The sequence below is a fragment of the Thunnus thynnus genome, chromosome 7 (assembly GCF_963924715.1).
Source record: "Thunnus thynnus chromosome 7, fThuThy2.1, whole genome shotgun sequence".
In the NCBI taxonomy this organism is placed as follows: domain Eukaryota; kingdom Metazoa; phylum Chordata; class Actinopteri; order Scombriformes; family Scombridae; genus Thunnus; species Thunnus thynnus.
The window spans coordinates 11,657,664-11,889,093 of NC_089523.1; the positions used below are offsets into that span (position 1 = coordinate 11,657,664).

At 39.9% G+C, this 231,430-nt stretch overlaps 3 protein-coding genes and 1 long non-coding RNA gene across 11 annotated transcripts in view; 3 read left to right on the forward strand and 1 right to left on the reverse strand.

Moving 5' to 3' along the window:
- Positions 1 to 1,432, forward strand: part of igsf5b (immunoglobulin superfamily, member 5b) — a 20,921-nt gene extending 19,489 nt beyond the window's left edge. For 3 of the 4 annotated variants that reach the window (XM_067594378.1, XM_067594381.1, XM_067594379.1), the window contains exons 9-10: positions 1 to 19; positions 986 to 1,432. The exon at positions 1 to 19 is cut by the window's left edge and continues 46 nt beyond it. In XM_067594378.1, the coding sequence (XP_067450479.1) occupies positions 1 to 19; positions 986 to 1,096 (130 nt within the window). In that variant the 3' untranslated portion in view covers positions 1,097 to 1,432. The remainder of the gene's footprint in view (positions 20 to 985) is intronic. The other variant, XM_067594380.1, reaches the window with a different exon arrangement.
- Positions 1,433 to 25,482: 24,050 nt separating this feature from the next.
- pcp4b (Purkinje cell protein 4b) lies at positions 25,483 to 65,087 on the forward strand. Its single transcript, XM_067595768.1, has 3 exons — positions 25,483 to 25,641; positions 49,019 to 49,070; positions 64,329 to 65,087. The coding sequence occupies exons 1-3, from the start codon at positions 25,633 to 25,635 to the stop codon at positions 64,457 to 64,459; spliced, it is 192 nt and encodes a 63-aa protein (XP_067451869.1). The 5' UTR covers positions 25,483 to 25,632; the 3' UTR covers positions 64,460 to 65,087.
- Positions 65,088 to 81,697: 16,610 nt separating this feature from the next.
- On the reverse strand, positions 81,698 to 215,913 carry dscamb (Down syndrome cell adhesion molecule b). Of its 5 annotated transcripts, none has more exons than XM_067594382.1 (33): positions 215,028 to 215,866; positions 188,216 to 188,533; positions 186,655 to 186,801; positions 126,325 to 126,471; positions 125,286 to 125,564; positions 124,634 to 124,909; positions 122,897 to 123,193; positions 121,519 to 121,791; positions 119,656 to 119,934; positions 119,273 to 119,392; positions 116,211 to 116,390; positions 105,852 to 106,048; positions 105,233 to 105,329; positions 104,768 to 104,896; positions 104,509 to 104,676; positions 103,684 to 103,754; positions 102,129 to 102,372; positions 100,747 to 100,893; positions 99,577 to 99,732; positions 98,825 to 98,964; positions 98,437 to 98,590; positions 98,064 to 98,181; positions 97,776 to 97,942; positions 96,983 to 97,081; positions 96,015 to 96,203; positions 95,275 to 95,565; positions 93,373 to 93,549; positions 92,896 to 92,926; positions 92,541 to 92,656; positions 92,261 to 92,425; positions 89,880 to 90,080; positions 89,169 to 89,471; positions 81,698 to 83,039 (listed from the first exon to the last, which is right to left on the reverse strand). In XM_067594382.1, exons 1-33 carry the CDS (start codon positions 215,068 to 215,070, stop codon positions 82,489 to 82,491), a joined length of 6,270 nt encoding a protein of 2,089 aa, XP_067450483.1. In that variant the 5' UTR covers positions 215,071 to 215,866; the 3' UTR covers positions 81,698 to 82,488. The 5 variants fall into 5 exon arrangements, with proteins under 5 accessions (XP_067450483.1, XP_067450484.1, XP_067450485.1 ...); XM_067594383.1 differs by having other exon boundaries at positions 98,831 to 98,964; positions 215,028 to 215,865; XM_067594384.1 differs by having other exon boundaries at positions 92,276 to 92,425; positions 215,028 to 215,865.
- LOC137185879 (uncharacterized) lies at positions 123,107 to 124,725 on the forward strand. Its single transcript, XR_010928926.1, has 3 exons — positions 123,107 to 123,246; positions 124,328 to 124,370; positions 124,641 to 124,725. It is a non-coding gene; the product is annotated as an uncharacterized lncRNA (long non-coding RNA).
- Positions 215,914 to 231,430: the final 15,517 nt, after the last annotated feature.

Consider the following 231,430-nt stretch of genomic DNA (forward strand, 5'->3'; position numbering starts at 1 on the left):
CTTTGTCACCTTTAACAAGGTAAGATAGAGAAAGAGGTAGAGAGAGAGTGATAGAGAGAGATGGACTGGAGCTGTACAATGCAGCCAGTCATTCTGCAGCTGGACTTCCTGCTACCTCCTCTCATGTTAATGAATACAGGAGAGAACTGAATTGTTGCACCTCTGCTGGCCTCCCATCAGACAGCTCAACACATCCATTAAAGCAGAGATGTGGAATAACATGTTTTTTGGTCATAGTGGGTAAATCCAAATGTTGTAGAGCACTTCATGGCTCCACAAAATGCCATCAGCAGTATTTTTAGCTTAAAGGGCACTTCCAAGTGTCTGTGTCATCATTGTGATGCATAATCTAAATATTTAGATGATCTACACATGCACATGTAGGTGTAGAGTAGACTGAGACATGACTAAGACACAAAATTGAGAAAATTTTCTGTCTCTGTACCTTGTAAATAATGTCAACGTTATCCTAGCCTGTCAATGTTGATGAGGTAATTGTACCGGTGAGGGTTTACTGGGCATAATCTGTCATTGATTAATTGACTGTCACATTGATTTGGCTAACATACGGTATTGATACCTTGAGTAAAATCCTGGTGTCAAATAATGAACGGAGGAGGGGACCACTTTACTGTTCTGGACTGGTGAACGTAGCCTCTTTTCCTAATCACCTGATGTAGAGTGGCCCTGACTCGAGGTCACAAGCTCAGTTTCGATTCACTGTCTTTGAAGTAAAGGACCGATGTTTTAAGTTTGCTAAAAGGATTAGAGGACAGTCATATTAAGGCCTCAGATACATCTGCTGGTGATTGAGCACTGGATTTTATAAAGAACTGAAATAATGTGGTATTACTTTGTTACAATGAAAGTTTCAGAACAGGAATCTCAGTTTGTTTGTATCAGCCTTTTTCTGAGGCTGTTTTCCATCTACACTGATGCAGAATTACCTAGTGTATCATCACTAAAACCTAAATATGTCCCCCAGGTCCCTGATCTTGTGTCGTCCAGAAGCCAGTCTCTACACAGTGACAGCCAAGCCCAGGTGTCCCTGGCAGAGGAAAATGCCAAGAACATCAGGAGAATTACCACAGTTTGAATATATAATAATACATTTATCTGATAAAACAAACAGCTTGTTAACAAAACTGTATACCATTGGGATGTGCAGTGTTTACAAATGGGACATTCACCAGTGTTTGTATGGTATAATGTCACACATATTGGTTAAGCTACAAGCTAATGCCATGTGATTTTGAGCTGAATATGTACAGCACAATTATTTTGCAAAAATCATCACTATTATTATTATAACTCTAAAGTAATTTTATGTAATATCTTGAATCCTTTAAAAATGTAAATTGCTTTAGAGTATGTGACAAAAACACATTTTTGTACTTTTATTTTCAATAAATGCTATTGTTGTGTTCTTTTATATTCTTGGTTTATATCTTTACTAATATCATTTGTGCAGGCCATAACCTATATACTTACATATACATTTGAGCAATTAAAAGGAAAATTCCAGCTTACTACAGCTTGGGTCTTATTTTTGCATCTTTTGCCAACATTTTTATTGGTTAGAATAACAAATTACCTGCCTAGTTAACTGCTAAGATCTGGGATTGCAGCAACATCACTAATAAGTTATATGGAGCAAGAAACACAAGCAGTCAAACACCTCAGCCACATCAAATAAACCACTTAATTGGTAAAACTGAAAGTGAGTGCACCTAAAATGTAAGTTTCCATAATACAATAAGAAGAGTAGATCAAAGTTGGTGGTCTGTAAACTTAAAACTGATATTTAAGATAATTTTTTGCCTTTGCTTTCTCTTCCAAATATATTTGACTAACTTGGGGCTTTATTTAAAACCTGAATGATCATCTTAGCGCACTTGTTTCTTGCTCCGCTAGACTTCTTTTAAGAGATGTCGCCACAGATCTGAGATCTAAGCAATTAACTTGATGATGCAATCTTATTATTACTGAGATAAATGAATAAAACCACAGAAATAAAATCCAGGTTGTAATAAAACAATATGATCTTTTAACTTATTGTTTGGACAATGTGCAAGTTGTTAGCTGTTTTAACGTTCCTGTTATCAGCTACACTCTTAAGTCTTGGCTCATCTTTAATAATTGCATTGTAATCTTATCACAAAGCAATCAGACAGAGAAATATGGAACATTTCAGTGGAATCTCACAGGGCTGTTGCATGTTGATTGATATCCTGACTGTTAATGGCATCTCTGTACTGCTGACTGGTCAGGTCTGATTGAGTATTTGCTGACTACTTTTGTGCTGACACGGACAAAGCAAAATTTGTCTTCATACCTGTGGCTTTACTGTTTCACCAGAGTCACCCGCAGACTGAATTTCTGGAAGAATCTCATGATCATTCAATCCAAAACAAAGTTTCTCCTCAAATAACAACTCATTATAAAGTATATCATGGATTCTTTGCCAAACACAGAGTAGTCTGTTTTTGTTTCATTGTTTAGGTCTAACACTGTTTTCAGGAAAGCCATAATCCAATGTGTGCTTCTCCCCCTCTTTCATGTGTGATAGCATCTCAAACTAAATTAATTTCTCAGTCAAGGGAAGGAAATGATAATAAAAACAGTGTCAATGGTGAGAGCTAGGGTGTAAATTAACACTATGTGACTGGTGCTGCAATGAGAACGGTGTAATGGTGAGGCTCTCTGTATAATGCACAGAATAACAGATTTATCTCTGTGTGAAGAGGGTGACATAACATTTGCATTTCATAATAGTAAAGGACGGAGAGATGGAGGTGTATGAATCTGCCAGACCTTCTCTATAATTTCACCAGCACTGCTGATGATACATATGCACTGTTTTCACATTTCAGAAACTGGAATGAGCTGGTCCCAAGTTAAATAAATGATTTACCATGTGGTCATTATTATGGTTTGATAATGCCACAACATCTAAGTAAAAATCAATGGGGAGACATGCTTATTCTGGATAACATTGTAACTTTTTCAGGAGCAGAAATATTTGCATCATTTATCACCTCCCACAACTGCATTGGCCTTGAAAGAAATGGGAATGCATGCAATCAGCAGCTTATGTTTTGTTGAATGGGAAATGCTCTTTCATTTCGCTGGAGGCCAAGGCACATTCTGATTGGACCTTTTAACTTTAGATTTGATTTATCCCTGATGGCATCGTTGATTAGCTGGATATGACTCCAGGCCCATAAGACTGGCAAAATCTCTACAAATAAAATGCTACTGAAAACAAATGAAGTAATTTGCAGTGGATTCAGCTGTGAGGTTGTACATTTTCATAATAAAGTTGGTACTACATGGCAAAGGTCAGGATCAGCCAGGGCAGGACCTAGAGTAGACACATAAATATCTAACACACATGTATTCTGTCATATCTTTGTGGGTGAACTGGTATCATTTATATCATCTCTAGCCTGATAAATACAAACAATGTGTTAGAAAACAAGACCTTGAGTCTACAGCCACTCTAGCATCTCTGTGTTTTTAGCTAAATGCTAACATCATCATGCTAACATACTCACAACATGCTTACCTGCTTAACATAGACAAACATACATATGTTTACAATTACTTACTTTAGTGTGTTAGCATGCTAACACTTACTAATTAGCACTTCACACAAAGTGCAGTTGAGGCTGACAGGACTGCCATTAGTTTTGCTGGTAGCCTGTTTGGTCATAAATCAAAGTGGCACTAGAGGAAAAGTCAGAGGATCACCAAATTCATTTGAATTTATTATCTGGGCACCATGAATGTCTGTACAAAATTTCACAGCAATCCATCCAATAGCTGTAAAGCTATTTCAGCTTGGACAAAAGTGGCAGACGGACTGACCGACATTGGCATCCCTAGAGCCATGCTGCAAATGTTGCTAAAAACAGACACTTTTGTACCCAAAAAGCTCCACACTGGTGCCACTGTTCATAGAGATTAAGCACTGCATACTTACCACACCACCCTTCAAATGTGAACTTTGTTCTGACACTGTGTTGATGGCAGCTCTTTCTTGGCTTTTCAGCATTTTTTAGAGAGATAAAAAGAAAATAGAAATAGAGTTATAGGAAATGAATAAAAGGCATATAGAACATACACACAAAATTGACAGTTCACAGAAATCTCCTTGTGTATTGTCAATTATGTAGAGACAGCATGCATGCTTGCATTATTGAAAATGGTATGCTGACATAGTTTCCTGCTATTCTCTATCACCAGATGGCTGACACAGATCTTCACTTTGGAAATCACATCTCACCAGTGAATGTGAGGAAAGTGTTTGTCTTCTCTCTTTCCTGCTACGCTTTCATCATCGCTGCCTTCTGTTTTCTCGCACCAAACGCACAGCATTGAAGTGGCATGTTATTAAATAAATTAGGTTTCCTCCAGTGGGCCTGACAAAGACAGGCACAAAATGAGAGGCCTATTACATGGCCTGCTTTAGTGTTTTGTTTTCCAGCTTAACCTTAGCCTTCCCTGGGGCTTACTCAGGGCACTCAGGGTGTCAGTTACGCTCCACAAAATGGTGTGCTCATATCGTTTAGAGGCATCTAAAGCTCAGGGAGCCAGCCAGGGCCAGTCGGTGTCTGCTCCTGCGACAGTGAGGCTGTAACAAGGTCTCTCACTTAACTGAGGCTGTCTAGTGGAGTCCCTGTCACTCAGTTGCTGTCTACCCTGCTCCTCCTGTCTGTCATGAGCTTACCTCCTCCTCAAGTCATGATGTGACGCTACAGTTACACTGCACATGCTCAGTCTTCCACTGCCACTCCAGCTACCGCACTCTTATATCAGTGTGCAAACTTCTTCAATCTTCAAGGGACCACCTGTCAGTACAGCAGGTATCTCCTTCCTCCCTGCATGCATCACAGAAAATTACTGAGCAGAGCAGAACCGTCAGGGAAGACGAGAGAGGACTCAGCAGCTAGGGTGCGGCCCCCAAGCTACCTCAACAGTTTTCTGTTGGCAATTAGCAAGAAGCCACTGCACTCTTTTTTTGTGTATGGATAAATAAATGGAAACTTTGGCTAATGGCTCTCTGGAGCCCAGCATGATGTCTCCAGTGGCTTGTTATATTCTGCTTTCCACTTCCTGTTCATCAGGGTCCATTAGTGTTCCAGTCACTGCACCGCTGTAGACAGAGAAGGCACTGAGCAGAGCAATGACATTAAAACCACATATTTAGTATTAAGTATCGTAGTGCTAGCTTAGAGTAGCATTGTCATTGATCGTTTCACTCTCTATCAGGCAATTTTAAAGGTAAATGAAAAGGGCTTCAACTTATTATTCCATCTTTCAATACATTGCCTGGGGCCCATTCATTCCTTTTAAAGACATGAACATTTAAAAATGGGTCACGATATACAGTTTAGTTTCTAAAAAAGGCTAAAGTAATCTCATAGCAGCTGGGCACTGTAGTTTTTAGCAAATATAACTCAAACAGGGACTAAATTGTGTGTTTGATGGGGACTATTTTCAACTGAGGATTTGGTGCTTTAGTGAGTATTTATGTTAAAAGGATGGTGTATGTGGAAATGACTCAATAAACTACAGTGCCCACATTCATCGTAACAAAGGAACTTGTCACACAGTGCAACGATGTGGCTCATTGATGTTAAGTTTTGGGACAACTGAGATCAAAGACACAGAGGAATAAGCTTGTTAGTAGTAATAAGAAAATTCTAATAACACCTGACTTATCCTTGAAACTAGTGTGAGATAAGCTGGCAAAGATAAGCTGAGATGAGTATAGGGTGAAGAGAAACAAGGCTCGCTTTGCTAGTTTACACACTAGTTAAAGACTCCTCAACTCAAGTGAGCCAATAAAAACGTGGCAACACCATCATCTCTTATCATTGACCTTTGAATACACAGGGTCGCAAGGATTTCACTGTTCCCCCTCCAACATGAATATGATAATGCAACATAAACCCTCAGAGCACTTCATCATCAGCTTTATAAATATTTATTCATGCACAACAGACCCCAGTGACACGTAAAAGCTCCGTCGCATCAGAATGCCACTATGTTGATTGACTTGAATTAAATGGACCCTCTTGGCACTGGTCAGGGCAAATTAAGCAGTTCATGCTTTGTTTGGGCTCTCGAGGGCCGGCGCTGGTAGAGCACCACTGATGAATAACTTAACACGTCCGCTCATTATTGAAAGCCAATGCTTTCAAGAGCATTGCAGTACAGGGCTGCTACTTAATTAAAGGCCTTCAAAAGTAACTCTGTGCCACTGTATTATGTGTCTAGTGCCATCACCAGCAATTGAGGGTAAAATCCTTGACACGACCTTGTTAGTGCAAGGTACTCTTTATTGGCTGTTTAATGCAACTCAGCAAGAGATTTTGCAGGCTAATCACCACAGTGCACAACTGAGAGCAGTTCAATAGCTAGAGTTTATGGTAAAATAGAGAAAAATAGATAATAATAGTGACTTGTCTTTTTGCACGAGGTCCCTGTGGCTGGTTAACTGGCCTTTGCGGGCAGTGCAGTGGGTGTCAGCAGTGGCCGCAGTGTGCAGCTGGGCCGAGCAGAACAATTCCACTGCCTCTGAGGTATTTCCAATCCCATCCAGTTCCTCTCCCTTCACTGTGTGTGACTCACTTTGTTATGTCAGATCACATTCATCCATATTTGCCACAAAAAAATCTTGTGTTATAGTTTACTGACCTGCAACTGATTTTTTCTGGCTGACTAGCAATAAGCAGTTTTACAATTCAGAGGTTTACCAAAACCTCAAAGTGTGTGGTTTATTTGATTTTTACTGTTATTTTTTTTTTGTGGTATTTACTCAGAGACTACAGGAGGTAGTCGAGAGTTCTTTTAGGTGAAACATAGTCTTGCCAAAATCTTTCAAAACTTGGTACAGTGACACTGAACAAATGTAGAAATAATTGGCCACAATGTGTTGCCATGTTCTGCTACAATGTTTCAAAGTGGCTTGAAACATTTGAAAAAGTCTCATTTTCCAAAATATGAAGCAACATATTATTATTTATTTATTATATTTAATGAAACTTGATTAGGTGGAGCTGGCCTGTCTTGACAGTTTACTGTCTTTTTTAATACTCTTTATTTGTTAATTGTGATCCATTACAATAGTTACTTCTCAAAAAAGAAAAAAAAACAATCAAACAACTTTACAATAACTACTGTACAGTTTACAGTACTGTATATAGTATATTAACTGGCCTATACTGGGGGTGGTATGGTAGCTCAGTGGATAGCACTGTTACCTCACAGCAAGAAGGTCCTGGGTTTGAACCCCGGCTGTGTGGAGCTTGCATGTTCTCCCTGTGTCTGTATGGGCCTCGCTGGGTGCTCCGGTTTTCTCCCACCATCAAAGACATGAATGTTAGGTTAATACTCCTCTCAGTGACCCTGACCAATGGCACTGGAGTTGGTCACTGAGGCTGTCCACCCCAGTGTGTAGGATGGGTCAAATGCAGAGGATACATTTCGTTTCAATGTATGTGAGCGCTGAGAAATGACAATAAAATTTTAATCTTACTATAAGCACTTTTGTCTTCAGTAAATTCCAAAAAAATCAAATTGTTGACTGTCTTGACTTGTTGACAAGTTGTTTATTTTCGATAACAGCACACTTAAGAGTGCATTATTGCGCTTATACTATGACCACTTACCACAGGTAAAATGAGTGTCATCCATTTTTTAAAAGTTTGTTTGTAGTTACTTTAACCCTTGGTTAGGTTGATTTCACCAGTAACAGTTATCTTAACTCTCACTGTAGGAAGTATTGTTGCCATGGATAACAGCTGTTTGAATATTAACAGACACCTGCCCCTCAAAGTGTTGTCTGTGGCCATGGTATAAAAACTTTATACTATCTATTAAATAAATTATGGTTCTATCTGTACCTGCCCTATCACTGTTGGAGCAAAATACTAACCCAGATCAAGGCCATAATCCTAATGGTCAGAGTTCTCCTGTGTCTCCCAGAAGGGTTGGGACTGCTGAATGTCTGCAAACTCTTTGGGCCTGTTTTTTTCCTGTGTCCCCACCTGCCCATCTGTCATGGCCGGGTTCAGATGGCAACAACTTTGGCAGTGAAGTGGTAGCAGTTCAGCACGTCAGCGCTTCTGCAGACCACATCCCTTGATAGTGCTGTCCTGATAAATGATATCCAGCCGTGATCGTGTGGGCAGCCAAAAAGACTTATGCACCAACTCTCTTGTAATAGAAAGCCCTCCTTGTAAAATCCAGCACTAACTCGTTGCTCACTCTGACAACCTCTACAGTAGCCTGGTAAAGCAATTCCCACAAAAACACAGGGGCTTCTTCTCTGTCATGTACTGGGCAGCATCGATACAGTCAGCTGACATATGCAAACTAATATTGAGCCAGGAACACGCTTTTATGGAAACAAGACTACGCAAACCAATCTGGTGGTACGATTTGTCAGTAGCTGATATGTTGGAGCTATAAGAGGTGTTATCTGTTCTTCTGAATACTAATGTAATGTACGTGAACCTTTCTCTGACAGTATAGTGACATGTCAGAAGCGCTTTTGTGGAGAAACGAACCATTCACAGCAAATGATGATACAGTTAAATTTTGCGGAAAAGGCTATCTGTTCTTTAAGGGAGCTCTCAAAGAATCACAGCAGCAATGAGGATTGAGACCTAATACTCCGTAACAAACTACATGAACATTAAATCTCAGTTAATTCAAAAATACCAAAAGGTTAAAGTTGAAGGAGCTTATGGTGTTGGCACTAGTATATCAGCAGAGTTCATTGGAAAAGGAGCTATATGAAATTAGAAAAATATGGAGGTTAGTCCTGTTTACTTGCTGACTATTAACTGCCCCATTTTCATGCTGTGGATGCCCTGTTTTGTGGCAGTTTCAAGAGTACATCTCAAACTTTTGCACATGCTGACACTCACTCACCCAATACATTCATTCATTCATATAGACCACAAAAGTGACAAGTCCTGAAGTGTCTTTGTGTCTAGGGATTATGTTAAAAATTCTGATGTGTTGATGGAACTGCAATACTGCCTTTATTTGTACATTTATTTGTACAACACTGTAATGCAATCCAACAAGACAGTCCTGCAATAAATGTACCCTTTGTGAATAATTGTTGTGACTATGAGAGAGGATTTGATTCAACTAGATGGTAATTTTGAGGCTGTAGTGAAGGTCTTGTATTGGACTACAATACTATATATTGTGAGGTGTTTTTAATGCAGTATGTTCTTTCATATAGTCATTTAAAGGACTAGCGTGTAAGATTTAGGGGGATCTATTGCCAGAAATGGAATATAATATTCATAAGTATGTTTTAATTAGTGAATAATCACCTGAAAATAAGAATTGTTATGTTTTTGTTGCCTTAGAATGAACCCTTTATTTCTACATAGGGAGCAGGTCCTCTTCCATGGAGCCCGCCATGTTGCAGCGCCATGTTTCTACAGTAGCCTAGAATGGACAAAACAAACACTGGCTCTAGAGAGAGCCTTTCGCAATTTTTGCGTGTTTTTCGGTCACCCTAGGTTCTCCTACACGCTTTAAAGGGAGACGTTGAGGGGAGGAGTTATCAGTTGGTTGCAATCTGCAACCTCACCACTAGATGCCACTAAATCTTCCACACTGGTCCTTTAAAAATGTTAGAAAAGCCTCTCAATTGTAATGTACAGCCTGAAAACATAGCATAGAATACAACTAAAGCAGTATTCTGAACAAAAACTAAACATTTTGATTCATGTCAGGGCTTTATTGTATTCTGTTCCATCATACAAGTGTTTCTATTTTTGGTCCCTTAGTGTATGTAGCACGTTTCAAAAAGCAACTTACAAATGACTGGAAATAGTTTATTTCTTGCCTGAAACTCACCCTTGAGCAAGCTGTCTTGAGACTAAATGGAAAAGCTTTTTTAAATATTCAAAGAGCTTTCACCAAAAGATGATCAGATACATCTTCCTTCTTGCATCAAGGCATCCAACGTGTCTCTCTCGTTCTCCATCTATCTTTGTCGCTCAATTTTTGTTTTATCTTTATGTTAGAGGTGGTTTCGATCATTTGGCGGGATCTCGGGGAAGGTGGGGGAAGATGAAGAGTATTTTACAAGAACGTATGACAGAGTTCACCTCAGGCTTGGGGAGGAAAGCCGCCCACACTTCACAGCCACCCTCTGATGTTCAAAATAGTGGAAGGGAAAAAAAATCAATGGTTTACTCCACTCACATAAGAAGTTAAGGCAGATTTTTGCTGCAAAAATGCTTTGGAGAGCAACATGATGATGGACAGCTTTCAAGAATGAACATAGAACATAGTGGATGTACGAGGAGTGTGTATGTGTTTTGGTGGGTGTGGAAATGAGCCTCAAGGATCAGTTTGTGTTTCTATACAATAATTTGCTGAATTGATGCACATGTTTACACAAAAAAGCCAGATTTTAAGTCCAATCCATCACTGTGTAACCCCCTGTGTAAATGTTTAACTTCCTTCATTTTGGCAAATGGTATAATTAGCTGCTGTGTTTTGAGGGATGCAGATTAATATCCACATTTATGAGTGTGGAGATGAAATTTTGTTGTACAAATCTGTTACATGTTTGGCTCCTGAACTGCTGCGTTAGGTGAAAAAGTGCAAGAGGAATGTCGTTGGTCCTGTAAGAGGCTTTCACTTCATCACAACATGCTAGCACAGCTTAGTCCACTGCAGCATTTTATCAAATGGCACAGCTGTCATTTTTGGATGATCCCCTTATATGCCCCCTTCCCGAACACCACATCCTAAAATTTAATGTTTCCACAACCCATAGATAAGCTTAGAGCATTTCAAAAGGTCCACACACTTATAGTGACTGAGTACTTTGCGTAAAGTTTTTTTTTCTTCTGTTGAAATCGATTCAATTGAAATCAAAGCCATGAAAAAGAATTTGACCTTCAAGATATATTGGACATATAATGCAATTTGTAAAGCAATTTAACTGAATTTTATTACATTTTTAGTAGTTCCATCCATTTTATCCTCACCTCTGGCATGTTCATTTTCTTTTTGCAAACAAATCTTGTTTTTATACCTAACACATGATCACCTTTGGATTTATCTGCATGAGTTTAATAAGAGTGACTGATGGCAGCACAAAGCATAATGAATAAACTGATATTTTTTTTTGTATGGAAATAAAGAGGACATTTTTTTCTTCACATTGTTCTTTTCATTAATGTGCTATTTTTTGATTTTGGAAGTCTCTTAAATGACTGAATCACAGTGTGCACTGACTAGCATATTCTCTGGGCCACTAGGAGGCAATTGAGCAGCACCTTCTATTTAACAGAAACACACCAATCAATGCAGCAACATGACAAATGCATTCACGACATAACTGATGGCAGTTTGGGATATTGCAGTGGCTGCCTTATTTGTTTAAAGTCAGCTAATTTTTCACTCTAACAGCTTCTGACACACATCTTGCACTTGTTTTACAAACTTGCTGAAAACACCCTTTGAAAAGCATTTGCTGGAGGGCAAGCTCTATTTTTTCATTAATAAACTGTTCTCATTGAATGTTTTACTTCCAGTTTATGCACTCAACCAAATGTGGCAAATCCAATTTCACATGCTGCATAAGAAGTGATCATGTGGGGCACCAATTTTCTTCATTTTGCCAGTACATAGTCTTATGGCACTCCAAGGAAAATTAATGATGTTGTCTCGAATATTTGCAATATTTGGTTAAATGTTGTTTGAGTAAGTTTCCTGTGATAACAGTGCATGAGTCTTGAGCCATAAATGTTTCTACAAAAGATACAGGTGAGGGCAAAGCCTGGGGAAGGAAGAGTAGTGATGGATAAACCAACAATATCCAGTCCTGTCATTAATGTCTCATATCCTATTTTAGTTTTTAGTTTTATTTTTACCTTCATTTTGGCCAGGGAGTCTCTTGAGATACATTATTTCTTTTACAGGGGAGACCTGGCCAAAATGGCCGCAAAAAATAGGTGTCACAGAGTTACATAAAAACACATTAATTTACAACAATCACATCCAACACAGCAAAACAGGATCTGAGAGTAAGCAAGATAAAACTTGACTATTCAAAACAAAACATTTCTCATGAAACATTGTTTTAATGTGATGCTGTAATGTCTGGTACGAATGCAATGTTTCCAGATTAAGTTTATCTTGTAAGTTTTTCAAAGTCCAGAGTGCATAATATGAACAGTTTTACCAAGTTCAGAGCTGAAGGTGATCTATCTAGATGATCTGGTCTGTGACTGACTAACTGTGATAAACAGAGGAAAACATTTCACAAAGGTAACCAGGAAGTTTACCAGTGAAGGCTTTAAAAATCAAAAGGTACATATGAACATTTCTTTGTATTTTAGTGAGATCAATGCAAATAACATGTATAAATTACAGTGATGAGTTCTTGCTCCAGTGTTAAACATGAAACACAGAAATGAATGAGTTCTTACCAAGCAAATCCTTTTTAACTGTAAACTAAACCATTATTGTCGTATCATTGTCTTTAGCCATTTGCAAGGATCTCTTTGTTCACAGACCAAAACAATAATGCAGATTAACAATTTCTTAATTTCTGATGAGAATAATTTTAGCATAAACCCTACATTGGCTCAAACATTTTTTGCTTAAAAAGTCTGTTTGCAGGTGCAAGTGAGTTTATGTAGGTATAAGATGGTGGATTGAAAATAAGTTGTGACTCTTGATGCTGAGCCAAACAAATTTCTGGTAGTGATGGTATCAGGAGGAGGTTATAGGATTAGATTGCCAAAGGAAATTAATTGATTAAAATTGAACAGATTAATTAAATGATTTGTGACTGTAGAGAGAGGGAGTTGCCCTGGTAGAACAAAGTCTTTGTAGGAAAATGCTTTGACTTGTTTGGGGAATAATCACTGTAAGAAAGTAGAGTAATCTGATTGGATGAAAGGTTAAGGAGAAATAATAAATGTGTGTGAGGGGAGCGGGGGTTAGGTGGCCTTGGTTGAACTTGTGGTGCAGCTGCATATAGAGAAAGAATGACTGAATGTAAAAGAGTAAGACAGTGCAGACAGATGAAGGATATATGTGAAAGTAAGACAGTAACACAGGGTGGATTGAGGGCTTTTTCATTTAAAGTTATTAACACTTACTCAGTTTGTCTGCATTAGTCCAGAGTAGGTGGTATCCCTGTGGGTCATTTTCTACTTTTCCACCCTGTGCTCTGATGACAATAAACCATTAAGCTGAAGCAAATCACTGGCCAATTATCTCCTGAAAAATTGGATGAAAAAAAGAAGCGTTTGAGGCTCTTTATTATCTTGCCAGACCATTTGGCAGCCCCAAGAGTAGTAAGCTTATCTGAAAAGTCTGGGAAATTATACACTCTTGGCATTTCAGTTCAAATATCTTACATAAACAAACAAACCATTTTCAGCAACCTGGCGAATATATTCTAATAAAGAGCCACATCCTCTTCACTTTAAACCTGCTGTGCGGAACTTTTTCATATAAATGAATATCTGTTAAATTCAAGCACTTGACAAACAAGTTCACCTAATGCTGATTAAGCCTATCAGTGCTTGGAAAATCTCTCTTTATTTCACAGTTTACAGAGTTTTTAAATCTCATGTTGGTGATGACATTCCTGCACTTGCTGTTTAAATGTGTACCATCAAACTTCCACTGGCCGAGCTGGCTAACTTTGTTAACTTCTTTGTCCTGAAATGTTCTGCACTTTCCTCCGTTGTATAGAAACTAGACACCAGCCCTCATTAACAGCACATGGTTACAGATTTTGGGTCTCTTAACAGTAATTGCATTTCTACAACAGAAGAAAGCCATTATTCTAATTGTTTTACATTTTGTATTCCTCCTACTAAACATGTTTAACAGAACCCTCTCCTCTGTCTTATTAAAATTCAAGAGGTTTAGTTTTTTTGAGAGTGTATTAAAAATGTCTCCACATGTTCTTGCATCCCAAACAGATCTGTCTCTGTCTGTCTCTGTCTTGTTCTTTCCTCCAGGTCAGTAGGGTGAATGAGAAATAATTAATAGGTTTCCAAGCTAATGGGTATTGATAGGCCATCAGTAATGTACCCTCATGCTCTGCCAGAGCCTTTTGTGCTCCTGTTCAGGAGGTCTTTTCAGCAAGTTCAGCAATTTCATGTCTCATAAAATACAGCTTGAAATAATCTTCAGAACCAGTTTCCAATAATGTCATTGGGAACTTGGAGGAAACCAAGGTCTTCTGGCTGTATAGTAATTAAGCACTGACTCATCATGCTTGCTCTTTCGTTTGCTGCTGAGTTGACTGGTTCCCTCTTTCAGGCTCTGCTCTTTGGCTGAAATACATCATTATTCAATCTACAGCCTCTCTCTTTCAGTTGAGCCAAGGGCAGTGTGAAACAATGTAATTGCACACCTCCTCCAGTGTGATTTTTTTTTTTTTTTGTGCAGGCTCTTGAACATCTTGATTTTACACCCTTTCTGTTGAGGAAATAAAAGAGAACAGAGAACCACCATTTTCTTTAAGAAACACTGAGCTAGCAGAGCTGCTGTGGTCTGTTTTTTTCTTCTTTCTGTCCACTCAAGCAGCATAAAATCTAAGTGTTTACCTCCAAATGAAACTATGTTTACTGATGTTTCACTGCACTCCCTGACTTTACCTGACATTCACAGCTTTGAGCTTTTATCAAAGCAACTCATTCAGTGTGAACAGTGTCCGCTCTCTGTTAGTTTCAGCTTGTACTGTTCTGGTTTACAAAGAGTTCTGCTTTGTGTGCAGCATCACAAGGCAATAAAAACACTTTAGCATAATGGGACAGTTGCTTTTAACAGCTCCATAAATACGACCCTCGCATTGTAGAAGGCATTTAAACGTTCCTGGCATGAAAGTGGATACATAATTTTGTAAAAAATTGACCTTGTTACTGCTCTCTATAGTGATACAAATCACTGATATTTTTTATAAAGATGAAGGCATTAATATGGCAATAACCCTTGTTTGTCTTGTATCTGCTGAAGGAGACTTAAAAGTTTTACTAACTGCTATTTTTCAGAATGTTTGGGATTATCTAAGCCGTGGCTTTGACTGTGTATGATGATTGTTTTGTGATTGTGATGAGAATTAATCATTTTGTTGTTTTCCTGTGTATATGTAACCTGTTCTCAAGCCTCTCTGGCAAAAGAAATCTTGATCTCAATGAGATTTCCGTAATAAATAAAATTTAAAGGTGCAGTGTGTAGAATTTAGTGGCATCTAGCAGAACGGACTTGGCAGAAATGGAATATAATATTCATATATATGTTTTAACTAGTATATAATCACACTAATATATTATCATGTTACCTTAGAATGAGCCCTTTATATCTACATAGGGAGTGGGTCCTCTTCCACGGAGCCCGCCATGTTGCAATGCCATGTTTCTACAGTAGCCCAAAGTGGACAAACCAACCACTGGCTCTAGAGAGGGCCTTTTAGGTTTTTCGTGAGCCACTGTAGGTTCTCCTACATGCTTGGAAGGGGAAGATGAGGGGAGGGGTAATCAGTTGATTGCAATCTGCAACCTCAATGCTAGATGCTGCACATTGGTCCTTTAAGGCAACCAGTAGAGACATTGAGAAGTCGCCAACAGGTATGATATAGTTAAGCTAACTGTATCCTGGTTATATATCCTCATATTTAACAGACGTGAGAGTGGTATTGATCTTCTTATTGAATTATTGGCAAGAAAATGAATAAAAAATTGCATTGTTTTGCATTATTTTGACCTTTGATGGCTCAATTCATTTTCTTTTATGTAAGGCTGTTCCCAATTCATTTGTATTGTTGTCACGATACACAAAGATCCTCAAATCGACTTTGCGATCAAATGACAATACAGTTATCCTTAATTTGATATTGATATACATGATGAGAATGATTGGTTTAAGACGGATTCAATTACTATCAATGTGTTTCTCCTTGATATGAATAAACAGCAGTATTGCCAATATTTTCAGACCGATCCATCCATGTGCAGGTGCTGACAGTGCACATTGGTTTGGCCTCGCTCCACTTGTAATACAATTGGTATTGATCAGGAGCACAGACAAGGCAAGACAAATTGAATCCAGACCTCACCAGTAGGCAAATAGCGCTAAATTCACTCTCAGGACATCAGGTCGGTGGGTTCCAGTTCATTCATTCCTGTCTCCCTTTGTCAGGCAGACATTCAACTGGCGCCTGACATGAAGACAGCCTATCATCACTTTCCTTTGACTGGCAACATTCCTAGTAATTAGGCACTAATAACTGCACTGTGCAGAGCTAAGACATGAAATGCACTGTGTGTACTCTGCTGGAGATCCCTACTGGGTATGACAGCTGGGGAGCTGTACAGTTGGGAAAATGCATGTGTAGAGGGTGAAGAAGGTATATGTGTGTGTGTGTGTGAGAAAGGAAATGAGATGGGGAGGGAGACAGCAAGTGTGAGCATGTGTGCACATATTATATGCACATGCATGAATGTGCATCTTTTTCACTTTCACATGGCTTCAGCTGAGAATCCACATTGTAGGGTCAGATGTAAACAGACTGTCATAATATGGAAGTGTCTTTTTCCTTTTTTCTTGAAGCATGTTGGACAGCTTTTAAAGAAATAGTTTGACATTTTGGGAGATAAACTTATTTGCTTTCTATTTGTAAGGCAAATATGAAGCCAGCACTGGCTTAGCTTTGCATCAAGACTGTAAATAGGGGGCAAAAGCTAGCCTAGCCCCATCCAAAAGTAACAAAATCGTCCTATCAGCACCTCCTTCTAAGTTAACTAATTAACATGTTATATCTTGTTTATTTACTTGGTACAAAACTGGGGTGTAAAGACAGCAAGTTTTGTTATGTGCCAAACTATTTCGTCACTGGTAGCAGAAATTTTCAAAGGTATCCACTATTTTTTCTGGCAACGTCACAGCGACAACAAGAGTCCAGGGAGTCACTGCATCCAGCCAAGAAACAGTCAGACACATAATCCTCCATACTGTAACTTACACTTAAACACTACAGTTTTTTTTTTTTAAGGACAAACAAGATATAGTGTTACTTTTGGACAAAGCCAGGCTAGCTGATTCCCTCTGTTTCCAGTCTTTATGCTAAGCTAAGCCAACCAGCTGCTGCCTTTAGCTTTACATTTACCAGATAGATATAACAGTGGCAAGAGTTGGAGAGAAAGCAAATAAGCATGTTGAACTATTTCTTTAAAGCACCTTATGATCAAAGATAACTCGATAATCAGACATTCTTTCTTTCTGATTTTGAAAACAAATACAGTAGATATTGTTGAATCTACTGTAGCTGTGTTTTCCTTCCCCGCACACCAACACACAGTATGCATATCATTAGATGTACCTTACTTTGTCAGAGAGTTGTGTGCTACTAGAAGCTGATTGGCTCTGCAGTTTTCAGAGCCCAGCAACTAGCACTTATTATAAAAATGGCTTTGCACACCCTTATGAGGAGGGGCCACGTAGGGACCTGGCCACAGCACATGGCGCTTCACTGAGACAGGGAGCATCATGGGAACGGACTGTGACGAGGTGTGTGACAGCAGCTGGGCGCCCCACAGAGAAGCGGATTATAAGGAAAAGGCATAAAGAGGGAGACAAAGGATGAGTGTGGAAGGAGAGAGAGAGACAATAGCAGTAGATCATGACGAAGAGGATCCCAGGCTAGGCAGAGCTGTCAGGTTTTCCCTTTGTGAGATTTCATTATGTAGCTGTCTCTGCCTCTCCAGTGGTGGCCGTGCTCATAGGATTAGATTAAATTGCCAACCGCAGTCATAAAAACAAGGAGAATGTCCCTAGGCTCTTTTGACACAATGTTTGTTTAGAGAATACAAGGATGTCCATGAACACACACACAAATCAGTGATGGTTGGCTATATACAAGAGCTACAGTATATAGACAACACTAAAGAAGCCGTTATGGCTAAAGGGCAAAAGGTTAACCTTCCTTTATGCTGATTTTATTGTTATAAGATACCCCTCTCATCAGACTTTTACAAAACACTACACCTCCCTCTCTCAGTTAAAACAGACTTACAGAAGTGAAATTCCAGTGTTGCATACATTCATTGACCATATAAACTGATTGTATGAGCTTTCAAATTGTTCTGCGCCATTCCAGCAGAAGCAGCACATTTTAAAATAACATTGCACTCACGCACCCCAGCATCCCTGACCAGAATTACAAAAGCTGCATTTGGAATGGGCTGGCAGTGAGTGCTGCATGGTTGTACTTTAATCAAACGTGTGAAGACAAGAGATGTATTACAAAGCAATACTATGGCTCGAGGCTTACAAACAGAACAACCTGATTCAAGAGAAATGAGGCTGCCTCCCTTCTGTAGACTAAAGATATTTGAAGCTAACAAACTGAAAGTTATGGAGGATTAAATTGTATGTCAGTCCAGACTGAAAAACAAAACTTCTGAAACCCAATATTGATGAGATGTACAATATGTCCAGGAGGAATTCATGTCAGTAAAGGTGAAAAATCAGAAGGCCATGAGATGTGATTGAAAGCTCTGGAAAAAAGCTAGAAAGTGAACCTCAAGTTAAGTTTGTGAAACTACTCTTTCTAAGGTTAAGACTGAACTTTCATGCTGAAAATGCTTTGTTAGAATCCAAAAAAACATTCCAAAGCAAAATGAACAGCTGAGGCGGCATACCTGAAGCTGATGATGATGATGCTGCACATTCAGTTTGCTCTTCTCTTTCTACACCTCCTTCACTCACCTCTGCAACTTCTCCTAGACCATCTCTCAACTCTTCCTCTCTCTCAGCTTGACTAAAATCTGCGAATGCAACTTTGTGCAAGACTCACAGTTTTCATAACCTGACTTTTGTGGTTCTCATTTTCTTCTATAATCTATAGCTCAGAATCTTATTTCCTTTAATGACTGTCCTCGTCTTGCTTTCTATTCACTCTTTCTCAAAGGTACCTTTGATCCTTTCACTCTCCTCCTTCCACGCAGCTCTCGTCTGTTTGTTCTCCTCCCTCGAAGTGCAGAGGCTTTCCTGAAGGGAGGTGATTACGTTTTCTTTTGTTTTCATCTCGTCTTTAATCTTACTGCGTTCAGTGTCTTCCTGTTTGCATCATGTGTTCTCCAACCTTTTTGCTTCCCTGCTCCTTACTGTATTTTTGTAAACTGGTAATTTCTTTCACAAGCGAGCTCATTCTCATTAAACAGCACTGAATTAGATGCTTGTTAGTCAGTATGGACCCACGCTTTGCAGAATTATGAATTTAATCTATTTATTATTTAATCAGCTGGATCAATTAAACCCTTGGCTGAGAAACTGACTATTCTATCTCCTTCTCTCAAGATATTATGTGGCAAATTCCAGTTGCAACAGCCACATTTACAATATTGATAAAGGAAGATAGAACAAATGGAGAATATTGATTAATTCACTAAGTTAAGACAGAGTTAATGGAGGATGATATGGTTTATTGTTGCCAGATGAGACAAACAGTTTTATCGGTGTGTAATTGAAAGCGTGGTGCTTGTGATACATATTGGGGGTCAGGTGAACCGCAGGCAGTAAGTCTGCAGCTGCAGCTCAGCTTGTGTATCCTCTCTGTGGAGTCTGAAATAACATAATGATAAAGATAAATCACCTCCCTCTGCAGATGCAATCATATTGTATGGCACACTGTGTGGGAACACATGGAGCTAAAGTATATAATGCTGCAGGCTGTATGTATGTGCAGACTGATTTGTTCTCTGTGTCATATATCTAGTGTTGTCCCCTGCAGTGCACAGTGACTGTGAATTATGCTTCACACTTAGCTCCTGTTGTCCAAACTGTGTGTGCTGTGAAACACTGTGAGCTGTCAGCTGTGAGTCTGCAGCAGTGTCACCAAGACAAATCTGTGTGCTTTCATTGTTCTTGGTGATTCAAGGTGCGGTGAATTCCTGCTGCATGTGAGTAACACAAGAACACCGTTCTGAAACTTTTTGAAAGTTTTTTGAAATTCTGACTGATCTGGTCTGAGATGCAGATGAAAACACACAACTTCTTTTTGGCATGAGAATAAAAAATTCTATGCATTATTTAGAAAATGGTACAACGAGGAATGACATAACAGGTCTTATTATGTACTCAAATGTGTACATGTTATTCATAATAAATTTAATATGTACACCCTCTTTACTCAGTACTCCACATGTAGTTCAGTTTATTTGTCTGTGCTTTAAAATTTCAGATGACATAAGGGACTGAATCCTGTTGGCTCTCGCAATGACGTAGTGTGCAAAAAAGAGTTTATTAGTGCCAAAACAAAGATCTGCAGCTCTCAGCATTCATACAGCTGCCACATAGTCTGTATATTTTCCAGTATGAATCGTCATCTATCTCAGCCGGGCTCTAGCAGCTTGAGACAATATCTGATCACATCGTACTGACCAGTTAATTCTGTCGGGACAGTATGTGTGTTAATAAACAGTGTACAGTATGTAGTGCAAACTTTAAGTCAGTTATTACATTATCCATGTTCACGGTGATAATGTAATGTAACGTATCCCACTGCAACAGTGTATGTTATTTATGTTTGTTTTTTAATAGTTTTTGGATAACAATGTAAGTGTATGGTATGGAGGAATACGATATGTCAGGCTTTGGCTACACAAAAGATACCTGATAGAAGAATCAATGAATAAATTCATTGTGATTCTGTCTTTCTGGGATCTGTTGGCAGTAAAAAAATGCAGATCACAGCCAGTCTTATCCTTGGTGTTTTGTTTAACTTAACGTTGTGGTGAGAAAGGCATCAATAGTAGGATTCACATTATTTCAGCCACCATACCGTAGGCCAAAAACAAAACAAAATAAAAACTCATACTCTGAGTGTGTAGAAATGCTCCCTGCAGGTTAAAAGCCAGGGCTTCAGTCTCCTCTGAATGCTTCGTTTGCAAGGTTTTTTTCTACCTTAATGTCAAATTGTTCATATGCCCATAAATTGCCGTATGTTCTGTAGTCTTGGTTGCTAAAGTTGTTGCTAAGGTTTTTCCATGTGTTGTCAGCTTTGTCCACTCTCATATTTCAGATCGGGCTTGAACATGTACGGATGTATTTGAGAAGTTGACATTTCAAGTAAAGAATGAAAAAAAGTAATGAAATCCTTGTAGTATAGTTTGTTGATGTAGCCTCCACAGCTGGCGGACGTTTGCAGATGAGGGGCAGCTTCCAAGAGCTGGCCAATCAGAACAGAGTGGGCTCTCAGGAGGGGGGCGTTAAAGAGACAGGAGCTAAAACAACCTGTTTCAGACAGACGCTGAACTCTGGGGCTGTGCAAGGAGTTTTTTGACCTGTGAATCATGCAAAGATATTCCAGTAGAGCCCCAGATTGAAAATATAGACCTGAATTTTACATTTTCAAACAATATTTTGTAAGATTTTGTTATGAAAAAAGTGATGATAGTGACTTAGTTTAGTTAGTTTAGTTATTTAAGATATTCATAATTATCTTTTATGTTTAAACAGTTTCAACTGGTTTGTGAAGGCATTTATTTTCATCTGTTTCGCCCTGCGGCAAGAAGGGCACTGAGGTCACTCTCTTTGCTCCTGAGTATGAACCTGCTGGGCAGAGGTTCGCTCCTTCAGACAGAGAGAGATGAAAGGAAAATCTGTCTGTGGTCGAAATGCTCTCAGATGAGATTGATTCTGTGTGTTTGTATGTGTGTGTGAGAGAGAGCTAGTGAATGCTTCACAGAGGAGATGTGGAAGAGTAACACAGTGAATGAACACACACCTGGTTTGTTAATTTTCATGTGTTTGGTGTAGTATACTAGATTTCAAGATCTGTCTCACTCTCCTCACTCGTGTATAACAACACATTTATTTTATGAGAAAAAGACATGAGATTGATTCATAAATATAGAACATAAAAGATTATTAGGATCTTAAGGCTCAACAGCACTATTTTTGTACTTGTGACATTTTCTTCAGTGCATTTTGAAGTTTGGGATCCCTTGACAACAAGATGGTACATCTCAACGGGTTTATCTTAATAAAATAAATAAAAATAAAAAGGAAGCAGTTTTGGCTCCAGGCTTTTGTGAAGTGCAAAAAAGCGTAAAAAATATCAGACAACATCACATAATGGGATGTGACTGGTAAACTATGGCTATTTTGTATTTCAAATGACAACATAGACTTACTGTGTATTTGGGGATCTCTGTAAACAAAACAGCAAAATTATTTTTAATCTTGGAAAAAATCTATGCAAAGCTCCACAAAAGGCCTAGTTAACATATATTTACATAAATGTGTGCACCTCACATCCATACAGACAGAGCAGAGTGTAAAAATAGATTCTCTGTAACTCTCTGGGGGACGAGTATCTTCAGTGCAAAAAAAGCAGGATAAAGGTGGAAGGATTCACAAGTAAAAACCCTGATGAAAATATAACAGAGCAGCATCGACAACTTACACTGTAATATTAGATGCAGGCACAAAAGACTTCCGACCTCAGAGAAAGTTCAAAGTTCAAAACATATTGTGACAGATGTCAGATAATAACAAATTTAGCTGTCAGACAATATGTGCATTTGGGAGTTTGGTTTGGTTTTACCTTTACTGTACTGTATTGTACAGTATGTCGTCTCTCTCTCTGAACACTGTAAAAGCATTGTGTTTATTTTTTAGTATTGGTACCTCGAGTTGAAGGGAGATAACTCACACAAAAATAGGTGTCAGTTCCTGCTGAAATGTCCTTCATCACAACTCTGATCTGCTTCCACCTCTAGCGTTTTGCAGCTGATCTTTGACCTCTGATTCATCTGGAAAACATCTTTCAACATTTGCCGCTATAGAGGCGGTAGTGTAACAATCCCCTGTAACCTAGGCATTCAATTGAAAAATCAGAGGAATAATATACTGTACAAAACCACACGTTAGTGACTGCAGAGTAGTGGATATCAATCCTGGATCCAGAGCCCTGCTGCTTTATATTATGGTCATCTTGTCAGGGACTGTTTATTCCGGTAGCTATTTTAATAAGGTAGTTACCAGGTAGGATAGGAAAACACACACATGTATGCATGCACACACACACCCTGCTGGTATACATTCCTCTTTATGTGCCTCCTCTGTTTTCTCCTCCCATGGCACTCAATATACCATCCTTTGTTCCTCTGATTGAAATATTGCAACTTGCCTTAAGGTGCTCTTCACTGTCTCCTGTGGGACTGCTGGCTGTTTCCCAAAATATTCATCTGATGTCTCTCCACCAATAGCTGACTGACAACATACTTGCTTGTAAATGTTGCACTGTTTCCTTTCCCGCGGACAAAATCAATTGGGTTCTTTTTCTTCCTGATGTCTTCATTTCCTCGACTCTGATTATTTGACTTTTAATTGCTGCTGTTAGATAATTTTTGGTTATGTTGCCAGGCATATTTTTCTAAAGACAGACTTCATTTACATCCTGAGGCTACACCTTATTATGCAGGAGAGGAAGGAAACTCAACAAAGATTCTACCTGGGGATGGACTCATCGTGCCTAATAGTTTTTCTTATCCAGTGTACCTGTTACACAACCATATCGTTCCACTGAAGAAGTTCATAGAAGAAGAAGCCCTGCAGTTTCTGTATGTCTGAACACTTCTGCTGTAATAATGTTTCTGTGAAGAAAACGTCTCTGAAAACCTACACAGAGACTGGTGTTATGGATACAGGTTGCAGAGGCTCATACAGGAGTAGATACACACTCCCAAATCTCTCTGATGTGTTGTATGGTGCTGCATGTCAAGCAAGCTCAGGTCAAGTTGATCTAACACCTGTTGGGAGGTGGTTTCTAAACTGAAATGTATGCTCAAAAAGAAACAGCCAACGCAAATGTCTCTGAACTTCCCCATGCACGTTTGTTCAACATGTTTTTGTCTAAATGGAACAATGTCAGTTAAATGTGTTGGATCTCCAATCTGATCTTGTTGTATCTGAACTCCTGTTTTTGGCACAAAGCCTCTTTTAAGGCACTGAAGGACTTCAAGCAGTTTCCTCACATGCGAGCTGACCAGCTACCCTGAAGTCTCTGCAGTTAGTGTACTGTAGGTGTCCTTCATACTATGAAGGACACTTTTATTATAATGCTACATGGCAGGCACCACAGATTGTGCTGTGCCTTGCTAACTTAACTAAGCTTCCACAAAAACTCAGTACCATCTGTCGCACTTGGCAAATCAAATCGACTTCCTTCCTTCCAAATCTAAACAGAGAAATTTGAAGACTATTTCTGCAGAACAAAGACCCCGAAGCCATTTTCAGTGCAAATCCTCTCCAGCTTGTCAGGCGCACAGACAGTTACGCTGAGACACACAGGTCAGGTCAGAGCAGCAGTGATGTTAGGCCTCATTTGTAATCGGTTTCCTCTTCCTCTTCCTCCTCCATCCATCAAGACTCCACTGGGATGTCACTGGTGCTCCAGTGACAGTCCGTAAGGATGCTGAACAGCCTTCGAGCTGCATTCACATCAGTGCTTTTGTGAATATTGGTCCCGCTTCTCTTTGTCTGAAACCATTTCCATTTAGATTTGCAGGAACCAGATAGAGCTTTCACACAGGGTTTTGGATTGAAATGTCTGCTTGCTATTCAAATGTTCAATTCGACAAACAATGCTTGTATTGAATTTTACAAATGAATGTATGGATTTAGGACAGACGATAATGAACAACCTCAATTTGTGAAATGAAGTGGATGAAAAGGAGAAGAATGGATAGACTGATGCAAAAGGATTAAACAAGCCCACTCAGAGTAAACTGTTCTTTCTGACAAAATCACCAGCAGTTTCTCTTTCAACCAAGAAATGTAATAAAGTTAAAAAGCAGCTCAATCTCTCTGATGCAATAAATTCAACATGCTGTTGTTTGGGAATGCACCAGAGAAAATCGAATTAGTTTATTATACCGCAGTAAAACTTAACTATATATAATTAGTCCTGCAACAAATTAAAGAGAAATGAGGCACATATCACAGCACATTTCATAAAATAAAATTACTACAAGATGTAATATAGAGACATAATATGAACATTACAGTGATGGATTAAAAGACGTAAACTATGTTACAGTAAAGCAGCACAAACTGTAAATCCCAGTTGGAACAATTTAGTGGTTTTGAAAGAGAAGATAAAAAAGCAGAACACAGTTTTACTCCTGTTATGAAGCTCACACCCACGCACTAGTGCACACACTCAGGTGGGGGTAATAATGATACATGTTTTGAAATAACAATTTTCTATTGATGACATGATGACTGGTGCATGAAATACCTCTCAACGCTCTCATTTCTGTTCATCAACAGCAGAGAGAGAAGCTCCGTTTGGCTGATCATGATGAAAAGGGCTTACACAGCATATGAATATTTGAAGGAGTTGGGTGGTGACTTGGGAGACACATTTGCCCACGGCGTTCCTATTGGTTTATTGGTGACGTGATGACACGGAGGAGTTGGTCTTAACACTTTATAAAGCTTCTCTGTCCGCGGCGAGCCACTCTTTTAAAGACCACTGTTGCTGAAACTTCTCACTCTCACTCACGCACTGGAAGCAGGCGAGACACCTCGACATCACCGTTCATCATGAGCGAGGTAGGACTATTTTACGTTTTAAAACAGACACGCGCCGGGATTAACCCAATTACGCACGATCCGTGCGCTAATGCGCAGAGGGAAGCAACATAAATGAGAGATTTAACATCCCGGCGTGCTGCCGTTGTCGACGGATTTCTCTGAAGTGATAAGATTTCTCATCCCACATTTACTGTTGCAGTGCGGACACGATTAATTACAGTGTGTCAGATGCTTCACAGCTGCATTGTCAAAGTGCGCTGAGCAGCATCAGTGTAGGGAAACACCAGGACGCATCAGCGCGCTGTGGGCTACTCCCCCTGAAGTGAGTTAGTATATTTACGATAGATAAACGCTTTTCTTTTACACTAGAATGGTTCAGACTTAACCTTCAGTCAGAATTTGAGTTTTATTCTGCATAGTTTTAGAAAAATCACAATATAAGGCGAAAATGGGGCTTAGTGTGAACTGGTTAGAGAAATGTTGGCAGGAGTGAACAGCTTTCACTTACTGCTTGAATTAGAGAGAAGCGTTGCAAAACCTAAAAAAGTATATCATACTTAGGGAACGGTATACCAGTTTTGCAGGTGATTTAGCATTGTGTTTGGTAATCCAGTGGCAGTGAACACAGGTGATTGTACTAACTGTACTGTGTATTACTGTAGGTTATTTTTATTTTTTTATTTTTATTTTTTTTATCTCCAAGCATAAATAACCCAGCTGTTACAGGCATAAGAGATCTAACACCACAGGGGGGGTTACAGCTTGCGATGGAAAATTGCTGTTAGGTTTTCCCACAGCTCAATCCCCACTTGATTCCATACAGTCACAGATGTTCAAGCGCCTTTCATTTGAAAGTGGAGGGAGGAGGGTATTAATAGCTCCTTTTTTAATGTAGATTTTTTATTCTGCACAAACTCTAAAGTTCATTACTGAGAGCCCTGGAGTATTCTGCTAATGTCACTATTAGTATTTTCAGTTTGGGTGCTAATTGCTGCTAATTAAAAGAGGGTAGAAAACATATTATACAAAATGATGATGAGGCTGTGATCTTTACTTGTATTCTCATGATGGTGTCCGTTGAGTGGCACTGTCATACCTTCATCCAAGGGACACCTAGTTGTCAGTGTTTGACATATTCGGACCCGTCAGCAGCAAATCCTTCAGCTCTACGCAGCAAAAAAGGGAACAACCCGCTTCCAGTTCTTCAGTCTATACAATTAGTAAATTACACTTCAGTTCACATCCAATAGTGCTATGATTTTTTATAGAATGAATAATAATGACATTTTTAAGGCAAATAACTTCAATTTTAGATATTTTTGAGAAAATCTTGTTGCTGAATTGTGTTTGTTAGTGTTGTTGCTCATCCTTGTGATGCATGAAAAGAAGAGAGATGACTGCGCTTTTGCCGTGAAATTCAGTCCTGAAATTCTGCTGTGACAGTTTCTCACTCAAGCAAGTTGGAGTGTATTCTGCTGCACATTAGTAGAGTAGGATAACGAGCGTAACCAGGACTAACTTATTGTAGGAACATGTGAGTACAGTTGGAGTTGCGGGAGTAGTCTTGTTTGTGTGTGTGAATGTGCAGATATATATTTGTTTTTGTGCCCACATGCACATTTGTGTTTGTGTGTCCCTGTGCATATGTCAAAGTTGAGAAAACATTAATGTATGCACAAAGCATAAGTTGGCAGTTTGAGGTGCTCAGAGTAATTTGGCTCCACAGTGTTTAACAGCAGCGGCAGGTATAAACCTCCTCAGACCTGGCACTTCAAATTCAGTGATTCCCAGGTCAAAAAAAAAATGCTCAAATTCACCAACAGAAGGCGTCAGGTAGAAGGCAGTGTTATCTGGGTGCAGTCCTGCCGTCTAGTGGGTATGCAGTCTGTCATTACCTCAAATAGATGGGTGGCAGACATCACCGTACTTCCCTTCAAGCTGTTTATAACAAGTCATTCATTGGCCGCCTCAATAAAAGATGAATACTAGGGTGCACACACACACACTTGCACAACAGGAGCTATAACAGCTTTTGAATAATTGAATCCCTCGCCCGGCAGCAAAATCACCTGAGCCTTTTGTTTGGTAATAATGTTCAGAGTAAAGAGTAGCTGCCATCTCCTGTTGATTAAAAGAGGTGTAATTTTAGGGAGAACATGGCCCAGGTGCAAATGGAACAAGGAGGAGGAGGAGGAGGCAGTGGATGTGAAATGATTTTTCTGCTTAGTTGAAATGTTTTTGTCAAGTTCTGTGCAGAGTGGAGTTGTGATCATGAACGTATTCAATCTCCAAACTTGATTTGAAGCCAGTAACTGAAGCAGAGCAGCTCAGCGTGTTCTGGATGGATGAGTCTCACAGTGGTCAGCACTGCAGCGCTCCCTCCCTCATCCCCACCAGACTCTCTGCCCTTGTTCACTCCACCTCCCACTTTCTCCCCTCACCTACACATAACTGCTCAGAACAAATGCAATACTCTAAGGTAATACTGTTACACAGCTTTATCCCTACGTCTTGCATTTTTCCTTCTTTCTTTGTCTCTTGGCAATGAACCAAAGTCAACAACTTAAGAGATAAAAAAAGTTTTGTTATAACAGAACAAGTCTCTAAAGCTTCTGTCAGCAAGTGCTTGTTAAGGAGGAATGAACAAGCCAACAAGAGAGACTGAATTGAAAAAACTGTCAGGTTCTCCAGATGGTGGAAAATACCTGACTGAGACACTTTAATACTTAGACACAGAGTAGAGGTTAAGCTACTGACACAGTAATGTACCGTCATGACACTGTCCCGCTGTTCCAAGTTTCTTAGGTCTCAAACTATCATCAGCTTCAATTTTTTTTCTCCTATGCCACAGTGAAACTTCATGATATTTACAGATGTGAAGCAGAATCACTGAAATTAAATAAAACTCCACAAACCATCATAGGAAAAGGCCTTTTTGCAGCAGTTTGACTCAACATAACAGGCAAAAGCACAGGTGCAACCAACAACATTGATGGTGCATGCACAAAGCAGAGCTCTGGAAATGGCACCTCTGAATGTAATGCAGCCATAATAATAATGTTGATTACACCTGTGCTTTCCCTGCCATAATCTGCCAAACTATCTGCTGTCAAATAGGCTTGTTAGACTCAAAAAGGTTTTGAAAATGAACTCAAGCAACAATTTAAGTCAAACCCAAAGAAAACCTTAGAGAAACATCAACTGTTTGCCACAAAACTATGTATAATTTACAAAACGTTAGATGATTTCACAGATCCGTTGCTATAGGTGGACACTGTGTTTCCGTTAACTTTGCAAAGAAAAAGCCACTGCAAAGAGTTGCAGCACATTTCATGGAACATTTTCCAAGGATGCTTGAACTCATGTTGACTCACGGGTGTTTTCGCACTATAAAATTGCACACTGCTGTTGAATTCATGCAGTCACTCACTCATAACTAAGCCATCTTCAAGCCAAAACAACTCACAGAGAAATCTGTAGTTTCTGCAGGTTCTTACAAGATTTAGTTTTTCTCGGCACTGTCACATCAGCGCCATCAGTGTCGGTGATTATAGGAGAAGCAGCACTCATTTCAGACTCTGAAGACGGCATCTAAATGAAGTCAAAGATATTCTTAGATTTTATTGATCTTACCTTGACACCTCCCATCCACATTTTGCTCTGTGCTACTTAATATCAAAACAGTGTTGTGTACTGCTGTAACTTAACGTACAAACACAGTGTGTTCATAAGAAAGTATGATTGTATGCTTGTGAAGGCATTTACCTTTTTGCCTGTTCATTTGGAAATTAATGAGAACTTTTTTTCCCCCACCATTCATTTTTATGACATGCAACATTTTTGACCAAGTTGGCCCAGTTGGGAGTGGACAGAAATGCTAATTAGCTTGATTAGAGCTTAGCATAAACTTAGCCTTGATTGGCTGCCATATCATTACTACAAGTAGCTTCTTTGGAGATTTAGAGTTTTTAATGATATATTTAAAAAAGCCTTTGGTTATGTGGATGATTGCAGTGAGAAATCATAAGCAGTATTCAGGCTACTCTGAATTAGCTCTGCCTTACTTTGAACTCAACAGCCCACAGACAGGAAACATAAATATGACAGAAAAAGCTGTTTAATCCACTCTAAGCAGAGACTGAAATTTCTCTAAGTACTTGGACTGAAATAACCCTGACCAGCGAAGTAATGATGAGGTCATCACATTAATACTCAGCACAAATGAGGCAAAGCTGAATCGTTTCACAGTTTTCAGGAGCCTAAAGACCCTTACTTACTAAAGACCCTTGCTTACTTAGCAAAGCACACATATACAGAACTGCAGTGAACTCCATGGTTACTGGAGATACAAAGGCACCTGTTTTTATTAGCACCATTGAATTTCACTCAGTAAATTTCCCTTCAGCTGGGTTGTTTTTTACCCAATGCATTTCTCTGCACACAACAGTTGGACAAAACGCCATCACACTACGTTGTTAGTTTTCTCTGTCTTGTGGAGGGCTGTTGGAGTCACACAGGGAGCAACTGAACATACTTAATTGTATCTGACAACTGGCCAATCATCTATGTAACAGTGACTCTACATCCTCCAGTTGTCTTCTGTAATGCAGGACTGACATCTTCACACATCCTCACCCTCCCAGCCCTAAAATTAAATCTTTTGCTGCTTCTCAAGAAGCCCAATACTGAGCTTTAGGTAGGAACTGCAACAGAAGATGTTGTAAATCCACTGTGTTAATGTCTCTGGACAAAATTAGATGTATTTTTTGCTGCAGTTTGATGCATTATTTTTATTAAAAGCAGTGCGAGTGATGACATCCATTTTCATTTGTGCTCATTATCATGAATCTAGGGCAGATGTGATCCTCTTCATGTTGGTCCTCTCAACACTTTCCATCTCAGGGTTCAAGCATTTCTTCTCCATCCCATTTAAAAACTGACATCAGCAGGTTTCACCATGAGCACTATGAGGTGCTTAATCCACAAAATGCACCCTGTATCTAAAGGGAGAAATCTGCATTTATGCTTAGCAAAAGCCAGAAGATAAGCACTGTCCTCATCTCTCCAGATTGTTAAACCTACAACAGGAACTGGTGTGCTGCTACATTCAAATATTAAGCAGCTTTAGAACTGTTGTGCAGGATTAGAGGACTTTTGTGGATTGTGTAGATCTGTTGTGTTGCGGCCTCCGACATTGTCACCCGGATTCTCATTCACTATCCAACGGGCTGATGGCTTACACTTGGAGAGACTGGCTTGGCTTTTTAAATGCACTAAAATGCAAACTTGCAAAAATAAACTCTCACTCAGTTGTGATTTATTGCTGTCAGTCTGTCATGTGACACTGTCACTGCTGTTGTAATGGACTGTCTAGCAGTAAAATCATTTTGATGGTGTTTTGTCTCTACAGATGTTTGTCCTTTACAAGTGGTTTTAATGGGATGGATGGTTACACCTGTTTGCTAATTTTTAGCCACGTTAGCAGTGTGGCTCAAGGGATGGCAATGTTGGACCATCACTTCGAATCCAGACTAAAATATCTTAACAACTGTCCAATTCTTTGGTTTGAAAATAATTTGGTTTCAAATAATGACATTCTCATTAACCTCAGCTGCACTTTTTGTTTAGCAAATGTTAGTATACTAACATGCAAACCTACATATGGTGAACATGGTTCACACGTTACCTGCTGATGTTAGCATTTAGCTCAAAGCACAGCTGTGCCCCTCTTAGACTTGTTTCGAAGAAAATTTAGTTAAAATTCATTCAGAGAACAGAAAAGAGTTCTTAAAAACTTAAGACAATTACTTGCTTTTTCTTATATTCATTTAAATTATTTGGTGAATAAAAATCCCTCCAAAATACCACATTAAGACACCAAGACCTTGAGGAACACCACAGAAAAATTCATGCTGTAATTTGGTATCAAAAACATTTTATATTTGGAGATTTTCCTTAAGAATTACATTTTTTGGTGATTGGATGGGGAGCACTTCTGTTCTGGAAATTGCTCAGAAACCCTCTTATTGTCAATATACCTATGAAAGCCATGTATCTTCTGAATGACCTCGGTCTCTAGTTTGTGGTTGTTAAGTTTCATGAGGCTGTGATTTTCCTAGAGGTCACAATAGGTTAAACAGTTAAACAGTGAGGTCAAGTTCCAAAAAATGGTCTCACTACAATGAAACGGCTACTATGGGGACTAACATCATCACACATGAATACAGTTGGGCTCACTGAATCCACAAGAGTCTCAGCTTTCCAGTTATATCAAATTTATGCAATTCCAAGACTGTTTAGGGACTCCAGTACGCAGAAATATTCAAATACACCATTTTTAGAATAGGCGAAAATAACACATTTATACTGTATGCAAATGACTGCATTGTTTTTGCCCAGAACTGCATGGGATTAGCATAAAGTGGGCATGTCTGTAAAGGGAAGACTTGTGGGTACCCATAGAGTCTATTTTCATTCAGATATCTTGAAATGAGAGGTTAAGGGACCCCTTTGAAAATGGCCATGCCAGTTTTTCCCTTGCCAAAATTTAGCCCAATTTTGGAGCATCTTTCCCTTCATAACAAGCTAGTATGATATGGTTGGTAACAATGGATCCTTTAGGTCGTCTAGTTTCATATGATACTAGCTTTAAAACTGAGCCTGCAGCAGCCTCTGGCCTAATGTTGGCAGAGGACACTGGCGTCCTTGTGGAGTTTAAGAGGTTAAAGGCTACTATCATAGAGAAGTGTGTTTTTTTGTTAATTATTCTCAAATTAGTTTTTCCCTAAAAAGGTTCTATCCTAATTCTGCTATTGTAAAACAATCACAACAATCTACAGTAATACTATTAACATATTTATTTTCTTCATGTTGATTCATATCAAGTTTAGTTTCCCTCATGAGTCTAATCAACAAACACTCCATCAACCAACACAATCTTTATCAACAGCAAAGAAGATATGAATGGCAATTTACTCAATGGTAGCTTCATAAATCACTTGGATTGGTGCCGAATGCACTGCAAAACTATTACACACTGGGGTGGTTAAGTGACTAGGATGGAAACAGTTTTGTAATGCATGTGTAGCTGTTGTCTGATTATTATGCAGCCGTAAATTCACCAGCTGTGTACACAAGGCCGATGGGCCCCTGTTCTTTGTTCGCATGAATTGCGTCTTGCAGAGGCAATACACAATGCAAAGTGAATCAATAAAATAAACTGACATCTTTATTAAGCCTGTTGCTTCAGTGAAGTGGTTTGGAAGGTGTTTAGAGAGCTCTTTTCATCCAGTGGCTGATGGATGAGCCTTCGTCAGATGAAACAACAGGTATGAAAAAAAAATCTCTTCAAGCATCAGCTTTTGTTGTGGATAAAAAATTGTGACAAATTTAGAATTAGAATTACATTAAAATACTGATAATTTGAAGATGAATCAAACATGAAACACTTCACATTACTGTTCAATATTAATATTATATTTAATCATTTTCAAATTGTAACACAACAGACTGGAATGTGAAATCACAGTTTGACAACCATAGAATGTGTTAATGTATGATAATAGGCATCATCTCCGTGTTAAAAAAGCCACAGTCATCTTGGCTTTCTGCCTGCGCCACATTTAAAACCGCAGAACTTTTGTCTCCCCCTTCCGGCAGTGAGAATAATTACAAAAGCACTGTCAACATGTGCTTTATGGCATATGCCAACCAGCTGATCACACAACCAGTGGCTTCTTACAGCTCTGAAAACGTCAGGGCAAATTTCTAAATAGGCGTTATTTGTATATACTGACCATATGTTGGGAATCTAAATGGTTACTTTCTCACCGTAAAACATATTAAAAGTTAATAAAGTGACACATTAACAGCCCTAGAGTGAAAATGACAACAGCTTTGTATCCATTGGGATGGGTCGGGAGGTGGAACATGATGTAATTTCCTGGCAAATTTGAGGGGAAACCAATCACTGCTGGTTGACGTAAAACGCATCACTACCAGTGTGCCAGTGCGGGAATGTCATACCAGACACCATATTTAAAAACTCTGTATACTGTGAAATACAGAGAGATTCGTCTGGTGGTGATAGGCTTAAACAGCATTGTGTGAACTTGTTTGGCAAGCACTTGAATGTAACGGACGTTCATTTATATCTAAAAGTCCTGCACTCCAGCTTTAAGCAACGTCAGCAATAGTGCACTATGCGTGCGTGTTTCAGTCATTCAGCTTACAAAATGAGTGCGTGGGGAAGGGCTGAATTAGCGGAGCGACATTCCTGCTGCACGCTGCAAATTTACCTCCCACAAAATCATTACAGCATCACACTCCAAAGATTTGAGGCTGGAAATAGCACATTGGGGACTGCAGGGGTCTGCAGGCCAATCTAATAAGTAAAACGGTTGCAGAAACAGGTTTGTGACTACAGGGTCTGTTTGAATATCTGAACAAATGGAAAAATCTTTGCAGATGCATATATGTAATCTGTTTTAGTCCGTAAAACCTCAGTTGCAATCAGAATTAGACTTTGTTCTTACAGTGAATTTGTTTTTGAAAATACATAACGTATAAGGCCGTGTTATCTTTCAGTTGCTTTCCTGTCCGGTAAAATACCTACAAATACCGTGAATATGGTGCTGAAAAATTAGTAAAATTTACCTTTCTTATATGTTTTACTGTATTCAGACTGTAATCACTGGGTTGAGATGGTAGAGGCATTACAAGACATTAAATGAGAGTCAAACCACTTTTGTGCACATTATCCAAATGTGAATCACAGTGTCAGATCATACTTAGATTTATGTGCGTGTTCAAGAAGGAGAGGGAGAGTTAAATTTGCTCCTTGTTGCTCTGTGGAGACTAAATATGACAGCAGAGATGTGGAGCTTAATTATGAGATTTTCTGGTAATTTTAAGGCTTAAATCATAAAGAGAATTTTCTCTGACTGACTGACAACCACAGCCAGACATGTCTGGTGTAAAACAGCTGGTGTGATAAAATAGCTGAAGAGGGATTTAGCAACTCTAATGCAAACAGAGTAATTTTGTACCTTCAAGTTATATCCAGTTTGATTTTAGACATTGTGTTAGAGGCATATTAAATAATACAGTGGCCACCAAACGTTACACTTGGTCTTTTGTGCTGTCAGGTGCATTATGGTTTGTAATATATAATTATTTGTTTAGTATCATATTAATTCATAAAAAGTCTAAAGTATTCCTTGTAGTTGGACAAAAAGGATAAATATATACCTCTCAGTTGTTTTTTAATTCAACAGTCCTTTAACAAAATGTGTCATTTCTATCATTGTAAAACAGCACATAAAGGACTTTGTCGCTATGTTCCTGTAGAGGATCCATCTGTAATGATAAGTCTTATATGAACTGTCTCCGTAGAGGAGGTTCAGACTGTGATTCTGGCTGACATCATCTACTGCAGGTGACATTGTTCTTTAGCAGCACTTTAGTGTAAAATCAGCAACTTAAATCTGTTTCCAAAGAACATTTTGTACTTTTTACTTTGCAGAGTTCGGTGCTTAATGTGCTACATCTTTACTGTCTTTGATTATTATGAGCTGTGGACCATAGAAGTAACAGCAGCAGAAAGAAAGAAAGGATTATTAGGCTGTATAAAGGACATGAAATGGACCATCTGCCATTTCTTTAATTTCCTTTGCCAGTATGTCATAACTGGAACTGGAGCCTATTCCAACACCAACTTACTTCAAATACTTACATCTAGTGAGATACAGAATTTATTGTTAAATGAGTAAGAGGTATTGGGCTTGACTACCTATAGAGACTGCCGTCAAGATGCAACAGTTGCATCAGTTCCCTCCAGCACTCTGCTGGACCAGTTAGGCTGCCAAAGCTGTAGTTTTATTCCTGTTCCTGTTTTCTTCTTTTTTCATTATGGACTAAATGGAGCCTAATGTGTGTACTCATTTCTAAAGGAGCTCAAATGGAAAACAAAACCTGCTACTCAAACTTAACATTTTGTCTGTTTGGATGATAGAGGGACAGATGAGACAAACTGGCAGAGATTTGTAGCAGTTGGAGCTGAGGTGAAACATGGGTTTTCTTGACAAGGACACATAAACTATGAGCTGTCATCCAGCATCTGCACAATTAATTTAGGACTGACCCGCCTCTTAAATACCTAGTACATCCATGTGATACTGTTTATGTTCTTGAACAAGTTTAAGTTCTGGGCCCATTCCTAATAAACACTTGAGACAAAAAGTGGAACAAACAACCTTATTGACCTTAACTGGGTCTTTGGACTGGCGCTAGCTCAATAAACACAATATAGCTCTAAGTAAGTATCAGATGGAATCACTTAAACTCTGTTTCTTTATAAATTCTTCAGGACTTTCATGTCCCACAGGTCTTTTCTATCACTGTCTTTCCTCAAAGCGACTCTGTCACAAACCCCTCTCGTCTGAGCAGGCACAAGCCGGAAGCCAACACATGCCCTCTGCAGATGTCACTAGAAATTCACTGCGGCCTTTGAGGAATTGTTTTATAAGACAGCGCCTCACAACCACATTTAAACACGAGGGAGTGCATTTACAGGCAAAACGTGTTGCATAGATTGATTAGTTTGGTTTATTAGTCTTGAAGAAGGAAAAGGTGGAGGTGAACCCTTTAAAATGTGCGCTTGATCCTGAGTTTCTACAGTTCCTCCTCTTGCTAGAAGACCGGGGTCTTTTGTCCTTTTTTTTCTTCAGACAGAAGAAGAAGTGGTTTGGCCTTATGTTCTTTCTGCTTGAATTGTCCATGGCCTACTTCTGCTTTCTTAAATTCTTAATGGCCATTGAGTGTGGCAGGGAACTCTTGGACTGTGCAAGCTGCCAAGTCTTAAAATAACCTAGAAACAAACGAAGGAGATTATTAAATTATTTTCCAAATTCCTCACCCTTCATTTTCACCCACCACTCTACTTTGTAATTACTAAGTTATATATTTCGAAACTGTGTGGTGTTGAAGAATCCACAACGCAAAGGATCTATCAGTTGGATGGTGTCCAAGCTGAACATTATCACATCAAATACCTAGCTATGTCTTCCCTGGAAAGTTGTGATGTGGCATGTTTCTATCCGACAGTCTCTGGTGGGACAGCAGAAGCAGAGGACAGATTCATCAGTCCTTATAATTAGGGTCTTAATTTGAACACCTTGCTCTTCTCAGTTCATTGGCAAAGCTGCTCTCCTGCTGCTTGGCCCACAAACTAGACTGGAGCGTTATCTGGGTCGCTTGGTTACGTAGTGAGCGCTTGCTGGGTCACGTGGATCCTCTCACAGCTGATGGGCACTTGGCACAGGACAGGAGCAATAGAATCGCCCGCCAACAGGCTGGCCCACCTCTGAACAAGCCAGCCTCTCTGGGTCTCAGCTCTCAAGTCCAAAATGGTCAGTGATGCTGATCCAGATGAAAAAGCTGAAGCCAAAACATCAATCATCACATTATGCCAGCCATGCCTATGAATCAGCTATCACAGATTAACAACCTAAGAAGCTTTTCGGGATCCACAATATTGATTTTCTCATTCTCATCTACTACAAATAGCGAGATGCTTCAGTTTCATGCGCCAGAGTTAAGCTCGGAGACTACAAGAAACTGGCATCAGAAAACAACTCCAGCTTTCCAGGTTAAAAAATCCTTTTTGCAGGAGGAAGAAGAACCAGTACTTACTTTGAGTTTGTTTAGCAGCATGCAGTGGAGCGAGACAGTGATGATGAGCAACAAAGGTCGGGCAGGGCTACAATAAAATCCAGGATGCCATAATGACACGGTCTGTGACGCAACAGATTCTTATTGTACTTGATCAATGACTGCCACAATTGAGCTAATAGTCCCTTTACACCTTGCATTAAAATGCATCTTGTATCCAGATTGTATGTAGATATGATTTAACCTGATTACATTTATACCTGGTATTAATACGTGTCTCCATTGTCCACTTATTGAGATCTGATTTAGATCTGATCACTCTGTCCAGCTCGAACGACTGAACATCACATCCTCCTCTTGTTTGCACGGGTCCAAAAACCCCCCCCAAAAAATAAATAAACAAACAAAAAAAAGATGGTAGCCATCCTTGAAGCTGCATTATTGTATGGACTTTTGCTTGCTTTTTGAAGAGGGGGAAGAAGCCGACACTCCATCTACAAATATCTTAAATATCCATAGCTTTCTTGTTGCTTTCTTGTTAGTAGCTCGCTAACTGGCTAATGGCTGCTACCTTGCTGGTCACGTGCCATTATGTATTTCCACCCACATAGTTGTTGTATGTGGATTGCCAACGCAGTTGCATTTACACTTGTGTTCAGTGTGGTCATGACCACCTCCGGAGATGGTTTGGCTAATCGGATCACAATCTGTCCTCAATGCGTCTTGGGTGCATTTACATCTGTACTTAATGTGGTCAAGATGTATCTGATTGCAATCCAATCTCAAATCCCAAAACATATTTTAATGCAAGGTGTAAAGGGGGTCAATGATTTAGCTGTAGTAGATTAGATATCAGAAACAATAAATAAGTTGTTGACATAACAATCTCAACTCTAGATATACTTAACTTTTGACTGTATGACATGGTCTTCATCAGCAGATAAAATTTCCTCAGTTTATTGAGAAAAAGAATATTTATTTTTAAATGGATTAATCAAACAAGATAACATGTTATTTAGTGAGCTTTAGCAGTGCTGCAGAGCCAGGTTAGCTGTTTCCAGTCTTTTAGCTAAGCTGAGCTAAACATCTGCTAGCTATAGCCTCATATCTACAGTATGACTGTATTTGACAGATGCAAGAGTGGTATCCATCTTCTCATCTAACTAACTAACTAACTAACTAACTAACTAACTAATTAAGCGAATATGCGCAAATTTCCCAAAATGTTGAATTATTTCTTTAATTAACTGAAATTTTGGTTGTTGAGTCCTCATTTTCTATGTTCTTGAACAAAGAAAACTTATAGTAAAACCAACTGCTGCTATCTCACCTCATTGGCAGATAGTTATTATTGTTATTTAAGTAAAAACTGGATCCTCACACTCGCTGCATGATTAAATCGGTTGTAGGGAGAAGTACTTTAACCCACTGCACAGCTTCTGTAAATCAGCTGGTTGATTGAATCAAACACCAGCCTGATCACAGGGAACTCCCTCATCTATTTACTGGCCTGCTGGTTAGTTTGTTGCCCCTTTCATCGCTGCAACACGCTCTGTGGCAGCATGCTTTACAATCCCAAAGTGAGGAAACCAATCCCCAGAGATTGGCGACACCCACACTAATGAAAGAAATGCCGAAAAATGTAATCTCACCAATTTCAAGGCTCATTAAGTTGTGTAACAGACGGGAGTTTGAAAAAATAATTTGAAGAGGAGCTGTAATGTGTTTTTCCCCCTCTCTGCTTCTCTCTCCCTCCCTCATCTCCTCTCTCGGTGGAAATTGCTGTGAATTAAAGTATTTTTTTTTTACCACAGCACCAGCTGTATTAAGATGAAAACAAATGATTTTTTTTTCTATAGAGACCATTTGTAGTTTTGTGATTTCAGGCTTTTCTGGGCCATGAAGGCATTAGTATTTCTTGGCTGTGTCGACCGTACTGTATGAGCTGAGGGTTTTACTGCTGCATTGCAAAAATCCCCCAAAATAATGTTTGATTTAAAATAAAACAAAAAACAAAAAACAAAAGAAGTTTGTGTGAGTCAGTGTGAGAGTTTTGATCAGAGCTTTTCCAGGGACAGCTCCTTGGTAGCATGACAGCTGGCCTGCTTTTTGCTTAGACTCATAATTTTACCAAAAGCCCTCCTCAGCCTGAACCTCAGAGGAATACGAAGAAGGCAAAACAACTGAATGTCTCACACACTGACAGGCGTGCACATCGTGTGGAGGTGGCTTGACAACTACTGCTGTTGTGCGTATGAGACAGAGAGCAGAAGAGTAGCTTTGCTTTGCAAAAATACAGATAATATGAAAAAACAAGTGTGTGTGTGTGTGAGGAAGAAGAGGGGATCATCTTCAACGTCAGGGGCTGACAACTGTTCACTTCAGCAGAGTGTCACCTCAGGAATCCTGGCTGCCACTGAGGAAATGGGAAGTGTGCAGCTGAGTTTCTGTGCCTTGTGGTCTGCGAGGAGGAGCGCACCAGCGTCCAACAGCTGACGTTTACGACAAGCAAATCAGCAACTCTTCCTCTCCCTCCACTGACTCGCTCTACCTGTGCCCAAGGCTCCTCTGAGGAGAAAAGCCATCGCCACACTTGACTTGTAGATAGTAAAAGATACTAGACTGCCGTCATCTCAGCGTCATTCCCACACTTGTGCACAGCACGGGGATTAGCAGGATTCCAGTGTTGAAAAATTGCATTATTAGCGGGTATATTCCCTGAACAGACTGTGGAAAAGATGACATAGCATTTTAGCGTAGCAAATGTTGTCGGATGGCTTAATGAGAAATGAAAAAACTAGCTAAATGAACGATTAAATAATGGGTTGGCATTTTCTCAGTGCCAGAGGCTGCAGAGGTGGGTTTTAGTGTAAGTGCCATGGGTGCATATCTGGACTGGCAGTTTAGATACATTTCAACCTCAATTCATGCCTCTCCATTTCTTGCAAATGGCTTTCTTTCTGTTCTAATTACTGTGGTCAAACTACTGTCTGTCTTTTCAAAGAAGAAAGGTCCCAAGGAAAGTGAGTAATTATGTTTCATGGTAATTACTGACCTCTGTGCTGCACTGCAACAGCAAGAATCCACCCATTTCCTCCTCACTTTCAACCAGACTACGTGCTGACTGCCCAACAAAAGGAAAGAATATCCAAAAATCTGCAGTGGGGAGTTATTGACCCAGCACTGATTTGGCAAAGTTTCAGTATGCCCTGTGGCCTTTATGACAGTATGGTTTATGTAACTGCCAATGGAGCTCATACAGATGAGCGGTCTGTAGCACACAACTTTACACACACACACATGCTCAAAAAAAACCACTCGTAGTAAAGAGCACGCACAGACACACTCCCACTGCCTGCACGGTAAGGATGAGCAGGCTGATTTCTGAAGAGCTGAAGAGGCAGGAGGAGAGGGAGGTTAGAAGATCAAAAGGGAAACAGTGTTTCATCATGCAGGCTTTCAGCGGAGCAGCATCCTCCCTACGCTCAACATCGCCTTTTAGAGGCAGCAGCAGCACAGTTACAGGAATGATACGAACATGTCACTGTCATGGAAACAAGGAGGCATCTTGTTTCCCACCAACATGTATCCCTCTAAATCAGTGTGCTAAACTTATGTTGCTATGCACCAGTGAGACTGAAGACATTTAATCAACATGAGGACAGAGACAAATTTAAGATTTGTCTGTTTTAAACACAGAGATGGAAAGCATTTTTCAAACTGAATGCTATTCAGGTAAAACATCATTGGAGTTCCTCTTTATTGATGGACATTTGCATCTGTGCTATCATATTGTTTCAGCCTTTCAATCCATTGAGTTTGGTTTGATGATAATATTTCATCCAATTTTTCTGGCAACCAGTAAGAGTATGTGTAAGATTTATTTTTCATCTGTCACTTAAGGTATTACAGCGAGTAGAAAATATACTGGTACAAGTGGGATATCAATTAATTCTTTGCCAAATAATTTTGATAGTTTCTGCCAAAATCCCCTCAATACTGGGCAATCCCAGATAATATGTCTTCCAGAACAACAGCTGCTATTGTTGACACTATCAGTGGTGTCCTAAAAATCTTAAAGTCAAAGTCTTTCCATGAATGACTATTGATACCTTTGTGGCAACCTGCGACAAGGTGCCAAATTTAAAGCGTTTCCTTGTAGAATCTATGGGCATGCAAAAACCACTGGTATGAACAGATTTGTTCGTAAGAGGCACGTACAAGCACTTTATGAAATACAGTTAAGAGAGTTTGTTGAATCCAACTTGGAACACTCGTAAAAGCAAACCTCACAGAAGAAAGTTAGAGTTTTAGGATATGAATATGAGGCCCTACATAAAATACTCTTCCTAATATTATACTTGCCTGTCACATCTGTCACTATGCACCAATACATTCATGTTTTTCCTTTGTAAAAACATGAACTCCTCCAATCGGTTGTGTTATACACTGTGGAGAAAACATGCTAGCGTAAGCCTCCACATCCTTGTGGATCTGCTTTATCAAGACGTAACCAGATAAAGATTAAATTTGAAAGTCCAGCCTCGATTGTTGGGTATGAATGCATATTAATCTTGACATCCACTGAAAAAGAAATGGCTAGAAAACCTGGAGTTTAATGAGTTGCATTTTCAATCCCGTTCACCACACAAGAGCTAAAAACGAGGTACTTCGGAGATGGAAAAACACACAAATATCAGGTGCAGCGAGGCAGCATCCTTTTCTGGAGGATAGATAACTGAGTTTTGCTTGGAGTGAGGAAAATAAAGGCTCGCTCTCAGCAGAAAGAAAGGAGGTGGATGTTTTAAAGGATTCTCTCTGAAACCCTCCTCGCTCCTTCCCTCACCATCCCCCGATGAATGCCTAATCAGAGATAAAACATATTTACATTTCTCTGATGTGCAATGTGCTTACAGTATATGCACACTGGATCTTCTGTTATTCTGCTTGACTCACCCTCAGTGTGTGTGCATGCCTATTTTCTTTTCTTTATGTGTGTGTGTGTGTGTGTGTGTGTGTGTGTGTGTGTGTGTGTGTGTATGTGTGTGTTTATATTTTCCCCTTGAAGTATCCTAATTGAAAGCCTGGAGGCGCAAATTCTGATGCAGCCTCTGTGGAATTTGCAGGCAGTATGCTACAGTAGCTGAGCTGTTTGTATGTGTGTGTGTGTGTGTGTTTCATTTAAAGGCACACAAAAACACACACATGAAAACACTGTTTGTTGACCCTGGTGTCCCTCTGAGTTTGTTAATGATTAATGAGAGGCCCAATATGTATCTCTACTCTCCATCTCCCTTGTCAACGTCATGTAATTACTGTTTTTTCTCCACCTGATTGGTTTCTCGTCTGCTTGTTTCTCCCTCTCACAGGTGTGCTGATTTGTTCACCAGTGTTAAAATGTGTGTGTGTGTGTGTGTGCGCGTGTGTGGGGGGGGTCATGTGCATGTTTATCTGCAGAGTGAGGATAGCCCCTTTCGCCTTCAGTAATCTCACTCATCGAGCTGCTGTTATTGCAATTTACACTTGGCGCAGCCCCAGAGCTGCTCAGCCGTGATGCTTCCTCCTCTCCGCTGCCCTCAGGAGTGTTATAGCTCCTCACCACCTCTGCACTCAGCCGAACACTCTCGCCGTAAACAAAATGACCTCAAGTTGCGTCTTGTATTTTAAGCCAAGTTGTAACCTGTTAAACCCTGCAGACCCTGTTCTGAGTGTAACATTGTGATTGTCATGGCCAAGTAGCTCTTGCAGTGATGTTGTCTCAGAGGAGAGATTCAGAGGTTTCTAATGGCTCCACAGAGTCCTGCTGTCATGTTCACTCCAATTTTGTAGGTCCGAGTGTTTTTACTCAGGCTTATCTACTGTGTGGGTGAACAAAAATCTACAATTATTGGTTTTATGAAACATTTCAATCATGCTCTAGAGGTGTAGGCATTTTTAACACAATCTTCAAGGATACACAATTCAGTTTGAACTAGGTGATTGACAAAAAAATAACTTCTACAAATAATTATTGATTAACCAGTTAAGATATTTCACAAATTCCAAACATTGTGCCAGCCTCTAAATTGTGAGAATTTGCTGTTTTCCTTTGTCTTATGTGATAATAAACTAAATATCTTTAAGTTTTGGACTGTTAAATGTATAAAACAAGCAATTTTATGACATGTGGTGAAGAAATCGTGCCTTTTTGACTTTTTTCTGACATTTTATATATCAAACGACTGTAATCGAATAGGTCGAATATAATCGGTAGGTTAATCAATAATTAAAATAACCATCATTTGAACTCCTACTCATTATAATCCAAAACTGAAGTAAACTAGGAGAACACCATGTGTGATCGCTTGCTGATGTTTGAATGTGTTCTAACTGCGATAACTGCTTCAAATTCACTGTAAATCTTTGTACTGAACTCAACAAAAACAATTCAAATCAGCAAAGAGATGAATCATTTCCGCCTCTTGCTCACCAAACTATTAATAAGGACAAACCTTTTAGTTGATGCATTTTTTAAGATACAAAATTATCACTTAACAACAGCTGCTATTTAACAACACACGAGCATGACAGGACAGTGACTCCGGTATGAATGTGTAAGAATCATAACATAAAGACCATTTGTCTTTGAGAAATGGATCACGCTGATATTTTATACTTTTGAAACTATTCATGGGAACGGTAAAATGATGTAAATGCTGAACTACAGTATATAGCCTTTGCAGTGGTTTGTGCCTGTGGAACATAATATTAATTGATGTTGCAACGATGCTGCAATGTTGCAACATGATATCTCCAAAAGCAACCATGAATAACTTAACCAGATGAGCTGGAGGGCAGTTTTATTTGCAGAGAGCGCTGATACAGTGCCCCGTGGACCGATCGCTCTACTCTCCCTCGCTCAGCCGAGGCTAGTTTTTTGGGAGGCACATTATCGGTTTTGAAGGAGCAGCTTCTGTAGTTCCAGTGCAGGCACCAGTTCATTTCATGGCCATTACAAGAGGCTGATGGAGAGACTGAGCGCTTCCCTTTGAACTTGGATTAGTAACAGGGAAGAACAAAACACTGCTCTTATCTGGCTCTGATATTTGTTTGGAGCTGCAGGGGGGCTGGTTGAGAGCTCAGCTGTGTGACTGTTATGTGAAACACCACAAAGCAATTTGATAAGTCGTTTCACTTCAGGTTCTTTCCTGACAGGCAAATGAAAGGAGAGCACGGGTATCGTTGTGATTTGCCTGACAGGTAAACATAAACTTCACTGTTGCATGCATACATCTATAAGTGTCTCCAAGTAAGGATTTTTCAATTTTTTTTTTTTTTTTTTTACAAAATTCAGAATTGCATCAAAGACCAGCCTCAAATTAGATGTGTCTTCCCAAAAGGCGCGGGTGTGTTGTGCTATGAGCTCGCGAGGACACTTCAAACCCCTTCACCACCCATCCCTCTCCCCAGCATCAAAGCTCAGCACACGCTGTTTGAAATTCATTGAAAGCATTGGATTAATAATGCAGAAAGAGAAGCTCAGAAAAGAGGACACATAGCACGATGCCTTCTCGACTCCTCAGCTATTAAAGCATGGAAACCCTTCTGACATGACCAAATTGGAAACCTTTGAACGAGAGGGGAATAGCTGTGAAAAGGTTGCGGTGAAAGAAGCTGGAGCTAAATCCCCCAGGAGCCAGCTGGCTACACGCTACCTAAATGAAACCATTTCCTTTCTCTGTTTTGTTACCATGCCGAACCCCCAGTGCTTTCCTTCTGAATTTGTTCAAAATGGAGTGAAATATGAAATGCTTGATTGAAATACAATTAAATAATAATAAGCCTTACCTACACAGCACTCTCCTTTCACAGAGTTTACAAAGTGCTTCACAAAAACAAGACAAAAAATATGAAGGATCACACAGAGCTGATACAGTTTTTCTGTCTCCTCATACTCAAGTGTTGCTGTATATCAAACATCAATTGATCAATTATTATTGTTTGACATTTTGGGAAATACGCTTATCTGCTTTTTTTTTTTTGCCAAAGATTGATTTCATTGCTCTTTCCAAAGGTAAAAAAATCAGCCCACTGGCAACGATGTACAATGATGTATCTTGTTTGTTTAATCCACACAAAAACTCAAGGGTGAAAATAACAATTTGTGGTTTCATGGGAACTATTTCTTGGCCGGGTGCAGTGACTTGCTGGAGGCTTGTAAATCCACAAATTGTTGTTTTTACATTTTCGTTTTACAGATCAAACTAACAAAATGTAAATTGTAAGTGTAAATTAGTGTAAATTAGTGAACTTTAGAAGTGCTGGTAGGCAGGTTTCTTTTTACCTTTGGACAGAGCCAGGCTAGCTGTTTCCCCATTTCCAGTCTTTATGCTAAGCTAAGCTAACTGTCTCATGGCTGTAGATTCATACTTAACATACAGACATGAGAGTGGTATCCACCTTCTCACCTAACTCTTGGTAGGAGCCAAAAAAAAAGGTGTTTCAAAGTCTTGGAATCTGGTTTCTAGTCATTAACATCCTAGAAACTTATTTGACTTCAGGCCAAGACTGGAAGCCAAATTGCTGCAGTCCTGTCTCTACCACTCTTCCCGCATTTCCTTTTTCTTTCTCCAGACAAGAAGAGACAGTCAGAGAATTGGTTCAGGTCATTTATCTCCCCAATGCCAATGTTTACAAGTACATCTTAACTGCAGAGGGAGGTATTGATCCTGCTCTCCTTTTCTCTCCTGTCCTCTCATCATCCTTCTCTTCATTATAGGAAAATCAACAAAGCTCCCACCCAGGCTGTGCATATGAAAACACAAGCTGACAACCTGCCAGACAGCAATAAACTGTGCAAGTCTGTGATAAGGAGAGTGACACTGTAATTCTTGCAATAATTTCATATGAGAGATATTTTTTTCACCTCCACAAACACCGGCACATTCAAATTGACACACATTGATTGTATGGGGACTCTCAAGCCTCTAACCTCCTCTAACATGGTGTGTGGTTTGAGATGGAAACCATAAACACAACAAAAATGCTATTAAAAATATCAGTTTTACATCACTATCTTGTTTGAGCACTTTCTGAGAGTTTCCATAAGGGAGCAGTTTCCTCTGGGGGGCCCACTTTTAAATTTATGTACATATTGAATGTGTTTGTAAGGTTCGTGGCAGTGACAGAGTGTTGGAGTGTTGAAGTTGTTGCGCTTCCTCTCTCCACTGAATCCCACCTGCTCTTTGGTTGCGGCTGTGAAGATAAATGGGCCACCAAGGCGGTCCCAAACACAGGCCTTGGGACATCAGTTATAACAGGGATAGTGAATGCTGAATTAATTATCACGGGCAGCAAATAAGAGGATCATTTGATGCTATCAGGTTTATAGTTGTGGTGAGCAGTATAATTATTTTCGTAAAACAGGTGGAAAAATCTGTCAGAGCGGTAAGATAATTACATCAGATTCTTTAAGTTAATACTTACTTCCTGGAAATTTTTAGTGTACTTTACAGTTACGGTATTTAATGGTTAATTTTTAGGGCATTTCATACAAAGGGTGGTGTAATTTGGTCCACTTATAAGAAAAAAAAGTGTTAAGTTGGTTTAGTTGATAAGTACCTGTTCATTATATTTGGGTTTATAGTTTTTAATTTGCAAAAAAATCTTAATAAATTGGACTCTTTATAATTCTTTAACTGACAGAAAAATCCTCAGTGTGTTGTTTTGTTGTTGTTTTGTCAAATTACATATTAGTATATTAGATTCTTTCGAAATTTCACCATCATTTCTGTAAAATGTCCTAAAACCTACTGCATTGGCAGATTTTGTGCCGTATTTAAAGGAAAAAGGCTTTAAGGGATCAAACTGCAGACAGAAATTAGTTGATAAGAAGGAGATTTATTCAGTGTAATCTGACAATCACTATTCTGAATTTAACCACTACCTTATATGCATAATAATTAAATACTGGTCATTTTCAGTGAGCCTTTTAGAGCTATGTTCTATGTGTTTACAATTTATATTCATAAAATGTCTGATAGTTTCTGTTTGCGAGAGAGAACCAGAAACAAATAATACGCAGCTTAAAGTCCATGTCTACCCACTGCCACCTGAATGCTGTGTGATTAATAAGAGGCTTATGATGTAACTTCTCACCACATTTCCTCCTCACTTCCTTTCCTCAGTCCATCCTTGCTCGTTTTCTTTCTTCTCCGTTCTCTTTATCATGGCCTGTGATATCCTTCCTCTTGCTCTACCGCATATTAAAAGCAGGACTATAATATGGTTCCAAGAATAGCTTTGTCTAATCTGCTCGTTGTGATGTAGTGTCACTCCTGTTCTCCCCTCCAACGCAATATCTGCTTCACTCTTTTCACGCCTCTAATGCTGTCGGCACCTGTGTGAACTCTGCAGACCTGGAGGGATATTATTCCAAAATTAATCCATTTTTTGAAAAAAACAACTGCCGTCTTTGAAAGAAACTGCCTAACATTTTAAAAATATGGATTACAAGAAGTAATTTACACTATAAATGCAAAAGCCGCGTTAGCCATGATGTAAAGAGAATCAACAGATATCATATTATGAGGTGAAAAACTTCAAGCTGCTATTTTTAAGTGCACATCCACAAACACGCACATTTTAAAAGACATGAGGAGCGACATACATTAACACAGCAGCTCCATGTGTTATTTCTCTGGAGATCACTGCCTATTTGCAGCTTAATAGAGGAAAGCGAGTGATTTTGTAGTACAGAGGTAATATGGCATGGCAAAAATAAATGGCTGTAGAATAATGAGTTGACATTTAGGATAAATGTTTTTGCATCAGTGTGTAAAGTAATGATTATGTACATCAACGAAGTGCGGCTATGTACAATTATGTATCTCTCTCTGTCAAGAAGTCACTTTTCCTTCAGGAGATTGTTGGTTCTTTTGTTGGTGGATTTCTCATTTACATCCATTAGTCTGTCTGTTTTTAACACCTCTGAATCCTGTAATGTGCTAGTGAATTTAAATGAGGGTGAAGTAGCAACTCTAGTCTATGATTATTACCACCATTTTTTCCTCTAAAACCGTTATATGGTTTCTTTGAATGAAACCGTTCATAACACGGTAATATATAATCTGTGTATGCACATATATTCTTCTGCTACTTGAATTTTTATGAAAATCTGGTTCCATTTCAAGTCCTTATTCTAAGCTGAAATGGTGGACAGGTCTTCAAAAAAAAAATTGAATGAAAATCTAAGAAAATTGAATTACACATCATATTTCCTATAAAAAACACACATGATGACAAGAAAACTAAGCCGCTTTGACCTCTGTAGTGTAGCATAGTTAACAGTGACACCTCAGGTTTTGTGTCACTCCTGGTCATAATGTACACATTTTGTCTGTAGGTCTTTTTTACTGTCACAATGTGCAGGGTCTCCTCTGTCCGGCTCATTTGGTCACAACAAGGGGACCCCACAGGCTAAAATACTCCAGAGTGGAGGCTTTGCAGAGCGTGCTAGCAGATTAGGTGGCAGCTCAGCCCCCAGTAAATGTCAGAACAATCATGAGGACAAGACTTAATTAGTAAAGGGCACAGAGCAGTTGCATGTAAGTCGGCTTTCATGGGTATGATGACAGGATCATCGTCCACTGTCTTGTGGATTTCAGCTGGAAGAAAATTAACTGTGCAAAAAGAAAAAAGAAAAACGAATTCACTTTTTTTGTGTGTTATAATTTTTGTGTTGCAGAGACAAGGATCTGGAGCAACTGCTGGCAACAACAAGACATCTGGAGGACAAGGTAAGAAAAAAAATCTGAAAATCTGTGTTTGCATGAAGTACATGATGATTTACTTTCAAATCAACAATGTTGTGTTCAAGACACCCATCAAAAAAAGAAGTCCAAAATGAAGCAGGAAACAGAACAAGCATTTTAAACTTTTGAACAATTTTTCAATAAAAAAAAAAAAAAGCTGTAAAACTGATGTTGAGGGAGACAGAAAAAAGGCAGAGAATGATTGCAGCAAACAGAGGGTGAGAGGGTAAGTGGACCAGAGTTTACAGTACATGAGCTTTAAAAGGCATGACTGACAGTAACAGGGGTTGAAGGACAGCTGCCATCGGAGTCTACAAACACACACACACACACACACACACACACACACACACACACACACACACACACACACACACACACGCAGAGAGTACCTGACCTCAAGGCTTTGTGTCAGATCCTATCTCTGTCTCTCAAGAGTTCAGTGTGTCATGTCATCAACGACATGACATAGAGCTAATTTCATAACAAGAATTTGAATGAGTTAATTTGTCATTTTGATCAGTTTTCTGCATCTCTGTCATATGCTATACCCTCAAGTCATGACTGTGTTGCATGAGCGCATGAACTTGGGAGCTGAGCCATTTATACTGAGGTTTGTTCAAAATAAAAATACTGCTTACTGCGGGAATCTTCAGCACATGATGGCAAATCAACGTTGCTAATAAAGTTTGTTTCACAGGGTATGTGCTGCAGTTACAGTTTTCTTAACAAGGCTTGCTCTCAGCTTTAATGTCCTGACTCAACTGGATAAAATAATACAGACACCAGGAGACAAAACTGAGATGACCATCAGCTTGCGTAAATCCAAGTCTCTGATGATTGCCTCCCTGAGCAAAGACAGGCTGCCTGCATCCGTTCAGTCCTGGGGGAAATAAAGATCGGCTCCATGCACCAAGTGCATTACAAATCATGTTTATTGTTGAGCTTTCTGTCATTAAACCTATCACAGCACAGCAAATAAAGGCCTCAACAAGAAAACTAATATCTCCTGTGCTTTCACCTCCTCTAAATCATGGCAGTGATTTGGTGTGTCGCCCTGACTCAGCATCACATCACTGTTGGAGATGGAAGCACGAAGAGTGATGGAGAAATATTTTATAAAATAATCATCAGTGTACTTTGCACTTTATTCAATAAGTGTGTGGATAATTACTGCATGGAAAGAGGTTTAATTAGTCAGAGTAGTGCAAGCATGAAATTAAATCCTTGACAAACTTACAGATTTTTCATAGAAATGTGATTGATTAGAAACTAACTTAAACATCAAATGTCTTACCTGATGTGTAGAAATATTGATGTAAAAAGACTTAATTTAAAAGTGATTTTGGAGTGTAATGGTGCTGCTACAGTTGGTGCATTTCTACACAGAGTCACTTTAAATGACAGTAACAGAGTCACACGTTCCCATTTATCCAAAACTGAGCTTTTGCTGATGCTGTATTTCCCCTCTGATGATTCTTTATGGATCCATCACTGTTGGCCCTTCATCAGCTGTTTTGTAGCTAACTCAGCATGTAAAATCAACATCAGAGTACTGTAAGAGACAGCTGTCTGACATTGACTCAGCCCAGTGAATCAATAATTTTACCCATTTAATGCATTTTTTCCCAGTGTTCACCCCCATGCTCAATATTTTCTTCTTCCACAAGCAAAAGACCATGGACATGGCAAAACCAAACTTTACTGGGCCATCCTCAACTTTGTATTAGACAGATTCTGAACTCATTTTTCAATTTTATTTGGATTCACAGTATAAAACTTGTTGAAGTATGTTTGTATTCAGGGATAATTGACATTCAAATGACCATGCAGCTGACTAGTGTATTTATTAAAACAGTCAAATACAAAGTTTTAAGTATTACACAACCTTGAGCACAGAGGTGAATAACAACAACTCTACAGACTCTCAATCTGAAGAGGTCAAAAACAGTTGGCCCTCCCAAATGTCAGACAGGCAGCTGTGACTTCTAAAATAGATATAAGAGAACAAAAGTGTAATAAAGGAGGGGATAAAGTTATAAAAGTCTAAAAGAATAAAATCAATTTTAAATGATCTCATCATCTTATTCATTCTCTTCATTTTCTAATTTCTTAAACAGTCCATCTCAAATAGCAATAAAATATCCTCTATCTTAGATTCAGATGTGTTTTAAACAGCCAATAACCTGCTGGGAAAGCATGTTAGAATTAATGCCACATAATTTGTGACTGAAGGAAGCTTTAAACCAGGTGGAGGCTGCCACTGAGCCTGTTTGAAAAAAATAAATTGCTCTATTAAACAGAGTCACCGTTCAGCAACATTATTCACCAACTACAATTAAATGGGATCCAGATTACATGAAGCAGTCGGCCGCAGTGAAACGCCATGTTGCAGGAGACTAATTTTTCACTGCCTTTAGGGTTCAGGTCTACCTTTCTATTCACTTAATAAGAAGAGAAAGTGAAGGAAAAGCTGTGGTACACACACACACACACACACACACACACCCCCAACAAGAGAGTCCTTGGTTGTCTGACCTTGACAATTAATTTGATTCCTGGAAAAAGTGCTTTACCGGTGTGTCTGAAGCGTGTCTCTCAATACGTAGAGACATAGAGAGCTCTTAGAGTGGGTGAGGAGGGAGTGACGCTGTTATTGACTCTTGCCCACTCTGCATACCCCCAGCAAACAGCAGAACACAGTCTTTAGTGACAATCTCTCACAGGCTCAAGGACAGCCAGAGAGAGAGAGAAATATTCATATCCGCTGGAAGCAGGACTCATTTTGAACCGTACTTGCAACTGTGACGGACCTCAGTGATGCAGCAGAGGCTGCTTACCTGATAACAGCAGTAACGGGGGAACTGGAGTATGGAAATGTTTATTGTAAAGATAACTGTGCAAGACTGAATATTTATCAAGTGGATGCAGTTGAATCAAACTTTTTTTCCACTCCACTGCATCATGTTTACCTCAAGACAAACAATACAAACTGTGCTAGAGATGTCTGGGGACCATCAGTGCTGTTGTGATGATGTTTATTCTTGATGATAAAAGAAAGAAAATAAGGGAGAAATAAAGAAAACAGGTTGCTTTGTATGTTAAAATCAGTGGTGGAAGATCCATTTATTAAGTTAAAGTGGTAATAACACAGTGTAAAAATACTCTCTTACAAGTTAATGCACTGCATTCAAAAAATTATATGAGAAAAAGTGCAAAAACATCAAAACATATCTAAATTATTTTATACATTATTTTACGGTGTTATTATATGTGTTAAATTGTTTCGATTATTATTAGTGATCCATTCATGTATCAGAAACACTCACACGTTATAGCTGGTTGCGGTGGACTTAATTTTACTACTTTACTGTAAATTGTCAAATAGTAGTCAGGGCCTTTATTCACCTCAAGTGTAGAAAGAAAAAGGTGACTCCATTGTATAATCCTAAAACCTGTCAGGCTTTCAATTTGAGAAACATGCAGGAAGTGCTGTTGTGTTTTACTGACAGTACCTTAACTTAACTTAACTTAGCTTAACTTAACTTAACTTAACTTAACTTAACTTAACTGAACTTAAAGTCTGTATAAAGAAAAATCAGAGATTTATTTTTAAACATATTATACATGATAAAAAGTAATTGCTGAAAACATGAAAAGACTGAACTATGTGGTACTGAATTGTGAGTTTGAGCATTAAACTATTTTTCATCATTTCTGTGTTAAGGAGTTTTTGGGCGGGCCTGAAATGGTGGCTCGATGAGGTAGAGGGGTTACTAGCATGACTCCTCCCCCACTAGAGCGCACAAACAAATAGTTACTATTTTTACACTGGGTAGTTGTAGAAGCTTTCATCAGAGACAACTGGGATTCACTTCGGATAATCTGCTGTTACTGGTGAACGGGGCCATTTTTGGTCAACGTTAGTACTGAAAGAGTATTCTAAACCCAGCTGAAGCATCCGTTGATGGGTGGAGCCACCAGCGGCTTCAGCTTCAGCACCATCTGTGTAGCTGGGAGAACTTAACTTACATCCTGCCATTACTTGAATACTAACCTTGATTAAATAAATTACAGTATATAATGTTGGGTATTTTTAACAATGCATCATATTTTATAAGCCACAGGCTATAAGCTATATGATGCATATCTAAAATTCAGAATCTGTAGGGGTTGTTTTTCATTATGAAATTTGAATGTAACATAAATTTCTTGGTGTGTTTTTACTCCCAAATCGTTGTGAAAAAAATAAATTCATGTGCATGACAAGTGTTGATCTCATTTGTAAAAGACAGATTGACTGCTTTGAGGAATTATAGAATTTATAAATTAATGGCAGAAACATCTAAAAACAGCCATTAATTGTACATTAACTGTGCAATTATAGACACTCAATAATATTCTTCAAAAATGTGAAAAGTATGAAAAATGATGTTTGAAATTTTACCACACATTGTACTGTATGCAGATTTACTTTTTTTTTTTTTACAGTGTAAGAGCTATAGCTATCAAATAAAAAATATAATATTTCAAACTGCAGTGTAATAGAATAAAAGCAAATACCTGAAAACTGTACTTGAATATAGAACATACGTTAATGTACTTTGTTAATTTCCACTACTGATTGAAGCACCCTCACAAGCTCCATCCTCTGCTCCTAAAAAGCCTGTTAGTCATCTTCTGTGACATTGGACAACATGGTTAGAGTCCAGATGTTGTGTATTTGGGCCATATGCTCCATATGTTCACTGACCATATGAGTCCAATAACAACACAGACTGTCCCCGTCACTGCAACAGCTGGGGCAGTACAGGCTTACTACAGCTTAACATCATACTGTACAAACAAACCACACTAACAGAAACACTGAAGGATAGCACTTGGTAATCCTTATAATACTATCGTATGGGGAAAAAAATCATCCGCTCATTTGTGCAGGACATTACAGATAAAAACTGCTCCTTTCTTCATATAAATGTTACACTTGTAGAGTATAACTAAAGAGGACCTATTATGCTCATTTACAGCTCTATAGTTTTATTCTGGGACTCCACTAGAGTAGCTTTGCATGATTCATAGTTCAAAAAACTCTTAATAAAACTTATTTATCTTATACTGGTTCTTCTTGCAGCCCCTCAGTTCAGCCTCTGTCTCTAACATGCAGTCTTGGCTCCTGTCTTTTTAAGCCCCCCCTCCCAATGAGCCTACTCTGTTCTTATTGGCCAGCTTTCCAGAAGCCATATCAGAGTCATGTCAAGTTGCCGCCGATGCAAACCCAACATTTCATTATTTTTTGACTAAATAATTGGAGACTTTTATTGTAAAAAATTACAGGGAATTAAACATGTTCCTCACTGAATTAGCAGAGCTTCGTTAGCGGTGTTAAAAAATAATCAACATAACACGATATGGAGCTATTTGGAGCTCTTTGTTCAGCGGATCAGTTAGAAATAATGCAGGGAGGAATATGTTTGTAATGTTTGATGAAGAGCTGTGGATGACCAGCACACCTCCACCAGGCACCTCCTGCTGTGTGATGGAAAAACACTCTCAGCGTGCCAGCTCAACTCAAGTCATGGCTCAGTGTGACAACCCCCAAAACAGTGGAAAAATGCCATAATGTTAGTGGAGTGGAGCAGTGAACTTGTGCACTGTGTGTGGAGCAGATGACCATATAAAGAAATCCGTCACAAGCCGATGTCGACTCAGGCTGAAAGTAGAAAAAACAGTTGGAAACTGAGCCTTCAGAGCAGTCTGAAGCCGGTGCTTTTTGCTTACATCGATTACTTCTACATACGTTTACCAAATTATTTGGCACTGTGGCCATGTTTAATATGAACATTAGACATTGTGACATTATATATATATATGATTGAAAATAAGGAAAAGCATTAAAGGTCCCCTTTAAAGAACAATGTGAAATCTGCTTCGCCAACAGCACCTCCCCCCTCGCTTCAAAGAGGCACAGGCGTAATTGCAAATTGGCTCACCTTAGAGATCAAAGTCATCCTTTTATAATTAGCTTGCAACAAGCGCTCAAAGTGAAGATGACCCATTTTCTGCGCACTTTTTAATTAGCTTTACTGTACTCAATTATAGCCATGATGAATTCATCTTATTCTGTCAGATATTGTTAGTAAATGCACACCGTTTTCACTGTTTCAGAAGCTGTCGATGCTAGAAAGAGCTGAAACTATACATTTCCTCAGCAGGTCTTTGAACATCCCACATTATCTGTTTTTTTGGGTTTTTTTTTTTCAAATGTGCCACCACATCCAAGTAGGTTACACAGACACTACACAGACACTTCCTCCCCAAAGCAAAGTAAAAGTTGACACACATTGAAAACCTAAGCGCACAGCACAAATCAATGCAGAGGTGGTCCTTCATGTGTATTTGTGTATTGATTGCTATGGTCTCTCTCACGCTTTGCTGCCCCTTTGGTGTTTCAAGGCCTTAGGGATCGTTGATGTTTTCTTGACTTTCAAAAACTGACTTTCAACTAGAAACAAACACTGGCAGCTCATTTGCACACACACACACACACTCCTACCCACCTAAACATGCACATGCATTCTACTTACACACCATAGATGTAGGTTTGCATGTGCACGTGCTCAAACACTCATGTACCCTCTGAAAACATGCGCAATGCCTTAGAGTTCTGATTCTTCAGCTTTGAAGGGTAACAGCTACTTTTCACCTGACATATGTGTATCAAATGTGTAAGTCTGTCTTTTTGTGTAAAAATATAGAAATAAAGTGCTATAGTAACTGCTTGGTACCAAAGTCCTAGACACTAAATCATGATGATTTGTCAAACTCGGCTGTTGTCATAGCACCAAACAATAACATACATGAACAATCCTGTACTACATAAGGTGGTTTGTACTTTTTGTTCCTTTTTGTGAAATTGAAGCATCCCTTTGAATTTAAATCAAAAAAAGATGAAATTGCCATTTTCACGCACACATACAGTACATCTAAAGTATTAAACTTGGAGGTCAGTCCATCTGCTATAGAATGCATGTTTTGTCCTTTTTGTGTGGAGATTCATTTGCAGAGTTGAGTGCTGCAGACGCTGCTCTCGCCACGTAACGCAGGTCATGTCTTTCATGCCAGAATGCACTTACCTTTATTGTTTACTTTCATCGTCATTCACATTCACCTCTTTAATATGCCAGTGGTTTTGAAATGTGGCTGCAAGCTTATAAAAACATTTTTTATAAGCTTGTTAACAGAAGTAACATTATTAGTTTGTTAACTGGCGAGCCCAAAACACTGATTGCAATTTAATTTGGAGTGCTGGGTTTGTGTTAAAGAAAAAAATCATGCAAACTTTGCAATGCAAAGGGACTTCTGCCATGAGATCTGTCTACTTTGAAACACAAATAGAGTGTACTTATAAATGAACAGAGGACTCACTGAAAATAAATGCAATGTAATGCATCTCAATTTTTTCATATTATGAAAAGCAATTAGGGCAGCAGCAACTAATAATTATTTTCATTTTGATGTTGTATTCACACTTTTCATTCACAATCAAAGCTCGCTATTTAATCACTTAATATATTAAGTGTTTAGTAAATAAAATGCCAAACATTACAAATACCCACCACAGGTTTTGAAGCGGCTTACTTCATCTGATAATTTTCAATTTTACGCATTCATTTATGACATCAAACTCTCACAAAACTGTGAAAAGCAACCAATTATCACATTTGCACAGCTTTAACCACAAAATATTTTGTATTTTTACTTAATAACTTAAATGATTGTCAAACTTGAAGCAATATGTCACAATTTTAAAGCTAAATTTCACATTTCTTCACATTCATCCATTTCATGCAGGTCTACCTCAGCAACAGTCAAGGAGCTGTCATGAGCGGTCCAGTGTTTCAATGTCACCACAGGTTTATACTTTATTTCTGCCACATACTCTCACCGGCCACTTTATTAGGTACACCTGTGCAATCAATGCAATCCAATACAACAACTTATTTTCATAAATACATTTTCAGTTTTTGCCGATTTTGTCAGAAAGGCGATAATTCTCCTTTATGTTTATTATTGAGGTCGAGGTGGGTGGTGGTGTACTGGAGTGCATTATATTGAATGGTGTTCCTAATATTTTGTCCACTCCAGTAACATACATGAGGAGGAATATTAGGAACACCTTTCAATATAATGCACTCCAGGACACCATCACCCACTATGACCTCAATAATAAACATAAAGTACAATTATCACCTTTCTGACAATGTCAACAAAAACTGAAAATGTATAAGCGTCATAAATGTAGAATTTATGGCTGAGCTGTTGTATTGGATTGTAGTAGATTACACAGGCGTACCTAATGAAGTGGCGAGTGAGTGAATAATTATAATGCAAACAACTAAAACAGATATTTTTGAAAAGAAAGAACATAAACACAATATTTCAAAAAATACCATTTGCATATTTGTGAATTGGGGAAATTGTGTCTCCGAAGCAACGGTGCTGCTTTATTCATTATAAGGTGAAAATGTGTAGCGTTTTTCTCAGTTACCAATAATACATCACACACTGCAGCATCTTAAGCCCAAATACTATAGATGTCCATATATTGTGTAAAACATTACACCCTTAAAACAGACTTACACTCTACTTTCCATGATCTGTCTCTCTTGTCTCAAAGTCTAAAAGTCCTTCTTTAATGCGTCTCGTCCCCTGCTTCAACAAATCCCTCTCATGGCTCAACTGGTTTTAAGCAGTGAAATCAATAAGACGTCCCAGCTTTCACTGGGCTTCAGAGCAGCTTTTAAAAGACATTTTGAAAGACAGCCAACCAAGGATGATCTTATCATGTCACTTATGAACCCATTCCATCTAAACTGTGGATAAAGTTGGCAACAACATGCAGGAAAGTCATGTCTGAAGAAAATAAATCTTCTTGGGCCTCAGACCTTGTGGCATTAAGACTTCGATCTCAGCAGATACTGTACCACAAAACAACACCATAAATAAATTCATCTCTCTCTTCCTCACTGAATACAAAGACAAGATGATCCAAAATGGCACTCTGACAGCAGATATTACACTCCCATTAGGTGAAGATGGGGACACTGAAAGTGCTGCCAGAGGTAATAGGTTTGGTAATCTGTTGTGTGTGTGTGTGTGTGTGTGTGTGTGTGTGTGTGTGTGTGTGTGTGTGTGTGTGTGTGTGTGTGTGTGTGTGTGTGTGTCGGGGAAGAGATGAATCCTCAACCTGAGGAAAATGATACGTCATTGTCACATTCAGCCACTGCCTCCTGTCTTATAAAAACTGATGACAATCTTCTCTCAGGCCTTAAAGCCTCTATCAAGATGATGATATGGTTCTTTTACACAAATAAATCTGATTCCTCTGAAATATTAAACTGGGCGTAATACATTTGTGACAGTTGCAAAAACATGAACGGTGCATATATATATATAATTGATGACTGAACCAAATATGCTGACAATCGTACTGATACACAATATAGAGTAAATGCTGCTTTCAAGTGATCACTCTTAAATGTCACTGAAATTTTCAAAGTTGCTAAAGGATAGGTTTACAATTTTTCGAGTCTGTCCAACAGTCAGGAGACCAAATCAACATTGACACGTTTTCCTTGCTGTAATCATTCCTCCTGTTCATACTGGCCATTAGAAGAAAGCGCATTTGAAGGGGATCTTTTAATGGTCACAGCAAGCAAAACCTGGTTCAATGTTCATATGAGCACCTGACTACTGTTTTAAGACAGACTTGAAAAATTGTAAACCTGTCCTTTAATGTGACGGACACGGAATGGCGACGCAGAGTTGATCTACCAATAAGCCGGCTACAGAGATAGTCACAGAGCGGGATCAACATCTGTGTAAAAGGGACAGCCAGCAAGGTGGGACAGGGAGCTGACACTGTTGTGTCACACGACACGCCTCTGAATCCGGAACGCTGGCACGCTATGTAAAAGAAAACACGGGGCGGCATTATGGCGGCTTTGTTTGGTTCAGTGTAAAAAAGCAAAGGTGGCTTAGAGACGGATCTTCTTTATGGCTATAATGTGGGATCAAGACCAACATCCTCTCACTGACTGTCTACATCACAGAGAAACTGACATTGTCCACACACACAGACGTGTCAGTTAGAGAGACGAGGCAACACCTTCGAAAATTCAAATCTCTCAGGGACACCCACAGACCCTCTACTCTGGTGCTGTGAAAAGCATCCTAATGGGATATCACAAACTGGTCTTTACACCAGAAGGTGCAGAACCAGCATCTAGTAGGACTTTGAAGGAGCCTCAACACCCCAGAAGTGAACAGTTCCAGCTTCTACGCTCACGCAAACAAACGTCTCTGTACATCCACAAATACAACACACAGAGAGAAAAAGCTTCTTCTATCAGACCATTAGGATGATGAAATATGTCCAGAGCTTCTGTCTCTGAGTGTGTACATTTTTTTTTTAATGATTCAGTCATATTTTTGCCTAAAATATGTATATTTTTCATTTGTCTAATACTGACAATGCACACTCTAACATTTTAATACTTATATTAAATATATTTGTACATTCTTTTTTCTAATCATTATTTTTCACACTTATTCTAATTCTTGTTAATGAACATTAGCCTTTTAGCACATCGTCTAGAGCAGTGGTTCCCATAGCATCCCTTCATAAGAACTATTTTGTCGTGGAAGCCCTCCTTACTGCTGAGTGCCTGAAACACTCACAAGCCACAGAACGTGTCACTTTACTATGAAAACCAGAAAACATGTACAACATTAACTGAGGTGTTTTTACTTTTTCTGTCTTAATATATCTGAAAATGTAACATAATACATAATGTCACCTCATTTTAACATGGTGAAATGATATCAAAAATACACAAAAGAATGACATTTTTTACCCACTTTGGGAACCATACTGCTCTAGAGTTTGCCATCCCCGCTTTTCACTGCACAAATTGAAAATATGAGTATGTCACAAATAAATCTTTGAATATTAGATCTCAACCATTTGCTATAAATAGTCAATTCCTTGACATAAATTTCAGCGTCACATGTGCTCTGTTGTCACAATCACAATATTGTTTCCAGCACCTGAAGGCACTTCACTCTTCAGTCTGACAATCCAGACATCTTTTTTTTTTTTTTTTTTAAATGTCACCAGCTTGTACTACAAAGATTATGAACATGTCTGGCATTGACACGGTGGAGGGCACAATAGCTCAATAGCTAATGCTGCCGGGATGAAAACAGCAGGCATTAGAGCGGCGGAAAATTCAATATCAATTAATGCAGGATTCAAAGCTCGGCTTGACACAGCAGTTAGTGTTTCCTCCTTGAACAGCAAGAGAGAGGTACTCAAGCTCAGCCCCAAGGGAACCCAAGGATTAGCTGCACAGTCAATACATGAGTTACCTTTCTGCTTTTCTGCTTTTCTGCTTTTGGTACTCCTCTCTCTCCCTCGCTGTCTGTCATACATGTTTCTCTATAGTAGGCTCTCGAGCAGATTGATCTATTGCAGGAGTGTTGAAAGGCATGCTCAGCTTAGGAGAGAAACTATTAGTCACTATGAAAAATAAAAAGGTAAAAACAGCCATTGGTTGGTTTTAAACTTCTTATTTACCAGTGGTGGAAAGTACATTTACTCAAGTTCTGTACTTAAGTACATTTTTGAGGTACTTGTAGTTTACTTGATTATTTCCATTTGATGCTACTTTATACTCCACTACATTTGTCTGACAGCTTTAGTTACTTTTCAGATGAAGAATTGACACAATGGATAATATAACAAGCTTTCAAAATACAACACATTGTTAAAGATGAAACCAGTGGTTTCCAACCTGTTTGGCTTTTGACGTCTTACAAAAAGCAGTGTGTAGTTGGGGTCACATTTCAGATGTCTATGAGTTGCTAACAGCTCCACCAAACAGTGATTTTTTTCCTCTAAACTTCTCACATGGCTTCATTTCAATAAATGTTCAAATGATCCAATATTTCACCAAAAATCAAAGATTAGACTCCAAAAACTGAAAACAGATTTGTGTTTTTTCTTCTTTCCTCTCCCATTTATCATCTCATGACCCCTCAGATTTATCTGGTGACCCTTTGGAGAGGCCTGACCCCTAGGTTGGTAACCACTGGACTAAACTTGCTAACTGTCTATAAAGTAGTTGAAATTAGCTCCACCTCTAGCAGCTACAACAGTAACATGCTGCTTACACACTGATGCTTCAGTATTAATAATCTAATGATGTCATATATAATAAAATATCAGTCAGAGGGACCAAAACACTACTTTTATTGCAATACTTTAACTACATCAAGCTGATAATATTTATGTTGTTTTACTTGAATAGGATTTTTTCATGCATTTTACTTGTGATGGAGTATTTTTACATTGCTGTATTGGTACTTTTACTTAAAGATCTGAATACTTCCACCACTGTTATTTACTTACTATTTCTTACCTTATTGATCTTCAGATGGTCAATGTGGATTGATATGTGATATTAAAGCCTTAATTCTATATCACAGAATCAGAACAACAATTACAAAGTAACATGTGGATGGGTCATTTTTCCTGATTGTGATTCTTGGTGGCATAAACTGTCTCTGACAGACGTTTGAGCCTGCTTGAGTAAATGTTAACCTGTCATGGCCTCTCAAAGTCCTGAATATCCCTGCTTCATTATAGCCTACAGCTTGTGTTGCTCTCATTTCAGCTACATATTTCTGTACTTCAGAGAATAATTAACAGCCGATGACACATTTTTAATCAATAAAAAATTAACCAACACCATGACTGATTAGTGTGTTTGGCTTGATCCTTTAGTCGTACTGCTATTTTTTTCATGTATATAACCATTTGACAAGTTGATTTAGTGGTTATGAATGTGAAAAACATGTTAGTATAAAGTTGAATTAGTCATGAAATGTTCATTATTTGGACAAATAATACTTGCACTCCCCCTTATTCAGAAATATTACTTAAAGGTGCAGTGTGTAGAATTTTGTGGCATCTAGAGGAACAGGCTTGGCAGAAATGGAATATAATATTCATAAGTATGTTTTAATTAGTGTATAATAACCTGAAAATGACAATCATTTTTTTGTTACTTTAGAACGAGCCCTTAATATCTACATAGGGAGTGGGTCCTCTTCCACAGAGCCCGCCATGTTGCACCGCTATGTTTCTACAGTAGCCAAAAGTGGACAAACCAAACACTGGCTCTAGAGAGGGCCTTTCAGGTTTTTCGTGAGCCACCATAGGTTCTCCTACACGCTTGGAAGGGGAGGGGGTGGTATTCAGTGCGAACCTCACCGCTAGATGCCACTTAATCCTACACACTGGTCCTTTACAGAAATACACATATTGTTTGGTCTGATTTTCTACGTTATGTATGTAAGGAGCCACAGACTCAGAATACATGAATTTGACATATTGTTACATATTACAGTGTATGTATTTGCAACCATACACTGTATATTTTATATTTATATAGAATTTAACAATTTAACATATATGATCCAATTATCACATGAAGAAATTGTAACTTATATTAACTCTAAAGGTAAATTCTCTTGTTTAATAGAGTAGATATTCTTCTGTACTTTTACTTCTACACTCTTTAGGACTTCATTGACCAGAAGATAAAATACTCTTCTTATCTACTGCTTGTAGAATCCAACTTGTATTGTTTTTTTATTGGGATTACAGTCATGACCTCTTGGTCAGCGTTGGCTAAGCTCCAGAGAGGATTAAAAACTGAAGTCCAATTTATTCTGTGCCCTTTGACCTTAGCAACAACTGCTCAGAGCTCTGCTCCACTATTATAATGAGGGATGGAGTTAAGAAGAAAAGCTAGTGGATGTTTTACTGTTTCACACCACATTATATTACAGATTTCCAACCCAAAAATTAAACGCTGGTGGTTTACTGTGACAGAATTGATGTCGAGATTAGTTAGATTAGAGATTAGTTTTCTGAAAGTAGCTGTGAATGATCACTTGCAAGTTCATGAAATTGGAGTTACTGTCATTTAAGACCCTTGTATACAGTGGAAAAATATTGTACTACATGAAGTCCTTGGCCTTGACCATTGCTCTACAAACAGAAATCACTTATATTTGAAGGTGCCTTTTCTTCCTGCAGGTGCATACTTTTAAACATGACTTGTTATTTTAATATTCACTGCCAACTAAGCTCTAGGAGACAACTGACAATTTGTGAAGCACCCCCTCCCCTATGCGTGTCAAGATTTTTGCTTTCATATGTCACATTTGCAGTTTATAATGATAATGGTGACAGATTTACCATTTGAAATTCTTAGTAATTTTTGAAACAGTGGGTCCTTAATTTTAGACCGAGGTAGTGAGAATGTGTTAAACCATCTGAAATGACATCTGCAGGGATATTATCAGCAGTAACTAGGAAGCTAATTAAGCATTAAAAGTTTCCCATGAGCCAGTTGAAAACACTGTCTCTGGCTGAGTTTTTAATGTTTCCAGCTGATTTGTTTTGAAACAAGAATCTTATAAAATGGGTCTTTAATAAGCACATAATGGTTACATATATCATACTAAAAGAATGAGGTTAAAGCTGCATATAAACTGGCAAAAAGTTAAATTTCAGCTGCTTAACACACATGGGGTACATGTTCATATTTTTAAACAGTATGTTTTCACTGTTAATGTTACAAGAGAAAAGACTCTAGCTGGGGTTGCTGGAAAGTGAACTTCTCCAAATCCGAACAGGACAGAGCCACTAACATTAGCCTAAACTCTGATAGCGTCCATGAATAGCATCTGCACAGTAGGGAAATGTGAATGTACTAGTCTTGAACGCGGCTTTTTTTTACCGTGACCTCTAACCCCACAACAAAACAATGTTAGACACTGTTGTGTCCCTTGGCTCCTTATGAGTAACACTTATACCTACTGTAGGTAGTAATCTAGTCAGCCAGTCGGCAGTTAATCCATTCCTTGCACTTTTGCTTTTGATTTTGGTTAGGCTAAAAAAATGCACCCTCCAAACTCGGAGTATGGCTACTAGAGCACCATGAACACCGCTTCAACATGCCTGCCATGCCTTGTTACGGTTGCTCATCTACACGGGATTGATTGGGGAGGGGTTAAGTGAACAGTCAATTCACCTGACTTGACCACGTGAATCTCTACAGTCTTTGCACACTGCTGTGAGTCACATCCAACATTTCCTTTTCCTTCCAGGTGCGTCCAAGGCGGACGTCCCAGAGGACTTCGACATCGACATGGAGAACCCGGAGACTGAGAAGGCGGCCGTCGCCATCCAGTCCCAGTTCAGGAAGTTCCAGAAGAAGAAGCGTGATGAGAAGTCCTAGTGAGCGCCATGTCGCTCTGCCACTGTGTGTAGAGATGGCAGGTCGAAACGATGGCACAGTGACAATGGTGTGACATTTGCATGTAAACAAATTCATACCTGTTGGAACTCCAGGGGTTGTGATGGGGTTTGGGGGAGAGAGAATGCGATAGCCTGTTAATCATATGACAAGTCTGTGAATTTTCATTATGTATCCTATTATTATAATTACAACTATTATTATTATTATTATTATTTGACTGCTGTGTCAATAAATGAGTTACTGAACGAGTTGTAAAGATATGGTTTCTGTCCTGCCATATTTGTCCCATATATCATGAAGTCTAGCTGGTGTTTGTGTTAGAATATGTTTTTGTACTTATCCCAGCCTCATAGAGTTACACCTGCACCATCCCTTTCTGTACTGCTCAGGACTATGTTTCCAAAACAAACAAACAAACAAAAAAAAAACACCTGTATTTTGTGAGTAGATGGAGCAAAAGTGATGTTAGAGTGAAGATTGTTTTTAGGAAACTTAGCCTGTATCCCATCCTAACAGATTATTTCACCCAGAGGCATTTGTCTCGCCTGCATGGTACTATCAAGCTGTGTATCAGTGTACATTGAATAAATAAAGACTCTGTGTGGAACATGTGTACGGTGCATGTTAATACCAACATTCACAAATACCTGGAGCTGTATGTATATGTGATATATTGAATTAATATACACTCTGCAGAGATAACAGTGCTACTGATGTATTCTGATGACAGAAGTTATAAATAGAAACCACTTCAGAATGACCTTGGCTGAATCTATTCCTTTCTCAGCTTGATAACCTTCTCAATGTAGAGCTGGGCTAACTGACTGACTGATTCCCACTGAGCTCTTCTCAGCTTTAGGCACTTTGAAACAAGCACCCGACAATATACATGTGCATAAATGTATATTTTAGTTCATGTTCAGTTTAGGTTGATATTTCATTGTGGAAGGCTATTTCTATTTTCCTTGAGTTTTTGATAGAAGTTTGAGTTTTAAAAAATTGAAATTGAGGGAGCATTGGCATCTACTTGCCTAGCTGCCACTCCATATTTTGTTTGACTTTCTTTCAGCTGTGTGTAAATGACTGGGTGGCCAAGATTTCGGCTGCAAGCAGCTGTCACAAATAAGCCTTATTCCCTTTAAAGATGATCACAGAATAGCACAGAGCTTCCCTCCATCATTATGCAGTACAGTATACTGCTGAGGCACAGTGTGTGGCCTGTCTCATTAGTCTGCATGAGGAACATGTGAGAGCGAAACCAGCACTGCCAAAAATACTGTACATTATGTGTTACAGCCTGAAGGTAATAGCATATGAGCAAAATATATCTCACGTCACGCAGAAACATATTGTTTTCTAGTTCTGTTCTGTTTAGTTGATTTTCCTACAAATTACACAAAATACAGAAAAACTTAACCCTTTAAATTCTTATTGATATACCTGAATGTTTTATCTTATAATGATAGCAGAAAAAAACAGGGTTTTTAATAAAGCCCCATGTGTAGTCTAAAAAAATATGAATAACAAGGGACTCTGCTTTGCATTACAAGTTTAACCTTTCAAATAACAAAGAGGTCTCTCAGGTTTGCATTATGTATCGTTCTTAATATAAATCCTTTGCAAACAAAAACATATATCTAACTCTAATCTTTACAGGAAACTGAAGAGTGTAATCATGTCAAGAATTTAAACTGTTAAAGGTTAAGCAGAAGCTGCACAGATTTTCTTAAAATCAGGATCATGACACCACAGAGGGGTGGGTCACTGAACTGTATTATATTGAGGTCAGCAATGACCTTTGCACCCTGGGGAATTGATCCTAACAGCAGATCAGCTTTGTAAGCCTGCATTTGAGGATTAAACTGCCAAGACAGCTAGACAGCTTAAACAGAATGATAAAGAAATCTTTTAGCACTTATAAAAGCTGTATATAATCTCCAAATTTCCATGAAATGTGGTCAATTATTGTACAAAGCTTACATTTTATTTTCCTGCTAACAAATAAATATAAAGCAGGTTTGGTGCCATAGTCTTTCAACTTAAAAGGTAGCAGTGCTGTGACCTTTAGTTTTCCAGTAAAGGTCACTGTCTCATGGAAATAAAGTCTCACTGCTGTTGCTTGTTTGCTTGCTTGCTTGCTTTATTTTCCACCCTGAAGACTACTAAAAAGGATGTTGCCAAGTCATCCAAAGGCCCACAGAGAATAACTGTCCTCCAGAGATTCTGTTAGACTCTTTCTTGTGTTTGTATGAGTGTGCTGGAATACAAATCATAATATTAACATAATGAACATAATGGAGATTTTCTTCTGATCTTGCATAACTATAAGCCAAGCCTCTCCTCTCCTCTCCTCTCTTCTCCTCTGCTCTCCTCTCCTGTGTGTGTGTGTGTGTGTGTGTGTGACTTGCTTCTCCCCGAAGACTGGCGGAGTGGGAGGTTGATAGTGAACTATGTCATCACAATTGGGTGCTCACTTTGTCCCTGGAGTTTGGCTGGATGGTGTACTTCTCTCACTTAGAAACTGGAGATTGATCACACCACCACAGGCTCCGGACAGAGTCGTACTATTTTAAAGTTAATGTTTGAAGTGGGGTTTAAAGTCAACAGAGGCACCTTTCATCATCTCTAAACACAGCAGAACAGCACTCGCTCATGCAGCCATACTGCAAGGATATGCTGTAGACCATTTTTGGGCAGGGATCAACCATTCTGGGGATAATGATATGATGATACATGCACTGAAACTGTATTATGGTGAAAATTTCCACATGCGCTGAGAATGAGATTGTGAAATTTGTGGCGCGCCTTCTGTTCTGCCGATGAAGAATATCAATCTTGCAGACAGCAGAATACATTTTTAATATGTGGAGGTTTCTTAACCCTTCGTAGTCAGTAAAAGCAAAGCATATACTTTACATTGTTCATCCAACTGTCTTTGCTATATTTCATTCCTGTTTAGAAGAAAAAGATAAATTCAGCATTTATGGCATTTTACTGTTTCCTTTGCTTATGTCTGGACAGCTCCAGAAATCAATTTCACACTTTGTGGTTACTGATAATATTTAATCATCCATGTTCTTATGAAAACTGACATTTTCAGGATTGTTTCATGCCCTGCTGCAAACATGCATTTGAACATATTTCCTTGAAAATAAAAAACAAATCATATTGCTCATATTGGTTCTTTTCATACATATGCTGTATGTGCATGTACAAGTTTTACAGTATTATGGAGACCGACCCTCTCATGCATTCATCTTACATCATATGATTGGTTGGTTGGAGCCGCGGGTATTTCCTGTAACACACTCGTGGTCCCTGTAGATATAGGGAGATAGATAATTCCACTGGGTTTGATCCATTAAATTTACATTAACCATTATTAGCCTGTCACACTAACAGTACTGTAACATGAATTTGATCTAATTAACAAGTATGTGTGCCTGCGAGTGTGGTTTGAGGAAGTTCACTGCCTGCCTACTGTGTGCACAAATGACCGATGCTTCCACTGGAATTAGATGCAGGATTTCCACTTCATCCGACAGTAACTGTAAAGTTTCAAAAAATGATTTGAGTTTATCAGCGTACAGCATCAGCCAATCTCCTCTCTGTAAAGTTTATTTCTTTGGCGTTTGCACAATAGTGAATTTCTCCACTGATAAATCTCCTGCAGTGATGAGACAGAAAATTGAGTGTTGATGGATTCAATCAAAACTTACTTCACAAAGTGGAGAACAAAGCAAAAAATAAAAAAATGAAAAATCCTGCCATCACTCTAAAAGATGAATTAAAACTTCATATTTGCATCCTTGTCATAAGAAACACAGATAAGAGTTGGTTTTAATGTTTTCACATCAAACAAATCATTTTGTTGTTCTTCTATTCCTCATTTCAGTCTCCAATAGTATCTATTGGAGTTCTACGGTAATATGATAAACAGGGAGATATATGTAACTTCTGTGAGTTTTAATTATGTTTTTAAGTACAGCTCAGTATCACAAAAACTTAATTCTAAATGCATTTTGAGAATATAGCATCAGTACATCAGGTTCAACTATGTGTAGCAGGTTAAAATGGTCACATTGTATATGAACTTCACTGTGAATACACTACATATTAAATATTTACATTACAGTTCATTCAAGCATTCATTTTAAGTTTTCAAAAATGAAGGTTAAGATTAATATACTAAATATCATCTGATAGCTGAGTATCAACTCTGGGCTTGTGATAATGGTGTGTTTTGTCCTCTTGGCAACAATTTGCCAGCACTGCAACATCAGTGAACTGACGGCAGCTGCATACTTGAGCTGCTCTACTGAGAGTACTGAAGCAAATACAATACTGAGTGCAGTTATCAGCTGATGCTGTCAAGAGTGATGGCGTCTACAGAGACACAGTACAGTATGTACAACATAAAGTATATTAATCATACTCTGTTTACCGTGTAACACATTGACAGTTTTATTTTCTCCTATGCATCAGATTATTCTTTCCAGTGTAAACTTCCTACTAAAGCTTCATTTTAGAGGGCTACTGGTTTTAGATAAAGACTGAACAAGTGATGGAGAGTGGAGAGAGAGATGGAGAGAGATGGAGTGAGTTATTTGGAGTCAAATGTAACTGTGGTTTAGCTGCAGAGTTACATTTGGTAGTATAGTGCTGTGTTTGAGACCTCACTGCCCATCCATGCATGAACAATGTAAGCAGAATGCACAAACCATAGGCTATACTCAATGGACTGCTGAAATAAATATATATTAGTATTATTAATTAAATTATTAGCCAAATTAAGCCTGTATATAGAAGGATAACTAGACTAGAATAATCTAGGTGAAGCTTATGAAACGAGCCTGCAAATGGTTCATGGCACTTTCATCAGTAAAGATATCTTGAGCCTTAGGGCAAAGGTAACGTTCAGAAGCAGCTGATGACCAATGACCCATAGCTTTAAGCGTAGATGCAGGGGTGACAGTCGCTGCAGCTGTAGTATGTAATGAATGAGCAGTGTAAAGTCTCTGAGCCTGCAGGACTGGCAGATGATACAGAGGGGGAGGAGAACAAAGTCACTGGTTTCTCCTCCTGTTGTGTGGCTCAGGCTGGCATAAGGATGTCATTTCAGACAGCAAATAGTGATCAGAATAACTTAATGTTCCTTCTGAGTTCTTGAGCGCTTAAAGAAGACAGTAAAAGGGTATGAATATAATAATTTATCTGCTGATTTGAGATCATGTGATGGGTCAAAGGAGGAGTTGTAAACTCATCACCTCCGAGAAATCTATGAAAACCTTTAAGGGACACTGCTTCAATGTTTCCAGAGACGCAGTGTTTGAAAGTAAGAGATCACTGATGCCCAAAATATTACTCTTTCTGCCATCTCACTGTCTCCTGGAATACTTTCTCATTTTATCTTCATATTTGAACAGCGGCCTAGAAACCGTACCCCTCGGCAGTACTGCTGCTCCAGTGACCTTGTGATTGTGAATCAATTCCAGAAACCAGGTACTATTTATACCTAGTTTCTCCCTCCCTAATGAAACCTCACCTTTGCAGCTGCAAATCACTCTTCAAAGGACTACGTGGTTTGTGGTAGATTTTATGGCAGACTATATAGTGTTCTTTAAAACACACTTAATTTTCCAGTTTTTCATTTACATTACATCACAATATAAAAATGAAGCTTTCAGCCATATCACGTACTTTATATAAAGGATATGCTCATTTGTGGAAACATCAGTTCTGAAAATCATGTGGATCTTAGAGGTCCTCACAGGTCCAAAAAATTGTGCCTGACCTTAAAAGCAGATGTCATTCAAACCCATCCAAGAAGACCCCTGATTTTTTTTGTGTTATGCTCAGGTGTTTTGGTTCTGAAGGGCTCAAATGTGTGGTAAATGCCTGCATCAAAGCCACATACTGTAATGATGCTTATGTGCTACACTTTTTTCAGGGCCTGTCTGGTGCAGACATTAAAATAAACAAAATAAAATACAATAAAAAATCAGTTTGTGTTGTTGTGTTACATTTCTTTCATTTGTGTACGCCAGGTCCTGCACACCATTTCTTTATACATCCCGATCAACATGAAATTGAGTGCACATACTCGAGCCCCCAACCCTAACCCCGCCCTGTCTCCTCCCAGGATTAACTAGGCAAATTACAATAAATAAGCCCCTCTTGTCAGTTTGTCAAAAACGATGATGAATGGGCCCTTGTTTTTTAAGTTTTCAGTGCTTCAAATAACTCTTTCTTTACTAACCTCAGTCCAGTGCTCTCTGAAGTCTGGAAAACACAGGCCTTCTTAATATCTGCCATAAACTGTCACTGTTCGGTGTTGGACGACCTCTCTGGCATGGCTGCTTGGACAAGTGAATATGTGTCATTATTTCTACACATTTGTGGCATAAATCTTGGGAAAAATACAACCAATATAACCTCATGCATTTCAAAGTACTGTAACTGTAATGGAGACTGCCATCTGTGGGGTGTTTTTCATGTTGTTTGTTGACTTACTTGTCATTATTATGCTTAGTGTAAGAGCTGCTCTTGTTTATGATAAGCTTTGCATATAACATCCACACTTTACCAGTCCTGACATTGTGTTGTCGTGCTATTTGTTGAATGTGTTGTTGTGCTATTTGTTGTAGGTGTTGTCATGCTATTGTTGATGTTGTGTGTCTTAAGACCTGTGTTGTTTCTATGCAGTGCAGGCTTGTTTGTATCAGCATATTTTCACCGCTTTCATTGTTGATTGTATTTTCAATGCTTTTATTCATAATATGTGTGCTTCCAACTTGTGCCTGCCCAGGGACAACAGATGAAAATTAGCCTTTCTGGCTAACTCTGGCATATTTTCAGAAATGTTATTAATATGCACTGTCTCTGTCAAATACAGAAATAAGAAATTAAAATTAAATGTCATAAACAACTGTGTGTTCTCAAAATACTTCAACACCTAAAACTTGTCTGTATTAACTCCCCTTCTTGATAACTAACCACAGTGTCCTGCTCAAGCTTCCTCTTCATCAGCCTGAAGACAGGAGAATGTTTCCCTTTGAGAAACGCCTCACACTCCTTGGACCAGTGGGCAACCATGATGGTGGATCAATTATGCTCACATTCAAATGTGTATATTTATATAGCCCTTTATCACAAGCATGCATCAAAGGACTTAACAGAGAATGAGCCTAATCAGATCTAACTAAACAAAAATGGCTAAGTGTGCAATAGACAACAGGCAAAACAATAACAGAATCATGGGCAACAATAATGACAGGACAAAACAGAGAGAAAAAAGAAAGAGAGGCAGCATCCGGTGATGAGAAGGGGCTGAGATTGGTGCTAAAGATTCAGAGAGTAGCAGTCATAATTCAGCATCCAGGTAGGAATAGCGGCAGGAGAGAGGAAGGGCAGCACTGACGACGGAAGAGCCAGGGCAGCACCCGCCACTGCCACGTAGACCACTGAACTGGAGTCGGAGAAGGCGAGAGAAAAGCAGTTGCACACACACACACACACACACACACAGAAAACGGATGCACACAGAAAACACAGCGTCACATCAAGTGGGAGCAGCATCAGGGAAGGGACTAGGACCAACATCGATGACCACTGAACTGCACCAAAGTCTGAAAAGGGGGAGAGAAAACAACCGCACACAAAACAACACAGTTGTTGAGACACATCTTTTAATGAATTAAATTTATTTTTACCTGTTCAAGGTATAGTTCTCAAGCAGCAACAGGTACCACCACCTCCGCAAAGTTCAGTGTAGAAATCTACTTACTACTGAGTTATCAAACTGAACATGTAAGGCAATGTACAGGGCAGACTGTAAAAAACCAAACACATGTTCAGTTTATACCTTCAGGCGTAAGTGATGTCTACATAAAAACGGGACCCTTGGCAATAAAAAACGTATACACTGTACATGACACTGAAAGTGCAAGTACACTATTATCTCTATCTGTAACTAAATTATCTGTTTTATTTCCGTACTCGGAATGAGTGGGGCTTAATTCAGAAGTGGGCTGAGTGTAACTGGAAGTTGGTATTTTAAGCCTGAAATGGATATGGGCTGATCAGAAGTTACTATATTTATTGTTTATTGGAAAACTATTTACAGAGTAGCCTCAGAATTGAGCCTAAGGTCAATGTTTTTGATCACAAGAGTAAGAGAACTTTTTTATAAACTCGAATGAATAAAGTTCAGTGAATCAATGAACACAACACATGTGGTACATTGGAAACCGTTTATAGTGATCATGGTTACAGTGATTCACCGCTTATATAGATCAAAAAGCTTGGGACAGAATCATTCCTATACAAGTGCTGTTTAAATAATTTGCTTATAGTAATCAAGTAGTCTGCTTACAGTGTTCATTATGGGTCTTTTCATACATGAAAACATATAGAAAAAATGAAAAACTACGGTAATTCTATTTTCATTTTATCTTACTCCCATAGTACACATATGATATGTACTTAGCGGCTGCGGCACCATTATCAGGCATTGTGGCGCACCTCTGCAGGGTTGTGTGGAGGTGTGGGGTGTGGGTATTTATTTGTAAGCGACATGAAACAATCAAAGAATAATGTTTTAATCCTCTCATTCACCAGTTTTCTTGCTACCACTGCTCGCTCTCCTCATCCACTCTCTAGTTTGCTCAACTATTGCGAGTTGGGAGGCCATCAGCAAAGCCTAACTTTACTTTTAACGTTATCAAACAAACAGAAATGTCCTCCCCTCTTCCTAATAACGTTGATGTCTGCTCTCATGGCAGGGTTGTACAGTGTTATGGGTTGCGTTTCTCCAAAAGTTGATTCTGGTTCAACTTTCATGCTGTAGGCCTAAAAGCACAACGCACAAACAATTTGCTTCCATCTGGTTACCTGAGGCTGGTGCTGCATGCATGTTGAAATCTTGATGGAAAAAGAAAATCTCTTAATGAAAAACACAGTTTCCTTGAAGCTTATGACAAACTGCCAAAAATGAGCCGAGATGCAGCAGCGAAACAAGAGTTCTGTATTTTGAAACAGTCAATAAAATTCAGTAAATAGCGAAGCTGTCCATTGCATTACTTTATATTCATGTAATAAATATATAAATATCAATTATATTAATCTGCATGAGAAATTAAGAAAAAGGAAAAAAAAAATCGTTATAATAATGATCTGCTTATAGTGATCAATTTGACAAATGTGATCACTATAAACGGTTTCCACTGTATAAACAAGTGTAGCGGGTTTGACACTTTTAAATCGAGACGGAATCAGCCTCCATACCTAATACAATTTTTCCTCTTCTAATTCATTTTACGTTGTACATGTATTGGCACATAGCAACCATGAGTACCATTTGGGAAGGCAAATAGGCCATGAGTTTTATCAACACAAAAACTTTTTCAAGGTGAGATGCAGTTGTAATGTCTTTTGGCCTTGCAAGTTTTCTTTTTGAACAGAACAACAGAGCAGCGAGGGCACTTCACTGTCTTTAAATTTGTCACATGTGAAGATGCCAACTCCATAGTTTCAGACTGTGCAGGAGCACTGACTGCCTCATCAGGGGAAAAAGCACATGACTTGAAGGCCTCTGGAGGTGAAGCTGAGGGTGACTGACAAGACTGTGGTGTAACTGCAGGGGACTGGAGCTGAGGGAGAAAGTGTGTAAGAATGGTCTACAAGCTCTAATGAGGCTCTGAGTGAGGTTTTTGCAACATATGTGCTGAAGGAAGTGCTGAAATCTCTTGGAAGCACTTTCTTGGAAGACCAATGATGAGGATAGCACAGATGGGCTGATTTCAGCTGAAGGTGGCATTGATGGGGATATCACCAATAAGCTTGGTTCACATGGGGGTGGCACCATATCACATGTTTTTTTGGCATTCAGTCACATGTAATGTCATATCCTCTTTGTGCATGATTGTTTTTGCACAACAGTGACCTGTATCTTGGCATGACAGGTTGCATCTGCAAATGGCTGCAAGGGAACAGTAATCTAACTTTAAAAACGTGTGACTTTACAGCTAAAAAACACAAAAATGTACTGTTTAGATCCAATATACAATGTACAATTATGAATTTTCTCAATTCCAACAGAGGTTACCATTTTACTAATTGAAATTACATTACAAATTACAAAAACAGTCATGGTCCCTTGAAAGTAACTTTCACTTTCTTGCCAAGCTGATCTACTGACCCCAAATAACAAACTGTTGACCTTTAAATCTATGACAAATATAATGGGAAAGAGTAATTCTACTCAGTATATCACTGCTTAACAAATTACAAACTTGTGACAGGCAGGAGGCAGATTTGAACCAGGAACATTGCTGTAACCCTTTGCCTACCATGGTGCTCCATGTGTTTCTATTACATTATGGTCATCCATCCTCTTGGCTCCCACCGTCCCTATATTCTTCAGAGTCTGGCCCAATCCATACAGTTACCTTTATTATTCATTTCTCACACTGTACTTGGTGGTAACACACTGGTTACAACAACTTTTCTGAATGCACAACCTTTCAATCCTCATAGCAAATGGGTTAAAACTGCAGGTTAGCTTCCGCTGCCATAATGCTTAATCCCAAGGATCTATTTTGTGCTAATTTGTTGGTGTGGTGTAATATTTTGTAGAGTGTTATTACACAGTAAGCCATTTAATACCAACAGAGCATCAATTTAATCTCACATGGTGCCTTAGCTTTTATCTGTTCATGGCTAAAATTTACCATTTTTTCCAGTGGATACTTGTAGCACAATAATACACTATGTGATCATCTCAGGATGGTTCCAGTAACACATGACTCACTTTACTTCAATAGCCTGTACAGATTACAACCCAACAAAGAACCTTTGGCTAAAAAAATGCAGAACAACAAGATGCTATTTTGTCACTGGGAACCAAAATCCCCAAGGAATATATATCCAGCACTTGCCAAAGGCCACTCCATTGCCAAAGAAATAATTGCACTGTATTTTCTTGAAAATCACTCTACAGTTAATTCAGTAATTCATTCTTGTGTGGAGAAAAGTATAATTTTATCAACAACTATTTAAATGAGTGCTGCATTTTGAGGACATTTGTCAGACACTATGTGTTAACCTGAAAGGTCAGACTATAATCTCCAACTAATGTCCCATTTTTCTTCCACTGTTGGTCAGGAAATATAGTATTTTACAGACAGTCACACTCAGACTAAAAAGGTCAGAACAGTTGCACATCTACTTAACAGTATGAATAGCTGGAGATGGCAAGAAAATCTGCTTTAAAGATTCCAAAAGAAATGTCAGGCCATCGAAAAAATGCTCCCTTTAACAGTGGAAATAAGTTGACAGATTGCACAAGCAGCCATCAACTCTGAGGATGTAATGCAGCTAATGAAGTCTAATTCTTGCCATTTAAACAATTTTGATTAAAGACATCAATACCATGACATACTACCTGACTAAATACTTGATTATGAACCTTAGATGGTGTTTTACCCATTAGAGCTACTTTTCTTTGTACCTTGATTAGTTAGAACAAATGACAAAAGTTAGCCAGCACAATTTGATCCAGGTACTACAGTTTGGGAGCTAGCATGGGCATAGCTCTTCTGCTGTATTTTTATGGCAAGACAACTTTCCCATGAAGGGACAATACAGTAAAGTGAAGCGAAGCCTTATCTTACTCAAGACAGTCACTGACTTTTGCAGATGAGGAAACTCTCTGAGACACAATAGCGAGACATACTGTAGTGAGTACAGAAGCAGATCCCTAAGCAGACAACACACCTCTCTTGCAATCCATCATTTGTTGAATGATGAAATATGATGCAATACTCTGAAAGATTTACTGTAACGTGGATTGCCAATGTTGTAGTCCCGCTGAAGTTAAAAATGACGGCAGTCAGGTGAAGTTGACTTTGAGATACAAGCTACAGCAGAGACTCTCACGAGTTCAAGTCAGATCTGTTACGTGAGCAAAATGTAAATTGAGGCATTTGGTGGAAGCTTATTTAAAGCACATTACAATACCAGGAGTGAATACATTAGCTCCAGTGAGATTCAAACCCCTGACCCCAGCTGTATTAGACACAGAGCTTTATCAAAGATCAAATGCTAGCTCTTAACTCCTCGCTCTTCCTGGATGGTCTGTGTCCAATTAAGTATGACCAATTACAAGTATAATTAACAGCCCCTCCAGACATCGACCTCTCTTAACAAGACTCTCCATCTTTAATTGTACTCATTAAATAGGGACACATGAAGAAGAAGATGCCTTAGTCAAGGCTTATCAGTCCTACAGAAATCAATATTGTTCATACATGTGGCACATAATCTGTAACATTTTGCACTGTCACAAGCAATTACTTCATAATATAGTTACTTTTGGATTATTTTGATTGTGCAAAATGTATTTGAATCTACAGAATGTAAATGAATGGCTTGAATGGGTTAATTTCATTCATCTTAAAATAATCAAGTTACATATGTGTAAAACCCGTTCTCGACTCTTGCAATCATTACAATTAATCTGCCTTGGGAGGATTTAAATATATATATATATATATATATATATATATTGCTGCTTAGTATTTCTGTATTTGTACCAATATTAATGAAAATGGTAGGATATGCACTTGCCATAAAGTCACACCAAGCCTTAATCCATGAGGGGAAAAAAGATTTGGTGGTGTAGTAACCATCCACACATCAGATCTGCCCGTCTAACAAAGGAAACTCACGGGAAGCAATTTTCTTGTCAGAATCATCCCTTTGCTCTTAGACAAGGACAAGGATGGACGAGCTGCTGGATCGATAGAGAGATCTGAGACTGAGAAAGAAGAGTGAAGGGGAACAAGACAGAGAAGAGAGAAAAATAATGGGTCTGAGAGAGAGATAAACATAGAGAGCACAAAGTCAAGGAGAGGAAGAAGAACAGGTCTTGTGAGGCCACAGAGAGATGGGCTAGGGTGTGACTGATTAGGGGAGTGCTGTATAAACTCAGGGGGAAAGTCCTTCCGTTTCATGCTATCTAAATTGCCCCCCTGTCTCCTGCCAACTCTACAGACACCTCATTATGAAACCCACTCGGGAGGGCACTGGTCTATTCCTAACCTGCTTCTGCTCTCTGACACTGCACATCACGCTGTAGTATCCTCGGCGGACACTGTAACTAGAAGGAAATTTCTAATAAAAATGTGCATTATACCATATGAGGACAGTAAAAATGAAAATTAGCAATCATACGATCTCAGTGATTCCCAGGGGTACTACTACTACAGTTGCCAAGGGCTAGGTGGTAACATTGTGGAGCAGCTCAACTACTTTAAACAATAGAAATTACTATTTGATTAAATAAAATATCCATACATATTGAGTCAGCTGTAACGCATAAACACTAAGTGTTGAATTTGAGAGAATGTAAGCAAGCGGAGAATTAAATAGTTAATTAATGTTTGAAATAGCTAAAAGTAATGGACAAACGGTTGAAATAGTCTGATATACTGTAAGTAGTGGATAAACAGTTTAAGTAGTTAGCTAAAAGTAATGGATAAATGGTTAAAGCATCCAGTTTCTCCTACTCCAAGTCTTATGAATGCAAACTTTACCAGACCAACCCTAAAATTCATAGTTTGTATGAAAAAAAATGGTAAAAATATCCAATATCCATTATATTTAGTATAATCGATAGTGATTAAATAACATCCACCTTAAAATCAATTCAAATTAATACATTTTGCACAAGAGATGTTGATGAAGGAGTTCTTGAGTTCATCTAACAGGGCTGTGGAGGTACACCAGACAAAAAAGTTGGAAACCACTAATAATCTTATTAGATCTGAGACCTCATCTCCCCCTATGTCAGAGTTTCCCTCTCTGGCTGCTGAGCCTGGTGGGAGATGTGATAATGGCCTGCAGCCAGAAGGGGAGTCACACACGCCAATCCTGCCTAATATATGAGGGCCAGTGCACAGTCATAAAGTATTCTCGGTGTGCAGGTGGCTCATCTATCTTCATTATACCACCACACACCACTGAGGGAAGTCCACAGATTTTTTTTAAAAATGCAATCATTGTCATTCACCCACAGTAAATTCAATCTCTGATCTGACCAGTTTCTTGGACTCATTTATAGTAACTGCATGAAGTTTTCCTGGTGGATCAGCAGGCTGACAGCATGTGTTCAATCATGCAGCAGATACACACTTTCAATTCTCTTCACACAGTCTAAGCCAGAGTATGATAAAAGAACAGATAATGTTTTCAATTTTCTGCCTATCAACTACTGTAATTCTACATAAGTGACATTGATTTCCCTTTAGATTATTATAATGCGTGTTTGAATTCATATATGCATATGTAACTGCACACATGCAAGGTGTTTCTCCTGCCTCTGCTGTCTCATCCACATTCTCAGGCGCTGTGGGGTTCAGCGTGACAGTGTAAACCTGATCTAGGTCCCAGTGTCAGCGCTGGCATGAATAATTCACAGTGTTGAGGGTGGTGTGCGCCTGCAAATGGCAGACACACAGAGGAACAGACTGCTTGGTTGTCCTTGATGTCTCTCTCCAGGTTGTCACAAATAGTTTTGGTGCTGAACCATCCCTTTTCCACCTCCTCAAAGTCCGTAAGCTCACTCCTTGTTAGTGGCAAATGAACTGAATTCAGTGACTACACAGCGCCATCTGTTGATCAGAAGCAAGACGCACCAGCAACAATACAAACTGTTTTTTAATGTTTACTGTTTCCTCATGTTTGTGCCGGTTATAAGGTTGTTTGTGTTTAAGATGTTTCTTGCTGGTATACGCACCCAGTCAGGAGAGTTGGTGATTAAACCTCCTATTTTCTGCAGTTCATTAATGCATGAAAACCGACTTTCATATAATTGAAATTAGAAGCCTGAAGAGTCTGTTTTATTATTTTTTGCTGTATCCCTGTGTGTCCTGAGCTGTTTGTGTGGCGTGCTGATAACAGAAACGTTTCGCTCTGTTTACTGTCAATCACTTGTCACCCAAAGAAAGAAGCGGAGGTCTTCAAATAATCCCTGTAAACAAGTCACCTTAAAAAATTACTTTTAAATCTGTTTTTATTTTGGACAGCCTTTTGCTAGCCAAAGCCAATTCCAAAAGGAACTTAAAGCCAATTGTGCTATTTAACAATTAAAGGTATTAATGAATTGACAGAAGTCCATAGCATATGGAAGAAAGCTTTGGGGACAGCTTAGTAAGTGAACCTTGAGTTTAGAAAGTTATTGGGCGAAATGTAATGTTTATGTAAAGAAAGTAGATATGACTGATATTCTCTTGTTAAAGGACCAGTGTGTAGGATTTAGTGAATACCCCCACACCCCTCCACTTTCAAGCATGTAGGAGAACCTACAGTGTCTACAAAACTCAAGAAAACCGTGAAAGACCCTCTCTTGAGACAGTGTTTGGTTTGTCCATTCTGGGCTACTGTAGAAACATGGCAGTGCAACATGGCGGGCTCCGCCAAGAAGAGGACCCGCTCCCTATGTAGATATAAAGGACTCATTCTAAAGTAACAAAAACACAACGATTCGTATTTTCAGGTGATTATACAATAATGAAAACATACTTATGAATATTATATTCCATTTCTGCAAATAGATCCTCCTAAATCCTACATCCTTTAAGAGTACCAAAGTGATTTAGTATTGCATTTCCATAAAGTTTGAGTGAACTTGTTTAAGATTTAAGATTAACAAAAGAGAGCCTAAAATCCTGACTTTTAATCTCTAGTTTGGATAAAGCTCTAAAAACCTTGACTCCTACACTTCTGCCCTCATCTTTCATGCTCTACATCATCAATTTGTAATAGATGTTTAAATGCTCAAACTGAGATAACCCTGATAACGTTATTAGGGGTTATTTTCTCAGACATTATACAGCTGTCTTCATAGGCTGAACAGAACTCCTCATGAATGGTAAATTGTCATTTAAAATAAGTGGAGTGGCCCTTTACCCTTCCACATTTCAACTACAGATTATAATCTAAGTGAAATAAGGTCACAGATTCCACAGCATGACATTTTTGATGCTTAACCAATGCCTGTTTCTTCACAGCTAAATGTAGTTGAGGGATCTAAGATAATAAATAAATTGGATTTTCACAGTTGCCCTTTTAGCTGTTTGACCCTTGGACCACGCAACCTTCAAGTAAGAGTGTTAACAGGGGTTGACAGGTCATACTAGGAAGTATTTCTGGCTGCTACAACTAATGTGTGAAAATGAATTCACGTGCCCTGAGTGTAGTTGTTACTCGGATCAATCAGTGTTGAAAAGATTGTGTTATACTTAGAGATAGAAGAGAGTAATGTGAGCTGGTGAATAGTGGAAAAGGAGAAAAAAGGGAAGACATTCAAAATTAATCACCTGCTTTCATTAGAGTCAGAAACTGTACTTCACCAAAGTTGTTTTGAAATAAAACAAAAGCCAGATCTCAGCAAAATTCTTGCTGGCGAATAAATTAAAGTCCCCCTCCACTAAAAAAAAAAAGTGTTTTTCTTCTTTTCTCCAGTTGGATGTTTGAGCTTCACTGTGCAGAATGATGCATTTGAGTTTAACACCTGAAGGCTGTTTTCACATCATCTGCTGAAAGTTTCTCTGTGCTCACTTTAAGTCTCAGATATAAGGCATATACCTACAAGCAGGATTTGTGACATCAAAACTAATCTGGAGCCAATCATGCTCCAGTATGCCACTTACACAAGTGTGATGTGAAAACTTGAAGCCTCCACTGCACAAACACTGAGAATTGACTCAACTGTGAAGTAGGAGACATCTTGTGTCCAGCAATTAAACTTTTGTAATGTGAAAAAAAACTATTATTCAAAGCAGAGTATTTTTGTATTTCTTAAAACATATCCATAGGGGATGTTTAACAAATAATTATCAGACTAAGATTTGAACATGGTCCCTTTCAGACCTTAATGGGGAACCAAATAACTTGGCAGAACTACTGTGTTTTTCTGTAAATGACAGGTCTCAGTGGGATGTATGAGAGGAATGTAGGCTACAGAAAATGGAACAAAAGAGAGCAGAAAGAAGAAGGAGGAGGAGGAGGAGGAGAGAAACAGTCATGAATAATAAGGGATGTTGGACTCGAGCCATATAAATCAAAGTCAGATGTGTGCAAACATGACTAAGGACTTTATTAACCAAATCATTTTCCCCGTAATATCCACAAATAAAAGTGATCTCTTTATATATATTCACATTGTATAATTTCATAGTGTGACAAAAAAAATCTCTTTTTTTTTTTTTTTTTGGATTTCCAGCCATTCCTATTAATTGTCATTTGATCAGTCGCCATGCAGTCGTCACAAAGGTTGAAAAACATTACGATTGGTCAGCATTGGCGGTCGTGTCTGGCGTCACTTCTTCTCCTCTATTGGCTCTTCGTAGTGCTAAAAAACCCCATCAGTTACCCAATCACAGATTTCATCACACTGCGACAATAAAATAAAAATAAATTAAGAAAGCAATGTTCTCCAGTGCTCCAGAGTCCTCCTCTCGTACCCTTCTTGTTTTTAGATATTTTCTTTTTTTATATAATAATAATAGTAATAATAATAATGACTATAATTGTCCTTGATATAAATTCAATAGTATTTTTTCTCTTTTTCAAATTTTAAATAAATCATTTTGGCAATCCTCATATGTTGTCACTTTAGAATAAAAGAATACTCAAGTAGAAAATAAAAACTGTGAGAGAAAATCCATCAGAAGAGGAGCGAGGTGTGAGAGAATGAAAAGTGTGAAAGCAACAGAGAAGAGCGACAGAGGAAAGTAAGAAAAGAGTGAGAGAAAGAAAGAAAGACAGACTCAAAAGAAAAGCATCCACTTCAGACGCATGTCAGAAACGGCTCTATATACAACATTTTCTGTTGTGGAAAACTATCCATCCTGTGCCTGTCGTCTGTCTCTTGTCCTTCCTCCAACCTCCAGCAGTGTGTCTGCAGTAGTCCCGTAGTCTGAAGCAGTCCAGTGTGTGTCCCAGTGTTATACCAGAGTGTAAGACTTGGCATAGGGGTTGTTGCTCTGTTTCAGGTGTCCTCTGGAGTCCAGCAGTGACTCCTGGGAGGTGCTGAGCTTGGCAGCCTGTGCTTGGGCCAGGTCTCCTGAGGAGGGGACCTCCGCCCGGACCTCACCCCGAGCCTCTCCCCTCTCCCGGACATCCCTGTGGGGAAGGGTGGAGGCAGTTCCTGGCTGCCACTGCTGCACCTCCCTGGGTGAGGGCACTTCCATAGGGGTGGGCTCCATGGGAGGGGGCCTCTTCAGGGTACGGCTCCTCTGGGGCTCCAGGCAGGTCTGGCCCATGGCTCCTCCTCCTGCACCTCCTCCTCTTGTTTCTCCTGTAGCACCAGCACCACCTCCGCTCGCTCCTGCACCTCCACCACCTCCTCCTCCTCCTCCGCCTCCTCCACCTCCTCCTCCACTGCTGCTGCTGCCACTGCTGCTGCTGACACCTCCACCTCGGGCTGCCAGTGGCACACCACGGTTCAACAGGAAGTCCATACGGAGGTAAGGTGGCAAGTGGACCAGCTCTCCTCCTGTGAGGCAACACACAAGATAAGAACAGATGACAAGTAAGATTTAATTAAATAACAGTGTGTCTCTATATACACTGACATGTTGTTTTATATTAAAGTAAACACTTAACGCAGCGTTATTTAATTTTTGGACACTCGGGGGGCAGCAGAACAATTTGTAAACATAACACAGACATATTATCAACTTATAAACTTATTCTGGCTGACATGTTAGTAAACAATTGCCTACAGTATTTACACACCCAGCAGATACAGAGCTATATTAGCATTCATTTGAAATTGTGTTTCTGGCCGCCTATCAAATTCAATGTAATATAGGTAAAAAAAATCTAGCTCTTTCCCTGCTAAATGCTCCACTATGTTCACCTGCTAGTTCCTACTGTAACTGTCATCTTTTTTTTGCTGAAAGCAGCTTTCTGCTGTGGATTAAAACAAAGGTGATGGGAGCAGTGAGAGTAAACCAATGAAAGCAAAAATAATGAGCTAAAAGATGATAAAATGCTCAGTAGAGCTGAGGGAAACTGCAGATATGTGTCAAAATTCTCTTTGGGTTCATCACTACAAGCAACACATTTCACATTACACAAATCATTTGATCCATTGTTTCTATTTAAAAAATGTATTAGTGGAGCTTTAATTCACTGTCGACTGCATGTAAATAATGATATTAAAAAATTCTTACTCATTGCTTTAATTAGTTTTAAAAGAGCATCACTTCTACTGGGAAGAATTGTGTTATTGCCTTGTGATTAAGATACTAATACTTTTGAAAACCCCTGTCTCTCTTTAAAGAATTATTCTAAAAAATGACTAAATTATGTTATTTTAAATGAAAAATGGAGATCTGTTTTTTAAAATATCATTAGATAAGCTCATATTCTGACTGTAAGAAATGTCCAGTAAATCTGCGGCAGGATCTGACAGCAGTCAGACAGCAGAGGCCTTATCCCCCACTGCTGCTTTTTTACAAACAGTGCCAGCTTGGCTGTATGGTAATCATCAGGAGACTCTCTACTCACCCCCAAAGATAGTGTAGTGGTTCCCTGGGATCCCCACTGGGAACATTGTGTGCTCTCTACACTTCTGACTTTTTTCCAGTCTCCATTTTTATAATTTCTTCTATTTAAAATAACAGCATGGAGAGCTGAAAATCTTATTTAACACACATTCACATTGTTATATTAGTTCACCTCAAGGATTTCTGGGATTATGATTCATATAACTATTATTCTAATGTAATACCAATCTTCACCAAGTGTGAATCTATCTGATTTAATCATCGCTATCAGGAAAAATGTGCAGAACATGATGAAATAGGAGGCTGAATTTTACAATGTAATCTTTTCTATCATTATCAGGGAATGATATGCCATGATGATTTGTTATTTTTTCTGTGATGAAGCTGACTAGTGAATCTGGATCTTCCTGCCTGCCTGCACACAATATACAGTATGTTCAATTTGTGCTCGCATTTGGTAGCTCTGAAACCGCCTCTCTGCTGGAGGTTTAGTTGTACTGAAGCAGAAGAAGAGCTGATTCTTATTAGGATCCAGAATAACTTGTCATGTAATGCCTGTAGCAAGACAAACCAGGTCAGATTTAATACCTTCACCGAGTGATAAACTATGATTAAAAGCTGTCACTTCAATCTTTAAGTCATTTTCTGAGGTGTTAGATAAGAGATAAGAGATAACGACAGCGAGAGACACTTTGATTCAGTTCAGTGAGTTTACAGCACCTCTTCTGCTATTGTAAGCGTATCCCTTTTTACTGATCAAATTACACATTTAACAGACGAATCAGCCCATCACAAAGGGGTGTTGGGTTTCCAGGTCTAATGGACTGCACTGGAGTTTCAGCACATGATGAGTGGACGATCCATCTGTATTGTTTCATGACCACTGAAGAGTTCACGTTCGCATTTATATTTCAGAGATCAACAAGCAGGTTCACGATTCATTGCTTAAAACACTTTTCAACACATGTTCTCTCTCCCACACATGCCGACACACTCACATGTGCATGACCCACACGTGCACAGATGTAAGTATATACTGTGCGCACACACACTCCCTGGCAGCTACTTAGCGTTAATGTCAGAGCAGACAAGGCTGTCTCTATAGATTCAGTCTAACATGTGACCTTGAAGAATGGTCTGAGTTCACAGAGAGAATGAATAATTTACTGTGTTTTATAATAAGCCCTATTAGTGCCAGTAAAGATGATGAATGGCTAGGAGTGTTAATTGAATTAAATATAGATTTAAGTGTTTCTGTGGGAGCTCATTAGAAATGTAGTTTGAAAATTCATCAGCCTGTAAACTGCAGATCGCAAAGTAATAGGGCACTAAGTGTAACCAGAATACAGCAGCAACTCTCCGCCAAGCCATTAATCTGTTTAAGTGTCTGTTGCATCTTCAGCTCAGTCTGCACGGCTGTGAAGGGTAATGTTTTAATATTATCTGACCCGTATTTCTATATTGTGTGTGTCATTCAGGGACACACACTCACATAACATATTTACAGGCCTATCATAGGCTGACTGCTGCCTGTATCTCTGTAATTACCAGCACTGGTATAAAAGTTTATGAGCAAAGTGCTGTGGGACATGCTGTAATGGGACACAGGCCCAATGGATTTGCTCTTATAAGGTACTGAAGAAGAAGAAGAATCACAAATAAATAAATGGTTACTCTCATAACAGCTCTGTCAGGTGAGGCAGGTCACATGAAATGAGATGAGAGTGGGAAAGAGAGAGGGATGAGTGAGCAGCTGTCCCTCTGCCTCTGACCTTTGCAATGGACAGGTGAAGTCAACTAAGGTCAGTCAGATGTAATAGAGACAGCGATGGGGTTGAACTGGGGTCATCCACTAGCTGTCAGTTAAACTGGCCTCCACACTGGGTCTAGATTTCAATAGACTAATACTGTTATACACGCTAATTTGAATTTATCCACTTTTACAGCTGATTGTGAAGCTGAAAGTGTTTCATTGTTGCTGAGACAATCTTAAAGGGAAGTCTTAATGCTGTACTGATAAATATTTTTATATTGGTATAACGTTGGGTCAAACAACTGTATGTAATGTGAAAAGGTTCCCTTGTAATGATGAATCTACAGAGAATTATCACCTGACTCCGCAGCTCTATGGATAATTTTCATGTCTTTCAGCTCATTATGCACCTCGACTGTTTTGGTTTAGCCTCACTGCTCCCATCAACCTGGAGGAGATTGTAGATTTATCGGATGGCCAGAGACATGCCTTCAAATAAATGCTGATGTTGTTCTGTCTGCTAACAACAATGTTATAAGGTGATAACAGGTCAATGTTGTGTTTACAGCTCGTTCCGCTGCCCCAACTTGGCCAAAAACATAAATTAATGTTGCTTTAATGCTACAGGATGCAATGATATTTTAGACAATAGAGTGCTTCCAACTTTGTTGTAACATTTTAAGGAAGGTCCTTTCCTGTTTCAATTTGACAGGGCACCTGTGCAAAAAGCCAGGGCTATAAATGGTTTTCCTAGTTGGAAAAGTGGAACAACTTGACTGTCCTGAACAGTCAACACCCTAACCTCAACACCCTCCAACACCTTTGGGATGAATGAATTGAAACGCCTACTGTGAGCCAGGTCCTATCACCCAACATCAGTGACCAACTTTGTTAATGCTCTTGTGACTGAATGGGAGCAAATCCAAAAACTCCAAAATCTTGTAGAAACTTTCCCAGAAGAGTGGAGGTTGTTGTAACAGCATTTGAATGCAGCATATGGAACGGAATCATGTATACGTTGATATATACATAAACATATTTTTTGGCCATGCAAAAACTGTTGTTGGTTGGATTGGTTGCGGAAACAAATCCTCACAATAAAGGTGAACATTGGTCAAAGCAGCACTTTACAAATGCTTATTATCCTTTAAGACCTTCTATGGTTGTAAGACAGACTTAAGATCCTGTGATTAAAATAATATGCGTAAATCCAACATGTCCCTCGCTGTATCTGGGTACTACTGTAATTAATTGTCAGGGTTGTTGCAGGTCGCTATTAGCATGCTTCTCAGAAAACCATATCCTTACCATTTTACAGTCCATTACGTGTAGAGTCAGCTGAAATACATAAAGGTTAACACAGCTAAAAAGCTAATCGTCTAATGAAAATATGTACAGTAAAAGACATTTAGGTCTGGCGCTTCCAAATTTCCTGCTAAAACTCCAGTTTCTATATAAATTCACATTGCTACTTTTGTGCAATGTCAAAACACATCTTATTAAATGTAGTGTACACTTCAGAAGGAAATGGTAGAGGCCACACAGCTCGATTCTTATGCATAAACTGTATCTCCCAATGTAACCGACACCAGACTCTAGCACTCAGCGTTGCCACCAGCCTGAAAGGCTAAAAGGTTGGTGTTACACTGAGCGGTCTCCGCAGTGGCGGTTAAGTGGTGTTTTGTACTAAATGACAATAGTTTCAGATTATCTTGACAGATAGCCTTTAGTTGACCTCTCTCCCTGGTGAACTGGTGATATGAGTCTGCTGTCCTGTGCACAAACGTTCAAAACATAATGAGGCCTGAAACTTTAGAGGCAGATCTGATTTCCTCAACTGTTGCCTGGTCAAACTCAAGATTCAGGGACAGTGTACCCTTACGCACACTCACTCACACACACAGACAAACGCAGACCTTCATTCCCATGGATGGGACACCTCCAAGAACGCTAATTATCCCCAGACACACTATAAAATGACAGCAGATGGGTTGATGGACAAGCTGTGTAACACGTGTCAGGGAGAAGGGTATCTGTCTATCTTAATGACTGTGGTTCTGAGTGAAGTCAGCAGCCCGTCGTCATGCTGTGCCAGATCTCGTAATTGATCCACAGGGCTACTGGTAGGAGCTGAGGGTCATGTAAGGTAAGACTACAACCTGAGAGGAAAGCGCAGCGCAGCACGATCCTCAAACTGCAGATGCAGTCAAAGGCTTATGAAACAGAAACACCATATGGTTTAAAAAATAAGATCAATTACTCGCAAAAAAGTTTTCTGTTTTCCTACAATAAAGATTATCCCTGGGGGGCTATTGGAGAAACTGCATCTCACAATCCTTGTTCATCATATGTAATGGGCTTGTTTACTGGGTTAAGGCTCTAGAAATTGTTTAATGAGACTATACTGTATGTTGCAGTAGTCTGAAGACTAATGCAATGCACAACATGATTGAAACCTGAAGTTGATTTGTAATACAAGTGGTCCAAGGTGGCCATCAAAAATGTCATTTTAAGAGCAAACTGAGGGGCTTCCACAGACAACAAACTAATAAAAAATGATATTATCTTGTGTTATCTAGTCTAATACAAAATGGGTGACAGGAGAGAAAATAAAGGGCTAATATAATTGACTGCTAATGAATTACAAACAAAAGTGTTACAATTTTAATTGTACCATATGTCCCTGTGTTAATTGTTCAGTTATCTTTTTTAATATGCTGAATATATGGCAACCCTCCAAAAATCTTTTCTTTTCTTTTCTTTTCTTGTTAAATGTTAAAATGTTTTTTATGCCTCATCCTGAACTCGGGGGCAACTGCATAAAATTATCCAATCAGATGCAATTTGGGACGACTAGTGAACAGTCCCGGCGCCAGAGGAAAGTAACTGGCCAGGTTTTGGCTTTTATGGGCGAGCAAACACTTGCTAAGAAAGTGTTGAGTGGCCTCATCAAATCTAAAAAAAATGTATTTCATTTCCTCTCATAACTGTAACAGTACATTGACCACATATTAGTTTCATTCAGAAATACATCACATTACTGAAGGTAAAGACACTCTCAACCTGTTTCACTGTAACTTTAAGGTTTTCTTACTCTTTGGACAGTGATATGTTGTCAGATAAATATCTGCTTTTCTTGTTCAGGAGGTTCTGCAACATATTTGTATCTATATTTTATGTATATTTTTCTTTTGCTATTATAATCTCTCTGAGGTTACCTTAAACTGAAAGTGAACATGAAAGTTTGATTATGATTTTGATTATATACTGTTGGAAAGGAAAAGGGACGGAGAAGCTGCTCAATGTTTGTAGAGGAAACAAAAGGTTGTGAGTTGTGTGTATGCTTCCACTTCCTCACCAGGTCTGTGCGCCTTGGGCGCAGCCATGTTCATGACCCGGCTGACATCCTGAGGTTTAGGCGGTGAAGCGGTAAAGCGGCAGATGCCTGACTCAGACGGTGTACTGGAGGTCAGGCTGTCAGTGTAGTCGTTGGTCCCTGCTGTCATCTGCTCAGATGAGGTGTCAGAGATGAAGCACTCTGTGATGGTGAACTTGGCATGGCGGAGCTGCTCTTCCATCTTAGCGTGCTCGTAGGCTCTGGCCAGCTCTTCATAGGTGGAGGATGCACTCTCTGTTGATACCATGCTGCTCCGAGCACGATCTGATGATTACAGGTTACACATCATATACGTAAGAAAAATGTATAATAGGGATTGTAGAGTGCAGCAATTTTTCAAATACAGGCAAAATATGGCTTTATGTTGCAGCTTTTTTGGATCATTTGATGGCGTGAGGTTTGGTGGATTCACACCTTGAAAGCCTCAGCCAAGAGGACGTCCCAGTGTTGCACTTGCAAATGAAAAAAGCACTGCCAATATTATTTGGATTGCACAGAAGCCAACATGAGAGCCATGCAGACTGCCTTCACACTAGACAATGTCACAAAAGCAGCATGATTTCCATTGAACCCCCCCCAACTTTCCAATCTGAATTACAAAACAACAGCTGTGAATCCATCTTTCATTGGTGAATACCTGTACCGATCCCCCTCCACCCTGCTCTACCCTACCTGTATCCTGCGAGGGGCTGACGCTGTAGCTGTCGCTTTCCTTGTCCACGGATCCAGTGGCACGTGGTGTGGGGAGTCTCCAGTCAGTGGTCAAGGTGTGTGAGGAGCTGGTGGGGTGTGGCCGGTTCAGAGTCCACTGGCTGGCATAGCGACTCCGTGCCGCGGCAGGACCAGCTTTGGCAGTGCGTCTGGCAGTGGGATCTGATGAGGAGAGAGGGGGCAAATCTGTCAGTGGACAGACGTAATAATGGCTACTCCATTTTTTTTTTTGTTTTAATGAATCAAAGTTCTCCGACATAAGAATCTTCAGGTTTTTCGTCTGATTTATATGTTTTGATTTAGTTTTGTGAAATTCTTTCTGACTCATTTTTATTGACTTATTAGTAAGATTTAGTTTAGCATATTAAGAATTTATCTTGTCATAATGAATATCAACACAGATTTGAGAGCTTCGGTTCTGTGGATAAATAGATATCTTGAATAAGACAGTAAATCATTACCCATATTTTTTGTTTACTGAATGAGTAAATACACTTGGGATAATTGATAATTGGATAATTAAATATATATCTATTATGCATACAGTATGTATATATTTTCGGGGGAAAAAAACACAAACATTTATTTTTCAGTCATAGTAAATTATAAGAACTGTGTTATGTTTTTAATTTCTTCAGACTTCTGTCAAGAATAGAATTTAAAAGAAAATATTTCTGTCATCATTGTACAGAGCTGAAAATGAACAATTTAAAAAAATAATAATAATTAAAATCCCCAGGGATATATTTGCCTCCAGCAGCTGGGATCTATTCCTCCATAGACACAGACTAGTTTATAAATTCCCAAATCTTCATCTAAATTGCTGTTTATGTAATTTACAGTTACATCATTTGTAGCTGGAACCTCAAAAGGGGAAAATGCATGTTTCCTCTTGTGTTGTCTACAAATCCACAGTTTACTCTGTGAACAGTGAACATGATCATCCCACAGCTCCATACAATGACATTATCATCAATCTGAAACTCCAGCTGTCTCCATACAGACATATACAAATAGTATCATATTGAGTCTGACCCAGACAGGTTGCTGCTCTATGCACCACTGGGCCAAATCAGAATCAGACCCTTTAGAAAAGGCCTGCATTAGATCTGTGCAGAGAACAATGGTGCTAGTAATTGTAGTAGGTCAGACAGTAATTCTATCAGCGGGCAGAGAAGGATGAAATGATGGAGGTGTTTGCCCACGGCGAGAAATAAAAAGGGCTGAGTCAGCAAACTGGGTTCATGCCCCACTGGCCAGGCTAAACGACCCAATCACATGACTGTCTGCTGGGTTTATGTCTGAGTTTGTGTGTGCAAGTGTTAACACAGAGCTGTCATCTTGTTCTGTGTTTTAAGCTTTTGTGCATGTTGAGCCTTATACATGCTGATAAAGTTGGTGGATGTTTTTTTTTTTGCTTTGGAAAAAGCCAGGCTAACTGTTTCAGCCATATTCCAGTCTCTATGCTAAGCTAAGCTAATCACACCTCCTGGTTCGAACTTCAAACTAGACACACAGACATGTTTCTTTTTCTAAGAGTGTGCAACTTTACCATGACATTAGAAAGAATTAAAAGAATGATGGTCTTTTTTTAAAAACTATTTAAGTAGCAAAAGATAAGCATGTCTGATAAATGTAACACGCATGTGTATTTGTACTAAAACTATGACAAAACAGAATATCAGTAGTGGTATCTGAATGTGTACTGGCCAATATGAGTGTGAAAATATCATATATCTGCACAAAATAATTTCAGTGCATCACTAATCTGAGCGTGAGTGTCCGTGTCTGTATGTGCTTGTGTTCACTCAGGCTGAACTGGCCAGTTGGAACGGGGCAATCAGGTGAGGACGTGTCAAGAGGAGGCAGGGAGATCGCTACTCTTCATCAGTTCTGCTTCAGTGGAGCTCAAACACCAGAAGCCCAGAGGATGCTCTGCTGCATGGCTGCTATGTCTTTGTAATCTCACCGCTGAAAAACGCCTCACATACTGTATGAGTGCAGTCTACAGTTAAAAAAGGACAGGGTGGAAATTTTTCTCTTGCATGTAATTCAGATGAATGTGCAATGAAAGGTTATTATTAGTGTTTGTATTTTATAGTGGTGAGGCAATTTTCTTTTACAGTGACATCCATCTATGAGAATATAACCATGTACAGAAGATTGAGGAGGAAAGTTAGCAGCACATGATTCATGGCTGCAAAGAAACAAATAAAAAACAAAATACCTGCTTTAGCCATAAAACACTTTTCTACCCAACTGTATCATATTATTACTAGTAACACATGTGAGCAGTATAGAAGTAAGATTAGTAGTAAAGAAAATAAATGTTGAGCACTGACGGTGATGGGACTCACTGGTTCCAGGCCTGGCATCGGACACGTCCACCAGCGGTCCAGTGGCCTGGGACAGAGACTGGTAATGGACTGTATGGGTCACTGTAGAGGACTTCTGCTTATTCGTCTCCCCAAAGTCATTGTCTGTCAACAGCACGGTGGACCTGTCATCTAGGAGACATGAAGAAATGAAAGAAAGGAAAGAGAGAGAGAAAAAAGAAAACAATAATGAGAAATAATAATTAATTTAGTCAGTTATAAGCGTAATGCCTGGTGACTGTCTTACCGATTGTCTCCATGGTGTCCCTCTCCTCAATGAGGAGCTGGGCTCTGGGGATGTCGATGTGCATTCTTAGCGTCTGCTGCTGCTTGTTCACTGTGTCTGGTGTCCGTGTGTTCTTACTGAGCAGATTAATGAGAAAAATTAATTACTTTTCAGCTGCGTGATTTCGCATTGTATCGCAGAAACGCTAATTCAATTTCATTTAAGTTGATAAGTAGCTGTAAGAGAGGGACAGCATATCCTGTGTGCAATATATTTGATTTTTAGTGATAGGTACTGTAACTCCAGGCTACATTGTGATTTATATCCGCTGCTTAAAGGAAAGCAGTGATCATAAATTAAAATTAAACATACATACCTCATCAGCATTTCTGCCAGGCTTTTGGCATCTGTGAAGTCAGCAAAGAGGTAGTTAATACCGTAACAGTACTGTCCTAGTTGATAAGCTACAGCAGTGAAAAGTATTGTACACTGTGACTGACAATTTCCTCTCACAGAAAGGCAGCAAAAGCATGTTAAAGGGTTGAAAAAATGAACTTGAAGGTGTTTGACCTGAAGAGAAAGTAAAGTTTCTTCATTACGAAAGCGAAGTTTAGCCCCAGTTTTAGTTTAGCTCAGTTCAATTGCTTCAGATGCACTTAACACTTTAATTCCATGACACCAAATGTATTGCTTTCCTTTAGTCTGTGGGCTTATGCATGTGTCGGAGTGAGTATATATGCAAAACAGCCATGCTCAACCATAGACTAGATGTGTGTATGTATTCAACGTGTATCTATACAATATGTGTTAGAAAAATGTATACAAAATGAATCATGATTTGACTGATATGTACCTCTGAGTCTCTTGAGCCTCTGCTCCCTCCTTCTCCTCTTTAGCACCATAAGCATGATAAATACCAGGACAGCTACCACAAGAATAGACGTGATGGTCACCACCATCTTCAGACCTCCGCTGCCTGACATGTTGTCTGAGATGGGATCTCCTGTTTTCAGCAGGGGAGGGATGGTACCTTGGAGGAAATAAACAGATTTAAACATTTAATGAGGAATTAATGCTCAAACACAAAGAAGCTTCATCTGGAATTAAAGAGGGTTTATTACTTGTGTGCTCTACGGAGTATTCCCACATGATATTATATATTTAGCTTGGTTTTTTGCTGTTGGTGTGAAACGTTAGTTAAAAATCACACTTGCTGTATTTTCTCATTTATGCACCAAAAACAAGATTAAACGCAGTCAAAGATTACAGGAAACCAATAGAGATTTTCTACATGCATAGTTTTAATGTGCAGACTTGGAAGCTATGAATCCCTTAAGCTGCATTTCTTCCAGTTGATCTACACAATTTAAAAGCAATTATAGCTGTTCTAAGCACTTTAGAAAAGTAATTAAAGTTCTTTATTTTCCTCTAACTTGAGCTTTGTTTATTGTTATATTTGTATTACCATCCATACATTCATCCATTTTTCAAACAGGGTCACAGAGATCTGGAGCCTATGGGTTCATCATAGAGAGGCCATACACATAACTAATAGACAGATAAACATATTCTTCAGGTAATTTAAAGTTTCCAGTTCACCCACCTGGATGTCTTTGGAACTGTGGGAGAAAACACATTCAGACACGAGGAGAACTTGTTATCTCCACAAAGTAGTGGGTGGATTCAAACCCACTCATGCTTTATTGATTATTATGTTGCCAGGAAAGATGCCTAAGGACTTCCTTTTCCTTAATTTCACCGTAAAAATATATTTTCTCCTCAGTCAGAGTAGAATAGCCTGTAGCTGAATGAGGCTGGGGCACCAGGTTTGTATGAGACCGAATATGTGCTGTTAGTCTCCTGGGCTGCTGCGCGGCAGCTGAGCTGAGCTATAGAACCACTGACAAACTGACAATAGCATCCACACAAACATGCTTGCCCACACACACACACACACACACACACACACATACATAACATCCTGACAGGCAGCTTACACTTCTCAGCAAAACCCTTCAAAGGAAATTAATGAATAGTCTGGAGTGCACCACAGAGCTCTCACCACCTCCTATCCTTCTTTAAAGCTTATACACTTCCTTTGTGTGTGACTGACACAATCTGTAGCCTGCGGCAAATAATGCTACACTGTGGCCCGTGGAGAATCTGAAGACCGTCCCCATTTTCCTACTCAACTGAGCCTTCAGAATACCTGTCAAAGGCTGACAAAACAGTCTGATTCATAAGTAATTTTAAAGCATCTACTGTACTGTAGGCAGAGCTGCAGAATGGCACCTCACAACTGCAATTTAACATTGTTTTAATGATTGATGTAATGACACTATTATAAAACAAGTTACTCCTATCTTTTCCATTGACCTAAAAACCTCCTCCTACTGATTGTGTATTAGTGTGAAACATAATTGTCTACTGCAAAACTTTGTTTGAGAATACCATAACGTAGAACTGCCTTTAAACAACACAAGAGGAATCCTTGTTGTTGTTTTCCTCTTGTGTTGTTTAGGGGGAAGAAAAGATGTTTTATTCTTGCAAATTGTCAATTTATTTGTCTTTTTTGCATCATTGCTAGTTTATGTTATTCAAGTATTGTGATACTATTCTTGTCTGAAACTTTTTAAAATGGCGCTTGACTATATATTAAGTTCACAAACAATCAGCGTCAGTATCAGATGCTACGGATACTCCTGTTCCTCGGCATCTGCACAACTCTGTGGCAGTCTGTTTAATCCAAACTCACTTCCGTCAGCACTGAGAGTAGCAAAGGTGATCCTCTTTTCTGCAGAGCCAGCGCTGTTGGTGACCTTCATCTGCAGTTCGTACCAGGTCGCCTCCTGCAAGTCGTACAGGATGTAGCTCTTGGTCAGCGATGTGCGCTGGGCTGTGGTCCAGGTGGCCGACTCCACGGCTCGGTACTCCAGAATGAAGGAGGTGATAGGACAGCCGCCGTTGTTCCAGCCAACCAGGTTGAGTCTGGCCCTGGTGGAGTTGATGCTGGTGAAGAGTTCATGTTCTTTGGCAAATTGGGGTTCTGAAGAGAAGATAAAAGGGTTAACAGATTATGGACATAATCAACATGTTACAGTGCAAGTCAACCAACATGATTACGTTTACAGGGGAATACAAGTAAAATTAATTGAAAATTCTGTAAGTAGATTTTATATCCAAAATTTGACACTATTCAGTGGGTTTTAGAAGAATTTTGAGTTATGAGTTTTTAGGATCAATGGAAATAAAATCTTATCATGTCATCATCTTGCAATGGCTGAGAAAAGACACTACTCCCTTACCTATATATTCATTTATTAGAGAAAACAATGCAGTATACAGTAGGTATGGGAACACAAATCCCAAAAGAAGTTGCTTTAAATCATCTCAGACAATGTGATTAGTTGATATCAAAGCACTGTATTTTACATTTTCACAATCTTGAGACCAAAAACTCACAATATATCAGAGAAAACTAATCCAGTTCCCCACCTTTCCCATGGGTCTTCGCTTCAATTATCTCACTGATGCGCCCTGGACCCACTGCATTCTGGGCTGTCAGGGTGAATTTGTACCAGGTGCCGCACTTTAGGTTCTCCAGACGGTAGGAGCGCTCACTGGGGCTGATGGGAAAACTGCCCCACTGCTCACTGTTGTCCTCTGAGTACTGCAGGATGTAACCTGTAGAGGAAAATGTCTACAATTAGAATGAAACATGATAATATTTAGCATGAACTGAAGTGTTGGATGTGTGAAAAGTGTTTGATGAGGGCCCTACATAGAAAATTAGGGGATCACCACCATCATTTTGAGTGATCCTCAATATCTGTATTTAATTTAATGGCAATCCACTATACAGAAAAGTGTTAGGATAACAGACTGAAAAAAGGCTCACTGACCAACCAGCATCGCCAGCCCTAGAGCACGCCACAAGCAAGGCTAAAAATAGACAATTGTAAGCTTAGGTGTGTGTGTTTCGGTGATGGATGATGCTGTAAGCGGGGAGGCAAAACAAATATCACAGAGAAGGTATCATGGACAGCTTTTACAGCAACTACAACTCTGAAGACAGCAGCGCCCTGATTAGGAGCAATGATAAATCACCACATATAGTCTTACTGTGATTGCGCTTTCTTTAAGATGGAGCGCTTTAATCTCTCACTTAAACAGACCTAATCTTCTCTGCTGCTTTTTAATCTATCTTTGAGGGCTCAAGTATTCAGCCCCACCACCAGATAATGAGAAACAAGAACAGGGATGTTAGGACAGAGTGAAGGAGGAGGTGATATTGGTTATCACAGGCAGCTGAAGGGAGGTGATTGTTTCTGCATGAAGGATAATGTATGTAGTTGAAGCATATTTGTGTTTGTTTACATCAAATTCTGCTGTAACGAAACTGTCCACTGTGTTGTTTCAGATGTATTTGTTGTGTATCTATGTGCCAGTGTGTCGCCTCTCACCTCTGATGGAGCTCCCTCCGTTGTCTCCAGGTATCCATGACAACGTGATTGATGTGGTGGTAGTCTTAGTAACTGTGAGGCGTGGCTGGTCAGGAGGGACTGTGGATTATGAGGATAAACAAAAAGTTCATTGCACTGTTAGTATTCACATTAAATTGCCTCACATTGTCTTATCCAATCAGTTCCCATTCTTTAAAAGCAACATGATGCTCCCTGTTGAGTTGCTGTGACCACCCTTCTAGCCCATGCTGTTGGGGATATTTTTTTTCTCTATCTTTTTGTCTTTTTACTTGAACTTTTTGCAGCTACAGGAACAGTAAGAAATAAACTTGTGCTTACAGGTCTGATAGGATAAGAAATGTACAAAAAAGCGTATTCAGCATCTGGTGATGAAATACATCAACAGTACATGTTATATAACCTAAGGGCTGTTCCAATTCCAAGCTGTGTTCATTGTTATAAAAAATGTTGTCACCAAGCACAACATTATGGCTCTTTTATGTGAGTTTAATAGTTATTCCACAACAATGGAGTTCTGTGGCATAGAGGCAGAAACTACATCAAGTTTTGGCTTTTTATAAAATGCCTGGAAGCAGGATAAATTGTTGGTTTTGGTCTCTTCAGGGATATTATTCTTGATAAGACAAAACAATGCCAGCCTTTCTTCTTTAACTCTCTACAATGTTGTTACCATGGAGGAGCTTTTCCTAAATTAAAAGATTTCGTGTTCTGTATCGCTTTATTAAAACACCATGATCAGTGAGGTAGTTAAACTACTACAATCACTACTTGCCTTGGACCTGCAGATTGAGTGTGATCTCATCTGACCCCCAATTGTTGCTGGCCACACAGCTGTAGTTCCCAGAATCCTCTGCTTTCACTGTGCGGATGATGAAGCTGCCGTTGCTATGGACACTACGACGGCCATCCACCAGGACAGGGGTAGGAGTCCCATTGGTGCTGGAGAAAGACAGAAACAAAGTTAGGAATATTATTACTATATGGATAATGATGAAAATTTTGATAATATTTGATAATATTATAATAATAAATAATATATTATTGTTTGTGTGTAACTTACTTTCCCTTGAGCCACTTGATGGTGGGAGGAGGGTCTCCAACAGCCTTGCATGGTAAAACAATGTCTTTCATCCAGGGGGTGGTCACTGTCCCATTGAAGGTCAAAATTCTGGCTGGAGCTGAAAGCAACACAAACACACAACCTGATGCATGTAGCAACTAACATACAAGTTTTTAAATCCATTAAAATGCTGCAAATCTTTAAACCACCAATGTTTGAGGCAAATCCTTGTTGTCAGTCATCACTAGCTAAAAACATGCCAGTGAATTTATCTATATTTTCAAGCAAGCAAATTGTGGAAAAATTATCAAATAGTATGAATCTAAACAATATTCCAGGAGATTGTTAAGTATTTTAAGTTAATATGGTTTACCTTTGGCCAGAGGCTCCACTGTGATCTTCTCGCTGTTGTTGCCATGACCAGCAGCAGTCACCGCCACCACCCAGATACTGTACTGTCTGTTCCGAGCCAAATTTGGGATCCTGTAGAAATACGCATCTGGAGACGCCTCAAATTCGCTCATCACCTGCAAACCGGAGAGAGGGAAAGGTTTCATGTATCATTGGGAAGCAGCAGCGTTCAGAATGCAGAAGCGTAGTTCAGAGCGTTATGTAGCAGCACGGGTACGATAGTCAATATTAATCATAATTAAGTGGAAGTGTACCATGATTTATTATCATTCAAGATCACTATTCCTGTCTGTAAAGACTGGGTAGGACAGTGGAGCAAAACCAATGAAAATCTTGTGGTATACAAATACTATTACCATCGGATGCAGGTTAGAGCAGAAGACGATGTATTTCCTGATGATGCCGTTGAGTTTGAGTGGAGGCAGCCAGGAGACAAACACCACAGAGCTGCTGGAAGCTGCAGCCTTCACTCCTGCTGGAGGACCAGGAACTAGGGAAGAAAAGAACAGAGTAAGAGTATTCATGAATATGTACAGTAGTTTAAGTGAGTATTGCTATATATCCTACTGAATAAGCAGTATATGCATTAAAGTATGTGATGTAGGTTCAACCGACCAAAACTCCAGTTTGTTTTATAATCTTGAAACAGGTCATGATGAATATGGGTTGTAAGTGTTCTTATCCACCACTACAAAGCACCATAATCCTTGACTTGTGTGTGCTGTTATTGTGCAAAAATGTCTTTCAGTATCAAGTAAATTGTTCTGATACATAACTGGTAATGTCAGTGGATTTTCAGTATTTGACATAAAAAACTGAACAAAAATTCCAGGTATCATTGAATTGGTCAGAACATATGATATTCAAGTAACTACAATCATCACTGTATGTTTACATTTTAATACATTTTCATTGTCTACCTACTGTATCCCTGCATGACTTAAAGTAAGAACTTGAATTGGTTGAATTTGTTTCAGAACCTGAAAACACTGAAAGCAGAAGAAAACAAATGTTTCTACAGATAATTTCTCTATTTTCTAAGATTTAAGATGAACATAAACATGAATGTGTTGTCTCTTTCATATCCAGTACTGTGGCATACCATCCTCTTTAGTGCGCACGTAGATCTGTTCACTGCGGACACCATCTCCAGCGTTGGTGAAGGCTAAGACCTGGATGCTGTAGTTAGTGTACTTCTCCAAACCATCCAGCTCCAGAGACGGCTGACTGGTGGTCACGTTCCTGATTTCTCCCAGTTCTGACACAGGAGAAGGAGATAAAATAATAAGCCTGGGCATCAAAAATGGTTCACAAATACTATTTTCCTCTGATAATATGGGTTAGACATTTGGTCCAGTGTAATTGAGGAATCAACTTTAAATGTTCTTGTGGACTTTAAGCACTTCACTGCATAATGAAGAGTTTCAATTTAACAGCCATAAAGGGATTTTAATTTTCATTTGCTCTAACAGTTCACAACGCGTCTCCTCTCCTCTCCTCTCCTCTGCTCTCCTCTCCTCTTCTCCTCTTGTCCTGTCACTCAGGCAGTGGGCCTCAGTGAGTTATTGCATTGTGAATTATTGATGGAGACTGGCCAGACTGCAGGTTGGATCACTGCTATTCAGCGCAATATACAATCAAGGGAAAAACACAAGAACCACAACTATTCCCTCTGTGCACTGCAGAGTTTGTATGCCCATTGCTGATCAGCATTACAAAAAACAATCATCTCATACTGTTATGTGGCACAAATTGTTTGAAAAATTTGATATTGTTCATCAAGTGTGTAAATCATCTGATATATACAAGAGAGATAACACTACCTGTAGTGCAAATGCTACTACTAGTGCAAATAAGTTGTTGAAAAATGTGCAAAAATGCTAACAGATAACACATAAACCTCAAATAATCAGATATAAAATAGATGGAGAGCCACATTTGTCCTTTACTGAGGTAATTATCATTTATTATCTATCTGAAAATAACTGCTTTTATCTCAAAATTTCGCAAAACATGGTATGAAATTTTAGAAAACACAACATCACACACGGTTTGAATTATTCAAGTTACACCATGTCTGCAACACACAACAGTATATTACAGTATGATAATGCCACAGCTTCCCCTAGTGGATGAACCGTGACAACAAGCAACAGCAATGCTGAAGACAGCATTAATGTCCGATCAGATGAATAGAATATAGACTTGATTGGCAAGTGAACTTTATTGATCTATAAATTATATCAGTGTTTGTGTGTGTGCATGTTAATACCTCCATCAGGCAGGTTGGCCCAGTAGATGACTCTGTAGCCCTGTAAGTTTCCATTAAGGGCCTCTCTGGGCAGCGGCATCCAGGAGAGAGAGATGACCTCTGGAGACTTGGCCACAGCCAGGACATTTTCAGGAGGCCGAGACGGCACTAACATTGACAAGAGAAGAAAAAATATCTGTGAGGAGGCTTAATGGACACTTCAAAAGTGGTAATAGGATCAGTGTGGTAATCTGGACAAGTAGCCTCATGTAAGCAACACATTCATTACCCAAAATGAAAGTCAGTGAAAAGGAGTGTTTAAATTAGATTAAAATGTTGTAGTTCTTCAATATCTCAAAAGTAATGTGATTGTAACATATATAACATAGATATCACTAATTTCTTTCATGCATAAACCAGAATGCTTAGAGTTAACTTAACCAGTCTATTTCATTTAACTATTCAAGAATAATATTAACAAGTTATTCATGTTTATATCAAACTGTATGTTATTGAAGATTAATACTGTATTTTTATTCCTTCAGTTTTCTTTAGCTCACACACACACCCACATTTACCCCAAAATATCCAAACCAATACCTTGTGCTCATCTATGACCTGTATTTACTCAACGAGTGATCATTAAAGTTAATTTGGATTGAACTCTCTGTGCCCCACTCTGTGATCAAAGTCCCTGTCCTTAAAGGAGCTATCAAGCCAAGATACCATCTCTATCACATAATTACCATTGCAAAAAAAAAATTCTGTATAAAAATGTAAATATAAAAAGATATATTTTTTTTATTGTTGTAAAAGAAAAGTGTGAAATGATTTTATTACAGCCGGTAAAACACATACTAACAGTGCTTAGTGAGCCTGTTTGAAACTTTAAGTTGAAGAAATAATAATAATTAAATCAATTAATTTATTCCTACCCTCAAGTTGAATTGTCTCATTGAAAATTGTTAGGGTTCTCAAAAAAATTAAGGAACTGTTTATATTTTATAAAACCCAAGTACACATCCCACTCCATCACAGCCATGAACAGAACTGAAGATACATTCGTTGTGTCTGATGTTGTTCAAAAATTGTCCAGTAGATGGTAGTCTTTTACAAAGAATCAATTTGAGCTTATTTGAGACTCATTGCATCTTAATGACTTGGTGTAAAATGGGAGGAATCTGGTTCAAAACTCATTAATCCAGTTCAAGATAAAAACTAAAACCGCAACTAATGCACATAATAAAAATAACAGGATATAATTACTTAAAGTGATGTCCTAATTAACCAAATAATAGTTTATTAAATATTAATAATACATTCCTAAGCAGTGACACATAGACTCCAACCTTGGACATATAACACATATATAACACTTCATATCACCTACATCCCCTGCTTACCGTCCTCCAGGGTTTTGGTGACCACCTGCTGTGAGGATGGCCCAGTCCCTGCCCTGTTAGCAGCCTGCACCACCACGCTGTACTGAGTGAACTTCTTCAGATTGTCCAGCAAGATGCTCTCTGTGGTGTCTCCTGTGGTGTCCACACTGATGATGGTGAACTGGTGGCTCCCTCCAGGACTGTACTCCCTGTAGCCCACCTGGTAGCCGCGAATCACACCGTTCTGCAGGTGCTTCTGGGGAGGCTGCAAGACGAGACAAGACGAGACGAGGACGAGAGGAATAACAGTCATAAACAGCTTTTACAGCAAATAGGACAATGATTTTGGGTGATTCTGCAAGGTTATGCCCCTGAACTTTATCCGTTACATATGAACTACCATTACTCTACTATACTTACTATATCCTCTGTCAATTTCATACATGTATAAACAATCATGACCAAATGATCATCACCATAGTACCAGGTTGTAAAATAAACCTGGAATTGAAGTTGTACACTGCCTAAGGCCTAAAATCATTGTTTCTCTTTCTAATGCTACCTATTGTCTTTAACCATGTAGTTTAGGCCACTGGTTCGCAACCTATGGGTCCTGACCCCCACTAGGGGTCACTAAAGCTTCACAGGGGGTCGAGAGGCCTTCTTGATTTTAAGGGGTGTAAGAAAACTTTTTTTAATATACAGTATATTTCTGCATTTCATTAATTTCTGTGAAGAAAACAGGTAAATGTAATTGTTTATTTTAATGTTTAGATTGTTATTCAAGATATAAATGATCCACTCTCTGCTAAATAGCCTCGTTGTGCATTAGAAAAGTACAAAGTTAAAACAACCAAAGTGCAAACAGAACAATGGCCAAGCATCAGGGAGAAGAAAACACAGAATGAAAGAAGCCTATTAAGTATGTATGTTAGATAAAAAAAATTAAAAAATATATAATACAGACAGAGAATTGTATAGAAAGTTCTCAAAAATATAAAGAAAACTCATCTCTGATGCAATATTCACAGAAAATAACCTGCTCAGTATTCATCCAAATTGCAAGTTTTACACAAACTTCCTGCAGTTATTGTGTTCACAATTTGGGTTAATTGTACAGTTTATCAGTTGTTCTGTGCTGTTATTGTTATGCATTGAATATAATATAAGAATATCCATAAAATATCTTATTTCATCAGGAGTCATCAGTTTACTCAGTGATAGAATGGAGATCCATTAAGGAAGAAGGTTGGGAACTCCTGGTTTAGGCTATTTTAATATATATATATCTTTCTATTTATTTAGATGCCTATATCTATTTATTTATTATTAAGTGATTGCTAGTGTTTCTGGAGTCCAAAGTAAATAACAAAAATAAAAACAAACAGCAAAATAATGGTAAAAATGAAAAGCAGCCCAGACACTGTTTTACAACTTTTTACATATTGTCATATGTTACCATTTGATGTTTAATTCATACAGTAATGACTGACAAGATGTACATTATAGTACATATTCTACATGCTGGTATGTATTTCAGTCGGCTCATAGTAAGACACATAAAATTTGACTGCACCTTCCAGGAAACTTTAATACTCTGAGGGGAGGTGGGCTCCAGAGTGACATCTTGTGGAGGGCCGTCAGGAGCTGTAAATGAAACACATCACTCAACATTACTGCACTCTCGTATTTAAATGGGAGAGATGATCCGCCATCAAGAACAATTTACTTCACCCTTTTACTTCACCCTACTTCATCCCTTTCAATTACACTAGATGGTGCTGTTGAGTTGAGAATATATTCTATTCATGCTCTTGCTCATTCATGCACCTTGCAGCTTAATAATCATTAAAAAAAACTTGTAACATCATCAACTTTAACCTCTGGAAATAATGTGAGAAATGATACATGTTTTATTTAATTTGAAGTTCATGACTTTATTTTTTGCAATGAATCTAGTAATATGTGCCGTTTTAATGTGCTGTCATGCCTGTGGGGGGACCATTACAAGCAATAGAAGATAAGTGAACACTGATTGAGCTGACTAAAAGCAACAGTGAACTGATCTGTTTCCCCAGATATAAAAGATGATAGCCTCCATTTAAAACAACCATAAAATAAATGTTCTAGGTGACTCAACAGGTTTGAGGGCCAGGAGGAAATGGACACTTTATCTGAATAGGTCTCTTTCCAAACTAGCATTTTGGCAGCACGTTAGTCATCTAAGGACCAAAGTTAAAGTATTAAAATAAATTATAGCGACAGTGTAAAGTTAATAATATCCAAATGGACACGTTTGAAGAGTGTGAATTGGTGATAGTGTAGTTTAATATTATTTCAGCTGTACCCTGGACTGATAACTTACTCCTACTGTAAAAGTCCTTGTGAGAAGCTCACTAACCTGCTTCATCCGTGGTGATGGTGAGCTCGTTGCTAGGGTTGCTGTTGCCGATGATGTTCTTGGCAACCATGCGGATGTTGTAAGTGGAAGAAGGGTGGAGGTCAATGATAGTTGCCTGGTTGAGCTGGGGTGACACATCTTTGGTTACCTGGGCTGATAGCCATGAAGCTAAACGAATACAGGGAGAGAGAAGGTGATGTGTCACTGTTCACACGTGCCATTTTCCACACACGCTTCACTGCAGTTCAGTCACGTCTACCTGATTTGTTCTTGCACTCAATGTCATATCCTGTGATGGGGCTGTTGCCATCGAAACCCATGGTCCAGCGGAGAGCTATGGTCCGATCTTTGACCTCCCGGATCTCCACCTCTGGAGGGTCAGGGGGCTCTGGGGAAAAGTGTGAACACAACAGTGTGTGAGACATAGAGACAGAGATAGTGGGAGAGAGAGAAAACTCTGGAGTCTTGAAATAAAACTGGATGGCAGACAGACAAGATAGATGTATCAGTTTTACTCAATTTATTTCCTCGTGAAAGATTAGGGGGAGCTGCAAAGAGCAGGAGTCACACCGTGCAGCAATTAAATTAATACATGAAGAATTAAGTAATAAATGACTGAAAACTTTACTACCCCTGAGGGAATTTTGTCTTCTTCCAAACAAACCAACTGAAAAAAAAGCTCCTACTGTGAGCAGAGCTGAGTCTGAAGCAAGGGGGAGCTTACCTTGCACTGTCAGCTGAATGATGCCTCGGTCTTCACCGAAGGAGTTGATGGCATGACAGGAGAAGAACCCAGAGTCCTCACGAACAGTAGGCATAATCTACAGAGAGACACAGATCATTCAAGGCATTCAGGTGGGTGGAGACTCGGACTATCCTTTAACAATCTAAAATTATGTTTTGTCCCATTTGATTTTTCAAAATGGAGGATGGGCAGTGTACTCACCTTCAATATTTGTATCCTTTACTTATAATTAAAGAAGAGAAGGAGACAAACTTCTGGTAGGATTTCATCCTAAACCATGTGGGATACTTAACTACTCAATTATCTCAAGTCACATACAATACAGTGTTCCCCGTAGTTTTACAGTATTGCAATACACATGTTCTCGTTCATACTGTGTTTTAATAACCATCAAATTGAACTAGAAGGTAGCTCTTTAATATTTCATACTCTACTTGTAGATTTTAAGATTATGTGAATGTATTCCAGCCTGAATTCTCTCTGCCATGCCTCCCTCTCTGCTTTCCATCTGTCTGAAAAGATAAAAATGACTGAAAGCTGGTTCGCTCCCCAAAAATTAGATCGAAAAATGTGTGAAAACTGAATTCATGGCACCCACCACCAGTGTGGAGATGACTTCGTCAGCCACCTCCTTGACGGTGACCACGTATCGGCTGGTCTCGGGGTTGATGATGCGTTCTTCTTTCTCCCAGCGCACCATAATGGGCTTCTCCCCATGAGCTATGCAGCTCATCCTCTTCTCCTCGCCCTGCGTGGCCAGCGTGGTGTTGGGGTAGGAGGTGATCATGGCTGGGACTGGATGAAGGTGACAGAAAAGGCAGAGGAGGGGAGCAGGGAGAATGAGGATGGGGAGGAAGGAGATGAAGAAAGGAGAATAGTCATTGATATATATCAGTTAAAATATCTAGATTTTGGCCATTTCATGCTGTTGTTGAAGACGTCATTAGAGTCATATCAAAATCACCTTTCTCAACAGAGTACGTACTTCCTTCCCCCAAGGACCATTTTGGAAATAATTGCTTTCATAGTGCCATGTGTTCATCAAAAGAAAAAGAGAAGAAAGAATCTCATTCTGCAAAAAGGCACATATGCATTCTCTAACTCTACTGTATTTCTTGTCTAGAAGGCTTCCTTTTCTCTTTTTCTTTGACAATTATGACAACCATTTAAACACACAAGGGACCATCATGAAGTCATGTTTGAGTCTACCTGTCTCCAGTAATACTTGGAGATTGAAAGCTCCTCAGGTAAGAATGCGCCTGCTTTGATAACGACAGCGAACGGTAACATGCCGCTTTCAGGGGATGAGGCGGAGGAACGGAGAAGAAAGAGGTGACTCCTGACTGAACTCCCATCGGTCTAAGCATGGAGCCGGTCTGGCTCTACGCCGTAACTGCACGCCAGCCTCATTAGCAACACATCTAGCCTGTGTGTGTGTGTGTTGTGAATGTCTCTCACCCAGACTACTCACAGTCTGTACTCACACTATTCTCATACTCACACTTTCTTTCATTCTGTCTTTTTCTCCCTACTTGCATGAGGCTGTCTCCCGATTATAACCCTCACAGAGACTTTCAGGTGCTATTCACAGTATAATGATCTCTAAAGTGTGAAGCTCCTGAATTGGATTACACCATATTAGTTCTGAAGCTCTGAGCAGAGAGAATGAATATGCTAATCTTTATCAGTGTGGACATTATGGACGTCACCCTAATTATTATTATAGACATCACAATGCAGGTAAAATAATTTAAACTATTTGATAACATTGCTGCCAGCGGCTTGATGGCTTATGAGAATCTCTTTAAAAGGAATCAAGCACAGGAATCCATTCAAAGCTACACGCAAAAAAGGAAATGACTGGAAACCTTTAAACTGCTAATGTAGTGTCAAAAACAACGCTCCACTTCTGTTATTCTATTATTTTAGACAGAATGCCATTCATGAGTGTACAACAACCACTTCAAAAATGAACAAGGAAGAGAGAGACATTCAATAGTTGTCATTTCAGATAGTCGGGGGGAAAAAAACCTGCATGGGCAGACAACTAACAAAGTAGAAACTTAACTGGAAGGCACAAATAGGACATATTTCAGCATTAACACCTCAAATGTCTTCCATACAATGTAGAATAAAGTGCAATTATGTTTTGATTTGTTAGCAGGCAATCTCTGAAAACACTACATTAAAAGATTGTCTTTATCTTTTAATTTGTTGATTATTTTTCTTGATTAAGCACTTAATCATTTGGTCTATAAATATCAGAGTACAGCAAAATAGCCCATCATAATTTCAAAGAGATAAGGAAGACTCTTCAAATTGTATTTTTTTGTCTGACCAACAGTTGCTGCTGGTTTGCTTGATACATTCCTTACATCTGCCTTAATTGATTTTTTGGCCACTTGGGGGCAGCAGAAACAAGCTGTGGGCACAAAATTGAATTATTATCACCATAAAATTTGGGAACTGTTTAAACAAGCAAGCAGATGCAGAGCAACATTATCATTCATTGGGAATCGTGTCTCTGACCACCTGACTAATGTAAGTCCAATATTTAATCACCCTTTAGCTCTGTTTTGGTCTCCACCAACTCCAGAGGGAAATATCAGGCTCATTAGGTACTAAATGCTTCACCATGTTCACCCTTTGGGTTTTTAAAGCTTTTTCACAGAGAACTGCTTCCTGCTGCATTCGGAGCGGTGAGAGTGAACCACAACAGTAAAGTTGTGGCCTTGAAACAAAACCATTAGCTTAAAGATGCTATAAAGCTCCATAGAACAGCAGATTCAAGTGATTCTCTATGGGTTTGTTTCTACAAGTTGATTGATCAGTTGTTACTGAAATACTGATTAGAGGAGCTTTCAATTATCTGAATTATTTTGTGCATTTTGTTGTGAGTGACTTTATGATCATTTTTATTTACATTACACATTCAAGTGTTAATTTAAAGATTTCTAGTATCTGTGAGGTAAATATGTTCTGCAGTGAATTCAGTACCATGTCATTGAAAAGGACAGTAGTGGCAGATACTGCTATAGCAGTGGTTGGAGGCCTTCTCCTCCAAGAGAAATGCAATATGTGTGTTTGAGCCAGAGTGTGAATGTCTGTACACTCCTGAATAATGTGTCTGTGTGCATGTGTGTGAGTGTTACACTGCATGTGCATATGTATGAATAAGAGTGGATAAGAGCGGCTGTGTCTGGGGGAGCTAAGTGGGCGAGCACAGAGAGCAGAAAAGACTTGTGCTCATGACACATCTCAGCCACACTACACGATGGAGAAGAGAGAGAGAGCATGACCCCTGCAGCGCTAACTATGATCCCTCTCCCTCTGCCTCGCTCTCTCACTCCATCTCCCTCCTCAGGCTCCCACCAGGATAGCGATGATTTAATGATGAGAGAGACCACTTTGATTATTCATACACAGCAGACAAGTCCGCTGGCCGTGCTGTTGTCTCACACAGACACACACATTTGAACATATACAGACATGCACGGATAAAGACAGAGACACACACCCTTGCACTTTCAGTAATACACAAATAAAACAAACAGAAACAGAAACTGGCCTTGCAAACATGTACAGTATGAATGTCTGCACCATGACAAGATAAAAAATAGAGGTGATGCACATGCACAAATAGATGCAAACCAAAACAGAAGCACAAACAACGAAACACACAATTTATAAACACACACATGGCTCCCCACACATACCGTATTCCCATGGGTCAAATTGTGTTTGTAGATAATTTTGTAATCATTTGTTTTGGCCTTTCACAGGCACAAGTCTGGTACCGTCTGCTTGTAGAAGGAGTGCCAGGAAGGTTAGACAATCGCAAGTCAATTAAAGTACTTGAAATTATAATGAATCATCTATTAAACTGTACTTGTGAATGGCAATTTGCCTGACAGTGTTTGAATGTCCCTAATGTGTTAAACCTAACCTATCCTGTAGTGTGTAGAGGCTCAATACCACTGCAGATTATTTTTGCTCCATTGTTGTTTATTATTTCAGTACTACATGTAAAAATGTAGCTACTTGTATGTGCTTGCCAGTTCTGGATTTTTAAGGCTTAAAGCTGGAGTGCGGGACTTTTGTCTCCCCCCTCTGGCAGTGAGAGTAATTACAAAAACAATGTTGACAAACTGTCAACACGTGCTTATGTCATAGGCTCTGGCATAGCCCACTCCATTACTACTGTTGCGGCTGTAAAACGATAGATAAATTATTTTGAGTGGCACACAACCCCCGCGAAATGATTCGTTTCACTATCAGAATTTCAAGTTAAAGAGCTAACTGGAAGTTAGCTGATTGGCCAGAGGAAGTCTGCATTATTCATGCATTCATCTGGCCAATGTGGTAATGTCAAACCCGACACCAGATCAAAAACTCTGGTATGCTGTGAAATACAGAGAGATTTATCTGGTGGTGATAAGCTTAATCAGCAATATCTGAACTCATTTGGCAAGGTTTTTAATGTAACAGACATTCATTTATATGTAAAAGTTCTGCACTGCAGGTCTAAACACATTAGGATTAAAGAATTGTGAGAAATCAACACATTGTCATACCGAAACAACAGAATAGGTATGGAAATAGAAATTTGCAGTCCCAAAAACAATATGAGTGTTTTTGACGCCCTCCACAGGACGGATGGGGACTAGACCACATATATGCCACTTTCCAAAACCATTACCAAACACTGTTAAAAAATAATGATGTTTTATGGTATAACAACACTGTGGTTGAGGTCTGGTTAGGTTTAGGCACAAAAACCACTTGGTTAGGGTTAGCGAGAGACCATGGTTAGGCAAAAATCATCTTATCAAGTCATCTTATACTTACGCCATCTGAACTGTGTCAATTCCCCGGGTAATAATTACCACGGCTGCTAGATGGTGTAAACGTAACTATAGGTCATTTTTGCTGGCCTGAATTTTATACCTATGCTGTCGTTTTTGTTGTGAGGACGGATACAGACATGCACCAAGCTGGACATTTTACAACTGAAAAATAAACTTGTCAGTGCTCTCTGGTGGACAAACTATGTAATGGCAACACTGTTTGTAAATTACCTAAAACGTATCTTTGGCACTTCTTTTCTGCAATTTCTTGACACTTATAAGGTGACACATATGTCAATACCGATATTGTATATTTATGATAAGCTAGATTCAGCCAATGTTTTGTTCAAGCTCTAATTTGTATACTGTGAATTCAAATCCAGAGAGTTAAAGAGCACACAAACACAAATCTCCCATACACACAGTTTCTCTTTCTTTTTTCTCCACAGTACATTTCCTTCTTTGAAGCAGCGAACAAAAATTAAAAGGGTATGCTGCTTGTGTTTCTGTGCGTGTACGACTGTGCATGTAGGCATGTGTGCTCACAAGTGTGTGCGTACGTGCACCCTCAACCCCCACCCACCCCCGACATGATGGAATGTGTCAGACTTGGGACTGCCAACGTTTAAACCTCATCTCTTATTCACTCGCAGCCCCTCCCTCTCCCTCGCTCCCCACACCATCATCCCCTTTCCCACTGCCCCCGCGCAGGAAATCGCTGATTTATTTTGCATAGCAACTATGAATTTTAAGTGAGTCCTATTAAAAGAGTCTCCTCAGCCCCTTCTCTAAATGTTATTGCTTCTTAACAGGGGTTATTTTCTCCTTCTAAATCTGAGGCCTTGGCAGTGCAAGTTAACACTGACGAGGCTCATGTTTGCTCATTGAAAGAACTCAAGAAAGGGCACACAATGACAGTACGCAAGGCTCTGTGTGTGTGTGTGTGTGTGTGTGTGTGTGTGTTTAAAAGAATATTTGTTTATGTTTGTATGTATGAGCACATGCTTCTCGGTTTAGGTGTGTGTATGTTCCCTCCTGTATATGAATATGTATGAATACATCCGTGTGCATTTAGCTTCATGATGTGTATGCATATATGTGAATGAAACATGCTAAATGTTCATGTATTCAAGATCTCTACCATGTGAAGTAGACTGCAGTATCTCACATGTTCTACAATCTTCACCAGTCTTGGTTGTGCTTCAGTGGCCCGAGCTGAGGTGAGGCTACTCACTCGCTTCCTCCTCATCTCATCTCTACGCATCTACTGTGCAGCACTCGCAGGGCCCCGGGCTAAACCTATTCTTTTTGATAGCCCATAATTGCTCGGTTGATGTATATTTTTTAATATCCAGCGATATTACAGGGGCCTGGTAATAAAACACAGGCGGGTAGAGGAGAAAGTGTGAGTGGGAAGAGGGGAGACAAGGGAGAGAGAGAAAGCAGAGGGGATGGAGAGGGAGGGAAAGGGGGGGGGGGGGGGGCAAAACAGAAAGGTGCAGACAGGAAGAGAGGGAGGTGAAGAGGGATAAGAAATGTAGAGAGGTGGACGCTTTTTTGTTTCTCTAACCCATGCTGTCAGTGGCACATCTTGACCCCAAGTTACCAATTATCTTGGTGGTGAAGCGGTCTTAACATTTGTAGATGGAACAAGATCTTAAACGATGAATCATTGATCAAGAAAAAATGAATTGGCAGCTACTTCATCAATCATTCCACTTATTTTTCAAGCAATAATGACAAACATTCGCTACGAGGCAATTTGCTGCTTCTCTTTGTCATATATGATAGTAAATTCAATATCTTTGTGTTTTGGACTGTTGGCTGGATAAAACAAGACATTTGATGACATACTGTACCCTCAGGCTCTGAGCATATTGACATTTTTTCAGTACTTTTAGTACAAATCAAGAAAAAAGTCAGAAAACTAATCAATAATCAGCAGTCGCAGGCCTAGATGGAACCAGTCAGTTACTGACAATTTACAAACCATGCTTGAATTCACAACATGGATATTAAAATAGGATAATTAGAATGAGGAACACCTTATCATCCACTGTATAAAAGGGTTTTTAGAATTCATTAGCTATGTAAGATTTTATATATTAAAAAGATTCTAGGTTATTTACAGAGTCAAAAGATTCCTGCTATTGTACAAGCACATTTGTCACTTTACAAGAATCACTATGTTGACACTATAATTTAGAAAGAAGACTAACACCAAAACATGCACAGACACACACACACACACACACACACACACACACAGAAGAGCAGTGCAGATTAATGTATAATGATTTAAATATATGATGTATTACTCTAATATTCATCTGGGAATAAAACTATTTTGTTAGCAGATTGATTCAATAAAGCTAAAAAATGATCTGTAAATGGTGAGTAAATGTATGGTTTGTTGTGTGCAATGGGGGATTTAGACACTTGGAGACACACACAGCTGCCAGCAAATGAACAAGGGTATAAAATGAAACGAATAACGTGTTATTTATCTTTTTAATCTTTCTCTCGTTGCTGGAAATGTAAGAAACAAAGACAGCCAGAGAGTGCAAATAAAGCAGAGAAACATGCGGACTGCTTTTCCCTTGAGCCCCTTGTCGGCTTCTAATTGAAGTATTGACGGATTTAAATGAGGCAGAAATGCACTCCAGCGTCTCCTAACAAACACACACACACACACACACACACACACACACACACACACACACACACACACACACACACACACACACACACACACACACACACACACACACACACACACACACACACACACACACACACACACACACACACACACAATGCAGCAGGCATGGATAAATGAATGAAAATGAAAACAGATATGAAATGGTAAAGACACATGTAAGCAGTAACATGCAGTATATATGATAACAGACTGTAAGGTTAAAAAATAAAGAGAAGTGTGTAATTGTCCTCAAACACACACACACACGCACACACACACAAACACGGGGAAATGGACATGATGGTGTTGGTGAATACGAGCACAGTAATGGTCTCCCTTTTTCAAAACCACTCATGCGAGTAAGTACACTTTTAGAGAAAGCATCTTGAGTGTACGAGTACAGTTTAGGGTTTAAAGGGCATGAAATGTGATCTGTTGATGAGTGACAAGCACGCGACTGAGCCAGCATGTAATGACAGAGCAGCCAATGGCAGCGGAGGTACGACAGCACAGAATATTATCATAGGCCTAAAAACCCTTACAGCTGTTTCCTGTAATGTGAATTATTCTAGCCATGAAGATGACATGTCAATGCTAACTGAATCATAAATTACTTGGGAGGTTTTAAATGACACTGCAAAAGAAATGTAATTCAAAAGTAAATGGACAAAGTGAATATTGATTAAACGAGTGAGGACAACTCACTTTTACAGTGTTACTGATGATGACATACTCTGATAACGTCATGGAGGTATTTTGAAGTGTGTTAGCATGATTATTGATTAGATGCAGTATTAATAAAATGTACATGGCGTTGATTAAATTAAATCAGATAACAGTGGTTTTGAATCAAATAATTTTATGTGTGGAAAGTAACGTGATTGGTGAAATGTACAAACATTTTTATGTATTGCAAGAATTATAAGAACTTGGTAAAACTGCTCAGATTGGTTGAGTTGGTATTGATTATTGCAATTGTATAAAAGGTCAGACGGCTGTTTGCAGGTGCTGCAAAAATATTTAACAGTTGAATAATTGTTAATTTGATTTTTAGCAGTAAGAATACATTCTGTAAGCAGCCACTGGGTACATTTCTAATAAGAATTAAGTGACTAGCACCGTAACTATAGTTACAAACTGAAAAAAAACAACTTTTGTACTTTGTGCGTACACACAACTGCTGTCAACTTGTGAACAAAACATAATCTGTTGATTAATATCAATAAAAATGATAACTCATTTATTTTAATCAAATTACTGTACAAAATGTAAATTTATCTTTCAGGGAAGAACATGTTTTTGATATAAATAATAAAAGCTGTAAATAATGTTACCGTTGCAGTTCATCTTAATGAAACTACTGGTCCTTTATGAGAAGTAAGTCTACATTATTCAGCAGTGAAGTTGTCAAAATTCCCTTTGATAGTGCAGAGTACAGCATGAAACTGAAGCCTAGAGCAACAGTAGAGTGAGTTCGGTGGGTCAACTCTTGATCTCTTTCTCTCTCTCTCCTCTACTATGGAAGATAATACGACTATAAAAATCGATGAAACTGAAACTATGCATGCAATCTCAGTTTACTTCTCACACTCCCCACATCACTACAACATGCACACACACCAGCAAGACTACACACACACATACCAGTGTTCTTCCTCTTCTCTATTTTGTTGTAAAATGTGTGCATAGCATAACTCAAAACATCAAATATCTCAAAAAGTTGAGTGGGATCACACCACAAACCACTCTTATGCCCTGCTTGCTCCTGCATATTTTCTCAGTAGAATGCTGTTATAGCAAGATGGCCTCAAAAATAAGAAACAAAGGTCAGAGAAGAGAAAAGAGGAGTAAATCAGCACTGATTACTGAGCTGTATCATCTCTCTTATAGTGAGTCTTGTCTTCGACTCTGAATGACTCAAATTGGCATAACGGAGTCCAGCAGATACAGTACAAGCACCTCATGAATTAATGCAGTTCCAATTTATTACCTGCATTTTTCATATTTTCATATTCTTACAAAAACATTCAGTGTAAAACCAAATGTGAAAACAGGTTTAACGCATGAAAAAAACCTGAGAGCTGAGTTGTGTTAGAGTAGCTGCAGCCACAGTGGTTGTTCTGTGGCTGGTAGAAAATGGAAGAAAAAGGGTTAGTACAGCTATAGGTCAACTTGCTGCATAGCAACTGGGTGCTACAGTCAGGAAACTGACCTATGAAAACACAGAGAGCATGTTTGTCTCTGAGCCTGCTGCTGTAGTGCTGACAGCTTCGCACAGTGGCAGCTCTCAACCTTGTACACTGCGAGGCTTAATTACAGTGACACATGAATATCCATAACATGCCAGTTGATATTACTGATAAAAAAAAACCCTGATTTATCCAGCAGGATATTGTTACACAAATTATTTTCTTTGGCATTTCTTCTACAAAGAGGTCAGGGGTCAGGGTCAGTTATAGAACATTTTGAACAATTGACCATCTCCATCCCATCAGGCTTACTTAAATTAATGAAGTTCAATATGTGCTCCTTGTAATAGGTAAAGATGCAACCACACACATACACTTACATGTTTTGCATACAGTTCTTGTGTTTTATAAATCAGACTGTTGGCTGGTGAGGAGAGAGAGAGAGCGAAGAAGAAGAGATAGAGAGAGGGCTGCCCGTCAGCGGGGCTCCTCATGCTCCAGTTTGATAACAGCAGCAAAGAGAAAATAAGACCCACTCGCATCTAAGCCCCATGGATATGAGGAGCCACTCCTTGCACTATAGGGGAGCTACATGCTAATGCTCACTGGAGGCAGGAGAGCTGTAGCAGGGGGACATTAACATACCGACCACTGAAGAGAGCAGTGAAAACAAACACTCACACACAAAAAGACACATGCTTACATACAGTCAGAATAGGAAACAGCAAGATAAGTTGTCTGCATGCAGATAAATAAATATGTGCGGGCAAATTTTCCCTCAGTGTCACTGGATATTAGCCTTCAGTGTTTCAACAAAGTGATGTGAATATGTGAATAAGGGTCTACTTTTTTCATCTTCCCAAGTAATAATGTTTTGAAACAAATCTGTCTTCAAATTTATATCATGTCAAGTCAACAAATTAACCCCTTTGATGCTTAGCTTAGCTTATAAAATCACTGTTTTATAATCGTATTACAGGATATTTGGGCCAGGGAAGAGTTTTAGATGTATTATGACCAGAATCTGAAAGAGTTTGTTAATCATTTGCACAGCGTGTAAATCTGCCTCTCACTTCCTTCTGTTTATGTGCTAAATTAATGTCTTTAAAGAGGAGCTATCTGGAAAATCCTGCGGCTGGCTATTGCCACGCCAACCCAGATATTAAAATACACATTGATTGCTGCCCATCAGCTGATATTGATCAGATAAAGGCCCTTACTTTTGACGGTGAGGTACATGGACTTGCTGACATCAGCTCCCACGTCGTTGCTGACCTTACACAGGTAAAAGCCGTTGTCATCCTCCAGCACGTGTTTGATCAGCAGAGAGCCGTTGCTCAGCAGCTGGATGCGAGAGCCACTGTTCAGAAGGATGGGCTGAAACTGGGGGACGCCTGCGCCTGCAGCACGAAAAGAAACAATGGTGTAAATAATGACAAAATATAATATCTGACTCTTCATATATATATATATATATATATAAATGTGCACACAAGCCCACATTTTGCCCTAAAATGTTCAGTAGAGAAATAGATGCATAATGCTAACATGGCATACAATACAGTAAGCTGACCAGTGTGTGCATGTGTGTGTGTATGTGTGTATTCATCTGACCATGCATCTGTGTTTACAGATTTGATGACAAAGCCTGTCAGATTTAGGGAGGATTGTAAACATGTTTCTTAACACAGGCCTAAATCCTTAAACCGCCAAACAGCTGCTGAGTGCAGTGTAGCGGGCCGAGCTGCCGGTGTGATGCAATCAGAACAGACATAATACTCGTGTTCAACAAGACAGCAGATTGGTGCAGAGGAACAACAGGCAGAGGGAGACCAGAGAGGCCTTGCTAGCCTTCAGCATCGGGGTGTTGCCAGAGAGATTCGAAGATGTTTACTGTAGTTAGACGAGGATTTCCTCTGACTTAATATTCCTGTGTGTGAATGGTCAACTCTCTGGATTTATTCTGTGCATTTATGTTTGCTGAGATAATGGATCCGGAGGAAATATTCACAACAACTATGTTAATGACCTTAAAATATAAATTGATGTAATCTCAGCTGAGCATAGAGGAATCCTAAAGGCATGGATTTGTCTGGTTTGAGAATAAGTGGAGTCAAAAGTCCAATCAGACTGACGTTTAAAATCCATCATTGAAGGATCATTGAAATAATTGGACTTGGCAACTTTGACACATTCTGGCTTGCTGCCTGCGTGTAATTAATATCTATCTTTTTAATAGAAAATGATATAATTGCTCTTGTTCTATTGTTAAACAATGCAGTGTCTCATCTCTAATAGTAGCCTCAAATCTGTAGGATATGTCACTGACACTGAATTATAAGGATAACGTCTTTAGCAACCGTGCGTGCTCTGCTCTTATAATGATGAAAGCACTGTATTCCACCTTGCTCATGTAGTATTAAACACGTGTGAACTGAGCCAGATGCTGCATTAGCTCGTGTTAAAGTTAGCGTGTAGAGATTAGGCCATTTAGTGAGCTGTGGGTTTTTGCTTTTTAATTAAAATGCAGTCAAGTGGCTGTGGCTAGCAAAGGGTCAAGTGGTGACTTTGTTCCTGCTCCCCTGGCTCTGAGAGAGAGAGGAAAGGAGAGCGGGGGAGATGTGTTCTTCCTTGAATTATGGATTTTGCATATCCAAATAGTGCTAGTCGTTATGCTAATAGCAGTTGACCTTTACTTACTGTTCCATATCTCCCAGAGACACTCATCTGGCTCTTAGCTACTTCTTTTGCAGTAAAAGCATGCTAGACAGCCATTCTCTAGACAAACTGCACTCTGGCTTACAACAAATTAGACGATAGCTTCCCATGCTACCTTCCCTGGATACATTTTTTTCTGTGGTTATTTTCATTGCCTCTTTGCTATGACTGATATCCTGTTCAAAAATGTATTAGAGAACATCAGGAAAAATGTGAAAAACAGGTAAAAAAAAAAAAAAAAGGTGCCATGTGGTGCTTTACTCGGGATAGCTTGTTTCTAACATTACGGCTGAGTAGATACACACACACACATACACACACATACTGCTCAGCCTGATCCCTCTGCACAGATCAGGACTGGTCAGATGGTGCTAATCAGGCATGAGGCCTGCTTGTCTCACAGCCACATACACATCCGTGCCCCCCCCCCCCCACCCCACACACACACACACACACATCCCATCAAAGGGTGAAAGACAGATCTGATTTTTTCATTCCTTTGATCATGGGACCTAGCAAACACACACACAAACACACACACACACACTCACACGCACCACTCCTCATTGGTTGATGTCCTTCTGTTGGTGAAGCTTTCATCCCTGGTTATATGGATGATGGAGCAAACACCTGGGGCCCCCTCTTCATCTGCCCTGCTCAAGTGGCTGAACTCACCTGCTGCCTTCCTGTCTGTCTGTCTGTCTTCTTCTGTCTTTCTCTGTGTCTCTGTCTCTCTGCCTGTCTCTTTTGGCCTGTTTATCTATATTGGTGTCTCTCTCTCTCTCTCTCTCTCTGGTGATTCTCTTATGATGCAGGAGGAAACACTGCAAACCCCCAGCCCATGTTTCTAGTGCAGATGGCTGAGTGTGTTTATATATCTGTGCATGAACCCATATGCATTCGCTGCGGGTAAAGCAAATGGAACCCACTCACCTGTAAAAACACATCAGCTGTGTACAGAACTCTGTTGCTTTTGCTCTTACTGAGGTTTCTGAGGTGTTTTCTCAATTCTGAGTGCTCCAAATCGAGGGTGTTGTATGTTGCACGGATTGTATAGCCCTTAGAGTCAAACTTGTGATTTGTGATTTAGGGCAACATATGCACTTGATTTGACTTTTAATTATTAAAAACAAAAGGAAATACTGTATGAGGGGGAACCCCAAAATTCACGTAGTAGTAGATTTCAGTACTGAAATCTACTACTACTAAAAAACTACTAAATCCGATAACCACACCTTTCTCACATGCTATCGATGGCTTCTGGGAATTTTTGGGTTCCCCCTTGTATATAAGTCTCAAAATAAAACAATAATATAGATGCACTGAACTTGGATACATATTACTATCTATTGCAGTACTCTAGTTGTCATCTTTTAGGTTTATTGTTGCAGTGAGTTGTGCTATTAATGGTCACTTAAGTTCTGAGCCTAAGAGCATCCTGATGACTCATTAGACCAAAGTTTGCTTTGTAATTCTGTGAGTTTGAATTCAAATTGTTTCACTTTCTTTCAACATGACGGTTCCCTTTCAGCTGGCAGAGTGACACATGCTGTGCTTAATGTACCTTTGGAGTGTTCCCATACAATGGTGGGTGGTGGGTAGCCTTCAGCGGAGCAGTTGAGAGTCACAGTTTTCCCATAGATCCCATCTTGGTCCTCAGGCTGAACCACAAACTGAGGAGGAACTGTACACACACACACACACATTAACGTAACAGTTGACATTGATACATGACATTTCTTTGGTGTCTTTATTATAAAGTGTCTATTTAAGAAGGATTCCATTCTACCAAAAATTACACTAGTTTACCTTCAGCCAGAAAAAAGGAACTAATAAGATGAGTCTGAAGCTGCAGTGATGGGTTAAAATGAAAACCTGCACCTATACAGATTGCAGTAGTCCACAGGTGCCATCAGATATACAATACGTTCCTCTGTGCTGTCTCACCTCGAACTATGAGCTGACTCTGGTGCTCCACAGCGGCAGCCTCGTTGCGGGCGATGCAGGTGTAGTTGCCGTTGTGGTCGGGCGTCAGGTTGGAGATTCGCAGTGAGCTGGTGAAGTCAATGTTGTCCACAGTCACACCCAGGCTGGCAGGGATTGGCCGTCCGTCCTTCTGCCAGGTGATATCCAGCGGCCGGTCACCTGACATGACCACACAGGGGATGAAGACACGCTGACCGATGGTGAAGCGCTGGAACTCAAAGGGCTGAATGTAGGGAGGGACTGCAGACAGGAGGAGGGAAGGAGGGAGACACAAAGATCAAATGTGATTTCAGCCTTGCGTCTCAAAGAACATCTTAATTACCTGGATTCTGTGGCAGGTACCATGTCATTTTTTTTAGAGTAATCCTACAATCTTCTCACTATCATGCTTTAAAGAGGTCACTGAAGGAACATAAAAGACCCGAACAGCAAAGAATTCTGCAATAATTCCCTGTCATTCTCAGACTGGAACATTTTGTCCTTTGAGCACAAGAAGCTACAAGAGCACACAGAAACAGAACAAAATAACTTTGAGGTGACTCATTCAGGTTGTTTAGAAAAAGAAATCTAAGTCAAACTGAACATTGTCTCTCAGTCTATTGATAATCATCTATTGATCTACTAACCTACATAGTACATATCTGCTAGCCTGGCTACTACAATCAACCATTTTATCCACTACTATAAACCCTGATTACAGAAATAGCACATATTCAGAAAAAACAAGGGTACAAAGTGAATCTGGCTGCGTAATATAATCACAGTTATAAAATAAGATCTATTCAAATTGCCTGCTCTCTATTCTATGGGAAATCTCCAGCCATCACACAAGTGATTGAGTGTCCAGTGAGTTCAAATAACACAGAAATAAGCAGCACTTTAGCAGCTTATTTAATTCACAACAAAGTGGAGATAATGGCCTCTAGGGATCCCCAAAGACACTTCCGCATTTTAAGCGTGAGCAGAGTAAATTAACAAATGCACTCGCTCACTATAGCACCACTGGGAAGTGTTGCTTTATATCATTGCTCTCTCTTTAGTTCTCACTTTCTTCTCTCCCTGATGCTCCCTCTTTGTTTCCGTCGCTCCGTGGGAAAGTGTATTGTGGTGGTGACAACATCTTCACATAGTACAGAAGGAAGGAAATGGAGCGTAATGGGAAGCCCTTCTTAGTATTTCCTGTTACAGGTTGTAAGATCTCAGCGGAGATCAGTCACTGAGGTCAGTTATATCAGTTGTCATTAGTTACCCGGATGAACTGAGGAATTTCAGGAAGATTAACATAAGTCTGGTGAGATGTATTCATATAGCTGTCTGCCTCTTTGTGTGAGTGTGTCTATTTATTTATTTTACTTATCTAGTGATGGATTTCTCAGTGATGCCATTTTGAGGTGCACAAGTTAGGAAGGCCTCATATTTCTTACCATAAATAATGCATGAAATATGTAACTTTAAAATTCAATAACTGAGTTGTGCTTAATCCATTTAGAATGGCTTTTTTCATCACCACTTAAACAAGCTGTGACTTTAACGAAAACAAGCAGATGTGATGATAAAAACAAAATACTTGTATTTTTTGAATATTGTCTAGAAATATTGTCTACGAACAGCACTGTGTCACATTTTAATGAAAACTTGTGGTGAATTGTTTGATCTCAAATCAAAAATAAAGAAAAGTTTTGTTTTAAAGAACAAAATTGAGCTTTTGAGTGTATTGTCCTAATGTATAAAGGTGCATCAATCATCTGCAGACATAATCAAAGAGAACAATATCACATATGTATTCATTTTTGACCAGCTGCATGGCAACACGATGGGCCTTACCTCTCACACGAACATGGACACTCTGGGAGTCCATCTTGTTGGGCTGGACCATCACCTTGCAGTTGTACTCGCCAGCGTCCGACTGCTGCACGTTGCTGAGCTTCAGTGTGCCATTGTTCTCAAAGGCTCGCTGTCGATGGTTGAATGGGAGCAGTGCAGAGTTCTTGTACCACTTTATGGAGTAGTAAGGATAGCCGATCACACGGCAGTGAACAAAGGCATCCCGTCCGGCAATCGCTGTGATGTTTTTCATTGGACGGATGCTGGCACGGCCTAAAAAGTGACAGAGATTGAGAAAGGACATTTCACGGATATTGGAACTAACATCAAATCACAAGTGCAGTGCTTGAATTTTGCTGTTTTTGTGAATAAAACGATACATTTTAGACGCATTAGGATTTAAACAGGGCAAAGTTAACAGCTAATAAAACAGAGAGCATTTCTCTTCACAGCTTCACATGTGGTACCTGCCACCAAAATACTTAGATATGCATAGAAACTGTTGTTTAAAGCTTTTTGTTGTTTGTTTTACCACAGGATCTTCAGCTTAACTCTAAGTAGAAGGCGGTGAAATGACGAGCAGATTAAAGTGTGCTAACCATCTAAAGGAAAACAGTGTTTAAATAACACTGCGCTACTGATGCTTACAACTCGGCTCTTGCTGCTCACCCACATAATAGTAATACAGTCTGTATCTCATAAAATGGAAACAGAGTAATCACTTTAACATCTGATCGTGAAGAGTTGAATTGGCTGCTTGAGTAAACACGCGCAGACACACATGAACACTCACTCACACAAAAGCAAACCACAGATAAATTTATTCATGCAAACAGAAGAAATATATTTTCTTCTGGCTATTTACAAACCAGCCCATTTTGGAACCCAATATCCAGATACGCTTATGTGCCGCAAACCAGGATAATTCATTTGACCTAAAAATACAGGCATGTAGGAAAAGCAGAGCAATAATTTGGAGAGAAAAAGACGAGGCTACAATATTAAAAATTATACAAGGCGTAGTGAAAAGAAAACACACTTAAGAACACAAAAATGGAGGCAAAATCAATCAAAGGAGAACAACCTAAAAGTTAATATAAACGTGATTAAAGATTTAATATTAGATCTAGAAATTACTGAGCAAAAATGGCAGAGAAAAACAAAACATTAGAAAACAAATCATGAAAGCACACGAAAAAGCAACAAAATCCTATTAAAAAAAAACGTAATGCGGCTAATTTTCAGACCCCAACAACAATTAGCGCTTGTGTACTGCAAATGCCAGACAGCCAGCTGGACAGAGAGACAGAGACAGACACACAAACAGACAGACAGGTATGTGTATTGTTGTTCTTGGAGGAGCTGATTTGACAAGCACCTCTTACGTTTATTCGAGCCTGGTGGTACACGACCCCTGCCGAGTTGCTGCACGTGCACCGGTAGACCCCGCCGTCCTGCACCTGCGTGTGCGTGACATTGAGCTGGCTGACCACATGGCCCTCGTGGGTCTCGTAGTGGCCCAGGTGGTGGTGGCTGTCTTTGATGACGGGGTCATCGTCCAGCGACCAGGTGCACCTGGGAGGTGGCGTGCCCTTGACGTTGCAGACCAGGAAGACGGGCTCGTTGGGGTTCACCACCTTCTCGCTGAAGGAGGACAGGATCTTTGGAGTACCGTCTGTGGCGGGGGACAAAGTGGTAGGAGACAGGAATGCAGTGGTGAATACAACAGTAAGCAAACACGTCAGTGATTATCATCATATTGTATGTTTCAGAAAACAACTCACTCACAGTAAGTTTTAAAGTATATTATAGGTATAGAGACCAAACACCAACTGCTAAATATATCTTTATATACTCTGAATGACAGAAATATAAAAACTGTGAAGTGTCTGTGACTTTGGCAGTTAGGGCAGTGTGAACAGGTTGAATCATCTCAGTCAGAGACACGGAGAAAAGCCAAACTGAAAACAATTTCCAGGCCAGAAACTGCATGCGGCAGTGTCATCTCCACAGGATGAATGAGAAGGATTTCCCACCTATGATTAGAGCTAGAAAGTCATTTGAATAAATGATGAAATTGTCTTGTCCAGTGGATTGTTTTATTCTGAACTTGCAAAAATCTGTCTGCTCTTTGTTTTTGGTTTCTTTCAAACCTCCCACAACTTATTGTTGGAGAAGTGCTCCTCTCTATTCTGCAGATAAACAGTGTGCACTATGAGTTCTTATATAGCAGGATGATTAAAACACTCTTTTCTTGTTTCTCATGAATTGTGGTTGGGGATGTTCGTGGTTTCAGAGAAACACTAAATGTTTTCTTCCTTTATGGGAGCTGCTACTGGTCATCGTTGAACTAATAATGTATATAAAGTAGATATTTCTTGAGGTCAGAAAAATGGAAAAACACAGTGCATATAACAGTGAGACCGGAGGTCAGATCACAAAGTTTCTACTGAAAAAGCATATTATGTAATCACAATTGGTTCATTTGCTGTCAGGGAGAAATCTTGTCTTAAAAGCCTTTTTTGTAATATAATAATGAAGTCTCAACCCAGCGAAAGCAAAGGATAAATCTTGGGTTTGTGTGAAGACTTTGTCATTCTGTGCGTATATGTTTCATTGTGTATTTGTACATTGTGAGGCAGACCCACTATACTTCTATAGGTTTCATTATGAACAGTGATCCAGGAGCTTTCCTCCCAGACTGAGAGAGTGGTTGGCTTTTGAAATGTCTGTGTCTGCCTGCTGCTGCTCTCTGATAATCTAGGGCTGTTCCACATGATTATAGATGATCAATATCTTCTTTTTACAGCTCCTTGGCCACAGGAGACAGTTGCCTGAGCAACGCTGCCAAGGTAAGCTGTTGGAATCAAGAGTGTGTGTGCATGTATTCTTTTGTATGTGTTTGTGAAGTCTGGGATGATCATACTAATGGCGGCCTATAGCAGAGAGTCACAGCAGGATGTCATTAACACATAAGCCCTGTATTGATCCACGAGGCCTGAATCTGTTTCTGATAACTGATTATGTATAGTGCTATAGTGTGGCTTTTTGTCAGCATTTGTGTACATGGATACCTGTGTGCTGCACTGCTACAAATCACATCCACCTACTTTACCTTCAAGGATGACTTGCACAAAGTCCTGTGCGGACATTTTTCCCTTCCTGGCAAAGCACTGGTAGGCTCCGCCGTCACTCTTCGACATTCCCTCCATGATGAGGTTCTCCCGGTTGAGCCCAGTGAAACGGACATTGTTGCCAGGGTAGATGATCTCTCCGTTGCGGTACCATGACAGCTCATATTCGTCTGAGCCGCTCACGCTACAGGACAGAGACACCTTGCTACCCACGCTGCCTTTCACCTTCCGAGGGCTGACCACCACCTTCAAGGGCTCTGAGGACACAGAAAAATCAGACAAATGCTGTATATAAGAAACAGTCATAGTTTCTTTGTTTTGATGACATTAAGGCTGACAGGAAGACAGAGTACGAATGATACAAAAGAAAGTTCAGGTGTGATTTTACTAACATGGCTATATAGGATCTCCGGGTTAGAGCTGAAGTTAGTCATCCATTAATGGATTAGTTGGTTAGCAAAAAAATCTGCAAAATTGATCATTTATAGTTATTAAATAGTCATTTTGTGACCAAAAATGCCAAAAAAAACAGCACCATGGTTTACATATAGTAGTTACAATTTACCACAGCATGAGGTGTGAATGACCAGACAGATAATACAGAGGATCCCCTCCTTTTGATAAAAGACTTACGTTTGACATACAGGCGCCCCATGACCTCATCATTGCCATAACTGTTCCACACTTCACAAACGTAAGTCCCAGAGTCACTAGGCTGCATGTTCTCTATCAGCAACCCTGTGATGGTCTGGCGGAAGCGACTGTCGGGCTCCAAAGGGCTGTTGTCCTTGAGCCAGCGGTATTTGGGCATTGGGTAGCCTGAAGCCTTACAGGGCAGCTCCACCCGATGATTAATCATCACCTCTCGGTGGTCAAAGCCATCCAAGATGCTTGGCTCAGCATTGGTGGGGTCTGGAAGGAGCAGAGAATTTAGTGTTAATTAGTGGTGAGCGTTGCCAGGCACTTGACAGTATAATCCAATATTGATTCTTAGGGTCAAGATTCAGTCCTATATACAGTATATTTTGCTATGTGAGGGAGAGAAGAGAGAAACAGACTGTCTTTCTATCATTTCATTTTTTAATGTCCCTCACAACCAAATCAGAGAAGGCGCCATGGATTGGTCTTTTATATCCACCTGCCCATTATATGATAAATGATGATCATTTATCACTACTCACAATATAGAACAGCCTACATAGCAGTGTTTGTTTACTTGTTCCTGACTAGCACAAAGAAGGACTGCATAATTCATACAGTACATGTAGTTGACCGTAGAGCAGATCGTTCTGCATGACAGGATTGGATAGACTGTAAACTTGATCCTAACCCTCAACATGCCATTCTCTGGTCTTACTTATGCAACCTTGCAAATCAATCAAAGTTCTATAATTCACCCATAATTCATAAGGGACAACATTTTTATGGTTGATATCATTTTAGCTGGTGTAATTCATAATGTAGAGAGCACATTCTTCTGTCTTATTCAGTTTTACCAACTGAAAAGTGTAAGAATATGTAAGGATGATCTACAGCATTATTTCCAATACAAATATTTATTATTTACTGTACTATTTGTTCTATCGGTGATAGTATTAACTGTAAATGGTGCCAAAAACATTTTTTTTGGTATTGGCAATTAAATTGACTCCAGTTTGAATGCAGTACTGACCTGACACGATGAGACGCGCACTGTTGCTCTGGCGAGTCTCACCGGTGTAGCGGTGGCGTGTAGTGCAGCGATAGTTATTCAGCCCATCCTCAGGCAGGACGTCCAGAATATACAAGGCTCCCGTGGATGTGATGAGATATCTTTGTCCTGGAGCAGATAAGAAGAGAGAGTGGAAACACATAGAAGCCAACATTTGTTACATAGCATCAAAACAACTTTCACAGCATAAACAATTTATTCACTCCAGTACAACTGAAGGATTTCTTTCTCCATAGGGTGCTGGGGTAGGGCAAATCTGTAGAAGTTCAAAGTTTTTCTCTATTTTTACATGAGATAAGAAAGCATATTGGAGCAAAGTGAAAAATAATTTCACTTATCTCATATAAATAAACAATAACTACAAGAGATTTGGTGTGTAGTGAGACTAAACTCACAAATATTTGAACTTTACTGAGGTAAATATCTGTATCACCCATGTAACAGATCACAAAATATATTCATAATGTCAAACATACACAAATAGTATTTCTAAATTCAGAGCTGCGTATCAAATCTTTGATCTCTAACAGATCTTATTGTCTTGTCCTCAGTGGCGCCAGTGTCTCCTATAGAAAGCCAATCCCTCTTTGGCTGTCACAGCCAGTTCAGTATGTATATTATGTTAATTCTGCAGATCAAACCAGGCTGAGTGGGGTTGTCAACATCCATAAGGAAAGAAATCTTCCCATCCCATGGATGTCTACATTCCCATGGTAGCAGATTGATGTCAAAGCTGATTGAAAAAGCAATTTGATGATTGTCTTCTTTGTGCAGTGGTGGACATGCTAACACAGGAGGAGGGACAGCTTGGTAACAGCCACAGGTATAGGTGATGTTGATGGAAAGATATCATACACCAGTGTGACAAGGTTACAAGCCCACATCTACTAAACATGTCTCCCTTACTTATATGGTGCATAAATACAAAAATGTAAAGAGGAGCAACTAGCAAGCTACTAAAAAAAGGGCCAAAAACAACTTAGACAAAAACAAATTAAGGCTTTGTGTTTATTGTTATGGCTTATCAGGTTCAGGTTATTCATGTCCGTGGAAAGTTGTTTTTCATACTGTACAAAAATGAACAACAAATGGACGTCTAAAAATAAAACTGTACATCCAACTACTCAGAGTATATGCAGACACCTAATAGAAGAATATTTAGTAGAAGAGAGACCTGGATAAGTAGCACAAAAAACAATACTGACAAAAGTTTAATTCCCTGCTATTTTTGACTGCTAAGATTAGCAGAAATTTTCTCTGCATATTTGATTTTGATTGCACTCCGTGTCTGAAGGCAGTGATATCAGCGATTTATCCAACAGAACGAACTGAGGCTGTGTGGGAGCCCCTAAAGCAGATTAGCAGTGGGTAATTCATTTAAGTTGAACAAGGGGAGCAGAGGGTTTTCTTCAGATTTTTCCTTTTTTTATTAAAACAAAAGAGAAACAACCAAAAGAAAACAGAATATGTGGTCTCTGTTCGACAGGTGAGGTTGAGACAGAGATGCACTTCCTCCTACAATGTAAAATATTCAATGAGATAAAGAGCATTTACTTTAACAAGCTCAACTCTGTAACTTCAGATTTCAAAGAGCTTATTGACCTCTCAAAATTAAAAGCACTCATAGGAGAAAGAGACAGGGCATATCTTGCTGCCCATTATGTATCAACAGGCCACAACAGCACACATATACATTCACACACACACACACACACACACTAATACATGCATAAGACATACTGTATATATATAATTAATATATATTAATCTTACTGTTGTGTTAATGTTCATATTTTTTTTTTGTACTGTCCAAATATTTGGACAAATTGTATTTTGATGCTTTGGCAACGTTGTTCTTGAAGCCTTCATGCCAATAAAGCCCATTGAATTGAATCGTAAACATGTACGATGTGATTTTATGTTCATGATAACAAATGGCTAATCTGTAAAAAGACTGCCTGCTCTTTTTTTTCAGCCAAAATTTGCAAAAGTACTACAGAGTTAGGATATTTATATTCAACTGGTGCTGTTTTAATATTTATTGTTGTGAAAATCAAACTGGCCTTCCAAACAGACAATTCAAGATTGTATGAAAAATTCATGGGCAAGCAGGTGCAGAGGTTTCTCCTTTCTATATGGGTTAACAAATTAAAAGCCACCTCCCTTAGGTCACGTAACACCATCCCCTACAGATCAGAGCAGAAACTGTATGTCACACTATAATTGTAGTGTAGCCTCTACATTTCATGTTGCAGTGCTACAGTATGCTCCAGTGCTGTGTGAGGGTTCAGTGTTACCAGACAGAGTTGTATGAATAATGGCACAGTTCAAACCAATTAGCTGAAAAAATGCTAACGAGAAATACCCTAAATGTAGTTTTTTTTGTCAAACATTCAATTCTAGACTAATGTTAACATCAAACCACTACATGTTTTAATATTCCACTTGAGACTAATATGTATGAAAGAAGCAAAGCACGCTTAATATGCTTACATTTTATATGCATTTTTGAGGTTTATACATGCAAAAGAAAATAGACCTTGTGGGGTTAAGCAAGCAGGGGGAATACAGAGCGGGGCGGGAGAAGCAAAAAAAAAAAAAAAAAAAAAAAAATTTTGCACAGCTATTGTAAGCATTGACCTAGATAGAACCGACAACAGATTCCATGGATTTGATGTCCTGAAGGGGTTTCGCTGGTTTACATACAGGGCTGTTAGATGGGCAACCAGCAAGTGGAATCTATAAAGAGAGGGAGGGAGTGTGTATGTGTGTGTGTGTGTGTGTACGCGTGAGTGTGTGTGTGTGTGTGCGTGTGGAGATGCCGGCAGCCATGCATGCATGTCAGTGTGTGAGACGATTGGTGGGAGGAAATCTTCTCAAGAGGTTGAGGAGGCCAGATGCAAAAAAAAAAAAAAAATTGCATTACTGATGTTTGCTATCATCGCCTTTGCTTTTTAGCTACATTTTCATTCTGTACACAGCAGAGGCAGAGGTAATTTCAACATTTCATTTTATTTTTTTGTATTTAAGTAATTCTATAAATGCCTCTCACATTGTTAACACTGTACCATATGGCCGTGATCAGTTACAAAAAAGAAGGGGGGGGGGATCAAGAAACATTTAGCCAATAAACAGCAAAAAAAGTGAAAACTCTGAAAACTATATATTAACATATCAAACATTTCACACATCAAAAAATTCAGATATCTATTCTGTAGCTGTCCACTCCACACACTGCCGCTTTCCCTTTTTTCTCTCCTCCCTTCTGGCTTCTCCATTTTGATTCTGTACTGGTCCTCTGAAATCTCACTGTGGAATCCATCTTGAGTGAGACAAAATGGTATTTCACTCCAGCCGCTGTGAGCTGCTGCAATTTTCTCTTCAAGCACCTCTATGCTCCTGCAATGCCTTTTAAGACGTCAGAGCTCAGTTATTGTGTTATGACAGAATGAAGTGCAGGCAGAGGGGACGCTACAGTAGCAAGGGGATTCAAAATGAGAGCTATTGTACTGTATTGTATTGTATTTCTTCTTTCGCGATCCGCTCCCTTTAATTCCACTGCTTTGTCTTTAACTCGCTCACTGCATCAGCATTTAGGAGTAATTCCTGTTCACAAAGCCAGTATGTGAAGTGAAAAATTACGCCCCTTTAAATACACTAAATGTGAAAGGACTGTAAACGTGTAGTGTAGTCCAGTCCAGTATATAAACTGCTATGGATTAATTACAGCAGTAATTGAGGCCTCAGTTCCCAGATGTATTGAAATCCTCTGGACAGAGATTTCTGTGTTATTGTCAGAAAGTGGAGCCCTTCTCTCTGTTCATTCACAGGCGCTGCTACTGTAAAGTGAAAAAGTGCTCCACTCCACCAGACACACTTTATCTAATCATCCCCACTTTGCCAGAGACAGAATCTAATACGAACAGCGGGCTCTCACTCTCAGCAGGCTAAATAAGCCTCGACGTACAGATGAGCTAGTGTCACAGCATCCTCACTGCCAACAGATGCACTGAAGTCACTGTGATTTAAATGGGAGCCCAGTTGGTCACATCTTAGCTGACAATTTGCAACTCAGTGACTAGAATGAATTAGTGATAAAATGCCAACATCTTCATTCCAATCTGCCATGTAAAATCAACATCTGCAGTCCAGCGCGGCTGCAAGTGCTTCACATTTCTCACAAATATAATACTTATGTTATTATTATTTATACTTCATTTAGAGATGGAAATTAGCTAGTGGCTAAATCTGGTACTCTTCTCTGTATGTGAGATCAAGGTTTTTTTCTGTACATGGCCCCTGACAAACAAATGTCATAGATTAAACTTAACTAACACAACTAAACAACTAAACTTATTTTTTAGCATCATAAGCTACCTGAAAAAGATGACTTTGTGGCATTCAGCCTTTTCAGCATAATGAATCTGAAAATGGTTCAAAAATTCTTTAAAAACGTGTATATTATAGAAATTAAAATATGCTTAGAACTAGTGATATACCAAACCTGTTAAGCTCTTGATTTTCTTAAAATTAAAACAAAATTTGTAGTCAACATGCTAATATTACATATACATTATCAGTGAAAGGTTTTGACACACTTTCTCATTCAAGAGAATGGGAAGGTGTGTCCAAACTGAGTGGAAATGCACATTTAGTCATTGTACAAAGAATAATTTATCTAGGATATTTACTAATGAAGTAGGTCCTGTCTTTATTAATTTACAATATTGCAAATGTGAAAGTGGAACAAGGAAAAGTGTATTCTGTTAATGCTTAGTTTCTGTTTGTGATGGGTTCTCACTCTGTTTAAGTGGTCAGTTTATCCATTTATCACGGGAAGCAACCTCAATATTACAAAATAAACCATAGACTGTAAAAAATATTGGACGTAGCCATCATGACGTCACCCTTTGGTTTGTGGACTCCCATTTTGAAGCCTCAAGTTTGCATTTTGACTGTTGCCATCTTGGATTTTTGGAGCCAGAAGTGACCATATTTGGACAAGAGGGTGGAGCTGCTCCTAACGCCAGCTGCTAGCTTGGTTAACATGGTGCATTTACAGTCCATGGTTAGCTGTGATAATGCTAATGCTAATTTTCGCTAGCGAAAAACAGGCTTAAAACCATTAAAACAAAATGTACTTACTGGAAAAACTGAACATTCGAATCCTTAGAGAGTCTTTTAGTGCAACCAAACACTGAACAAGACTTTTTTAGGTGACCATACACACTAAAATAGCAAAAGTTATGGCTACCTATACTCTGTGAATCTGGGGTTACGTCATGGTTACGTTCCCTAACCAACGTTGTTGCTGTGTTAGCACCTGTCACTCAAAGCAGCCATGCCCTTAATTATGTATGTTTTAAGCCTTAATAAAAATTTAAACAGGTGAGTTATATATATATATAAAAAAAATTCATCTCCCACACAGTTGTCATGAAAGGGGAAATTAGCTATCGAGACCAAAACCATTTTGTACCAGGCTGTAAACATGTTTATTTCTGCTATAAGTTGGGTATTTTAACATGGGGGTCTATGATGATTGAATCACCTTTAGAGCCAGCCTCAAGTGGCCATTTGAGGAACTGCAGTTTTTGTTACTTCCATGTTGGCTTCATTTTTCAGCCTTGGAGGTTGCAGCTTGCACTAAAAACAGTATGCAACACTATATGTCAGTACACTTTGAATGTAATAGGGTAAAAATGTTATGTATAGACTGTAGTCTCTTCTATAAAGGGTGAGTCGGTGAGTCAGTGTTGTTATTGCTTAAAGAGGATGGTGGGACTGCATCTACAGTGCACTGTGAGTCAGACAGTGAAGAGGGACCCAGTTCTAGTCAGGTCAGCGGAGACAGAGAGATGATAAATGGGCTTATGAATGTTCTAGGTCTGTGTGGTAACTTCTCTGGCCCACTTCAACTCTCCTGAGTCAGTTCAGTTATTATATTGAAATTAAAAACAGATAGCTGCTATCATAGGTCTTCTGTACACTGCATCTTTTGAGAAAATGAACCACCTATCCAAATGTTTTTCAGCTAAAACACGATTAAAATGATACTGTAGGTGTGCTGTTAACCTGGATGAATTCAGCATTTACTGTTTTTAACATTGCAGAGATTGCAATACAATCCTATGCTGCTGCAAAAAAAAAAAACATTTAAGAGGAAGCACTGCCTTGACTCCTGTGGTGGTAATGTCAGAGGAGTGAGCAGTGTGTTCTCAGACTAATTTCTGCATGCTCAGAGTCGGGGGTACGTTGCATCGTGAAACAGGGCACGGGGGGCCTCACGTTGGATCACAGCTCTAATCTGAGCTGATTGAGGTCAGATCGCAGGACTGAACTCTCCACCGCAGGGCTCCTCAGTGCTGCATGGCTACATGCAGAGAAATTGAAATGAGTACTATGACTATTCTGCGGACCAAACCAAGAAATATCTATTGCTGATCTACTGTAACTTTCTATCTACATTACCATATATAATCATAACTGCATTCATGCACTGTTAAAATATATTACACATAACTGAAGCTTAAGCCTGACAGTGAACTGTAAGTGTCTTACTGTAGACCATGGGGTGAATGCAGACACTGTCTCTCTCCTGGATGTATTTAATTAAAATGATGACTCTGAAATCTATAAAATACATGCTAATTCTCAAACTACTGCAACACTCTTTATATGGAAATACCTGTATGTAAGTCAATCTTGAATGTAATCTTTTGTTGTTACAGTAATCTGCAACACTAACATGTACTGTAGGTTTGCTGCTGGCTCCTCTCTGTGTCACACTTCATGTTTGTGCCACATATTTGAAAGTTCAAAAACAACTTTCTGAATGCATCACATTATTTTTTGACTGCCCTCCTATTCTGACTACTGCATAACACATCTGAGACATTGACCATGAGAAGATGGGATTCCAAATAAGCTTTTTGACTATCAAGTAGGTAAATTACAGCAGTGGTTAGCTAGTTCACTACAGCAGCATAATGTGGTAGATCAGGAGTGGGCTGCTGAGTTGCCCACTGCAGTAGAAGAAATGAATTAGGACTCTGGAGATGCAGTGTGTAGTAGTGCACCCTTAGAAAAGTGCTAAATGTAAGTAGTATTAGACCAACGTCAACAGGATCAAGAAATCCGTTCATGATTGAATCTTCTTGTAAAATTAAATAGTATGTCCTCAGTGCTGTTCTTTGTTCTTCTTGAATTTCTTCATGAATTTGCAGTGTAAAATATAAAACTGTATAGGGGTGCACCACTTCAGGGCTTCCAAAATTGATGCATTTAATCCCACACATGTAGGTATGGGTCATTTATTTGCATGCCTTCGCCAGCTTTGTTTGCATCACAGCCAAATAATTTATAAAACAATATATAAAATATAAAGTAATGATATAAAATAATCATGAAAAACCATGTGTGCAGTGTCTTGAGGCAGGAATCAGAAGAAAAAAATAATACTTCTACATCATATAGCTTATGAGTTAGGAATTAAAGTAATTGTTTTTTAGTGCCATCAACTAGCCTTCAAGATTTTATTTTTAAGAGTGCTGACCCAAAACTATCCAATTCTGGTTGTGTTTTTGAGCATCAAATTGTTTTGAGACAGCAAAGGAAAAATCCCAACCAAAACAGCGCAGTGAAGACTAAGATTGGAACATAAATATCGCAGATTTGCTTGCAAAAACTCCAAGCTAATGCTATTAAAACCGAGTCAATTCAAAAAGCTTTCAGCACCTGTAAAAGTCACCTATAAAAATCTCTTTCTCTCAATGCACCTGCTGTATGAATAGATTTTAGGAATACAAGTAAATGACAGAGCTGCCATTGAAGCCCCAGTGAAGAAGGCATCTTTGGTTCAGTGAAAGTTTTGGCATCAGAGCTGGAATGCTAAGAGACTCTCTGTCTCTTATTCACCCTCAAAAACCTCTGTGTTCCTGTTTGGCTCATTCTACTTCCTCTCCTGCTTCGTCTCTCTCTCCTGCTCGCTTTCTCTCTCTCTCTCTCCGTCTCTCTCTGTGTCCTGAATGCTTAAACAGTGGTTGGCTCTGTCAGAACACTGCAATGAAATCCTGCAGTGTCAAACGCCCACATCCAGTAAACACCTTCCTTTACCTACAAGTTCATCCCAAAGCTGTATTTCACCTTTGATAAACACTTAGTTGAATACCATAAAAGCCTTTTGAATATTGAAATTACTAGATGTCATACCGCATAATGCATTCAATTTAGGGGGAAAACAGACAAAAATAATTTAAAATAATCTCATAGCAATAAAAATAAGGCTTCAATGAGCGAAGGAATTACATATGTCAAAAAAGACAAAGATAAAAGGGGTGGGTGAATAAAACCAATACCAATAACTTGCATCTTCTGTATGTAAAGATACGCTTTGGATTCTAGGGATAGGGAAATGCAAATATTGAAGGCCCTTTAGATCGATAAGAGAGAATAAAAGACTGTTTTCATTGTGTTTTATATTTCCCTTAAATCATGCTTGTGTGTTTTAAGTGTGTTTGACTTCCATAAACTAACCATTCACTCATCTGATGACTAAGAGTCACTGGAGTGTCAACAATGAATGTGAATTAAAGTGTGATGATGTGTTGTCGTTGCTTCACAACATTTTATGGTTTTACAGCTACAAGAAAACATCACCTAAGGCGTTAAATCTTTGGATCCATCACTTAATCTGTTAAAATAACATTCAAATGCCAGTTAGGCAATTAAATATTTTTCTTTAATTTTTTTTTTCAACTGCATTTCTGAACAGTAATCCGCTATGAGAAAGGCAGACAGAGTGAAATGCAGTGACTGGTCGTGTTATATCACCACAGTTTTAAATTAAAAATGGGTTTTCATTTATCATAAATAATTTGTGCGTTGTAATCCATGCAAAAAATGTCCAACTGCCATGAGATGAACAATTCATATTTAATAAACAACTGAACAAGTGAAGGATGTCTTCTTAATAAATCATGGGACCCCCCTATTTCACGGTATTTGCTTGCTCCTGGTACTGGTCAGATTTGCTACATTAGAGTAACAGGACTGACAGCAGATTTGGGAAATGTAAATACATTTAGTCATGTGTGATGACAGCTAAAACATTAAAAATATTGATTTGGTACATTTGGTACGTTTTATGTCTATTAGAAGTTGAATAAACATATTTTGGGACACTGCTGAATGGATTAGTTTTAAATAAATGCACTGTGATGTAACAGAAATTGGATATTACTGCAGGAATTGTAACATAATTTGAAGCATTCTGAATACAGTTTTTGTAAATATTTTCCCACACGACTGAACATTAAAATTTGTGAAAGGAAAGTAAACTGAGGGATGACTCAGAAGACAGCCCTGCAATGCATGTTGCCAATAACAACACTACGTCGACATGGAGTACACAGCAACGGGCAACATAGAGGTTTTCTTTTGTTTTTCAGGGATGTGAAACAACAATATGTTACAATGATGGAGTTGAAGGAAGAGAAGCACTGCACCTGTGTGTGGAGAAGGTTTATGTCGTGATGGGAGAGCACCCTTATACAAGAGCGCAAGGCGAGAAGATTCATTTTACATAAATGTATAGTAGCTTGCTGAGTCTGGCTGCAGGCACACACACACACACACACACACACACACACATACACACATATATCACAAAAACTGCAGAAAAGGAGTGTCAGGTCTCCAAGGTTAAAGAGTCTGGGGGTAGCTGATGTCTTTGATGAGGTTAGCAATCCAGTAATCTCTGCTGAAGCCCAGAGCCATTAAATAGCATGTTGCTAAGCAGGTCTGTGCATTGAAGAACATCAGGACAGCAGCATCGAAACAACAACTACACACAGTACAGAGCGATTTTTTTTTTTAGTAAGGCAACTTGGATAGATGTGATGTTATCAGGTCACAAAAACAACAACCACTAGTCCAAACCAGACATATTCAGTTCACTGCCCCCCCAAAAATGTTATGTACTCTGACCTGCTTCCACATGTTTTTTTCCTCAAAGATGTTCATGTTAAGTGTTAAGCAGTCAACACAGTGGCAGCCTCAATACTATTTCTCTCCCATTTAACATGGCTACTTATTTTTTTGTGTCTACTGCTATAACATGTTGAAATCGCACACTATAACAAAAATTTTTAGATGATGAATGATGAGCAATATGAGTTCATTGTCTCTACAATGCTTTATGTATGGACTGTGTTTAGGACTTTGCATATTTTCCCTGTTTTAATAGCTCACTGTTGCTTGTTTAGCATGTTGTCAGCTTTATGCAGTACATTGAGGAAGAAGAGTGTTGGCCTGATGAGACAGCAGTATGTATAGAAAGAGGAAACTGTTGGAGCTATACTTAGATACAACAAAGTGTTTGGAGCGAGGTGATACTGGAGCAGGATGCCATGCCACTCAAATGGGATGCCCAGTACCATCACTATGCCTACGTTGCTGCAAAACATCACCTACTATTAAAGTATTTATCTGTTGAGAGGAAAAGTCTTCAGCCCAGAAGGAGATCCCAGCTAATGCTACACCGACCTGCCTCTGTGCTTTGTCTCTGTCATCTTGCTATGCACATTTCCACAGCCAAATGGCCGGCTAACTAATCTAATCATTTACTTAGCGTTACTACATTACAGTGTACTACTGTAATTAAAAAAACATCTCTCTAACCCACAGCAGGAGAAACTGTAGTCAACTGTTGCACTCTGTGTTTGACTCTGTGTCTGGAAAATTATACTCACAGATGGATAGTAAAATGAGTAATTAAATCTAGCCTTCTATTTCCACCATACTGGAGAGAGGATGTTGGCTTTGGGCTGCTGAGTTGTGTGTGTGTGTGTGTGTGTGTGTGTGTGTGTGTGTGTGTGTGTGTGTGCAACATGTGTAGCAGTCTGCCATCATAACCTAATTATTGCAGCAGCTTAACAACAGCAATTAGCACATTTCCATCAGACGACACTAATTTGTGAATTCCATTCCAGCACCATTCAGGACCAACACGGAGAGAGAGAGACAGAAGAGAGAGAGAGAGAGAGAGAGAGAGAGAGAGAGAGAGAGAGAGAGAGAGAGAGACTTAATTCACTGTTGAGCTACTGGCAACTGGCAATGCTAAATCCATATCTATAGAGCTGTGAAAATTGCTTATGGTAATTGCAGTTATTGTAAAACTAGGCTGAAGCTTTAATGAAATTTCAAATTTTAATCATTTGTTTTTTGTATAGTCCACATTTACTGACTGCTCCCCCAGGGACCCCATGTTTCCTCATCTGACTTCCCCATAAAACGCCTCTCCCCTACAGCTCCCTAAGAAAAATGAAATTGCTCCATCGAACAATGATTTCCTCTCACTCCAGGGGAAAAGGAGAATCCCTTTTTGGTAATATTCATACGTCTAAGTGTATAGCCTTCTAGAGCTAGATAATCTGATGGTATATCTATAATGACCATGATTATTTATAATTAATTAACAACTAACTTACAAATGTCCAATTACAACGTTTGCCACTTTGCAATTAAGTATGATACTTTTTTGCTGATGTAAGGCCATATCCAATCTTCACCTCTATTTTGGTTTTTAAAAAGTTTTTAAAAGTTCTTACAAGATTCCTCAATCACCCCGCATCACTACTGCAGGATTTTTGTAGCAGCTGCTCGTGAGAATTCAGCACCAGTCAAAAAATGTTAGCGGTGGACGACTCCAGCAGTTACATCTATGTGCATACAACTGCCTCAGAATAACATTCTCCCTTCCTCCATCCTCATCCCCCCTCATTTCCCCATCTCCCTGCCTTCCTCTACCCTCTACCCTCCCTCCCTTACTTCCTACGCAGAGATGCATGTTGAGTGATAGGCCTGTGGATGAGTCTGGACAGTGCGTCTGAGGCCCTGGTTTTTAATAGGGTTCTGTTCCCAGTAATTATGCTGACACAATTTGATCAGCGCGGAGCTAAGTATCTTCATCTGAGGGAGATCGGGGGGAATTAACGCTGATGTAATAAGTACAATTTGTCACTATTAAGACGGAGGTGTTGACAGGCGCTGGTGTTGTCAGGGCAACTGATGGCGCTCCCTTGCTACAGTATGTATTCTGCTGCATCCGGCGAGCAGAGCTGTCAGGCCCCCTCAATAATCGATTCCTTGGGTTGCTCTGCACAGGCAAAAGCACACTACATACTGTGACATAATGATATACAGATACAGTATAATAAAGATATACTGCACCTGGATGTGCTGCAGCATTTGAGACTGACACACATAAACACACCACACAGATACATACAGAAATACGCACACACTCACAAACTCAGCAACAAGCACAGAGAGAAATGTGTGTTCTGTCCAGCAGATACACCATTAATGTTAGGACTGAGATCTGCTGCCAGCTGCCTTCAGCTCCAACACTGAGATGTGGACTATCGGACTCTCACAAATCTCAGTCTACAGTGACACAACTGAATATCTCATCGTCAGTACATCAAGTCTGAAAAGGTGCAGAGTAGCAAGGGTAAAAAATGCATTAATGAGACAGGACTACAGGCCTCATGTGTTGCTGGGGAGACAACCAATGCCAAGATCTTGACCCTCTAATCCATCTCATTGAGCATTTTTCTGAAAGGAATCCACATTAGCATTTTACACAAGGTGTAGCTGTGCAGAGTAGGCTAAACTGCTTAAGGGAGATCTTGGCTTCTGATCACAACTGTATTTTGTATTAATGTTTGTAACACTGTGCAACCCTAAGCTGTGTGCATCGCACTTGTCCTTCACACCATAGTGGTCAGAAGTTTCTCTTAACTGGATGAAAACAATTGTTTCTCAGATCTTGCAGTTTTAGGCGTATTATTTACAGTTCCAGTCAAAAGTTTGGACACACCTTCCCATTCACTTGAATGAGAAAGTGTATCCAAACTTTTGACTGGTACTGTACATGTGCAACATCATCTAACTACAAAAACTTTAACAAATGAAAGTCTGTTTACAGGTCTTGGGGAGGACTACTGCATACGTAAGTAAAAGTTGTTTAAAGCCTTTTGTGGCTCCAGAGCTGGCAAAGTCTGATAAATTGCCTCAAGTGATGTCACTTGGGATTCGGACGAAGTGAGGTTACCAGATCTCTGCTTGAAGCTAGCAGTGTGTGGTTAGAATAGCCACTTTGCATAACACACCTTAATCTCCTACCGAACTATCGGTAATTGAATTTCATTTTGGGTAATGTAGGCGCCAGGTTTTGACAAGGAAGAAGAATGAGTGGAATAAAAAAGAAGATGTCCCTGCTTCTGCTGCACTGATTTTGATCCTTTCTTAAAACTGCAGTAAATGTGCCTCTAGCCACGTTTAGTAACAGAAGAAGAGCAACTCATGTGTTTACAATGCTGCCAAACAGTGATTTGAAAAGTTCATCGTGTCACACATTAATAAAGTCCAATGTCCACTGAACTCCAAATTGAATACTGTGTTTCACATTAGTATGTGCACACAGTGGTCTCTGAGAATCCCAAGTGTGTGGTGCACAACTTGAATCCTATGCAAGAAAGGTTAACTCCGCAAGTGACGCAAGTAGCAATGAAAACTAATATATAGCCATACATTTAGTGTACTTAACACATACTGGAAGATCCATTCTTAGATTATTATTAATACCATTACTACCAGTCCCATGTCTTTTATACTCTCACATCTTATTGCTATGAATTTTTTTGGGGTAACCCCACATGTACGTTGTCTGGTAATGCAGAATTCCTGGAAGTCTCAGACTCAGCCTCACACTTCACAAGAATACATCCATTAAGCCCACCTGTCTGCAAACACAGGAAGGATACTGCATGCAGAAATCTTGGTGTGGAGACATTCACATGCACTGTCAGATCTATGCACTGTCAGATCCAGCAATTCTGCCCAAAGCTACAACATCGATCCATCCACACTCAAATATATCCGGTACCAAGCTGTGGGTCAGTCGCTTGCCATACACAACACAATCTGCAACAATCTTCCATTATTTTCAAATCCATGTCAACAAAAGACATTAATGACAAATGGCTCGACTCCTTAGTGAGTGGGATGCTGTCCCTGTTTGAGATCTGCAGTTCATGGGTGGATAAAATATGAAAACCAATCACTGGTGACCACAAGACAAACAAGCAGCAAACCAAAACATAATCACACATCAATGACTGTATATGCTTATATATAGTTTCTTTATAACATTTACTTGTTATGTTACATCTTTGCCTAAGTGCCATGAAGAACAGGATATACTAAATCTATATTGATTGTTTTACTGAGAAAATATGCTATCAAAAGTATTGACGGCATGGCTTTTGAAAAAGGTCAGCATATATACAATCCTGTTAAGACCACAACATACTATACCCGCAACAAAAAACTGGAAAAATATAATTTAATCTTTAGCCATTTGGCTAAAAAAAACACGAGATTTAGATTTTCTGAACAGAAGATGTACAAACTTTACTTCACATTACTGCTCAAAACAATAAAACTATGCAAAACTGCTTGCTTCAATACTTTTTTTTCTCTCCAGACTCAACTGAGCAATAACAGAACAATAATAGAGTGAAACAAGAAATATGAATCTAGGCTTAGCCTGGCCTACAGTACATAGCAACTTAAAATAACCCACATAACTGCATATCACACTTCTGACAGATATGGCTTCTAGCAAAATTATCATGTCTGTGCTTTATATTAAGCAACGAGGGCAACAATAAAATCCATTTCACAATGCAGCCCTGTTGTTCTCTATGGGAAATGACTCAATGAAGCGTGTAAAAGGGTCAGAAACTTACTCTGCATTACACACTCGCCTCAGGCCCCAATTTACCTGAGAGAGCAGGTCACAGGGATGATGGGGAGAGGGAGACATGGCGGGAACGACTGTTTAAGACTGTGTGTGTGTGTGTGTGTGTGTGTTGTTTCTGTCAATGCAGGTGTTCATAAAAGTCAGTGTTTGCAGAAAGGGGAAGACAACAAAGAAAAAGGGAGAGAGCAAGTCAGAAAGGAGGACAGGGAATAGAAGAGAGGAGCGAGAGTATCAAAGCTCCAGGAAACAGATTGACACACAACGTGCATGTTTTTACTCTAGCAACACAACCTGTAGCTTGAGGCATGTTGTTGTAGTAAGATTCAGCCTCCTTTCGCAGATATACAGTACACATGGAAGGTGGAGCTTAGCAGGAAAGTAAGCAAACACATTTCCATGTAAACAATTCAAACAAACGTTTGATACATCATCCTCCATCATTTTATCTGAATGTGTCCAAAATCTCAATTGACAGCTCACTATTGAGTAAACTGAGTGTCTACTGGAAAGGGAGTAGTGAATGAGTTAACATGGGAGTGGTTTTGGACACAGTCCTGGTAGCGTGGATGCTGGCTCTCTCGCAGGCTCCTCAGTCAAGGTGTTACCAGGCAAAATAAGTGAAAACTAGAGATGTCCCAAGCTGATCCTAGGGATTGTATTGAGGCACATTTTAATGAGTCAGTATTGGCTAAAGTTAACCCAATCAAACGCTGATCCTTTCTTTACAGTAGCCTGCTAGTTTTGCAAAACAGCTCTCGACAGCCAGACTCTACAGTGCAGCATTTGGCCCCACATGTGAAAAATTAGAAAGGTGTGAATGTGAAACATTATTTGCACCTGGACTGGCAAAATACATGGATTCATTAAGCTCTGGCACAAAACAAATCAGTCTTATTAACAAAAAGCAGCAGTGTGCACAACATTCAGCTAGCAGCTTCTCATTTTTAGCCAGCGCTGACACTTTCCTTGGTTAAAAGAACAAATGTCAAAAAAGTCATCCTGGTTTAAGTGCTCTCTGAAAAGCTGGTGTTAACTGGGCTAAACATCATTTGTGAGGGTAGAAGCTCCACACTGTAACCACATTGTACAATAAAGAGTGTTTTTGGAGTTTCATGTTAATAATTTAAGCTGTTTAACTTCATATATTTGTTCCAGGACATGTGATAAATAAGGTGCACTAAATTATGTAGGCTACAGCTATTATGTGCAGGATACATATTTAATCAGCATTGAATATCTTCTGCTGATATATGTCTTTTTACTATGTATACTGAGCTGAATTAAGTTCTATCTTGTCTCATTTTCAAGTTGTAGGTTCAGTGTGCATTAGGCAGCTGGGCCATTTAGTTAAATATAAATACTGGATCAGAATCAGTCTTGGCAGACAATAGATATTAAAGGATTCGGATTGGGGCCAGAAAACTTGGATTCAAATCTTATTGGATGTCTCTAGACTATACATCTATATAATGTCTTTGCTGTCAAAGCAAGTATGAAGGAAACAAAAACAGACACACTATAAGAAGAGTCACTTGTACAAGACGCTAACATGTTATTAAGCAAAAGTTAGCCTTTCTTTTACTTTTTTCCTTCTAGTTAAGAGAGAATGGTAATAAATCTTCGCAGTACAAAATTGACAATAGTCCACCACAGAATGATAGTAAAGCAGATACATACATACTGTGCAATATATTCATATATTAAATGTTTTTTTGTTCATGGGGGCTGGACTTGCCTTTTCTCATGGCAGGAGATTCAGACAGAATAATGTCTGTGCTGCCTGATTAGATAGTCGACAAACCTACAGATGCCACCATCACAGTAAGGGACAAGTCAATAATAAATAGTTACACTTAAAATTGGAAATGTTTTTTACTTCACTGACAGCAAGCTAAATGCAGAAATGCAAGAGCAGAAATTGGTAGTGAGACTGCAAAAGTTTTCATTAAAGATCTAAAGTTGTGTGAAAGAGAAAATGTTCTATTATACAAAGGTAATAGTGGATCAGTTAGCTTGGTCATCCATCTTTCTCCTTGACAACTGTTATAATAACATAAAGGAATTCCTGAGTTATGTTCAGTTTTAATATCATATCCACCTTTTTTCACTCGCCCTTGTGTCACATCTCCTCCTCCTGCTCCCAGGCTCTCCTCCCAAAGTTTTCAGGTTTGAAATATTGATGCTGTCTTTTGTGAACTTCAGTAGACGTCACTGTGCCCATTTTGTTCATGGAAGCTGTGCTATTGCAATAATGGAGGGCTGCTCTTTGTGTTTTGAGTAAAGTGCTTTGTATTTGGTAGACTCAGGCTTGCATCAAAGAGATGCATATCAAAAAAAGGAAACTAAGTCCTCTGAGATGCAGAAAGTTGCTCTGATGTTTGTCTGGCAGTAGAGATGAAATCACCCCAGATACCACCTCTGTCCTCTATCAGGACTTTCTAGGGTAGACCTCAGGGTCTCACACACACACACACACACACATAGCCAATGCTGCCTGTGTACAACTGCCCTTCTTCCATCACAACCACTCACAAGGATAATTAATGTTGCATTGGTGCTCTGAAATATCCTTGATGAGGCCCTGCATTCCTCTGTGAAGGAGACCTCACTCCGGGAAAAAAAAGTCACTAAAGATTCCTGTCATGTCACGTTGTCATCCGAGGGTGACATAAAAGCCTGTGACGTCTGACATTAACCAAAGGTCGCATGTAGACTCCTTCCACAGCCGCCATGGCTCCGAGCCTCAGAGGGATACGTGCTACCATCCAATCATGCAGACGGATGGTGGGGGGAGCCAAACAGGAAGTGATACACTCTGAGCACTGTGGATCTGTTTCTCGATTGGACAGTGTTGTGACATAATCGCCTCTGGCTGCTCAAATCTGGATTTGGACGCTGAGGACTCATGATGATGAGAAATGTTAGGTTGTTTTGTTTGACAAGGGGGCTTGTTAGCAGTCAGAAACATGCGCTCACCTAGGAACGTGATGAGGGAATGATGTTGTAAACCGCTGAAGATAGAGAGTGACGGCATGGACAGGAATTGTGCTATCTGGGTATGGGATCTGATAGGGCATCTGTTATTTTGGAGCTCCTCGTCTATGACACACACAAACACATGCGCACACCCATTTGCCTGATATGCTGTGATGTACAATTTTCAGGCATCGACTTGGCAGGCATTTTCTGTGTGTGTGTGTGTGTGTGTGTGTGTGTGTGTGTGTGTCTAGGGCTCAGTCAGCACTTCCACAGCTTGTCCAGCTGACGTCAGGAGGGCAGGAGCTACTGTACCAGGCAGCCAGGCAACCCCCATCCACAGCCCAGTGAAAGCTCTGGATCTATGCATCCATATGGCCCTCTCTTTCTGCTCTCTCTTCTTTTGATATCAGCTCATTTTGTTCTTTTCATCTCTTATCCCTCCCTCCTGTTTCATCACCTCTGCTTCTTCCTGCTTCAACCTCTACTTTCTTTGTTTGTTTCTCTCATTTTCTTGCATACTTGTCATTCTTTCTGTGCTTTCCTCTCTGGCCTCTTGTCATTCTCTCCCCACTTCTTCCTCTCTCCCTCTATCTCTCTGCATCTGTCTCCATCCCTCTCTCCTGTCTCTCCGTGCGCATCCCTTCCTCTCTCCTTCCTCTGCTTCTCAAAGCGAACACTGCCTATCCTTGTCCACAGCCTCCCCCTTTGGACAAAGACTCTCCTCTGTCTTCTATCTGCCGTTTTGGAGAGCTACTGAAGGCCCGCCGCTTAGTATGCACAGTGGCCACGTGGCCCGACAATGGCTCATTTCAACCTCAATTTCCCCCGAAATGAATGGGAGCCCACCCTGGTGCACGCGGCATGCCTTTTAATTGGCCCAAGTTAGATTCAAACCATTAAACCACTGATGTCGACACATCTCCGCCACGCCCATTGGCCTCCCCCCTTACCCCCATACACACACACACACACACACACACACACACACACACACACAAACACACACTCTCTCCTTCTCCGGCTGCCAGAACATAAACGTCTTATCTCTCGGCCCCAACCGAGCACAGACACCATGAATATTCAGCAGCCCCCATCTCCGTTTCGGCAGACAACAGTAGGCGCGTGCACGCAATTGCTTGCACACACGCAGATGCAGGGAGAGAAAAACACACAAATACATAAACACACACACACACACACACACACACACAGTCAGGGCCTTTCTTTTGCACCCACTCTTTCAAAACGGGCATTGTTTACGCTTTGCTGAGTTTAGCTCGTTTGTCTCTTTCCCCTCATTTGCTACAGTATGAGCACTGTATATCTGAGAGGTATTGATTAAAAGCCAAGGAAGAACCACCAGTGCGGTTCTCACAATGTGCAGATATTAGCCCATTCTGTGGACACCAAATCAACATTTTTCACTTTAGAATATCAATAGGACTTACCTGTATCCAAGAGAGAAATGGGGAAAGCATGAAACAGAAAAAAGGAGAAAGGTTTAGATTTGTGCTTGACTATCAGAATACAACACAGCCATGTTTAGTGTGTAATGATGTACAGTATATGCATATTGTATATAAAGGTATATCGATCTTGTAATTTTCAGCTGAAAAACATTGTTATCATGTACTGAAAACCTATCAACACCAATTAAGTTAGATCCAAAGAATGCAACCTTTGACTGAGATCAATTTGACTGAGAACAAATTATTCATCAGTGCATCTGAAAACAATAAATATGAATAAATATGAAATCAAAAAGGTTAACAAAGACAAGTTCATTTAAAAACAAAAGGTCTGCCTTTGATGGCTTTGCCAGATACAAAGGTGCTTGAAGAATATTATCTGTTACTATCAGTCAGTCATTAAATCAAGACCTTATTAATCAGTGAGTGCCTGTGGCATCGGCTACAAAACCTTGTTTAATCAGAGGAGAGGCTGGGAACCAGGTGTGTTTCATCTCTCTGAAACACAGCCTGAACCCAACCAAGAAGCCCAGCCCCAGCCCTACTCCAACACCCCTTTGAAATATTTCACTCCAAATTCACAATAGCCCAATCCCCCGTGAATGTTGTCAAAGATGAAAGAGGTAGTGTGCACTGGTGCTCTGTCCGCACTGCTCTCTCTTTCTCTCTCTGCTCATTCTCTCTGGAATAGAGAGAAAAAAGAAAGTGAATACTCAAGCAGCTCCTGCACTCTTCAACCATTTTACACTACCTGCTTTGATCTCCTTACAGCATGCCGCCGTCATAGTAACAGATCTCAATCTCAGTGTCTCTGTATTAGCTTTTCTCCTTCTTTTACCGTAGTTTGACTCACAAGCATCATGTTTCTAACAGGCTCTAGTGACACACACGCGGAGAAACCAACTCTGATTATTGCCATCTCTATCATGAGAAACGCGAAGTTAGTGACACCAGCAACCATAGTCAAATATATTCCTGGGGCCAGAGCAGGCGACGTAGAATCCTATTTCAAACTGCTGGCTAAGGATAAGCCTAAATATGGTAAAAAAAATAGTGCTGAGCTGTTTAGCATCGTCAGGTTAGGCTAACCCATTGTTGCTAACTTCGGGGCTAGCCCCCTTCACTTTTCCAGCAGTTGGGGAGACAGGCGAGACTTTTCTTGGTCTCAAGAAGCTGCAGCATTTATTAACTGAAACATTATATTCTATACTGTACATTTACTGCCAGATTGACAACTTACTGCTAACCTTTTCTTCTGTTCCGCTCGCATTCATTGTCACTTTTCTGCCGCTCACTCTCTCACACTGGCTCAACCACACACTCACTAGGCACACACATTACGCATTACCCTATTCCAAGAGTTTCCCAGGCAACAACACAGAGGTTGACTCAAGTTTCGGAACAGCGCTGCACAGCGAGGCCTCCAAACACTATTGGTTTCTGAATAAATGGATATTTGGCATTATTTTTGGCATTAAAAAAAAGATTTTTTTGGCCTGATGGGGACTCTGCCAGGCCTGTACAATTATAGGGGAAACACTGATAACCCAATACAAAACAACACCAGCACTGCAATAGTACAACAAAATAGGAGAATTAAATGTGGACTCTTAAACATTAGATCTCTGTCATCTAAAGCTGTATTAATAAGTGATCTAATCTCGCATTATCATTTTGATTTATTTTGTCTTACCAAAACCTGGCTGGTGCCATTTTGAACTCAAGCCTAATAATCAACCCTAGACCTAAACTCAATCATAACTCAGTTGAAATCCTTGTTCTTAGTCTTTCACACCCAACCTGGAAAACTTTATGGCCAGTTTCTTATTTGTTATAGTATACCGTCCTCTTGGCCCATACACCGAATTTTTATTTAAGTTTAGTCCTTAGTTCAGATAAAGTAATTATAGAAGGTGATTTTAATATTCATGTGGATGTTGATAATGATAGCTTTAGCACTGCGTTTATCTCATTATTAGACTCAATTGGCTTCTCTCAGAGTGTAAATAAACCCACTCACTGTCTTAACCACACCCTTGACCTTGTTTTGATATATGACATTGAAATTGAACATTTAAAAGTCTTTCCACAGAATCCTCTTTCATCAGACCAGTATTTAATAACTTTTATATTCCTATTACTAGACTACACACCATTAGACAAAAATGTCTTCACGAGATGTCTATCTGAAAGTGCTGTGGCTAAATTTGAGGAAGTGATTCCATCATTATTGAATTCAGTGCCATGTCTCAATACAACAGATGACTCTTCTGCTAACTTTAGTCCCTCCCAAATTGATAATCTTGTTGATAGTGCCACAGGCTCATTGCAAATGACACTCAACTCCACCGCCCCTTTAAGAAAGAAGACAATAAAACATAAAAGGTTAGCTCCATGGTATAACTCCCAAACCCACAAATTAAAGCAAACATTGCGAACACACAAAGGATTTGGCGTTCCACCAAACTGGAAGAATCTCGCTTAGTCTGGCAAGATAGTCTTAAAACATATAGAAAGGCCCTCTGTAATACCAGAGCTGCCTATTACTCATCATTAATAGAGGAGAATAAAAACAGCCCTAGGTTCCTTTTCAGCAGTTTGGCCAGGCTGACAAAGAGTCATAATTCTATTGATCCATGCATTCCTATAGCTCTCAGTGGTGACGACTTCATGAGCTTCTTAAATGATAAAATTCTAACTATTATTCATCCCTTCCTGCCCTCAACAGGCAACAATTTATCCCCAAACACAAGAACCTTAGAAACAGCTGTAAAATCTGATATATATTTAGACTTTTTTTCTCCAATCAACCTTCCTGAACTAACTTCAACCATCAGCCTGTCTCTTAGACCCCATCCCAACTAGGCTGCTTAAGGGAGTCTTACCCTTAGTTAGCACTTATTTACTAAATATGATCAATCTGTCTTTAGTAACAGGCTATTTACAACAGTTCTTTAAAGTAGCTGTAATTGAGGCATTTTAGATAACTATAGATAGCAGTCGCCAATCAGTTGTGTGATTTTCTACATAACAATAGTTTATTTGAGGATTTTCAGTCAGGATTTAAAGCGCATCATAGCACAGAGACAGCACTGGTGAAAGTTACAAATGACCTCCTAATTGCATCAGACAAAGGACTTCTTTCTGTGCTTGTCTTGTCAGATCTTAATGCTGCATTTGACACCATTGACCATCACATCCTATTACAGAGACTGGAACATTTAATTGGCATTAAAGGGACTGCATTAAGCTGGTTTAAGTCCTATTTATCAGATTGATTTCAGTTTGTATGCGTTAACAATGAATCCTCCATGCACGCAAAAGTTAGACACAGAGTTCCACAAGGTTCTGTGCTTGGACCAACACTATTCACCTTATATATGCTTCCTTTAGGTAATATTATTAGGAAACACTCCATAAACTTTCATTGTTATGCAGATGACACCTAATTATATTTATCAATGAAACCAAATTAATTTCAAGAACTGCCTTTTTACACCTACGTAATATTGCAAAAATCAGGCACATCCTATCTCAAAAAGATGCAGAAAATCTAATCTACACATTTGTTACTTCCATGCTGGATTATTGCAATTCCTTATTATCAGACTGCCCCAACAAGTCTCTAAAGACTCTCCTGCTGGTCTAGAATGCAGCTGCACATGTACGGACAAAAACTAGGAAAAGAGAAGGCAGAGCCTTCAGCTATCAGGCTCCTCTCCTATGGAACCATCTTCCAGTCTTGGTCCAGGAGCCAGACATCCTCTCTACATTTAAGGGCAGGCTTAAAATTTTCTTTTTTGACAAAGCTTATAGTTAGGGCCAACCCAGGCTTGCCTTGGACTAGCCCCTAGATAGGCTGCTTCAGGCCTGCTGGGGGACTTCCCATGATGCACTGAGCTCCTCTCTCCTTCTCTCCTTCTCCATCTGTACACATTCATGTCCCATTAATGCATGTTACTAACTTGACATCTCTCTCCAGTAATTTTGTGCTTTCTCATCTCTTTCCTCCTGTTGCTTTCTGCAGGTATTTCTGCTGTAGAATCTGGATCTGTGATTGCAACACCCATTGCCCCCGTGATCCTGCTCAACACCCACTGCTACAATTATTATTATTATTATTATTATTATTATTATTATTATTATTATTGTTAATATTATTATTATTACTATTACTATACATCTCTACGTGGAACTTGCATTGTGCTATGCCCCCCCCTCACTTGCTCTCTCCTCCCTCCCCCTCTCACTCTCTCAACCCAACCGGTCAAGGCAGATGGCCGCCCACCCAGAGCCCAGCTCTGCTCAAGGTTCCTTCCCATTAAAGGGGAGTTTTTCCTTGCCACTGTCGCCAAGTGCTTGCTCATGGGGTTGTTGGGTCTCTGTAAATAATATTGTAAAGAGTACGGTCTAGACCTGCTCTATATGAAAAGTGCTCTGAGATAACCTCTGTTATGATTTGGCGCTATATAAATAAAATTGACTTGACTTGACATACATTTATTTGCTTGGCTAAACCATCCGTCCTCTCTCTCCTCCTCCCTATGTGTCTCTCTACCTCTCTCACCCTCTAGTTGCTAGGAGGGTTTTCCTCCTCGTTTAGCTCGTTAGTGTGTGGCAGTAGCCGGCAGGATCAATTACGGGGGAATGTGAGCTTGCGTCTCGGTATCTTTACCTAGCAAAAACTATTAGTTTAACTATTACTATTAGTTCAGTCTGAGGGGAACACATGGGCAGGAGACAGTCTCTTATTATTATACGAGCCTGCTAGCCAGCCAGCTACAGTTCCTGTTTCTTTGGCAGCATCTGCTACTGATCTCCAGCCGGTTCTGGCCTTGCATGCTCCTCTATTATATTCTGAGCTAGAGAGGATATCATGTTCACTTTGATCAGAATCAAGATCACTTTAACCGACAACAAAGGCACAGGAAATTTTCCCGGTGACATGGTTCAAAGTAATATTCAGAATCAGACTTCATGTAGAGCAATGTTTCAATTGGTGTTTCTGGGGAGGAGATTTTCCCTGAGTTACTGACATGCAAGGTTCAAAGAACACACAACCTTTCATACAGAACAGAGAGACTACTAAATACTAAATACTATAAGCATAAACTGACATATTTACATCGTGGAACTATGGACCTAGGACCATGAGTCATATGTCTGAAAACACAATGTGAATCTAAAAATAATGTCAGAAAGGGAGATTGAAAAACAGTGCTTTAAAATTTATCTATTAATGTTTATTTGTATAGGGAAAAGTATATAGCATGAACTTGCCACATACCACAGCATTTATAACCTAAGCCAGTTCACAATGCCTGTCCCTAGGTAGGCTTTTAAAATACATATATATTTTAGCATTAAGTGTGCAAAATGGATACTGTTTTGTACTGTTTAACTTTGCTATATCAATATGCTGAGGAAGACGGTGTGATACGAACAAAAAGCTCCAGAACAGCTACCGAGTGGACCTTATTTTTGTCAGCTGCTATTTCCAAGGTCAAGGATGAGCTTTCAATCTCAACTTTAAATGTTAAGTGCCTAAAGTGCACAGAAAAATGGAAATTTCAACGTCTACATTTACAGGACAACTGCTGAAGAAGTTCTTGCGATATGATCGAACACTCCAGAGCATCTACTGAGTGGACCTTGTGGTGAGGTTGTTTTTAACAACTGTTGTTTCCAAGGTCAAGAATCTCAAATGCACCTACTGTATTGTATCATACTAGTACCTGTAAAGGTTAGCATATGCCAGAGAAATGGTGTGTGATATTTCAAATATCTTCAAAACTGGAATTTAAGTAACAGAGATAGTTCTTTACATTACAACTCAGTAATAACAAGGTAATAAGGGCTAATATCTTGTAAAAGCATGGTATTACAGAAGTAATAACTTTGTAATATCAATAACAAGAGGAACACTGATTTAAGTGCACATAAAATCCATGTAACACAGCATAACCTCAATGAAATAAAACTTCAAACCAATTAAATGAAAAAGGCTGAAAGTATCATCATTTGCAGGGTTGGTTTGATGAGTTCTGATCTCTCCTCTGTATGCTGTTTATCTCAGATGATCATTCTCCCTCTCTCATGTCTCTCTCAATCTCCTCCTCCATCTCAATAACTTACATCTGTTCCTTTTTTGTTCTGCACTGCTTTCCTCGTCTTTGCCTGCCCAAATCCCCTTTGTTTCACAGTCTTCATCCCTTTCCTTCTCTGTCCCCGTTTCAGTCTCCATTTCTATTTATTTCTCTTTTCTTCTCCCTCTCGCCTCTCTCTCAGAGGCCAGACTTTAGGGAGTAATCCAACCTCCTAGACAGCTGCACATCACCAGCTGTCTGAAAAAAAGCTGCACTCTCTCTCTCTCTCTCTTCTCTCTCTCTGTCCTCTTCCTCTGTCTGCCTCCCTTCCTCCTTCCTTCACTACCCTCCCTCTGTTTCTCCTGGCTCATCTAAACACACAGATTGGGTGCAGCCAGATGCAGCCCGTCACTGATGTCAGATTGTGACACAAATTACCTCTTTTTGATCGTTAATGGAAGCCATTTAGTGTCAACCACAGCCTCACTACTACATAAGAAGAATAGGACTTTACTTCTGTCTACACTGTAATCCCATAGAAAGACCAAAGATTTTATGTACAAGCTCATAGTGATCGTAGTTTTCATTAATGAATTTCTACTACTGACATAAAGGCATAAAAGGAACCTGAGGGAAACAGCTGGATATGATCCAATTTTCACCTGCATTACTAACATGTTTAATGTAAATTGATGTGCAAATTATAACAATCTAAAAATATATGTAGAGTGCTAAACAGTCAGAGACCTGTGCACAATGTGATGCAATCCACTACAATAGCTCTGTAACAAATGTAACGAATTCTTAAAAAATGTGTGTGGAAACAATTTAATAGAAAAAAAGCCTGCTTATTATTCATTTTTCTGACCAAAAACAGCATGCAGGACTCATGATCTCAGTTTTTTTGCAACACTGGCTGTCAACTCATCCTTACATTCATTTTTTTGGGTGCACTACTATATAGATGTACAGAAAGGTATATATTTTACCTAATTTACATAAATCCTGGAACAAAACATTAAATATAAGACAGTAGTATTTAAATAAATTACATCATATTTTACAAAAGCTTCCATTTCACTGGTCACTGTGAGTGTATTGTCTCTGTTTGATCTTATATATTTAGACTATATCTTGTTTAATCAAAATGCTTTGTTTTGTTATATTTAGTCATTATATAATAATATCTATTGTGAACCCTGTTTAAGAAAATTCCATGTAAATGATGACTATGATTGTGCTCATTTGGCTTCTCATTACGATTATTATTTCGATCACTGTTATTTTGATTGACCCAATTTATATATTAAAAGGTAAAGTGAGTTTAGCCGCTGCATCTCTAGCTGCTGTGTGGTACACAGAAACACTATGGCCCCCCCCTGAGGTGTTTTGTTCAGCTGGCCTGATAATGTATTATTTAATGTTTGGGGATCATCTGGGTTACTACTGAACAATGGCCAGTTGTTTTGTGGGATTGGATTAAAGGGAGGACCACATGTCCACCGACAGACAAAACAACAGCCTCAAAAAATGAATAAGGAATAAATGAAAATCTACCTGTTAATGCAAAGCATGTGTAGTAGATTAAAGCCCCATACATGATGTATAAGTTTACAAATCCCTTATATGGCACACTGTAGTCCTATGTGCGCAAAGTAAATTAAATGTAATCCAGTATAATTGCTGCACAGAAGCTACTTGGTGTCTCTTTGGATTTGTTTGGATTTAAATTCTTTATATTTGGGGTTTTACCTGTAAATGTTGCACTTGTCTTTATTTGTGCAAACAGCCAGAGGAACATAAGAAGTTAAGAAGTTAATTTGCCTTATATGGATGCTCATCTGTAAGTGTGCAATGAATATTTTGCAAAACAGAAACAAATAAGGGTTAGATATTGTGTGATTTAAAAGAACAGTTCAAAATACCATCTTCACCCTATCATTGTCATTTCATCAAACATGTAAGATGCAGCACAGTAAGGTGTGGATGATGGCTAGGAATGATCCTCACAGCAACTGCCCTTTCCAAATTCACTTTTATCCTCTCATAACTGTCAGGCGAGCCTTTGTGTGCTCTCTCCCGATATCACATGGTTTATGCATCTGGTGTGTGTGTGCGGAGAGATGACAGAAGAACGGGACGGGAAGAGAGATGGAGGGAAAAGGGCAGGGGCTCATGAGGTAGATAGAAGACCCAGGCTGGAATTTTAATGATGGAGTGAAAGAAGAAGAAACTGGTGTGAGAAATTCACATGCCACAAGGTCAGAGTTTTCATTCAGCAAGGCATATTAATTAACACTGCTTTCTGGGATGGTGTACACGAATCAAAGGTCACGTCTCGCTCCTGTCACAATTTCACACTTTGGGATGAAAAGTTATGTGACAAATTCAGGAGTTTGTTGAGTTGTTGGAGTTTGAGTGCACAATCAGAAAAAAAAAAACTGGTGAAAAAAGGAAATAACAGTATTACAGGATGTCTATCTGTATTGGACATTCGCTTTTATCTATATTAATATGTCATTAAACAGTTACAGATTTTGACCAATCCCTCAGCTGATTGCTAACAATGAAGAGTGGCCTGATGATATATATTCTGAATACAAAATGGGGATCATGAAACATTTGTAGGTAAATTCTACCTGTTAATAATAATAATATATTTTATTTATAGAACACTTTTCAAGTACATGTAATGTAAAATAAATTTTCTCATAGAACATCACGTATGAAGAATGGCGATTTATAGAAAAATATTATGTTAATACTGTCCTGAGTTTAAGTCATAAGTTTACAGGTGTGTTATGACTGACCTGAATTTGTGTGATAGTGCCAGTGTAATATGAAAGGGGTCGCTCATAGTGATAAGCCCACAGAGTATTATCACTAGACTCTGCACTGTTGTCACTGTTTTAGTTTTACGGCCTATAACTTTACTCTTTTGTTTCAGTCTCAAGACGCAGCAGGCAGCTGTTTGCCATGAAAAAGCCGTGATAACCTGGATCACTGCCTCCTGAGCGCCAAACAGCATAAAGACAAAGTTAGTGGCTAGCTGGTGAACATGGCAAAGCATTGAGAAACTAATAGATATTTTTTTCAGGAGTTGGTGGAGACCAAAACAGAGCTAAAAAGAGAGTGAATATTGGACTTACATTCGCTGGGTGGCCAAAAACATGACTTTAAATCAATGCTAATATTGCTACGTGCCTGCTGAGTGTATAAATAGGCAATTTGTTAACACATTTGCTATTATTGTGTTTATAGCTTATTGTGCTGCCCCCAAGTGACAAAAAACATCAATTATTGTTGTAGTAGTTTGAGTTTGTCAGCGTAAAAGCTCAAGCACATGAGTAAAAAGTGAATAATCACTTGCTTATTTTAATTAGCCTAACTCTAAAGCTCTACCTGCTTCAAGTCTCAAATACCAACCAAATTTATTATGAGAGTAGCCTGTAAATCAGGGTACTTGCCAGTGCATCATGATGATAAAGTTAATCATCACCATATACTGCAGGTTCAACGTTAGATTTATCCAAATTAAGTGCCCCACAAATTCAAGCTGATTCATTCTTAGTCTCTCTCTCTCTCTCTCTCTCTCTCTCTCTCTCTCTGTCTCTCTCGCACACACACACACACACACACACACACACACACACACACACACACACACACACACACTGAGATTAGTCACTTCTCACTGGGAACTTAAACAGACAGTCAACCACTTAACCAGCCTAAGAGGGGTGATTTCCAGTGTAAGATTTCATTTAGCAACTGATGACAAGCCTCATGTGACTCCTCCCCACAGAAATAAGGGAGATAGAGACATTATTGCCACAGAGACCGAGAACGAGACACTCCAGGATTTGCATAGGGCTTAATTTGATCTACTTGAGATTGCAACTTCCTTCCACTTGATGTAATTAAACCGAGAGATGTGACTAATTAGGTTGATGGTGAGAGACGCGAGCACGGCAGAGGCGGCTGATGGAACGGCAAAGGCAGACGATAGTAAATATTGACAGGGGAAGTTGACTGGGAGTGAATGGTATCACAGGGTGAGGACTGTTAGGTCTGGAGCAATGTCAGGGTATTCATCGTTCATCATGCAGATGATGTGAGTGCATGTATTGGTGTGTGTTGTGTCGTAGGTCTGCTGTATGTGTTTGTGTACTATGGTGTGCAGGTGCAAATCACTCTGTCACCATGAATGTGAAGAGACAAATGATTTAATTAAGACAAGCACAACCATGTGTAACATGAGAGTGTAAGATCACATGTTTTTATACTGTACTGTATGTGTGGGTGTGAAAACTGAGACTGCAATGTAATTATTGATTAATTGAATTTAATTACCATCTCCTGCATAAACTATTTATTCTGTTAGTGACCAGGCGACAAAGCTAACTACCCTTCTAACTGGCAGTTGCCAGGGGAGCAACTGGGACTGGCTAGCGCTAGCATGCTCCCAACTACCTAGCGTGTTAGCAGTTAGCTCACCAGCTACAGCAATTTGCCATCTTGCCCTGTGAGTAATCATTATGAAATCAAGTTTCTGACACCATCTATAAGGACATACGGAGGAACTCTGCTGTGCCACATTTTGTGGTGTGACCAGGCCTTTAGAAAGTGGAACCAGCTTTGAAAAACATTAAATAAGTGACCCCAAAATTAACCCCAACCCTTTTAGAGGCCACACAGGTGTTTTCAGTTATTGTGACTGATTAGACCTCTGCTCAGGCTGATGTTGGGTATACCATGTAAGTTGTCTCACCCTAACAGGTGTAACAAACAAGTGAGATAAATGTCAATCAAGCTCAGTTTGTACACATACACACAGTCCTGAGAAGGCAAAAAATAGTGTGTGTGGGACTGGAGCCCAGAAACACTGTTAAATGTGAGACCATCTAACTATTTTAGAAACTCTATTAATGACCGTCCCACTGAGATGCTAGCTAATGACACAAACAATTAGTGTTCCATGTAAAAGGGTCTCAATTAAACCTGGGCTAATCGCCAATAACAACCTATAAAACACCAATACAAATGTACAGGTGGTGCCAAGTGAGCCCTGCAACATCAAACACACACATTTATTACACACTTCTACTCAACAAGATTATTCACATACTGTATGTATCCATTTGTCACCTGCCAAGTGCACATATGTATGCATCAACCAAGAGCCTCTTAACACCTGTTGCAACACTCAAATTCCAGTCCAAGAGGCCCGCCTATTAACATTTGGCAGATGTGTGTGCAGATGAAATACCCAGGGCTGGACCACTAAAGGTCTCCTCAAATGTTGAGGTGTATAATAGCCAATCTGTGCCGAGCCCAGAGGCCTCGTTCACTTCGTTTAGGCCATTGATGGTGGCGCAGCAGACGGAGAGACTTTAAAAGTACATAAAGGAACAGATGTTAACATCACACTGCTGCTCTGCTCTGCCTCATTTCATATCTCTGCGTTTCTTTCATTATATCTACATGCTGTATCAATTTGTTTATGATGTGAGGCTAGGTTCACATTGTTATATAATATTATCAGAATATTAAAACTCAGTTTTATTCTAATTTGGCCTCCATCAACTGAATGCACATTTTCTGTCTTATTACATGCACGCACATTAGATATAATCACTGAACGTGATTTATTGGGTTTAAATGGAGCCACTCAGCAAAGCAGAACAGGCAGCACCCGCGCACACTTTTACCTTTAATTGAATTTTAATCTGTGTTTGCGGTTACAAATCATGCAGTGCGGGGTAATTATCTATTAACGATAATGTTATTGGATTTATATGGAAATGCCAGGGCAGCAAACTGAACTTGTGGTGTGGTCATGAGGAGACAATGTAATCAGCGGATGTTGCTGGCAGGGCAGTGGCTTTTGTTTCTAGAAGGATCCTGGCCAGTTGACAGGGGAGAGGGAGGTTTCTTGTGTGCAAAGAGGAGATACAAGACAATGGCAATTCTGCCTCCATTCTGCCTATCTTCCCTGTGATATATCTCTCCTTTTCTCTGTGTCTGCATCTCTCTTCCACCCCCTTGCTACTCTCCCTCGCACTCTCTCTCTGTCCTCCAGTGGTCTCATTAGGGCGGGACTGTGAAGGGAAGGTGAGATGGTTACTGTGACAACAGCAGAGAATGACGGGCAGAGTGGCAGAGAGCAGTGTGTGTGTGTGTGTGTGTGTGTGTGTGCAGATGTGTATGTGTGCGAGTACAAGACGATATTCTACAGCAGTCATTATATGTGTATTGTATGTGTCCCTGAAGGTGGCTATTTTATGCAGCTTTTCAGTGAACAATAAAGTCTTGGAAGTCGACTGTAGCTCAGTGGTGAATACCACTTATTTTGACTAGAAAAATACACCGAAGCATTCAAGCTGATGTATGTTTGCAGAAGAGAAGAGAAGAGAAGAGAAAAGAAGAGAAGAGAAGAGAAGAGAAGAGAAGAGAAGAGAAGAGAAGAGAAGAGAAGAGAAGAGAAGAGAAGAGAAGAGAAGAGAAGAGAAGAGAAGAGAAGAGAAGAAGAAAAAAATGCCAGGAAATAATAAAAAAAAAACAGAACAAACATAACAGAACAGACCAGAGTGGCGCAGTATGGAACACCACAGCAAACAACAAGATACGAGACAACAAAACATCATTGCATAATTGAGTAGGCCATCCATTAAAGGCCTTATCTATTTTAGGGGAATTAGGCACACAGAATCTGCTCACTGCTCCACAGTGCCAGGAAATGATGGGCAGCACTGAGGGGCAGAGCTAAGATTAGACCAGAGTGATTGACAGGTTGATAGAGCCAACTGGAAGCCTGCCATTCCTCCCTTAAGATAGTCTCCTTACAGTAATGAAGCGCAGTGAGCCAGCTCTACATGAGGGCATAAGCAGCCAAGGAGATAATGAGGAAGTTGAGGACATTCTGTGCAATCCTTCCTCTTTGTCTGTCTCACTTTCTCTCTCTCTCTCTCTCTGTCTTTCTCTCTCTCTCTGCTTCTTGCTTGGTGATTGAAATGAGGAGGAAGAACTGTCTTTGCAACGCTGTGTCTGTGACATTGACCTCTGACCTCGATTGAGTCTTCACTTGTGACGCTCACTCCAAAAAAAATGAAAAACCAAAGAAATAGGGTCCACAACATCTTTAGAGGCCTTTATGAGGAGTCGAAGAGACAGAGCAAATAGCGCTGTAGGGAGCCTGCAGTGTGGATGCTGCCTCCTGTGGTGTGGATGACCTTTCCAGCGCCACGTAGCTCTGCAAGACTCTGATAAGACCAGCTGGGAGGTGACAAAATGCCCTTGTGGTGGACACAATACCCACACTGGAGACATACACAGGGGTAAAACACACACAGGGGCAACCAGCTGGCCTAGAAATATACTTTGACTGAGGTCACTGGTTCAATTTCCGTTTCCGACAGCAGGGTCTATTCCAGGTCATACATGGCAGCTGGAAGGAAGCTGGCATTAGATCTGCGGTGCCCTGCAGTAATGCCGAGGTGCTTTGAAGAAAGGTACTGAGCCACTAATCCTCTTTAGGCAATGCTGATGACCTTGTGTTCTCAATTTTCAAAAGAAACTCAGAGAAAGTTGTTACATCGATCAATCATCAATATGATGGCTCTGTGTAAAAATGTAATTTTCTGCTGTAACAGTAACAGATTTTTACCTTGACAGGAATTGAATCTTACCCCCATGTATGTAAAGTAAGTCTGGATACATACATACTGAACTCTGCGAACTCTCTGAACAGTAAAAAAGAAATTATGTTACTGAAAGGACAGAACTTTAAAAAAGATCTAAATTAATGCGTAAAAAATTAGAACGAAGGATGTGATAAGATGGCCCCAAGGGAAAGCCAAAAAGCATTTGCAGGACTTTGCTAAAAAAAAAAATGTCCTTTTCAACATTAATTAGCTTCCGAGAATTCAACAAGAGTTGGAGAGTGAGAGGAAGAATGTGGAAAATGAAAAGATGAAAGGAACAGATGAGAAGGCTGGTGTGCCTGCATTAAATGGAGCAGAATATGTAAAAGCACAGCTTGTGTGACACACTGACATGCTTTGTTTCCTTTTAAGCTCTCCTGCTCTGGTTCAGATACCTTCTGTGAACCAACCTGCAGCCACAAACATGTACTGTACACATATGTGTACAGTTCAATATTCCCAGACACACACACACACTGACCCCGTGTTTGGACCATCTACAGCACAGAGGTGGTAAAAGGATCAGAGTGAATGAATGTGTTCTGGCCACATATGCTGATAGGGCCACCAATACTAACAAAGCTGGGCCCAGTCCAAATGACCAAACATTAACACACACACACACACACACACAACATGCCCAAATTGAAGCAGTAGTAATCTGATTATATAGCAGCTGTCACAGGCGGCCTTCATTGCTGTGGTTTATGAGTCACCACACACACAAACACACACATGGTTACGTTCACACACAAATGCAGGCACACAGGCACAGGCACAAATCCAATACAATACAATACAAACACACTTACACATTCACATATACGAAAATGAGTAAATGAATTGAAACTGCAAGCATTTTTTTTTTTTTTGCAGACAGGTTACCGTGAATGTAAATATAAACAACAATATCCACAACTACAGCATGACTAAGGTATGTTTAGGCAGCTAAAATCCCAAAGATAGAGATGGATTAAAGTTGTGAATAAATATAAATATTGCTAAATGAAAATAAAAAAATGTTCATATTGACTTGTTTAAGATAAACCCTGGCCACAGGTGTTGAGGGTGAACACTTTCATCTCCTCCTCAACCTCCACACATTACTTAATGTGCTGGAAGCAAATGTCACCAGTGAGAGTAAGAGCGTTTTCAAACCTATAGTTTGTCTGAATCAGTGGACGAGTTGGTGTGTTTTCCACTTGATTCGGTTTCTTTTCACACAGACAAAAATCCAAACAAACCAAGCTGCATCACTACAAGCCACGGGAGAATGTTCATACCACTTATTGGTCAGATGTGTCTGGGGTGGGAGCAAGAACATAAAAAAAAAAAAACAGGAGGAAGGTCCTGAAGAAGGACCCCTGGCTAAATGCAGCACTCTTTGTTGCGCTAGTCCAGATTGGACCTCAATTAATTCAGTGGCTAGTTGCTAGCAATTTCACTTGTTGGGTAAATGTGAGATCACATTCCCACCACAAATGAACCGCTCCAGAGTTTGTTTGGGACTGGAATGAGACCACATCCTCAAAGGTGCATGCTGGGAAGGGCTTCTGCCTCCCACAACCCTGAAGAGGACAGGTGGTTAAAAAACGCATGGATCTATGTAACAGGGATGCACAGATCATGATAAAATGTTAGGAACAGCTGCTCTTTGTATTAAACTGTCTGACCTAATGAATGTCAGGTGAAATCTCTGATCACTTATTGATTTCACAGATTACGTGCATTTCAGTCACGAAGGATAGACATTGATGAAGGAGAGACGAAGCTGAGAAAAAAAGAATTTGGAGCCCGGATGCGAGTAAGAAATTGAATGTGCAAATCAGGCAGCAGCTCGATATCAGCAACTTGTTCCAAATCCTTTCTACACTGATTGCACATTATAGACAAATGCAACAAGATAGATAGAACTTAGTCAATAAGGATGAAACAAGCTGGATGGTTGGTCTCTTCCATTTGAATAAACACACACACACACAAACACACATGGCCACCAGTCTCTTTCTTCCCAGGCTCTTTTCATATCTCATCATTTCTTCCCATTTCTTGCCATATCAGAGTTAATGGGAAAAAATGGAAATGTGCCTATCATTCAGACAGCCGTACTGCTGATATCAGGAGCGAGGGTTCCCTTTCCACCGTGATGAAAACACATCCAGTGACAGATGAGTCAGTGCGACTGTCAGCTGGTCAGTCCGTAGACAGCAAGTCAATCAGTCAGTCAGCAGAGAGTTGAGAATTTAGTGGGTCAGTCAGTTAATTAGTAAGTCAGTGAACGGGCCATGTGGCTGTGTTAGTAAGCCGGTCAGCCAGCCAGTCGGTAAGTCTCCACTTAAGTCAGTCATTTAGATGGCCAGCCAGACAGTCAATTAGAGTCAATATGTTACTCAGTGACTGCTGTCAGTCAGCCAGTCAGTGCGATAATGATGAACCACCAGTTCATGAGGGATAATGACAGTCAGTCTTGCACAGCCAGATGTTTCTTTATAGCTTGTTTTAGAATGTGACAACATGTGAAAAGATTCATCCCACTGAAACCGTCAACTGGGAATAAAGCTGGAAAGGCTTACGATATTTCTTCGATAATCTTTTATATTTCACCTGTACAGCACATGAGATTTACATTGAAAGGATGAGGGACAAATCTAGGCTTGACCCTCTATTGACACTAGAGGTAAAAGTCGTCATTTGCTTGGAAAACACCTGCTAGCCAGACTAACAAAAAGAGAATTAGCAAGCAGCTGGAAACTGTTTGTTCATGTCTACTGTGAGTGTTTCCCTTTACAGCAGGGGGGGATAGAAACAGACTGCATAATGCTGAGAAAGAGAGAGAGAGAGAGAGAAGAGTGGCAATGTGAGGCCTCTGATCACATCCATGCTGCACATCAAAAATCACAGGCAGAAAACGTTCACTTTCATCATCTGAGAGTCGTTTGCTGAGGGGAATTGCACTTTGTCGTTGTCTTTGACTGTGACAGGAAAATTGTGTCTATAGTGTGTGTGTGTGTGTCTGTAGTGTGTGTGTGTGTGCATATGGGTGCTCACAAGTTTAGGTGTATGTGTCAGTGTCTGAGCGTTCCTGTGCATGTGTGTGTGTATTTAAGACAACACAGGGGGTGGTCTCACTTACAAACAGAATGACATATGGTGCCTTGCTTTTTGGCAATCACAAGTGACAAGTGAGCAGGGAATCAACAGTGAACACAGGGTGTGTTAAGGGGTTGGGGGTAGCAATGGGAGGGCTTTGCTTAACGATCTCATCTGAGTATGTGTGTATGTTCACGTGTGTATGTGTGTGTGTGTAAATGTCTATTTCCACCCCTAGGCAATACGGCCCTGCTTTATGTAGATGAATGTGGAACAGGTCTCGCCATTTAGCAGCGTTATATAAATACATTATAACAATACTGCACAGGAGCTCAGTGCAGAGTAGCTCTGAACGCAATGTCAACAGTTGCCTCAGGGCATGTTTTCCTTCCTTACTGTGTTCAGATTGGAAGATGAAAATGTTTCACACAGTCCCACCACCTCTTACCCCCCTCCACCTTCCACTGCCACCCTAAAACACCAACACCCTCCTCCTCCCTTCAGTGCTAATTGCAGGCCCCACCAAGCAGCAGGATGGGGCCCTGGGAGACCTGTCTGATCTATTGGCTGGTGTCTTCTGGGTGAAGAAATGATTGACTAACGAGCATCGAGCTCCAGCTAATTCGACTATTTTTCTGCCAACATCATCGGGTTGAGGAGCATTAGTCCTGAGTTGTATTTAACCTTTCCTCTGGATAAGAGCTGCAGAAAAAATATATACTGTATATAGTTAAATATATAGTAAATTAAAAGGTCTAGTTTGGTTTGCAGCACAGTACAGAGCTGGAGCTTAGAGTGCAGCATTCACAGTTCATACTAGAAATGGAAATAGTTGACTGTCAGCAAAAATGACTTGTGGCTAAAATGTATTTGAAATATGTTTGTTCCCATGAAATCAAGTAACATTTATGATTGCCATGCCATCCACAAAAATTATGAGAAACCGTTAATTTACCTTATGTTCTGTAAAGGTACTATATTGTGGAATTGTTTCTTCCTGTGCACATAAATGTGGGTCACCAATACCTACCAACCCTGAAAATGAAAAAAGGAAAATCTTTGATTTGTTTTCTGTAACAAGTGATTCAACAAGCGGTTTGGATTTCGAGCCCCTAGCACTTTTCCAAGGACAAGCTTGATTGCAGCTAACATGACAGTAGTTCCATGTTCACCAAGAGCTTCCTGAGGTAGGTATATGGTTTTACTATGAGCAATTACTTCACCTCTAAGGCTGCATGTCTGCAGTGCATGAAAAAATGCAGCCCTCTCATTCATTTCAATAAGGCCACAGATGGGAGAGTTGGCACTACCCTATCTGTTTGCCAACACATAGAGCTCTACCAAAATATGAAGGGTAATTCAGCAAGAAATTGAACGTCGCTCAACTTTTAGCGCAAACCCAGTCGGGCAATGCATTGCCTTGGCCAATCAAATTCCGGGTAGCTTACTTGCAACAAGCCCTCACTGACAAAGCCCCTTGTATTGTGCTGTTTTTGATTTGAGCACCAGGTAACGCTGTTCCTAGGAGACTGCAACATCTGGTTACTATCAGGTCACCACTTTGCTCAGACCCTGAGGAGACAATGTCACCTGCTGACCTGTGTATAATATTACAAGGAGGCCTGTAGGTCATAAGGATCAGCAAATGGTGCTAACTTGCTGATCCTTAGCATATAAGTGCCACAGTAAGATGTTAAGTATTTCGCATTAGCAGCTATATATTATGGGTGTATTCAAAGTAAATCAGGGAGAGCACAGTGTCCATTGCCTCTCTATACTCCCCTCGAGGGAAGGCGTGGTGAGCTTTGTCACATCTGCATTTAAAGCAACAGGCACTGAAAACAGCCATCTCTGAGGGATAGACAAAAGGACTAGACAGAAACCACAAATGCAGGATTTGCAAGGTATTTTCTGCTAAACACTTAACAGACTTTTTTTAGACTCCGGGGAATTGTATGAACTTGTTAAGAAAAAAAGAGTATAATATGGGACCTTTAATTTAGATTAGCCTGGAATATAACCCTCTATTCAGTCCAGGAGGGCTCTGAGTAATGTAGAGAGAATTATATTAGCCAGCGTTAGCAGAATGACAGCTATTGTGAATCTTGATGTGCACGGCCGCCATGCTGATTGCTGCCTCACTGTACATGGCCCCGGCCTCCTGGATAATAGGAGACTATTTTTAGAACAGCAGAGAGAGACAGATAGAGAGGGGAAAGGGGGAGAGAGATTGAGAGAAATGGCTGAGAAGAATAGGGATGAAGCAGAGAGGGAGAACATGAGGTGAGAGAGCGAGAGGGAGATTGCACTGACAATCGTGCAACGCTGAAGTACAGTAGCAGAGGGAAGACAGGAAAATGTTATGGGCAACCAAGCAACTAATAAGCTTGAACCTCAGCACTCTGCATAATGCGACAGCTCATTACCGCCCAATTAGGAATTACAATGCCTTGCTTACTGAGGTTTATTGATGCAAATCAACCAGGAAAAGATACCCTGGTGCCAAAAAAAACAGGAGGTGAAATTGGATGAGAATTTGTTGAAAGTACAGGCTCTGTGGCAGTTCAATCAATTTACAAAGTCTCTGTGGGGGAGGTTATCCAAATTAGTATGTGATTCTGACAATATGGAGCTGTTTTTTTTCCCCTCTCGTTATCCAGCAGCTGAGTTTTCCTCTGATGATATTACGATGACCCTTTATACAGCATAAGGCAATACACTCTGTATCCAGTGATGTCATTAATTACACCATCTGTCTGATACTCATCCATTTGGCATACAAAATCATTCTTTACCACCTCCTCAATCCTTACAGCTGACCACATGCATGCATGCAGAAAACCTTCAAACGCACACACACACACACACACACACACACACACACACACTCCTAACACCCCCACCCCCTTTTTGGGTGTCATGGAGAAGTTTAATGTTCCCTCCTGCAGATCTGCAGACAGCCACCAGGACACTTTAATTTCTTAATTTTCTTCTGGACTTCTAATTCCCCTCCTCCCATATGCTGCCTACATGGATTATCACATGCTACTAAACTCAGTATGGATCAGGCCTGAGGTAATTACTTTAAATACATAATACTGTGTGTGTGCGTGTGTGTGTGCATGCGCATGTGCACTGCTGACAGACTGTGACCCACTGTATTGATATTTAAGCAAGAGGTTGTCTCGACAGTTGCAGTCCTGCTGTGCACTACTTTGCAAGCGGAGGCCAATATTACTGTGTAGATGATAAAGAAATAAAATCTTGCTGGTTAGGTTTGTTTACCCTGAAAATACGCATATCCTGTCACCACTTACTGATATATGATAGTATCAAATGGCAAAAAAACATTTTCAAATATAGAATTTTTTAGTGAATAGTAAAGCTGTCATGAGTAAACAGATGTTTACTCATGACTACTATACATAAGCCATGTTTTGACCGTAGGAACTACTTATATGCTTAAGCACAATAATTTTTAAATAATTTTTGTCACAGTTATCAAAAAGATGTGACTCACAAATGTCACCTCTTTTGGAAGGTAGCTCCATACTTTACCATAAAGTTTCCAATTATGTGGGCTAGCAACACCATTTCAAGTTAAAGACACTTGACTGCAGAGGAGTTCCACGCATGATGAAGGAAAATACACAGTAAAGACTGACTCAGACTTTACACAGTATCAGATGCATAGAAATGTCATTAAAACAAATGCAGAAAAAAGATTGCTTTAAAAATTGCTAGAATTTTCAAGTAGAGAACATCAAACTCTCCATAAGTAGGTACAAATTTGGGCCAGGCTATGGACCTGAAACCTGTGTATAAATTCTATACATAAGCAAGAACAAAATAGTAAAAAAAAAAACAAAAAAAAACAGTTCTCTACATGTCCTATCTGAGAGAATCTGCAACCTGAGAACATTAACTTTCAATTTAGAGAGAGCCACCCACATAAAACACAACGATATAATGATAGTAGGAAATATGCAAAAAGTGCTATAATAAATACCATCAGGTAGTAAAAATTCACTGTTTGACACCATCATTGACCTTGTTCCCACTGCGGGTCAGTGATTAATTTGGGTAATTTCTGACAAAGCATTAACGCTAATAGAGGAACAAGCACCAGATGGGAAACATGAATGTTTTGTTCTTTTTGTTCTTTCTTTTTCCAGTTTTTACTGACAAGCTTTCATACACATTTTGGCAGATAAGAGACTCATTATAGCTTCACAACTAGAAAAGCCTGTGAAGTCGACATCAAACTATGTTTTCCAGTAGTTATACAACTATTGTCATCACATCTAAAACACAGTTTCACACATCACGGCTGAAAATTAAAAGTTTAAATTCTTAGTAGTCACACCCCACATGTGTTTCCCCACCTAAACATACAGTATGTACCGTCTCTGAATGTCTTTAGTCTTCAGGTTGTGTTAAATCATGTAACAACACTGTGTTCACACTCAAATGAGCTCATGCAATATGTATTCTTCAATATCTACTGTATGGTAGATTGCTTTAATATTGCAGGCAATTACAGCCACATCCAGCAATAAGGTGTTTGCAACAGCCCCTCTTTAAATTAGGAGACTGTGCATCAGGTTTGGTTTGTTCATGTTGCTCCCTGCTGATGTGTGGCCTCAACAGCAAATGCAACTGTTTGCATTTAAATTATTTAACAGCCAATCACTGTAGTCATATATCTAGGAGTGTAATACAGTTGTTTAAAATGATAGATCAAATTCACTTTCACTAGAGCTTGCTGTAGAGGGATCTTTGCTCCATCATTTTGAGAGGAGGGAGACAAAGCAGAGAAAAGACCAGTCTCCATTTTGTTTGTTTCTCTCCCAAGGACACAGAGGAAGGAAGACACTTGCACAGTATTTCTCCCCAAATATGTCCAATTCAATGAGAGATATTGCTGATCAGTCACACATACATTTGCACCCACTGTGCATAAGCAGTAATAAACATAGACATTCAAAGTACACACAGAAAAAAGAGCACACACACACACACACACACACACACACACACACATCCACAGCCTGGGTCGAGCTAATATTCACGCGTGTCAGGTGGAACGGTCCATTTGGGGTGAGAACAGAGGGGTGTGAGTGTGCACACAGGTCCAGTATGGTTGCTTTTAATGGACCAGTGGTGTAGTCTGATAAAGGGCAGCCATCTATCTGCACCCACCCAGTCAACTCTGACACTGTTTCCAAGGAAACGCCACCCGCGGGAGCCAGAAAGGGAGGGTGAGACCTTGAGGGAGCATATTCTCCTGTGCTGTCAGAGTGCCAGGAGGAAGGAGAACAGGGATGGAGTGATAGAAGGGTGGAGGAGTGGAGGGAGAGGGGAAGGAGAAATAGAGCGGGGGGGGATGGGGGATACAGAGGAGGGGTGCACCAGCCGCCGCACAGGGGTTAACTTTAATCAGACATGACACACACACACACCCCAGGAAAAAGGGTGACAAATGCAACTAGAATCACACACTCGCATAGATATACTTTCACAGGGGGAAGCCGACTGTCACACACATACTGTATGCACAAATGACATACAGCAGACACACTGTGTGCAGATGTGTGTGTGTGTGAAGGCGTCATTTTCCTGCAGACGGGCATCACGGGACCCTTTGCAAAATGTGCAGCAAATACAAAAAAATGACACGTCATATTTCATTTTCAGATCATTTTCTTTCGCTCTCTACAGACTGTCGGAGAGACAGAAAAGGCACTGATGCAAACGGCTGAGATAGAGATGCTTTCCTTTAGCTGGCCCCACTGCATCATCATCCAGAGACCACATCACACTGTCACCTCCAATAATGTCACACATTAACAACATCATTCATCATATGGGTTGTGTCAGGTATTTGTTCGGCTTGATTCATTCATATGCAAAGTATACAACTACTGAAGCTCTAAAAAAATGTGTTTATATCCAGTGTGTGTGTGTTATTTTGGGCTGTGTATCAAACCTCAATATTTTTGGTACCAACAGAAGTATGTCTTTAGCACTGAGTAAAGAAAACTGTCAAGTACTGAAAGTTGGTATTGAATGTTTGGTAAGTCTGATAATCTTGTTTACTTGTTCTTTGATAAGAGAGTTTCTGATTTCAAGCAAAATGTTGCCAATTTTAGACAGTACATCATTTAGTCAAAGCTGTTGTCTAGCTGCTTGAGTTAAGGGAACATTAAACATTTATGAAGTTTGGTTTCTTTTGTTAAAATGGGGGGGGGGGGGGGGGGGGGGTTTGTATAATATGTTGATGTTTCTCAGAGTTGGATATTGAAAAAAGGGTATATTTTGATTCAAATATTTCTAAATTGTGATTATGTGTCACATCACCTTTCTCCAACTGAGCCCCACCAACTTCAAACCAGTAGGGAAAAGCAGAGACCAAAACACAAATACAAAAATATCATGTGAAAAAATACAAAACTGTTCACATTTTGGCAGAAACATTTGTCTTCATGTTGGACCCTACTGCTAATACTGAGAAATTGATTGGAAAAAAAGGTTTTCAGGGCCTTAACTGACTAAACCCACTAAAAACTGGTTTGCTGGACAATAGTGTACCTTCTTCTTTGTTGCTTCTTCCTATCTGCACTCATAATATATATGTTGATAAGTTAAATAGGTTGTCCTGGTGTGCGTCCTCTCGCAAAAGATATGACCAATTAGGCAGAAGACTAACAAACATTTCAAAGTGGAGTTTTGGTGCATCAGTAGTCAGTTTTCATGGGAACATATCAATGAGTACAATGTGTTTTTTCTGCTTAGTTCACCCGACCACATGTACTCATAGTTCACATGCTTTACCACATTTAACTGTACTACAGACGTACTATTCTAAAGTCATTATCATTGTGATTACAAATCCACATCACATAAAAACCAGTCTACACAGCACTAAACTACATTGAACTCCACCGGCCCACAGCCGCTGGCACCAATTAGAAGGTGTAATCTCTGCACATCTATCTGCCAGGAGGCCTGGGCACAAACGCTGAGCAAAGAGAGAGAGAGAGGGAGAGGAGGAGAAAATAACCATTATTATTAGCAGACAGAGCTGTCTGCACTGGAGGCCTGATCACCTTCTTTACACACAAACACACACACACACACACACACACACACACATACGCTTTGTACAGTGACATGACACACACAACTCCTATTTTGCCTTGTAATTTTGACTTTATACGGACAGTTAGGAGCACCACTGCTTTTGTTGTACAGTCTGTTGCCATACTGTAATTGGGAAGTTGTAAAAACCGAAGGATTTCTCATCCATCTACGTCCTAATGCTGTCATCCTCCTTCTGCCTGGCTGCTGATTACAGTCTGTGTACTGTCTAGCTGTGTAACACTGACTTAATGTTATTTTGCTTGAGCAGAGCCATCGCAGCGACCCAGATGTCCATATACTATAATCTAATCTAAGATGATTCTGGCTCTGGATTGGCTAATCCAACACCACTCTTCCTAATCTGATGTCTAATAGACGACATCTGGACGAGACAACATAAAAAAACACAGCCCGCGGACAATCTGATTGACTTGTTTGGGAATGATTATCTTGTCCGTACAGTAACTTTGTTCACATAAGCATGAATTTATCTGTGTTTATCGCTAAATAACTAGAAACATGTTATTTTCCTTTGAGACAAAGCTGACAAGCACCCATCGCAGTGATGGTCCAATATTTAGGTTTTTGATTAAATAACTTTTTAGTTTTAGTTTGAGATTTTGAATTTGGGAAATCAACAATTAAACTGTAAATAATGAAATACATAATAAATACTTAAAACCCACTCCTCATATGCACCTCTTCTTTTGCCAGACAGCTTGTGTCTCACTGCATTCACACCTCTGCCTAAAAAGACATGAATAAGTACAGAGTCTATTTCTGCTGGTGTCAACATGTTCCTTTGAGTGTGTAATGGATCAAATCATCAATAATCAATTGAATCTGTCACCTAGCAGATGCAGCTCCCCTCATTTCAACTGCTCTTTTTTCTTCTGTCCACTCTGGAGGTGTGATACGACCCCTGAGTGGATGCTTCTTGACTTTTTCGAGCTGCAGGAGACCTTCTCAAAGAGCATAGCAACAGACCTGTCTTCCCTGTAAAAATAGGATTGGCTTCTGTGAAGCTGACTCGACGCCACAGATACAACACACACTTCACTTCATTGATTATGCACCCAAGCCCCTCAGAGCCCAGCTTTACAAGTGATGTCTTCCCCTCTTCGCCTTGCTCACTCTCCTCATAGCTCCCATTTTCACCCTCTCGCTCAGATTTTGGAGCCATTTACCTCACAATCGCATCAATATTTTAGGCCTCCTGATGCAGAGACTTCCCCCTCTTTTTTTGTACATTTCTATTGTTTCCACTGCATAATGAAATGTTAATGTTATGTGGGAATGAGAGACATGCTGTAAACACAGGTCAAAGACAACCATGCCGGCCATGTTGCAAAAATCAAGAAAACTGAGGCCATCTGCATGGGTAGATCCTCTTAGAGCAAAAACATCACCGCTTGAGAGTCACTTTGATCTGGACACACTTCATTCAAGTGGACACTTTCTTAATAGTCACACAGAGTGGGAACAATTAGAGTTACAGTAACAAGTTACTGGGCTGAGCAGTTTTCAAACACTGTTTGAATTTAAGGATATTTTTCTTATTGTCAACAAATTCCATGAAAAGACCAAAACCAACAGTGAACTGGTTTTATTAACCAGTATTGTCTGTGTAGCCAAAGCCTGATATAGCTTATTCCTCTGTGCCATAGACCTCCATTGTTTCATAACACTAGTAAAAATACATCTGCTTCACAATGAGCATGGGCATGGTAATTTATTTTGAGTCCCACACACTGTATTTTACAACAAACTCCAGTGCCCAGCTGTTTTAGGATATTAATAGGCATTTTAACAAATTACACAGTATATTTGTGACCTGTTTTTTTTTTTTTTTTTTTTTTTTTTTTAATTTTACATCCTCAGTGGGAACAAATGAGTTTGGGGCTCAGAGCCACAGGCATGGAAGTCAGAAGGTACTGAGCGACACTCTAACTGGTTTTGGACTTTTCGTGGGATTTTTTTAAAAATAAGAAAAAAAATAAGGATATCCTTTAAATCTGCTTTACTTTTAATACATTTTTAAACATCTATACAAAGTGAAGGTACTTTGTATTGTACTTAAAAAGTCTTGAAATTTAGTTAGATAAATAGCAATTACAAATGAGCTTTTCACAGATAAAAATGTTCTTTATTTACCTCCTGATACATTCCTTATTTATTATTATACTGACCTATAAAAAGCCTTGATGGATCTGAATTATGTACTCATCAAATTATTTGAACAAACCATGCAGCAAGGAGAAAAAATGCAAAAAATTTAATAATGTGTTTTAATGAACATCTCATACTTGCTGAGATTGTTTAGATGCATACTTTGTGACTGTGGAAGAGAGAGCCCTCTGTATTATACAACAAGAGGTCCACACACGTAGCATGTAGCATGCTGGTATTTCATGCTAGCTTTCAGCAGCTGTCTATTACCGTCCGATAACACATTGAGAGAGGAATAAAATGCAGGCGCCAGGGTAGAGGAGGCTGAGCAAACAAACACACTGAGAGGTGGGGAGGGAAAGGACAGATGTATTGAAAGCTGTTGAGTGATGTGTTTTTTCTTTATTGCTGTGCACACTGTTGACTGAGAGAGAGGGGAAGAAGGATATGTAGAGAGAGAGAGAGAGAGAGAGAGAGAGAGAGAGAGAGAGAGAGAGAGAGAGAGAGGTGAGGTGTGTTTCTGTAAGAATAAAATCCTTTCATATGGGTGTAAGCCAAAACAAGGCCAGACTGTACTGTATGTATGGAAATGTGATGTGCCAAGCATGGCCATGAGAATACCTACAGTACATTTGACAGTAATAAGACTTTTCTCTAAAATTAAATTCACCATCAGTCACTCAGCAGAAACTCTCTGATACAAAATCTAAGAGTAAAAAAAAAAAACATCAAAAAAATCAAAAAATCTGATTTCAAAGGAGCTCAAATGCTCCAGTTATTTTTGGACAAACAAAATTTCCAAACAGTATGCTCTCTTATTAATGGTTTCTCACCACATCTATTTGGGCATGATTTTAAAGAACTCAGATTATGGGTTATCCTGGATTATGCAAAGGACCCTGTGCACAAACACTTATCAGTTTCATTTCTTTGTCCTCCCAATGATATTCATGCCAAATCCCACAGCGCCGTATCTTTGCTCACAGCTGGCAAGTGTAACTAAAGGATTATGCAAGCAGCTTCTACAAGCAAATAGATTTCTCCCTACTTCAGAGGAAACTGCTAGTTATGCAGCGCCTATCTGTCCGCCAGGCATGCACAAAAACATGTCGCCCAATTTCATTTTTTCTTACTTGTTTTAACAGCGCGTTTCAGAAGGGAGATGGAGAGGAAAGAGCAGAAAGAGAAATAGAACGGGAGAGTAAACCAAACAAGCACAAAACCAGCAGGTCTCACACTTATACTGTGGTCTATGTAAAGGCTCACCCATCTGTATCGTCCAACTGAATGCAGAGGCGAGGACAACTTTGCATCTTTCCTTAGCTCTGCATTCAGGTGTTGAGAAAACACATGACAATGCTACTAAACGAAGAAATTGAACTTGATTTACATCAAAGCACATGGTTAGACACCTAACAAACTAATTATCATGTAAGAATGCCACTGAACGAGCGCTCATCGTCCACGGAGCGTCCGTGAGTGTGCTTTAGTTTATCACTGCTGCCTCTCAGCGGCAGTGCTGCGGGGAAACACGCAAGGTGAGCCTTAAGCTACTTCCTGCGTGCAAATATTTCTGAAGGTTTCCCTCCCATGTAGCGTCCAGATCAAGCTTCGGCTATGACGGCGATTTCTGATTCTCTGCATGGCCTCCCTGCTGTCCCTGAGGGAGATGTGTATTAATTAGCATTGATCTGGAGCAAGAAAACACAGAGCAGATTGGGACAGGTCCAAGGCTATCACAGATACAGGAGCTTACTTGAAATACAGCACAGAATACATTTACATTTTACATTTTAGGCAGCTAACTGACAGCCGGAAACACAGCAAAGCACCATGTGTGCAACAGCAGAACGATATGTTGCCGTATTTGCTTTACAAATGAGGAATTCTGTCCACTTCTCATATGTTCCAGTTTTAATTTGATATCAACAAGTATGTTTTGAAGAGTAGGCGTGAAACTTGTGTCTGTTTTGCTGAGTTCTTTGTTTCTTATGCACTGTAGATTACTCAGGGTCATAGTGCTGATCTAGGCTCTCTCACCTGGACCTTTTTGACCATTTTTCTTCTGTAATGACCTGAAAGCCATAATGTAAATGTTTCTAGATCAGCAGTCCTAATCGCAGACCCAAGATGCATTCCATCTCTTCTTGCTGAGCAGGCAAGGCCTCTTTGAGCCATTAGGCTCCAAACAGCTGTGAATGCCTTGTTATGCACACAGCAGTGTACCAGTGGAGTCAGAGAGAGAGCTGGTAATATCTAATTCAGATAAAAAGGGGTCCACCAGACATCTTTGTATGTGCGTCAAACTCAATTTAGGATTATTTTAGCCTCCTTCTTGTCTCTGTCGCTTTTTCAGCCGCATTCAAAATCTGTTCTTCCACACAAAATTTTGTGCTTATGATCACATTCCTGCAAAAGCTGTGGCACAGCAGTTTTCATTGATTATCTCCAAACTTCTTCAATACAGTTTTATTTAAAGTAAATCAGATTTCTGCTGTATCATTATCCTTGATCTGATATTTGACTTCTGAAATGATCATGTGGGGGAGTCGGGTATAAAGTCACAAGAACATTTCACAAATCCTGAACTGAATATTGTTCCTCATTATTCTGCACATTTCCTTATTTAGGTTTGGTTTCTGCTGAGCCAGTATGTGCATGGCACTACAGTGTGTGAGAGCGTGACAGTTTCATGTGATTCAGCAAATCTTGTGCTGTGATAATCAGCCAGGGACAGCGGCAGCATTTTATTTTATAACTGCAAATACTTTTTTAGCATATGGCCAACACTGTAATGCAATAACTATCACTGTAGACACAGTGATAAATCACCAGACTCATAAAACAATAGAAACCCAGACAAATTAAACTGTGAAATCAAATACATTTACCTTCTGATTTAACCTATTTAGAGCTGAACTGATTTGCAGATTATATTTGTGGATAGAAAATGATTTCTCAGCTATTTTGATTTTTTGATTAATCATTTATTAAAGCAAAAATACCAAACATTTTGTAGTTACATGTGGGGATTTGCTGTTAGTAATAATATATAGTAAAGTAAATATCTTTGGGTTTTGGGTCACTTTGGGCTCTGGGACATTAATGGGCATTTTATAATAATTTACACTACTTTCTGACATTCTTTTTATCAGTACAATTATTGATTAATCATGAAATATTAGGCAGATTAATTGGTAATGAAAACAATTGTTAGTTGCTGCCCTAAATTTATTGAATAAAAATTTTAATCAAACCACATTTTTCAGCCATTTTGGCTGGATAAACATAAACTTTATGTTATATATGCAAAGCTCATATTCATTAAATATAAAGGACTTTTTATACCTTTAGATGTGACTGGTTGGTGAAACTGGACTAAAAAAAAGTCCAAGAAGAATCTCATCTACACCATTTTCCATTGTTGAGAGAAAACAGACAGAGGAAGAAAAGGAGAGAAAGAGAGAGAAATGGAGAGTTTGGCTGGGAGAAACAGACAACAATTACACTTGCCCTAGGAGGCCGAGGGAACCTGGCCACGTTGCTATGGAAACTCAAGTACAGCAGAAAGTAACAGGAAAATCAATTCAGATTGAGCTTATCTCTCCCTCTCTCTCTTGCTCCCGTCTCATTTCACAAGGGCTACAAAGTACGTTTCCACTCTGAATCACATTTTAACTATTGCTGGGCTGATGCAGCACTAATCACAACAAACACAACTGTTTTCCTATTCATTCCCCTAAAATGACAAATGTGGATTACAGTAGCCAGAAAAATACGCAAAACCTCTGAAATGAAAGAAAGATGCGGGCATGAATGTGCTACGACACACAACACAAATCACCCTCTGTCTCGGGCGCACCATTCGTTCTTGCTCTTTCTTTCCTTTCTCTCCATCCTCTTCACTCGCTCCCTCGGAGGGGCAGCAGCAGCTGTATGCAGGTGATAAGCGTGTGCAGCGATGGGCGCTCGGCTCTGATTGGCTGGCTCAACTCCTACGCTGATGTGAAGATTGCAGGCTGCGTCTGTCAAAAGGCCACTCTGCTTGTGGTTGTCACCTCGTGACGTCACTGCCGCAAATGACAGTTTGACTGGCCGTACTCTCAGCACAAAGAATACGATTTACATCATTCCACTTTTAATGTTTCTGTGTGACGCATCCTCTTACATTTAAAACAAGGTGAGATACATATTTTTAAATTATGTGTTCACTGTAATAACATCATGATAAGATAATTGTGAATGCATCAAACACATTCATAGCTTGAGCTGCCCTTAAACACCCACACACACACATATACACAGCTCTGATCATCTAAGGTTATGACAGAAACTGACTGCCTGTGGCCCATCCAGTCCCCTTGTTTTCACCACAGCCACTTAGCAGCAGCCTGCAGGGAGTTTGGGTGTTGTTTGGATCTTAGTCGTTGGCTGTACAATGGCAAGGTGAGGTCAAAGACGGGCTGCAAGTATACTCAGTGTGTGTGTGTGTGTGTGTGTGTGTGTGTGTGTGTGTGTGTGTGTGTGTGTGTGTGTGTGTGTGTGTGTGTGTCAGAGTGAGTTCTCAAGGCGCATGCCAGAAAAGAGGCAAGAGGAGAGAAAACGAGCCTTGAAGAAAAATAATGATGCTTGATGCCTCATACATCAAGAAAAAGATAGAGGGTCACCTTGCAGTGAAGTCAGCTGGTCATTTGCTACCGAGGGAGTCAATCTGGAGAACGATTTGTCGAAATCACAGGTGAAGTCAACGGAAACTGATATCATGCAGTAGGACTGTGCAGTAATTTAATATTTTTTTTATTATTTTATATGTGATTATGTATACATTTATCATGATATATATCAGTATCTGAAAAACATTCTTATTAATATTGTGATATTGATTTCTATCATCTTGCCCTGTGCTTTGCAAGGAATTTGAGCATAAACATAGAACCATAGAAATCAAACTTGAAAGCCTATATATGTATAATGTAGTCAAGTATATTCTACTGTCATATACAATAACGGTGGCATTACAAAGTCTAACAAACATCTGCAAACGTAACTTACAGTATACGATGTCTCTTGTTTGTTCAACTAATTCTATACATTCATTCATGTTGCAGATATTACAGCCACCACTTATTATTATTAATGGGCTCAAAATATTTGGTTTCAAAAATTTGTAGGTTTTTCTTTTTCTTCTGCTTGACAAAAAAGTTTAAATGTTTTTGCTTGAATGATTCATTTTAAAGGAGTAACAATTGTTTTTTTTTTCACTGTTCAAGGACCAACTTGTAAGCACAAAATTAATATATTATCACCTTATGTGGCAAACGTGTTAGCAAACTGTTGCCTATTTACACATCCAGCAGACCCGGAGCAACATTAGCCATCATTACGAGTGACGTTCTGGCCACCTGATGATTTTAAATCTATTATTTACTCTGTTTATAGCTCTATTTTGGTCTCCACACCCAACTCCTGATGGAAATATCGCTCTTTAGCTGCTAAATGCATTATGTTCACCAACTAGTCACACCATCTGCTGTTTAATGTTGCCCTGGATAAGTTGCTGATAAGAGCGGTGAGAATGAACCAACAATAACAACAGTAACATTGGCTGTAAAATCAAAACAATGAGCTGCAAACTACTGCAACTACTCAACTGCACAGTTGGGTGTGGAGCTGCAATGATTATTTGGTTAATTTCAGAAAATTAATCAGCAACTATTTTGATAATCAAATAATAGTTTTCAGTTATTTTTCAAGCAAAAATGCCAAACATTTTCTGGTTCCAGCTTCTTATATGTGATGCGTTGCTGTTTTTCTCTGTCATATATGACAGTGAATTTAATATCTTTGGACTTTTTTCACTATTTTTTAACATTTCATAGACTAAACAATTGATTGAGAAAATTATTGATAGATTAATTGATAGTGAAAATAAATTTGTCATTAAGGGTCACATCTTTAACATTACACATATTAAATGAATCAATTGTTTTGCAATAAAAATATTGATTTGTGAAGCTTTAAAATTTTGATCTTCAGGTTCACTCTGAAGTATTATTGAAGTTCCTGTATCTTTTGCTTCCAAAATATTTAGGTAATATAAGTTTTATTCTAAATCTTGAACTATTACATTTCAGATGAACTCTTCTGAGACAGATTTTCGGTCCTGTGATTACAAAAACACTCCAATAAGATCTCTCCTTCTGATTGGTGTCCAGCAGGTGCTCTAAAACCATGATCATGTCTAATCAGTGTTACAGATGCCCAGCGTGGGGCCACAACCACCAAGGCTTTGTGTGAAAGTTTAAAGAGGCTCAACGTGATTTACTGTATTTTTCCAGATTTACCACCCTGTGAGCAGAATAAGACCATGTATTAATCCTTGATTGGATGGAAGACGAGAAAGAGAGAAAAAAAGTGGAGTGAAAAATCCCTATTAGGTCGGCAGAGTGATTTGAGTTATTAAGTGCCTTTTTTTACTCTAATCAGTCACTTTTAAGATGGGATCAGACACTGTTGCATTATGGGATGTGATTGAGTGCACCAGTTTGTCTCCATTTCCCCCAGCGCTTCAGCTGGGAGCATATGGGAAGGTTCCAGCATGAAACACGCCACCTGTCACTGACACACGCAGACGCACGCACACACGAACCAGCAGCAAACGCAGGGAAATTTGACCTACACAGCCACAGTCATCCAACAGCCCACATCCAGGAGAGTTTATAAACAGAAATTACTTGCTTGTTTCGGCTGTAATTAGCTCCCACCATGCTTATTACTAATCTGTGTCTTGGCCTGACGCCAGGCTAGTTCTGGCCCGGCTCCAGTCCATTTTCAGCAGTGTTGCTCTACAGTAATCCATAAGCTCTGGCAGGATGGACCCGTTCCACTAACTGAGCTGCACTCAACTATAAACCCATATTTCTAACTTTTCTATGAATGAGTCATTTTATTAAGTTCTTATTAATATTGAATGAGAGCTAAAATTGCACAGTGTTGTCTATATAATCCTACTTTCACTCTGGTAAAGTGCCGTCTCCATAACAAACTGTTCCACTTCAGATTTACAGATAGTTAAAATGAAAATCGTATTGATATTCTGCACTTTGTTTGAATTGGTTTCATAGGCATGTGTCATGCACAGACACCCCAAGACAGTAAATAAAATAAATTCAGGCCATTACAGTAAACTAGATTCCTGCACACAGTGCTTATTTAAGCTTCTGTCTTCAATCCAAGTCGAAAAACAAAGGGGCATCCCCATCACAGAAAGCCAAATTGCCTATTAAAGATGAGAGCATGTTCAGTCTCCCAACGCGCCCAGCCATCACCACCCTAATCATTCCCTGCCTAAACAGCCTAATGGCTGCCATATTGCTACTGTTTATTAGTAAACACTGATGGAAGAGTGCCCGCTTCAACAGTTGTTGATTTTGTCTATCCGTATGGAGTATCAGCTGGGAATCACAGCCACCGTGCCAGAATGTTGTCTGCTGTTCAGTCTCCCGTCACTAAACAGATTGCTTTATTGTTTTATGTGCATAGTGATTAGGATGTCAGTAGATGGCTTAATATAAAGCATAAACCTTAGATACAACATAAAGCAAACTTGAGAGCTGAGAGCAGCCCTTCTTCTGGTATTTTTCTGAATTATTCTGCTGATGTATTATAGAAGAGAATGTGATAGCAAGGAAGGAATAAAAATGTTCATTGTGTTTTGGCACAAATTACAAGTCTGTGCCTCTGCCGCTGAGCCAGAAGGACGTTCCAAAGATGACCTTAGGTTTAAGATGCTTTTGGGAAGCCCAGTCCAAGATCGATTTCCCTCCATCTCTGTCTCAGTAACCCTTCTATCGATCCTTATCAAATATGTATCACATCCTCAAGCCTTCACCACAGCTAAGATGGAGACTTCAAACGGCAACAGCTCAAACAGAAAGTCAAAGGAGTGCTAGGTTTCTTTTCTTTCCAAATGGCAAACCTCATAGCAAAGGGAAGATGTGAGAATGTGAAAAGACTAAAAATGTGTGCCACAACATCCCCAAAACCATTACATATTATAAAAAGCTTGAAAATAAAAATGTAATCTCAGCTATTTTAAAAAGCTGTAGCATCAAAGCTTTCAAAACAACATGTTGTGTACGCTGTCCTAAAGCGAGCTTTACAAAAGACAGTGGGTTTAATCTTCTACAAAAGGCAACAGTGAGACACACAATATGTAAAGAAAACACCCTTAAACTATCTCTGGTCTAACCTCGCTTCATACTAAAAGGGTCTTGTCTTGTCCTCTTCCAATTCCCCAAACTCCCCTTCACATAGCACTCATATGTTGCAAATGCACAAAATGCATCCTTCAGCTCATGTGCCCATAATTCTCTGTGGCAGCAGCGTGATTAATGCACACAACTATTGATTTTTTTTCTTTGCTTTTTTTCTTTTTATTTCTTTCAGGAGAGTGCCCCCCGCCCCCCGCCCCAAACATTTCCTATTTGACAGTGTCACACATCACACACTGTCACTCACATGTACAGACAATGAACATACATTTAAATGAAAATGCACACACAATTACAGCACCTTTACAAACACACACACTCTCACTGTACAAACAATAAGCACCCCCATCTCCCTCAGCTTTCAGGCAGCTGTGTGTGAGTGGACTGGGAAAAGGGGTGCAGTGAAAGACAAGGGTCAGCATTTCACTAACTGCTGATGTGTGTGTGTGGGGGGGGGAGCAAAAATGATAGGCTGTGTTGTTTTCAGAGGGTTTCGCTGCAGGATGGGTGGAGTAGCACGCACAAAACACATCCACGTACACACACACTCAGGAAACACATACATGTACGGTATATTTGCATGCATGTACATGCAGACGTACACAGTAATATCTATGTCTTCCTCTCGATTGCTATGTGGTTACATGCAAGGATCACGCACTCCTGCTTGAGCCATGACCCATTTTCCAGCCCCCCTAACAACAAGATCAACAAACCATGTTTGTGCGAGGAGGAGAGACAGAAATCTGGAGAGAGATGGAGAATAAGAATGAGGGGGGGGGGGGATGGAGAGAGAGAACAGTGAGTGAGGAAGGAAAGTGAGAAGGGAGAGGAAAAGAGGAAGAAGATCTTGTGGCTAACGTGACGCAGTCCCTTGTTTACCAGGGAAAAAAAAGCCTCGCCCACTCTCCTCCTCTCTACCTCTCAGATCTCCTCCTTCTTATTCTCTTGTTTCCCCAACTCTCCTCTCACTTCCTTTCTTCTAATCTGCCCTCTCTTCCTCTACATTTCCTTGCATCTTCATTTCTCACGAGCTCATTTCTATCGCTGTGCCCTCCTTTCAAGGTTGGCCTGACTTTGGGCGTGTTGAATTTACAGCCCCATCTCCGCCTGCCTCTCAGTGCCCTCACTGTCAATCTCAGTGAAAAATGGAGGCGGTGGCACATCACTGGCATGATAAATTCCTGCTGAGCAGTGATCCTGTAAACCAAACACCTACAGTAGCCTCTTTGAAGACATCCTTAACATTCTTGCAACTGAGCTGGTGGCTGGTTAAGACTGTGATTCTATTAGCAAGCAAACTGTTTAATTAGCCTCTATAAGCACTCACAAGAACCCATGAGAGAAGAGTGAGCAGAATGCAAGAGTGCGCAGGCACTTCCATCGCTTAAATGCTAAACGCACAGTTGGGAAGCGGCCGGCGTGAATGTGACTGAAAAATGTAACTGGAGATTTATTTTTTTCTGATGCCCTGAGTATTGAATGGACTTATTTGCATAAAGCAAATAAAAAAACAACATTTTCCACACAGGAGGAAATTGACTGGGGCGCTGTGCCAAGCAGGTTATGCAATGAGATGAGAAGCAGAGGGGAGAAGGCCGACAGCGAAGGCCAGCGGAGGAGGATGGAGAGGAGTGGAGGATGGAGAAGAGAAAGGAAGGAAAAATGAAAGGAAACAAAAGAAGAGAACAAAGCAAAAGGACAGAAGGGAAAGAGAGAATTTACTGATCTGCCTGACTGTCACTCTGTATGTTTTCCCAATATGAATGCAACATAAATAATGTCAGTATCTGATATTGTTAGTAAGTGGCATATTCAATATTAAAAAACAAATATTCTGTGTACATAGAAAACTGTAAAGCCCCTTTCTCTACAATTAGTGTCACTGAAGTCCAACTAGGTGTGAGCAATATGGAAAAAGTCCTCTATCATGATAGGCTATATGTAATTTTAATTTTCTGTAAACCAATGGAGAAAGAGTCTGTTTATGGCTTATCAAGCAAATAAAATACCTGACAAAATACAAAATGGCCTTAAACAAACAGACATTAACATGACGCTGTAGCTACCACGATATAAATAGTCCTGCAGAATTTCTGACTGTTGGCAAATTTATATAATCTCACAATATATACTGTCTTAAAAGAGAAACAAGGAATAAATGGTTAGTATGGTTGGTGTATATTGTTCTCATCATCCATTAATCTACAGATTATTATAATGATTATTCATTTTGTCCCTAAAATATCAGAAAATAGTGAAAAAAGCCATTATTTATTTCCCAAAATCAAAGGTTATGTCTTTAAATGTCTTATTTTGTCCAACAACACAGTCAAAAACACAATTATATTCACTTTACTGTCACGTACGACTAAGAAAAGCATTAAATCATCACATTTGAGGAGTTGAAACTAGCAAATATTTGGCCATTTTTGCTTAAATGACCAACACGATTTATCAGTTATCAAAATAGTTTACAATTCGTTTTCTGTCAATCAACTAATCGATTGACTAATCATTGTAGCTCTAGTACAATTAAGAGGAGAGAAGACAGACACACATCTGGGAGGTAGGAATGGCTTATGGAGTCATCCCTCTTCACCGGCCTCGCACTAAGCCTACGTCTTAATACAGAATAAAGCTTTCCTGTCCTCCATCTCTATCCTAATCTCCAGCCTGAAAAGATGAAAGGTCTGCATGTTTGTTCCAAAGAGGAAACCCTACATATCTCTCCACACCAGAGAAGAACTGTCTGCCTTCATTCACTCTCTTCTTACCTCACCTCTCCTCACCTTTTCCCTTTTTTCTTGTCCTCTCCAGGGGCATTATACAGGCTGCCTGTCTATCTATCCATGGTTGAGTCAGGCTTCCATCTGGATGAGTGACTAGATGAAGGAACTCAGTTTCCATTTGGATGAAAAGTGTAGGGCTGCAACCAATTTCCATTAACAAGTTATTAACCAATTCTCACATGTCCCACTGATGACATCTTAAAATGTCTTGTTTTGCCAATTTTTGCAATTTTGCTGAAATAAATGACTTAATTGATCATCAAAATAGTTCAATTCAACTGACATATTAATCCACAAATGACAAACATGTTTTCCAACCATGAATGGATCACATGAAAGTGCCACAACTAGAAACAGTAATTTGACATCAAAAATAAAATATAAATCGAAAGTTTTAATGAGAATTATGTTCAAATTTAAGAAAAAGTGTTTAGTATGACCAACACTTCACCCTTTATTAACAGAACCTACAGTAAACCAGAGTGAGCTTACTAACCTAATCCTAACACTGAACATGTTTTATGACGAACAGTTTAACATTCAGATTTTGCTATTGTCACAAAATCTAATTTATGGTATTCCCAACATAATCCATTTTGACTGGATTGGTATTGTTGTCCAAATTTGCAAGATGCTTACATTTACAGTACAGCGCAAGGTTTAAATGGATGCAAATGATACATGCATGAAAAGCTCTGAATGAGGCACTGTGTGTATCATTTGCTACAGAGATTATACTGACTCTACGCTAATGTTGCTTCTACATCCGCAAGAAAAGTCAATAGGAAGTCACTGTGTAGGAGACGTACACACACGATCATACATGCGAGGTACAGAGTAAAAGCCGTGAGCTGATGGGTCACGACTAACACGTTAAAAAGACTCAAACAGCCGAAATGTGAATGCAAATAGTTAAATTCTAATTGCACGAATCTTGAAGAAGAGTGCAAGGTCTCAGTGACGACATGTTGTTTGAAGCTCATTCAATATCCAAGCATTGGTTTTGTTGAAGCGTTTCTCTTCAACCAAGGCCACCCAGCTCATTACGCTGGCTAATATTATGAATGATGAGAGACAAAAGGTAGGTAGATGGAAAAACACAAAAACACACACCATCCCTTTTTCAAAAGCATGGCCACTTGACACACAAACACACAGCAGCACGTAAAAAAAAACACACACACACACACACACACATCAAATGTGTACACACTAATACACAAAGGTGCATGTGGCAACACCAACACACGCATGCATTAAAATAAAGGTCCACTATATAAAATCCTGGCAGCAGCAAAGTAGAACAGCTCAACTTGTCCCCTCCCCGGTTTACTTTCTCTTCTTTTTTTTTTGCCTCTTTCATCTCTCTATTAGCTCTGTCAATTGTTTATCAAAAGCAGCGAGGAGGCGATTGGAGCCGGGCAATTGAAAGCTCGTGCTGCGAGATCCATTTTAAAATTCATGACGGGTTAATGGTATGTTAGTGGCAACATTAGGACCCAGTGAGCTTGCGTCATGCTCATTCACATTGAAAACAGGCCGCTTCAAATGACTACTAAGCAGTCCTCATTCTGAGAGGTAATTCATATTGTAATTAACTTTTCAATCACAGCTGATTAATTAAGACAGGCCCTAGTCTGTAATTATGCATCTATTTTTGACCCTAATATGAATCACTGGATATTCAAAGATTTCAGCAGCCGTGATTTAAGCCAGTTTCCTCTGTACATGCAAGTTAGTGATCTTAAAAAGCACCTGACTATTAAACAAGCAGTCATCAGTGTATTTAAACTGTGGATGTTCATCAACATTAGCTTAATAATCAAGTGACATCTCCAGCCTAAATTTCTCACTGTATTTCACAGCAGAGCTCACTCTGCTATTATGTTATTTTGTGTCTGTAGTAAGAGAAATATCTCAAGTATTGACTGTTCTTGCTCACGTTCTGATGCACAATGCAAGAGAAGGGAAGTGCACTTGATGTTACCGTTCCCAACAAAAACCTGAGATTAATAATTCAGTGCGGCTGTTATTTTGTGTCCACTGAGACCAAATCTTCTTTCATGAAAAATTGAAAAAAAGAGAAGAAAAGAGGGGCTGGAGAAGGAGTCGGAAAACTAGGCTGGGTCAAACTGCACTCGGTTGCCATTGTCAAGCCCTGTCGGCATGGTCCCGCTCTCTCTTGCGCGCGCTTTCCGCTCGCGCACAAACACATTCGCGCACACATCCCTCAAACCCTCGCTCCTAGAGTAAACATACCCTCTCCATAACAGTGCGAGGTGAATCCGCTCATGCATCAGAATCTACCATCAAATATTTATCACGGAGCAGCAGTGATTTTGACCGTGTGCTCATGCTTTTGACAGCACTCGCCTGCTGCAATACTTATTGGAGTAAACACGGATCCAATATCGTTGTTCTTTTGAACGCTTGCGAAAGAACTCAAAAGAACACCAGGCATACAATATAATCCATCAAAACTTCACTGCATATTCTATGGGCTGTCAGACCTGCTTTAAAAATGGAAAGATGGCATTGTAGACAGTACAATAAGAGCTGATTTAAAAATGATTAGCAATGATTGTTTTTTTTAATATAAAGAACACACCTGCAGTACATTCACAGTTCATACATGAATAGATGGTTTTTGCACACACATGTCACCTTTTTCTATGTTTTTGTGAGGTAGAGGTGATATGTTACAGCATTTTATCCAGATCACGGACATTTTTTTAACCACAGCTGAGAAAAACATCACTTCTGAGTCTTGTCTACATGATTCATTTCATTTACAAGAATGTAATCACATCTGCATGCTGCATATTTGCCTGCTCTCCATGACATTAGGCAGTGTCTTCAAACCAACAGCTTGCAGCGAGTAACTCTAGTAACCTCGAGTAAATAAGTCGCTGGCATGGATCAGAAGATACATCTTCATGCTTGAGCAGACACATTTAAAATGCCACCAAAACACCGTCCCAGATTCTGCCCTCAGTCAAATGACATCAAGTGCTCACTTACAGGTCCCTGAATGCCCCAGTATGAAGCGAAATCAGCCAGCGGGCAGTACATGGAGCAATCAAAGAGATAAGCATCCCATTTAACTTGAGTAAAAAATCCAACCCCGCAGAACGTTCTGGCATCTCGCGTTATCACGCTGTGCCACTGGATTTAAACAAGGAGGGTAACTAGGTCAATGATGCTATGTAAACTGTTCCACTTTACCCCTTGCTGGACTCAAAATGGAGGTGGCTGAGGTGGAGTGTGCATAGGAGGAAGAAGCTCGGTGATTCAATGTGACAGTTATCAACATCCTCTGGCTAGTGAGAGGACAGGGCTGTATGGAGCTGCAAAGCCCCAGTAATGGCAGACTACGACAGTAAACAGGTAAGGAGATGACTCACAGTGAAACAGAACAGAGTGTCCAAAGAGCACGGAGCGTAGCAGAGCAGGGAGGGGACTGAGAAAAACAGCCGAAAAAAGGCAACACGCCTCTCTCACTGACAAACATTTAATCTCGTTGTTTTTGTTGTAATCAAAGTGGGCACAAAAAGGCTTCACTTGTGTTTTTTTTGTGTTGAAATACTTTATATAAAGTCACAAATGTGGTCAGTCGTTTTAACATGAACACGGTTCTTTTATCTTCACATATCACAGACATGAGGCCTGATTTTAACAGGTTGTTCCCCTGAATTGAAGCTCTAAAGCTCCATACTGAAACACTCCATACATACCAAATATATTATCATTGTCTTACCTGAGCTGAGTGAAACAGTGTCTTTCTCCCAGGATACAACAGTGACGTAGGCCTCAACAGAAGCAGGGATAATGCACTTGAAGACGGCTACACTGCCTCTCATAGCCTTCTGGTCAGCCACTCTGACTGTGTAGGGTTCCCGTGAAACTAAGTAGGAGGAAAAACAGTCACTAAATACATGACAGGTCTCATATATAAGAGACCACTAACTTTATTGTGTGCTTTTCTGTTTTAGGGGAGATAGTGTGTGGCCACATTGCTTTTGCAGACTACAGCACTACTACATCCTTGAACCAGAGGGATCAGGATAAAGCCCTCATCTAGCAAAACTTCAAACCTGATGAAGTGTCCTTGAGCAAATTGAACCTACCAGTGTCAGGGGGCCACAGGTAGTTGACTCCAGTATTACTACTATTGGATATTTGTGTTTCAGTATATTTTTAAAAGAAAATAAGCAAAAATAATCTGTATAATTCTTACATGCTGGTTAATGAAATTATATTTGATAAGCTTTCAAAAACATTAACAAGGTAATAGACAAACAGATGACGGATCTACAGTATATAACAATATTATATCATCTCTGACATATTTTTAAAAGTAAAAAAAAATTGCCTGCATTTGCCTTTTGATATCTTTAATGCACATGCTCTCACAAAGCTCAGATGATGTTTACAGTCACTTTACAGTCACTTACAGTCTCTGGTTCAAGACATCCATCAATCAGACTCGGTTCAGCAGTGGTTGAATGTAACTAAGTACATTAACTCAAGTGCTTCAGTACAATTTTGAAGTACTTGTACTTTACTTGAATACTTGAGCTACGTTACGATTATAGTCAGCTACATTTCAGAGTGAATTGTACTTGTACTTGTACTTTTTACTCCACTTTATTTATTTCACAGCTATAGTTACTAGCTACTTTTCAGATCAATATTTTATATGTAAAACATACAGTATGATGACTTTGTAAAATAAGTATAAAACAGAATTAGACTACACAACAGTATAAGTTTCTAAAATTAGCTCTGCCTTCACAGCAATAAAATGCTGCTTACATGTACTCATCAGTGAGTCAGTATTGCTGCTAATACTTGATGTAAAATGTATTTTTACCTAAGAAAGATTTTAAAACCAAAACTTGTACCTGAAATGGAGTAATTATTTCATTGTGGTTTTTCTATTTTTACTGAATAAAAGATCTCAGTACTTCTTTCACCATTGTGTCAGTAATTCAGATCATGTTCAAAACGCTTTGAGCTTTTTTTCCAAAGGTAGAAGACAGGGTTATTATTATGGAAAACCTCACTTGCATTAAGTTTTATACACTCACATTAGTTGGTCTCCCAAGTGTTTCACTGCTAGTTTGACTTCTACAAATAGCTCCACTACTAGAGCTGTTGCTACTGCTAACAACTACTTCTACAGCTACTAGGATGATGTCTTTCATCCCTGCTTCTACCACTAACTACTACTACATACTACTAATACTACTGTTATACTCACCACCACTGTTATTAAAAGTATTCCTGCTACCCTGATTGTTCCTCTGTGGACTCACCTGCTTTGATGTGGACATCCTGACTCCTGATCTTGCCAGAGGGGTTCTCGGCAGTGCAGTAGTACGTGTTGTCGTGGATCAGCTTGCTGAAGCTGGATGGCAGGAAGTTGAAGATCTGGAGGGTTCCATTGGGGTGGACATGGCGGATGCCAGGGACATCGTAGATCTCCTCGCCGGTAGCCAGATACCAGCGCAGCGAGGCAGGCGGCGCACCCCCAGCAGGACAGGGCACCGAGGTCCCTGTGGTGCTGGCAAATACTACCTCTTGCAGAGATGCATTGACAAAGTATAGGCTGGAATGTAAGTCCTCACTGAAAACTGCAAGAGAGGAAACACAGGATGTTTGTTGTTACCATTTTGATTAGGTGGTAGTTTTCAACCCTCTGTTGTTCTGCATTTGTTTATTGGATTTCACTGTATATGGATCACGTCTCAACTGTGTTTTACTGTAAATAAAGTTTGCAAAGGCTGAAATAAATTCTCAAATGAAGTCTGGACCAGAGATCCTGGAATGATAAAACATGTAATTTAGCAACAAAAAAAAAAGGGTTCTTTTTTGTATTTAGATTGTTTGGTATTTGTGTTGAGTTAAAATGATTAGTCGATTAATTGATTAGTTAATTGACAGAAAATTAATAAGCAACTATTTTGATAATTGAACAATCATTTTAGTCTTTTTTTTAAGGAAAAATGCCAAACTTTTGCTGGTTGCAACTTCTCAGATATCATACATGATAGAAAACTGAATATATTTGGATTTTGGGCTGCTGATTCTACAAATCGACACATTTGATGACGTCACCCTGGACCAGTCATTTTTCCCCTTTTTCGAACATTTTATAGACAAAAAAAATAATCAGTTAATCAAGAAAATTATCTACAGGTAATCAATAATGAAAATAATAGTTGCATTCCTATATTTGAGTATGAAAATGTCCATTTAAAACGTCAAAAATCAAATAAAATTAGTTATTACAAATTACAAATTACAGTTACAAATTAGTATTCCTTTAAAGGCATTTACTGTAGTTTTGTTCTGTAAGTGCTTCTATTTATGGAGCATGATCCGTAGTTTTAGATTCATCAATGTATTCCTATTCTTGGGACCTCTGTAACATTAAATTAACATACTATCAATTATAAAATAAGGTCAGCTGCCTTGATCATGTTCACGCTTTAATTTAAGCTCAACATCACAGTGAAGAGAACAACGTTAAGAGCAGTTTGTGCGGGGGCTTTATCCAGAGGAGAAGAGGGTAATAAATGTCAACATTGGTCCAGTTAGCTCCTTAGTAGCTGTTTAATTTCTGGGAGATAAATTCAGCAGATGTCTGTTTACAGTCTGAGGTGCTATGTTTGAGAGAGAATCTGTATTTTTGTTTTTCATGCAGAAATATTTGTATATGTGTATCTAGCTTGCCAGCTCAGGCTGGTGACGAGCCCAGAGGCTCTGCACTAAATGGCTTACAGTGGCAGTGGCAGCTGGCTTGGGTTCTCCCTGGGGAGAAAACATTTTAGCACTTCATAAATTCCTAACAAGGTTTCAAATTGCAGACGTTTTCATCCTTTTCTCTGCTCCAGTAGCTCTAAACCAGCAATGAGACACTCCAATGACTTGCTCATGTACACACGCACATCCACACAACACTCATTTGTTGCTACAAATTAGGAATACCCTTTCAAGATTATTAGCGCACAAACAATCAATAGTCTACTGCAGCATTTTTGTCCTACAACTATTAGCTGACATATTGGAGATATGGACATTTGCACTATTTCAGTGAATCAAACCAACTCTATATTCTTACAGAAACTGGCATATGCATTGGTAAACCTATTTAGATAAAGTGGACTGACTGTGGGGAGTTTCAAAAGTGGAAAGAAGACAGGGCCATGTCCAATAATTGATGTCGAGCCACATGCATTATTATATTGTGGGTTTATTGTGAAGATTTCGCTGACAGCTATAAAAACAAACAAAATGTATTCACATTCTTATGATTATCAGTGGTGTCTCTATGTTTGACTCTTCAGTGTGAATTTCCTGAGGTCCCCAAACTCCAAGTCTTAATAGAAACATTCAAGACATAAGTTAATACTGCCTTGAAAAATGCAACAAAACGAACAGTCACTAATCAGCCACAATAAGTAAAAACACCTGCATGGATGTACAGTGGTGTTTAACATCAGGGCTAAAAGATTTCAGGTGGTACAGTTAAGGATTTGGATTTTTTTTATATTACTGAGTAATAATACCAAAAATAATTTCACATAAATATGAGTGATATTTTGCATGTCTATGTTGCAGGCATCTAAGATTATGAGTTCTGAATGTCTGATATAGCGTTATTGTGCTGTCAATGATGATATGATATTTATACAGTTTCAGTATTGAGGCTGTTCATAGTTCATGCTTGGCAATTTGTGGTCATTTTTCATTATTTTTCCTGTTAACAATGCCTAACATTAGAGCCAACAGGTGTCGGTTAACATGTGATGTGGCAAAGAGAAGGCGAGGACAATGTCCCGTTAATTCACATGTAGAGAAGGTAACTCACTTTTGTTGTTTTTCCTACGGAAGCCGAGAACAGCCGTGCTTGCATTTTTTTTAATACTGTTATCTAGAGATCATGAGTTAATTATTTCGTTATCTCAAGAAAACGAGCTTTGTTATCTTGAGATAACAAGATAATCAATGCATGTCATTCCTCCATGCATTGTCCATTATGTTGACCCAGTGCTACATTTACAATAGTGCACTCGTAATAGTCACACTCATGGAAGATGTTTGAAGAGATATGCACTCAGCAGTGCTACATCTAACTAACTACACTGTCCTATAGCCAGAAGTCAGACTAAACAGCAGAATCTCTGATACTATCAAAACACTTAGACTAATGTGTGTCTCCATGACTAAATAATATGCATTGTTATATTTTCATTAGGTTTATCATTATTGATATGATAAAAGCATCTAAATTGTTAGTGGTGTAAACTGAGCCATCATTATAGCCAATGGAGTACATTATGCAGTAAATGGTTAGGGTTATGTTTATTTATTTAATATCCTGAGGTTTTGAATTATTGCTCGCATGAAATGGATGACTCATTCATTCATTCTCACTTCTGTTGTTAAGTAGACATAACATATCCATGTATGGATATGGCTTGAAAATATAGAATACATAGTGTTAGACATCCAAGAAAATATGACCTCTCAGCCTGGTAGTCCAAATAGTAGAAAGGTCAGACCTTTTGTTTTCTCATGATAACTGGTCAATTATCTCTTTTTCTCAACATAACAAAGCTGGTTTTCCTGAGATAACAACATAATTAACTTGTGATCTCGAGATAACGGTAATAAAAAAAATAATTGCAAGCATGGCCTTTCTCGGCTTCTGTATTTTCAAGCAATGCGGTTTTTAGATGTTGGAAATATAAATTGTCGCCCTTTGGGCTAATGTTAGTTTAACCTAGTAGGTTTAACCTAGTAGTATCTACCTTTTTAGCACACATTTTAATCCTACAATAACTATCTAACTAGCTAACATTAACGTTAACACTGGGCAGATAAGATATAGGTCAAAGACAGGAATAGAGTATACATTTTAGTGACGGTAGCATCACATGTGTGTCTGATTTATATCACATTAGTGTGAAGGAGCAGCTGACCTGTAGGTCTCTTAAAGGAATGACGTTTAACTGACTGTTAAACTGACTGTTTACTGTCTGCACTTTGTCAGCTTTTCAAAATACAATGATGAAGTAGTTATTAAATTTAACATAAAACTGAACACTTAAATGACTGATTCCATTCAACAATTTTGGAACATTGTGCACTGTAATGTATTTACTCATGTCAGTGATTTTAGTTGCCCATCAAGTCTCCCTGTAACAAGATCACATTTTGATTGTGATACAAATGTTAAAATTTACAGCCAGTGACTTTACATTCACCTGTTTGTGGATTACAACCTGTAGACACCATGGACAGCAACTGCAGTGCAACTTGCATCAAGGTTTTGTATTTTGTGCTTTAAGGTGCAGTATGTATACTGTATGTATTATTGGACTGTGCATAGTTCGCATATTATGTCTTTTATTGTTGAGTTTTATGCAAACTATCTTAGGCTATAAACACTGTGGTATGTGGCATTAGTTCCCAAGGAGTGACAGGAGGATGTTTGCTGACAATTATGCACCTTTTGTAAGCCCATTGCTTTATTTAAGTTAAATAATTACAAAGCAATCACAGAATTGTTTTTACAGACTTTGGTAGTGACTATAACCATCTTCTTCAACATGTGAGTTGTGACTATAAGGTCGCTTGCAAGTAGCAAATGTAGCAGGACAATCTGATGACTGAATCCATCTCTTCATTTATCTGCCCATGAGTCACTCTGCCTCCTGTCTGTCTATGTATGTTTCCATCTGTAAATGCTAATGATGCACTATTTGTTACTTCCATCTGTGCACTGTACAGGGTGATGACTAACAATCTACCTCTGGCTCTGCACATATTTCTGTGCATATGTTGGAGGTTCAGTCTCTAGGTCTCTAGATATGATACTGTGAACAACTCGCTATGCTTATTAGCAAATCTGGGTGCATTTCTATACATGTCTTCCCATCCTTACCAGGGAAAATGGAATAGGCAGCAATGCACACTGACGAGTCAAATTCAGTATATTATTATTTAATGTATCTATGAATGAAAACCACAAAGCATGGCTGCACAGACGCCTTTACTTTTCACTATCGGTCTGTTTATTACAGATTTATAAGTTTCAGTTGCAATACAATACAAAGAAAAGGAAAACAAGACATTTTCTTATATGAATGAATCACTGATAAACATTTTACTAAAAAAAAAAATTGTGCCAAAAAGCATTTGCAAATAATTCTGGTGTTATCCTATCCTGTCTTGTATTTAGATAATATAGCATTCTTTCACTAATATTTTAGTTTAACTTTTATATAAACAAATGTTTTTACTCCTGAATTGGTTTACATTAATCCTAAATTAATGAGCAATATTTATATGCTCTGTCCATATTCAAGTCATTTTTCATTAGAATAAAATTTTTGCTGTGACTGTGTGTCATTTTAGGGGTGACTATATGCTCCAAACAGAGAAACTTTTGTAAACACTCCTGTAGAGTCTCTTACATCAAACATTTTTAGTCAATTTGAATCTTTTAAAATGCGGCGGGATAGTGTGCTGGGTTCTCAGTGGGTCTGTGGCACCGGCCAAGATGAAAATAATACATCAAAGTCATATTAAATTCTGATTCATTCTCTTTTTTTCCACTGGCACGGGGAGTATCAATCTTTTCAGCGCTCTGTTGATAATACAGACTGGAGCCATGAGGGGGTTGGGGATCAAAACCCACCTGTTCATGGACAGTGCTCAAGGTTAATGAGAAGGAGAGGACACTTTGAGATCACTTGTGTCTATACTTTAAAAACAAACAGTCTTTGTTGATCAGCAGGAAATTTACGTGTGTGAAATACAAAATGTGTAGGTGAATATACAAGACTTTTGTAAATTTGGCTTTCGTATTAGTGTTGTAATATGTCAGCAAAACACTCTGAGATTCTGCTTTGATGATATCGTACAGAGGGGATTTTGGGAAGTAAGTGAAGAAAACGAGACTGTTTTTCAAAAATAATATGCACAAATAAAAAGCAAAACAGTATGTTCTTCATTTAAAAAATCCAGCAACTGATACAACTGGCACCCATCAAACTTTAAGCAAATACAATTTGGGTACTTAGTTAATTGATACTTTGAATGTTACAGCGCTATAATAGCAAATGGCTGGAGAGAAGCAGATCAAAGAAGTGTGTGGTTGCTAGGAAAGCTTCAATTCTGTGCAAGCATCGGAGAAATTGGATTAGGATTTATGCTGTGGCTGTTTCGATATTCGTCTATTTCACATATGAAAAGTATGTGAGAGCAACTCAATTTCGACTGGCTGAGTGATAGCGAGATTGATTTAATTAAAAAAAGAAATGGACTCCGGTGGAAGGGTGCATATCACTGCGCTACTCGTTTTCCTAATTGACTAAGCTCAGGAGCCAGACCACAAATGGTCCGGTGACGCAGGTACATCGCCTCCTCAGACCTCACAAAGAGCACCATGTCATGCCCCAACAAACGGCCTCAGGGCCCGACCACTTACTACATTGCCCGAGAGGAAATCAGTAATTGGCATAATTTTTCATGAGTCCAACCGTAAAGGTGAAATAAATGACACTGTTCAATAATGGATTATATGCATCTATAATTGACTATGATTTTTTTTTTCTGACGGGATATCTTCAGGGAGAAGAGGGGAGAGAGAAAAAAAGCTGTTTCATTTAAACCTCTCTGTTCTGGATACAGCGGAAGAGATAATAAACCAAACAATAATACCAAACAGTAGCAGGGAGAACGCATTATTCTGAGACATGTTGGAACAAGTAGTTTAATATATTACTTTTTCCATTTATTTTTTTTTAAGATGTATACTGTTGTTTGAAAGCTGGTTCTTGTTGTCATAGCTTTGGTGAGTGCAAATGGTGTAGAGTAGCATAGCAGTGTTGTCACTGCTGTACCATCATTGTTGAGATTCAAAATTATTAATTTATTTATATCATGGCAGCAATTTCCTAGTATGAATAGCCTTTTTCACTGCTTGGGGACAGTGCAGCAACCTGTAAACACAACACTGACATATCCTAAGTTGATATGGTTACCATGTTAGCAAATAGCAAAATTTAAACATTGAACACACATAAAAGAACATTAGCATTCATTTTCATTTTGAGTCTTGTTTCTTGCCACCTGATAAATCCAATATTCACTCTCCTTTCGGCTCTGTTTTGGTCTCCACCAACTCCGGAGGGAAATATCTTTAGCTGCTAAATTCTTCACTGTCTTCACCAGCTAGTTTCTAAATTATGAGTTCATCACTGCGAGCAACCTCACATTACACATAGTCATTTGATCCACTGTTAATATAAAAATATTGATTAGAGCAAAGTTAATTATTTCGTTTTAAAAGTAATGTAAAATCCATGTCAGTCTACATGGAACATATCAGTTTGGCACTACCTTTGAGCATTAATTGATTGAATTTTTGATGAGCATGTATGCTACATATTTATACTGTAGGACAGCTCAGTGTTGACCAGTTCAAGCAGATACTGAAGAAGATGGAGCCTTGCTGTATCTTAAAATTTACTCTTTTATTCTGTTCAAACCAGCAACCATCTATTCACAAAGCTGCATCTGCAGTTTTCAGGCTGCCACTGCTTGCATTCACAGACAAAAACTATACATGTTACATGAACTGTATCTGTACAGTGTGTGTTTACATCTTGAAGGCGGAATTTCACTAATGAACATGACATGGTTTGAAGCTACGGGGCCTTAGATTAAATGTGTCATTTCAAACTTGATATTTTAGCATGTGAAAGCCATAAATATATCTGACTTTAGTTGATGCTAGCACTCTTTTTCTCAGACAACAATCAGGCTCATCAGCAATGCAACCTCAAGTTTTACATAATCTGAACTGCCTGCTGCGTTACATAACTGTACAGTACTGTAATACTGTAACTGCTAGGTATTCATGATTTATGTTTACTGTATTGAACTGTTCTTCACTGTATTTACTCTCTGATGATTTAATATTTAAAATGTGAATTGGGGAAGCAGCAGCCGTAATGTTCCCACAGAGTGACTGTACAATATAACAAACAACAGCTATGGTTTGGTATCATCACAGGACTGTGATCCTTCACACAATAGAGCTGATCAGTTGACAGGGTGTAACCAACCATGACATGTGCTTTCAGAGCCGCTGGGGCGCTTCATTTAAGTAAACGTGCAATCAATGACGCTGGGAGCAAACAGCAGGTAACTGAATTCACTAACTGGCTCTTTGCTGAATCACTAAAAGGAAGAAGTTGCCACATTTCTAATCTTGAATTCACAGCTCATCTATTTTTAGGGTAACGGCTGATCGGACACCTGATCAAACCATGTAAAAGTCACATAGAGGTGCAGTGATTTTCATCCTCTCATGTACCTGCAGTGTTATGTGAATGGTCCCAGTGCCACATGGGAAGCTGGTGACAACCTATTAAATCTTATTTCATAGTTGTGTGGATACATATTCTCTCCTTTCATGCAGCTGCTGGCTCTTTTCATGAACACTCTCTGACATGGAAGAAGAGAGAACAGCAGAGAGCAAACAAGGAGAGTGTTATACGAGTGGCGTAGTCTCTTTAAGAAATAGCCACAGTGCATAGGAAGTGCGCATGACGCATGTGTGTGGTCGAGCGAGAGCGAGAGAGCGAGCGTGTGTGACTGTGTTAGGGGCGACCGGAGCAGTAAGAGAGAGAGTTAAGTTAGCAGTTAGCTGTGACAGTAATAGTACAGTGTATGTACAGTTCGAGCTGTTCTGACAGAGAATAAATGCTGCAACTCCTCAAGATTGAAGCTGAGTTCCCGTTTCTTGCTTGCTACCTGTTGATAAAGTGGAGGGAGTTAACCCCGAAGTTAGCGGTGACTTCGGCCCTGGAGCAGTAAACTAAGTCTCCCCTGTGCTTCCCGACCACGGTCTGGACGCTGAAGCAGGAAAGGTTAACACTGGCGACCACGAAGGGACCCTCTGACGACAGGATAAGCAGCAACAGTGGTGAGCAAAACGGTGAAATAAACCGGAAAAGTCCGCAAAAGTTCCTGTGTTTCCCCGCCTGACTAAGAAGCTAAGCTAAGATGGCGGCAGCTAACCAGCGCACCGCGGCCAATAACAGGCATAATCAGTCTGGAAACGTAACCAGTCACTCCAACCCGTTCATGTCACTGACTGCAGTAAGTGAAATGGAAATAAAAACGGACTATGTGAGTAAAAGGAACGGAAATAATGGACATTATAACCCCTTTCTATGTGAAAGTGAGACTGTTACAGTGAAACAGCAAACGAGTGAGACATCTTATGTGCCAGCTCGGCTAAAGTTAGCGAGCACTAATCCCTTTGTTGATGCCGACGGGGAAAGTTACTGCTTCCAAGACTGTGGGGCAGACACAAAAAGCAAAGACTCGTACCCCCATGTGCTCAATCACCATGCCCATGTCCAGCCATTACAGCTATACAGCACAGTTTTGCCATCAGCTGCGGCCACTGCAACACCCAGTGCAAACCCCTTTGCATCAGCCCATCCAGGGAGTTTTGCTCAGAGCACACCAGTCCCCTGTTACTCTTCACTCCCAACATACCCACAGTTGCACACCCCTTGCTGCTGTTCACTCAAAGACACTAACTATGGACATTCATTTGAGCAGGGCAATAATCAAACTGTGCAGTTAAAGCACTCCTTCCCCAAATGTGAGCGGCCCAAGTCACGTGCACACCAGCCCAGTCCTACATACTATGAGCCTTCATCTGAAAGTGAGGATGACTATGATCACAAGGAGAGAGTCCCCACCTTACGTCCTGGTCAGTATGATGGCACCACTCCATGGAAAGAGTTCATTCACCGGTTTGAGAGTTGTGCTAAAGCAAATTACTGGTCCAAAAAGACTATGGCTGTTCAGCTTAAGTTCTGTCTGGTGGGTGCAGCAGGGGCAATAATCCACAGAAATCCACGGTCTTCTCAGTGGGACTACAGCCGTCTGGTGGAGGAGATGGAGACTGCTTATGGCCCCTGTTCAGAGCACGCTGCTGCCGTGGCCATTGAACTGAGACAGCGGGTCCGCAAACCAGGTGAAGCTCTTCATGTGTTGAGGGATGACATATATGAGCAAGTGTCAGTAGCCTACAGTGACAAGACTGATAATGAGCAGGACGCCATAGGCGTTGAAGTTTTTACAAATGCTGTAGGGGATGCAGAGATTGTACAGAAACTATTAGAACAGCGACCCCGCACACTAGCCCAAGCTTATGACATTGCACGCCGCCACGAAACCACCAAGCAGGCGGTGTCGCGGGTCACCAGCCTCATGCAATCAGTGGCATACAATACACCAGAACGGAGGTCCCGTGCTGCTGTGGTTAGAGAAGGAACTGAGGGAGAGGAAGCAGAGACTGTTGTGGCCACCCCAGCTGTCAGTTATAAGCCAAAAACCTTGGACTTCCACCGCACATCGACTCCACAGAAAAGCAGCAAGGATATTAAGTGGGAGGATATTCGTTGTCATAAATGCTCTGGGATTGGCCACATGAAAAGAAATTGCCCCTCCCCTAAGAAAATGACCAGAATTCAAGCCCCAGCAGCCACCCATGATTGCCCAGAGCCCACTGTGCTTCATCTTAAAACCCATGATCAAGAAATGAGCATTCATATGCTAGTGCATGAACTGGATGTCTGTGCTGTTCTAGACAGTGGAGCACGGAAAAGTGTGTTGCCTCTGCACCATTATAATGCTATTCACCCAGATGCCCGTCCCCCACTTCAGCCGTCAGTTGTAAAGACTCTGCTAGGTGTTGGGCCCGGAGACGTTCCTGTGATGGGGGAGGCCCACATCCCTGTTCAGATCAATAACCGGCAGGTGAGCGTGCATTTCCTGGTTGCTGACATTGCCAGTGACGAGGCCCTCCTGGGCCACCCTTTTCTCACCCAAGCCCAAGCACGCCTGGACTTTGGAAACCACCGCATTGTACTGTTCGGTGAGGAAGTGCCATACTTCCACACCCTAAGCAAACCAAAGACACATGCAGTGAGAGTGGCCCGGACTGTGGTACTGGAGGCTGGGCGGGAGTATGTGGTAAGAGGCCAGACCCGCATTAGAGAACCTGTAAAGGGGGAGATGATGCTAAGCCCCACCAAAGGTTTTGTTGAGAAACATAGAGTGCTAGTTGCCCGTGTCCTGGTGGAGTCACACCCCTTTAAGGCTGTACCCCTACGCATCTTTAATCCGGGCAATACAGCTGTAACCCTCAAAAAGGGGGCCATCGCAGGGTTCCTCCAACCTGCAAAAGCCCTGCAGCCTGACACCACCACAGCCAAGCCAGAGCAGCCAGAACATCCCACCGTTCCCCAGCACCTGCAGGAGCTTTACAACCAGAGTTCAGCCGAGCTCAGCAAAGAGGAGCAGCTCCAGCTAGCTCAGCTGCTGTGCACCTATGACAGTGTGTTCTCAACTGGACCCAGCGACCTTGGCCGCACGTCCCTGGTGCAGCACGACATTGTGACTCGGCCAGGTGTCCCAGTTAAGCAGCCACCGCGCCGGATGGCGGGGGAGAAACTACAGGATGCTGACCAACAAATACAGCAGAGCCTGGAGGCTGGACTGGCCCGTCGTAGCCACAGCAGTTGGGCTTCACCCATAGTGATGGTACGTAAAAAAGACGGGACGTACCGCCTCTGCATAGACTACAGGGCCCTAAATGACTGTACCATTAAAGATGCTTACCCACTGCCCCGCATCCAAGACACCCTTGACACTCTCTCCACTGCCAGATGGTTCAGCACGCTGGATCTTGCCTCTGGCTACTGGCAGGTTGAACTGACCCCCAGAGCTCGCCGAGCGGCAGCCTTCTGCACCAGGAGTGGACTCTTTGAATGGAATGTCATGCCATTCGGACTGTGCAATGCTCCGGCGACATTCCAACGGCTGATGGACCGTGTCTTAGCCGGTATGCAGTGGGAGACCTGTCTAGTCTACTTGGACGACATCATTGTGCTGGGCCGGGATGTGCCAGAAATGTTGCAGCGACTTGGCCAGGTTTTCCACAGGCTGCACCAAGCTAACCTGAAACTCAAACCTGCTAAATGCTGCCTCTTCCGTCGTCAAGTAGCCTACCTGGGTCATATCGTCTCGGCAGATGGTGTTGTTACTGACCCCTCCAAAGTCCAGAAGGTGCAGGAGTGGCCCACACCAAAGTCCATCCAAGAGATTCGTCAGTTCATCGGCCTGGCATCATACTATCGCCGATTTGTAAAAGACTTTGCTACTGTGGCAGAGCCCCTCCATGCCCTGACCAAGAAGTACGCCCGTTTCCAGTGGACAACTGAATGCCAGGAGGCGTTCGACAGACTTAAGCACCTGCTAACCACCACACCAGTCCTGGGTTACCCATTAGACCAGGGTAGCATGATACTGGACACTGATGCAAGCGATGTTGGCATCGGTGCCGTTCTGTCACAAGTCCAGCAGGGCAGGGAGCGTGTGCTGGCCTATGGGAGTCGCAAACTGTCTAAAGCTGAACAGAACTACTGTACCACACGGCGGGAACTTCTGGCTGTGGTGGAGTTCACGTCACATTTCCGGCAGTACCTCCTGGGGCGTCCTTTCATCGTGCGCACTGACCATAGCAGTCTCCGGTGGCTGACGAAAATGAAGGAGCCAGAAGGACAGCTCGCCAGATGGCTGGAGAGACTCGGCGAGTACGACTTTGAGATCATCCATCGCCCTGGCCGGCTGCACAACAACGCAGACAGCCTCTCCAGGAAGCCGTGTCGCCAGAACTGTCCATGTAAACTGCCGGGCCCCGCCCCTCTTCCAGCAAACCTCAGGCACCAAGCTGTGCAGTGTGAGTTGGACTCTGACATCAACCAGGCGGTGCAGAGTCCAGTGGGGGTAGAGAGACATCCAGCCGTGACAACAGTGACTCCAGTGGGGGTAGAGGAAACCTTACACACAGACATGGACAATTTAAAGCCCCCTGAGAGAATCTATCTCACTAGGACCAGGGAGACTGCACTGTTTCCTGGCTGGTCCCTGGAAGAGCTGCAACAGGCCCAGGAGGCTGACCCAGACATTGCGCCTATCAGGGCATGGAGGGAGGCCAGTGGCGAGCGTCCCTCATGGAATACAGTCTCCCCACACAGTCCAGCCACAAAGGCCTATTGGAGCCAGTGGAAGCGGCTCTACGTCCGAGATGGAATACTAGTCAGGCGGTTCTATTGTTTGGATGACACCCAGTACTATCCACAGGCGGTGCTGCCACGCACCTTCCGGCCTGACGTCATGCAGCAGATGCATGAGGGACCAGTTGGTGGACATTTTGGTGTGGAGCGCACTGTGGCACGGCTGCAGACTCGATACTACTGGTACCGAATGAGAGAGGATGTTGCACTCTGGTGCCACACTTGTACCAGCTGTGCGTCCAAAGCCAGGCCCCTTAAGGCACCACAGGCCCCCATGGGAACCGTCAGGGTGGGAGCCCCAATGGAGCGTGTCGCCTTGGACATTATGGGGCCACTGAATGAGACAGAGCGCAAGAACCGTTATGTGCTCGTGATACAGGACTATTTCACAAAATGGGTGGAAGCCTTCCCCTTACCCAATGACCAGGCAGTAACTGTGGCTGAAGTGCTGGCCTCTGAGTGGGTGTGTCGCTATGGGGCACCACAGATGTTGCACAGCGACCAGGGTCGGAACTTTGAGTCAGAAGTGTTCCAGAAAATGTGCACACTGTTCGGTATCGAGAAAACACACACCACGCCCTTTCGACCTCAGTCTGATGGCCAAGTAGAAAGGTTTAATGCCACCCTGCAAAAGATTTTGGCCACAACAGCAGAGCGCTGTCACTGGGACTGGGACCTCATGATCCCCTATGCTGTCATGGCCTACAGAGCGACAAGGCACAGTTCCACTGGATTCACCCCCAACTTCATGATGTTTGGCCGGGAAGTGAGTGAGCCGGTAGACCTCGTAACTGGCTTGCCCCCTGACTCTGAAACCGCCCCCTCTGCTCCTGAGTATGTTCAACGCCTCCGTGAGCGGCTGGAGCTGGCGCATCAAATCGCCAGGGATGCACTCGGTGAATCTGTGAAACGTGCAAAGAGGCAGTATGATAAGAACTGCTGCCGCACACAGTATCAGGTCGGAGATGCGGTGTGGTATCTCATCAAGGGCACAAAGAAGGCCAAGAACAGAGTCAGGAAGTTCCTCCCATCATATGAAGGCCCCTTCTTCATCCTAGGGCAGCTGGATGACCTAGTGTATCGCATCCAGAAAGGCCCAAGAACCAAAGTGAAAGTGGTTCACCATGATCAGCTGAAGCCCTATCGCAGCCGCGAGCTGATGGACAACACCTGGGCCATGGAGCAGGCTCAGGGCTGGGCACCGGTGGAGGTGTCACCTCCAGCCTTGGACGCGGATTCTGCAGACCCAGACCTGGAGCTCTCTGGCCTCTTCTCCAACGCGGACACGGAGGAGACCTCCGGCAGCACTCCACCAGATCCAGCAGGGCACACCCCTGCATCTGCTACCTCCCCCCCCTCAAACCTTCCTCACCCGGACTTTCCTTCCCCCAGGGACTTTCAGGATAGTGGGGGTGGAGGGGTGGGTCGTCGTCATCGAAGACCAAGCCGCCGTCGTAGGCCCCCGGCCAGGTATGGTGAGTGGGTGGCTCATTAAGGACAGTTGATGGACAGTTCCGAGGGTTAAAGGACAATTCACAGTGTTAAGAGAAAAAGAATGAGGGGAAATGTCATGTACTGTTTGCTACTGTTGGAGCTAATTGTTATTTCATATGTTAACTACATTTATAAAAAAAAAAAGAAACTTGAGGAGTATTTGTTTGATAATAATTATCCACTGTGATACAACTGTATTTTTCTGTTAAGGGAACACCTTTATGCAGTGAAGTTAGTTTCATATGCTCCCGGTCGCCGTTTAGGGCTCAGATAAGTTCATGCCTGTGTAGTAAGTGTTATTAATGTCTCTTCCAGAGTTTATTATGCTAGGCTGTGATGTGTGCACCCTATAAGAAAGACTGCTACATGTTCATATTTGCACTGAGAAACTGCACCTGTCGCTAGTTCCCTCCTACAATGGACTGTAAATATGCTAGTTACATTGGATCCTTTCAGATGGACTCTTTACAAATGAGGACTGTATACCTGTAAAAGAAAAAAAATGTTGATGTGTATCATTGTGCTGGAGTGGAATTATGGGGTAATGCCATCCAGAGTGGGGGTAGTGTTATACGAGTGGCGTAGTCTCTTTAAGAAATAGCCACAGTGCATAGGAAGTGCGCATGACGCATGTGTGTGGTCGAGCGAGAGCGAGAGAGCGAGCGTGTGTGACTGTGTTAGGGGCGACCGGAGCAGTAAGAGAGAGAGTTAAGTTAGCAGTTAGCTGTGACAGTAATAGTACAGTGTATGTACAGTTCGAGCTGTTCTGACAGAGAATAAATGCTGCAACTCCTCAAGATTGAAGCTGAGTTCCCGTTTCTTGCTTGCTACCTGTTGATAAAGTGGAGGGAGTTAACCCCGAAGTTAGCGGTGACTTCGGCCCTGGAGCAGTAAACTAAGTCTCCCCTGTGCTTCCCGACCACGGTCTGGACGCTGAAGCAGGAAAGGTTAACAAGAGGCAAAGAGAGAATCAGAGAGACAGTGGGATTGATTCAGCTTCCCATATTTCAGAGGGCACTTGTGTTGCATCTGTTGAGCGAGTAGAGCCATTGTCTGAGTTGTCATCGCCGCTACGGCAGGGGGACTCAGCACGGCACGGCAGCGTGGCACCGGGTGCTTCACAGTGACAATGTGACAGCAGGAACCCTGGGTAATTAAAGCAGCTCTCTGCTCTGTGCCCTCAGGGCAAGTCTGCCTGGGACGTGGAGATCATACCTGGCTCGCTGACATTCAAGACTCACAGTAGCCAAAGAGCAATTTTCCACCTTAACAAATTCCTGTTTCCACTCTGTGGATTTATGGATAGCAGCACTGGTATGATGCATGCTGTACTAAAGCATGTGATCAAGCTGTATTCACTGGCTGAATTTACACAGCAGCTTTGACCCAATTTTTTTTTAAAAATCAGTACAGGTCTTTTTTGTTTAATCTGATTAAAAATGTTGGAAATCATGCTTCACCAAAGTAAATTTAACCATATGTACAAGATCTTGAACCTGAAAATAACGTAAAGTAGCTAGAAGTCCTGAGACAGGCAGATAACAACCAGTCGGGGCCAGGCAGTCCAGTGTGAATAAGCATTCCCACTGATCTGATCTGCCCAGAGGCAATACACCATGCACGGAAGTTAAATGACTGTCTTCCAATTTGCTCTCATGAATATTAAGCAGTGCTGTGACAGTAGAAAGGGTTGGCTGTATGCAAGCTGCTGATCCACACCGACAGATCTGTCCTCTGATGTCTAGGAGGGGCGGGCAACGCTAAAACGAGGCCCCCACAGCAGATGAGCCTCCTCCTCCCCGGTCTATTTTCATGTCTTAAATGGGCCAGAGTGGCTGCCTGTCTCATCAAGGGAAGCCAGAGACCCTGGACTGTTTCTCAGTTAGCAAATCTGAACGATAAAGACATTGATATCTAAATTATGCTGCTGCTGCTGATGATGATGAGTGCATGAGAGAGGATCTGATGAGGGATTATACTGTAGCAAACTATAGCAGCTCCCTCTGCTGCTGCTGATGATGAATAAAAACTACTGCTAGTATAAATCTAATATTGCTCTGTGATGTAACAAGTGGAGGGAAATCCATGTCTGTAATAAAGTAAATAAAACAAAGACTACATAAAAAGTGATGCACAGGTTGACTGTCTGTCTGAGTTGGCTGTCACCATGTGAATCTAGAAAACTGTTCTGATCTACTGTATCGCAGCCTTTCCAATTAAACTTGATTCAGATTATTTTGAATTTCAACACCTGCAATCTTACCCGTTAATTAAAATCATTTTCTAATTTTACCAAGAAACTGGGGAGAGCAGTACTGTGTTGCTGCCGCTTCTCAACCTAATTAACAAGAATAAAAACTGTATTTATAGAAAGCTAATGCTAATCCATGTGACAGTGGATTAGGCTTGTGTGAATATATTTATAAATATATTTTATGGTTTATTCAGTCTACTGAGTTGCAGCATAGTGGTTTGCCAGGAGGTATCACACTGACACTTGAGTGCGGTAGTGTAGGACTATATTCTTAAAAATCACATTTAATAATTAAATGGAAGTGTACCAAACTGCATATGTGATATTAAGTTTGTTGCCTAATTAAAGTCTAAAATTATATTTCATAACTGGTTTTGGTTTGAGTTTTCAAATAGAAAACTGTAAGGAAATACAACTTTCATACATTTCAATATGATTTTACTAAAAGAAAATACCCAGTATTAAACCAAACCAACCAATACATTCATGTGTGATATTGTTGAACATGAGCAGAGGTGAACAGAAATATAATCTGATAATCATGAATAGAGATTTGTTAAATATTTAACAATGATATCCAGGTTTACAATTTGCTCTCTCTCACACACGCAGAAAAAAACCCTTTTCAACAAATATATCTACTGCCTGTTAATGATTTAACATCTCTCTTGACAACTACACATATGTCAAAACATGTTTATGCACCAAATAAACCACTGCTGCATTTAGGCTACGATTCAACTTTAGCTTTGGTCATATTTTTGATGATGAGTAAAGTTCAGTTGGTGTATCATCACTATGAACGGTGAGCCTCAGAAACTTCTATCCTTTGAGATCCTCTTTGTAATTTACTATGATACTCAAACATGTCTGATTGAGACTTGAGTGGATGTAATCGAATCGCTTCGAAACTAATCTAATGGTCAGCATACACCGTCTCTCTTGATAACACGATTAAGCAGCAGCGTTCTCATTGTGCAGATTGCTGTTGGCAGAAGCCTTACCTCAGTTAGTCAAGCAGATATGGCACATAGTGGACAACCAACCTTATTATGTCACCAAACATTAAGGTTAAGGGCCCTCAAAGGAGTTGCTGTTGATGGTGGGTTAACATGACCGCTGTCCACCTGCATGCCAGCTAAGGTAACACACAATGTCAGTGGAGGTTTTACTGTCCAGAGAAGCTTCATTGTACACGAGCTGCGACATGAAAAGAACGACCTGACACAGATGGCCTTTGACCCTCGAGGATCTTATTTCACTTGTTTCACCTGAAACTGTTATGCACTTTTCTGAAATGGTGACAAAACTAACTGTCTGTCCTGCTTTTATATTCTAAATTATGAGGTGGTGATTCAGCTCAATTAGTGACCACATGCTGAATTTCATCCCTCAATTTAAATGAATGACTCTAATTTTCTCAATGAATTGATCAGTTGTTTGGACTATAAAACGTCAGAAAATGAAGAAAACTGTCAGTCGCTGTTTCCTAAAGCCCATGATGCAACGTAAGATGTCTTGTTTTGTTTTGACCAATAATCCACTACCAAAAGATATTCAGTTTACTATCATAGAAGACCGAAGAAACAAGAAAATATTTACATTTAAGAAGCTGCAACCTGAGAATTTGGTCATTTTTTTCTTATAGAATGACTGAAAATAATGTATCCATTATCAAAATAGTTGGCGATTATTTTTCTGTTGATTGACTAATCAATGAATCGACTAGATTAATCTCTCTCACTCTAATTATTAATGAAGTAAATACATCCTGCTGCGTGCGTCAAGTGGACTTTTTCTGTATTGAACCAAGACCATAAACAATATCTCCCTAATCTTAACCTTGTGCAGCGAGTGCCAAAACATAAGCATGAAGTTGTTTTTTTATATATTATGCCTTAGTTGCTATGAGCGGATATTGTACTGTAGGAGCTAGTATGAAAAATAAATGAAATACGTTGTCATTGAACAATTTGCAGATACATTCAATATCAACATTTTGTGAATTTGTCCATCAAAATGTTATTATAAATTCATTATGCTGATTAAAAGCAATTCAGGAGGCGTCACATTCCTTACAAAATGTATTTGCTGTTACAAACTGTAAATGTGTTTGTAGGAGACTGGGTTGCTATTAGATTTAATTCTAAACTTGTGTTCACTTTTCTACTTGAATCTTTATGATCTTTTCCCAGTAATTTTGCTAATATGTATAATGCTGCTTGTTGTATGTGCTGTAAATCCCAATTTTCTTTTTCTTGCATTCAATTTTTCCTTTTGTATTTTCTTTTTAACGAGCTATTGGCTTGAATTGCGCCACTACTGCAAGTCTTCCCTTCACTCCAGCTGATTGTTGTTGTTTTTTTCTACCTTTTTTGCAGCACTTTTGAAGTTGATTTTGAAAAGTGCTACATAAATATGCTGCGCTTGTTACTAATATCATACAGGTAATAATGTCATTATCAGGCCATGGTGGGCCTTTGAAGATGTTCCACTGTCCCTGTTTAGCCCAAGAAACGTCTGTGACCAGCAGCTGGTGGAGTGTGTTAATGTTGATGTCACAGCAGCTGGCTGCCCTCATCCTGTTAGCTCTGCCTGCCATTATCAACCACCCCCCCACCTCCCCCCTCCTTCTCCTCCTCCTTTAAAGCTGCTGCTACTGCTGCTGCGTGCCATGCTCATTTTAATACTCCAGACTCATTTGACCGTCTTTATGGACTTATCATATTAAACATTTATCGCAGCCATTTCCCTAAACCAAGCATGTTTATTCAACACTTAGGGGACCACAGCACGGCTCCTTTCAGTACTCCCCCTCTACCCCGCCCCCACCGTACACACACACACACACATCCTTATTTTCTCCTTTGCCTCGTTTCTCTCCATCTCTGCTCCTCCTCTCTCCCTCAGCCTCCCCCTCCAGCTTGTTTTATTACAACTCTCTTTCTCTATGTGCCACTGCCTTAAAAAAAAGGAGAGATTGTTTTGCACTATTCTTCCCCTCTTATCCTCTCCTCTCCTCTCCTCTCCTCTCCGGTCATCCTTTCCTCCAGTGGCAGCAGCACCGGGGGACTCGTGCCGTGTGAAGCCAGGCAGCCAAGCAGACACAAATGTATTCTGAGCATTTAGTACTTTGGATGAATCGAGTTTTAATTTAATCATCTGATCAAACACTAATTAGCATAATCACTTGTGGGGATGGATGGTCTAGATAGAGAGACACAGAGCAACACATAATAGACCTCATCCTGGCAACAGTCTATGGGGACACTTAGCAACCTGTAAACAGCTACATGCTTCTAGGGACCCATGCAGGGCTCTGTCCAAATTACGTCCCTTTGTGCAAACAATACATCCAATTCTCCATATCCAACAACAGTGCTTCCACTGCAAAATGATCTATTCACTGCTAGACTACCCTACAATCAAATGCACTGCTGCCAGGCCCTGTGCCCTCTTATTTGATCTTGGACAAGATGGCTTACTGCAGCATCACACCTTGGTCTGAGCAGAGGAGGTCTGGGAATTCTAGGAATACCACAAAGTGCTAAGATTATTGACAATGCACTCAGTCTCACACCAGGCCGGGGGATCGATGAGTGGCTGGAAGGACATAAATCAGACTCCTGTGGCTGCACTTCATGTCACGCCCTAACCCACCCACCCAGCTCCCTGGTTAAACACACACACATACAGGCAAGTACACACGATGCACACAAGAAGCACATATAGGTACTTTCACATGCACATCAACATCAGCAACACACACAATAAAGCACCCACTATAGACATCTCTAACACACACATGCACACACACTCTCACACCTTACCTCAACTCCAACAGGATGACATCGCTTTAAAAATGGCCGGCTAAAAATAACCGCCACTAACTTGGTCTTAAATCTTAGTATGTGTGCCAGGTTTAAAAATAAAGAGCAGTGTCGAGAAACCAAGCTGGACCCATTTGTCTTTCTGTCACTCTGTCTATCCAGCTTTGCCTCCTCCGTTATCCCTTAGCCTACTTTAATATTCGGACTGTGGAGCATCAGACACACGGGTGAAATATCCCCTGGATATGCAGTCTTGAATAAAATCAAACTGAGACACAGAAATCTACAGCAAAGATACGACGGGTGGAAGACTGCAAAGAGGTCAAAGAGACATGCAGCGCGACTATTTTTTATAAAAAGGGTTAGCATCTACAGGAGAAGTCCATGAAATATGAGAGGAGAAAGCCAAGCTCAAAGGCAGCAAGGGAGAGAAAGAGACAGAATGGTAGACATGTTAGTGAGCCACAATACATCAGGCACATGCATCATGCCCAGGCCAGTCGCGGGGATCAATTCAGCCTTGGGCCTCAGAGTGTGTTGAGTTCAAAGCCTGGCTCTGCTATGTGGAGGACTGGATTAAGAGGCAGTATTTATGAGGTCCAGCATGAATGTTTGTCTTGGTGGGTGATGGATAGCAAACTCATCACACCTCCGCCACCTGTCTTCTACAATGAACAAAAGCTCTGTTGGGGCACTCACTACAAAGACTATGGGCCTAGTGCACAGTGTGCAGCACACTCACTCAGCAGAGGGTTCACTGCTTTTACTGCAGACACTTGTGTACTGTTAGAAAAGTCTATCCAGAAATTGAAATTTCAGACAATATTATAGTAATTGCGGGGTAAATATATATTTATACAGATTTGTCTGGATATTAGTGCACAGATGTACAACTGACATACTGAGCAGGAGCCCTGTCTCCAATATTTAACTAAGACCGCTATCTTTCTCTACTAACCAGGTGATATGAACACCTAAAAATAACTATAAATCATGATTTAGTTACTATAAGTGGATATTGTTGCGGGAAAAAATGAAATATGTCAGTTTACAGATACATTCGGTATAAAAAATTTTTGACTTGGTTAATAAAAAAGGTAATCTAAGTTCCATTGCATTTCTATAGTGGTATATAAATGTATGTCATGATATATTATGCAGCCCTTCTGGATATAAAAACATAATTTCTACGAGACAGGGTTAATATGAGGTAAACAGGACAGAAAGGAAATATCAAAATGTTATTATATTATTGTATTAAATGTTATTGTGACTTGTATAAACTGTAGACCACTTTATATGTTGTCAGCACAAAAGCTCATGCAGCATTACAACCTAAAATATTCATTTATTGTTCAGAATGTAGACAAAATAAAGTGAATGACATGAACTTTGAAGTCAATTTATCAACACTTCAAATGTTACCACAAAAGACCATCATATTAGTTTACTTGTCCATTAGCTACATTTAACAGCCTCTTACATTCTGTGTGTGTTGGTCATATCTCTGATGGTTAGTTTACTGCTGCTCCTGCAGTTTAGGTGCAGATGATTTGGCCTGCATTCACCTTCCACCTAACAAGACCAACCTTTGTGTTGCAGTGTTTTGGATTATGATAAAGATAACTCAAGTGTTTGAGTTGGTTTCCATGGGAGACAAGAAATGTGTTGTTCAATCCACCAATGACAAAGAAATGACATTTTTCAGTAAAAACAGTCTTTGGTTCATAGCAAGTGGAAAAACCAAGAAGTATAAAGCACAAATTAGTTTTTGAAAGTAAATCACGAAAGTTTTGCATGCCAGGTTAGTCTGTTATTTTTCTGCAGTGTATCAGCACCAGGCTGGAAATCTTGGCATTACAAGACTAAGTTGATGGAGGGTTTTGCAGAAAGATCGCTCACGTCTTAGGATGGCTCTTTTTTCTAAATTTCTACACCCTTCTTCTTGAATTCTTTTCTTTGAAACTAAATCGAGATAGAAGCACTTTTGCACATGAGAGCAAATGTGCCTCTTTCTTGACTTAGCCTGTTTTAAACTGTCAGATAAAGCTTTTACACCAACTCCTCCACTACAGTACCTGTGCAGTGCAGCACAGTAATATGACATGTCACTTTGACAGGTGCTGAGTGAATTAAAAACATCCTCTCTACTGAGAACCCGTCTGAGAGGGAAACCCCCGCCAGATGTACTACAACCTCACTTTGCACGCATGATCAAACACCTACATCTGGGTGCTGAGGGCTTTTCTGCTCTTCCCTGCAGATGCTAAATGATATCGTTAACATTTTAATGCAAGAGACATTTACACGTGGGCTTGCGCAATTACACCTCTGATTCAGTGGAATCCAGACAGACACAGTGTGATCGGTAATTAGATTTTACATTGCGTGAAATGCAGCGCACATACACACACACACACACACACACACACACACTAGTCGCCAAAGCTGGCTCCTAATTAGAGAGCTAAACATGCTCGAGGAGGTACGGTACAGTAGAGTAGCCCTCATTATACAGCTAGGATGTATGAACTAGGGGATATCTATTATGATCACACATCAGGGTATCCATTACCCAACATTAGCAGCCCTTTCAACTGCAATCACACACAGAGTTCAGAATGTAACCCAACAAACCCTCTTATAACTCACACAAGTGAGCAAGAGTTAAGTGGGTTTGTAAACTTAATTTAGCCCATTAGATATTTATATCAGAGTAATACTGCACAAGATGATCTATCACTTGACCGTATGCTACATGTTTTCAAGGTGTAATTTAATTTCATGAGCTGTGATACCGCTTCTGCAACCAAACCCTAATTGGTAATTAGTAAACAGACTGATGGCTGTGAGTGCAGATATAAAGCCAATCAGATTTCACTTCTTTCCTTTATGAAGTCTGTGCAGGGCCACTTTGGCCAATTGGGAGGCCACTGATCTTTGGACGCTACACACGACTTTACACACACTTGAGGAGCACCTCACCCTTCCAACAAATGTGGCTCTCATCAGTGCACTGCCTTCATTGCCTTCATGTAGATTTATTACCATGCAAACTCCGGTTCCCCCTTTTCCACTCGCAGCCAAGTTCAATCTATCTATCCACTCCAGTCCCCATAGCATTTTCATCCACTGTTTCAGGTTGCTAATAATGTGAGGTCATGTAAAATTGGTAGGCTAACTGATGTTGGCAGCTATTTTCTGTACTGTAAGCTACACTGGGTTAGATGCTCTGGAGGAGCCTCCTTATTCCGAAGTGGATCTGCTTTTACTCCAAGAAAGGTCAGAGCTAATTGAGATCAAAATTTGATTGCGTGATCCCCTGACCTTTGTGTAAATGCTCATTTATTGAACACATACAAGATTAAGTCCTTTTAAGTCGCGAGTATCAGGTTAAGTCATGTGTGCATGTCTACAAATCATCGCAGTCTTCACGGGGACTGTGCGAGGAGCCTTCTCTCGTTATATCTTTGCAATGAAAATTTGAATAGGCCAGTTTAGCTTGCTGTGGTTTTGCCTAGAGGCAGCTTTCAGGGAGAGATATTTAATATGTTTCCTATCCTGTACTGATGACTGAATTTATAGATTGTACTTTGATAGACAGAAAATAGCAAAAGCATAAGATCTTAGATAGAATACAAGAAATACATGTGCCTGTTGAACAGATTAAGCATTTTTGAATATGTTTTGAATGTCTGGAACATGACAGAAGAATGATCTATCAGACTGTGATTTTGCTTCCTTTTGACAGGACTTGAACGTGATTCAAATTTGACATTTTTAGCAAACATGGGTGTTTTTTTAATCGGTTGCTATGTTCACTGAGCTGATATAAGTGCAGTGAAATTAACACAATGCAGTGAGGAAAAAGAAAAACTAGGCAGCCACCTGTATGCCACTTATCACTTATGGATGCGCTGATATGACAGGATGTTATTAGCTCCTCAACAAGTACTTCCAGGTCACCTCATACAGTCCACTATATAGTGAGAGGGTCTGCCATTTTGTAGTGCTGCGGAGTCGTCTTGGATGAATTATTTCACCCTATACAATGGACAAAAATGATCCCACAATGCAATGCAGAAAGTAGTAAACAAGCATAAGACACTAACCAACAACCGTCATGCTCAAGACCTGAATGTCTGATATCTTTTTTTGCCACCAGACAACAACACACTATATAGTTTTCTACATAGAATACCCCGTATAGTGAATGAGTGAACGTTTTCGGACTCAGCCCCTGACACCCATTAAGGAGGTTACCATAGAGACAGGCCAGTGAGCATGTGATAGGCCTAACTCTGAAACAGCAAGAACTGTCTGGAATCCAATCGCTGTGCTGGCTTCTATCTACAAGGTCATTCATTCATTCTGACAACGCCTGCTCAGCCGATGAACACCTCATTTTCATGATAATCAACAAAACATCCATCCACAGAGGACAAAGTCATATAGCAAAGCTCCTGTACAGCGACGGAGAAATCAAATAAAATGACAACGCAAACAGCAAAAACCCGTTCTTTAAAAAAAGAAAAAAGAAAAAAAACGATTGCACTGCAAATGACTGACACAAAAAGTGTAATGTCTGCACTCAACGCCGTCTACTGCTTAATCCCTATCAATTGTTTGCCACAGGCCTCCTCAATAATCCCTTATGCAATAAACGGACACAGTCTTGCATAGCAGTTGATCTAATGTCAGAGTCAGATGATTATGATTAATGAGGATTCCTTATTGTTCCTTTATGAGTTTCTGCACAAGCTGGACTGAGGGAGATACCATTTTACATGGAGTCAATGTCAATAAACGCTACCGACTGAGGGTTGCCTCAGCACTGAAAAAGACATGACACAGAAACAAAAATCCATTTCGAAGCCTTATTTTATCATCCCGGCCAGAAGGGAAAATCCATTTCGGGGACACACCGTATCACATCGCTGCCCCTCGATGTGGTTGAAATGTATTCATACCTGTAAATCCCCACTTCCCCAAATTTTTGCTTTGTGAATTCAGCTTTTCTTGACCCTGTGATACAAACGCAGCCAACTGCGGGTTTGAGGTTGTTTAAATATGTGAACAATCCCCATCTTCTCACCCCGATATATTTTCTCACAGACATGTTTCCATTTTCTTTCCTCCTCCCTCTCCTTCAACGACTCTCCCTTTTTCTTCCCCCTGTTTTCGTACACACCCAGTCAGCCATAATCCCTCCCTGTAGAAGGGGCTCTGGCCAATAAGTGAATGCAATAAACTGTATCAATTTTCTGCTATTGATTATAGATACACTATATGAGCACACGAATATGCGTGCACAACCTCAGCCGCATGCATGTGTGCACTGGTGCACATGCACTCACGCAAACACACATGTGTGCAAGAAAACACAGACAAGACACACATCCAAATCTGGGTTTTGAATACAGTATTTGAATGTAGAATGAAGCTTTCAACTATTTGAATGGAAAATGTATTTCACATTTTGTGTGTGTGTGTGTGTGTGTGTATTTTGAACTACCTTTGCATTTCCTGAAAAATGTGACCTCGGTGGAATGTGTCTCATCCACAACGTTGCACTTTGTTGTTTTTTAATTATTAACATAAACAATATGGTGTTAATTTCTTCCTACAAACTGCATTTCAAGGCAAATAATATAAAGCTGTGTTCAAAAATACATTCTGATAGAGCCATAAATATATTTGAATATTTTATTTCAAATGTGTTTAAAATGAAAATTGGAATTACTGTCTCATATATATGTGTATGATTTGACCCTTGTCATGTATTACATTAATTTAGGCCACTTTGAACTTGAAAAATATGCTCACTGGGGGGGAGGGGGAAAGGGTTAAACCAAATGTCCATTATATCAAATACGTCACTTATTACTAAGGGCCACAGTGGAACAAGGTTGTGACAGAATAAGTATCATCAGGCATCAAATAAAAACAAACAAATCACATTCACTGGATGTGAATGAGCACAATTAAAACTTATAAAATTACATCTAACCAAACATATCCAATTAATCAATTAAATAGAGGGAGAAACAAACATAAATTGTATGTTTTATTTCATCTAGCTCAGGATATATATCTGGAGGCCAGAGATGTGTCTGCTGGTTTGTAGGAGAGCTTGAAGGATTTAAAAGGTAATTCATGCCTCGCCCTGTCTCTCTCCCTCTATCAAGGGTGTCAGCCTTTTGACAACCATATAAAATCCATTTCATGTGGGTCACAGGTGACCTCCATCCTCCCTCTCCAGTCACTTAGCTGTCTACCAGTGATTTGCCTTCTGCATCAGGGAATGAGCACTAATATATATATATATATAAAAAAAAAAAAAAAAAAAAAAAGACGAGCCGAAACTTACCATTCAAGATGCTCTGGAAAAAGATAAAAGCCAATATCCACATGCCCTGCTCCGTTCAATCCCCCCCAAGCTATGCTTTCTCTTCTTCCTCCGACCGGTGCCTCCCTGGGTTTCTCTCCTGTGCGCTTGGGGTAAGGTTAAACATTTGCCACTGTCTTGAAGCAAGCCGGTCCAAGTCTCTACTTTTAATATCTCCTTCCTACTTTTTCCGTTTCACTCTGATGTGTTTTTTCTGAGCCCTCTCTTTGCGCTTGGAACATAAATGAGCCTCAGTGATTGTCTTGGGGAGAGCTGTGCTCAGACTCTCCTCCTCTGCTCCGCGTCTTGCTGCTTCTCCCTGTTATTCAAAAGGATGCTGAAGGGGTGAACCCCAGGTGTGTGTGATGCTGAGTCAGAGCCGGGTACGAGCGAATCCTGAAACAAAAATGAATGCCAAAACTGGCTAAACTAAATCTTTAAATAAAAAAAACAAAAATGTCAGAAGCTCCGATATCCTAAATAAACTGACTGACGGATCATCCTTGGGGGGAAAAAATAAAAATGTTAGAAAATTAAAACAAGTAAAATAGCAAAGAAGCAAACAAGGGGGAGAGGGTGGTAGAATAAGAATGAAAACAGGTTTTTATCAGAGACTCCAAAGTCAGATCATCTTCATCGCCTCTGTGCGTCCAGCAAGAGGCGAGCAAGCGCATCTTCCCCGCTGCCGCTCTCTAATCGCACCACACTGACTCTCTGAGCATTACACAGAATAACCCTCTCCCCTGCCCCTGCAGACGCTTTAATTCCTCATTGCCTTAAAGGAGCAGAGGCGGATACCGGTCGATCCTGAGGGCAAGGTACTACTGGAGGTGAGTGTGAGAGCGCGCAGTGCGTGTGTGGGGCATTTGCATTAAGGAAATGAGCTGCACCTGACGCACTGAGCCACCGAGCATAACGTTTTTACGCACGGCGATGTACCGGCACAAACAGAAGGCGCTGTCTGCGGGCGTGCAGGTGCACTCAGCATACGGAGTTACATGTCAGATTTGTCCTGAATTTACTGAATAAGGGTGTTTCTCATATGGATAAGGACAGAGAGGAGTTCCCTTTAGGAAAGAAATTATACAAGGATATCCAATGACGCATATTTTGTGCATTAAGGAGGAAAAATAATAAAAGTGCTTAATTGAATAACACTTTTAAATTGATTAAAGTGGTTTCACAATTCTGCAACAAGAAAATAGAAAGAAAAGTGGCAGTGGATGCAGAAAATACAGGGTTAAACTAAAGCATCCCCCACCCCAAAGGCACACACACACACACACACACACACCGCCTCCCTCAAACCCCATAATCCAGCAACACCACCACCCCTCCATTTTAATGCCTGCCTTGAAGTCAAGGGTGTAGCTATAGTAGGCTGTGGAAGCCTGTGGGCCTGTCCACAGAGCAGGGCTACACTGAATGTGATATAACCAGCAGGGCAGTCTGCATCTCATTCTCTATTCCACATGACAGAATATACTGAAAGTGAAATCCTGTTTATTTACCGCAGGATACTCATTTTTCTGTCCTTATATCAGGGCTGACGAGAGAGTCTTTACAATTCTGAATGTGTACAAAGGAAAATAATAAATACTCCTGTGAACAGATACACAGCACTGTCTGTCATTTTATTTATGGTGAGTGTGTTTGTCTAAAAGAGCTAATTAGTCTAATCTCTGTGTGTTCATTTGAGAATGATGGAGGCACAATTTTGTAGCAGGATTTGACCTTTTCCTGGTTCTAAGTGCAGTATAATATATGTTAGTCTGCAGTCTGTGTCCACTTGTCTAACGGCCTCTCTTACAGTGCTCATTCCAGTGCACTGTTCTGCACGTACCGAAGTCTGTACCAGAGCACACTGTTCTAGCTTGCCTTAAAAACGGTGCGGTTCTCTCTTTTTTGGACTTCTGTTTGATCTATTCAGCAGCGGCCCAAATTAAATTGTTTTTTCATCACAGATTTCCTAATTTTGAACCACTGTCACACCAAAAATTAAGGGCTCGTTTTACATGTTTACTTACCTAGTGTTTACTCTATGTCCTAAGCTGTAAGATAAACCCAAACAAGTTGAAGTCCCTGTAGCGCTGAGAAGAAAGCACAGGCGAATCAGGGCAGTGGGTCAGAGATCCTGCCTGTCATTTAAAGTGGATTAGGAGCACTGTCCTAGTGTTTCAGCGCTGGATTTTTGGCATGGACGAGCAAGTAAGTTCATTAGGAGTGACAGGCTGTAGGGATATGATCACTGAAGACCAAGGATGCAATACCACGTGACTAAACATTTATGGGAGTTTTTTCCTCACAAGACTCACCACTAAGCAATTTCACAAGGGTAAAGAGAAAGTTAAGTGTCTTGTTCAAAAAAGGGTGTATGATGCCACAAAGCATATTCATGCCCTGCAGGTAACCAACCAGACCAGTAAAACATGTACTTTTCCTTTCTTCAGCCCTCAGCAGTGTTAAATGGTAGAAGATTTTTTTTTTTTTGACACTGAAGGTGACATTAATAGCCTGGAAAGACAAATAAAACTCAAAGACAGAAGAAGAAAGATTTGGCTGTGGGTTCAAGGGATCGGGAGAGGGGATCCGTGGAATTAGAGGGTGCCATCTGACATTTTAGAGGAAATGAGGCATTACTATAATCTAGCTCAGTAAACAGGATTTCATGAGAAGCTGAAATTAAAAAAATGTAAAAAAGGAAATGTAATAAATAAAGAAATGCAAATCAAAAGGTTATACTTGTTTGTGTGGGATGTGAAAACCAACACTAACACACAGATGGAACAATCAAGCTTGGTTTCGACTGCTCTTTTCACCCCAGCACACAGGGTAACGTGCAGGGGGGGGCTACATACTGCAGAGCAGTAGTTCTCACAGTGGGGCCTGCAGACCCCATAGCCAGGAGGTAAATAATTTGCTATAAGTTACTTACGCCAAGCTGTGCAATAAAACAAGTACACCTATACTCATAGAAACTGGGATTATGGTACGTAACCAACACTGTGTCCATTACTCCCATCCACTTTAGCATTGGGCCAATAGAAACTCAGATGTGACTGTGACACATCATGTCAATCTGTCATCAATCACTCACTTCACTCAGGGTGCAATGAACCGTTTCCTTCTGCTGCTTAGCTCGGTTTATTAGCCAACTAGCTAGCTGGCAACATGGAGAAATATTTGAGTCAGTCCACGACGTCAAGTGACACTAAGCCCAAACTAGCTGAATTGAGAAAATATGACGACAGTTATATCAAGTTTGGTTTTATTGAGAACAGCGATGGGTCATGCGTCATGTGTCTTCAAGTGCTAGCCAGTGTTGCCAGATAATTATCATATTTGTACGATAATTTTGCCCAATGTACAATCAATAATGCCAAAAATCTTGTAATGTACGATCATTTGATCATTTTGTGACACTTAGTATTAGTTGTAGTCAGTCTAGGGTATCTCATTTTAATTAATTTCCCAACATGGTCAGGATAGTAAAATATGGGTCCTACATCTGTGTTTACGCATCTCTTCCCACGTGACGTTTTTCCTGCCAATCTGGACACATAGAGTAACCCATGTGAAGATTGCGCAACGGTGGGCTATGTGGAAGTTGAGCTGATATGGTGGGTATGCTATTTATTTAATTTCTATGTAGATGCTGAAGAGGCTACAACTCATGTTGTTATAGTTTACTATTATAGCCCTTAATTTATTGAAGAGCTATGCTTTTGTTTTCGATGTTTAGGACATTTTTATTTGATGAGTTCTGAAAGACTAACACCTTCCACGCATCATATTTTTAGCAAATTTTCAAATTATTTTCAAACAATGTGGTTAGATTTGTAGGTGGTGTCAAAAAGTCGTTCATCTCAGCAAATGTGTTTTATGAAATTACACATTTATGCCTATTTGTTCTCTTGGTTATGACTCACGTACGATGACTTTCCTCAAAATACGACCATTTTAAGCCTCTGGTACAATACTTTAACATTTTCCACCTGGCAACGCTGGTACTAGCGAACAAAGCCATGGAGCCAGCCAAGCTCAAGTGACATCTGATTTCAAAGCACCCGGAACATGGGGGCAAAAAAAAAGAATTTTTCCATCAAAAGAGCAAGGAATACGCCCGCCAGAAAACACGGATGGTGAACCTGGCCACAACTTCAGAGAAAGCACAGAAGTCTTCTTGTTTGATGGCTCAATGGATTGCTAAAAGTAAGAAGCCACACACAATTGTACTAGAACCCATACTTCCAGCGCCGTTTGAAATGTGTTATGCTTAGTCTAGTTATGCTTGGGACAGAGGCAGCTAATATACTGAAAGCTGTACTGCTCTAAAATGACACCGTGAGGAGGAGAACTGAAGAACTCTCAGTTGAAATTCAGTCACAGCTACTGGATAGATTGTGTTCCTGTGAGCAATTTTCTATTCAGTTGGACAAATCAACAGACGTTGCCAGGGTGGTTCAGTTGATTGTTTTCTTTCACTATCCATGGGAAGGGAACATTTTGGAGGACTTTCTGTTCTGCAAGGAGGTGCCTGGGAGGACAACAGGTGAGTATAAATGCTGTCAAGTCCAAATGAAATTTGAATAAAGTGACCCTCTGTTTAAAAGTATATAAGTGGTATTAACATGATTCAAATTGAAACAGGTCTGAAGTATATAGGTTGAAAGATTTTAGAATACAAATAGTTCCAATTGCAAGAGTAAAAATGGTAGTAAGCATATGCTACAATATGAAGTGTTACAATTATGAGGGGGTCCTTGGAAAAATTTCTCCCCTGTAAGGGGTCCCTGGCCCCAAAAAGTTTGAAAACCCCTGCTGTAGGGTGTGTACAGTATATACACACTCACACCACTGTACACACACTCCATATGTGGGAGTTGCCCGGTATAAGCACCGTTTCACAATGTGTGTTTGACAGCAAACAAACACAGAGTAACATCAACACTGTTAATGACGAAATGACCTTATAACGACCAAATGACAGCAGGTGTGTGTGACAGTTTCTCTCGCACTCATCAGGGCAATGTTGTGACATCATAGGTTGAGAAATATCAAGAATATGGGCCATTTGATCCCAATGTCTAACATTTGATTAGGGGGGTTTAATTGCCATTTCACCTTAAAAACCATAATTAGAAAATAAATTCCTCTTTTTCTGTATTCAGAAATATACAACTCTGAGAGAAGCTTTTCCACTAATACCACACGCACTGTGCTATAATATAATCTCCAACACACAAGTGTAGAGAAAGAGAAAGCTCAGTTGTCATTTTTGGCGATACAAAGATCAAATTTAACTGACCGTAGTGATATATATCAAATGTTTCCCATAGCAGCACACTGGTTCTCCCATACTCATAGAAAACAGGTGCTGGTGTTTATCATTTACACCAGGAGGACAGCTGTACAACTGAACAGACTACTTGCGATGTGAAAGACAATACCTTGAATTTTCACTCTGAAGACAAGAGAGTTGACCTTGTGACCAGCGGGGTTGAGGTATTCAGTGGTGACTCCTATTAGATTATATTCAGGCATGCAGAAGAGGCACACATGTTTTCTAACTGCAAAAGCAATATGAATGTCCTTGGTGAGGCTTTATAATGTACATTATTTTCAATTACATACAGAATGTAAATCTGAAACCCATAATGCTTTTTTATTCATATCTCATTATTACATCCATCTGTTTGGTGGAGTGTGGTGAATCTGTACATTGATATTCTCCATACTTTTCTACTACAATACTAAATGTTGACCATCTTCATCAGTTATAATAACAGATTTCAGCTTCCACATAAAATCTTTCTGTTTTACATGCACTGATCTTATTCCTGCACAGTTAACAAGATACACGCTAACATGATATGAGCATGAAGAAACATGAAGTAACGTAATTCAGTTTCTCTTTGCAGAAATGTTTTGAATATGAGCTTGATTTTTGGTGGTTTAGAGTTTACTGTGTGGGTAGAGGGAGGAGGAGGGTGTAGTTCATTTTAGCCCCCCAGTATGATGCCTAAACCGTGGTAAGTGAATGTGACAATGAGGGCCGTAGGCTGCTGCAGACGTTCTTAGCCCTGCTGTGTGGCCATGCATGTGTGTGTGTGTGAGTTTGTATGTGTTACCATGTCTGAGCATGGATACAAGGAAGGAAGTGGAGCACATATGAGACAATTCATGAACATTGAACACCCAGGGTCGTGACTCCTCATACTGTAAAACTCATAACGGCATGGGATCTGTGCTTGGTGCCCTTTGTTTTACTGCCACCCTCATCATGGATGATCAAATAAGATTAAAAAGATATTAATCAGAGTTGTAGTAGCAGCCATAGCAGCAGTAGTAGACGTTGCATTATTTTAATCGATCCTACACATGGATGTGAGAACTGTGTTGTCTGAATTGTTAAATCACTCTAAAGTAAAGACTGCTGATGTCTGTAAGAGAGTTAACTCAATATACAAAAATATTAGGGAGACTTCTCTTAAAATATATTTATGAATCCAAGGAAAAAGACTGCATCTATCACTGATTTAGATTAAAGACTTTTGGAGCAATTTAACGTGTATTATGTGTATCAGTAGTCTATCAGATGTACAATTTATGGATATGATTGTATTTGCTCCGCTCTATTATTGTACCTTACCTCATTTAGTTTAGCTAAAGCATTTATTCACTACAAAAAATGATCAAACAATAGCACAAAAAAGAGACATAATCAGACATAAATAGGGTTAAAGGTTAATATTAAAGGAAAATGCCAGTATTTTTGTCAGCCTGGCTCCTATTCTCATATTTATGTATATAAAGACAACTGGTCATAACCATTTACTTACTATCTCTGCTTCAAACAGCTACAGGGATTTCCAGGGGACTACTTTCAGTGTTTACATTGGGTCGGACTGGAAAACAAATGTTGTAGATAATTCCTGCAAGATTTTCAAAAAGCTGCAGAAGCCTTGACCTCCTTGCCTCCTTCGACAATACTCTTGCTACCAAATCTCTACAGCTAAGTTGGTAAGTAACAAAAATATGAGAATAAGTCTCAGGGTGACAAAGACTGGAAGTGCACTTTAAGTGTTCATTGGGTATTCATGTAGATTTTACATCAGAGAAAATTCTTAAAACACTGCTACCAAATTAACTCTACTACACACAATATACACACTATCATGCCTAGCTAATGAATTGAGACCAGATAGGTAACAATGCAGAGTGCGCTTCAGTGGTCATACTAATTACATCATAAGCTAAATCAAATCAAGTGTTTCTTGTGATTTATTGAAACATACTCCAATACTGCTGTGGTCAAGCCTGCATGTAAACTCATTAATAACCATTGTCACTGCAAGATATTAACAATGATAGCAAGACAGATAGAGCACATTTTCCTTTAGCTATGCCACACCTTCATCTCTGCAGGGCACTCACACGCCACACATGTTCATACACACACTCAGAGTCCCCCCAGCCCCTCCCTATCCCTCTGGCCGACCCTGTCCCTGGCGTGTGTGCAGACAGGCTAGGTAATCCCTCAGGATGGGGCCTCTTGTTTTGACAACTCCTGTGAAGCCCAGTGTCTCTTACAACAAAACATAGACTGGCCTATCATCAGCAAAATGTCAGCCCCCGGCTCACTTCTTAGTCACCCAAAGGAGGATCAGGTTGCCTTTACACTATGCGACCCATTAACTCAGAATAGAAACATTCTCAGCACCGGTATAATGATCCCCTTTGTTTGCTAAGACAATGACATTGATAAGAGACAAGCTGCACTCGTGGCTCCTGATAGAAGTGTGTATAAGGTTACATGTAGCCAGGGCAGGAGTGATGTGGCTCCTAAACAGAGTTCAGGGTGGTGTACTCTTACCCTCTGCTGGTCCCAGTGGGATGAAAAGGCACCTGCAGGTCAATCAGCATCAAGACACATGCACACTCTTTAAATTAAGACTGCTATACGTGAGGGGTGGGCACTAACTTGAGAATGTGCCAACTGTGACAAAGACATCAGGGTTTAAGAAGTTAACACATCAGAATGAGTAATGATAAATATTGAAAATACTGAGGAGGAGATGTGCTGCAGAGGTCAATGGAAAGAGCAAGGGTGTGAGGGTTAGAGGTTTCACTACTTTCTTTGGAGCGCCACCCACAGTGGCACTGCTTAATGGCTTGGATAAAGGCATGCACTATTTTAGATGTTTCATGATCTTTACTTGATAATTTGATTTTATGCTGCGTTCCAGACAACTCAGAACTCAAAAATTTCCGAATTCCTTCTCGAAAAAGTATGATGGAACAGCTCTTTAAGCTCTAACTGTGAAACTCAGAACACTTTCATGCACCCTGATTTCACCCAGAAGCAGATGCTCTGACCGCAAATATAGAGGTCAACTTAAGGCCATATAGTCATTTCTCCTGTCTGAAAAGAGACAGGCTGTAAATAAAATAAGACAAACTATCTATGTAGAGTGATGAAGTGTCAAAATTAATTATAAATGTTGCAGGCTAGTTAACTAGCTATATGGAGAGCTATTGCTAGCTCGCTAGATATAGATTTTGTCGCGGTCAGCTATGTTGATTGTTTGCATTTAGCATCATTTTGTGGAATTTTCATCATGGAAATTTCTGACCTCCAACTTGAACGGACCAAACCATTAAACATGCACTAATTGTTTTTCTGGCCACTTGCGGACAGCGGAAACCAGCAGCAGACATAACACTGACATATTTTTGCCTTATTCACTCATATGGTAAACTTGTTAGCGTACAGTTGCTTATTTACACATCCAGCAGACATGGAGGAGTATTAGCATTCATTTGAAGTCGAGTTTCTGGCCATGCAGTGGATGAAAGTCCAATATTCACTTTCCTTTTAGCTCTATTTTGATCTCTACCAACCTCTGAGAAATTATTTGGCTATTTAGCAGTTAAATGCTTTACTATGTTCACCAGCTAGTTGCTGACTTTGTCTGTCTGTCATTTTGTGCTGGGCAGGTAATGTGCAGGGAAAACAGCTGCATTTTGCAGCCAAAAATGATGCTGATGAGACCAGTGCAAGTGAACCATAATATTAGCTTAAGGTTGCCAGCAGAAAAACCAAAACAGAGAGCTGAAAGATGCTTTAAATCTTTGTAGAGCTGGGACCCCAAATACATAAGAGTAATAATGGATTATGTGATGCTTTGTTAATCTAACAATATTAATTACATTAGCAGCTTTAAAATCTTAATTCATGGCAGCAGAACCATCCAAGATTATATACTGTTTTTTTTTTTTTGTTGTAAATTTCTAGGTTTATCTGTTAGATTCATGCTTTAAATTGCTAATTGTAATTTAAACTTTACTAAATTGACCACAGCTGCTCAACAGATATGACAGGATCTAAGAGGTGAGACATTTCTGTCACAGAACTCCAGATTTCCTGTAGATTAACCTATAAACCGCACACTTTGCAGAATGGACCACAGAACATGCACTACAGTAACCTTTTCCCATCTCCCTCTCAATTCATGATACCAACACCCCAGCCTGCTACAGCAACCCCAGCCAGTTTCCCATTGGTTAGCCCCAAGGCACAGAGGAGCATATCTGTAGCCAACCTTGACGTGCTAAACTAGGACGCTGAAGGGGACAGAAATGGGAGGAGAGAGGAGGAGAGGCAGGGGAGTGAGCGAAAGGGAGAGAGAGAAGGAAAAAAATGTAATGAAAGGCTGCTGGAGGAGTGGCAGAAATAAGGAAGTGAGGATGGAGAGCTGAGAGGGTGATGGAAAAGAGGGGATACAGAGGGAAGCAGTGGAGAGGGAAGGGAGTGAAGGTGGCGAGTATAAGTAAAGGGAGAGAGAGAACAGGGTGGGTTTTGGTGATTTGTACTCTGGCTGCATATGCACCTGGTCTCCATCTCCTCCATTCTCTGCTTGAAAACTGGAAAAATCAATACACCCACAGTCTAGTGTATCCCCACATGCACTGGATCATTAAAAATATATAATCAAACACCCCACCGTCATTTTTCATCACTATTACCATGATCTCGTTTCTGAACGCGCGCTGATATCAGTATATCACCAACATGGCTGTAACAATGTAATAATCCAATCAATGGCCTTCTAATTATTTCAGTGCCTCAGTTAATCGTCCAGTTAAAGCAGTCTTTCAGCCTTGACTCTCAGAATGGCACATGGAGACAGGCTGCTTGTTAACAAATGCACACAGCAGAACTAAAGCAGGGCTGTTGTAATAAGAATATCTGACTTCTCAGCTTCACAACTCAATCCAACTCAGGGTCGCAGTGTTGCCTAGTAACGATGGCACACTACTGACCTTATCTATGTGGTCATAAAAATGTATGAAGAAGCCCCCCCCCATCTCCTTGCCTTCCAACCTCCTCCCTGCCTGCCTCTGTTCAGTCCTTCCTATAACCATACTACCACCCTCACAGCCCTTATCTCCCCCTCTCTGAGTAGCATCTAGCCAGGGGGCAAGCACCCCTCATGCTCTCCTACCCCTGCCAGGGCAGCTCTGCGGTAGGTGTTATCTGCCTAGGAGCTCCCCTCTCTTTATTACAGAGGGGGGGTCGGGAAACATGCACACACTTGAGCCTTTTGCAAAAACACAATGCGCCTGTATGCGCTGTATGTGCACACTACATGCATGCAGAACCCAACAGATACAGCACTGGTGGGCGGGTAGTGGGAGGCAGGAAGGATGCAGATTGCATGCTATGAAACCGATAGATAGCTGTAAGAACAGAGGGACACAGTCAAGCGCAAAGGAGACTCAATACCAAAACCGCAAGGTGAGTCGGTGCACCAGCCTTCATGAGAATATTACTTGAGAGTGGAATTTCTGTTCTGCCCACTGTGGGAGAAAGGAAACATGGCAGAGTGTGAGAGAATGTGCTTGTTTGTATGAGAAAACAACAGAAATACAGTAGGCTTCCCTTTGCGATGAGCTTCACAAATGTGCTGTATTTGTGAAAGCAATTTGCTTGTGAGAGATGAGATGCATCTGATCTCTATCCACTCATGAGTCCTAAGAGCCAGGTTCAGCTTTTATAATTGGCCTTCACCTTGGAGACCCCCACCCTAATGAGATAACAAACTCCAGGTATTGCACCTGATATAACCTCTGGGATTCACAGAGGGACTATGACACATACACACACACCCCTGCTCCATCTGTCTGCTCTACAATAAACACTGTCAGGCCATAATGATGATGTCCGGATTCTCACAGCAAAGTCAACGCAAAGATCTGCAATTTGACTCCTTCACATTTATTCAACTCAGAAATAGAGCCACAAAGCTATTTATATGTCAAACCAATAGGTGACTTTGATGTAAAAAAAAAACTGTATCCTGATCTTCTCTCTCTAGGTTTCAGAAAAATCTAAATCTCATCTTTCCGCCCAAGTGAAAATCTGTCTATTTTTTATGATGAAAAACTGGAGAAACAGTCCACAAGTGGAATGTCTCACCTGCAAGAGCTCCACAATAGATTCAGATAGATTTTGGCAGTTTTCATGTGGGTCTTGGAGTGAATAATTATAACAACCACTGCAGTAAACAAGTCCTACTACAGCACAGTGCCCTAACTTTGTTGACAAGCAGCAACTCAATAATGAGGACAGCCACAACCCGCCACGCCATGGCTCCCCTGCCCACGATTACAGCAACATCTGCTCTGAGGCACCCAACGCATCAGGTGGGATCTGTGGTATCTGAACAAACACAGGCGGCATATGTGTGTGTGTGTAAGCGTTAGAGTAACTAGGGACACTGGTGAGGGTATGAGTAGTGCCTTGAGGCGAGGAGCAGAAGGGTGGCAGGGTTCCTGACTCCCACTGTGGCCTGTTTAGATGCTAGCCTCTGTGACTCATCTACGTGTCACTAATGCTTTCCCTATGAATGGACAGATACAGATACACTGCAGAAAGGCAACGCTACCACCACAGGGGGAAGTGTAAGTGTGAATAGCCTGTGAGACTAGCATGAGCCATCCTTAGTCATACTCCCGCCTGTCTGAGCACAGAGTTGCCATACAGTTACAAGTAATTGATCTAAAAAAACAAAAATAAATCAAAACCAGCTGTCTTTTATATAGCTGGAAACATGCAGTGTGGTGCCAGTAGATGAGCAGTGAGGTACCCATGCACCTGTTGTCTGGCTCGTCCCTCTCATCTCATCCAGGCTCTCCTCATTTGGGCTGCTCTCCTGCAGTGGCAGCTGTGAATATGTACACCTTGTTAGGAGGCTGACAGTTCTGGCAGAGGGAGAGGCAGAAGAGTAGCTTGTTATGAAGAACAGGCTAACTATATGTCAATCCCTGCTTTGCAGAGAGAGGAAACACAAAAACAGACAGAGTATAAACAAGAGATTGTCTTTAAGATACAAAAACATCTTTAAAATTTTCATATAACTTATCTTTAATAAAGAAAGACCCATTTTTAATATTTGAATGTACTGAGCTAAAAGCTAATTGACCCCAGTTACTATCAAAATGAGATTTGCCTCAGAAAGGAGGAGGCCTGATCATTATAACCTGCCACACTGTAAATCCCCATTTGCCGCTCATCCAGCTCTGTCATCCCTGTGCTGTAATTACACTGCATCTGATATCACGGGGAAATGCTAACAGATTCAGCAAATCTCAGATAAGCGTTATAGACTTTGGGTTGTCTGGGGAGCTGCTTATCACAGACCTGCATGAGGCTAAAAAAGGCAGAAGGCTGGGGTCACTGAACAGGCAATACTGCCAATTAAGGACTTCATAACACAATTCATACGTTGAAACTTTTGTTTGAAATGGAAAAACTCTTTCATGTAATGAGGGACATTGTAATGTAAAATAAAAAAAACTGAAGATATGATGGCAATGAATATAAACATATCTGGTGATTCAAATGATTTTTTTTTTCTTTTGGTTCTCACTTCAAAAGAATAGGTTGATACTTTGGGAAGTAATTTGCACTCAGGTACTGCCAGCAACCAGTTAGCTTAGCAAAAATACAAGAAAACAGCTAGCCTGGCTCTGTCCAGCGTTGACAAACCAAAACTTGTCATTTTTACACTGAGTTGTAAACAGAATTCTCAAAAAATTATCAAGATAGAGTATGAGGTGACTTTTTCATTACCGCTGGAGTGCCATCTTTTTTCCTGTTCTCTTTTGGGCAAAATAACAACTGACACATGTCTCACTTTAACAATTAAATACATCAGGATGACATATTGTGTTAACTAGTTGACATGACTTTATATAGCTGTGTGTAAAAACACACAGATACTAGAAACTCATTTAGCAGCTTCAAAATCAGCTCATACTGCTGATGCTGAATTACACAAACCAATTTTGATCCATAATTGTAATAATTACTGACCTTAAAGCAAAAAAAGCCTATAGATGGTTTACATCTGTGATTAGGTGAAGATGTGGCTGTGTTGTTTACGGGGAGTGAGTGCATATGAGATAATGTCCTCCTCTGATCAGCTATAATGATCAGAGCTGTGAGGATTAAGTACCAATGTCCCAGTAAAGGAGCTTTGCACTGCCAAATGTAGGACCAGTGGCTCTCCTAATCTGCCTAATTTGCTCATCCACAGATGATGCTGCAGCGCCTTCAGATTGGATTTAAACCTGGCACAAGAATGGTGTAGAGTGCCTTGCTGTGGCCAGATGTGGGACTGCAGGAGGAAGCTGCATGGCCCCATGAGAAAAACTTAATCGACGGATAAAACACAGGAACATAATCAAAACAAAACTGAGAGTAAATGAAAGTCACACAGGAGCATCTGAGACATTTTTCAATCGATCATTACAAATTAAATGCTGTAAATGAGTTAACTTCTAACAGACCGGTCTAACAGTGTTTGATTTATCTCATAATTTGAATTAAATTGGTTGGACATCTATTACTGTTTGTAATAAATGTGCAACTCTAGAGGAAAAAAAAAACAATTGTGTGTCATAATCAGCTTTTTTATGACAACTTCACAAGCCTCTAATTGCTGGATTGGATTAATAAGAATTTCATTGGTACTTAAAAATTAGGTCATGAGCCATAAAAGGTTGGGAAACCCTCTAACCCAAAGAGGTATGACACACATGATCAACCACCGGATTCACAATGTGTCATGGGTAGTAACAGACAAGTAAACGATGCATTCCGGCTTCCCCCAGTTTTTATACTCTGGGGCCAAGGAAGTATCTCAAAGTCACAGGGAAGAAGAATAAGCAGGAACTATGCTTAAATGGGTCATTCACAAGACCCAGTGCATGACAAGCAATACCGGAAAGATGAATTTTTGTGGTCACAGCCTGTCCCCACATTATTAGGGTTATTGTAACTATAGTGATTAACTTCAGTGAGAGAGTGAGACAGAGAGAGAGGGAGAGAGAGGGGGGGGAGACGGAGACGGGGTGAACATGTGACAGTGTAACTGTGGACTCATGAGGAATTCAGAGCGAGACAGTGGTTGTCTCTGTGTGAAACAGGGAGCGTGGAGAAGGCCTGTGACATTGATCTCGCCTTACCACTGGATCTTCTTCCTCCTTCCTTGCACTATGCAGTGCAGCAAATGAAACAGTCTTGGCTGGAACATGCACAGAACAAAAACATCTGAGTTTCTAACTTGGAAGTTTAAATGTGTCTTTTCTATATACCACAATCTTTACATATTGCACTGGAGACCAATTACACTGACCAGCAGTTGGTGCTTGGGTACAGAATGACATTTTGTGAAGATAAAGTGTGAATCCTGTCCATATTGACGGTAATTGGCATGGTATTTGGATGATGTAATCATATGAAAAGTCACTGAATTTATGGTATTAGCTGAGTTGTTGATCCTATGGGAGTGAATGGGGCTTTAAAAGACTTCAGCATTGGGCTTTAACACATAGCAGTGTGCATGTCACCATAATGAGCTTATGCACTGTCAATCAGTGTGCAACACTGAGCATTTTGAGACTTTAAAGGAGTTTGTATACAGGTGGTGTGCTATAATGTGCCTCTATGGATTGTATTGCATTATATTTACATAAAATAACTCATAAACTGTACAAATAATCATAATGAATATATGTAGGTTGTGGCTCAGATATTAAATACAGTGTTTATGAGGATTGCCTTTCAAACTTATTAACTCAAAAAATAAACCAGTTCTCAGTAAGAAAATTCATATCACCCGTCTACAAAGAATTACGCACAATTTGATAAATCAATGGTCTTGGTGGCATCAAAAATGTAGGAGTGACACACTTTTGATGCCACCGTGATTTTTAAAGATAAAAGTGTCATTTTTTCAGATATATCTCATTAAACACGAATTAAACCACGCTATTAAGTATAAAGAATCTATACAAAGAAATTAATATCCCACCTAACCTTTTAGTTAAATATGTTTTATAACTTTAGGAGACTAACATATGTGCTGATATATGTAAGCATGGGGGATTTTCTTTTTTCTTTTTTTTCTTTTTTTTTTTTTTTTGCTGTGACTGAACAAATTTAAAATACTAGACTACCATAACAAGACAACCAAAGGCTATGCACAAAGTATAGAGAATTGGATTTGAACTGTAAATGCGGAAACATTAAGGGAAGAAAGAACTGTGAAACAATGTGGACTTTTTGTTACACTCTTCAAAGAATACACACACACACACACACACACACACACACACACACACACACACACACACACAAACACACACACACGCCCCTTGTCTTGTCTGTCCGGCATGTTCACATCAGTCTAAATTGTGGTGGGAGGTCGTTCAATTGCATACTTTGTTAAAAACCTGTCACCATGCACACAGGAAGTGGTGAAATCAGCAGCGTCAAGTATACCTTCAAAATAAAAGACAATTAGGGGGGGTTGAATCATAAACAGAAACTAAAAATTACGTTCAGTTGATATCACTCAACTCAGTAAAATTAAAATATTAAAATATTAATGTAACAGAACTTATAGCCTGTAGTGGGCTATGTAGTTAGCACTGATGAGGGATTCCATTGTTGGAGGCTTATAAGCCAACTTATCCTCTTTGGCCCATTTTATATTGTCTGTGGCTGTGCTTGCTGTATTTTTCTGTGCTGTATGTGGCTCATATTAAAACGTAATATGTAATCATGGCTGTATTATAAGAGCTGAACAGGACTCCGCCACTCAGCCATGCAGCCAATTTTTCCCAGTGGTAGGCCTATAACAGCGAAAAATCCCCCTGCGGCCCAAAAAGCATTTTCCCTAAGTCTATGGGCCAAGTGAGAACTCGTGGGTGGGGCAAGCAGGAGAAACACTACTGCACATGTTCAGTGGGCTGTACAACATGGAAGCAAACCAGGAAGCTAGTCACTTTTTTTGGGCACATGTGCCAGATGA

What these genes read in the sequence shown, in the direction of transcription:
- pcp4b (XM_067595768.1), top strand. An exon ending in CAAGACATCTGGAGGACAAG is followed by an intron (nt 49,071 to 64,328) that starts GTAAGAAAAAAA and finishes TTTTCCTTCCAG; the next exon opens with GTGCGTCCAAGGCGGACGTC.
- dscamb (XM_067594382.1), bottom strand. Translation starts at nt 215,070, where the DNA reads ATGTGGATATTGGCTTTTATCTTTTTCCAGAGCATCTTGAATG. An exon ending in TGCGCGTCTCATCGTGTCAG is followed by an intron (nt 125,565 to 126,324) that starts GTCAGTACTGCA and finishes TGCTCCTTCCAG; the next exon opens with ACCCCACCAATGCTGAGCCA. An exon ending in AGCGAAGACCCATGGGAAAG is followed by an intron (nt 95,566 to 96,014) that starts GTGGGGAACTGG and finishes TCTTCTCTTCAG; the next exon opens with AACCCCAATTTGCCAAAGAA.